The sequence below is a fragment of the Amblyraja radiata genome, chromosome 2 (genome assembly GCF_010909765.2).
Source record: "Amblyraja radiata isolate CabotCenter1 chromosome 2, sAmbRad1.1.pri, whole genome shotgun sequence".
NCBI classification, from domain to species: domain Eukaryota; kingdom Metazoa; phylum Chordata; class Chondrichthyes; order Rajiformes; family Rajidae; genus Amblyraja; species Amblyraja radiata.
This window is the reverse complement of record NC_045957.1, coordinates 5781592-6069949: the sequence shown is the minus strand read 5'-3', so window position 1 is coordinate 6069949 and position 288358 is coordinate 5781592. Positions and strand designations below refer to the sequence as shown.

The following is a 288358-nucleotide window of genomic DNA, read 5'->3' as shown; positions in this document are numbered from 1 at the left end:
GGTTATTGATTTTGCTAATCAATAAATAGATTTGATAATCTATAAATGGAGACCATATTCTAGTAAATAATTCTGGTTTGTCAATTAAGACAAATCTAATTGTTTCCAAATGTAAGGTCTCCAACATCTCCATAATCCACATCTTGATTGGGTTGGGTTTTTCCAAAATTTTAATATCAATTTTTTCCCAATTATCATGCTGTAATCAAGGAAATTTCTTTGGTTTATTGTAAGTTTTAGGTATTGTTCTGATATGCCCAATATTATTAATTTAGGATCGGGATCCAGTTGGATATTAACAACTACAGAGATTATTTTAAAAATATCCATCCAGTAATTTTTTATTTTTATACAATTTACAAAAGTATGGGTTAAATTAGCCACGGGGTATTGACATTTATCACAGATAGGAGAGATATTAGGAAAAATTCTACTTAATTTTGTTTTAGAATACTGCAGTCTATGTAGTACTTTAAATTGTATTAAAGAATGTCTGGCATTTAACGAACATTGGTGTATATGTTGTAGGCTTTCGTCCCAAATATCTTTCGTTATGGGTTGAGCTAATTCCTTCCCATGCATGAAGACAATTTTATACATCTGATGTGTTTACACATGAGACCATGTCTGTTTTTCATCCAAATATACCCAAGCAAGAAGACTTGTAACAATGCCTTACTTGAAGGATATAAAGATACCTAAAATAAATTCTGCTATCAACCTACATATCAGACGAGTGCTTTGAAGGCATTAAAACCTAGAGAGTTTGTCAGCAGTCAAGAGGACGGGCCATTTGTGAGAACCTTCCTCGGATGGGTTATCTATAGCTCCTTGAGAAGGGAAAACAAAAACAGGAATAGGAATAACTACCCTTCTACTGCTGCCAATCGAATATCTACCGTAAAATTAGAAGAGCTATTGATCAAGCAATACAATCACGACTTCAATGAAAAAACCAGCATGGAATCAGAAGAAATGTCCAGAGAGGAGATTAAGTTCTTGGATATTATGAATCACTCAGTAAAGATGACGGACGGACACTATTGTCTGGACTTAGCTTTCAAACAAGAAAGTGTTAATCTGCCGAATAAGCGTTGCATTGCAGAGCAACGCACCCAGAATCTGAAACACAAGTTTGGCAAGAATACAAAATTTCATAATGAATATACATCTTTCCTAAAGGAAATGATTGACGATGATTATGCCAAAATCGTACCAACAGACCAGCCAAATCGAAGTGATGGAGAGCTTTGGTGTATCCCACACCATGGGGTGTATGACTCAAAGAAAGGGACCTTGAGGGTGGTCTTTGACTGTGCTGCGGTCTTCAAAGATATATCATATTACTGTCACCTACTGTAAGGTCCGGACCGTACCAACTCACTATTGGAGTTCTCATTAGATTCAGACATGAACCGGTTGCTTTGATGGCTGCTATAAAAGCAATATTTCATCGTCAAAATATCAGAAAAGCATATTGACTATTTACGATTCCTATGGTGGCCTGATGGTGATGCACAACAAGATCTCGTTGAATACCGGATGAAGGTACATCTCTTTGGAGCAGTGTGATCACCAAGTTGTGCAAACTTTTCATTAAGGAAGACTGCCGAGGACAATAAAGCTCACTTGCCGGAAGAAGTGACAAACACAGTAAAGAACAACTTCCATGTGGATGATTGTTTAAAATCCATGTCTTCAGAATAGGAAGCAATTCAAATGGTAAAACATCTGACTTCCCTCTGCAATAAGGGAGGATTCATGTTATCAAAGTGGATCAGCAACAGCCTTGTTGTATTAGAAACCATTTCACTAGGTAATAGAGCCAAGGAAACCAGGGAGTTGGATTTGGACAAAAACAATCTGCCAATGGAAATAGCACTGGGATTACTCTGATGCATTGAAACAGGTGTGTTCAAGTTCAGAACCCCAATTCAGGAGCGACCATGTACAAGAAGGAGTATCCTATCCTTGATTGGTTCTGTTTACGACCCTTTGGGATTTCTTGCACCATTTACACTGCCAGACAAGCTGATTTTGCACGATCTCTGTAAGAAAAAACTTAGATGGGATGAGAGTATAACGCAAACCTTTTCTCAGCGATGGACAGAGTGGTTAGCGGCAAAGATCTTAGAGCGGAGCAAGATGGTCCCCTCCTGCAAAATCCAATGGGCTGACGTGTAGTACACAACGGAGCGTAACTTCCGCCATTTCAGTAACCCGACCCAACTTAAGTTATGCCTCTCACAGAGTAATCAACTTTGCGGGGGAACAGTTTGCGTGTTTTTAAATGTTTTAAATTTTTATTTAATGTTTCTTTTTAAATGGCTCATGTCTTGTGTTTGAATTGATTTTTGTATTAAACTTGCAGTAATCAGCGTTGCGGGGGAACAGTTTGTGTGTTTTTAAATGTTTTTTAAAAAAAATTATTTTATTTTTAAATGACATGTCCTGTGTTTGAATTGATTTCTGTATTGAACTTGCACTCTGTAATTCATCTAATCCCATTGTTCACAACTGCTTGAATGCACCCATAAAGGCAATTATATAATATATATAAACACATATATATTTGTTATATATATGTGTGATACACATATATAATTGTGATATAGATGCAGATAATTATATAACACACATATATTTTTCCAGTTTCTTATATATATAAACACATATATGTTCATTATATATGCATTATATATATATATATATATATGCATTATATACGTATATATGCATGTATGTATATATGCATTATATACGTATATATGCATGTATATACGTATATATGCATGTATATATGCATATATATATGTATATATATATGTATATGTATATATGTATATGTATATATATATATGCATATATATATATATATGCATATATATATATATATGCATATATATATATATATGCATATATATATATATGCATATATATATATATGCATATATATATATATGCATATATATATATGCATATATATATGCATATATATATATGCATATATATATATGCATATATATATATATGCATATATATATATATGCATATATATATATATGCATATATATATATGCATATATATATATATGCATATATATATATATGCATATATATATATATGCATATATATATATGCATATATATATATGCATATATATATATGCATATATATATATATGCATATGTATATATATATATATATATATGTATATATGTATATGCATATATATATATATGCATATATACATGCATATATGTATATATGCATGCATATATGTATATATGCATATGTATATATATATATGCATATATATATATATGCATATATATATATATATATGTATATATATATATATATATATATATATGCATATATGTATATGCATATATGTATGTATATATATGCATATATATATATATAATGCATATATAATGAACATATATGTGTTTATATATATAAGAAACTGGAAAAATATATGTGTGCATATATGCATATATACATATACATATATATGCATATATACATATATATGCATATATACATATATATGCATATACATATATATATGCATATATATATATGCATATATGCGTATATATGCGTATATATATGCGTATATATATATATGCATATATATGTATATGTATATATGCATATATATGTATATATGCATATATATGTATATATGCATATATATGTATATATGCATATATATGTATATATGCATATATATGTATATATGCATATATATGTATATATGCATATATATGTATATATGCATATATGTATATATGCATATATATGTATATATGCATATATATGTATATATGCATATATATGTATATATGCATATATGCATATATATATATATATGCATATATGTATGTATATATATGCATATATATATATATAATGCATATATAATGAACATATATGTGTTTATATATATAAGAAACTGGAAAAATATATGTGTGCATATATGCATATATACATATATATGCATATATACATATATATACATATATATGCATATATACATATACATATATATGCATATACATATATATATGCATATATATATATATGCATATATGCGTATATATGCATATATGCGTATATATATATGCGTATATATATATGCGTATATATGTATATGTATATATGCATATATATGTATATATGCATATATATGTATATATGCATATATATGTATATATGCATATATATGTATATATGCATATATATGTATATATGCATATATATGTATATATGCATATATATGTATATATGCATATATATGTATATATCATATATATGTATATGCATATATGTATATGCATATATGTATATATGCATATATATGTATATATGCATATATATGTATATATGCATATATATGTATATATATATGTAGATGTATAGTATGCGTATATATGTATGTATATATGCATATATATATATTATGCATATATATATATATATATGCATATATATAATGCATATGCATATATATAAGAAACTGGAAAAATATATGTGTGTTATATAATTATCTGCATCTATATCACAATTATATATGTGTGTATCACACATATATAACAAATATATATTATTTATATATATATATATATATATATATATATATATGCGTATATATATATGCGTGTATATATATGCGTGTATATATATGCGTGTATATATATGCGTATATATATATGCGTATATATATATATATATATATGCATATATATATATACGCGTATATATATATATACGCGTATATATATATACGCGTATATATATATACGCGTATATATATATATACGCGTATATATATATATACGCGTATATATATATACGCGTATATATATATACGCGTATATATATATGCGCGTATATATATATGCGCGTATATATATGCGCGTATATATATATGAGCGTATATATATATGCGCGTATATATATATGCGCGTATTTATATATGCGCGTATATATATATGCATATATATATGCATATACATATATATGCATATATATATGCGCATATATATATGTGCATATATATATATATATGCATATATATATATATATATATGCGCATATATATATATATGCATATATATATATATATGCGCATATATATATGTGACATATACATACATAAATATATTACACACATATATATATTTTCTTGTTTCTTGTGATCTCTTGGGATTTGTTGAGCAACCTTTTTCTTTCTTTCATTCATTTATTCAACCTATCTCTCACTCTCTCCCTCTACGAAATCCTAATATTGTGAATAAAATATCAATGAATACAAATTCGGAAACGTATTGACATTAAGGTGTAGGGAGGAACTACAGATGCTGGTTTAAACTGAAGATAGACACAAAAAGCTGGAGAAACCCAGCGGGTCAGACAGTATCTCTGGAGAAAAGGAACAGGCGACGTTTCGGGTTGAGACCCTTCTTCTGACCCACTGAGTTACTCCAGGTTTTCGTGTCTATCCTTGACATTAAGGTACATCATTGTGAAGATCGAAGAACTGTCCTGAGTTATGTCTGATCCTGCGTACAGAGGATTTGAGGTTTTGTTAGGGTCGCAGGTAATCCTTTAGCAAGGAAAATCCGTCAACCCTCTGCAGGTTAGCTCAGTCTAAAACCCCAGATAAAATATTCAGAGGGGGGGTGTAATGACAGGAGATGAATCGCAGAGGTGCCTCCAAAGTAATTCCGATAGTTTTAATTACCGCAGTTTCTTACTATTGTTAGAACGCTTATATATTTAAAAAATAATTAAAGTGTGGAACTGCTGCATTTACGAAGAACCCTGCAATTATAGCAGAGCAGTATGCTCCGCTTGTAGATGACGCCACCATGACAGAAGCCGGTTACGGGAATGTCGCTGAAGAAAACCCATCAGCTACTATGGCTTTCTCGCGGAGTGAACCATCTTGCTCCGCTCTAAGATCTTTGGTTAGCGGATCTCGACAAGATCTCGGAATTCAAAGTGGACCGTTGTATGATGCCTACAAACCTTGGTCAAATCGGGTATGCACAGCTGCATCACTTTTCAGATGCAAGTGAAATTGTCTATGGTACTGTTTCATATCTAAGACTGGAATATGGTAACAATGATGTACATGTTGCATTCTTAATGGGAAAAGCCAGAGTGGCACCATTGAAACAAATGACGATTCCCAGAATGGAACTTACAGCAGCACTCTTCATACCATATCTTATATCATATCATATATATCATATCATATATCTATTAAAACTCTGTGCGTGTGCGTGTGCGTTTGTGTGGATGTGTGTATATAATTTTGCATGTGAAATGTATTTTCTCGAAAACCAAACGCAAAAATCCGGAGATGTTTACAATTTCGGTAGGGATTTAACTTACGATTTCATAAATGCACTCCTCTCTAGGGGACGGGGGGGGGGGCGGAACACAAGAATATTTGCCTCTAATCCAAGAACAACAACAATGGTTGAGAGTAAGAAGACATTTTATTCCAGGTGATATAATTTTGGTGGTTAACTCTACTGCACCATGAGGTTCTTTGTTGATGGGAAGGATACTGGAGATCATGCCAGGCGTTAAAGGTTTTGTGCGTACAGTACAACTTCAGACTAAGAACTTGGTAAGAGCGATAACCAAGATATGTCTGCTTCTGGAAGGCGAAGACAGAAGAATTGCTAAAGAAGTCTGAATGCTAATATATAGTGCATATTACTTTTGTTTTTTGATATATGTTAAGCTTTTCTAGCTCCTTTCTTAATGTCTATTGCTAATTGCTTCGTTATATACGTAGAACAATTAGGGGCCGGTATGTAGGAGCCATTTAAGCTTACGTCAGTATATTATAGCCATGCTTAATATTTCTAGTTCTTATCTGTATGTACGCTTGTAGGTAGGATTTGATACGTAGAGGGATGTGTCTAATTTGGGGGAGACTAGCACACTCATAGATTGGGAGTTAGATTCACCTTGAGGGATGGTGAGAACAACAGTTTTTTACCACAGTAACGACCGCACGGTCAGAAGAAGAAACTGTTAATAAGAGGGAAAAGTTATGAATTACTTCTTTGTTTTGTACTACAATAAAGAATAATAATCAAGACAATGACTGGAGGATTCGTGGTTTACTCTCTGCTGTCTGTGAATGCGGCGAGTGCATAAGCTATGTCTCCACCACATCCCCGAGAAGTAATGGCTATCGAAGTTGGACTTTGAGAAGGTATAGAAACTGCCATTACAACCTCAAATGTCATCCAGAGAGAATCCAACCTTCTACTTTTGACAACCATGATTGGGTCTCCCACCATCAACATTCTAAGGAGGAATCACCATTTGGCCAGAAATCCATTTGTTTTCCATGTCTACTTGGAAACTTTATGTCTACTTCAGCATTTCCCATATTATGAACTCGAGTTGGATTTTTTAATTGTATAATCGTAGATTCTTGCACGAACAAATTTTGCATAGGCACATGGATATGAGTGAATGGAAGGATATTGATCATGTGCAGACAGATAAGAGTCGGTCTTGGAATCATGTTCGGCACAAACGGTGTGGGCTTGTTCCTGTGCTGTACCAGTATATGATTCCAGGTACAAGAATAGCTTTTTCGCAACAAACTTCAGGCTCTTGAACACCAACAAATACAGTACCAACTAAACTATGAACTATCTTGGTTGCACACTAAGGACTTTTTGCTCTTATGCTTTTTATATTTATTGATTTTTTTTGCTCATTATGTTGTATAAGAGTTTTTATGTTTAGAGTTCTATTAAGTAATCGCTTAAGTACAAAGAACTTAATTGTAAACACAAGAAACTGCAGGTGTTGGTTTAGAAACAAAAAGACACAAAGTGCTGGAGTAACTCAGTGGGTCAGGCAGCATCTCTGGAAGAACGGATATATGACAGTAGGAAGGAACTGCAGATGTTGGTTTAAACCGAAAGCGGTCTCATCCCTCAGCCCTCGGGCTCCTTCTCCTTTTACCTTTCTTCTCCCCGCCCCCCACCCCCCACCCCCCATCAGTCTGAAGAAGGGTTTCGGCCCGAAACGTTGCTTATTTCCTTCGCTCCATAGATGCTGCTGCACCCGCTGAGTTTCTCCAGCATTTTTGTGTACCTATGGATATGTGACGTTTGGGATGGGGACCCTTAATTTCATTGTTCCGTTTTGCTTACAGATGGCAATTAAACACGCCTGATTATGTTATGTAACCGGCGGCCTTTCGCAACCTTGACAGTTCTTTCCAAAAATCCCACTGTCCGGCTTTTTTTGTTCTCCAAAGACGCTCAAAATTACAGGGACGCGAAAGAGAAGCTCGACAGTAAACTAAACCTATGGAGACGCTCACTGTTTTCTAACGCTTGTGCGCCGCCCTGGTGAACATAGTCTTGATTTTCTTGACCCGTTTGTCTTCCGCAGGCTCCGTTCTGGTCTCCGATGTCATGCTCATCGAAGTTGTCTCGCATTTCATCGTCTGAATCCATAGCACTCCTCCTCTTGGGTCAACGTTGACTGAACTTGTCAGCTTACTACATTCAGCATGCAGGTAAACCTCCCCGAGGCGCGTCAAACTTCATAGCTTTGTGACGCGCCTGGAGAAACCCGCTGATGAAACAATGAAAATGCTTTTGTTTTATTGTTATCAGAATGATAATGGCAAAACTAAAATGTTTACGTTGAGCTCTGGGTAAATGCATAGTTTAGGTGAGATTATGGGGAGGCAAATCTTTTTTTTGGATTACTCCTACCCACTACTTTAGCAGATGAAACGACGTTGTTTAGACAATTGGGTTTTTCAATATGCAGTCGGGACTTTGAAACGAATTGCCACCATTTACTCAACAATGGCACAATGGGCCGTGATGTCAGGCTCCCGTTTGCATTTCCACACTGACGATGTTCTCCAGAAGCCAAGAGATCTCCACAGAACACTCACGAGGAAGTAAAGGCGACGGATCCAAAAAAGATGCACAGACGGAGGGAAGACATCTCGTTCACGCCCCGTGGGTATGGGATGAATTGTCAAAGCAACGTCACGTGTGCAAACGTGGACGAGGACTGGGAAACGGACCCAGAGGTGATTAACTACGGCAGCGACAGAGATCTGAGATGGGGACGGTGCAGCCAGTCCTGCAGCGTGGAATCCTTATCATCAATAACTACAGGTGACCTGTCAAGCCTACACTACAAAAAGTTGCATTAAACAAGTCCTTTATAATGACTAGGCGAATTATTAATGGCCCAATTTATCATAAGAATCATTTATCTTTTCAGGGTGTTTTTCTTGTCGTAAATTGTATCACATAAAACGGAAAAATGTAGGGCTTATGTGCCTGTGATGTAGAAGGTTTATTCTGACATTAATCCCCCGATGTTACTTCCTAGAGTAGCCTCGCATTGAGGAGCATTGTAAGAAAGGTGGATGAGTTTAGAGTCTGGATAGACATCTGGAAGTATGATGTTGTGGCGATCAGTGAAACATGGTTGCAGGAGGGCTGTGATTGGAAACTAAATATTCCAGGATTTCGTTGCTTCAGGTGTGATAGAATTGGAGGGGCAAGAGGTGGAGGTGTTGCATTGCTAGTCAGGGAAGATATTACAGCAGTGCTTTGGCAGGATAGATTGGAGGGCTCATCTAGGGAGGCTATTTGGGTGGAACTGAGAAGTGGGAAAGGTGTAGCAACACTAATAGGGGTGTATTATAGACCGCCAAATGGGGAACGAGAATTGGAAGAGCAAATATGTAAGGAGATAGCAGATATTAGTAGTAAGCACAAGGTAGTGATTGTGGGAGATTTCAACTTTCCACACATAGACTGGGAAACACATTCTGTAAATGGGCTGGATGGTTTGGAGTTTGTAAAATGTGGGCAGGATAGTTTTTTGCAGCAATACATAGAGGTACCTACTAGAGGAGGGGCAGTGCTGGACCTCCTGTTAGGAAATGAGATGGGACAGGTGGCGGAGGTATGCGTTGGGGAGCACTTCGGGTCCAGTGATCACAATACCATTAGTTTCAATATAATTATGGAGAAGGTCAGAACTGGGCCTAGGGTTGAGATTTTTGATTGGAGAAAGGCTAACTTTGATGAGATGCGAGATGATTTAAAAGGAGTGAACTGGGACATTTTGTTTTATGGGAAAGATGTAGAAGAGAAATGGAGGACATTTAAAGGGGAAATTTTAAGAGTACAGAATCTTTATGTTCCTGTTCGGTTGAAAGGAAACAGTAAAAATTGGAAAGAGCCCTGGTTTTCAAGGGAAATTGGACATCTTGTTCGGAAAAAGAGGGAGATCTACAATATGAAGTAAATTAGGTGCTTGAGGAGTATAAGGAATGTAAAACGAATCTTAAGAAAGAAATTAGAAAAGCTAAAAGAAGATATGAGGTTGCTTTGGCAAGTAAGGTGAAAGTAAATCCAAAGGGTTTCTACAGCTATATTAATAGCAAAAGGATAACGAGGGATAAAATTGGTCCATTGGAGAGACAGAGTGGACAGCTATCTGCAGAGCCAAAAGAGATGGGGAGATATTGAACAATTTATTTTCTTCGGTATTCACCAAGGAGAAGGATATCGAATTATGTGAGGTAAGGGAAACTAGTAGAGTAGCTATGGATACTATGAGTTTCAAAGTAAAAGAAGTACTGACACTTTTGAAAAATATAAAAGTGGATAAGTCTCCAGGTCCTGACAGGATATTCGCTAGGACATTGAGGGAAGTTAGTGTAGAAATAGCCGGGGCTATGACAGAAATATTTCAAATGTCATTAGAAACGGGAATAGTCCCCGAGGATTGGCGTACTGCGCATGTTGTTCCATTGTTTAAAAAGGGTTCTAAGAGTAAACCTAGCAATTATAGACCTGTTAGTTTGACTTCAGTGGTGGGCAAATTAATGGAAAAGATACTTAGAGATAATATATATAAGCATCTGGATAAACAGGGACTGATTAGGAACAGTCAACATGGATTTGTGCCTGGAAGGTCATGTTTGACTAATCTTCTTGAATTTTTTGAAGAGGTTACTAGGGGAATTGACGAGGGTAAAGCAGTGGATGTTGTCTATATGGACTTTAGTAAGGCCTTTGACAAGGTTCCTCATGGAAGGTTGGTTAAGAAGGTTCAACTGTTGGGTATAAATGCAGGAATAGCAAGATGGATTCAACAGTGGCTGAATGGGAGAAGCCAGAGGGTAATGGTGGATGGCTGTTTGTCGGGTTGGAGGCAGGTGACTAGTGGAGTGCCTCAGGGATCTGTGTTGGGTCCTTTGTTGTTTGTCATGTACATCAATGATCTGGATGAAGGGGTGGTAAATTGGATTAGTAAGTATGCAGATGATACCAAGATAGGGGGCGTTGTGTATAATGAAGAGGATTTCCAAAGTCTACAGAGTAATTTAGGCCATTTGGAAAAATGGGCTGAAAGATGGCAGATGGAGTTTAATGCTGATAAATGTGAGGTGCTACACCTTGGCAGGACAAATCAAAATAGGAAGTACATGGTAAATGGTAGGGAATTGAAGAATACAGTTGAACAGAGGGATCTGGGAATAACTGCATAGTTCCTTGAAGGTGGAATCTCATGTAGATAGGGTGGTAAAGAAAGCTTTTGGTATGCTAGCCTTTATAAATCAGAGCATTTAGTATAGAAGCTGGGATGTAATGTTAAAATTGTACAAGGCATTGATGAGACCAAATCTGGAGTATGGTGTACAATTTTGGTCGCCCAATTATAGGACGGATGTCAACAAAATAGAGAGAGTACAGAGGAGATTTACTAGAATGTTGCCTGGGTTTCAACAGCTAAGTTACAGAGATAGGTTGAATAAGTTAGGTCTTTACTCTCTGGAGCGCAGAAGGTTAAGGGGGGACTTGATAGAGGTCTTTAAAATGATGAGAGGGATAGACAGAGTTGATGTGGACAAGCTTTTCCCTTTGAGAATAGGGAAGATTCAAACAAGAGGACATGACTTTAGAATTAAGGGACAGAAGTTTAGGGGTAACATGAGGGGGAACTTCTTTACTCAGAGAGTGGTAGCGGTGTGGAATGAGCTTCCAGTGGAAGTGGTGGCGGCAGGTTCGTTGGTATCATTTAAAAATAAATTGGATAGGCATATGGATGAGAAGGGAATGGAGGGTTATGGTATGAGTGCAGGCAGGTGGGACTAAGTGAAAAAAAGTTGTTCGGCATGGACTTGTAGGGCCGAGATGGCTTGTTTCCGTGCTGTAATTGTTATATGGTTATATGGGGGAGAGGGATTGACAAATTGGGAGTATAAAGATGGAGTTGAAGGGGAAGTGACTACAGGAAAAATTACAAAAGATTCTCGAATTAATGGGAAGGAAAGTTCGAGAAGGGATAAAGAATAAGGTCAGGGCCAATTGCAAGCGGTGGAGGGGGGGACATGAATACAGAGGTCAAAATGTTGTATATGAATGTGCGAAGTATAAGAAATAAAGTGGACGAGCTTGAGGCTCAGTTAGAAATTGGCAAGTATGAGATTGTGGGAATTACAGAGACATGGCTGCAAAAGGGCCAGGGCTGGGAACTGAATATTCAAGGTTATACCTCCTATCGAAAAGACAGACAGGTGGGCAGAGGGGGTGGGGTTGCTCTGTTGGTGAGGAATAAAATTCACTCCCTTGCAAGGGGTGACATTGAAACAGGAGATGTGGAGTCAGTATGGATAGAACTAAGGAATTGTAAGGGTAAAAAGACCCCAATGGGACTCATCTACAGGCCCCCAAACAGTAGCCTGGACATAGGGTGCAAGTTGAATCAGGAGTTAAAATTGGCATATAGCAAAGGTAATGCTGTGGTTGTTATGGGAGATTTCAACATGCAGGTAGACTGGGAAAATCAGGTTGGTACTGGACCCCAAGAAAGGGATTTTGTTGAGTGCCTTTGTGATGGATTCTTTGAACAGCTTGTACAGGAGCTTACAAGGGAGAAGGCAATTCTCGATTTAGTGTTATGTAATGAACCGGATTTGATAAAGGACCTCGAGGTTAATGAGCCATTAGGAGGTAGTAACCATAACATGGTCAGGTTTAATCTACAATTGGAGAGGGAGAAGGGTAGATCGGAGGTGTCAGTGTTGCAGTTGAATAAAGGGGACTATGGGGCCATGAGGGAGGAGCTGGTCAAAGTTGAGTGGAAAGATACACTAGCATGGATGACAGTGGAACAAAAATGGCAGGTATTTCTAGGAATAATACAGAAGGTGCAGGATCACCTTTTTTTTTTAAAAGGGAGGGAGAGAGAAAACGGGGAATTACAGACCAGTAGTCTAACATCGGTAGTGGGGAAACTGCTAGAGTCAGTTATTAAAGATGGGATAGCAGCACATTTGGAAAGTGGTGAAATCATTAGACAAAGTCAGCATGGATTTATGAAAGGTAAATCATGTCTGACGAATCTTATAGAATTTTTCGAGGATGTAACTATTAGAGTGGATAAGGGAGAACCAGTGGATGTGTTATATCTGGACTTTCAGAAGGCTTTCGACAAGGTCCCACATAAGAGATTAGTATACAAACTTAAAGCACACGGTATTGGGGATTCAGTATTGATGTAGAAAGAGAACTGGCTGGCAGACAGGAAGCAAAGAGTAGGAGTAAACGGGTCCTTTTCACAATGGCAGGCAGTGACTAGTGGGGTACCGCAAGGCTCAGTGCTGGGACCACAGCTATTTACAATATATATTAATGATTTGGATGAGGGAATTGAATGCAACATCTCCAAGTTTGCGGATGACACGAAGCTGGGGGGCAGTGTTAGCTGTGAGGAGGATGCTAGGAGGCTGCAAGGTGACTTGGATAGGCTGGGTGAGTGGGCAAATGCATGGCAGATGCAGTATAATGTGGATAAATGTGAGGTTATTCACTTGGGTGGCAAAAACAGGAAAGTAGACTATTATCTGAATGGCGGCCTATTAGGAAAAGGGGAGATGCAACGAGACCTGGGTGTCATGGCACACCAGTCATTGAAAGTAGGCATGCAGGTGCAGCAGGCAGTGAAGAAAGCGAATGGTATGTTAGCATTCATAGCAAAAAGATTTGAGTATAGGAGCAGGGAGGTTCTACTGCAGTTGTACAGGGTCTTGGTGAGACCACACCTGGAGTATTGCATACAGTTTTGGTCTTCTAATCTGAGGAAAGACATTCTTGCCATAGAGGGAGTACAGAGAATGTTCACCAGACTGATTCCTGGGATGTCAGGACTTTCATATGAACAAAGACTGGATAGACTCGGCTTGTACTCGCTAGAATTTAGAAGATTGAGGGGGGATCTTATAGAAACTTACAAAATTCTTAAGGGGTTGGACAGGCTAGATGCAGGAAGATTGTTCCCGATGTTGGGGAAGTCCAGAACAAGGGGTCACAGTTTAAGGATAAGGGGGAAATCTTGTAGGACCGAGATGAGAAAAACATTTTTCACACAGAGAGTGGTGAATCTCTGGAATTCTCTGCCACAGAAGGTAGTTGAGGCCAGTTCATTGGCTATATTTAAGAGGGAGTTAGATGTGGCCCTTGTGGCTAAAGGGATCAGGGGGTATGGAGAGAAGGCAGGTACAGGATACTGAGTTGGATGATCAGCCATGATCATATTGAATGGCGGTGCAGGCTCGAAGAGCCGAATGGCCTACTCCTGCACCTATTTTCTATGTTTCTATCAGTTCATTCCTAGGAGGAAGAAAGATTCCAAGGGGAGTAAGGGGCGACCGTAGCTGACAAGGGAAGTCAGGGACAGTATAAAAATAAAAGATAAATACAACGTAGCAAAGATGAGCGGGAAGCAAGAGGATTGGGTAATGTTTAAAGAGCAACAGAAGATAACTAAAAAGACAATACGGGGAGAAAAGATGAGGTACAAAGGTAAGCTAGCCAAGAATATAAAGGCGGATAGTAAAAGCTTCTTTAGGTATGTGAAGAGAAAAAAATAGTTAAGACTAAAGTTGGACCCTTGTGGACCGAAAAAGGTGAATTTATTATGGGGAACAAGGAAATGGCTGATGTTGAACAGGTACTTTGGATCCGTCTTCACTAAGGACACAAACAATCTTCCTGATATAGTAGTGGCCAGAGGATCTGGGATGACGGAGGAATTGAAGGAAATCCACATTAGGCAGGAAATGTTGTTGGGTAGACTGATGGGACTGAAGGCTGATAAATCCCCAGAGCCTGATGGTCTGCATCCCAGGGTACTTAAGGAAGTGGCTCTAGAAATTGTGTATGCATTGGTGATAATTTTCCAATGTTCTATAGGCTCAGGATCTGTGGATTGGAGGGTAGCTAATGTTATCCCATATTTTAAGAAAGACGGGAGAGAGAAAACAGGGAATTATAGACCAGTTAGCCTGACGTCGGTGGTGGGAAAGATGCTGGAGTCAATTATAAAAGATGAAATAGCCGCACATTTGGATAGCAGTAACAGGATCGGTTCGAGTCAGCATAGATTTATGAAGGGAAAATCATGCTTGACAACTTCTGGAATTTTTTGAAGATGTAACTCGGAAAATGAACAAGGGAGAGCCAGTGGATGTAGTGTACCTGGACTTTCAGAAAGCATTTGATAAGGTCCCACATAGAAGATTAGTGGGCAAAATTAGGGGCACATGATATTGGGGGTAGAGTGCTGACATGGATAGAAAATTGGTTGGCAAACAGGAACCAAGGAGTATGGATTAACTGGTCCCTTTCAGAATGGCAGCCAGTGACTAGTGGGGTACCCCAAGGCTCGATGCTGGGACCGCAGTTATTTACAATATACATCAATGATTTGGATGAGGGATTCAAAGTAACATTAGCAAATTTGCATATGACACAAAGTTGGGTGTCAGTGTGAACTGTGAGGAGGATGCTATGAGAATGCGGGGTGACTTGGACAGGTTGGGGGAGTGGGCAGATGCATGGTAGATGAAATTTACTGTGGATAAATGTGAGGTTATCCACTTTGGTATCAAAAACAGGAAGGCAGATTACTATCTAAATGGCGTCAAGTTGGGAAAAGGGGAAATACAACGGGATCTGGGGGTCCTTGTTCATCAGTCTATGGAAGTAAGCATGCAGGTACTGCAGGCAGTGATGAAAGCAAATGGCATGTTGGCCTTTATAACAAGAGAAGTCGAGTATAGGAGCAAAGAGGTAGTTCTGCAGTTGTACAGAGCTCTAGTGAGACCACACCTTGAATATTGTGTGCAGTTTTGGTCCCCTAATTTGAGGAAGGACATTCTTGCTATTGAGGGAGTGCAGCGTAGGTTTACAAGGTTAATTCCCGGGATAGGGGGACTGTCATATGCTGAGAGAATGGAGCGGCTGGGCTTGTACACTCTGGAGTTTAGAAGGATGAGAGGGTATCTTATTGAAACATATAAGATTGTTAAGGGGTTGGACACGCTAGAGGCAGGAAACATGTTCCCGATGTTGGGGGAGTCCAGAACCAGGGGCCACAGTTTAAGAATAAGGGTAAGCCATTTAGAACGGAGATGAGGAAACACTTTTTCTCACAGAGAGTTGTGAGTCTATGGAATTCTCTGCCTCAGGGGGCGATGGGAGGCAGGTTCTCTGGATGCTTTCAAGAGAGTGCTAGATAGGGCTCTTAAAGATAGTTGAGTCAGGGGATATGGGGAGAAGGCAGGAACGGGGTACTGATTGGGGATGATCAGGCATGATCATATTGAATTGCGGGGCTGGCTCGAAGTGCCGAATGGCCTACTCCTGCACCTATTGTCTAATGATCACAGTGCTCATGCAGGTGTGCACGCCTTCCCTTGAAGAAGTAGCCTGACCCGAAAAGTCGCCTATCCATGTTCTTCAGAGTTGCTACCTGACCCGCTGAGCATTGTGTTTGAAAACATATCTCTTTTAATTTGCCCTCTGCTTTTGTCGTATTCCTTTCCATAATCTTTTATCATAATTTCTTTGGGATAGGATCTACTTCCATCTGCAAAAAGATAGACATATTTGGGATAGTCAGCTTGGCTTTGTGTGGGGGAGGACAGGTCTTGCAGACTTATTGCAGAGTTATTTGAAATAGAAAGGTGAGGGTAGGAAAGCAGATCCCCATATATATGGACTGATCAGCTCAATTGGTGTATCAGCTCAAGGCTCGTGGGATCCATGGACTTTTGGTAGATTGGATTCAAATTTGGCTTGGCCAGAGAAGACCGGGAAGTAGTGGAGTCGTAGAAACAAGGAACTGTAGATGCTAGTTAATACACAAAAGGACAGAGTGCTGGAGTAGAGTCTCCCTGGCGAACATGGATAGGTGGCATTTCCATGTTAGGTGGCGTCAAGACGGCTCCTGCACTTTGCGTCTTAAGTGGTGGAAGAGTGTTAAGGGCCTGTCCCACCAGCATGCGACTGCATGTGGCTAGCGTGACCTAACGTGGTCGCTTGAGCCACGGCCGGTCCCACTTCTATCGCCGGAGCCTTATGGAGTTGTGCGGGGCTGGTCCCGACATCGCACGGGGCTCCGAAAAACTGACACTGTCCAAAAATTCCGCGCGGACAAGGCCTGTCGGCCCGCAGCCGCATTGAGGCCGTACGCAGCGCCTCGACGGGCGTACGCACCGTCTCGACGCCGTACGCAGCGTCTTGACAGCGTAGCCTAGCGCGTGACGTTGCGCGATGACGTCCAACACCGTGCGCCGTCCAAATTCAGTTGGCCCGCCTCCTGTCCAGCTGATTGGTGAGTATGATGTCGGGACCAGCCCCGCACAACTCGAGACGGCTCCACGGTTGGAAGTGGGACCGGCCCCGCAAGGCCGTACCCCTCAAGCCACCACGGTTGGTCGCGCTAGACGCATGCAATCGCATGCTGGTGGGACAGGCCCTTACCTCTGACTGAAAGTCAGTGGTGTTCTGCAGGATCAGTACTGGGATCTCAGTTTCTGTTATATACCTGTAAGCTCCCTTTCTCTTTCTCATTCTAATTTCCCTGCCTTTGAGGAAATTCACTGCCAATTACTTGGTGGGGGGGTGGGGAGGGTGGAAATACAGAGGACAGTAGGTGCTAAGTGGAAGCACAAAAGACTGCAGATGTGGCAGATAACCTTCCTTTATCAGACTCTAGCTTCTGCAGCTTATTTTATATCCACGTTGCCGTCTGACCTCAGAATCCCACTACTACCCCTCCCCTTCCATCTCACTCCACTCCATCATCCTCTTCCTTCACTGGTTCCACCTATCATTTGCCAGTGCCCGTCTCCAGACTAATCTTCTGGAATTTTTTGAAGATGTAACTAGGAAAATGGACAATGGAGAACCAGTGGATGTAGTGTACCTGGACTTTCAGAAAGCATTTGATAAGGTCCCACATAGGAGATTAATGAGCAAAATTAGGGCACATGGTATTGGAGGTAGAGTGCTGACATGGATAGAGAAGTAGTTGGCAAACAGGAAACAAAGAGTAGGGATTAACGGGTTTTAACGGATTAACCCTTTCAGAATGGCAGGCAGTGACTAGTAGGATACCGCAAGGCTCGGTGCTGGGACCGCAGCTATTTACAATATACATCAATAATTTGGATGAAGGGATTCAAAGGAACATTAGCAAATTTGCAGATGACACAAAGCTGGGTGGCAGTGTGAACTGTGAGGAGGATGCTGTGAAAATGCAGGGTGACTTGGACAGGTTGAGCAGATGCGTGGCAGATTAAGTTTAATGCGGATGAATGTGAGGTTATCCACTTTGGTAGCAAAAACAGGAAGGCAGATTACTATCTAAATGGCTTCAAGTTGGGAAAAGGGGAAGTACAACGGGATCTGGGGGTCCTTGTACATCAGTCTATGAAAGTAAGCATGCAGGTACAGCAGCAAGTGAAGAAAGCGAATGGCATGTTGGCCTTTATAACAAGAGGAATTGAATATAGGAGCAAAGAGGTCCTGCAGTTGTAGAGAGCCCTAGTGAGACCACACCTGGAGTATTGTGTGCAGTTTTGGTCCCCTAATTTGAGGAAGGACATTCTTGCTATTGAGGGAGTGCAGCGTACGTTTACAAGGTTAATTGCCGGGATGGGTGGGACTTTCATATGCTGAGAGAATGGAGCAGCTGGGCTTGTACACTCTGGAGTTTGGAAGGATGAGAGGGAATCTCCTTGAAACATATAAGATTGTTAAGGGTTTGGACACGCTAGAGGCAAAAAACATGTTCCCGATGTTGGGGGAGTCCAGAACAAGGGTCCACAGTTTAAGAATAGGAGTAGGCCATTTAGAACGGAGACAAGGAAACACTTTTTCGCACAGAGAGTGGTGAGTCTGTGGAATTCTCTGCCTCAGAAGGCGGTGGAGGCAGGTTCTCTGGATGCTTTCAAGAGAGAGCTAGATAGGGCTCTTAAAAATAGCAGAGTCAGGGGATATGGGGAGAAGGCAGGAACGGGGTACTGATTGGGGATGATCAGCCATGATCACATTGAATGGCGGTGCTGGCTCGAAGGGCCGAATGGCCTACTCCTGCACCTATTGTCTGTTGTCTCCTCTCCCTATCACCTCTTTACATTAGCTAGTTCCCTTCAGAAGACAATGTCTTGGATACTTGGCTTCATTAGTGAGGACATAGAAGATAAAACTAAGGATGTTATGGGACTGCTTTTTTAAACATTGACTAAGCCACAGCAGAGTACTTTGCGCTTTTCTGGTCACCACATTGGAGGAAAGATGCGATTATAGTGGAGAGAATACAGAGGAGATTCATCAGTACCTTCCCTGGAATGGAGCATTTCACACAAGGGAAGACTAGATGTGCTGGTAGACAAAAATGCTGGAGAGGCTCAGCAGGTGAGGCAGCATCTATGGATGCTGCTTCACTCGCAGAGCTCCTCCAGCATTTTTGTCTACCTTCGATTTTCCAGCATCTGCAGTTCCTTCTTAAACAACTAGATATGCTGGGTTCGTTTCCCTTGGAATGTAGTGGCTCAGGGAGAACTGTCAGAAGGCTCAGGAATGGAGAGGACTTGAATGCAGGCACAAGTCTAGGAGAAATCCAAACGCGAATGTAACCGACTGAATACTGAACTGATTAACCAGCAGGGAATGTACAGTGCCCGACATAATGTTGGGGACAAAGACCCATCATTTATTTATTTGTCTCTACTCCACAATGTGAGATTTATATAATAGAAAAAATCACATGTGGTTAAAGTGCACATTGTCAGATTTTATTAAAGGGTATTTTTATATATTTTGGTTTCACCATTTAGAAATTCCAACATTGTTTATACATAGTTGTCGTCCCCCCCCCCCGGGATTGGTCACACAGCGGGGTGGACCAATCACAGCGCGGTGGGGATGGGGATTGGGCGGGACCTTGGATGGACGCATCCGCTGATGTCGGGCAATCGCAGCGCGGCGGAAGAAGGGGGATGGGCGGGACCTTGGCGTGATTGTCTCCACCCCCTCCCCATGCGCGCCCTCCAGGCGGTTGAGCGGCGGAGGCCGAATGAGCAGTTAAAGGGGCAGCACGAGAGAGTGTGTGGGTGTGGTGAGAGAGAGAGAGAGAGAGAAAGAGTGTGTGTGTGAGAGAGTGAGAGTGAGAGTCTCCCTGTCAGTTTACTCCTGGGCCTGGCCAAGATGGCCATTCGTGGGTCCAGGCGGCGGGCGGTCGATGGTCATGCCAGAGTCGACTGCCTGCCCCTCTTCCAGGCCTACGTCCATGCTCGCATGTCCCTGGAGAGGGAACATGCGGTGTCCACGGGGACTCTGGAGGCCTTCCTTGAATGTTGGTCATCGCGTGGGATCGAGAGAATTGTAAATAATGATTGCATCATTGTATTATAATGTTTGCTTGATGTATTATAACCTCTGAATGTGGTTTTGATGTGATGTACTATGCATTTTTGCTGAATAAAAGTCCTAGGAAAAGAAAAAAAGAGAGACAGTGTGTGTGTGCGTGTGCCGGCTGGACACCGGAAACTGCCCAAAAACTGGTCCCTGATGTTGACAGGCTGGTTAAAGCCAAGAGATGTCAGGTGTCTGGAAGCAGCAAGTAAAAAATAAGTGACACGGTTTGATGCACTACAACATATAAGCAAAATGCATTATCAAAGATTGAGTGTCATAATATTGTGATTCATTCATTTCTGACTTCTATTATTGTAAATGTGAACACATCAATAAGAATTAGAGGCTAGCTGTGTTCATTGTCTGAGTTTGATTGTTGGAAGCAGGCTAATAAAAATTAGGTGCAGTTGTGTAGCCTACATTTACAATTTGTTTCGTTAGGTCTACATTTGTGTCTGCTAATGTTCGATTTCAAATGGTTTATTAATGGAAAAGGTGTGGCTCCAAAACAATCTTAGCCAAAATAGCCTTGTTTTTTCTTGTAGCCAATGATTGTAAGTTAAAATGTATTACTTATGCTTAAGTATTTACTTAAGTATTTACTTAAGCATAAAAGTAATGTTTGCTAGGCAATCTTCTTGATAAGAAACAAAATTCGTAAAGTGAAACACTTTGTAGTTATTGCAGAGACTGAGACAAATGAGAGCAGGTTCCTTCGCTCCATAGATTCTGCCTCACCCGCTGAGTTTCTCCATCATTTTTGTATACCCATTCACACAAGTTCTATTATCCAACTTTCCTCACCCACTCCCTACACATTAGGGGCAATTTTACAGAGACTAGTTAACCTACAAAGCCAATTAGTCTTTGGGATGTGGGAGGAAACCCACATGCTTATAGGGAGAATGTGCAAATTCAACACAGACAGTGCCCGAAGACAGGATTGAACACAGATCTCTGGCGTGTGAGGCAGCAAGTCCACCAGCTGTGCCACTACATTTTATTTTCCAACACACAAAAAATGATACGTTGATAACTTTGGTTACTAAAAAAAAAGAAACTATCCATTTTCAGTCTTAAATTTCGAAATGATGCTATGTCCCCTTTTACAGCTACTGTATGTTTGAATTTAGTTCAAGACTATGGGGCAGTACATTGGCCATATAGGTTGCTGCCTAAAATTACCAGAGACCCGGAATTGATCCTGAATATAGGTGCTGTCTGTATGGTTTGCTCCTTTTCCCTTTGATCGCATGGGTTTTCTCCGGGTGCTCTTGTTTCCTTCCACATTCCAAAGGTGAGCAGGAACCTTTTTCAGACCCAACCCAAAACGTAATATTTTCCTTTTGTCCAGAGATTCTGTCTGACCCGTTGAGTTACTCCAGCATTTTGTGTCTATCTTCAGTTTAAACCAGCATCTGCAGTTCCTTCCTACACACACAATACTAAATGATAGAACTTAATTAATCCCAGGTGGGAAATTGTGTGTGTATAGTTATATATTCATATATAAATATACACTGTTTTGTTTTCTCGTTTATAACATTGTTGTGCTGCCACAAGTACGGATTTCATTGTTCTAACTGGGACGTGAGAGAATAAAACACTCTTGACTCTTGACTTACGTCGCTAATGTGTGGGATAGAACGAGTGTACTGGTGATCGGTGGTCGGCGAGGACTCGGTGGACCGAAGGGTCTGTTTCCACGCTGTGTCTTTAAATTAAACTAAAAACACTAAAACCAGAGGAAATCTAAAGAAGGGTCTCTACCCAAAACGTCACCCAATTTCTTCTATCCAGAGATGCTGGCTGCTCCATGGAGTTCCCCCATACAATTAAAGCATCTTCACCCTACCATAGGTACCCAACCAGATGCAACTAAATTTAAGGTAGCTCTTTTTTCCCCAAGAACCCTTTTTTGCTTAAGTCCAAGTCAAGAGAATTTTATTGTCATGTGTCCCAGATAGGACAATGAAATTCTTGCTTGCTGCAGTACAACAGAATATGTAAACACAATACAGAACAGGAGATAAAAGTTCAGTGTGTCTATATACCATAGACCATACATATACACAATAAATAAACAGATAAAATGCAATAGGCTGTTATTTTTCAGAGTTTGGAGTTTGGCAGTGGTGGGTCCACTCCAATTTAAATTTGAATATTGAATATTTTGAATATTTTTGGAGGACCAGGAAACCAAGAAGCAAGAGTTACTCCAGGGAGTTACTCCAGCTCCAGCTGCATTGGTTTTCAGCGGTCGCGGTGAGGCGGCGACCGGACAGCAATGGCGGCCAGATCTCCCACAATGTAAAGGGAGGGAGAAAGTGTCCGACGTCGACCAGTTGCCATGGCAGTGCGCATGTGTAGGGCGGCACATGCGCACAACCACGGCCGATGATTTGCTGGCCGTGGTTGTGCGCATGTAGAGGGGGAGGATGTGCAGGATGTGGCAGTGCGTATGTAGCAGTGCGGCAGGCCGTGCCGGCGGATGAGGAGCAGGCGGAGAGCGGAGACCCGAGACCCGGACACAGATACGGGTGGCAGGCGGAGACGGAGAGTGACAGAGAGAGATAGAGAGGGGGCCCGCTCAGAATTAAAAGATAGGTGTCCCGGGTGCTTGCCAAGTCAGGCAAAATGACCTGGTTTTTAGGTTACCCGGTGGGACTGTAGGTCGCCATTGGCACCCGGGCAACCGCTAATTTCGAGCCCTGTAAGTGAGCCAGTACCTTCAGCAGCCATACATGCCCAGGTCATAACACCCACAACACCGTGTTTCAAAGATGAGGTGGTATGCTTTGGAACTTGGGCAGTTACTTCTCTCCTCCATACTTTCCTCTTGCCATCACTCAGATATAAGTTAATCTTCGTCTCATCTGTCCACAAGACCTTTTTCCAGAACTGTGGTTGCTCTTTTAAGTACTTCTTGGCAAACTGTAACCTGGCCATCCTATTTTTGCAGCTAACCAGTAAGTAAGTAAGTAAGTAATTTTTATTAATATAGCACTTTTAAATCAAATCACGTTGAAGCCAAAGTGCTTTACAGAGAAGAAATTAGATGACCATACATCCATATAAAAGAAAAAAGAAAAAGAGACACAATACACTATAGGATTCAACATGAACGTCCTCCTTCAGCAGAATCAACACTTTCCACTGTGAGGGAAGGCACCAAAAAGACCAGTCCTCCTCCTCCTCCTGGTCCACCCGAGGTCGGGGCCTATTTGAGGCCTCCGCAGCCAGTCGCCACATCGGCGGCCCGATGTTATAGGCCCTCTTGCCGGGAAGATGGAACTCCGGCGTCGGGTGAACACTCCTCAGCGGCTTGGAATGTCTGGAGCGGCTGCTTCCTCCCCCGAGACCACGGCAACCGAAGTCCTCAGGCCGCGCTGGTCAGAGCTCTGACTCTGGCGCTCTCGGATCCCAGGCTTCGCGGTGTTTTAAATCCAGCGGCGCCTGTGGCGCCTCGGATGTTGGAGTCGGCGGACATAGCACTCCGGAGCTTACCGCACGGTGACCCGGGTAGGGCATCGCCCGCTCCGTGATGGTGTCCCAGCGCTGTGCCGCCGCCAAAGCTGTAGTCCAGGCCGATCCCAGCAGGAAACGCCGCTCCAATCCCGAAGGTAGGCCGCACGGAGAGGGCGAAGACGCGATTCGGTGTAACCTCTGTATTTTTGTTCATGATGTCTTCTGTGGACAGTGGTCATTGACAAATCCACACCTGACTCCAGAAGAGCTTTTCTGATCTGTCGGACAGGTGTTTGGGGATTTTTCTTTATTATAGAGAGAATTCTTCTGTCATCAGCTGTGGAGGTCTTCCTTGGCCTGCCAGTCCCTTTGCGATTAGTAAGCTCACCAGTGCTCTTTTCTTCGCAATGATGTTCCAAACAGTTGATTTTGGTAAGCCTAAGGTTTGGCTGATGTCTCAAACAGTTTTATTCTCATCAATTTGCATACAGGGCAAATAGATCAACAGAGGATGCCATCTCTCTGGCTCTTCACACTGTCCTGACTCACCTGGACAGACAGGGCACGTACGTGAGGATGCTCTTCATTGACTATAGCTCTGCATTCAATACGGGCATCCCAACAAGCTCACCACCAAACTCCACCAGCTAGGCCTCAGCTCGCCGATATGCGATTGGATCCTGAACTTTCTGACGGAGCGACCGCAGGCAGTGAGACTGGGCCCGCACATGTCCTCCACTATCACCCTGAGCACCGGCACACCACAGGGCTGTGTACTAAGCCCCATGCTCTACTCCCTCTTCACTCACGACTGTGTTCCTGCATTCGACACCAACACCATCGACTGATCACCAACGGGGATGAAACAAAATACAGAGCGGAGGTGCAGAACCTGGCGGACTGGTGCACACGTAACAACTTGTCACTAAACACCTCCAAGACCAAGGAGTTGATTATTGACTTCAGGAGGTCCCATAATGGAGAATACGCCCCAATCTCCATTTATGGGGAAAGTGTGGAGAGAGTGTCCAGCTTTAAGTTTCTGGGCACTCACATTTCTGAGGACCTCACATGGTCCACCAACACCGCTGCGCTGGTCAAGAAGGCACAGCAACGACTGTTCTTCCTGAGGACATTAAAAAAGACTGGTCTGCCCCAACAGCTGCTGACAACGTTCTACCGCTGCACCACAGAGAGCATATTAACGTATGGCATCTCTGTGTGGTATCTCAGCTGCACGGAGGCGGAGAGGAGAGCTCTTCAGCGCGTCGTCCACAGAGCGCAGAGGATCATTGGGACACAGCTACCAGCCTTGGAGGGCATCTACCACACACGGTGCCTCAGGAAGGCCTTCAGCATCCATAAAGACTCCTCACACCCTTGTAACGGACTGTTCGAACTACTTCCCTCCGGCAGACGTTACAAGGCCTTCTACGCCCGAACCTCCAGACTCAGAAACAGCTTTATTCCCAGAGCTATAGCGGCTCTGAACCGGCCCTGCTGAGTGCCCCCACCCCACCCCCCCCCCCGGACTGTCTCCCTTGGAGGACCACGTCACACAGCTTATTTATTTATTTTACTCTTCTTTTACATCGGTTGGAAGCTGCATACTAAATCTCGTTGCACTGACGTGCAATGACAATAAAATATATTATTATTATTATTATATTATTATTCTTGTTTCTCAGTCTCATAATGGCTTCTTTGACTTTCATTGGCACAACTTTGATCCTCATGTTGATAAACAGCAATAAAAGTTTCCAAAGATGATGGAAAGACTGGAGGAAAGACTAGGTGCTGAGAGCTCTCTTATACCTGCATTAAGGAGGCATTTAAACACACCTGAGCAATTACAAACACCTGTGAAGGCACATGTCCCAAACATTATGGTGCCCTGAAATGGGGGGTTCTATGTATAAACACAGCTGTAATTTTTACATGGTGAAACCAAAATGTATAAAAATACCCTTTAATAAAATCTTACTATGTGCACTTTAACCACATGTGATTTTTTCTATTACAAATCTCAAATTGTGGAGCGCAGAGGCAAATAAATAAATGATGGGTCTTTGTCCCAAACATTATGGAGGGCACTGTATATAGCAGGCATAAAACCTTGACTGATGAGGGGAGCAGAGTTAATGTAGATGTAACTCATGATTAGATCAGGGGAGGAATGTGGAGAGTCTCATTTGTCTGGAGGTGTGGCAGGTGTGACAGGAGTGACAGGAGCCGCCCTCCCATAGACGCCTCCTGTCGTCCTCCTAAGCTGATCCAGATGCTGTTGATGAAAACTGCGGATGCGGGAAGGGTCCAGGATGTTACGGGCAGGGATCCAGCTCCTCTCCTCTAGTCCGTAGTCCTCCCAGTCAATCAGGTACCGGATCCCTCTGCCACGCCGCCGGGACTTCAGCAGTCACTTCACCGTGTTCGCGGGAACACCGTCAATGATGCGGGGTGGCAGAGGTAGCTGAGGAGCGGGAGTTAGGGAGCTGGAAGACACATGCTTAACCCGGGATACATGGGAGGTGGGGTGAATACGCATAGACCGAGGCAGTCTAAAGCAGACAGCAGAGCGATTAATGATTATGCAATAAACCGGGGTGCCAACTTACGGGACTCAACGCGGAGGAGGAGGTCTCAGGTGGACAGCTATACCCTCTGCCCAGGGGCAGGGGTCTGGTGATAATTCGCCTGCCGTCTGTACCTGGAAGGGGTGCAGAGTAGGGCAGAGTAGGGCAGATTGGGCCTCCCGCCAGGTCCGACGATCACGGCGCACAAATTCCTGGGCAGAGGGAATGGAGACCTTGGTGTGGGAACAGAGGTGGCTGATAACCTAGGGAACAGTGGAATGGAGGCAGACCGGTGGCAGAACTGGGCAGGGAATTGTGGGCATATTCAATCCACACCAATTTACTAGACCAGGATGTAGGATTGGCAGACACCAGGCAACGAAGCATGGTCTCCAGGTCCTGTTTGGCTCTCTCTGATTGGCCATTAGATTGCGGATGGAACCCAGATGAGAGGCTGATGGAGGAACCTACCAGGGATCCGAAAACCTTCCAGAACTGTGAGATGAACTGCGGACACCTGTCTGAGACGATGTCTAGAGATGAACCTGGTTCACAATGATGTGAGCGAGTTCTAGAGCAGATGGGAGGTTAGGAAGAAGAATTAAATGAGCAGCCTTGGAAAAACAGTCAACAACAGTTAGAATAACAGTATACCCCTTGGACAAGCCGGTGATGAAGTCCAGGGTGATGTGGAATCAAGGATGGCGGGGAAGAGGCAGGGGATGAAGGAGACCAGAAGGAGGCTGACGGGAAGTCTTACTCTGTGCACAGGCAGAGAAAGCGGTGACGAAAGACCAGGTGTTGACCTCCACGATGGGCCACCAGAACTGCTGCTCAGGTAGAGGGTGTGGCCGGCGCTAGGATGACAGGCGAGATTAGAGGAATGGACCCACTGGAGTACTTCACATTTCACTGTACTGAAATTTCCCGGTACCAATTGGTGCATGTGACAATAAATGTAAACCTGAACTTGAGCGAGCGGAGTCTGGGACAAATAACTTATTGGGGGTCCAGAACCAGGATCAGGGTAATGACGCTGGGCATTGGTCTTGTTCTCCCAGGTGATGGAACCCACAAGTCAGGTGGGAGGCAGGATGTGTTCGTGGGAATGGTGGTCCTGGTCGGCACTCAACTGGCGGTAGAGGGAGTCAAGCTTGACATTTTTGGACCCAGGGCAGTATGACAATGTCTTTTGATATGTGTCTGCTTACGATATAGGTAAAACTAGCACATATTAGACGGAGAAAGATGGCTCCACACAAACTCGTGTTGGGATCAAAAGCAAGAATGATTTATTTCCAGGTCAAGTCACTGACCTAATTTACATAATTATATGCCTGAGTATGAGCATGCGCGAGTATGAGTACAGCTCCTATGCTCAAATTACACGGACATTGAAACATCCTTTGCTTTTTGACATTCTGACAACTCTTCCGGCCCTAGTCTTTGTGATGGTGTTTCTCTCAGAAGTGTCTTTCTTTTCAGTGTGTACATTCTGTGCATCACTTCTAGTTTCTTCTCTTGTGTCACTTTGTTTTAGTTTAGTTTTCTCTGTGTTCTGAGTTTCACGAGTTGCATCGTTTTCTGGTAATGCATGTTGTGTTGGTTTTTCCTATGTCAGCTGAGGTTGCAAAGATTTCTCAGTCTTCTCCGCGTCTGGTGTTTTCTCTGGAGGTATGTGTGGGGGTAGTTCTTCAGATCCACTCGATTACGTCGGATTAGAAGTCCTGACTGTCTCAACTTCGTATGATCTCTCATCCAGTTGTTTCTGAACTGTTGCTCTCTGCCATGTGGTATCTCCTAGTTTATAGGGTTTGAGTCTTACGACATCACCTTCTTCCAGGATTGGTAGATCCTTGGCATGTTGGTTGTAGATCTTTGACTGTTTTCCTTGCAAATCCTTCATCTTTTTCCTCTTTGTCAGTATCTCAGCACCACGTGGTTTTAGGAGGTTTGATGTAGTTGGAAGTGTCGTTCTTGTTCTCCTTACATGTGGTCTTTGTGCAGAACTACTGTTCACTTCTTGCGCAGGGGTGTTGCGCAATTCCAGTATTGCCAAGTAGACATCTGTCTTGGAGTGAGTGGTTTTCTTCAATGTTCGCTTAGCTGCCTTCTGCCGATTCCACCTTTCCATTAGTTTGGCTGTGTCTTGGGGAAATTGTGTAGTGGTTAAATTCCCATTTCCTGGCAAATTTGGCAAACTCCTCTGAGGAGAACTGTGTCCCGTTGTCGCTTACCATAGTGCTGGGAATTCCATATCTTGCGAAGTGGTTCTTGAATTTCAAAATGACTGTCCTGCTGGTCAGGTCGTACAGTCTGTCTATTTCCCAGAAATTAGATAGTCAACTGTGATTAGATAATGCTTTCCCTCAAGTTCGAACAGATCGGTTCCCACTTTCTCCCATGGGCGATCTAGGAGGTCATGGGGCATCAGAGTTTCTTTCTGATTATGTTGTTCACGTCCTGCAGGCTTCACAGTTTGAAATGAACTGCTTCACATTGGAGTTCATTCCGGGACAGAAAATGCATTCTCTCGCACATCTGAGGATTCCTTATACTCCTACGCGAGAAGTGTGGAATGTCTCCTTCATATCTTTGCGTAGAGTGATAGGGATTACATCTCTCTCTCCTCTGAATACTAGGCCGTCTTGCATATTCAACTCATCTCTGACGTTGAAATACGGCTGTGCTGCCTCTGGGACTTCTGCTTTGTGATCTGGCCATCCGTTTTGGATTACTGATCAGTTGCTGATCAGCTGCTCCTTGAGGTACCGAGGTCTAAGCAGAAGCTCAGAGGGGATAGAGCCTTTTCTGTTGCTGCTCCGGCACTTTGGAACACCTTGCCGTTGCACATCAGACAGGCCCCCTCACTGTCCATCTTCAAATCCTCCCTAAAAACTCATTTTTATTCTCTGGCTTTCGACACTGGCTGAGACATTGCTCCTGTTCTTAGTGCTTTTAATGTCTTTTAATTTTTACTGTTTTTAGTCCTTCGTTTTACGGTTTTTAATGGTTTGTAATAACTTTTTGTCCATGAGTTCTCATGTACAGCACTTTGTGGCAACTGTGGTTGTTTAAAGCGCTTTATAAATAAAGTTTATTATTATTATTATTATTACTGTCTTAACGGTCTGTAGTGTTTTGTCTTCCCTGATGGGCTTGTAATCTTGGATTTCTGCCTTGTAGTCCTTGGATTTCTGTTGGATTGGTAGGGTTGGGCATCTCTCGGATAGCCTGGATCTTCTTTGAATCCGGTTTCAAGGCCACGATCTGTAACTACATGTCCTAGAAATGTGATACAAGTAGTTCTCACTGCCGACTTCTTCCAGTTCAGCTTGATGCCTTTGTCTCTGCATCTCTGAAGATCTTGCAGTCTTGCATCGTGATTCCTTTCTGCATCTTCTCTGGTGTCCCCAACTCCAAATAGGATGATGTTGTCTGCAACACATTCCACTCCCTCTAATCCTTCTAGGGCTTGTTGCAGCTTCTTCTAGAAGATCTCTGCATTTACTTTCAGTCCAAATGGTAACTTCTTCCAGCGATATTGCCCAAAGGGGGTGTTCATTGTCGTTAGGAGACTGCTATCTAGTTCGCAGTGGAGGTATCCTGACTTCAGACCAAATTTGGAGAATATCTTCGCCTTGGACAGCTCAGGGAGTAAGTCCTCTATGACTGGAAGTCTGTGGATCCCCCTTTTCAGGACTTTGTTGAGGGATCTAGGATCTATGCAGAACCTCAACTCTGTGCTGTCCTTTTTCTCTGTAAGGACCAGCCTGCTACAACACTCAATCGGCTCTTTGACTTGAGTCAAGATTTCCTGCTCGACCAGCTCCATGAGACCATTCTTGACCTTCTCTTTTATGGCTACAGGCACCGGCTTTGCAGGACACTGTGATGGGGTCACATCCTCCGTCCTAGTACCAACTTGACCTTGCCAGAAGTCTCCCCGGTTTTTCGTCATCAAAGACATCTTTGTAGCTCTTGAGTAACGAGTCAGCCACTCTAACACCATTCAGGCCCTTGAAATTCTCGTAGTGAACCGTGATGAGTTTCATCTGTTGTGCAGCTTTGCCGCTCAGGAGTGGTGTGAGCCAGCCTTCCTCTACCACTATGAAATGAACATGGTACTTCTTGTTGTTCATTTTGTTTTGGGGTATGACTTTAGTCCTACCTTCCTTCAGCAGGTTGGATCCGTTGTACATCTTTAAGACGATTTTTTCTCATCTAATGTTTTCTTTGTGGGGTACACAATCCTTGGGAATCACATTAACACTGGCACCAGAGTCAATATGATGGCTTCTGCGCCGACCTGCATCTCAGCTAATAAGCCTGAAGAGGAATTGTTTCCAGCTGCATTGATCCCAATGCAACTCACAGACTCTGCGTCGGAAATGGACGTTGTGTCAGATGTCTCAACGACATTGTGCAGATCCCGTTTCGGCGTGCTCTCCTTCCTCTGCTTGCAGCAGCAGGCGAAGAGGTTTTGTCGTCCGCATCTGTTGCAGTCCTTCCCATACACTGGACATTCCTCCTTCCTGCGCTTGTGTGTCCTCGCACAGAAATTGCGCATGACTAGTCCTTGATTCTTCCTGTGCGAAGGAAAATCAACCATCATTTCCCTTGGTTTGAATCGTTCCACCTTGTGTATTGTCGGCTCTTCGCAGATGATTTGCATTCATGTCGCTGTTACCTCCGAGGATCTATATATGTCCACAGTATCCTGCAGTGTCAGATTCCTCTTCTGAAGAAGTGTCTTCCTGGTTGACTGGTCTACAATGACAATGCGATCTCGAATGAGGCTTTCTTTTAGGCAATTGCAGAAGTTGCATTTCTTAGCAAGCTCCTTCAGCTTTGCAACAAACGATTCAATGCTTTCCCCAGGTTTCTAGTCTCGTTTATTGAAAATGAATCGTTCATAGGTTTCATTCGTCTCCCTTATGATGATGGTAAGACATCGTGTCGATGATGACGTTCACATCCGTCTCATCTGTTACCGTTTCGAATGTCAGGGTATTGAAGATTCGCAGTCCTTCCGGTCCAACCATATGCAGGAATACTGCTTTTTGATACTGTTTCTCCTTCTTATCCAGTTCTGTTATCACTGCATAATGTTCGTACATTTGGTTAAACATGGTCCTCTCTTCCACCCGGTTCTCTTTGAGCTTTAGATTGGGTGGTGGAGCCACGTGGAAAAATGGACTGACCTGCTCCATTTTGAAATATCAGCCTAACCCGTCACTCTTAATAATTATTTTCAAATACTTTCAAAACAAAACTTTTTTTTCCAGTCCCTGGATCCACGCAGCGAACACATCTTCGAGCAGTCTCACATAACCCTTGTTACAACCCTCGAGCTCCACAGCACTGATTTACACTGCATCTTAGCCTTGCATACAGTCCATCTCATGCATGCACCTACGACGAAATCAGTCAGCGAGTCCGGTCGATGAACGTTGAGAAAAGTGATTCCTGAAAGCTTTTCAAAGCATTTCGCTATTCATCTTGGCGTCCGTTTGATCCACAAATTTCGCTTTTCCCACTGCCACCATGTTTTGATATGTCTGCTAACAATATAGGCAAAACTAGCACATATTGGACAGAGAAAGATGGCTCCACTCACACTCATGTTGGGATCAAAAGCAAGAATTATTTATTTCCAGGTCAAAAGTCGCTGACCTCATTTACATAATTATATGCACGAGTATGAGTACAGCTCCTATGCTCAAATTACACAGACATTGATACACAAGGTGAACTTAAACCGGGTGAAAAACAGGGCCCACCGGGCTTGAAGGGGGTTGAGTTGCTTCGCCGAACATGAGGAAATATATAATAAAATTGCTCAAATGATAAGTTCTTAAGGAACTTGTGTTAAGTTGCAAGAGAAGAGCTTGGAGTTGGGGCTTTCAGAAATACATGTCTCCACAAAGAAATAACGAACAAAGAGCACACACAGGAGAACAGATGGCTTATCATAACATGGAAATGTTGATCTGAATAGGCATATCTTTATTTATTGCTTTGAAGCAATAATCCTGCTGTCAGAAGTTGTATTTGGTTTAGGTTGGCATTTATAATTGATGGTTGTTAATGGGATCTTTCTCCATGATATGGGCACCATCCTTCTTTTTTTGTGACACATCTTCTGAGCTTGGCTGTGTCAGGATGGGGATTTATGCTTGTCTATGTTGGATTGTAGGCACCAAGGGTAGATACTAGTCTGTGAGGTGGTTTGTGCTGTTTAAATGTATTTATGTTGGGATAAGAGATAAGGCATAGGTGATGGTTGTGTGACCTTTGCAAAAGGATTTCTTATGCTATAGAAGACTGAGAATGTAACTCTGTTTTGATCTAAGCCAAACGATTGGGGTTTGCATATAGTAATCTTCAAATTGCTGTGTGGAATGCTATTGATAAGAAGTTGTAAAGAGGCCCTACATTCCTTTCCTCCAGAGATAGAAGGGGGAGGTTGTAATACAAAATGAAATTAGACCCGAGCTTGGGAAGAAGCAATCAAGTGTGACAATTAATGGCCTTTATGTGTCTGTAGTTGGGAATTGTGTGATTAGAACTTTGTCTTTACCACTTTGTAAGAATGAGGCAAAACTCAGATTTAAGCTTTGTAATCCATAAGTAACTATTTTAACTATGTGGTTGTAAGGAAATTAATTGTGAAGTGTATTGTGTTTAATTACGATTGTAAGTATTAGACTTTGTTTAAATCTGAAGTTTTAGAAATAACTTTATTTTCCAAAAGTGAAAATATTTGTATGCATGTGTTGTGTGATTGCTATATTATGTGTATATTCTGAGAAGTATTCTCTGAGAATTAGTTTTATATCTGCGGTTTTACTTTATTGAAATAAAATGATTTTGAGCAAAGAGGTTGAAGAAACCACAGAGGGGAAGAAGGTTGTAAAGGGGCCGGAAAAGGGAAAATCATGTGACTATACGTGTTGTCAATCAATGGAAAGGATTTAGTTGATTGGTTAATGCAAATAAGTTAAATGTATGGTAAACCATAATGATTGGTTAATAGTTTGCTACTCCTTTTTACCATCCTTGTCTTTTACCTATATAATGTGTTACATTTATGCCAAAGTCAGTAGTTCTTTCGACCTGCTCCAGATTTTCAAACTCTGTGTTGGAAGGTTTAAAGAATTATCCAGCGCTGTCAGAATAAAGAATTGATTTTAGCAGCGATGGTTTGAATCAAGTTTTCTTGAATTAGACTGGCAAAAATAACTCATTTTAACAAACACAGGTACTCCAGGTTCTTGTGGTCTGTCCAGACTTGGAATGGTTGCTCAGTGCCCTCCAACCAATGCCTCCACTCCTCCAAAACCAGCTTCACTGCCAGCAGTTCTCTGTTGCCGATGTCATAATTCCTCTCAGCCGGAGAGAAGGCAGCGAGAGAGGAAGGCATAGGGGTGTTTCATCTGGTCCTTGGAGGAGCGTTGGGAAAGCACCACCCCAACTCCAACATCAGAGGTGTCAACCTCCAACACAAACTGACGGGCCGGGTCAGGATGCTCCAGGATAAATCCCCAGGGCCAGATAGGCTGCATCCCAGAGTACTTAAGGAAATAGCTCCAGAAATAGTGGATGCATTAGTAATAATCTTTCAAAACTCTTTAGATTCTGGAGTAGTTCCTGAGGAGTAGGCCATTCGGCCCTTCGAGCCTGCACCGCCATTCAATATGATCATGGCTGATCATCCAACTCAGTATCCTGTACCTGCCTTCTCTCCATACCCTCTGATCCCCTTAGCCACAAGGGCCACATCTAACTCCCTCTTAAATATAGCCAATGAACTGGCCTCGACTACCCTCTGTGGCAGGGAGTTCCAGAGATTCACCACTCTCTGTGTGAAAAAAGTTCTTCTCATCTCGGTTTTAAAGGATTTCCCCCTTATCCTTAAGCTGTGACCCCTTGTCCTGGACTTCCCCAACATCGGGAGCAATCTTCCTGCATCTAGCCTGTCCAACCCCTTAAGAATTTTGTAAGTTTCTATAAGATCCCCTCTCAATCTCCTAAATTCTAGAGAGTATAAACCAAGTCTATCCAGTCTTTCTTCATAAGACAGTCCTGACATCCCAGCAATGAGTCTGGTGAACCTTCTCTGCACTCCCTCTATGGCAATAATGTCCTTCCTCAGATTTGGAGACCAAAACTGTACGCAATACTCCAGGTGTGGTCTCACCAAGACCCTGTACAACTGCAGTAGAACCGCCCTGCTCCTATACTCAAATCCTTTTGCTATGAAAGCTAACATACCATTCGCTTTCTTCACTGCCTGCTGCACCTGCATGCCCACTTTCAATGACTGGTGTACCATGACACCCAGGTCTCGCTGCATCTCCCCTTTTCCTAGTCGGCCACCATTTAGATAATAGTCTGCTTTCCTGTTTTTGCCACCAAAATGGATAACCTCACATTTATCCACATTATACTGCATCTGCCAAACATTTGCCCACTCACCCAGCCTATCCAAGTCACCTTGCAGTCTCCTAGCATCCTCCTCACAGCTAACACTGCCCCCCAGCTTAGTGGCATCCACAAACTTGGAGATATTGCCTTCAATTCCCTCAACCAGATCATTAATATATATTGTAAATAGCTGGGGTCCCAGCACTGAGCCTTGCGGTACCCCACTAGTCACTGCCTGCCATTGTGAAAAGGACCCGTTTACTCCTACTCTTTGCTTCCTGTTTGCCAGCCAGTTCTCTATCCACATCAATACTGAACCCCCAATGCCGTGTGCTTTAAGTTTGTATACTAATCTCTTATGTGGGACCTTGTCGAAAGCCTTCTGGAAGTCCAGATACACCACATCCACTGGTTCTCCCCTATCCACGCTACTAGTTACATCCTCGAAAAATTCTATAAGATTCGTCAGACATGATTTACCTTTTGTAAATCCATGCTGACTTTGTCCAATGATTTCACCACTTTCCAAATGTGCTGCTATCCCATCTTTAATAACTGACTCTAGCAGTTTCCCCACTACCGATGTTAGACTAACTGGTCTGTAATTCCCCGTTTTCTCTCTCCCTCCCTTCTTAAAAAGTGGGGTTACGTTTGCTACCCGCCAATCCTCAGGAACTACTCCAGAATCTAAAGAGTTTTGAAAGATTATTACTAATGCATCCACTATTTCTGGAGCTACTTCCTTAAGTACTCTGGGATGCAGCCTATCTGGCCCTGGGGATTTATCGGCCTTTAATCTATTCAATTTACCCAACACCACTTCCCGGCTAACCTGGATTTCACTCAATTCCTCCAACTCCTTTGACCCGCGGTCCCCTGCTATTTCCGGCAGATTATTTATGTCTTCCTTAGTGAAGACGGAACCAAAGTAGTTATTCAATTGGTCCGCCATATCCTTGTTCCCCATGATCAACTCACCTGTTTCTGACTGCAAGGGACCTACATTTGTTTTAACTAATCTCTTTCTTTTCACATATCTATAAAAACTTTTGCAGTCAGTTTTTATGTTCCCTGCCAGTTTTCTTTCATAATCTATTTTTCCTTTCCTAATTAAGCCCTTTGTCCTCCTCTGCTGGTCTCTGAATTTCTCCCAGTCCTCCGGTATACAGCTTTTTCTGGCTAATTTGTACGCATCATCCTTCGCTTTGATACTATCCCTGATTTCCCTTGTTATCCACGGATGCACTACCTTCCCCGATTTATTCTTTTGCCAAACTGGGATGAACAATTTTTGTAGTTCATCCATGCAGTCTTTAAATGTCTTCCATTGCATATCCACCGTCAACCCTTTTAGAATTAATTGCCAGTCAATCTTGGCCAATTCACGTCTCATACCCTCAAAGTTTGTTGAAGGCTGTCTTCCACTCATCTCCTTCCTTGAAGCGAACCAAGTGGTAGGCATTACGCTGATTCAGCTTAGTGAATATGGTGGCACTCTGCAGGCGGTTGAAGGCAAAGGAGATGAGTGGCAAGGGGTAACTATTCTTGACAGTCATGTCATCCAAACCTCGATAATCAATGCAAGGATGAAGGTTGCCATCCTTCTTACTCACAAAGAAAAATCCCGCCCTGGCAGGAGCATGGGCGGATTGTACCAGTTGCCAGAGACTCAGAAATGTATCTCTCCATGATCGCAGGAGCAGAAAGTGAGTACTGACGACCGCAGGGTGGAGAAGTACCGGATAATAGGTCAATGGCACAACCATAAGTGCGGTGAGGAGGTAAAGAGGTGGCTCAGGACTTGCAAAATACCTCTTCCAGGTCATGATACTCAAGACAGTACCCTGCACAGGGCAGGATATCATTAGGAGCAACAGACACAGAAGTGCGTGGAAGACAAGCAGAGTGAAGACAATTAACGTGACAATGTTGTCCCCAGGTGGAGATCTTGCCAGTGGACCATTTAACAGTGGGATTGTGAGTTGTCAGCCAAGACCGACCCATAACGATTGGAACATGAGGTGAGTTTAGTAAGAGCAAAATAATGCTCTCCCGGTGGTTACCATTAACACAGAGTTCTTGGGGGAGAGTAGTGAGTGGTCATACCAATGGTTGTACCATCAAGTGCACTGGCTTGGCGGGGCTCTTCTACCCTTACTGTGGGAATCTGGAATTTCTGAGTTGGAGTGATATCAATGAAGCTACCATCTGCCCCTGAGTCAATGAAAGCATCGTTTCAACAACTTGTTTCCAATGAGTACAGTGACAGGAAAGAGGAGGGAATAAACTTTGCTCAACCATAATTGCTCCCTAACTGGGGAGCTTGGGTTTTACTGGGCAGGCAGCGATTAAATGTCTGGAACCTCCACAGTAGAGACAACTCCTCCCCCGTATGCGTCGCAGGCGCTCGGTCTCACTCAGCCTGGTGAGGCCGATCTGCATAGGCTCCCCATCCACTGGATCAGGGCCGGGATGTGTGAGGCTTCTAGCTTCAGATGGAAGTGGAACAATAGACTCACCGTGACGAGAGAGGAGTGTGAAGGGTTAGGTGACTGGTAAAGAGCTGTTGATAGCTTGGCATGCTTTCGCTCTCGGAGTTATCTAACCGAATGGTTACATCAATCAGCAAGTCCAGACCAGAGGGGAAGTCACGAGAGGCCAACTCATCCTTCAGGTTATCGTTGAGGCCATGAATGAAGTCACCGAGCAGCCACCAATGAAGTTACCAACCGCTCTCTATAGCCGTGGTCCGAAAATCAGTGGCATAATCAGCAAGAGAGCCTGCCCCCTGGCGAAGATGCAGCATCCTCTGGCCTGCCTCTCTTCTGACTAAAGGGTGATCAAAATCCTTCCCAGCCAGCTGAAAAATGGGCAAAGTCCTGATAGAAATCTAGCTGTCTCTCCCAGGCAGCTGTACCCCCGGCTGAAGCACATCCTGACAGCAGGGAGATGGCATAGGCAACCTTGGAGCGTTCTGCGCTGAGGACAGTTGTAGCCAAGGAGCCCAAGTACAAATACCAAGGAGCCCTAGTACAAAAATGACCTGCAGGTAATTGGATCGCCATGGTATGTTTCCGAGATCGGAAGAACTGCTTCCTTAAAGGGCTGGCTAAGGCAGAGAGGTAACAGTGGAGTCGGGAGGATCTGGCGCGGTGCGACACTGGTTGTTGACAGGAGCTGGTTGACACTGGTTGTTAACTGCTGGACCGTATTAGTAAGTTGGTCTATTCGACCAGTAAGTTGGTCTATTCGAGGCTCATGGGCGCCGAGAGTGGAGCCTTGGTGTTGAACAGCCCAGCATAAATGAGCCAATAAATCCTTAATCTCGGGCTGACCAGGACTGCCTGCCGAGTCCATACTGGCCGGCTAATCTGTCAGAAGGCTCAGGAATGGAGAGGACTCGAATGCGAGCACACCTAGACAAGTCCAGGAGAAAACTAAAATCCAAACCCGAATGTAACCTACTGAACTGATTACTCGGCAGGAAGTGAATGTACAGGTGCTCCTCAACTTCTGATAAATCCATCGTTCCGATAAACCCATTGTAAATCGAAAATATCGTAAGTCGAAAATGCATTTAATGAGCTTCGGTACTTTCAGTATCAGCACTTACTGCCTCACCACTAACCTTCTCATTATGAAAATGATGACGCTTTTTGAAGTGATGGAACCATCCATGACCTGTTGTAAACACTTGCATATACGTAGGATCATTGGCACACTCTTTCTACAGCTCAATGCCATTGCCCAGCATCAAGAGAGAGTATCGTACCGCATATCGCTAGCCCGGGAAAAGATCAAAATTCAAAGTACGGTTTCTGCTGAATGTGTTTCGCTTTTCCACTGTTGTAAAGTTGAAATATCGTAAGTCGAAGCATTGTAAGTCGAGCAGGCATATGACCCTTGACTGACGAGGGGAGCAGAGTGAATGCAGGTGTAACTCATGATTAGATCGGGTGAGGAATGTGGAGAGTCTCGATTATCTGGAGGCGTGGCATGTGTGACAAGAACTTGATTTGAGGTATTCAAAATTCTGAGTGGCATAGACAGGTTCAGATAGATAGGAAACATTTCCCAGTAACAGAGATGTCACAATCTAAAGGGCAGTGTTTTGGGATAAGTGTTTAGCTTCTGAAGATTTTGTTTGACAGAAGGTAGCTATAATTTACAATGTATATATTTGTACATATATATTCTCTCTTTAATATCTTAACGAGACTTTAAATTACCATGGTGTTGAATGCTAGATGAAGCGCTCGTAATTTAAATTAATGTAGATAAGTATTTGATGATTGGCATAGACACCGTGGGTTGAACACCCTGTTTCTGATCTATATTGCTGTATAACTATGACTAATACTTTTTATATAATTAACTGCAGATTATTTTTTTTTCTAGAACTATCAAAGTCCATCAGGAATTGTGAAGGATTCAATAAGCATCATAGCAAAACCTCATCAGTTTCTGATTTCCAACAGCTAAAGAGTTCGGAGTTTCCAGAATATAACAAGACATGTGGCATTATTGGAATGAAGGACTGTGCACTCTCAAATAGTCAAGACCCCTATCAAAATGTCATATATCATAAATACCACAACAGAGAAAACAACTTTCAGGGTAGAAAAGGCAGAATATTTCACAAAGCTGACATGAACATAGATACTGAGAGATCTGTCCCATTCACAAAAGCTCAAAGTTATTACCCAGAAAGTAGAAGTAATTCCACTTCAGCATCTTCAGGCCACATTGGTTCAGAATCATTTCTAAACAAAAGCAGGCCAGACCATTTCCAATCTCATGGTAGAGATTACCAAGGAATTCCAACCCACAATGCATATCACTTAAAGCCTGATGCTGTAAGAACTGATTATTTTACTTTAGATAATTATCAACTGGATTACAATGAAACAGAATCACTGGTCTCAGGTATTGATCGCACCTCCACCTTCAGTACCAATGCTGCACAGAAATTGGATAGATTTTTACGTAGAAAGCTGGAGGCTCAGAACAGTCCACCATGTCCTCTAGATTCACATCTAGATGCTTCAAATATTTATGAAAATACTGATGATCTGTATGAAGGCAGCAACACAAAGTGTCATCAAGCAAAAAGACCCTATACTTGTCAAACCAAGCAACTGGGTTCCAAGCATGATTCACATCGTTTAGTAGCTTCAAGCTCACTGGAAAATATTCGCCAAGTCATGGACAAAACTAAGCATATTCAAAATCTGCAGGTTCATTTTGAGAAACAAATCCAAAAGAGTAACAAACAAAAAGAAAAGGAGCAACAAATCTCAAGGAGAAAATCTGCTGAATTGGTTAAAAGGCAATATAATACCAAAGGTCAAGAAGAAAGAAATAGAGCAAAACAGGACAAGGCTACACAAGAAGATCTCTGCAAATGTATAAAATGCAAGAGAATGTTTCATAATGAGCTTGGTTGCGATTCAGAGTGCAAAAATCAGAGTTTCTCACAGAGTAAAATATATTCTCAAACAAAAGATTTTATACAGTCTGACAAAATCAAAAACCACTGTTTTAAATACAACACAAGTGATCAAACATTTGACAACTACATGTGTCAACACATCAGGCAATGTGACACTTGCCAAAATACAAATAACCGTTCCAAAGATTCGTCAACTGGGTCTTCCATTTGTGAGGATGACAGGAATTGCAAGACCACCCTTAAACAACACAGTTCTTCTTGGGCTAAAAGACCTTCAAATTTGCTAAAAGGGTGTCAAATGGAAAAGAAAAAACTGAGTGAAAGTAGTGATGAACATGTTGATTCAGGTGCAAGGAAATTCTCAGACATATTGGTTAAAAATTATAATTCTGGTAAAATATTAATGGGGCAACCCTGTGGTGATTGTACTCAGCTATGTCCATGCAACACCTGTAGGTTGCTGACCAAAAAAAGTGAAAGAATTCCAAACTTCCCACGAAAAAGTATTCAAAAATGCAAAGACAGTTTGGAATCTGTTGATTCCAATGTCTACTGCAAACCAAGCAAAAGTTGGCATGGCTCTACAAAAGATTCAGTTAATCAGGTTTGTTTGTTTCTTGAATTATGCTGCATTTTGTTTAATGGAATATGTAGGTCGGTAATCTTTGGCATTGTAATTTAAGTTTTCAAAGCTCTCTGATAAAAATGTGTCCACTCTACAAACATTAGCGTTAACAGTATTGTCAGTTTACTATCTGAAAGAAGCCACAGGCAGAATCAAAATTAAATGTAAACCAAAAAACACAAATCGAGATAAATTAAAACATATTACAAAATTGTCAAATATAAGTTGAATAAACTTGAGGAAACTGTTGATGTCCATTCAATCGCTAACCACAATATTACTGTGTTTCATTGATCACCATTTTATAGCACATCAATATGGACCTCTGGCAACTTCTAAAATCATAGGAAGGATGTGATTATGCTTGGGAGAGTGCAAAGGAGATTCCCAAGTACTGTATGTTGCCTGGATTAGAGCATTTCAGCTATGAGGAAAGAATGAATAAGCAGGGCTTGTTTTACCTGAGGCTAAAGGGTGATCTGATATAAATATATATATAAAATTATGGAAGGGTGGATTAGTAAGAATCTCTTTTCCATGGTACAAGGGGAGAGAGGGCTACAACTTACACCCTTTATTTTCAATGTATCTATCCAAATGCCTGGAACATTGCAACGGAATCCTCTACCACTTTCACTGCACTCTTATGTTCTATATTCAATGTCTCGACATCCTTTCTATTAACCTTAGATTAATAAAGATTTCACATAATTTCTTTATTGTTCAAAAGAGCCTTATTAGTGAATTTATTCATTCATCGTTAAGTTGCAAATGTGAATCCCTGGATCTATTTATTTTAAAATCTTTTACAAAAATTCACATTTGTGAAAATCAGTATCAAATGTTTAAATGTGCATATTTAATTTTCAAATAACGCTCCACAGAATAAAATTCCACATCGAGACTAAGTAAATAAAATATTTCCTTTCTCCACAACCTATAGCACAGAATTCTGATTTTAATGATACCAATGCATTCAAGATTCTTATTCAGTTTCTCCACAGATTTTGTGAAAAATGCCTTAGCCATCACATCCCAAAACAAGTCGGCCAAGAGGTGAAATACAAGCAAAGCAGAAACAACTCAAAACCGAGACGATCCAGGTTGGAACCAACATCTTCACTTGAGAAGCTCGCACCTCGAATGAGGAGAAAGGACAGAGTGAGATTAATTGCAGAAGCATTTGAGAGGAGAGACAGGAAAGACATTGAGCATGCTGAGAAGGAAAAGATCGAGAGAGAATTGCAAGAAGAAGAATGGGAAAAGAAGAAACAAGCTTTGAAACAGACTCAAAACAAACATAGGAAGAAAGGAAGGGAATCATCACCAAATGGAGCTTCGGGGCACCGAAGAACAAATAAATGCAACCCAAAACAATGCAGTCCCGACGATTGGCAACATGATAAAAGAACAGAGAAAGTGAAAAGCACTCGCATTCCTGCTGCAAAAGAACATGCAGAAGAAAGTGCTACACGGCACAAGCATCGACGTCATAGGCACAGCTAATCTTCAAATGCTAAATTCTAAACACTGGTACACATGCATTGCCTCAGATGAAGGCTCAAGTTGGAAGGTGTATTAATTACAGTCGAGAATGCATTCACTGACTCATTCAATGATGGTAATATTTAAAAATTAAAATAATAAACAATTTTACCATCTCTTCAGCCTTACACCTATGTCACTATACACGTGGCATGAGCCCAACACAGCTCAAATAACTGACTTGCTGATCATTGAAGAGAATGTTGCCTCTGCTCTGTACTTCTTTCCACGTCCACTGAAGTTGGGAATTCTCCATATAGAAGTATAGGTTAAATTCTGGCATACTGCATCGGTACAGCAATGTATTAATATGTGATAAAAAGTTATACCAAATACTGCTACTATGTGTTTAAGATATCAAGGCAGAACAAATGTGCCATTTCAATTTTAAAGATGAAGTATTTGTGTTCATGTTCTTTAACCATATTAAAGATCAAATTCTACACATCAAGCAGATATTTGGTTTGTAGGGCAAATTTTTTTAATGCCAGTCAGATCCAAGTGATATTCAATACCACCATTAAAAAATATCGGGTTCTTGACTAATACAACGAGAATGTTTAGCATTCCTAATTTGCCAATCTATCTGGTGGCATGACTTCTTCCTTTTTAAAGTCCCCATTCTCACATGGAGTTTCACTTTGAGATTTAACAGAAAACATGATGCGTTATTTGCGGCTAATGATAGGTTTGCCAACATTGTTCTCTTCAGTCTTATAATTTTTGCTTTACTGGTTAGACAATCATGTTTCAGAGGAAAAGATTCATATGAAAAATTAGCTTGATGAACATATGACCCATGACTAACGATTAGTAAAAATGCTATGATATTTCAACGATTATTGCTGAGATATGGGTTCTTATTTACCCGCTGTATACACCAAAATGCCGTGGAACATATCAGCAATTATTACAAAATATGCTCTGTAGCTTATGTACAATTTATATATTTATGTTCTATTCCTGAAATTGTATTGTGTTTTGAATATTCTGGACATTTAGGGATGAATTTGTATGAAACTATGACACAAAATTTATTTTATAAATTCCAATGATAATATCAGCAGTTGGATCATTTAAACCACCAAGTTTCAAGGAAGCAAATGAAAGCCCAGAATAGTTCCAAACACATTTAGCTTGTGAAATTGTATTTAAAAGCTTATTTATTGTTGATTAATATGTCCTAAACCTCAACTTTTTGTATATTACAATAAACAATATTTTTTTAAACAAATAGGAAGCTTTTCTCATCAACATTATCATAACTGCAAGATTAATTACTCCACTGTTAATAGCCAGTTAGTTATCTTCCACTCTGATTAACTTAACCTTATCCAAAATGCTATTCCCAATATCTCAATTGGAGACTCAAGAAACAGCAGATGTTGGTTTATAAAAGAAAAAACAAAGTCTGGCAACACTCAGCAGGTCAGGCAACATCCCTGGAAAACATGAATAGAGGATGTTTTGGTCAGGACCTTTCTTCAGACAATCCTTAATTAGATTGTCTTAAACATATCACTCCTTCACCCGCTGACACCTGCTTGACAATATTTAAATTTAAATGCGCGGGAGACCGCTGGATAGATAGAAAATTGGCCTCATGGAATGAAGCAGAGAGTGATGGTGAACGGTTGCTACTGACACTGAAGGCCTGTGACTACTGGTATGCCTCATGGTTCGATGCTGGGCCCGTTATTGTTTCTCATCTATATCAATGAGAACATAAATAGCAAGACCAGTAAGTTTGCAGCTGATACAAAAGTGGGCGATTTTGCAGATAGTGAAGATGGAATGGTTGATGGAATTTAATACAGAAAAATGTGAGGTAATGTATTTTGGGAAGTCTAATATGGATTGGACCTACACAGTGAATGGTAGGTCTCTGGGATTGGTGTAGAGTAGAGGGATCTAGGAGTGCAGTTGCAGTTGCAACTTTTAAGAAATTGTAAGACAGGTACATGGATAGGACAGGTTTGGGGGGATATGGACCAAACACAAGCAGGTGGTACTAGTGTAGCTGAAATATGTTGGCCGGTGTGGGAAAGTTGGGCCGAAGGGCCTGTATCCACACTGTATCACTCTATGACTATGTTCCTCTCCTCACAGCCTTGCCTGGCCTGCTGCTGAGCATCCTCTGATTTTACCTCAGAACTAGACTAAGTGGGACCCAACACAACCCATTCCCCCAACGCAATATTCCACCACTCACCCATAGCCCCTAACAGTGCAGGCGTGGCTCATTTCCTCTCACCCACCAGCAGTCCCTCCCCCTCCTCTTCATGTGTGTGAGGTGAGGAGGGGAGGGGGGGGGAGTGGGGTGTGTGGCGAGGGATGTGGGGTGGGAGGAGAGGTGTAGGAGGGGGGAAGAGAGTGGAGGGGGGTTGTGGGGGATGGGGTATGTGTTGGCAGGGGAAGGGGTGGGTTGGCAGGGGAGGGGTGTGTGGGAGGGGAGGATGTGGTCAGGGGGGGTTTGGGGGTGTGTGTGGAAGGGGGGAGGGTTTGTGGGAGGGGGATGTTTGTGGGCGGCAGGGGGTTGTGTGGGGAGTGGGTGTGTGGGCAGGGGGTTTGTATGGGGAGGGGGATGTGGGCGAGGGGGATATGGGCGGGGGGGTGTGGGCTGGGGGGGTTGTAGGGAGAGGGGGGGTTTGTGGGCGGGGTGGAGAGGGGGGAGAGTGCTCTGAGAAAAGACTGGGAAAGAGCCATGGGGGAGAGGGGGATATCATGGGGGAGGGGAGCAGGAGCCAGCGAGGGGGACCAGAGGGGAAGGGGTTGGCGGTGCAATGGGGACTCACAGCGGGCACTGGTTGCTTCGTGAACCGTTTTTGCGCAAATAGAATGACCGCTAAACCGGAAGATAACAAGATCAGAGTTTTAGTTATGTATAGATAGATTGCACCGTCTGCAGGTTGACGCTGCCCGACCTGCTGAATGTTGCCAGTATTCTCTGATTTTACTTCACATTTGCTGCATCTGCAGGTTTTTTGGTTTTTTGTTTCCTGACTGTGCTGCTCCCCTCACAGGCGCTGATCGACTAAATATAGAAGGTAGACAAAAATGCTGGAGAAACTCAGCGGGTGAGGCAGCATCTATGGAGCGAAGGAAATAGGCAACGTTTCGGGTCGAAACCCTTCTTCAGACTGATATGAGGGTGGGGGGGGGGCGGGGAGAAGAAAGGAAGAGGTGGAGCCATTGGGCTGAATATGAGGTGCTGCTCCTCCAATTTGCAGTGGGACTCACTCTGGCCATGGAGGAGGCCCAGAACAGAAAGGTCGGATTCGGAATGAGATGGGGAGTTGAAGTGCTGAGCCACTGGGAGATCAGGTTGGTTAATGCAAACTATGCGGAAGTGTTGGGCGAAGCGATCGCCAAGCCTACGCTTGCTCTCACCGATGTAGAGCAGTTGACACCTAGAGGAGCGGATGCAATAGATGAGGTTGGAGGAGGTGCAGGTGAACCTCTGTCTCACCTGGAAAGACTGCTTGGGTCCTTGGATGGAGTCGAGGGGGGACGTAAAGCGACAAGTGTAGCATTTCCTGCGGTTGAAAGGGAAAGTGCCAGGGAGGGGGTGGTTTGGGTGGGAAGGGACGAATTGACCAAGGAGTTATGGAGGGAGCGGTCTCTACGGAAAGCAAAAAAGGGAGGAGATGGGAAGATGTGGCCAATGGTGGGATCCCGTTGGAGATGGCGAAAATGTCGGAGGATTATCAGTTGTATGTGACGGCTGGTAGGGTGGAAGGTGAGGACAAGAGGGACTCTGTCCTTGTTACGAGTGGGGGGATGGGGAGTGAGAGCGGAGCTTTGGTAAATAGAGGAGACCCTGGTGAGAGCCTCATCTATAGTCGAAGAGGGGAACCCCCGTTGCCTAAAGAATGAGGACATCTCCGATGCCCTGGTTTGGAACACCTCATCCTGGGTGCAGATGCGCCGTAGACGGAGGAATTGGGAATAGGAGACAGGAAACAGGGTGGGAAGAAGTGTCGTCCAGATAGCCATGGGAGTCAGTGGGTTTATAGTAGATTTTGGTCAGTAGTCTGTTATCTGCGATGGAGATAGTGAGGTCTAGAAACGGTAGGGAGATGTTGGAAATGGTCCAGGTGAATTTGAGTGCCGGATGGAAGTTAGTGGTGAAATGGATGAAGTCAGTGAGTTCTGCATGGGTGCAGGGGATGGCACCAATGCAGTTGTCAATGTAGCGGTGGTAGAGTCTGGGGATGGGGCCCACAGTACGCCTCGAACAAAGATTGTTCAACGTACCCTACAAAGAGACAGGCGTAGCTGGGGGCCATGCGCTCGCCCATAGCTATACCTTGGATTTGGAGGAAAAGGGAGGAGAAATTGTTGAAAGATAGAAAACATAGAAAATAGGTGCAGGAGTAGGCCATTCGGAATTTCAAACCAACACCGCCATTCAATATGATCATGGCTGATCATCCAAAATCAGTACCCCGTTCCTGCTTTCCCTTCCATATCACTTGATTCCGTTAGCCCAAAGAGCTAGATATAAATATCTCTGAAAACGTCCAGTGAATTGACCTCCACTGCCTTCTGTGGCTGAGAATTACACAGATTCACAACTCTCTGGGTGACTACAGGTAGACACAAAATACTGGAGTAACTCAGCGGGACAGGCAGCATCTCTGGAGAGAAGGAATGGGTGATGTTTCGGGTCGAGACCCTTCTTCAGACTCTTCAGACCCAACTGTTAAAATACGTCCGACTCTCTGGGAGAAGACTTGAAGAAGGGTTTCGGCCCGAAACGTCACCTATTTCCTTCGCTCCATAGATGCTGCTGCACCCGCTGAGTTTCTCCAGCATTTTTGTGTACCTCTGGGTGACTAGTTGGGTTTCCCCCCCCCCCCCCCCCAAAAAAAAATCTTATCTTCTCCGTCCATCCCTCCCTTCACTCCACTCACCCCGTGCTTTTTTCCACGTCCCGCCTCCGTCTCTCCCGCCATTTCTGCTTCCCCTCCTCTGGCCGTTAGATCCAATGCTGCAGCGCGAGCCGCCCCCTGGGCAGAGCGCGAGCCGCCCCCTGGGCAGAGCGCGAGCCGCCCCCTGGGCAGAGCGCGAGCCGCCCCCCTGGTCTCCCGCTCGCTCGAGCTCCACCAACCGTCCCCCGCCTGAGGCTACCGCCGTGTCCGCTTTCAACCCACCCCGGCAGCGGGGCGAAGCGCGCTGAGTGGCGAGTTCAAATCCCAGCCGGGTAATTCACCACCACAAATTCTCACATGCCAAAGCTTAAAGTCAATTCAATTTAAATATAGATAGAAAAAAAACAATATAGAATTGATTATATATATATATATCGAGAGAGAGAGAGAAATTTGACATATATGATTTATTTGATATAATATACTATTGTTTTTATAATTTCCAACATTTCGTTGGAAAAATGAAGTATGTATAACTAGTGCAATTTCAGCACTTTGTATTTTACTGCAGATTTTACTTCGGAGTCACGTGAGTGACTTCGTGAAGAACCCCGCCTACGGCGCATGCGTGTCATATCGCATACACGCATTGAACGTGTCGGACCTGGGGAGGACGTCCCCTTGAACGGGAGAGTTACCACAAAGGGTATAAATTACTTAGAAATGTTGAGTGCTTTTTATGGTTTAAAATCTTATTGCTCGGGAATGATTAACCAGCATGTTAGATTGCAGATAGACAATACCACGGTGGTGGCATATATAAATCATATGGGTGGAAATATATCAATATCCTGTGATGAATTGGCAAACCATATTTGGGAATGGTGTATCCAAAGGAATATTTGGTTATCGGCTACGTATCTACCAGGGATACTTAATTCAGTGGCAGACGCCAGGTCACGAAAATTTAATGAAAATATGGAATGGATGTTAGACAGAAAGATATTTGCTGATATCACAGCAAAGTACGGAAGGCCGGATATTGATCTTTTTGCATCCAGGTTAAATCATCAGTTACCTAGGTATATATCATGGGAACCAGATCCTGAGGCAGAAGCTACAGATGCATTCTCTTTGCACTGGGGGAAATGGTTCATTTATGCATTTCCTCCTTTCTGCCTCATCAATCGGGTACTACGGAAAATTCAGCTAGACTCGGCATCTGGGATTCTCATAGTACCTGATTGGCCTACCCAACCATGGTTCTCGGTGCTGCAGGATTTGGTGCTTACACCATATATTACTTTAAAACATAGTCCTCAGTTGCTGGTGCATCCGGTGACTGGGGACAGCCATCCTTGCCATAATTATCTAAATTTATTGGTTTGTAGACTCTGAAGGAACCATTTCGGCATATGGGTTTATCTGATAGAACTGTGGACATGATCACAGCAGCACAGAGACTTTCCACTCAAAAACAATATTTATGTCATGTCAAGAAATGGACTAAATACTGCCTGGACAACAATCTAGACCACAGAACGGTGGATATTCCAGCTGTCCTAGAATTCCTCACAAGCCTGCACTTTGAAGGACTCAGTTACAGCACGGTCAATAGTGCTAGGAGTGCCTTGTCCAGTTATTTATGGGAAGGCACAGAAAGACAGGGTGTCGGCTCACATCCTCTAGTAATAAAACTGCTACGAGGCATCTTTAACACTAACCCACCAAGGGCTAGATATAGCCAAATCTGGGATGTGAGCGTAGTCCTAAATATGTTACGGAATTGGTCACCGGCTACGGCATTACCGCTAAACTATCTAACTATGAAAATGGTTATGCTTATGGCGCTGGTCACAGCGCAAAGGGTCCAGTCATTACAGAAGTTAAGATTGGATAACTTGACGGAGGCGACAGGAAGGCTGATTTTCGTGATCCAGGGCCTTATTAAGCAAAATAGACCAGGATCAGCGGGGCTGGTGATAGAGTTCATAGCCTATCCACAGGATGAACGTCTCTGTGTAGTAAAACACATCATGTTATATATGGACAGAACGAAGGCTATCAGAGGCAATGAAAAGGCTCTTTTAATTAGCCATAAGAAGCCATACCATAAAGTCTCGACTCAGACCATTTCACGGTGGCTGAGATATTGCTTAGTTCAGGCAGGAGTGGACACTAATGTATTCAAATCTCACTCCACCAGGGCTGCATCTACATCAGCAGCTAATCGCCTGGAGGTACCGATGGACAATATCCTCAGAACTGCAGGATGGTCATCAGAGAAAACGTTTCGCACATATTACAACAAACCAGTTAGAAAAGAAGGAACGTTTTCGGGCAAAATTTTGAGTTCTATTTAATTTACACCTGAAGCTTATAAGGTTTATAAATTGATTTAATAAATATTATTTACAATTTTTGCTTGAAAATGTTGGTATCATTGTGTTTTTTTTTTTAAATACCAGTAACAATTTCTCCCAAACTACCAAGGCAGTTGTGAAGATTGGACTCGTTCCACGGCATGAGGTCACAGAGCTTTGAAGTCTTCACGAAGTCACTCACGTGACTCCGAAGTAAAATAGTAAGATTAAACGAGAACTTACCAGTTTGAAGTTTGATCTTTATTTTATGAGGAGGAACGTTGAGGGAATACGTGCCCTCCGCTCCCACCCTTATATGGTCATATCTTAAACTGGTATCTCTTTAATAATCTTACTATCTTAGGTCATTATTTTCTATCTGTGACCTCACACCGCTGCTTTGAAGAATGACACGCATGCGCCGTAGGCGGGGTTCTTCACGTATTCCCTCAACGTTCCTCCTCATAAAATAAAGATCAAACTTCAAACTGGTAAGTTCTCGTTTAATCTTACTATTCTATGGACTTGTCTAATTGCAATGCGGCTGACTTGTACCGTCCAAAATCCCCTTTGATGCGTGGCCCGTGCTAGGCTAATGTCGAGGGAAGAGAAAGAAGAGCGAATATGTAGCTTGGAGCCCATGTATGTGTCCACTCATCAGAAATTAGGAGAATTGTAATGAACTACTCACGTCTGCAAACATTCAGAGCCATGGTCATTTTCATAAAATTATACCTTCAGGGAGCAACTAATTTTATAAAGATAGAAACATAGACAATAGGTGCAGGAGGAGGCCATTCGGCCCTTTGAGCCAGCACCGGCATTCATTGTGATCATGGCTGATCGTCCCCAATAAAACAGAACAGTACAGCAGATGAACAGGCCTTTCAACCCACAATGTCTGTGCCGAACCTGATGCCACATTAAACTAATCTCTTCTACCTGCATAATCCATACCCCTCCATTTTCTGCATATCCATGTGCCTGTCTGAAAGCCTCTTACACACCATTATCCTATCTCCCTCCACCAGCATTCCTGGCAGCACATTCCAGGCACAGTCAGTCTATGTAAAACTATTTACTCCATACATCTCATGTAAATCTTCCCCCTCTCATATTAAAACTATGCTCCCTAGTCTTTGACATTTCCACCCAGTGAAAAAGATTTACTGTCTACCCTATCTAAGCCTCTTAAAATGTAATATACTTTCAACAGCTGTCTCCTCAACCTCTGATGTTCCAAGTTCAAGTTCAAGTGAGTTTATTGTCATGTGTCCCTGTATAGGACAATGAAATTCTTGCTTTGCTTCAGCACACAGAACATATACTACAGAACAGATAAGTGTGTCCATATACCATGATATAAATATATACACACATGAATAAATAAACTGATAAAGTGCAAATAACAGAAAATGGGTTATTAATAATCAGAGTTTTGTCCGAGCCAGGTTTAATAGCCTGATGGCTGTGGGGAAGTAGCTATTCCTGAACCTGGTTATTGCCGTCTTCAGGCTCCTGTACCTTCTACCTGAAGGTAGCAGGGAGATGAGTGTGTGGCCAGGATGGTGTGGGTCTTTGATGAGAGAAAACAATTCAAGCTTGTTTGTGATCTCATAGATAATATCCTCCAATACAGGCTGTATTCTGGGAAATTTCACCCACAGTCTCCAAAACCTCCACATCTTTCCGGTAATGGGGTGACCAGAACTACACAGTACTCCAAGTGTAGCCGAACCAAAGATACATAGTTACATAGAGAGTGAGGGTAGGATGGATATGGCAAAGCGCAAATCTCTCGTATTTGCCCAGGTGGTTCTACTGTTTATGGAGAACTCTGGTTTAACAGATTAATGAAACCTGCTGGAAATAAACCAGACACAAAGGACATGCAAAAGTGCTAGATATGGGGAATTTCATACAGGGAGAGGTCGGACATTGTTTATTCCAAAATGCCAGAGGTTGTAGGAAATCTGATAGTATTTCAAATTATGAGGCATAGATAGGGTAGACAGTCTGAACCTTTTTTCGGCAGGGTGGGAAATGTTCAAATATTAGAGAGCACAGTTTGAAGGTGAGAGGGGCAAATTTTAAGGAAATGTGTGGGGCAAGTTTTAATATTAAGATTAAATTGATTTCCGTTACCCAACAGTCAATGTGTATTACCAGTGTTCATTTTTCTTGAGAAAGTGGTGTTTCATCATCCCCCTGAGGTTTTTTGGTAAAAGTATTCAGATAATCTTTGTCATTGCAAAATCAAGAGCCTTAATCAATAAAGGGTTTCATACAGAGGGTGGTGAGAATATGGAATGAGCTGCCAGAGGTTGTTAAGGCAGGTACTATAATGAATTTTTAAAATATATTTGGACAGGTTCCTGGATAGGAAAGGTTTAGAGATTTTGACCAAATGCAGGCTAATGGGACTAGTTTAGATGAGGCATCTTGGTTGGCATCTTGGGCCAAAGGGCCTGTTTCCATGCTGTATAGCTCTACGACTATGGCTGACGTGCTGTTTGATTATGCGCTGTAACAGTGCTTTGACTGCCTAGCTTGACCATTTCAGAAGGATAAGGATGGCACTATTTTGCAGAGGAGTAAGGAAGTTCTGGTGTCTTGGCCAATATTTAAATCACACAACCAACGTTAATAAAGCACTGGTTATTTTTTTTAATTATTTGATTCTTTTTTCTTTGAGTTGAGATGCCTTTGGTCAGGTCAGCATTTATTGCCATTCCTTAATTATTTTCCAGAAGGTGGTGGCGTGCTGTTGTTGTAGAGTCCTGCAGTCCCTCTGAAACTATTTCCACAAGGCTGTACCAGGATTTAAACCCAGCCACAATACATTTCCAAATCAGGACGGTCTGCAACTTGGGGAGAAACCTGCAGGTGGTGGTGTTCCCCTTCACTTGATACCCTAGCCCTTCTTGGTCAGATAGGTTGTAAGGAAATATAGCAGTTTTTTTAGGCTTCGGATCAATGAATGGATATTTAATTACGAACAACTATGGTTATTAATGCAAAATACTGGAAAATAATTAATAATGCAACAAATCCCACTGCAATGGATGGTCTGGAGAATTCGAGAGTCCTGTCACTGGCACACACCATGGAAGAGCTCTCTCTCTCTCTCTCTCTCTCTCCCTCTCCTTACATAACACAGGTCATAGGTTTGTGAGATACAATTTGTCTACTTTATGGATGGTGCACACTGTGGCTACTACTTGTGAAGAGAATTAATGTTTAAGAATGGTAGATGGAATACCAATTTGCATTTTTCCCGATGGGACTAAGCCTGTTGAGTGTTGTTGGAGGTCTGTTCATCTATATAAGCCTAAATAGGTGGTATGGTGGACAGTGAGGAAGAATATTTAATTTTATAACAGGAGTTACCAAAAGCAACAAGGAATGCCAAATGGAATTTAACTCTGACAAGTGTGAGATGTGACACTTTAGTATGTCAACCTGTGAATATGCAGAGATTTGGGTACTTTGGAAACGACTGGTATCAGTGAAAGACTGGGCTTCACTGATAGTGGCAATACATTGCAATGTGCTGGAGACCCATGTGACCTAGTTGGCTCCAGTAAGTCTGGACCTCTGAAGACCTGTGAAGAAGCCCCGGGAAGCTTCTGCCCATGTGACCCACCTGTCCCAACCAAGTCTGGGTTCCGAATGTTTCAGTACACTGATGCATGTCTGTGATTGGTTGGGGAAGCTTTATGTTTCTACTTTTCTACCTTCCTGCCAGTATTTGTGATTGGTCTAAGAGGGGTTACCTCACCTAATATGCATTTACTTTGTATTCTGTGTACTGAATAGGTGCCATGTAAGGGTTGCCCCCCCCCCCCCCCCCCTTCTGTACTTTCGCGCCGTTAGTTTTCCCACCACTGTATAGGGCTAGGGTGGGTAATTTGTTAGGGTGTGTCAGTTGTCCTCCCTTCTGTTCTATTTACGCGAGGCTGCTGAGGGCTCCAGTGCGTGGATCCGAGGTCGGCCCCGTGGTGCTGTAGGGTTTGGACTCCAGTGTTCGACTCAGTGGTTTTACTGAACCAAACTAGGGAGAGAGTATTAGATCCAGAATCAACATTTGGGGGCTCGTCCGGGATCTCAATGGATTGCCACTGTGAGTATGTGTCCGAGTAGCTAACTCATCTCGGGTCGTGGGAGAAGAAATTGGGCCCCCGGTGTGAATAGTTTTTGCTGCATCGGTTTTCCCCGCTCCGCTAATCTGACAACGTATTGGTCATTTGCTGACTTGTGCGTTGAATCCAGACGAGATCGATTAAGGTTAGTAGTCTGGCAAACACTGGTTTGAGTGAGGGTTGGAGTCCCTGTAGGGTTCGAGTCCCCACCTTGAACGATTATAGACCTAGGTTTGGGTGAGGGTCGGGCTCACAAGGTCAGTTCCTAGAAGGTTTGAGTCCCCAGATTAAAGGGTTAGAGTCCCCACCCGATATTGGGGTACTAATTGACAGGGGACCTTGAAAGACGATACTGGGAAGGTTCATTACTAAGCGGGGTAAGTACTGAGGATCGGTATATTGCAGGTAGGAGTGTTACGACTCCCGAATGCAGGTACTTCAGAGCCGCGTAACATAATTCAAAAACCAGGTTCAAGTTCAAAAATAGTTTTAATTATTCAATGGAACACAAAACCCAAACCTGATTCAAACAACCCAGTCAGGGATATGGATGGACTGACAAACAATTTAACAGTGCTCCAGCCAGCCACGTGATGGACCGTCGAACCGGAGACTCTAAAACCTGCCTAAAGAGATATAACCCTGAAACAAAATACACGAAAACACTAAGGTCAGCCCTTATCCGTCCCAATTCAATATTTGTTAACAAGTAATGGTGAAAGTACACAAAGTTCTATGCCATGTGGCCAGGCCTTCCGCAGCTCACACCAGCAGTCTGCTCACAAGTCAGGGTCGACGAAGAAGAGGGAGAATCCTGGGAGACTCTGGTATTCAAGCTTCAGATGAGTCACCCGTCACCTGACGCAGCTTGGCCAATCGGGTACAGGAGCCTTTAACCCCTTGATTCCAGACTCACAGCCACGAGGCCTGTACTCGGGAGAGAAACAGAGAAAGGTAAATACATAGCATTCACCAGGGGGGGGAGCGCCTAACACCCCCACCCAAAGATACTGAATAAGTTTCGGAAGAAGAGAGAAAGAACACCACCAAATCCCAGAAACTATTCAGTAGCTAAAACACTACTGGCGCGACAAGGCGTCAGCCAAGACATTATCCTTGCCACGGATATGCCTGACCTCCACGTTGTAGTCTTATTCTTCATACTCTGCAAAAATACCAAAGGATTATGATCCGTGAGTACGATGACAGGGACATTTGAGGAGCCAACATAAACCTCGAAATGATTCAGAGACTTTAAAATAGCAAGGGCTTCTTTCTCAATGGTGGAGTACCACTTATGATGACGATTAAACTTCTTAGAGAAGTACGAAACTGGATGCTCCACCCCATCTGAATCATCCTGTAGAAGAACTCCACCAACCCCACGATCACTAGCATCCACTACCAGCTTAAATGGACGCTCAAAATCAGGTGCGCGCACCAGAAGACTTTTTTTTTTTTTTTTTTTTTTAATTTATTCAATTATTAAAAATAATATTACACTACAATAAAACAAGCCAGAACCCACCACCATAATACAATACAAACATGTATCCATAATAAACTACTATACAACTATGATACAATCCTTATTGAGGATACATTCAACACCCTGCGGAGCCCAGCGGTCCTGGAACTCCCTCAGGGCAGACAGGGCGTATTCACTTTCTAATCCCACCCGGGCACAGACGTAACCCCGGAAAAGGGGCAGGCAGCTGGCTCGGGTAGAGCCCTCCATCGTCTGGCGCCGTGACTCGCGGATGGCCAGCTTGGCCAGGCCCAGGAGCAACCCAACCAGGACATCTTCAGCCCTACCCTCTCCCCTACGCACAGGGTGTCCAAAGATGAGGATGGTGGGTGAAAAATGCAGCCAGAAGGCAAGGAGCAGCCCCTTTAGATATTCAAACAGTGGCTGCAGCCTCACGCACTCCATGTACACGTGGTACACAGACTCCTCCAGCCCGCAAAAGTGGCAGGCGGCTGGCGAGTCTGTGAACCGCGAGAGAAACAGGTTGCAGGGAACACCTCAGTGCGATACCCTCCACCCCAGGTCCCCAATGTAGAGGGGGAGAATCCCTGCGTAGAGGGACCCCCACCGGAGGCCCCCCTCGCGACCGGAAGGCAACACCGACCACCACTTGGTGTCCGGACGGTGGACCAGGGCGAGGAATGGCAGGGTGTGGAGGAGGAGCCTGTACAGGACACGCCTCCCTGCGTCTCGGAGGGAGACGAAGGGTGTCGAGGAAAGGCGGCTCAAATTGTGTGGGACCGGCTCCCGGGATGGATTACGGCGCCTGGGTCTGATGAGTACTTCCGGCTGAGCGGGGGCTTGCTCAACCACAAGTACTCCACACGTTTGAGCCCCCCGGTCAACCGATGGGGCGGGACAAGGACCGGCTGCTCTCAAGCCCGGGCCGTCACCCTCCGCTGGTGGAGGTGGGGCCTGGTCAACGGCAACCAGGTTCCAGACTCTCAACAAGTCCCTGTAGAAGCCAGGCATCCCCATCAGGACCGCACGGCTGACCCCCACCATCGGGATCCGCGTACCTCCTTGAAGGCAGCGGCTCCGTTGAAAAAATTGCGTTGCCAGCACGTGCCACCTGGGAGGATGCCCTAAGTACAGGTATCTCTGCAAGGTCCTGAGGCGGAGAGCCGCCAACTTGGTGCGAATGCACACCAGCGACTGACCGCCCTCCTCGATCGGGAGACTCAGGACCGCTACAGAGACCCAGTGCTTTCCGTTGCCCCAGAAGAAGTCCACCAACTTCTTCTGGATGATCCCAGCAAAGGTGGCTGATGGGACCAATGTGGTCAATCTGTACCAGAGCATGGAGGCCACGAGTTGGTTAATGACCAACACCCTGCCCCGGTACGAAAGCACTCTGAGGAGACCCGCCCAGCGCCCCAGCCGGGTGACGACTTTCACCTCCAGTTCCTGCCAGTTCGCCAGCCAGGTCTCCGCACCGGGACTCAGGTAGACTCCCAGGTAGAGGAGGTGTGTGGTACTCCACGTGAAAGACCTCATCTCCTCCGGGAGGGAGTCCACCTGCCAGGGACCCACCAAGAGTCCAGAACATTTCCCCCAGTTGATCCTGGCAGTGGAGGCTGCCGAGAGAAATCGTTGGCACTCACGCATCCTCTGCAGGTCGACGGGGTCGGTGACCATGAGGAGCACGTCATCGGCGTAGACCGAGAGGACCACCTCCATGTCCGGCTCGCGTAGAACCATGCCCGTCAACTTCCACCGAAGCAGACTAAGTAATGGCTCCACGCAGATGGCGTAAAGTTGGCCAGACATGGGGCATCCCTGACGTACTCCTCTGTGGAAGGGAATGGGGGCCGTCAAGGATCCATTGACTTTCACGAGGCACTCTGCGGTGGCGTATAAAAGTCGGATCCGGGACACAAAGTGCGGTCCGAACCCAAACGCCCGCAGAGTCCTCAACAGATACTCGTGATCCACCCAGTCAAAAGCCTTCTCCTGGTCGAGGGAGAGAAAGGCAGTGGGTACACCGGTCTCCTGAGCCAGGTAGACCAGGTCCCGGACCAAATGGATATTGTCCTGGATGGACCGGCCTGGGACCGTGTAAGACTGGTCAGGGTGGATCACTTGAGCCAGCACTGGGCCCAGACGGTTTGCCATTGCCTTGGCAAAGACCTTGTAGTCGGTACAGAGGAGGGAGACTGGGCGCCAGTTTTTTAGACGGCGGAGATCGCCCTTCTTGGGCAGAAGGACCACGACAGCCCTTCGCCAAGACAGGGGCATCTCTCCGGTCGCCAGGCTCTCCCTCAATACCATGGTGTAGTCCTCCCCAAGGATCCCCCAGAAAGTGCGGAGGAACTCTGCTGTCAGTCCGTCTAGGCCAGGGGATTTGCCCCTTCGGATCTGATGGAGGGCCGCGGTCAGTTCATCCAGTGTCAGGAGGGCATCCAGATGCTCGGCACCCTCCGGGTCGACCGTGGCTAGACCTTCCCACAGTTCACTGCACTCGTCCCCGCCAGAGCTATCTGGTGAGAACAAGGTCCCATAAAAGGAACGAACTGCTGCGTTAATGTCCTCTGGTTCAGTGACGGAGGAGTCATCATCAGCGAGCAGCTCCACTAACTGCTGACGGACTCCCCGCCACTTCTCCAGCGAGTAGAAGAAGGGTGAACCGCGGTCCAAATCGTGGAGCAATTGGATCCGCGACCTCACGTACGCGCCTCGAGATTGCTCCAACTGTAGCTCCTTCAGCGCGTCCTTCTTCTCCTGGTATTCCCTCCAGAGGATCGTGTCCCCGACGGTCTGACAGACGCGAATCCAAATCGAGCAGCTCGCTCCCGAGCTGTCTGATCTTGGAATCGCGTCTCTTGGTCGACCCTCTAGTGTACTCCTGACAGAAACTCCGGATGTGGGCCTTGCCCACATCCCACCATAGCCGCAGGGAGTGAAATCCTCCCCGCTTCCTCTTCCAGGTATTCCAGAACCTCGCAAACGAGTCCCGGAAGCGGCGATCCTCCAGCAGCCGGTTGTTAAAATGCCAGTACGCGGACCCTCCCCTCGTGCGCAGAGGGTTAAACTCCGCCCACACCAGGTGGTGGTCCGAGCACGGCACCGACAGCATGGAGGCCGCCGAGACGCGGGAGACGTACGCACTAGAAATGTACAGGCGGTCGATGCGAGACCCACCCCACTCTGACCTCCTGGAGAAGGCCCTAGAGTCGGGGTGGAGGTTCCTCCAAGTGTCTACCAAGTCAAAGGAGCCCACGAGCTCCTTCAACCTCTTCACCGAATCCTGACCACGCCGGTCATTCCCCTTCACCCCCTTTGACCCCTTGCCCCTCACCCTCTTTTTGAGGATGAGTTTTAGCGAGCTAGTGAGCCCTTTTATGTTCGGCCACCGAAGGGAGGCCAGTCTGGGCCGATGTTGGGCTCCTTTGGTGGCCGTGATGAACTCGCGGATCTCCTCCACTGAAATGAGTGGAGTGGCGTCAGGGGGAGCGAGAACATCCATTGACTCATTGCCCGAGGAGTCCCCTTCCACCTGCTCACTGCAGATGGAATCACCATCCCCAACTCCGGACAAACCTTCTGTGCTTAAAACACCCGCCTCACCCTGTGCAGCGGTTACCTCTGCCCCACCTGCTGGTCTCTCCTCCACGTCAGCCCCAACCTTGGGATCAGTGGTAGAGGGGCCTTCCCCAGATGTACCCGGAGATTCAAGACCATCGGCAGTGGGGGTGACTATCCCTCCCCCAGTTGGGCCCAGAGAGGACTCTGGTGCATCAGACTCAGGGAGTCCCTCTGGAGCCAGGTCCTGAGGCAGAGAAGGGCTGGGTTCCCCAACCCCCTCTCCATCTACAGTCTCTAACTCCAGAGGTGTGCTCTGCGCCTCGTCCTGGGTGGGTTGCTTCTGGGTTTCCTCAGGTGCCTGATGCGGGACTCCCTCCCCAACAGGAATCTCCCCCTGCTCCATAGCACCGGAGTGGTCCCCATCACCACCCTCCCCAGAATCCCCTCCAGAACATGGGACCAGGGCCTGAACCAGAGGGTGGGAGTCTTCCTCCACCACAGTACTTCCCTCCACCCTGGAGGATTCCCGTTCGTCCCCCTTCTGCTCGTCCCCAGAGGGATTCCTCCTCCTTTTCTTCACAGGGGAGGAGCTCACAGACTCTGGTGTCGCCTTAGCAGCCTTTTTCTGTGGCTCCCCCTCCTCCCGCCCGATCCCCACTGCCCCTGGCTGGATTATGGGGCTTGCGGACTCCCTAATGGGAGGTGAAGGGATGGGTGGATTGCTCTTGTCCTTGGGGTTTTTGTTCCCCAGGTGCTTCACCCTCTTTGCCACCTTGCCCCCCTTCTTTTGAACCTCCCCACCCCCACCCACGCTCTGCGCAACCCCAGGGTTCGCTGCCTCAACTACATGGGGGGTAGGAGCAGGGGGGAGAGGGGGATTAGTGGCACTGGAGGCGGAGGCCCCCGCCCGGGATTTGGGGCAATTCCTCCGAATATGCCCCACTTCCTTACAGGCATGGCACCTTGGGCGCTCCGATGTCCAGAAGATGGTAAACTCACGCCCATCCTGCTGGACACAGAAGCGCCCGTCAACTACCTCCTCCTGGTCCAGCATTATTGACAGCTGGCGCCGGAGGGAAAGAACGTGCCGCAGCTCCTTCCTGCGGAACCCCTGGGATATCGGGGTGATGTCCGTGAGTACCTTCCCCAGGGTGTGAAGGTGGGGAAGGAGGGCCTCATTTGTGATGCAGGGTGGGACATTGGACAGGACCACCCGCTGCGCAGTGGTCACCAAGGGCTCAACCTGCAAAAACATTCCCCCCACTGTGACCCCTTTACTCACGGCCGCATTCACCCCCTAAACAGACTCAAGGAAGAGCACGGCCTTCCCAAACATTTTGCCCACATACAGGACACCTGCGGCCTTGGCCGCCACGGCAACGGCAGCCGAGCAGTCCTCCAGGTTGATCTGGGGGGGCAAGTAGCACCTTATCCCATGCTCAAACGGCAGGTTCTTCATGGGGAACCGGGCCCCCAGAGCAGTAGCCGAAGCAGCTGAAGCAGCCGCCTTTGCATAGCTCCTGGAGGGCCCCGCTCCCCCAGAACACTGACCCAGCATAGTATCAGGTGCTACAATTTTAAAACATATCACTGAAAACGACACAGACAGTCCAAATGGCACGAGGCCAAGTCCAAAGACAAAAAAACGAATGGAAGTTCGAGAGAGGGAGGCAAATTGGTGTCGCCTCAAACGCTGATAATGGCAGCTCCACCGGAAAACTGCTGCATCACCACCTCTTCGCTGGAAACTCTCGGCTCTCCTGCGTTCCCTGGCGAGCTGCTGACCTTCGCAGGCAATCCCAGCTGTTCTTCGCCGCTCCTACAGCAACAAAAGGGGACTTGCCTGCAGTCTTGTTGTTGGAAGCCTCTTATCTCTCGGTCTTGCCGAGAGAAAGGAGGCTTCGTCGTCAGCTCCAAACTCCAAGGCCGCAAAAGAAGGTCGAGATGGTGGGGGTGCAGAAAACCTCCCACACCCCACGAAAACCAGACCAGGCCGGACAGCCTCAACGAGTCAGTAAGGGGGTTGTTCTGGACGCAGTTGTACAAGTCCAGAAATAATTTTCTCCCCTCTTTTGGTACACAAAACAGTTTCCTGGCAGGTTGCCAGCCACCGTAGTGGGAGCTACACAGTCAGTTGATAAGACTACTCGCAGTCCCAAAACAAGCAGAAAAACTTTAAAACAAGTATCTGCCGCGTTGCAGCGATACTCCAAGATGTTTAAAACTCTTGATAATTGAATGCACGTAGGCGGAGCTACTACTGACAAACACTAGGATTGGCTAGCATGCAATAGCCAATCTACATATTCTATTCAGCTAATCCTTTCCAAGGAGGGTTGCTTTATTTCTGTAGCTGGCCACTATGATGGGCAGTGTTACTGACTGACCATTATGCTGAACTTTACAGTTTATTTGTCCGCATGTCTCCAAAACTTCACCCGAGTAGGTTCTCAGATTGACCTTACTCTCAAACAATGGTGTCTGTGGGAACGTTGTTTCGTATAGATCTCTGCTCATGACTGAACAATCTGCTACAATACACATATCGATTAACTGTTCATTTAATCAACACTTTAATACGATTGTCCTTGCCTTGGCTGGTTGTAGGCTTATCGATGTTGGTTGCATAAATGGTGTTCAACCCAAGTTCATTTCCATCTGGGTTCATCTCCAAGTTGTGAACTCCTTTCTTGTGTTGTCGCTTGTTTCCCACAGGTTGTTGGTTTCCTGTTTTAAGCTTGGCCCGACATGCTGAGGCGATATGGCCTTTCTTCTGGCAGTTATAGCACTTGTCCATTTTGAACTGACAAAATTGGGATGAGTTATTACCGTTGCAACGATAACAACTAGCTGAACTCGGCTCCCTGCCATACTTTGGTTTTGGTTTAGCGCCTCTTGGTTTTGCCATAGGCACTGCCTTGTGACTGTAAACGCCCACTGCAGTCTGGCGGACGAAACTCGCGAGCATTCTTTGATGCCATCTCCATTGTGGTAGCAATCTTGCATGCTTTCTCAAATTTAAGATCTGGAGTGTTCATAAGTTTGGACTAAATTTGTTCATCCACTAGACCACAAACAAATCTGTTGCGTAGTGCTCTTCTGAGAAAGGTTCCAAAGTTACAGTGCAAAGTTAAGTTTTTCAAGGCAACAATGTACTCATTGATTGTCTCATTCTGCTTCTGGTTTCTAGTTCTGAATTTATAGCTTTCTGCAATTTCCAGAGGCTTTGAGTTGAAGTGCTCGTCCAACTTGTTCATAATGTCATTGAATGGTACGTATTTTGCCTTTATTGGTGCAAGGAGATTCATGAGTGTGCCATATACTTCAGGACCGATCTCCGTGAGCAGAATCGCTTTCATGCATTCGCAAACGGCCTTATTTGTTTCAGTCACTATCTCTCCTTCATCACTAATCTCCATTATGTTGTTTGCCGTGAAAAACATGTTCGCTCTCTCCATATAGGTGCTGAACGGCTCTCTACTCTTGTCGAAAATGCCAAGGTTTCCGATGTAGCCCGTGGACGTTGCCATCGTGTCGTGTTTTTTTTAAAGCGTTCAAAAAACCCGATTTCCTGTCTGTTCTGGTGTAGCAATTCACCTAAAACTTAACTGTACAAAGGCTATGTAGCTTGATGAACTCGACAAAAAAAAGTAAGTCAAAAAAGTCAGTACTATACAATCCCAAGGATGCCATCTTGCCCCGTAGACACAACATAGAGATAGCCTGACAAACTCTCGACGATTTGTACAGTTGGTGTTTTAAACTACAGTCCCATACATAGAAGGATCTGTGACCTATCGTGTCCAGCTCGCAAACAATTGAGACACAGCTCCGTATTTGCGGTTTTAAATGTTAAACAATACTGCATGTTGCAAAACAGTCCTGCACTGTGTTTAAAGGATGAGTTCACAAACTCTATCCCGTCCTCGTTGCCAATTTTGTTATATTCCAGACGGCAGAATGAAGAACAAGACTTACACACTGTAGATTAATTATTAATTCATGCCATTTATAACCTTCACCACACATATGTGCATGCCACCCTTTACATCTCTCTCTCTCTCACTCAGGCACACTAGGCAGTGAAGCCAGACGCAAGCAGCTGGATGTTGAAATGTTCCTGTGTATTTAATGGAATAAAGTTGGATTTTACCATGAGTGTGTTTTTCTTATTGGGCCACCGATAAACACACACTGGTTGCCTGGATCACGAGAGAGAGATTTATTACCCATCATTCCCTGCTTATATTGCACACCAACTCATTAACATACACATGAATATATATGAATACATTACAGCGATATTTCTTAGAAGTTGTTGTAGCTCAATGAGACATCTCAACCACGTGCAAGAAATGAATGGTGATAGCAATATGATAACTATCGCTCAAAAACTGTCCTACAGAGAAAAGTGGAGGGTTAAAGCAAGTCTGATAGAGGAAAAGGAGTTTTGAGAGGCTGTGCACCTGATCTGGTGTGTTTCATGGAAAAGGATGTATGGTTAATGTCAAATTTACACTTTGGGAGGATTCAAGATCCTAAACCAATTGCAACTGTCAAAGGTTCTACCTTTACTAAGAAAAAAGGAAGATCAGGACCCAAGGGAAGCAGTTTTGCTACCGCTGTAATACCTGTAGAAACAACAGGTGAGAAGAGAAGAGACGCATCTACTATTAAACCATAAGGTTTCTGTTTGTCATGTGATGAGGTTGGTCACACCATAAGGTTGTTTCGAAAATTCAAGGAGTATAAAGAAATAATGTACTTCTTAAAGGAGAAGGGAATCTGCTTTGGATGTTTGAAGAAAGGACACATGGTTAAATACTGCAAGAATCGTACAACTTGTAATAAGTGCAAACAAGATCATCCTGAATTACTTCATACTGAACAGAAGAATATGGAAAAACAGCCGGAGTAAAGCCAACAGAAGGAGAAGCCAGCTACTAGTGATGCTGTCACCTCACCTCAGATAAGTGCACATATCGGGGCCGGGGTAGAAACCTGTATTTTCTCCATCTTACCGGTCAAGGTAAGGAGCAGCCAGGGGAATACAGTGTTGAAAACATATCAATTTTTGGATCATGGGAGTTCGGCCACCTTTTGCACAGAAAGCTTGATGAGAAGGCTGGATATTACAGGAGAAAAGATTAAGATTTTCTTGCATACCAAGAATGAGGAGAAATCCTGCATTAGTCATCATATTACAGGTATGGAAATATCTAGTCTGGATGAAGACAACTTCATACAAATATCTGAGGGGTTTACACATGAGACCATACCTGTTTTTCATCTCAATATACCCAAGCAAGAAGACTTGAAACAATGGCCTTAATTGAAGGATGTCAAGATTCCTAAAATATACTCTGGTATTGGCCTACTTATCGGAACGAATGCTTCGAAGACATTGGAACCTAAAAAGTTTGTCTGCAGTCAAGGGGATGGACTATTGCCGTGGGAACCCTACTCGGATGGGTTACAACAGAAGCAGGAACCAGAATAACCACCCTGCTGCTGCTGTCAACCAAATATCTACTGGTAAATTAGAAGAGCTATTGATCAACCAATACAATCATGACTTCAATGAAAGTACCAGTAGGGAATCGGAAGAAATGTCCAGAGAAGAGTTAAAGTTTTTAGATATTATGAATCACTCAGTAAAGATGATGGACGAACACTATTGTCTGGACTTACCTTTCAAACAAGTAAGTGTTAGTCTGCCGAATAACTGTCGCACCACAGAGCAACGCACTCAGAATCTGAAACGCAGATTTGGCAAGAATACGAAATTTCATGAAGAACATATATCTTTTTTTCTAAAGGACATGGTTGACAATGATTATGCCGAAATGGTACCAACAGATCAGCTGAATCGAAGTGATGGAGAGCTATGGTATATTGCACACCATGGGGTGTATCACTCAAAGAAGGGGACCTTGAGGGTGGTCTTTGACTGTGCTGCAGTCTTCAAAGGAACATCACTTAACTGGCAACTACTACAGGGCCCGGACCTTACTAACTCACTCATTGGAGTTCTTATTAAATTCAGACAAGAGCCGTTTGCTTTGATGGCTGATATTAAAGCAATGTTTCATCAAGTCAAAGTATCAGAAAAGCATATTGACTATTTGCGATTCCTATGGTGGTCTGATGGTGATGCACAACAAGATCTCGTGGAATACCGGATAAAGGTGCGTCTCTTTGGAGCAGTGTGATCACCAAGTTGTGCAAACTTTGCATTAGGGAAGACTGCCGAGGACAATAAAGCTCACTTTCAAGAAGAAGTGACAAATATGGTAAAGAATAATTTCTATGTGGATGATTGTTTAAAATCCATGTCTACGGAACAGGAAGCAATTCAAATGGTAAAACATCTGACTTCGGTCTGCAATAAAGGAGGATTCACGGTTCCCAAGTGGATCAGCAACAGCCGTGTTGTATTGGAAAGCATTCCACTAGATGACAGAGTCAATGAGACCAGGGAGTTGGATTTGGACAAAGACAGTCTGCCAATAGAAAGGGCACTGGGACTGCACTGGTGCGTCAAATCAGATGTGTTTTTTTCAGAATCTCGATTCAAGAGCGACCATGTACAAGAAGAGGCATCCTTCCTATCCATGGTTGGTTCTGTTTATGACCCTCTGGGATTTCTCGCACCATTTACACTGCCAGCCAAGTTGATTTTACAGGATTTTTGTAAGGAAAAACTTGGATGAGATGAGAGTATAACGCAAACTTCCTCTCACCGATGGACAGAATGGTTAGCAGATCTCAGAATTCAGAATGGGTGCATGAACCCATTAAATTTGGTCAAATCAGATAAACACAGCTGCATCACTTTTCAGACACAAGTCTAAATGGCTATGGTACAGTTTTGTATCTAAGACTGGAAAATGATGATAATGAAGTACGTTGCATTCTTAATGGGAAAAGCCAGAGTGGCACCATTGAGGCAAATGACGATTCCCAGAATGGAACTTACTGCCGCAGTCTTAGCTGTTAAATTGACATAATGCTACGGAAAGAACTACAGCTTCAACTGGAAGAATCTGTCTTTTCTACTGATAGTACTACAGTGCTTAAGTACTTCAACAATGAAAACAAACATTTTCTAACATTTGTAGCAAACAGAATCTCTTATGTAAGGGGTGCTACTAATGTATCACAGTGGAGATATGTTCACACAAAGGAAAATCCTGCGGATGAAGCTTCTTAAGCGATGAGATGAATTAATGGACCAGTGTTTCTCTGTAAGCCAGACAGAGTGGCCAAAGCTTTGAACTGGGATTTGAAATTTCTGCTAATGATCCAGAAATCAAGCAAAACACCACAGTGAATGTTATTCTTAAAGATTCGTCGAACCCAACGGAAACGGAAATGAAAATGCAATGAGCTGTCTGGCCTGCCCGTGCTTGAAACTGCAATGGAAACGGAAAGGAAATGAACATGCAATGAGCTGTTTGGCCCGCCCCGTGCTTGAAACTGCAATGGAAACGGAAAGGAAATGAACATGCAATGAGCTGTTTAGCCCGCCCCGTGCATGAAACTGCAATGGAAAGGAAAACGCAATGAGCAGTTTGGCCCGCCCTGTGCTTGAAATTGCAATGGAAATGGAAAGGAAATGAAAATGCAATATGCAGTTTGGCCCGCCCCGTGCCTGAAACAGCAATGGAAACGGAAAATAAATGAAAATGCAATGAGCTGTCTGGCCTGCTCCGTGCTTGAAACTGCAATGGAAACGGAAATTAAATGAAAAAGCAACGAGCTGTCTGGCCTGCCCCATGCTTGAAACTGCAATGGAAATGGAAATGAATTGAAAATGTAATGAGCTACTTGGCCTGCCCCGTGCTTGAAACTGCAATGGAAATGGAAATGTAATAAATGCAATGAGTTGTCCAAAAGGGAACTGCAGATGCTGGAATATCGAAGGTACACAAAATTTCCTTCGCTCCATAGATGCTGCTGCACCCGCTGAGTTTCCCCAGCAATTTTGTGTACCTAATGCAATGAGTTGTTTGGCCTGCCCTGTGCTTGAAACTGCAATGGAAATGGAAATGAAAATGCAATGAGTTGTTTGGTCTGCCCTCTGCTTGAAATTGAAATTAAATGAGTTGTTTGGCGTGCCTGAAATCTCTAATTTCAGCCCACAAGGCCCCTATTAGTCGAGAAACCAGTCCCTTTTGCCCAAAATGCCCTTATGATTCCAGGAGGAGCATTTTGGTCCAAAGGGCCTGTGCCTGGCCAGGAAAAGTCCTGGCCTGGCACAAATTGCCTTTCACTGAGATTTCACTCAGATATTTTTTAAAGAGCCCCTTCGGCCCATCAGGCCTGTACTATCCCAGGATGAGTCCCTTCGGGCCATCACTAAGTATTCCCCCTGCAAGTATTAAACCTCACCCCAGTATTTTTTTTCCCTCCCTTCATTGGCTCCCTGTGAGATCCAGGCCAGGATAGATTTCCCTCCTTCATTGCTGTGATCTGCAGAAAAATATGAAAAATGTCTAAAATTGATTCTCCACCCTCTCCCCCTTCCCCAGTCTCTCACCTGGTTTGAGCAGAATTTCTGGCAGTTTCTGAGCTGCCAGCCCACCAGCCCTGAGTGACTGAGCTACCAGCCCACCAGGCCTGAGTGACTGAGCTGCCAACCCACCAGGCACGAGTGACTGAGCTGCCAGCCCACCAGGCCTGAGTGGCTGAGCTGCCAGCCCCCCAGGCCTGAGTGACTGAGCTGCCAGCCCACCAGGCCTGAGTGACTGAGCTGCCAGCCCAAGAATCCGCAAGGCCGCAAGGCTCAGTGCTGGGACCCCAGCTATTTGCAATATATATTAATGATACTGGATGAGGGAATTGAATGCAAAATCTCCAAGTTTGCGGATGACACGAAGCTGGGGGGCAGTGTTAGCTGTGAGGATACTAGGAGGCTGCAAGGTGACTTGGATAGGTTGGGTGAGTGGGCAAATGCATGGCAGATGCAGTATAATGTGGATAAATGTGAGGTTATCCACTTTGGTGGCAAAAACAGGAAAGTAGACTATTATCTGAATGGTGGCCGATTAGGAAAAGGGGAGATGCAACGAGACCTGGGTGTCATGGTACACCTGTCATTGAAAGTAGGAATGCAGGTGCAGCAGGCAGTGAAGAAAGCAAATGGTATGTTAGCATTCATAGCAAAAGGATTTGAGTATAAGAGCAGGGAGGTTCTACTGCAGTTGTACAGGGTCTTGGTGAGACCACACCTGGAGTATTGCGTACAGTTTTGGTCTCCTAATCTGAGGAAAGACATTCTTGCCATAGAGGGAGCACAGAGAAGGTTCACCAGACTGATTCCTGGGATGGCAGGACTTTCATATGAAGAAAGACTGGATAGACTCGGCTTATACACGCTAGAATTTAGAAGATTGAGGGGGGATCTTATAGAAACTTACAACATTCTTAAGGGGTTGGACAGGCTAAATGCAGGAAGATTATTCCCGATGTTGGGGAAGTCCAGAACTAGTGGTCACAGTTTAAGGATAAGAGGGAAGTCTTTTAGGACCGAGATGAGAAAATCATTTTTTACACAGAGAGTGGTGAATCTGTGGAATTCTCTGCCACAGAAGGTAGTTGAGGCCAGTTCATTGGCTATATTTAAGAGGGAGTTAAATGTGGCCCTTGTGGCTAAAGGGATCAGAGGGTATGGAGAGAAAGCAGGGATGGGTTACTGAGTTGGATGATCAGCCATGATCATATCGAATGGCGGTGCAGGCTCGAAGGGCCGAATGGCCTACTCCTGCACCTATTTTCTATGTTTCTAATCCATTCGGCCCACAATGTCCATACTAGCACTGGGAACCAGTCCCTTCGGCCCATAACACCCATATTAGCGCTCCAGAAAGCCCCCTCCCACTGGCCACCAATTTTAGAATTGGTGGAGAGGTGGAATATAGCGTTGGGGACTCAACGGATCCCACTTAGTCTAGTAACAATATATAGTTCTCACTCAGTTGCTTCTTCTTCTCGTGTCACCAGGGGCGGATATCGCTATTAAAACATGGGGGGAGGGGTGACACAATTTCTTGGCGGCCGCTCGCGCACACACACATACACACAGCTTCGGCCGTGGGCCCTGTGGACGGTAACATCGGGAGCCAACCTGGTTGGTGACCGATTCCGAACTCCAACAACAGCAGCTTCGTCCGCCCCAAATCGTGGGGTTTGAATCGGCCCTTTCGCGGGGCCTTTCATCGCCCGGAGCGGCTTAAAATCGGCCAGTGGGGGCTTCAACATCAGGAGCCTCAATCGCCTCGATGCAGCAGTTTGATTTTAAGCCGCTCCGATTCAGCCCTTAGAAAGTGTCCGATACCCGTTTGAATATTTCAAAGCTACAATGTGATAAATAACACAAACAAATAAAACTGAAGCAAATAAAGGCAAACAGAAGAACCAACCTTGGAGGGGGGAGAGAGAGAGATGGGGAAAAAAATACTAAATAACGTGAGTGACCGAATGAGAGACTTACCTGCAAGCCAGCCAGGAAACTCGTTCGACCGGAGCCTAATGACTTGACCCGTTTAAATCCGATACCCGTTTAAATCTTTCCCATCCACCAATACATCCAATTAGTTCAAATGGTAATTGTACCCGCATCAGACAGCTTTTTTTTTTTTTACTTTGGTCTTTATTGCTTTTATGCATACACAAATAAAACACAAATATAACAACGAAACGTACAACAATGCAGTGAAACGTACAACAGTGCAGCGGGGGGGGGGTTCAGTTTACAATTAATGATGCAGTATACAGAACTATTTTCCTATTAAAACATTTTCCAATAACTTACATTATTGTCAATAAAATGATAGTGTTGATGTCTTTATTTCTATACCTAATCCATTTTTCCCATTTTCTAACCGGTTAGATTCTGAATTCACTCTGTCCCAAAATGGTTCTATTTTTGGGCAACACCAGAAGATATGTACATGATTTGCGTCTGTTTGGCCACATTGCCTCCGGCATGTTTGCTGCCTTAGAATTTGCTTCCTTTTTAAGTTAGGCGTAATAAAGAAACAAATCAAAATTAAATTCTCTCTATTTTTGTGAAATAGCGGATGTCTGTAATGTTACACACATATGATGCCATTCCTCTTCTGAGATTGTGATGTTCAATTCCTCTTCCCACTTAAATTTTACATAAAATGTAAATTTAGCTTGACATTCCATTCAACTATGATAAAGTTTAGAAATAATCCTTAATATTTTTTGATGATACGCATTAACTATCACTGGATTCTTTTCTTCTAGTGCCTCCCTTTTTACTTTTTTTATGTAATAATCTCTCAGTTGGAGGTATCTAAACAAGTGCAAATCTATCCTTCAAATCTTGAAAACTTCTTAGGTCTCCATTTTCAGTAACAGTACAAAATGCAGTCATTCCTTTCTTCATCCACTCTTTAAATGTTGAGTCATACATCCCTGGTTTAAATTCATTATCCAAAGCTTAAAACTTTTTGTCGTTTATTCAGTTTAAGTTGTCTGATAAGAGTGAACCAGGTTTCTAAAGTAAATATCGTTATTGGATCGATTATACTCCTGATATGTCCATGAAGCGCTTTTTCTCCCAAGAGTGTTTGGATGAGGAAGTCAGGGATACATGTCTCAATCATTTCCACCTAGCTATATACAGTGGCTTGCAAAAGTTTTCATACCGCTTGAACTTTTCCACATTTTATCACGTTACAACCACAAACGTAAATGTATTTTATTGGGATTTTATGTGATAGACCAACACAAAGTGGTGCATAATTGTGAAGTGGAAGGAAAATGATACATGGTTTTCAAATTTTTTTACAAATAAAAAACTGAAAAGTGTGGCATGCAAAAGTATTCAGCCCCCCTGAGTCAATACTTGTAGAACCACCTTTCGCTGCAATTACAGCTGCAAGTCTTTTGGAGTATGTCTCTACCAGCTTTGCACATCTAGAGACTGACATTTTTGCCCATTCTTCTTTGCAAAATAGCTCAAGCTCAGTCAGATTGGATGGAGAGCGTCTGTGAACAGCAATTTTCAAGTCTTGCCAGCAATTCTCAATTGGATTTAGGTCTGGACTTTGACTGGGCCATTCTAACACATGAATATGCTTTGATCTAAACCATTCCATTGTAGCTCTGGCTGTATGTTTAGGGTCGTTGTCCTGCTGGAAGGTGAACCTCCGCCCCAGTCTCAAGTCTTTTGCAGACTCTTAACAGGTTTTCTTCCAAGATTGCCCTGTATTTGGCTCCATCCATCTTCCCATCAATTCTGACCAGCTTCCCTGTCCCTGCTGAAGAAAAGCATCCCCACAGCATGATGCTGCCACCACCATGTTTCACAGTGGGGATGGTGTGTTCAGGGTGATGTGCAGTGTTAGTTTTCCGCCACACATAGCGTTTTGCATTTAGGCCAAAAACTTCAATTTTGGTCTCATCTGACCAGAGCACCTTCCTCCACATGTTTGCTGTGTCCCCCACATGGCTTGTGGCAAACTGCAAACGGGACTTCTTATGGCTTTTTTTTCAACAATGGCTTTCTTCTTGCCACTCTTCCACAAAGGCCCGATTTGTGGAGTGCACGACTAATAGTTGTCCTGTGGACAGATTCTCCCACCTGAGCTGTGGATCTCTGCAGCTCCAGAGTTACCATGGGCCTCTTGGCTGCTTCTCTGATCAATGCTCTCCTTGCCCGGCCTGTCAGTTTAGGTGGACGGCCATGTCTTGGTAAGTTTGCAGTTGTGCCATACTCTTTCCATTTTCGGATGATGGATTGAACAGTGCTCCGTGAGATGTTCAAAGCTTCGGATATTATTTTATAACCTAACCCTGCTTTAAACTTCTCCACAACTTTATCCCTGACCTGTCTGGTGTGTTCCTTGGGCTTCATGATGCTGTTTGTTCATTAATGTTCTCTAACAAACCTCTGAGGCCTTCACAGAACAGCCGTATTTATACTGAGATTAGATTACACACAAGTGGACTCTATTTACTAATTAGGTGACTTCTGAAGGCAATTGGTTGCACTGGATGTTATTTAGGGGTATCAGAGTAAATAGGGCTGAATACTTTCTCACGCCACACTTTTCAGTTTTTTATTTGTAAAAAAATTTGAAAACCATGTATCATTTTCCTTCAACTTCACAATTATGCGCCACTTTGTGTTGGTCTATCACATAAAATCCCAATAAAATACATTTACGTTTGTGGTTGTAACGTGACAAAATGTGGAAAAGTTCAAGGGGTATGAATACTTTTGCAAGCCACTGTAGCTGTACTCACACCAATAGTGGTCAAAGTTAGGCTGCATAGAAATATATCCTAAAATTTGGAAGTGCCATACCACCTTTAAATCTTTCCCATCCACCAATACATCCAATTCGTTCAAATGGTAATTGTACGTACCCGCATCAGACAGCTTTGGAAGGTCAAAACACAACTGGTGACACATCGTGTTAATACGGTGTTAATAGAGACATTTAATAAGCGCTTAACATTGACACCCCCACTGTCTTGGGGAAAGCGTAGATTTTAATTTTTTTTCACTGAATTTCAAAATCCGGATTACAAAGCATGGGGGAGATTGTAAGTGGAGCACTTACTTACGTGCCCACATCCCCTCCCCAGGTTTTACGCCCATGCGTGTCACTACACATTTCCAAGCCACTGCATAACGCAGGCTCTGGCACATTCATTGAGATCATCTGGTTTGCAGGGCTCTGGGAGGAGGAGGGGGCAGGTAAGTAAGTGCTCCACAGTTTGGGTTGTCTCCCCGCAGTCACATTGGGTTGGTCCATCGTTATTGTACCCCCACTTCTGCATGAGGCCTTTCCACCGTCCGACCCGTGTTCTGGGGTGATTGAGGCAGAGTCAGACTGGCCATGTCTCCTTCACTCCCAATGGAAGGGACTCCTCAGGGTATAGTGTCAGTGTGTGGGGTTTTAATTGTAGGTGTGTCACCCAAGCATCTATCCTGCAGGTGCGGGGGTTATCATTCAGGGGTTGAACTGCAAGGAAGCTATTTCTGGATTTTAAGGGCCAGGGTCTGCCATAGGAATATCTGTTAAATCTACCCTAACAGAAGTGTTCTCCTTGATTACGAACAGGCTGTCATGCCGATTTTGTCTGTTCTTCTGATGGTTTATCGAGAAAGGATGCCAGAATGATGGTAGTACAATATTTGAACTGCAATTTAGGGTTTAACAAATATATTTCATACTTATTCTGGCAAGCCATGGTGAGGTGTTGAGTTTGCAGTCCTAACAAGGCAGTACGCACCAAGCAGTAGGATGACCATCGTCTCCCACTCTTCCAACACGTCCAGGCACCAAACTATCTCGGGACGCGCGGGGTTGAGCTGGAGTTGGTGCTTCTTTCCCGCGCCGCCTGTGGGCCTGGTCCGCCACTGCGACTGGCCAGCACCTTGCCGGGACAGGCAGAGCCGAGCTGGAGCCGGCGTCCCTCTGCGTTCCCGTCTGGCCCAGGGCCGCCCCAGACGGGAGCGTTGGAGCGAAGAGAGGTGCCTCCCCTCCGTGTTGCCTACGGGCCTGGGCCGACACTCCCGTTCGTGGATCACTGAATAGAAGGCCCTCCTTCAGACTAACTTTTGTGCTGTGGTTAGGATTGATGGGAGCAGGGATTTCCACGGGCGCAAGGATCAAATGACCTAAAGTTTGCGTTGAGTGAACTGAGTGTTCTTAGTGTCCTCATCGTACACCGCCATTTTGTGAGTGTGGTTGGATCCCAGCTTCAGCTCAACCAACATCGGTCACATTATCCGGACAGGGGGCGGGGGATCAGGAGGTGATGTGAGGCATCGGCGATGCTCTGGAATCCTAGTTGGCCGCGGCTGAGCGGTGGGTCGAGGAGGCAGCACCCAACCCAGGGAGTAGAGGTGACAGTTCTTCCAGCGACGAGCGGAGAGGCACAAGCTAACAAGGCCCGTTCACCTGTCGGGCGCTGACTCCTCAATCCGGGATCCAACCGCTCTCACAAAATGCCGGTGTATGACGAGTACGGTAAGAACACTCAGTTCACACAACACGAACTTTAGGTCATTTGTTCCTTGCACCCGCGGAAATCTCCAGCGCGGTTGAGACGAGGGGGTTCTGAAGTTGTATTCTCTCGATTGAGGACATTTTCTCGACTCTCCTAAAAGCAAAGACCATGGCTTTACCAGTGGTTATCTGTCTGTCTAACTGAAACCTCTCTTCCCCCACCTCCCATCGTCTCTCCGTGTCTCCCACTCGCATCTACCCCCTCTCTCTCGCTGTTACACCCTGCTCTCCCCCGCTACCAGGCACCCCATTCAATTTTTTATTCTCGAATGATCTTTCACAAATCCCATGATTCCTTGCGTATTTCGGAATACCGAACTAGCTTATTCCGATTCAGCTAAGTTAAGATAATGGTCTTCATTTTGTAGGACAAGTGACCAATATGACCTAGTTGGGTCCAGTAAGTCTGGACCTCTGAAGAAGCCCCGGGAAGCTTCTGCCCATGTGACCCACCTGTCCCAACCAAGTCTGGGTTCCTAAAGTGGTTTCTGTTAATGTTTCAGTACACTGACACTTAATGCATGTTTGTGATTGGTTGGAGAAGCTTTATGTTTCTACTTTTCTACCTTCCCGCCGGTATTTGATTGGTCTAAGAGGGGTTACTTCACCTAATATGTATTTACTTTGTATTCTGTGTACTGAATAGGTGCCGTGATTGGTCTGAAGGGGTTGCCCCCCCCTCCCCTCTGTACTTTTGCGCCGTTAGTTTTCCCACCACTGTATAGGGGCATTCAAGAGTGGGTAATTCGTTAGGGCATGTCAGTTGTCTTTCCTGCTGTTCTGTTTACGCGAGGCTGCTGCGGGTGAGTGGATCCGAGGCTGGCCCCGCGGTGCTATATACAAATAAAGAAGGGTCTGGACTCCAGCGTTCGACTCAGTAGTTTTACTGAACCAGACTAAAGAGAGAGTATTAGATCTGGAAACAACAAACCCAAGGCAGGAGTTACACAGTAAATGGTATATCCCTGGAATGTGTTGTAGAACAGAGATCTGGAAGTACAAGTGCGTGGTTCCCTGAAAGTGGCGAGTCAGGTGGAATGTGGTGTTTGGTACACTTACCTTCATTGGGAAGGGTATTGAATACAAAGATTTTCAACATCATGATGCAGGTCAATGGTCTATATTGGTGTGAACACACTTGAGTACTGTGAACAATTCTGATTGCCCAGCTATAGGAAGGACATAATTAAATTGGAAAGGTGAAGGAAAGATTCACCAGGATATTATTTGGACTTGGAGGCTTGAGTTGTTGGAAAAACTTTTCTTTGATGCGTGGGATGCTGAACGGATGTTTTTTGTGGACAAAACAGGTACAACAAAAATCTATTAATCAATGTCATTTTTCCCATTATTGACCACTGTTCTGCTTTGACTTTGTGACCAATCAATCAACATTTCAGTGAAGTAAAAAGATCAAGAAAATCTAGTTTTTAAAACCTTTAAGAGGTATGTTAGACCGGCAGATCCCATCACCAAATAAAGGACGATAGGTAATATCATTTGCTTGTGTAGGAAAGAACTGCAGATGCTGGTTTAAATCAAAGGTAGACACAAAATACTGGAGTAACTCAGCAGGACAGGCAGCATCTCTGGAGAGAAGGAATAGGTGACGTTTCGGGTCAAGACCCTTCTTCAGCCTGATGTCAGGGCAGTGGGTGGGACAGAGATAGAATGTATTCGGAGACAATAAGACTAGTGGGATACTGGGAAGGGGATGCAGAGAGAGGGAAAGCAAGGGCTATTTGAAGTCAATGTTCATACCGCTGGGGTGTAAGGTGCCCAAACGAAATATGAGGTGCTGTTCATCCAATTTGTGCTGGGCCTCACTCAGACAATAGAGGAGGCCCAGGACAGAAAGGTCAGATTGGGAATGGGAGGGCTGAGCCACCAGGAGATCAGGTAGGTTTAGGCAGACTGAGCGGAGGTCTTCAGCGAAACGATCGCCGAGCCTGCGCTTGGTCTTGCCGATGTACAAGAGTCCACACCTGGACAGCAGATACAGTAGATGAGGTTGGAGGAGGGACAAGTGAAAATTATCATTTGCTTTACCTATTGTACTTGAGTTTGACGATTGTATTTATGTATAGTATATCTGAACCGCTGGATAGTTAGCAAAACAAAGCTTTTCACTGTACTTCTGTACACGTGGCTATAATAAACCTAAACTATTACAAAAATATTTTAAATATAGAGAAAATCCAATAAGATCAATGAGTAAATTTATAACTAAAGACATTTTAACATTTTGATTTGACTTATTTTTTTCCTTTGGTCAAAAGAGAATAACAAAATTCAGTAGGAAAATGGAGAATTAGCAGCTGGCTCAGAAACTCACTTTCAAATGATGAAACCAGTTAGTGCATGAAGAGTTTATTCATGTAATCACTGCAACAGGGCACAAGTTAATATAGTAATACAGAATGTCTCTGAAGTGTATTTACCTCTGTATTTACAGATCTCCGGCAATCGCATTTTCAGATTCATCACCTGGACATTTAACTTCGGTAACAGTAAATACTGAGGTGTTTAGAAAACTGGACTTGTTAAGTGTGGCTTTGCTCTACCCTTTAGCCAATTTAAAACACGAAAGAACAATGCAGCAAACTTGTTTTAAGGTGCATAGCTTACATCAAACAAAGAACACATCCAAAGCTCACTCTCCTACCCAATAATTCATAAAGAGAAATGATTGAAAAAAAATCCTGCCACTTCAGGATAATAATCAAGGATAAAAAAGGAAAAGCTTCCAGCAGTCTCAAATTTATCCCAGAGTTAAAGCTTACCAAATATTTTAAAAACAATTGTTTTGAAATAATTTCAAATGCTGCGGGTTTAAATATCATGCATAAAATATAAGCAATAAATAGTCTCAAATCTTATAAATTCTATACAACCAGGGCTGTGTTTAGTTGAAAACTGTAACTGAAGTAAGGGATATAAACTAACTTTGAAAATGTTTGCAAAGGTGTGCCAGAGGTTCCATGTATCGTTTTTAAAAACACGTCAAATCACGTCAACATTAAAGAGACAATATTGTATAAATAACTACTTCATTGTGCGAAGAATGCAGCAAGATCATTCTCAAATTAACAGGTATAATCTGGATTAAACCGACAAAAGCAAAAATCAGACAAATTAAGAGGCAAATCAAAAGATTATATCCGAGAGGGGCTAAAATTACTAAGCACTATAGGTTCCTTCATTTTGGACGTTACGAAAGTAGACCCATGCAATCAATGATTATGTAAAGTTAGAAACGCCTCCATTTCTGGACTGCAAATTTTTATTTTTGAAAAAGTTTAGATTTTTGTTTTTGCAATGAAATTTGGTTTTATTGCACAATAATTCCAAGGGGCACATTTTCCCAACTACACAGCAAATGTCAGCGTTACAATACAAACTGTCTACAACTCTCCCATATTCCCTCAAAAAAAAGATACAAAGTGCTGGAGTAACTCAGCGGTCAGGTAGCATCTCCGTAGAACATGAATAGGTGATGTTTTGGGTCGAGACCCTTCAGATTGTTTCCCCTCTGTGATTCCTGCTGCTCCATGTTTTCCAGAGATGCTGCCAGACCAACTGAGCTACTCCCGTACTTTGTGCCCTTTGTTGTCAACCAGCATCTGCAGTTTCTTGTTTCACCACACCACCTCAATCTGCTTCACCCAAAACATTTTAAAGGACACCTTTTGCAGTTCCAATTTCATTATTTTCTTCAGCTGCGGCTGGAATGAGAATGCCTACTTGCTGTCAAGACTATTTTCACAAATCCATTTTAGAAGCCAAGCATTTAATCAAAGATTCCAAGTCAGAAGGATGAGACACACATCTCCCCTTTTCAGTGGAGCAGGATCCAAGGAGTCAAAAGCAAAAGGAATATGTATTAACTCACTATAACCAAAACATTTGGAAAAAACTTTACAATTGAGGAACAAGCAAATTCCAAAAATGTGAGTCGAAAATATCAGTGAGTTTGTTCAATGGTACAATTGATTTCGGCCCAAAACCAATGCCCTTTTCATGACAGTAGTCGCCGGTACAATGCAATGGCACCTCACAAAAGTTATGTTAAATAGTTTTAGTAACATTTTAGTTATTTTATTAAATTAGTTGGTTACAAAGTCAAAACAGAAGAGCATATGTTGATAGAAATAATTTGTTGATAAATGTAGCTTAATTTTTAATTTACATGCGTACCAGCACTAATTTGTCTACAAAAAGCACTGCCTGAAATCATCAGACAAGAGTCAGCAGGATTATTTTAGGAGATAAAGACAAATTAAGAATCTTACAACGTGCTGGAGTAACTCAGCAGGACCAGTCTGGAGAAGGGTCCTGACCCGAAACATCATCAACGATCCATGTTCTCCAGAGATGCTGCCTGAAACCACTGTTACTCCAGCACTTTGTATCTCTTTCTGTAAAACAACATCTGCAGTTCCTCATTTCTTCAGTAAGCACCTTACAATTGCCTTTGCATGTCCCACTACCACCTTTGAAGAGAAATGCATTTTTTTCCCTTTAAACTAAAAGAATGTTTCAAAACAAAAGCAGGTTGGCCAGAACATTCTTCACTTTGTCAATATCTAAATGGATTAAATTATACATTAGAAAGAAATACCTAGAATAGTCATTAGAAATAAATACCTAAACTTCAGCAAGTTCAAGTCCTACAGCAGACTTCTTCAAACATCATTATTTAAAACTAGTTTTACTCATGCATTTTTGAACAGCTGTACAAATTCTGATTCACAATCAAAAATAACATTTTAGAAATTTAAGCACAATACATTCTTCTCACTTTCATTTCACAGTAACAAATTAAACTCTTTTCTTAATTTCTTTGGACCAGCTTCCTTCATTGTATTCAATTTTAAACAAATCAAATCCTTCATTACCTCATGCTTGCTAGTTACAGAATCTTTACCGTTACATGCATGCAACTCTGACTGTTCAGCTGTGTCATTACTGATGCCTGGTCCCTGTGACTGTTGACAGTAATGCAGTTACAACAAAGACAAAAAAAAATGTACACCAAAGTTAATCCTACATGATTAGTGTAATTGGAGCTAGGTGCATCGCGTTAACATCTGTTGTCCTATGCAGGGTCCTCTTCTGCTCCCAACTGCTCTAAATCTTAATTGACAAGACCAGATTTCTTCAACTGGTCACAAACATTTCAAATTGAGCGGGGGGGGGGGGGAGAAAGAGGGCAGGACAATGACTTAAGCCCAGATCGTAACTGTTCGATCATTAATGAAAGAATTCAAGTGCAACAAAAATATTTTTAAGCAGTCTACTATCCAGAAAAAAAACCATTAATGTCTCTTGAGCTACTATCACGTGGACTCAAAGCCTGCTCTCTTTAATCTGATAGCCTACCAAATAATGGTGAAAGCATGGCATCACAAACTCCAATCTATAAATCTGAGAAGAATTAAAATAAATTGTGAGCATGCAATTCAATCTTAATCAATTTACAATGGTACACAGCAACATTACCTGGAAACTACTACTATTTAACCCAAAAATACATATAGCACTCGAAGAACATATCCCTAACTCAGCTAGCCAAAGAGGGGCATTATTTCTCAAATGGAAATATGCTAGTGGGCACTAACTTGAAAGTAAATCCAAAGCTCTCCCAATATGTGAAAATAAGTTGTTTTCATATGATAAAGGAAAAAAGTCCCTTTCTTCATTAAGCACTAGCTTCATTCAGGGTCAAGGGACAGTTAATGCTAACTTTATTAGCAGGCATTGCAACTGCTTGATTTTGACAAATGTTCTTGCTTGTCTTAAATACTCATTTAAAACAATTACTACTGCCTTGCAAAATCACACTCCAGCCTGCACTGTAAAATTCCTGCTATGTTCTACATATAGATAGCCTGCATAGGTCAACAAGATTAGTATATTAAAGCTGCAGTTTTTAACTAAATCAAACTGTCATACTTCACAATTTTACAGGTTTCACATTTAGTAACTGAATTCTAATGTTGTCAACTCTAGACGTGCAGGTTGAGGTTCACTTGGGATTATACAGACCCCCAAACTAGAAATCAGCATGTTTGCAGGCAGAGGATTTTTTTGTCCTCAAGTGGCCTTCAACTCAGTGTACTTCAATTTATTACTATTCAATCTTACTCTTTCAAAATGATTTTTTTTAAAGTGAACTATTTGCAATTAATCTTCAGATCTTTGATCTGGAGTAATGAGTCCTTAAACTGACAGGACTATACATGTGAAGGAGAATATCAGGTAAACCTGATCCACCAAGCGACTGAGATTGAAAGCTCTGATGGCCCTAGTGAAGCTGTACATCCACATTTGCCCATCCATGCAAACATGCTTATTCACAGGGGAGGCATTTGTTCGAAAGGAAGATTCATTGACCTAGACAATACAAGGAAAGATGGCTTTGGGATACATTTTTCATAACGCCAGGAGAACAATCTTCCTCATCCACTGAGATCTCACTCTCTGCTGTGCCCGATAATCGTCATGATGAACATAAATATGTTGATGATGTCGGTATAAAGGTTGAGTGCTGCAAAAATGTATTCCTCCGGACTGATAACCAGCTTTTTATTCCCCAGGATCATCTGCGTGTCAATGGCTAAAAACTGCAAAAGGACAGCAACCGAGTTAAATTGGCCAGAAAAATCTTTAAAGTATATAGTCATGCAGTATGAAAATGGGCCCAACATTCATCCCAACCAAGATGTTCCATCCAAGCTGACTCTGTTTGCCAGCATTTGGCCCATATCCCTTTGAAGCTTTCCTATCTATGTACATGTACACATCCCCTGATCGTTTCATGAAATCACAGAAACATACGGCACCAAAATGCCCCCTTTTATCACGTTTCATCCATGTTAATCACGATGGATGTCTATGTCACCATTAGACCTGTATCTCGCTACGCCTTTCCCATCAAGGTACTTGTCCAAATGCCTTTTAAACATTGTAATTATATCTGTCTCCCCACCTCTTCTGGCAACTCGTTGCAGATATTCACTACATTATGTATAGAAATGTCTCACTTAGCTCTCTTTTAAATTTCTCCCTCTCATCTTAAAAGCTGAACCTTCCAGTTCTGGACTATCCTGTCTTGGGGGAAAGATTCTGGCTATCTATGCTCTACATAATTTTAACCCTCTATACCTCAGCCTTCTATTCCAGTTCCTATATTCCAGTGAAAGTAAACCCAGCCCAGCTAACCTCTCTTTATATCACTAACCCTCCATTCCAGGCAATATCCATGTGAATCTCTACTGCACTACTCCATCTACTCCCATCCTTCCTGAGTGGCAACTACAACTACACATAATAAAATACCATTTAATCAATATGTGTACAACTGCTACATGACACCCCAATGCCTTTGACTATGAAGACAACCATACTACATGCCTTCTTCACTACCCTATTCATTTGTCGCCATTTTCAAGAAGCTATGGACTCAATGAATTGCGCATTTACTATAAATGAATAGGTCATTGGCTTAAATTAGGACATACCGACCCCCTATACTTTTTCACTACACTACAATTTGCCAGAGCCAGCTTCAATACTGTAACCATCCTCCGAAACTTGCTTCCATGCAACTACCAATGGTCCCAGGCACTTACATAAGACAGCCCTGATCATTGGTGCCTGATGCGCTGTAGAAGGCATCCTATTTGGCTGCCCAAGACCACAAGAAATTGCAGTGTGTTGTGAATGTAGCCCAGTGCAGCCAACAAACTAGGTGTCCACCATCGACACCATCTGCAGCATCATCAGCATTCATTGACGCTACCTCAGGAAAGCAGCCAAGTTAAGCAAGAACCATTCACATCCCGGTCATTCCTTCTCCCCTCTCCCATCAGGCAGAATATATAAAACCTTGAAATTACATACCACCTGATTCAGGAACAGCTTCTTCCCACTGTTATCAGACTAATGAATAGTCCTCATATGCGTTAGGGTAGTCCGATCTTCCAAACTAGCTTGATACGCACCTTGCGCTTTTTAAAATTTGCACATTCTCTGTAACTTTAAACTCGATAGTGAGGGGGTGGGGTCATTCTATTGGAAGTATAAGGGTAGAGTTAAAGGGAACCAGAGTGCAGGAAATGTTACAAATGTCTCCCGGATTAATGGGACAGAAAGTTTAAGAAGGTATAAGAGAGCAAGGTCGGGTAAAAATGGGACGGATCTGAGAAGGGAGGTGAATACCAAATTAAAGGTGTATTTGAATGCGCATAATAGAGAAACAAAAGCATAGTTAGAGATTGGTAGGTATGATGTTGTGGGAAGATCAGAGCTGGGAGCTGAATATTCAGGGTTATACGTCCTATCAGAAAGACAGAAAGGTGGTGCAGCTCTGTTGGTTAGGAATAAAATTCAGTTCTTAGCAAGGGGTGACATAGGATCAGAAGATGTGGAATCATTGTGGACAGAGCTGAGAATTAAGGGTAAAAAGATCCTAATTTACAGGCTCCTAAACAGTAGCCAGGATATAGGGTACAAGTTACATCAGAAGATAAAATTGACATGTAAAAAAGGCAATGCTACGATGGTCATGGGAGATTTCAATATGCCGGTAGACTGGGAAAATCAGGTTGGTACTGGACCCCAAGAAAGGGAACTTATAGAGTGCCTGTGAGATGGATTGTTAGAGCAGCTTATAGTGGAGTCTACCAGGGAAAAAGCAATTATGGATTTAATGTTATATAAAGAACCAGATTTGATAGGGGAACTCAAGGTAAAGGAACCATTAGGAGATAACGACCACAATATGATAAGTTTTAATCTGCAATTCATGTGGGAGACGATGAACTCGGATGTGTCGCTACTGCAGCTGAGCAAAGGGGACTACAGAGGCATGAGGGAGGAACTGGCCAAAGTTGACTGGAAAGGGACCCGAGCAGGGATGACGGTGGAACAGCAATGGCAGGAATGTCTGGGAATAATCCAAAATGATGCAGGATCTTTTCATTCCAAAGAGGAAGAAAGATTCTTTGGGGAGAAAAAGGCAACCGTGGCTGACAAGGGAAGTCAAGGACAGTATATAAAATTAAAAGAGAAAGCGTATAATACAGCAAAGATTAGTGGGAAGCCAGAGGATTTGGAAGCTTTTAAAGAACAACAGAAGGTAATTAAAAAGGCAATACAGGGAGAAAAGATGAAATACGAATGTTAAGCTAGCCAATAATATAAAGGAGGATAGCAAGATTTTCTTCAGTTATATAAAGTGAGAAAGAGGCAAGAGTGGACATTGGACTGCTGGAGAATGGTGCAGGAGAATTGATAATGGGGAATAAAGAAATTGCAGAGGACCTAAGTAACATTTTTGCATCAGTCTCCACAGTGGAAGACACCAGCAACATGCCTGAAATCCAAGGAAGTTAATGGAGTGCCTATCACTAGGGAAGCTGAAAGGGCTGAAGGTGGATAAGTCACCTGGACCGGATGGACTGTGAATAGTGAATTAGAATAGTGAAAGGCTTGGATAGAGTGGATGTGGAGAGGATGTTTCCACTAGTGGGAAAGTCTAGGACTAGAGGTCATAGCATCAGAATTAAAGGACATTCTTTTATGAAGGAGAAGAGGAGAAATTTCTTTAGTCTGAGGGTGATGAAGCTGTGGAATTCTTTACCACAGATTCTGTGCCAAGTCAGTGAATATTTTTAAGGCAGAGATAGATAGATTCTTGATTAGTACAGGTGAAAGAGTGGGGAGAAGGCAAGAGAATGGGGTTAGGAGGGAGAGATAGATCAGACATGATTGAATAGCGGAGTAGTCTTGATGGGCTGAATGGCCTAATTCTACTCTACTATGATGTTATTACTGCACCATAGGGTTCTGAAAGGTGGATTCAAAGATTGTGGAGGCATTGATAGTGATATTTCAAGAATCACTAGTCAGTAATGGTCCCAGATGATAGGTCATGGGGCAGTTAGTGTAGAGAAAATAGGTCAAGGGCCAGGTAGTGTAGAGAAAGCAGGGACTCTGCAGAAGGACTTGGACAGGTTGGGAGAGTGGGCAGAAAAGTGGTAGATGGAATATAGTGTGGAGTTATGCATTTTATTAGTAGGAATAAGGGTGTAGACGATTTTCTAAATGGGGAGATAATCCAGAAATTGGAGGTGCAAAGGGACTTGGGAGTTCTGGTGCAGGATTTCAAAACGTTAATCTGCAAGTCGAATCAGGAGTAAAGAAAGCAAACTCAGTGCTAGCATTTATTTCATGAGAGCTATAATACAAAAACGGGTGTAATGCTGAATCTCTATCAGGCACTGGTAAGGCCGCATTTGGAATATTGTGAGCAATTTTGGGCACCATAACCGAGGAAGGATGTGCTGGCTCTGGAGAGGGCCCAGAGGGTCTGTGGAATTCTTTGCCACAGAAGGCTGTGGAGGCCGCCAGAGGATATTTTTAAGGCAGAGATAGATAGATTCTTGATTAGTACGGGTGTCAGAGATTATGGGGAGATGGCAGGAGAATGGGGTTAGGAGGGAGAGATAGATCAGCCTTGATCGAATGGCAGAGTAGACTTGATGGGCCAAATAGCCTAATTCTACTCCTATCACCTACAATCTGAAAACTACTGTAACACTACATTCTACACTCTTATATTTTTCTCTTTGCTCTTCCCATTATATTTGTGTATGGCTTGAATATACTCATATATGTTATGATTTAATTGAATAGCACACAAACAAACCTTTTCCCTGTATCTGACAATAAGAAGCCATTAGCAAATACCACCTCCAATCCTCTCTTGAGACTCCCAAACCTCTTCAATCAGTGTTAGTCAGAGTGTCACAGCCTAGAAAGTGGCTCTTTGGCCCAATTCATCCACAGTGACCAAGATGCCTCATCTAAGCTCGTGTTGATATAATGCCATTAATTCACACTTCCCTGCACTCCAATCAGATTTTCATCTTTTCTTCAATCCTATTTCCCCACCACAGGTTTTGATCGTTTAACTTCTATTTTAGATTGTACAAAATCAATCAGGGAATCGAGGCAGTAAAAAAGAGGGACTTTGTCCTTGAATGACGCATTCATACTTACCACTGTAAAGATCAGTGCACCAACAGAGGCATACACAATCTGCAGAATCCGGTTCTGGATAAAAATGCACAGAATTCCAAAGAAAAATAGCACGACCACAGACACCAGCATCACACCCATACAGGAAGTAAAGTCATACTTTGTCTGTAAAGTAGAAGACAATCCATCAGTAAGGCAACAGTCTAATTAAAAAAAGTTTTTTTTTTACAGCGTGGGAACAGGCCCTTTGGCACACCGAGTCCTTGCAGCCCATCGAGCACTCGTTCACACTAGTTCTATATGCTACACGTTATGGACAATTTATGGAAACACATTAACCTACAAACCAGCGCGTCTTTGGGAAGAGGGAGGAAACTGAGGATGGAGGAAATCCATGCAGTCATAGGGAGAACATGCAAACACCACACAGACAGCACCGAGAGCAGGATCGAACCCTAGTCTCTGGCGCTGTGAGGCAACGGCTCTGTCAGCTGTGCCACCCAGTTGTCTAGCTTGTTTTGGTTGCACTATATCTTTCCCTATTATGCACTACTTGGTTTTGCACTACTATGGTCTGGTTACCGCATACTACAAAATATTAATTTATTGCTTTGTTAATTATTGTATATTTTGTTATGTATTGTTGCATTAGTAAAGCACGTAAAACTCCAGCAAAGAGAGATTTCATTGTTCCACAACTAGTGCACATGACAATTAACCACACTTAACCCATGAAACACTGAACCTTTATCCCTATATAAAAACACAAGTGCTGCAACAACTCAGCAGGTTAAGCAGCATCTCTAGAGAATGTGGATAGGTGACGTTTCGGATCGGTTTCCGAAACATAATTTATCCGTGTTTTCTAGACGACCCCTTCAGCATTTTGTGTCAATAGACAATAGGTACAGGCGTAGGCCATTTGGCCCTTCTAGCCAGCACCGCCATTCAATGTGATCATGGCTGATCATCCACAATCAGTACCCCGTTACTGCCTTCCCCCCATATCCCCATATTTTTAAGAGCCCTATCTAGCTCTCTCTTGAAAGCATCCAGAGAACCTGCTTCCACCGCCCTCTGAGGCAGAGAATTCCACAGACTCACCACTCTCTGTGAGAAAAAGCATTTCCTCGTCTCCGTTCTAAATGGCTTACTCCTTATTCTTAAACTGTGGCCCCTGGTTCTGGACTCCCCCAACATCGGGAACATGTTTCCTGCCTCTAGCATGGCCAAGCCCTTAACAATCTTATATGTTTCAATGAGATCCCCTCTCATCCTTCTAAACTCCAGAGTATACAAGCCCAGCTGCTCCATTCTCTCAGCATATGACAATCCCGCCATACCTTGTAAACCTACGCTGCACTCCCTCAATAGCTAGAATGTCCTTCCTCAAATTAGGGGTCCAAAACTGCACACAATACTCCAGGTGTGGTCTCACTAGGGCTCTGTACAAATACAGAAGGACCTCTTTGCTCCTATATTCGATTCCTCTTGTTATAAAGGGCAACATGCCATTCGCTTTCTTCACTTTTTTTGAAAACCAGCATCTGAAGTTCCTTGTTTCCACTGATCCTTTATCCCTACCCATTTCTCATTACTTATCGTTTCATAGTGCCATAGTGCAACCATTTTTTTTTTAAGTGATTCAGGCAGATTATATTGTGCTTTCCCCTTTTAACTATCCCACCTGGCACTCTATTATTTTTTACAATTCATAATTAATAATGTAAATCTAGGATAAAGAACACAACAGCGTCAATATTTTCAACAAAATACAAAGAGATGGAGGAAATCAGCAGGTAAGGCAGCGTCTGTGGGAATGGATAGATGACAATTTGGGTCTTCAGACTAATAGATTGGGGGAGAAAGCAGAAAAAGAGGTGGATGGGATAAAGGCTGGTAAGTGATAGGTGGATGCAAGTGAGGGGGGTTGATTGGTAGATGGGTGGAGTAAGGGTCAAAGGCCAGATGTGAAATGGAGACAAAAGGGTGTCAGATAAGGAGAGAAGATGAGGCTTGGTCCCACACCCACCTCTTTTCCATTTATCTCCCTCTTTATTCCAATCTGTCTGAAAGAGGACCCCAACCTGAAACATCATCTATCCATTCCCTCAAAAGATGTTGCTTAACCTCACTGAATTTCTCCAGTAATTTGTGTTTTGCTCAAGATTCGAGCACTGCCGTTTCTTTTCGGTGGGACTCAGCACTGACTGAGGTTGGAGAGGGTTGTGCTCTGCAAGAGTTTAAACAACTGTAGACGCAACACAATGTTAGGAGACAAGGAGGCACCAGGTTTCATTGTTTTTATCAAGTTGATCTCAGCTGCAAGACAATGAAACAACTGGTCTCTGTGGAATGAACAATGGATTCCAACCCCCAGTCCAATGAGCCGTAATGGAAAGTTTCAAATGTGAATTAAAGAGTATATACCTGAGGCTCAGCTGCAATAGCTGTTATCCTTTCAACATTGAATAAGAAGCAATTATGTTCCAGCCTCCGTATCTGGGGCAAGATATTTATAAAACTAAAAGCCAAATTTAGAAATCACATGTTGGAATCCACAGCATTCCCTCCAGATTTGTTTTTAATTGCCTGTAGGTGGCCCGCTGATCAGGGTCACGCTCCTGTACACGAGGTGTTTGTAATGCTCACCTGCATGGAGAAGAGGACAACGGTGAAGCAAACGGCTGCAGTGATCCCAACGGCCATCACTACCGAATCCGTGTCGTAGAAACTAGCGATCATTCCCACCATGTACGACATGCTCAGAGTCAGGATGGACTGCAAGACAAAGCACAACCAAGCTATGAGAATTTGTATTAATTAGTGTACTTCAGACAGAAAAGAAATAGTCATCTTCTGCCGTAGGTACACAAAATTGCTGGGGAAACTCAGCGGGTGCAGCAGCATCTATGGAGCGAAGGAAATAGGCGACGTTTCGGGCCGAAACCCTTCTTCAGCCGTATGTCTTTTAGACCTGCAGCTCCGTTGAGGCGAGCCAGGCCAACGTGTCATAGTCCAGGTCAATCAGACCTCATTCACCATTCGGTGGCCGGTGTTTGGGGCAACTGGTGACTATGTGCTCCACTGTCTGTGTTGGGTCCCCACACTCGCAGGAGGCGCTGTCCACGAGGCCCCACCTCTTCATCGCTAATCCACAGCGTCCGATGCCTGTCCTGAAGCGGTTGAGGGTTGTCCACTGCTTTCGGGGCAGGTCCTGGCCAGGGACGTCCATGGGGTCATTGATGTAATGGTGTAGCCTAGATGGTTCAGCTGACTTCCACTGGTCTCTCCATCTCGTCTTGACCCAGGCGGCCTTAGAAGCGTCAGCCGGTGTTGTGCAGAGCAGCTCTTGGGCTTGCGTGGCAAAGAGGCGCCGTGACTTGAGGCGCACTCGTCGTGGTGTCTCTGTGACAATCTGATGGAGGAGGTGGGATTCACTGGTCTGTGCCTTTCGAGAGAGGGCCAGTGTGGCTGCTTCTCGTCTGATGTTGGCTGGGGCGATGCCAGCGAGGACGGGCAGTTGGTTTACTGGGGTGGCTCGTAGGCTTCCGGAGACAGTCCGCAGGGCGCTGTTGAGGGCAGCATCCAGCTTCTTGGCGTAAGGGCTACAGCACCAGACCGGGGCACAGTACTTCGTCGTGGCTCCCCATGTGGTGCCGGCTAGGCGGCATATCAGTGCGGCACGGGCGCTTGTCGTTGCCTTGGCACCTTCCAGGTGTTGTTTGAATGACAACGTTCTGTCGAGCAACAGTGAACAGGTTTGGTCAGCTCTGCCATAGGAAAGATGCCATTAAGCTTGAAAAATTGCAGAGCAGATTTACGAGGATGTTGCCAGGACTTGAGGGCCTGAGTTATAGGGCGAGATTATGCAGGCTAGGACTATATTCTTTGGAGATTAGGAGGCTGAGGAGTGATCTTATAGAGGCGTATAAAATCATGATGGGAATAGATAGAGTGCATGCACAGGGCAGGGGAATCAAGAACCAGAGGACATAGGCTTAAGGTACGAGGGAGTTAGATTTAATAGTAACCTGAGGGATAACTTTTTCAGAGAGGTGATGTGCATATGGAACAAGCTCTGAGATGCAGTAGTTAAGGCAGATACAATAAAAACATTAACAAACATTTGGAGAGGTATGTGGATAGGAAAGGTTGGAGGGATACGAGTCACACACTGGGAAATGGTACTACTTGGACGAGACATCTTGGTTGGCATGTACGATTTGGGCCTCAGGACCTGTTTGGGTGCTGTAAGACTCTATAATAACTGTACAGATATTGTCTACCGCTTTAGGTTGGGAGGATGTCTTTAAGTTTAATGGCTTTCCGGTGGCTCAGGTGAAGCAGATGAAGCAACATTGACTGAAAAATAAAGTGCTGGAGAAACTCAGTGGGTCAGGCAGCATCTATGGAAAGAAATGAACAGTCGACATTTTGGGTCAAGACCATTCATCTGGACTCATTTCCAGCATCTGCGATCTCTTGTGATTCTGATCATTTATTGTACCCCCTCAAGCAAGATGACAGCCTGCAAGAAAAGCCTGAATTTTCTCAAAATACAAGGTGTTTAGTGATCAAAGGGAAAATATACATACTGCAATGTATTCATACATATTCGTATATATGTTAATGAGTTGGCGTCCAATATAAGCAGGGAATGTTGGGTAATAAATCTCTCTCTCGTGATCCAGGCAACCTGCGTTTAAGTTGTTATTCATTCTGCCGTCCGGAATATAACAAAATTGGCAACGAGGATGGGAAGTGGCGGCGCTGAGGCCTAATGGCTCGCCTGCAGTCCGTTTGCTTTTACTTTTTTGTGTTGTTTTTTTCGTTTGTCTAGCTACGTTTTTGTTTTTTTAGGTTGTGTTTATGTGGGGGGGGGGGGGGGGTGGAGGGTTGAAACAGGTCTTGCTGTCTCTCCCTTCGGGGGAATGCAACTTTTTTGTCGTATCCCCCTTCTCTGCCTCCGTCTGCCCTGAGGCCTAATGGCGGAGCTGGCGACCTCGAGGCTCCGGAGGCAGCCTGTCAGGACTCGCCCTGGGCTCGCTCCCGTGAGGGCGGCCCAGCTCGGGGCTGGAACGGCGCTCCCGTGAGGGGCTGTGACGCTCACGTGAGGGCGGTCTGGCGAGCGGCTGAGACGCTCCCGTGTGGGCGGCCCAGCCCGAGGGTAACGGCGCTCCCGTCGGGGTGGCCCAGCTCGAGGGTGTAACGGCGCTCCCGTGTGGGCGGCCCAGCCCGAGGGTAACGGCGCTCCCGTGAGGGCGGCCTGGCGCGGGGCTGAGACGCTCCCGTGAGGACGACCCGGCTCGGGGGTATCGGCGCTCCCGTGAGGGCGGCCCAGCCCGAGGGAAACGGCGCTCCCGTCGGGGTGGCCCAGCTCGAGGATAACGGCGCTCCCGTGAGGGCGGCCTGGCGCGGGGCTGAGACGCTCCCGTGAGGACGACCCGGCTCGGGGCTGGAACGGTGCTCCGGTGGCTGAGACGGCGTTCTGGCGGCGGCGGCCTGAGTCCGGGGTTCGGCCGCGGGCCAGTGGACGACGTCGTCAACAGCTGCGTCCGCTGGACTGGAGGGCGGCAGCTTCGACCACCCCGGGCTTGAACCGGCCTGTTCGCGGAGCTCGGTGAGCCGCGGGACTGATTTACCATCGCCCGGTGGGGTATCGCCTCAGCGCAGAGGGAGAAGAGGAGGGAAGAGACTGCAGCCCTAAGATTTTTGCCTCCATCACAGTGAGGAGGTGCTTGGTGGACTCACTGTGGTGGATGTTAATTTGTGTTTACTGTCTGTTCTGTTGTCTATTATTGTATTATTGTATGTATGACTGCAGGCACGAAATTTCGTTCAGACTGAAAGGTCTGAATGACAATAAAGGAAATTCAATTCAATTCAATTCAATTCAATAGAGTTTGTGAACTCATCCTTTAAATACAGTGCAGGACTGTTTTACAACATGCAGTATTGTTTATCATGTTAAACAGTAAATACGGAGTTGCGTCGCAGTTGTTTGTAGGCCGCAGATCCTTCTATGAAGGGGACCGTAGTTTAAAACAGCAGCTGGACAAACCGTCGAGAGTTTGTCAGGCTATCTCTATGTTGTGTCTACGCGGCAAGATGCTGTCCTTGGGATTGCATATGGGTTTTTTTTTGTCGAGTTCCTCAAGCTGAATAGCCTTTGTACAGCTAAGTTTTAGGTGAATTGTTACACCAGAACAGACAGGAAATCGCGGTTTTTGAACGGACTTTAAAAAAGAAAGAGAACGACACGATGGCAGCGTCCATGGGCTGCATTAGAAACCTTGGCACTTTCGACAAGAGTAGAGAGCCGTTCAGCACCTATATGGAGAGAGCAAACATGTTTTTCACTGCAAACAACATAATGGAGATAAGTGGTGAAGGAGAGATAGTGACTGAAACAAATAAGGCCGTTTGCGAACGCATGAAAGCGATTCTGCTCACGGAGATCGGTCCTGAAGTAGGCAGCACACTCGTGAATCTGCTTGCACCCATAAAGGCAAAAGACATGCCATTCAATTACATTATGAAGAAGTTGGAGGAGCACCAACCCAAACCCTCTGGAAATAGCAGAAAACTATAAAATCGGCACTAGAATCCAGAAGCAGAATGAGACAATCAATGAGTACATTGTTGCCTTGAAAAACTTAACTTTGCAATGTAACTTTGGAACCTTTCTCGGAAGAGCACTACGCAACAGATTTGTTTGTGGTCTAGTGGATGAACAAATTCAGTCCAAACTCATGAACACTCCAGATCTTAAATTTGAGAAAGCATGCAAGATTGCTACCACAATGGAGGTGGCATCAAAGAATGCTCGCGAGTTTCGTCCACCAGACTGCAGTGGGCATTTACAGTCACAAGGTCAAACCAAGAGGCGTTAAACCAAAACCAAAGTATGGCGGGGAGCCGAGTTCAGCCAGTTATTATCGTTGCAACGGTAATAACTCATCCCAATTTTGTCAGTTCAAAGTGGCCAAGTGCTATAACTGCCAGAAGAAAGGCCATATCGCCTCAGCATATCGGGCCAAGCTTAAAACAGGAAACCAACAATTTGCGGGAATCAAGCGGCAACACCAGAGAGGAGTTCACAACTTGGAGGTGAACCTAGATGGAAATGAATTTGGGTTGTACACCATTTATGCAACCAACATCGATAAGCCTACAACCAGCCAAAGCAAGGATTTTCGAACTAAACTATTGATTAATGAACAGTTAATCGATATGTGTATTGACACGGCAGCAGATTGTTCGGTCATGAACAAAGTTCCCACAGATACCATTGCTTGAGAGTAAGGTCAAGCTGAGAACCTACTCGGACGAAGTTTTGGTAGACATGTGGCCAAATAAACTGTAAAGATCAGCATAATGGTCAGTCAGTAACACTGCCCATCATAGTGACCAGCTACAGAAATAAACCAACCCTCCTTGGAAAGGATTGTCTGAGTAGAAGAGAATTAGACTGGATAAATATTTTCAGCGTCGATTTGTCCAAATCACGTCTTGAAAACGTCATAAGCAAACATGCAGACATTTTTGCTGACAGTTACAAGGGAATAACAGGGTACTCTACACACATTCGACTTAAGCAAGATGTGAAACCTGTGTATTGTCGACCAAGGCCTGAACCATATGCACTAAAGCAACAAGTGGAGGAAGAACTCGACAGATTAGAGCGGAATGGAGTACTCGTGAAGACAGACCAGAGTAATTGGGCAACGCCAATTGTGGCCGTACCCCAGGCTAACAAAACTGTTCGGCTATGTGGTGACTGCAAAGTCACACTCAACCGAGCCGTTGATGATGAACAATATCCGTTACCAACCTCGCAAGATCTGTACGCAGAACAGAACGAAGACAAGAGTCTTCACTAAACTGGATCTGTCTCACGCTTATGCCCAACTCAATGTCGACAAGGAAAGTCAGCAGTACTTGACTATCAACACACATAAGGGCTTGTAGTCATATACAAAGCTGCCCTATGGTGTGAAATCATCCCCAAAAAATTTTCAGTCTGTCATGGACAAAATGTTGCAAGGCATTCCGCACTGTGTGTACAACCAGGATGATCTACTGATATTCACAGAGGGCATGGTAGAACATCTGGAAATCCTCGAGCAAGTTCTCACACGACTGAACTGCCACAATGTCAAACTGAGACAACGTAAATGTGCATTTGCGCAGTCAGAGGTGGTCTACCTTGGACTCAAAGTAGATGCCAACGGACTTTGCCCTGTGAAGGCAAAAGTTGAAGCAATAGTGAATGCTCCAAAACCTAACAATGTGTCAGAGCTACGATCATTCCTTGGGATGGTGCAGTTCTATGCACGATTCCTTCCAGATTTAGCAACTGTGCTAAAGCCACTACATCATCTGCTACAAAAAGATGTGAAAGAGACGTGGGGAAAGGAACAGCAGCATGCATATGACATCTGCAAGGAAAACTTGACAAGTGACAAACTCCTTGTTCACTACGATATGACACGCGAGATGAAACTTGCTTGTGATGCTTCAAGTTATGGTGTAGGTGCAGTGATCTCCCACGTAATGAATGACGGACAGGAAAAGCCTATTACTTTTGCATCCCGCACCTTATCACCGAGTGAACGCAATTAGGCACAGATAGAAAAAGAAGCACTCAGCATCGTGTTTGGAATCAAGAAATTCCATCAGTTTCTTCTCGGCAGACCATTCACCCTAGTGACTGATCACAAGCCACTACTGGTGATACTTGGTCCCAAGTCAGCTATACCTTCCACGGTGGCATCAAGGATGCAGTGGTGGGCAATTTTGCTGTCCCAGTATGACTACAAGGTTGAGTACAGAAGCTCCAAGTGCAACGCAGTTGCAGATGCATTGTCCCGGTTGCCGCATGAGAACTCTGACGTGGGAAGTGAGAACTCAATCTACACACTGCAAGTTGTAGATGAAGACTTTCCAGTGACTGCAACAGAAATTGCAGCAGAAACAAAGAAAGACAATGTGCTGAAGTGCTGAACAGACATTGAACTGTCGGACTGAAATCGATAGTGGTTTGAACTCAGTTCTGAACTCAGAGCTGAAGCCTTTCCATAAGCGATGTCATGAATTATCATGTGAGCAGGGATGCATTAAGTGTGGTTACAGAGTGGTTGTACCAGAGTCTTTGAGAAACAAAATTATGAATGAACTTCATGCAGAATATCCTGGCATAGTAAGCATGAAATCAATTGCAAGAAGTTTTGTGTATTGGTCAGGTATTGACAGTGACATCGAGTCACAGGTGAGCAAATGTAGCGTCTGCCAAAATTGCCGGAATCAACCATCAAAAACACCACAGCAACCCTGGTCATGGCCAAGTAGACCTTTTCAGAGAGTTCATGTAGATTTTTGTGAAAAGGGTAATGATTACTTTTTGGTACTAGTAGATAGTCATTCCAAATGGATTGAGGTTAAGCATATGGGGTCAAGCACTACTACTGAGTGTACCATAGATGAGATGAGATCAATCTTTGCAAGTCATGGTTTACTGGAAGAACGTGTTTCTGATAACGGGCCTCAGTTTAGTTCAGAACGGTTCAAAGAGTTCATGCAGCGGAATGGTATAAAATACACAGTTCCCCCATACCATCCAGCTTCCAACAGGGCGGCGGAAAGGTTTGTTAGAATTGTCAAAGATGCTCTCAAGAAACAGGTTTTGCAGGGTTGTTCAAAACTCAGCATGAAACATCGTTTGGCTAGTTTCTTGCTGAAGTACAGAACCACACAACGGGTTACTCACATGCAGAACTGTTGATGAAGAGAAGGCTAAGAATACGCCTAAGTCTAGTTCAACCCAATTTGGCCTTGAGAGTAGAGAAAAAACAGTTAAGACAAAAACGCCATTTTGACTCCCACAAAAAGGAGAGGTACTTCAAGCCAGATGAGCAGATTCGTGTTCTCAGTCCTCCCAACGTCCAGTCGAGACAAATGGGATGTTGGGAAAATAGTGGAAGTGTGTGGAACAAAAAGATACTTTGTTGAAGTTGGAGATAGGATCAAAAGTATTCATGTTGATCAAATGATTACAGCCAAAGATGAACCAAAAAATGAGCATGAAGTCCTAATCCTTGAGTTTTTATCTGAAAGTGAGTTGGAAGAGTCCACTGTGATTGAAACACAAAGTTCAGTTAGTACAGACAAAGAAACAGATTCCTCTGGTCAAAGTCAGGGTACTAAAACAGAGCCAAACAAGCCAACAGTTGAGTCAACACCTAAACCTGTTACACATGTTACTGTTAGCTGATCTGGCAGGATCCGTAAACCAGTATCAGGTTAGGTTAGTTAAATAACTCACTGTATAAGTAAAATGAAAATGTGTAAATATGTAAAATAAATATATTATGTTTGTCATTTAAGATTTCATAAATTTTTGGTTAAATCAAGTATCACAACACCAACATTGTAACTGAGTACTTAGATTTAATACTTTAAAAATGAAGAGCATTGTAATGTATTCATATATATTCATGTATATGTTAATGAGTTGGTGTTCAATATAAGCAGGGAATGTTGTGCAATAAATCTCTCTCTCGTGATCCAGGCAACCTGCGTGTAAGTTGTTATTCATTCTGCCGTCCGGAATATAACACATACTAATTCAGTTTACAATTGGTCTTCCTCCCTTCTCACCTCCTGCCTTCTTTTCAACTTAAGTAAACAGTGGCAAGGAAAGTAGCCATTGATGATACGGTTACATACCAAAGCGATGAGGTTCCAGGGATGCTTCCTTCTGAATTCTCCACAACAGCTGAGTGCAATAAGTGAGACGAAGAATACCCCGTACGACGCATAGTAAAGCCAGGGAGTGTGCCTGACAAACTTCTTAGCATCAGAAACGAACGTACAGACGCACACAAAGGCAAACGTCACCATCAGTTGTGCAGTCAACACCAAGTAGACCTGCAAAGGAAGACAATAATCATTCCTGTGAAAATCAATGCACAAAACTCAACACTTCCAACAGACATTACGCTTATTCGCCCCTCCTACTCTCTCAAATTCCAGACAAAGTCAATATTAATCAGCGGTCGCAACACTATGTATAAGAGTCAGGAAGTCATGTTGTAGCTTCATAAAACTTTGGTTAGGCTGCACTTGGAGTATTGCACGCAGTTAAATCGCCCCATCACAGAAAGGATGTGGGGCCTTTGGAGAGAATGCAGAAGAGGTTTACCCGAATGCTACCTGGATTAGAGGATATTGGCTATAAAGAAAGGTTGGACATCTGGGATTGTTTTCTCTGCAGCATCAGTGGTTGAGGGGAGACCAGAGAGGTTTATAATATTATTAAGAGAGGTCCAGTATATTGAAGGTTTAATCTGGCAAATTAAGTAGCATATGTAATGACACAACAAGGAAGCCAAAATTTCTATGAATTGACCTTGGCAAGTAGAATAAAGGGGAATCCCAAAATCTTTCTGTCAATACATTGGAAGCAAGAGGGAAGCTAAGGAAGGAAAGGTCCCGCCATGGATCAGAGGCTAATCTGTGTGTAAAGCCAGGGGATACGAGCATTGTCTTAAATGAATATTTCTCATCGGTACTCACCAAGGAGAAGGACATGGAAGCTGCAGAGTTAAGGGAGGGGTACACCAATATTCTACAGCACATCTATACCAGGAAGGAGGAAATGCAAGAAATACTTCAGCCCATTAGGATGGACAAGTAGCCAGAGCCAGATGGGATCCATCCCAGGATGCCAAGGGAAGCAAGGGAGGAGATTGCTGGGATTCTGATGAACATTTGTGTATCTTTGTCTGCCACAGGTGAGGTAACAAAAGACTGAAGAAAAGCTAATGCTGTCCCATTGATCAAAAAAGGCAGTGGGAATAATCCTGAAAACCACGGCATGGAAATTGTTAGAAATTTCCATCCTGGCATGGAAATTGTTAGAAAAGATTCTGAGGGACAAGATTTATTTTCACTTGGAAAGGCAGGGATAGGTTATATGGTTTTGTCCAGGGGAGATGTCTGAGGTTTTTTTTTGAGGTAGTAACAATGAGATTGCTGAAGGCAGGACAGTAAAATGTTGACTATATGGACTTTAATAAGGTTTTTGATAATGTTCGCATGGTAGATTGGTCCAATGCCATCACTGCATGGTTTGGGAACAGCTCCACCCAAGGCAGTGAAAAATTACAGACTTGGACGCAGCCCAGATCATCATGCAAACCAACCTGCCTTCCACTGACTCCATCTACACTTCACACTGCCAAGGCAAGGCCACCAGCATAATCAAAGACACGTCTCACAACGGACAGTCGCCCTTCTCCCATCAGGCAAGAGGTACAGAAGTTTTAAGACACACACCTCCACCTTCAGGCACAGTTTCTTCACAACTGGTATCAGGCAACTTAACCATCCTATCAATAACTAGAGAGTGTTCCTTTTGGAAACCCTCGGACTATCTTTAGTCAGACTTTATTGGACTGTATCTTGCACTAAATGTTATTCCCTTTATCCTGTATCTGTACACTGTGGATGACTTGATTTAATCATGTAGTTATAGCATGCCACAAAAAAGCTTTTCACTGCACCTCGGTACACATGGCAATAAACTAACTATATGGAATTTAATAAGGTTTTTGACAAGGTTGCCCCTCACATTCACTGTGAAGGTCCAGCCTGGTATGACTTCCCAATACGCAGCACCCCACATTTTTCTGAACTGAAAGGTATTTGCCACTACTCGACCGACTTACCGAGCTGAAACATGGATCTGCAAATCTGCACCATTGGCTCAACATGCAGCAGGATCTTGATCAATTGGCCAGGTGGGCTGAGGAATGGTTGATGGAATTTAATACAGAGAAAATGTGAGGTGTTGCATTTTGGGACGTCTAACAAGGGCAGGACCTACACAGTGAATGGTAGACATCTGGGGAGTGTTGTAGAGCAGAGGGATCTAGGAGTACAGGTGCATGTTTCTTTGAAGGTCGAGTCGCAGGTAGATAGGGTGGTCAAAAAGACTTTTGGCACATTGGACTTCATCAGTCAGAGTATTGAGTATAGATGTTGTGAGGTCATGTTGCAGTTGTATAAGACTTTGGTGAGGCTACATTTAGAGTATTGTGTTCAGTTCTGGGCACCATGTTATAGGAAAGATGTTGTCAAGCTGGAAATGATACAGAGAAGATTTACAAGGATGTTGCCAAGGCTAGAGGGTCTATAGGGAGAGGTTGAGTAGGCTGGGACTCTATTCTTTCGAGTACAGTAGGATGAGGGGTGATCTTATTAAGGTGTATAAAATCATGAGAGGAATAGTTCGGGTAGATGCACAGAGTCTCTTGCTCAAAGTAGGAGAATCGAGGACCAGAGGACATAGGTTTAAGGTGAAGGGGGAAAGATTTAATAGGAATCTGAAGAGGAACTTTTTCATACAAATGGTGTTGGATGTATGGAACAAGCTGTCAGAGGAGGTAGTTGAGGCAGGGGCTATCCCAACATTTAAGAAACAGTTGGATGCATGGATAGGACAGGTTTGGAGGGATATGGACCAAACGCGGGGAGGTGGGCCTATTGTAGCTGGGACATGTTGGCCGGTTTGGGTAAGTTGGGCCGAAGGGCCTGTTTCCACACTGTATGACTCATCTATTGTATCCGCTGTGCCAGGAGCGGTGCTGGCTCAAAGGGCCGAATGGCCTCTTCCTGCACCTATTTTCTATATTTTTCTATATATCGGTGAGACCAAGCGCAGGCTCGCCGATCGTTTTGCGCACGGTTGCGCGGCGGTAGAGTTGTTGCCTTACAGCACTTGCAGCGTCGGAGACCCGGGTTCGATCCCGACTACAGTTGCTGTCTGTACGGAGTTTGTACGTTCTCCCCATGCTCTGCGTGGGTTTTCTCTGAGATCTTCAGTTTCCTCCCACATTCCAAAGGCGTGCAGGTTTGTAGGTTAATTGGCTTGGTAAATGTAAAAATTGGCACAGTGAAATTCTTTGCTTACATACCCAATGCATTTGTATACATTGCGTGTGCAAGCAAAGAATTTCACTGTGCCTAGTCACATGTGACAATAAATGATTCCATTCCATTCCAAATTGGCTTGGTAAATGTAAAAATTGTCCCTACTGTATGTAGGATATGTGGGGATCGATGTTAATATGTGGGGATCGCTGGTCAGCGTGGACCTGGTGGACCGAAGGGCCCGTTACTGTGCTGTATCTCTAAACTAAACTAAACCTCCGCTGAGTCCGCCTAAACCTACCTGATCTCCCGGTTGCTAAACACTTTATCTCCCCCTCCCATTCCCACTGACCCTTCTGACCTCCATTGTCCTCCATTGTCAGAGTGAGCCCAGCGCAAATTGGAAGAACAGCTGGGCAGCTTACACCCCAGCGGTATGAACATTGACTTCTCTAACTTCAAGTAACCCTTGCTTTCCCTCCCACTTCATCCCTCCCCCTTCCCAGTTCTCCGACCAGTCGGACTGTCTCCGATTACATTTTATCTGTTTGCTTTGTTGTTACCTTCTCCCAGCTGACAATGATCTATTCTACATTTTCCTTGATCTCCACCCCCTTTGATGTCTAGTTCTCATACCTTACACTTCCTTATCTCTGTATCTCCCCCTTCCCTCCCCTGAGTCTGAAGAAGGGTCTTGACCTGAAATGTCACCCATTCCTTCTCTCCAGAGATGCTGCCTGTCCTGCTGAGTTACTCCAGCATTTTGAGTCTGTCTTCACTCTATGACTCTAAGTCTGCAAATGATTCAGCCTTGCTTTTAGTGCTCACATGCTGGGCCGATAAATTATGAAGGATGGGGACATCTTCTGTTAGCTGTTGTTTATTGACATTGTCAGCCAGATGTGATAGGGCTACACAGCTTTAATCTGATCCACAAGCTGCAAGAATATTTAGTTTTGTCTAGTGCGTGTTGTTTAGCGTGCCACGAGTGCTGCATTGTAATTTCATTGGGTCAACTTCTCACTTTTAGTTACAGAGGAAAGACACAAAATGCTGGAATAACTCAGTGGGTCGGGCAGAGAAGGGTCCCGACCTGAAACGTCACCTATCCACATTCTCCAGGGATGCAGTCTGACTGGCTGAGTTACTCCAGCATTTTCTGCCTATCCTTGGTAAACCAGTATCTGCAGTTCTTTGTTTCTTCACTTTTAGTTATGTCTAGTGGTGTTCTGGCATCCCCTTCTACACTCCTTATTGAACCAGGATTGATTCCCTGGTTCAATAATGTGAGGATCATTCATTCAATGAGATTACAGGTTGTGGAAGTGACTGTTTTGGCTGCTGCCGCACTGTTGCCTGTGGAAACTCACTTCAGCAAAAGTAATATGCATTTAGGAAAATGCACAGAGTAATGGCTTTGTTGCTGTTTGGATTGCCTTGGTGTTATGAACAGTACTAAACAGATGCACATTTACAAGAACAGAACAGATGAGAAATGAGCAAACTAATGCATCAGCAGGATGCACAAAATAAATATTTTCAGAAACGGAGGTTTGTCACTGTGCCTGGAAGAGAGCAGAGTTGGTGATGAATGGATAGGGACAGCTGGGCAGTAAAAAGCTTTTTTTTGGTGAATATTCCCCCTGGCAGAAAATCCTTCTGGCCCCACAGGAGCCGGCAAATCCATCCCACCAGTCTTCCAAACATATGGGGCGTCCATATGCTGATGGCTCGTTGCCTGCAGAGGCCCTGTATTGGTTTGTTGTTACATTTTCAAGGTTCCAAGCAAGAGATCATCACCTTTCTAATAAATGCTCGGCGGATGTTCTTATCTTCAAAGTTTGCTGCACTGAATTCTTCGTTGTCGTAATAAGATGGAGGGACATCATCGTGATAGCCAGGGCTTCCCGAGCCAACTGTAAGGAAGGAAATAAAACTCCTTACCACTAGATGGCAGAACAACGTGAACATATACTACTGAGAATGACACTAGCAATATCGAATGTATGGACACTAATAATGTATTAAGAGTTTTTTGTATGGCTTCTATTTTGTATATATTGTTATTACGAATAAGGTTTAATTTGTAAATAAAAACATTTCACTGCACCACACCACACCACAACTGCAAAGAGAACCATGAAATGTGCTTTTTGTACTTTTGTATATTTTTTAAAGGAATAAGGTTTATTTTTGAAAAAAAGATTTAAATTAATTATTTCCTAATTCACTGTATCTATTCTGCACATTCATAGTCGTCACAGCTAGAGCACAGCTAGAATAAATGATTATCGAATAAACTTGCCAGTTCTTAATTGGTGTAAGCTCTAGTTTCACCCCTTTTTTATTTTCTCTCTTCAGACAGCTACTGCTTCTTTCAAATCTAAATAGCTCAAATAATATTGCTTGGCCCGCATAGCAAACAGTTTTATACAACATCCCATGTAGGGTACAAGGCAGCATTTAGTTAAACGTTGTACGCGGTTATTGTGTGGCCGAAGAAACAGGAAGTGGCTATTGAGCTCATCATGTCTAGGGGGTTCTTTAATGTTTCCCTATTTATAAGTTCTCACAGTTTTGAAAGGATATTGTACAAGTTGCTCCTGCCACTCTCTCAAACAATGTGTCATAATGCCAACTTTATGCAAATAAATTCCCACCATCCCTGGTTCTATAACCGCTTCCCCTCCAGCCTATGAACTTTAGTGGCTTCATTAGTTCATGTCGCAGGATCAGAATTAGGCCATTCGGCCCATCGAGTTTCTTGTCTGCCATTCAATCATGACTGATCTATCTTTCCTTCCCAACCCCATTCTACTGCCTCCTCCCCATAACCTTTGACACCCGCACTAATCAAGACTCTATCAATATCTGCTTTAAAAATACCCATTGAGTTAGCCTCCAGGGCCATCTCTGTGGCCATGAATTCCACAGATTCATCACCCTCTGACTAGAGAAATTCCTCATCTGACTAAATAAATTCCTTATCTGAGTAAAGGAATGTCCTTTTATTCTAATGCTGTGCCCTCTGATCCAAGACTCTCCCCCGAGTGGAAACTTACTGTTCGGTAAGTTTCATTATTCCCCCCCCTCCCTCCCTCATCCTTCAGTGAGTATAGGCCCGGAGCCTTCTAACACTCATCATACGTTAACACAATCACCCCCAGGATCATTCTTCTTCTAAAGCTTTGTACAATACGAAACCACAGAGATTCCACACATTTCTTGCACATTTCCTTTTAACTTCCTGGTGGCGCAGAACATTCCACCAGGTGGCGCCCGCAATGGCTGCCTCGCCAACAGTCTGTCTCGTCCCTTCCTTCGTTGTTGTTTTATTGTAAATGTTAAATGTATGTTTTAGTGTTCTTTAGCTTGTTTTATGTGGGGGGGGGGGGGGGGGGGGGGGGGGGTGTTGGGTGAAACTGGTTTTAATCTCTTACCTCAACGGAGATGCGATTTATTTCCGTATCGTATCTCCGTCCTAACTCCGTCCTAACTCACCAACTTTTATGTATCATATCTCACTGTGGCCTAACATCGTGGAGTTGGCAGCCTCTTGCTGGAGATTGACTTTGGGAGCTGCAACCGCGGGAGCCTGCGGACTTTAACATTGTGGAGCTCGCGGTCCCTGGTTAGAGACCCTTAGGGAGCTCCAAGCCGCAGGAGCTTCGACCGCCCCGACGCGGGTGCTTCGACCGCCCCGACGCGGGTGCTTCGACCGCCCCGACGCGGGTGCTTCGACCGCCCCGACGCGGGTGCTTCGATGGCCCTGACGCGGGGGCTTCGATCGCCGACTGCAGGAGCTTCGATCGCTCCGACTGCGGATGGTCCGACTGCCCCGACCGCGAGAGAATAAAGAGGAAGAAGATTATACTTCATTGCCTTCCATCAGTGAGGAATGTGGGGAATCCGCTGTGGTGGATGTTTATGTTAACTTGTGTAGTTGTGTGTCTTGTTGCTTTTTTTTAGTATGGCTGTATGGTAATTTGAGTTTCACTGTACCTTAATTAGTACGCATGACAATAAACAGACCTTTGAACCTTTGAACTTCCCTAATACCTGGAGCACAAAATCAGCTTTCCCAATTGTTCTACACCAAGAAAGCCAAGTATTATTTGGGAAATCTCTGCTCCACTCCAATGCTTCGATGTCCTTCCGAAAGCAAACAGACCCAAATTGAAATACAAAGCCCTATCCTATGACCTTTAAAGGTTTATTACAGCTAACTTACTTGTGGATTTATGCCTCTGTTCACAAGCTAAGAGCTCCGTATCTACCAACAGCTTTGTCAAACCTTTATACCAACTTCCACCCTTTACATTTGGGACATCATTTGTTAATTTGTCTTTACGAAATCTCCACAACATACCATTTACACCTGCAGATTCAGGGATAGTTTCATCCTAGCTGTTATCAGGCAACTGAATCATCCTACCACAGCCAGAGAGCAGTCCTGAACTACTATCTTCCTCATTGGTGCCACTCGGATTCTCCTTGATTGGACTTTGCTGGCTTTACCTTGCACTAAACGTTATTCCCTTATAACTAGCTATATACTGCAAATGACTAAATTGTAATCATGTATTGTCTTTCCGCTGACTGGAAAACACACAACAAAAATCTTTTCACTGTACACGTCACAATAAACTAAATTTATTAATGTCTTTCAAAAGTAAAACTTCATTATATTCTCGAGATTACTGCCTCAAATCTTCTCTACCGTAGGCTAACTGTCGGTCGCCAGATTTACCGCTTCACTCAAATATAAAAAAGAGCACAATTCTTCAGGCTTCCAATGGTATTTCCATTTCTTAAAAATTAAGAGACGGAATCCACAATTTACACAGGTGTATTTTGCAGCAATCTAGAATCCCATACAAATTAAGCGATTTTTGCATTGTTAGTTTTTTTTAAACACCACCTTTTAATATTTTATCCAGTTTTTCCATCCACCTCCACTTAAAACTAATAGCTTTCTCTCATGAAGATCCATTACCCACTTTGTGCCAAGCCATACTCTATATCCCAAAAAGAATCCTCCCTTCTCCTGCAATTTTCCACATGAGTATAGAAGTTGGGATGTAATGTTAAAATTGTACAAGGCATTGGTGAGACCAATTCTGGAGTATGGTGTACAATTTTGGTCGCCCAATTATAGGAAGGATGTCAACAAAATAGAGTACAGAGGAGATTTACTAGAATGTTGCCTGGGTTTCAGCAACTAAGTTACAGAGAAAGGTTGAATAAGTTAGGTCTATTCTCTGGAGCGCAGAAGGTTAAGGGGGGACTTGATAGAGGTCTTTAAAATGATGAGAGGGATAGACAGAGTTGACGTGGACAAGCTTTTCCCATCTTTCCTAGGGAAGATTCAAACAAGAGGACATGACTTCAGAATTAAGGGACAGAAGTTTAGGGGTAACATGAGGGGGAACTTCGTTACTCAGAGAGTGGTAGCTGTGTGAAATGAGCTTCCAGTGGAAGTGGTGGAGGCAGGATTGATTTTATCATTTAAAAATAAATTGGATAGTTATATGGATGGGAAAGGAATGGAGGGTTATGGTCTGAGTGCAGGTAGATGGGACTAGGGGAAAATAATTGTTCGGCAAGGACTTGTAGGGCTGAGATGGCCTGTTTCCGTGCTGTAATTGTTATATGGTTATGTATATACATTTATATTTCTTCTAACAAAGATAAAGCGATCCATCAAAATGAGCCAACATTTGTTTGCAGCAAACTACAGGCTGCAGACTGCACGCCACAAGAATGCAGATCGCAGTTAAAATCCCAAGTAAAAAGGAAAGTGAAAGAAGTAAAATGACTGAAACATTTGAAAGATGGAAACTCTTACCATTTGCGTGCATCATGGGAGGTGGTGGCATGGGTGGCTGGTGGAATGGTGCCTGTGGATACACCGGTTGTGGCGGCTCTCCAAATGATCCTTGCGGCATGTCAGGCTGCCCATAGGCCATCGGTGGAAAGGGAGGCTGCCCATAGCCTGCGACTGGGTACGGAGGCTGTCCATAATTAGCCGGTGGAAATCCAGGCTGCCCGTAGTTAGCGGGAGGAAAAGCCGGCTGCCCGTACGGTGGAGGCTGTTGTGGAAAGTGTTCGTTTCCAAAAGACATCTCGTTCTGTGGATATGGAGGCTGCTGTGGATCTCCTGAGACCAGGTATGCCTTCTCCTGGGACATCATCAACAACACCGATCTTTATCCTTCACCTACAAAGCAAGAAGAAGTCTAATTAATTCATAAGTGAAGACAACAATCAATAAAACAAACACAAAGTGCTGGAGGAACTCATCAGGTTAGGTGACATCTGTGGAGGGAATGGATAGGCGACATTCTGGGTCGTGTCCCTTCTTCTCACCGAACCCAAAATGTCATTTGTTCATTCCCTCCACAGATGCTGCCTGACCCACTGAATTCCTCCAACACCTTGTATTTTGCTCAAAATTCCAGCATCTGCAATTCCTTGTGTCCATGATGTCATACTTAGCTTGGACCTGTCATTGGAAAACCGACAGAAAGTATTGCTAAGTCAACAATCTGTATCAAAATGATTATAGGATTGTGAATAAAATGCAAACATTCAAATACTGACTTTCATTACAAATATTGTCACTATTACATGTAATTCATGATGGCAAAACAGAAGTTGAAATTTTTTTCTCCATTAAAATTTAGACACAAGAACTTCAGTTTGATCATAAACCATTGTCTTCTTGCTTCCTGCAAATTTAAAACATTCAAGTTTAAAAACACAGCCTCAGATTCATGGAGTTACACCACACAGAATCAGGCCCTTTGGCCCAATTCATCCATGCCAACCAAAATGCTTATATTAGCTAATTCCATTTGGCCCATATCTATTTAAACCTTTCCTATCCAGGTACATGTTCAAATGTTTTTTTTTAATCCAATTGTTCCTGCCCCTATTGCCTCTTTTGGTGGCTTCATTCATAGATCCACAATTCTTGCTCCTTAGATTCCCTTTAATCCATTCTTCCAAAAGTATGGTGACCAGAACTGCACATAGTACTCTAGGTGCAGTCTCACCAACAATAACATGATGTCCTAACTTTTATACTCAGTGCCTTGGCCGATGAAGCAAGCCTTGCCGTACGCCTTCTTCACGACCCTATGTACCCATGCTCCATTTTCAGAGAACTATGTACTTGTACCCCAAGGTCTCACTCTTCAACAACATGCAGTATCCAGTCACCAACTTTCCAAAATGCATTTCAATCGCGCTGGTCCAAGTTAATTCCACATGTCGATCCTTTGCCCACTTTCCCAGTTAATCAATGTCCTGTTGCAACCCTCTCCGCTGTCCACAATACCGCTAATGTTGGTATTCTCTGCAAACTTGTCCATCATGCCACCTACATTCTCTTCCACATCATTAAAATAGATGACAAACCATAGTGGACCTAGCACAGATCCCTGCGGCACACCACTGGTCACAGTCCTCCAGTCTGAATATCAACCCTCCACTACCACACTGCCTGGAACGACCGAGACAATTTTGGATGCAATTGGCTGGCTCACCCTGGATCCCACGCGACAATCTTCCAAACCAGCCTACTGTGCAGGGCCTTGCCAAAGCCCACGTTGACAATGTCTACAGCTCAGCCCTCATCTATCCCTTTATGATACAATATAACTTTATTTATCTCAGGAGGGAAATTGATCTGCCAGCAGTCATAAAATAAACATGAAACATGCAATTAAAGTGACGAGTGGAAAGGCTTGGGGGATGTGCAAAGATTGAAGAGGGGGGAGGGGAGTCAGTCTCAGTCTAGCCCATGACAGAAGGGGGAGGAGTTTTAAAGTTTGATAGCCACAGGGAAGAAGGATCTCCTGTGGAGTTCTGTCCTGCATCTTCATGGAACCAGTCTGTTGCTGAAGGTGCTCCTCAAGTTGACCCATGTGTTATGGAGGGGGTGAGCTGTATTGTCCAGGATGCTCCGCAGTTTGAGGAGCATCCTTCCCTCCAAGACCACCTCCCATGAATCCAACTCCACCCCCAGGATGGAGCCAGCCTTCCTGATGAGCTTGTTGATCCTGTTGGCGTCTGCAGCCTTCGCCCTGCTGCCACAGCACATGACAGTGAAGAAGATGGCACCGGCTACCACCGATTGGTAGAACATCTGCAGCATCTTACTGCAGACGTTAAAGGAGCGGAGCCTTCTCAATAAGTACAGCCGGCTCCGTCCCTTCTTGTTCAGGGCCTCAGCGTTCCTGGACCAGTCCAGTTTACTGTCCAGGTACACTCCAAGGTATTTGTAGTCCCTGGTAAACTGCACATCCACACCATTGATGTAGACAGGGGACAAGGGGTGTCCCTCTCCTCCTAAAGTCCACCACCAACTCATTAGTCTTGTCGGTGTTGAGCTGAGTGATTTAGCCCACACCACTCAACAAAGTCGTTAACATGTCTATATTAATTCCTTCCCCTCACTGATGCAACCCACAATTGCAGAGTCATCTGAAAACGTCTGCAGTGGGCGGGAGATGGAGTAATATCTGAAGTCCGAGGTGAACAGGAAGGGAGAGAGAACTGTCCCCTGTGGGTCCCCTGTGTTGCTCACACCATGTCCGAGACACAGTTCTGTAGCCTGACATATTGTGGTCGTCCAGTCAGGTGGTTGGTGACCCAGGACACCAATGGAGCATCCACCCGCAACTTTGTCAGTTTGCTCCCTAGCAGTGCAGGCCAGATGGTGTTAAGGGCTTTTACTTAAAAGCACTGGCAAAATAAAAAAAACATGACTCTCACAATGCTTCCCGGCTTATCCATGTGAGCATAGAAACATAGAAAATAGGTGCAGGAGTAGGCCATTCGGCCCTACGAGCCTGCACCACCATTCGATATGATCATGGCTGATCATCCAACTCAGTATCCCATCCCTGCCTTCTCCCCATACCCCCTGATCCCTTTAGCCACAAGGGCCACATCTAACTCCCTCTTAAATATAGCCAATTAACTGGCCTCAACTACCTTCTGTGGCAGAGAATTCCACAGATTCACCACTCTCTGTGTAAAAAATGATTTTCTCATCTCGGTCCTAAAAGACTTCCCTCTTATCCTAAAACTGTGACCGCTAGTTCTGGACTTCCCCAACATCGGGAACAATCTTCCTGCATCTAGCCTGTCCAACCCCTTAAGAATGTTGTAAGTTTCTATAAGATCCCCCCTCAATCTTCTGAATTCTAGCGTGTGCAAGCCGAGCCTATCCAGTCTTTCTTAGGAGCAATGGAGCAGGTGGATGAAGGCATCCTCAACCCCCATCTTTGTTTGGTAAGCGAACTGCTGGGGGTCCAGGTAGGGTTTACCAGGGGTCGCAGATGAGTGAGCACCAGCCTCTCCAGGGACTTCATGATGTGTGAAGTCAGCGCCACAGGTCTGTAGTCATTGGAAGAGCTGGGGCACATCCTCTTTGGTTCAGGACCAGGCAGGATGTCTTCCACATCACAGTAACCCTCTCCAGGCTCAGGCTGAAGATATGCCATCTTCTGTAGTCATCTTCTCAAAAGAAACTCAAATCAAATTTGAGAAAGACGAATTCCCAGACACAACACCACAATGATTCTCTCCAATCAGTCCATACATTTCTGAATGCAAATATGTCGTCTGCCAAGCCAAATGCAAGCCCCTTTTCATTAGGGCAAAACCCCTGCTGCAACTGCAGTGGTTACTCGGCATAAAGCAAAGCCTGTGTTTTGCCGGGTAAATTAATGAAAGAACTGAGCCCAGTGCTTTAGTAAGCATCACGAGACTGTCAAGGCAGATAAACATAGCATCGGTGAAAAAAAGTAACCATGTCATCGATGTTCTCTCTCTCTCTCTCTCTGACTATGTGGAAAATAAATGATGCAGAAATCAATTAAACATTCTAATCTGAGTTTATCAGTTCAAAGAGTCACATGAATGGATTATACTCATGGAACAATGGGTCACGTGTGAACCTCACAGGTCTCTGCTGCCACACAAACATGTCATTTATTTCCCTCCACCCTGCAGCGTTTGAGTAGAGGAGAGAACATGAAGCATAGCGCATGAACAAATCTGCAGCACAAGTCATTCAACAGTTTCAATGAGAGTACACAACAGCCTCAAAATCTTTTGGGGAAATTTGCAAGGCAATTCATGGCAGAAGTAACAAGAATGTATGTACCGGTTATATAACCAAACAATTAAATTCTTACTTGCTGCAGGTTTACAGGCACATTAGATTCCTGGATTAGTTAATAAATATACTGAGTAAACTGGACCATGAAAGTACAAAAACCAAAGTACAAAGAGCACCTCATGTTTGGGTAGCTTACAACCCAACGGTATCAACATTGAATTATCCAATTTCAAATAATATCCCCCCTCCCTTTAGCCTGCCCCCCCCCACCCGCCACACATTTCTCCCACCATCTCCTACTCCTCTAAACCAGACTGCCCCTTTACACTCGGTGTTCAAAAGGGAACTGCAGATGCTGGAATATCGAAGGTACACAAAATTGCTAGAAGGGTTTCGGCCCGAAACGTCGCCTATTTCCTTCGCTCCATAGATGCTGCTGCACCCGCTGAGTTTCCCCAGCAATTTTGTGTACCCCTTTACACTCGCCCCTTTACACTCGTCCATATGCTCATCTCCCTAGTACAAAAACCCAATTTCCCTTTTATCTCCACTCTTCACCCCCTGTCCATCTCCACCCATATCCCTCCCTCTGGCTTTACATTTCACCACTAATCTTTGACATCCTTTTCATCTCTAGCCTATGCCTCTTACTGTAAAGCACCTCCTCCCCCTGCTTCACCTGCATCTACAGAGCCAGGCTTTGTCCCTCCCCCACCTCTTTTTTCCAGCTTTCTCAACCCTCCGGACTCAAAGGTCCCAACCCGAAAAGTTGTTACTCCATTCCTTCCATAGATGCAGCCTGACCCACCATATTCCTCCAGCACTTTGAGTTTTGTTCAGGATACCAACATCTGCAGTCTCGTGTATCTCCATGGTAACACCATGTTGAATACCTTAATGGCATGTCCTCATTTAAGTTAAAAAAAAACATTATGTCACACTCAAGAGCCCACTAAATTGACAGCCTTAAAATGGAAGTACTGGAAAATAGTCCTGGGAGATTTTTCACTGGCTGGCAGACCTGGCTGCTGGCAGGCTTTGCCCGACAATAGAATTGATTCTGCCAACTGTATCTCCCCACACCCTTGCCACTCTGTCTGATGTTGCTAGTTAAAGTGAAAACCAACAGATTGCTGTTAAAATTGCACTATTTAATACAACAACAGCACTTGAGATGTTAACTCTGCAACAAAATGTGGAGAACAGATAAAGCCGCCGCCGGTTGTTGGGGAAGTTATCACTTCATCATCAAACAACTCCTGCAGCCTCAGGAAGTTAAGAACTTGTTGTATTTGATGATAAACTCAGCTTAGTGTAAGTATACAAGAAGGAACTGCAGATGCTGGAAAATCGAAGGGACACAAAAATGCTGGAGAAACTCAGCGGGTGCAGCAGCATCAACGGAGCGAAGGAAATAGGTAACGTTTCGGGCCAAAACCCTTCTTCAGACTGATAGGGGGAGGCGGGGAGAATCCTTCGCTCCATAGATGCTGCTGCACCCGCTGAGTTTCTCCAGCATTTTTGTGTACCTTAGTGCAAGTATAACCTTGTTTTTTTTTTTTAAACACGATTTCACAACCTCTTGTGGAAGAACATTGCTCCCCATAATGTTAATAGTTGAAGATTTACTAAATTTAATATTTCTGCTTGCGTTTCTATTCTCCGATTAATCCAATTTATTTCCATACCTGAAATGTCCAACTCAGTTATTTCCTGAGTCACTCTTTCAATTGAGTTTTGATATACATTGTCCTCCGTAATGTTTGGGACAAAGACCCATCACTTATTTATTTGCTTAAGAAGGAACTGCAGATGCTGGAAAATCGAAGGTAGACAAAAATGCTGGAGAAACTCAGCGGGTGAGGCAGCATCTATGGAATGGAGGAAAAAGGCCACGTTTCGGGTCGAAACTCTTCTTCAGACCCTTATTTATTTGCCTCTGTAGTCCATAACTTGAGATTTGTAATAGTAAAAATCACATGTGGTTTTCAAAATCACAAAATCAAGTGCTCTTTGTCAGATTTTAATAAAAGCCATTTTTATACATTTTGGTTTCACCATGTAGAAATTACAGCTGTGTTTATACATAGTCCCCCCATTTCAGGGCACCATAATGTTTGGGTCACGTGCCTTCACAGGTGTTTGTAATTGCTCAGGTGTGTTTAAATGCCTCCTTAATGCAGGTATAAGAGAGCTCTCAGCACCTAGTCTTTCCTCCAGTCTTTCCATCACCTTTGGAAACTTTTATTGCTGTTTATCAACATGAGGACCAAAGTTGTGCTAATGAACGTCAAAGAAGCCATTATGAGACTGAGAAACAAGAATAAAACTGTTAGAGACATCAGCTAAACCTTAGGCTTACCAAAATCAACTGTTTAGAACATCATTAAGAAGAAAGAGAGCACCGGTGAGCTTGCTAATCGCAAAGGGACTGGCAGGCCAAGGAAGATCCCCACAGCTGATGACAGAAGAATTCTCTTTATAATAAAGAAAAATCCCCAAACACCTGTCTGACAGATCAGAAACGCTCTTCAGGAGTCAGGTGTGGATTTGTCAATGACCGCTGTCTGCAGAAGACTTCATGAACAGAAATACAGAGACTACACTGCGAGATGCAAACCACTGGTTAGCCGCAAAAATAGGATGGTCAGGTTACAGTTTGCCAAGAAGGACTTAAAAGAGCAACCACAGTTCTGGAAAAAGGTCTTGTGGACAGATGAGACAAAGATTAACATATCAGTGATGGCAAGAGCAAAGTATGGAGGAGAGAAGGAACTGCCCAGGATCCAAAGCATACCATCTTATCTGTGAAACACGGTGGTGGGGGTGTTATGGCCTGGGCATGTATGGCTGCTGAAGGTACTGGCTCACTTATCTTCATTGATGATACAACTGCTGATGGTAGTAGCATAATGAATTCTGAAGTGTATAGACACATCCTATCTGCTCAAGTTCAAATAAATGCCCAAAACTCATTGGCCGGCGGTTCATTTAACAGCAAGACAATGATCCCAAACATACTGCTAAAGCAACAAAGGAGTTTTTCAAAGCTAAAAAATGGTAAATTCTTGAGTGGCCAAGTCAATCATTCGATCTGAACCCAATTGAGCATGCCTTTTATATGCTGAAGAGAAAACTGAAGGGGACTAGCCCCCAAAACAAGCATAAGCTAAAGATGGCTGCAATACAGGCCTGGCAGAGCATCACCAGAGAAGACACCCAGCAACTGGTGATGTCCATGAATCGCAGACTTCAAGCAGTCATTGCATGCAAAGGATATGCAACAAAATACTAAACATGACTACTTTCATTTACATGACATTGCTGTGTCCCAAACATTATGGTGCCCTGAAATGGGGGGGACTATGTATAAACTCTGCTGTCATTTCTACATGTTGAAACCAAAGTGTAGAAAAATGGCCTTTATTAAAATCTGACAATGTGCACTTTAACCACATGTGATGTTTTTCTATTACAAATCTCAAATTGTGGAGTACAGAGGCAAATAATTTAATAAATGGTCTTTGTCCCAAACATTATGGAGGCCACTGTGCAGCATGGAAACAGGCTCTTAAGCCCACCAATTCCATGCTGACTATCGATTAACAGCTCACACAAGTTCTATGTCATCCCACTTTTTATTGACCACTTCCTACACACTAGTGGCAATTTACAGAGGCTAGTTAACCAATAAACCTGCACGTCTTTGGGATCTGGGAGGAAACCAGAGCACCTGGAGGGAAACCACACGGTCACAGGGAGAACGTGCAAACTCTACACACAGTACGAGAGGTCAGGATCAAACCCAGGTCTCTGGCGCTGTGAGGCACAGCTCGACCAGCTGCTCAAGGTAAAAAGTTGTTGTTTGCCATGATCACTCACCAAGACATTATTAGTTTGTACGTCTATGAATGTCTACGAACTTTCAATCAAAATCTAAGCTGAAGAGGGAAAACATTTTAGAAAATCTAGCATGCTAAACGTTTCCATCCCTATAAATTCCAAGCAAATCTCTCACACACTCCAGACATATTCTGGCTCCTGGCGGGTTTAGCCATCAGACCCAACCTCCACCTTCCATCGTAACCCTCTCCAACTTTCCCTCCCACCCAAGGCTCCCTTCCCACTGCCAAGTTGGGCTTAGTGAGGCCACTGGCAAGCATCTTCATCAAACAAAATCCCAAACCTTAATGAAAGATTCCAACCCCATGTCTCCAACCAAGGGCAGCTGAAAGGCTCACTAATGCCTTTGCCAGCTTTTGCCTATTTCTGACTGACCTTCCCTGCTATAAGCTCATGCCAAATTTCAGCAGCTATATTATATCCTTACACATTGATTCAGATTCAGATTCAAACTTTATTGTCATTGTGCAGTGTACAGTACAGAGACAACGAAATGTAGTTAGCATCTCCCTAGAAGAGCGACATAGAATATGAGCAATAAATATATTTACGCACATACAGTCGTAGTAGTGCAATTTTTTCTGGTGGAAGGAGTGTCCGGTGGGGTGGGGGTGACTGCCAATCACCGAGGTACAGAGTTAAGTAATGTAACAGCCGCAGGGAAGAAGCTGTTCCTGGACCTGCTGGTCCGGCAACGGAGAGACCTGTAGTGCCTCCCGGATGGTAGGAGGGTAAACAGTCTGGATCACACTCATTAAAGCTCAGGGACCTAGCTAAAAGTGAAAACCTTTGGAAGTCAGTTGGACTGCAGGAAGTGAAGTGTTGATAAGGGACATGTGTCAAATGGGCAAGGATCTGTAACTGTTGCAGCTGTAATTGTACAATGTGTTTATTAACCGGCTGGGTGACTGCTACATGTCTAGGTTTTCCCATAAGTCCTGCATAGCTTTGGTAGGTTGGATCTAAAATTGGTTTGACGATAGAAGACGAGGGTAGTGGTGGAGGGATGTTATTCAGACTAGAAAACTGTGACCAGTGATCTTCCACAGGGATCATTGCTGGGACCTCTGATGTGTGTAATATAAAAGGACTTGGATGAAAATGTAGGCAGACTCATTGGTAAGTTTGCAAACGACATGAAAATTGGCAAAGCTGCGGATAGTGAGGAAGTTCTCAAAAAGATACAGCACAATGTAGATCAGTTGCTAAGGCAGGTGGAGTTTAAATGTGCAGGAAGGAACTGCAGATGCTGGTTTAAATCGAAAATTGACACAAAATGCTAGAGTAACTCCTGAGATCGAGACCCTTCTTCAGACTGAAGAAGGGTCTCGACCCGAAACATCACCCATTCCTTCCCTCCAGAGTTGCTACCTGGCCCGCTGAGTTACTCCAGTATTTTGTGTATCAGATGGAGTTTAATCCAGATAAATGTGAGACGCCGCATTCTGGGAAGCCAAATGTAGATGAAAGATTATAGTAAGTAGAACGACCCTTAGGAGAATTACTGTACAGAGGGATCTTGTGGTCCAAGTCCATAATTCCCCGAAAGTGGCAACACAAGTAGATAGTTATAAAGGTGGTGTACGGTATACTTTCCTTTATTAATCAGGACGACGAGTATAAAAATTGGGAGGTCATGTTGCATCTGTATAAAATTTTGATTAGGCCATATTTAGTGTATTGTGTGAAGATCAGATTTCATCTTTACAGGAAGGATGTGGAAGCTTTGGAGAGGGTGCAGAAGAGGTTCACCGTGATGTTGCCTGGATTAGAGAATATTGGCTACTATACAATATTTATCCCATTGGGAAATTGATGCAAGGAGAGGGCTGGACAAATTTGCTTTGTTTTCTCTGAAGTATTGAAGGCTGACGATAAAAGTTTGTAAAATCATGAGAGGCACAGATAGGGTCAACAGAGTCTACTCTGGGTGGAAATTTCAAATGAAAGATGCGCAAGGCACATTTTTTTAATATATAGAAGACGGTAGGTGCTTGGAATACCCTGCCAGGGGAGTTGATGGAAACAGATTTGACTGCAATGTTTAAACAACATTTAGATAGACATGAACAAGCAGGGAATAGAGGGATAAACACCATGTGCAGGGGGAAGGAATTAGTTTAAACTAGACCAAGTGCAAACCCGTTGGTCTGCTCCCCAACGCAATATTCCAGCACTCACCCGTTCCTCCAACGCAACCAGTTTGGCTTTTTTAAAAACTTTAATCATGAATAACCCGGAGGGGAGGGGGCAGGGGGTGTGGCACTCTGCACACTCTGGAGTGCCCCTCCCTCCCGGAGTGGCTCGTCTTGCCTTGCGAGTGCATTGTGACGTCACTCGGATTATTATTTTTCTGAAATGGGTGACTTTGAAGAAATCAGGCTGTTTTTCAACATTTCAACAATTAATAACTTCGGAAATATCGGTGGAAATGTGACGGGAGGATGTTTATTGCCAACGGGAAAAATGTGAGTAGGATGTGTGAAAAATGGGAAGGCTGTGGCCAAGCGTTTGGAAGAAGATAGGAATTAACCAGATTGACACATCGTGGGCACAAACAAGACAAAGACTTTTAATTATATAGAAATTGGCATCATGATCGACACAGACATGTGGGCTAAAGGGTCAGTTTGTTTTCTGTACTGTTCTATGTTTTATGCTGAAGAACTAAATAACACAATATCAAAAAAAAGTGGTAAGCTAGATTTCAATGCCAAAAATGAGATTATCCAATTTGGATTCATTAAACATTGAACAAGTACTTGCTCATAGTAAAAAAAAAGCCAGCAGTGCCTTTTTGTAAATAGAAAGATATAAAAATAAAATCAACTGGTACATTGAATTGTATATGCTATTACTGTTAATAGGCCTAGTCAGATTGAGGATATTTGAACATCACATCTCTGAAGATATATCGGCTTTGAGGGAGTGCAATGTGAATGACACGTCGACCCAATTAACTTTCAAGGGGAGATTAGAGCAAATAGGGCTGTACTTGCAATCTAAAAGGTTAATTATTAATGGAATTAAGTAGAGCTGATAGGATAGACGGAAACACACTGTGAGGGCCAGTCTGAAATCAGACCATGTGGCATAAATTTAAATGCATCTCTCCTGGCAGTGCATTCCAGGCACCCCTAGTCATAGACCACAGAAACAGTCCCTTCAGTCCAACATGTCCATACCGACCAAGATGTCCATCTAAGTTAGTCCCATTTGCTTACATTTGACCTATCCCACTAAACATTTCCTATTTGTACCTGCCCAATACCTTTTAAATATTGTGGTTGTACCTGCCTTAACCACTTCCTCTGAGAGATGATCCCATATACCTACCACCCTCTGTGTACGAATGATAGAAACAAATGACTTTAAGGTGGTGCATTAGCTGGCAATTGAGGCTGCTTTGATCGGGATGGGGCCTTGAGTGTTTCTTCCCCTCCCTCTCCTCCCCACCCCCACCCCGAAATGCACTCATCCAGGCAAGGAAAGTGTATTCCACCGCATTCCCGGTCTGGGCATTGTAGATTATGGAAAAGCCTTGAGATGTCAGGAACTGCTCCATCCAGAACCGTAAGAAATTGCAGCGAATTGTGGGCACAGCCCAGGCCATCACACAAATCAACCTAGGTTTTCTGGTTGTGTTGGTGGTTTATTTCAGTTCAGTTTAGTTTATTGCCACGTGTACCAAGCAAGGTACAGTGAAAAGCTTTTTATTGCGTGCTAACCAGTCAACAGAAAGACAATGCATGCTTATAATCAATCCATTTACAGTGTAAAGTGTACAGAATAACGTTTAGTCCAAGGTAAGGCCAGTAAAATCCGATCAAGGATAGTCCGAGGGTCACATAAGAGGTAGATAGTAGTTCAGCGCTGCTCTCTGGTTGTGGTAGGATGATTCAGTTGCCTGATAACAGCTGGGAAGAAACTGTCCCGGACTCGGGTGGTGTGCGTTTTCACACTTCTGTACCTTTTGCCTGATGGGAGAGAGGAGAAGAGGGAGTGGCCAGGGTGCGACTCGTCCTTGATTATGCTGGTTCCATTTATAACTCCGCAAGGCCAGCAGCATAATCAAGGACAGTTTCTTCCCAGCTGTTATCAGGCAACTGAATCATCGTACCACAAGCAGAGAGCAGCGCTGAACTACTATCCACCTCTTTGATGTCCCTTGGATTCAGTTTGATTCAGTTTGCAATAAACATTAGCCTAGGCTGATGTCATTTCTTTCCCAACCAACAGGCGTATTTCATCATATGCAAATGAAAGATCACTAACTTCAGATTAAGCATGTTTCAAAAAGCAAATGTGCAGAATTTATAATAACTTAGCCCAAACGACTTCTACATTTCCCACAAAGGAAGAAGAGGGATTGTGTACGGTAATATCTGACCACTATCTTGCTTCACTCTGTCATTACATTTGCAACTCCCCCCCACCGCCCAAAAACACGCATTGGTCCATTAGCAAATAGCATTTTCAATGGCCACGATTCAGCCAGTGAGTTTCAATCCACCCCCACAATTCTGGAGACCTGATATAACAGACAGACTCCGATTGTATGTTCTGTTCAATCAAAATCTCAGCTCCATATACTAAGCCCTTAATTTCAGACTGCATCTGAAATTGGTTCCTCATTTGATCTTGCCCCTCCTCCACTCCATGTAAAAAAAACAGACTTCATCTTCTTCTTATCAAGTCCACATCACAAGATTAGAAATTGTTCGGCCACTTCTCAGCACCTGCATACAATGGCGTCTTGCGCTTCATGTGCTTCTTGTGCGTAGTGGTGGAAAGGTTGGTGGAAACATGGCCGTGCTCTTTCCTTGACCCCAGTAACTGACTTAAATTCAGTACAGGGTACTTCCAAAAAAAAAAATGTCCTTAAAATTCCGAATTTGATGGTATTTCCTGAAATTTTCAAAAATGATTCATTCGTGGACACACGTTAACACAAAGAAGAACAAGGCAAAACAGATCTATGTAACTACACCGTATTTGCCTGCTTCTGTTACTCACTTGTATAGTGTTATGCAAGGCAGCTTTCATTGCCGACAACAGCTTTTGTCATTTTTTCCAACCTGCTCTCATGTGTCTCAGTCTCTGCTCTCTCCCTCCCACTCTCCCTCCTTCGTTCCCTCTCTCTCTCTCTCTTTCTCTCCCTCCCTCTCCCTCCATTCCTCCCTCCTTCTCCCTCTTTCCCTCCCTCCCTCTCTCCTCCTCTCTCCACGCCTCCCTCCTGGCCCCTTGAGCCCACCCACCGTTCTGTAAGATCAAGACCAATCCCAATGTAACTGCAATCTCAACGCCCACTGGTAACTTTTCACACTGCCTGAAAAATAATCAAAGGCTCAACTTCCACTTAGAATGAGAATTCCAAATGATATCAGGTCTCCAGAAGTGTGGGGGGTGGATTGAAACCCACTGGCTGTGACCCATAGCGCTATGTTTAAAGCCCATAGTGCTGCAACCAGTGGCGCTATATTTAGAACCCATCGCGCTGAAGCCGACAGCTCTTCGTTTAAATTCCCACGAATTAAACTGACAGCGCTCTGTTTAAACATTTGAGCGCCAAACCGGCAGGGCTGTGTGTATTATCTTTAAGGGCCTGTCCCACTTGAGCGTCCTTTGCGCATCACACAGATGGCACTCGAAGATTTTGTACATCCCAAGATCCTGGGGCGCCGCGTGACCGCACATCACTCCCTACGTCACCACACACCATGCGCGCGCAATGCACACCATGCGCGCATCACGACGCGTGTGTCGTGATGCGTGAATGTTGCGTAAATTGCACGCAAATTACGCCCAAGTGGGACAGGCCCTTTACACCTCTTCGCGGGCCGGATGCGGAAATTTCCATGAAATTATTCAATTTCCCTAAAATGACCCAAAGACAACCAGAATTTCCCAAATCTCGGGAAATTTCCTTCAAAGTGGAAACACTGCTTAAAATGCTTGATGATTAATGATTTTGTTGACTCGAGACTGCTGAAATTGTGTCCCGTTGGAGCTCCTGAATGAACGTATTGGGGAACTGGAGAAGCAGCTGGATGACCTCCGGGCCATCCGGGAAAACGAGAGTTTCGTGGACAGGACCTACAGTGAGGTTGTCACGCCAAGGATACAGGAAGAGCGAAGGTGGGTGTCTGGGAGAAAGGGAAGTAACCGTGGAGTGCAGGAGACTCCAGTGGCTGTGCCAAATGAAAACAGGTACATCCTTTTGGGAGTTGTCGGGGCAGATGACACTTCCAGTCCAAGTGGCGGACAGGTCGGTGGTTCCAATCCTAGCGATGAAACTCGACTGGCGAGACCGACGTCGGGCAGAGCTATAGTGGTGGGTGACACCATTGTTTGGGGTACAGACTGGAGATTCTGAGGCGGCAGGCAAGACTCGAGGATGGAACCCTGGTGCTAGGGTTCAAGATATCACAAACCGATTTCAGAACATCCTCGAGAGAAGGTGAACAGCCGGAAGTAGTTGTGCACGTGGGCACAAACGACGTCGGGAAGAAGAGGAAGGAGGTCTGCAACGTATGTTTAGAGAGTTTGGAAGAAGACTGAAATGCAGGACTTCTAGGGTGGTTATCTCTGGATTGCTTCCAGTACCTCGTACTAGTGAGGACAGGAACAGGGAGATAGGGGATCTGAATGTGTGGCTGGGGGACTGGTGCAGGGAGCAAGGATTTAGACATAGACCACTGGGATCTCTTCTGGGGGAGGGGTGACCTGTACAAAAGGGACGGGTTACACCTTAACTGCAGTGGGAGGCAGGCAGGTTTGTTAGTGCTACGCGTGTGGGTTTAAACTAAATAGTGGGGGGGGGGGGGGGAGGGGTTGACAAATTGGGAGTATAAAGATGGAGTTAAAGGGGAAGTAAGTACATCGCATTATTCATTCACTCCTCAGTCACACTCGGTGGTGGTAAGCTACTTCTGTAGCCACAGCTGCCCTGGGGCAGACTGATGGAAGCGTGGCTGCCATTCTGCGCCTACGGCCCCTCCGACCGCCACCAATCACTCACACACATTCACACACAGGCAAAGGTGGGTGAAGTGTCTTGCCCAAGGACACAACGACAGTATGCACTCCAAGCGGGATTCGAACCGGCTACCTTCCGGTTGCCAGCCGAACACTTAGCCCATTGTGCCATCTGTCGTCCCGATCTTAGATCTCTATAAGGTCACCCCTCAGCCTCATGGGAATAGAGGCAGCATAATCAAGGACAAGTCGCACCCAGGACATTCCCTCTTCTCCCCTCTCGCATCAGGTAAAAGGTACAGTGCATTTAGAGTGTATTCAGACCCCTTCACTTTTTCCACATTTTCATACGTTACAGCCTCATTCTAAAATTGATTAAATTCTTTTTTTTTTTTAATTATCAATCTGCACACAATACCCCATAATAAAAAAGCGTAAACAGGTATTTAGAAATGCTTGCAGAGTATTTAAATGAAATAACTGAAATATCACATTTACGTAAGTATTCAGACCCTTTACTCAGTACTTTGTTGAGGCACCTTTGGCAGCGATTACAGCCTCAAGCCTTCTTGGGTATGACGCTACAAGCTTGGCACACCTGTATTTGGGTAATTTATCTCATTCTTCTCTGCAGATCCTCTCAAACACTGTCAGGTTGGATGGGGAGCGTCGATGCACAGCTATTTTCAGGTCCCTCCAGAGATATTCGATCGGGTTCAAGTCCAGACTCAGGCTGGGCCACTCAAGGACAATCACAGACTTGTCACAAAGCCACTGCTGCATTGTCTTGACTGTGTGCTTAAGGTCGTGTCGTGTCAGAAGGTGACCTCCGCCCCAGTCTGAGATCCAGAATGCTCTGGAGCAGGTTATCATCAAGGATCTCTCTGTATTTTGCTCCGTTCATCTTTTCCTCAATCCTGACTTGTCTCCCAGTTCCTGCCACTGAAAAACATCCTCACAGCATGATGAAGAAGGGTCTCAACCCGAAACGTCACCTATTCCTTCGCTCCATAGATGCTGCCTCACCCGCTGAGTTTCTCCAGCATTTTTGTCTACCGTAGGTAAGGTATTGGCCAGATTATGAGCGGTGCCTGCTTTTCCTCCAGACTTGACGCTTGGCATTCAGGCCAAAGAGTTCAATCTTGGTTTCATCAGGCCAGTGCACCAGAGAAAATAACCCTTTTGGCAAACTCCAAGCGGGCTGTCATGTGCCTTTTACTGAGGAGTGGCTTCTGTCCGGCCACTCTGCCATAAAGGCCTGATTGGTTGAGTGCCGCAGATATAGTTGGCCTTCAGGAAGGTTCTCCCATCTCCACAGAGGAACTCTGGAGCTCTGTCAGAGTGACCATCTGGTTCTTGGTCACCTCCCTGACCAAGCCCCTTCCAGGTGACCAGCTCTATGAAGAGTCCTGGTGGTTCCAAAGTTCTTCCATTTAATAATGACGGAGGCCACTGTGCTCTTTGGAAAGGCATTTATTGTAATATGTTCTGGATTTTTCCTTCAAACATAGTACAAAATTAAAATTCAGAGACAATTACTCTAATCATTTGCTGTATATGATCTGTGATATTGTACAAAATCTCTGTGAAAGCTCACAAATCTGGGAAAAGTGTATCTATTTTAAACACTTTTATCATAGAAAATGTACATATATTCAGTTTGTTCAAGTGTTTCGGAATTTTACAACACGGAAAGAAGAGAGCAATGCTTATGTCAAACCCCACATTGTTTCATTTCCCCGACTTTGCCGACCCCATAATATTTAAAAAACATATTTTTGGCAGATTTTATAAGGCGGCAATTTTAAAACTCACTTCTGGCGTCATATGTCACAACAAATCTCAGTACAAAACATTTCTCCAAGTTTTTCCCTTTGTTCTTAGGAAATAAATCTAATTTAATCAGATACTCACTGGTCAAACGAGACCTATTTCCAAAATTATTTGACCAAATTACCCAATAATCAGTCTAAAGAGGGTCCTGACCGGAAATGTCACCTATCCATATTTTCCAGAGATGCTGCCTGCTGACCCCCTTTGTGCATCATTTTGTAAACCGGCATCTGCAGTTCCTTGTTTCTCCTGAATAACTATCAAATTTCCACTTTGTTCCGCTCCCTGATCTCCACAATTTTCTTTTGTTTAGAACCAAGTGTACCGTTTGCAGATTAGAAGCACAAGTCTATTAGTATATAATGTGTACACTCTCCAGTTGCAGTTCCCATTTCCCAACAGGTTTTCCTGTAACAAGGACAGTCATAGCAATGGAATTTAAGACCGCCAGTCACAGTGCTCGATGCAAACTGGGTCTATAAATAGTCGTGTTAATATATTTAACTGGGATGGAGGGCAAAGTGAAAGATCAGCACTTATAACCTTGGTGCAGTTCGCGACATTCAATTACAGCATCTCATGAATAAAATATTTGTTTTGATAGTGTTTCTGCAAAGTGTCTCACAGAGTGAATGAAGTGTGATCAGTTATAAATAGCATTAAATTAGGAAAAGGGGAGATGCAACGAGACCTGGGTGTCATGGTACACCAGTCATTGAAAGTAGGCATGCAGGTGCAGCAGTCAGTGAAGAAAGCGAATGGTATGTTAGCATTCATTGCAAAAGGATTTGAGTATAGGAGCAGGGAGGTTCTACTGCAGTTGTACAGGGTCTTGGTGAGACCACACCTGGAGTATTGCGTACAGTTTTGGTCTCCTAATCTGAGGAAAGACATTCTTGCCATAGAGGGAGTACAGAGAAGGTTCACCAGACTGATTCCTGGGATGTCAGGACTTTCATATGAAGAAAGACTGGATAGACTCGGCTTGTACTCGCTAGAATTTAGAAGATTGAGTGGGGATCTTATAGAAACTTACAAAATTCTTAAGGGGTTGGACAGGCTAGATGCAGGAAGATTGTTCCCGATGTTGGGGAAGTTCAGAACAAGGGGTCACAGTTTAAGGATAAGGGGGAAATCTTTTAGGGCCGAGATGAGAAAAACATTTTTCACACTGAGAGTGGTGAATCACTGGAATTCTCTGCCACAGAAGGTAGTTGAGGCCAGTTCATTGGCTATATTCAAGAGGGAGTTAGATGTGGCCCTTGTGGCTAAAGGGATCAGGGGGTATGGAAAGAAGGCAGGTACAGGATACTGAGTGGATGATCAGCCATGATCATATTGAATGGCGGTGCAGGCTCGAAGGGCCGAATGGCCAACTCCTGCACCTAGTTTCTACGTTTCTATGTTTCTAAATACTGCACCTCAAATGCCCCATTCCAGTCATGGATCCGAAGATCTTTCCTTGACCCAGCACACCGATGCAATTTTAAAGAAGGCACATCAGCGACTCTACTTCCTGAGAAGTTTACGGAGATTCGGCATGTCGAAGAGGAATCTCCTAAACTTCTACAGGTGCACGGTAGAGAGCATTCTGACTGGTTGCATCGTTGCCTGGTTCGGCAACTCGAACCCAGTCCAGGAGCAAAAAAGACTGCATAAAGCTGTGACCACTGCCTAGTCCATCACCGGCTTTCACCTCCCCACCGTCGAAGGGATATATCGTAGTCACTGCCTCAAAAAGGCAGCCAAAATAATCAAGGACCCACACTATCCTGGCCGCATACTCATCTCACCATTGCCATCAGGAAGAAGGTACAAGAACCTGAAAAATGTAACGTCCAGGTTCAGGAACAGCTTCTTCCCTACTGCCATCAGGCTATTAAACACAACAACAAATAAGCTCTGAGCTCTGAACTGCAAAAGACTATATTATTATTGCACTATAATTGTTATTTATTGAACTTTTTCTTTTCCCCCGTTATGTACTATGTTTACATATTCACATATTCTGTTGTGCTGCAGCAAGTAAGAATTTCATTGTCCCATCCTGTGACATATGACAATAAAACACTCTTGACTTGGAAATGGTCGATCAATCAAGGGAGTCGAGATTAAAATGGAAATGGTCAGTGGGATTAAAATGGATTCCATAATACTCATTGTGAAGTTGTTTCTGCAACAAAAGGAATAAAGTGCTTTGCAATATTATGAGTTCTAGTAGGAACATAGAAACTCGAGAATGGACACCACTTGAACAAAACATTTGCTACCATTAATACAACCTGTGCACTCAAACCACATAAACAAATACACCTCCAGCAGCATTCTGGCCATTCCTATGAAAGCATGGATATGTGCAAACAGTCTGAAGAAGGGTCTCAACCCAAAACGCCACCTATTCCGTTTCTCCAGAGATGCTGTCTGACCCGCTGAGTTACTCCAGTTTTTTGTGTCTATCTTCTATGCAAACTACAACATGAGTTTGAAAACAATGTTAAATTGGAGAAATCTTATCCAACTGTTCAGCACAGAAGGATACTGTTAGTAGAGGTATATTTTCTCAGTCATATTCAAAGTCAGCTTTTATGCCAAACTTCCAGATATCAGCAAACTGAATTCCCTGCTGCATTAAATTTTAGTACATTTTGAAGTTTTTTTTCTTGGCCAAGTCAACCATGGTGATACCCACGACAACTGATATGCAATTTTTCAGCATACTTTACAAAATGTTTATTCTCAGTTAAAAAGTTTCACATTTTAGATTTAGGTTTATGATTGTCACATATTGTCTGTATAGTGAAAAGCTTTTTCATGCTATCCAAATGGATCAGATGTACTATACGTAAGTTACAATCAGTTCAAACTCAAGTACGATAGGTAGAGCAAAGGGGAAAGGTAGACCAAAGAGTGCAGAGTATAATTCTCAGCATTGTAGCGCATCAGTTCTATAGACAAAGTCCAATGTCCACAATGGGGTAGAGATGAATCAGACACTACCCACCTTGTGGAAGCACCACTCAGAGCTCCGACCGCCGGCCTACAACATCCCGAAGCCACGGTCTCCGGTACGGAAGCACCGATTCGGGACTTACATTCCAGACGAGAGGGCCTGTACATCTGGCCACCCGCAGCGGCGACTGCGGAGGTTTATGGCCCCGACCATGGGGGAACAATGGAGGAGGACTGACTGTACTTTGTGCCTTCCACCACGGTGAAGAATGCTGTGGTGGATGTTTGTCTTAAATTTTTATTGTGTACTAGACTAAATGGGACCCGTTGGGTCCCAGGTTCACACGGGAGGGCTGGTCCCCCAAAGCAATATTCCACCTCTCCACCAATTCCAATATTGGTGGCCTGTGTGGGGGGTGGGACTTTCTGGAGCGCTAGTATGGGAGTTGTGGGCTGAAGGGACTGGTTTCCAGAGGGCTAGTATGGACATTGTGTCCGAATGGATTCTTGGGCTGGCGGCTCAGTCACTCAAGCCTGTTGTGCTGGCAGCTCACTCACGGCTGATGGGCTGGCAGTTGACTCATGGCTATTCCTTGAAATTCCATTTCAAGCAGGGTGCAAGGCCACCAATTTCAAGTGCAGTTTCATACCACTTCAAGCAGGGTGCAATGCCACCAAATTCAAGTGAAGTTTCATGCCACTTCAAGCAGGGTGCAAGGCCACCAATTTCAAGTGCAGTGTCATGCCATTTCAAGCAGGGTGTAAGGCCACTAAAGACAGAGTCGTGACATCTCCCCCCCCCATCTTGCAGAGACTGAGCCACGCCCACATTTCCAGGTTTTATAATCCTTCCCCCATCCCACCGGAAAGGGTGTGGCCTTCATGGCGTGATGGACAGGAGAGAGAATCTCAACATTTTTTAAACACAAATAACTCTTTTATTTTTCATCGATGGGTCCTCGGCACCTGATGAGCGGAGGGGGACTGATTAAGATGGCCAAAAATCACAGCCGTACGTGGTAGCGTTTTTTCTAAAAATCAATATACAGGGCAAACAGGAAGCGGTCAAGATTAGACTTTTAATTATATAGGAGGCAACACCCACCACTTTCCAATGAGGCACTTTCAAAGCAGAGGCAACACCAACCACTTTCCATTTTCAAACTACATTTTCAAACCACATTAAGGGCATTCACAGTTTAGTAGACATGTGTTCAGTGTTATTCACAGCTTAGACTGAGAGACGTGACCCTATCGCTCCCCCCATCTTGCAGAGACTGACTGAGGCACTCAACACTTCCAGGTTTTATAGTCCCTCCGGAAGGGGCGTGGCCTTCAGGAGAGAGAATCTCAACATTTTTTTTTAAACACTATTAACTCTTTTATTTTTCGATGGGAAAATCCTCGTCCTGCACAGCGGAGGGGGACTCTAAGATGACCAAAAATCACAGCCGTAAGTGGCAGCGTTTTTTCTATAATCAATATACAGAACAACAGGAAGTGGTCAAGTTCAGACTTTTAGTAATATAGATTGTGTGTTCTTCTTGATTGTACCGCTGCTGGCAAGTTCATTTCACTGCACTTTATTGTGTATGTGATGAATAAATCTGATTGATTGATTGATTGATTGATTGATTGATGGGAAGAAGATGTTCCAGAGTCCGGTGGTGCGTGCTTTTAAGTTTCTATACCTTCTGCTGAACTGAAGCAGGGAGTTGGAATGACGGGTGGGACAAGTCTTTGTTCATGTTGGCTGCTTTCCCGAGGCAGCATGACGTGTAGATGGAGTCAATGGCAGATAGTCTAATCTGTGTGATGGACTGAGCTACATCTACGATTCTCTGCAATTTCTTGTGGTCTTGCCAAGTTACTCCAGCCTTTTGTGTCTATCATATTACAGTGGTTCAAATTTCCAATGGATAGGACCACAGAATATATGATGGTAAAATGCAGAAAAATCCCATGATTCCATGCAATGAAGTGAATTTGACATATTCATCTCATCTCGTTAAATAACTCATCTTGACAAACATTCAATCAAATTTATTTCATGTGCTGATAGCATCGCTCTACCTTCAAGTTGACCAAGTTTCAATTACTACTTGCTGATTAGACTAAGGAAAGTTGAGCTTATTGTCAAATGCCAAGGACGTGGATGAAAAATCTTGTTTGCAGCAGAATTAGATTCAGACACAAGCAGATAATACATAAAACATACATAAATGACATATTATTTAAAGAAAAAGAAAGGACACTAGTGCAAAAGAATAATTTGAAGAAAACAACAAGTGCCATGGAAATGGAAGAGGTGGACCATAGTGTTCCATTGTCCAGGTAGGTTTAGGGTTGTGTGGGCTGGTTCAACAACCTGACAGTTGTAGTAAAGTATCCGTTCCGAAATCTGGTAGTGTGCGACTTCAGGCTTCTGCACCTCCTGCCCAATGATAGGAGCTGGAAGAGGCATGGGATGGATGGTGGGGATCCTTGATGATAGATGTCACCTTGTTAAGGCAGTACCTCGTGTACTTGCTTTTGATGGTGGGGAGGGTTGTGCCCGTGATGGACCGGGCTGAGTCCACCACTCTCTGCAGCCTCTTGTGTTCCTGGGTGTTTTTCAAGATTACATCTATGTGCTGGGGCCGGGACAGGTCATCCGAGATGTTATCGCCCAGGAATCGGAAGCTGCTAACTCTATCCACCACTAACCCACCAATGAAAGCCAGCACGTGGTCTCTCAACTTCCCCTTTCTGAAGTCAATGATTAGTGTTTAGTTTAGTTTAGAGCAGTGGTTCCCAACCTTTTTTTGGCCATGCCCAACCTAATCACCTCTAAAATCCTGATGCCTCCCCCTTTTTTACCCCAAAAAAATTTATTTACTCAAAATAACATCTGAAACATAAACTGCATATGTTTACCTGATGGAAAATCCAAAAAAATAAAAATCGAAAATTTGGATCCAGACCTCCTCAGTCGCGCTCAATTGCCCCCCTTAAAAATCAAATTGCCCCCCTGTGGGGCGTACGCCCCACGTTGGGAACCACTGGTTTAGAGATACAGCACCAGGTCCGCGCCGACCAGCGATCCCCGCGCATTAACAGTATCCTACACCCTCAAGGGACAATTTTTACATTTACCAAGCCAATTAACCTACAAACCTGAAGGTCTTTGGAGTGTGGGAGGAAACCAAAGATCTCGGAGATAACCCACGCAGGTCATGGGGAGAACGTACAAACTCCGTACAGGCAGCACCCATAACCGGGATCAAACCCGAGTCTCCGGCGCTGCATTGGCTGTGAGGCAGCAACTCTATCGCTGCGCCACTGTGACTGCATTTGGTCTTGGTCTTGTTGACTTTGAGCAAAAGATTGTTGCTGCAGCAACACTCAATCAGCTGTTCTACCTTTCTCCTGCACACTGACTCATCACCACCCATGATTCAGCCAGCAACAGTGGTGACTGACAATTAAACTCCATTCTAGAAGGGAATGCAACATTGCTAGAAATCTGAATTCGTTTTTTCTCATTTCTATAGGCTTTCTTTTGCAAAGACAGCATTTTCTGGTAATCATTCAGCAAAATTAATGATTAGCTTAACATTCTTGAAAGATAACAGGCCAAGTCTGGAATTTGGATCCACAGTTCAAAGGACTCCAACAATGTACATTTCCTGGCTGACTAAAAAAGATGAAGGAACAGTATGAATAGTCAATGGACATAGTGTGTTATGTGACTATCAGAATGACAAGCCTGAAACCCCTTTGGTCTTACCCAACCAGAAATTATTTTCTTCCTTAAACACTTGCAAAATACAAGTTGAAAGGAGAATAAAGATTTTCAACCCCAAGTAGTCATTACAGATTAGTCACGCCATCCTTCAACATTTTCTAAAGCGTGCTCACGGAAGTGCTACATATTCACCATCTATTACAAACTCAATGCACCTTCACTAGAAATATTCTCAGTCTACATACAGAGTCAGAGTAGGCTATCCAATGAATTTTGAGTAAGAAGGAACTGCAGATGCTGGTTTATACCAAAGATAGACTCAAACTGCTGGAGTAACTCAGCGGGACAGGCAGCATCTCTGGATAGAAGGAATGGGTAACGCTTCAGGTCGAGACCCTTCTTCAGAATCGAGATCCTTCTTCCCCAACAGCAAAAAAATCCACTTAAACACAGAAATCCAGGTTTGATTAATTAACTTCAAAGGTGTACTAGAAGGTACAACCGCTTGCTGGCCCTCCAGCATGTAAACCTGATCTGAAACATAGTAGATATAAAACTGTGCCGATAAAGATCTTTGCCATACATCTGACAAGATAGTTGAATAGTCTACAGTTGTGAATCTTAGTGCTCATAATTAGCATCACATCAAGATCCTCAGATTCGATATGTTAACATTACTAAATGCTGATACTGTCTCAAAAATCCCTGGGTCTATGATAGTAGCATGAAATACTTACTGTCATCCTGCATGTTATCCATCAAAAACAAGCCAGAATTCAGGCGATGCTTAACATTAGCTGGGCCTTGGCTTATTAATGAAACATTTGAATAAAAATATTGAAAAGGAAAGAAAATCCACAATTTTCCCTTCACATAGAAAATTACAATTGAAGTGAATTATTCAGTACTTTACAGCCAGATAACAGTAGAAAACGTTGTTTGTGGCTCAAATCAGCATTCTGAACACAGCTGCCAAATGAAACATTTCAGAAAACCCACAGTATTCACCCAACAGAGAAGAAGAAAGAACTGATCACATGAAGTTACATCAATGTGTGGGTGCTTCAGAAACACAGCATAACAAAACTAATTATAAAGGGACACATGCTATTCTGTACCTCAGAAAGCAAAGTGGCTCTGTTTTACCAGCAATTTGTTATCCATAACCTAATGATTTGAATGTTAATCCAATTCTGTTTGAACATGGTGAAGGAATTATCCATTTGAATGGAAGCCAATCTTCATGTCACAATAATACAAACACTGGCATTGCCAATGTCATTCATTGCACAACATGAATAAAATGAAGATGGACACAAAAAGCTGGAGTAATTCAGCAGGACACACAGTATCTCTGGAGAGAAGGTGTGGCATTTTGGGTCGAGACCCTCCTTTCTGTGTCTATCTTCGGTTTAAACCAGCATCTGCAGTTCCATCTTACACCTGAATACAATGAAGTGTACTCACAAACCAAAGGCACTGTAACGTCGGACAGAAGAGAAAAATCACAAGTTTTCCCAAGTTCAACTAAATAGGAAAGTTGGAAGAGTCATCAGTTATATATTGAAAAGAACAAGATTCCACAGATTCAGTTTAGTTTACAATGGAGATACAGCACGGAAACAGGCCCTTTGTCCCATCGAGTGCAGGCCAACCACTGATCACCCATTCACGCAATATTTATGCTATCCTACTTAGCCCAAATGAAGGACATCTCAGTGTGCTGGCCACAGTGCTGACAGGATTAAATCATCAGAATGTTATTTAATACATCTTCTATTTTAATCCCTGCATAGGTATTAAATTAAAATTTATATTTTTACAAAATGCAAGTGAAAAAGGCTTTCTAAATGTAATGGTTATTTTAATTCACAAATGTTTAAATAGAAGATTTGTTCATTCTTCTCCCCACTATAAGCACAATAATTACCACCAATTAGTTTTGCGCAACTCTCCTCCCCACCACTACAACGTCTGTTAGCTCTGGGATGTAATTTAGACTGCATCCAATCACTTGAGAAATGGAGAAAGGACACAGGTTTTTGTTGAAGATTAAGCCAACATATATATCTAGGTTTCTTCACAGCATGTGACAAGCAGAGGATTTCTTGAAAGCTGCACAGAACAATCAGCCAACAATCAGGGAATAGAAAGGACAAGGGAACAGAAAAAAAGAACATCACGAGTGTGTTGCGATACAAAAATGCAGGAGATCATAAAATTTAATTGATAGGTGAACAAAAGAACTGTTTAATTTGAGGACACAGCATTCATTTGTCGAAAACCAAACATGGAATAAGATTTCAAGCAAAAAGGAATAGGAAGGAACTGCAGATGCTGGTTTACACCGAGGATAGACACAAAATGCTGGAGTGACTCAGCGGGAGAGGCAGCATCTCTGGAGAGAATGGGTGATGATTCGGGTCGAGACCCTTCTTCAGACTCAGATTCGGGTCTCAACCTGAAACGACACCCGTTACTTCTATCCACAGATGCTGCTTGTCCTGCTGAGTTAGTCCAGCATCTTGTGTCCATCTTCAAGCAGATAGTTCCCATTTTAAGTTTGTTAATGAAATAAAATTCCTTACCGGCCAACAGGTGGCGCCATCAGTGATGGCTGCCTCGCTAACAGTCTGTCTGTCTTTTCGTCTTTTTTGTTATTTTTATTGTGTTTTAAAAAGTATGTATTAATGTTCTCTGGTTTTGTTTTATAAGGGGGGTGGTTTGGGGGTGGGGGGTTGTGGGGAGTCTTTTTTTCCCCAATCTCTTTCCTTGCGGGAGATGTTTCCGGATCATATCTCCGGTCGCTCTGCAGCCTAACATCATAGAGCTGGCGGCCTTGCTCGAGACTGACTTTGAGCCCTACCGTGGGGCCGTGGACTTACCATCGGAGTCTGCGATCCCTAGCCTGGGACCGACACTCCAACCGCGGCCCACGGATTTCAACATCGAGGAGCTCGCAGTCTCAGGTAGAGACTGATGTCGGGAAGCTCCAAGCCGCAGGAGGTTCGACTAGATCTGATCGCCCGGCGCAGGGAGCTGAAGTGACCCCCCCCCCCATGCGGAAGCTTGATCGCCCCGATGCGGAGGGCTCGACCGCTGGCTGCAGGAACGAAGATCGCCCCAATTACGGAAGATTTGAGTGCCCCGACCTCAGGAGAACAAAGAAGGAAGAAGTTTGAACGTTTTTTTTGCCTTCCATCACAGTGGGAGAGTCGCTGTGGTGGATGTTCATGCTAAACATTTATTTGGGTGTCTTGTAGCTTTTTATTGGTATGACTGTATTGCAAATCAAATTCCTCGTATGTTGCAAAACATACTTGGTTAATAAATTGCTATTATGATTATGATTAGCATTTTAAGATGCTAAATAAGGGAGAAGATCGAGATGCTCAACATTGGTCATACAAAATATTATTTGCGACTCCTTAGAAAAGGAAGCAACCCAGTTCCTGCATTTAGCAAGACTTGGACACATGAGGATATATGGGCTAGTCATCACAACTCATGAGTGTCATGCATGACGGTTTCTACCAAGGGAGCGTCTAATCATCAGCCCTTGATCGTCCACAGGATTATCATCATCTAGTCTTCCAAACCCAGCATCCTGGGGGTTGCTGACCACAAATTTAACAGGAACGGACAGATATAGCAAAGCGTCAAGAGCAGATCCAACATCGAGGGAGCAACTTCCTTGAACTACAAGGCCAAACCACCATCTACAAGACACCAGTCTTGAGGACCAGAGGCCATAGGTTCAAGGTATAGGGGAAATATTTAATAGGAATCTGAGGGGTAGCTTTTTCACACAAAGGGTGGTGGATGCATGGAACAAGCTGCCAGAGGAGGTAGTTGAGGCTGTGACTATCCCAACGTTTAAGAAACAGTTAGACAGGTACATGGTTAAGACAGATTTGGAGGGATATGCAGGCAGGTGGGACTAGTGTAGCTGGTGTGGGCAATTTGGGCTGAAGGACCTGTTTCCAAGCTGTATAACTTTATGACACTAAATCAGCAACACTGTGAAATAGTCTTCACTAGCTCCAGTAAATGCAGCTCCATTAACTTTTAAGCAATTCAACACCATGGCTTGATTCACACCCTAAGCATCAATTCCCTCTACCACCTGCACACAATGCCTGCAGCACATGCTACCTACAAAATGCCCAGGAAAGCTGCTCACAAACAGTCTCCCATCCTATGGAAGGACAAGGGCAGCAGGGATATGGGAACACCACAATCTGCAGGCTCCCCTCCAAGTCACATATCATCCTGACATGGAGATATGTTACCTGTCCTTCATCATCACTGGGTCCGGGTCCTGCCCAGCACCATTGTGGGACTGCAAAAGGTCAAGCTGTTGAATCACCATCATCTTCACAAGGCAAGTAGGGGTAGGAAAGAAATGCTCATTTTTGCTAGCGACATGCAAATTATATTGATAATTGACAATTAGGACAATGGCCTGCAATGGAAAGAATGTGCAGAGTTATGAAGTTCAGGGAAGTGGAATTAGCTGGTTAACGCTTAAATAACAAAATACAAAGTGTTGGAGGAAGTCAGTGGGCCAGGCAGCATCTGTGGAGGGATCTTTTGCCACTCCACACTGCTTTTTTTGTACCGCTGAATTACTCCAACACAGTGTCCTTTTAAAAAAATAAACTAGCATCTGCAGTTCCTTGTTTCGACATCTGTGGAGGGAATTGGACAGACGACATTTCAGGTTAGGATCCTTCTTCAGATTGTTATTATCATCATTCTCTCCGCTGATACGGCCTGACCCACTGAGTTCCTCCAGTACTTTGTGCTTTGCTCAGGATTCCATGCCAGTCTCTCTATCTCTTACATAGATTCAGTGGGAAGTGAAACAGTCAACATTTTAGATCGATGACCTTCTGTCAGAACAGGTCTCATATAGGAGACAAACTCAGTTTCTCTAGCCGAAGCAAATACAATTATGACTTTTAAAAATACATTTGTTCAGATATATGGATAGGAAGAGTTTAGAGGGAAATGAAAATGTAGGAAAATGAGACAAGCCCAATAGGCCGACCTGATAGGGATGGATAAGGTGGGCCGAAGGACTGTTTCTGTGCCGTACATCTATATGATCAGCTGAGTAGTTCCAACATTTCCTGTATTTTGATTCTCAGCATCTGCAGTTTTGTGTTGATTTTCGAGTGGACAAATGTGTTTTATATTGGAGAGGAGATGGCGGATATACGGAAGGAAATGTCTGTGATGTGGTGATTGGAAAGGTAACAGTTGCTTTAAAGCATTGAACTAACATGCACAAATCCAATCCTACCCCAGCAACAAAACATCTAGACTACCTCTAGATTTTCATTATACCTGCACCTCATTTGCCTTGTACATGGGACAATAAACTAGACTTAACTTAATAATCAATTCATTTGCTTCTTCTTTATTGAATAAACACAAGTGACTGCTGACTATAAAAAGATAATTCTCCTGGAACTCTTCTTCAAACAAGCCCCATGGAATCCTTCCTCCCAGCTAACTAGACAGACACACTGGAGAACATAGATAGGGGACAATTTTGGTCAGGACCCTTCTTCAGTCCATAAAAAAGAACCCCGACCTGAAATGTCACCTATCCATGTACACCAGAGATGCTGTCTGACCCGCTGAGTTACTTTTTTTCTAAACCAGCATCTGCATTTCCTTGTATCTACAGACAGGCACACACACTTCTGCTTAACATCTCAAGGGACTTCCAATGGTGCAACATTCCCCACACATCTGACTCAGACTGCAAATCACCACCTACGGAGCCATATTCGACAGTGTTAAACCTAATCAATCGAAACAAAAATGAACAAATCTGCAGATGCTGATTTACAAAAAAAAAGACAAAATGTTTGAATAACTCAGCAGGTCAGACATTGTCTCTGAAGAACATGGACCTGTGACATCAGGACTCTTCTTCAGACAAGAATAAGCCACATCATAGATACAAGTACTACAAAACCACTGCTGGCTGGGCAAGCAATGTAAGTGAGCTCACTTTATTAGCACTGGAGAGTCAGGAATAATTTATAGCAACCTCAGGGCTCTACGATATCCTGTATCATGGGAGTAGCAAGTAATGTTCCTCTTGTTTGGCCGAGCAGTACTTGCCTACTCCACTTCTCCTGGCAGGTCCTGGACTTTTCCAAAAGTGCTGCATCCTTCACAGACACCGTAACTAATCACTGCCCTATCACTGACGGCAGCAAAATATACAAATTAATAGCCAAATCAGAAGTCTGAAGGGAAGTATTTTTTAGGGGAGTTAACAAGCAAGGGTAAATAAAATAAAAAGCAAAAAAGGAGATTGAGATGTAAGGAGAAGGCCATGTATAATCTGAAGGCCATTCTACAATCGCCACAAGGCTTTTTCCCTTTTAAAATAAAATAGATTATTTACCACAGGACAGAGTTCAGCACTTCATCACCAATCAACAGCAACAACATCCTCAGCTCCAGTTAACAGGTCACTGACTAAGGTTCCTTAACCACCATTCATAGACTCCAGATTAACATTTCAGAGGCACATAGAAAGTGCTGCCATCTTCTTGATGAATCAGCACACCAAAAATCTTCCTGCTGGTTCCAGAAGGCAAAGATTTCATTACTTAAAGAATAGGGTTTCTTAATGTTCTGGTTATGACCAAAGAAAAGCTTGTAAAAATCATACAAAATAAATTCATTCTTCCCACTGCTTATTCACGATCCTGCTCTGTTGAAACCAGACAGAGAGAAATAAGTCGTCAAGAAGGAACTGCAGATGCTGGAAAATCGAAGGTACACAAAAATGCTGGAGAAACTCAGCGGGTGCTGCACCCGCTGAGTTTCTCCAGCATTTTTGTGTACCAGAGGAAATAAGTCTACTGCCCAGATCGCTCAGAAACGATATATCAATATTATGCAACACCATGATATGGCAAATGGGCAAGATGCTAAGAATGTGTCATTAAACCAATCCCAGTTATTCAGTCACCCAAGCAGATTACTGTAGTTACTGTTATATGTGCATCTTCTGCACAGTACCACAACAGCAAAATTGTTGATCTCAAAAGAGATATGTGGATGATAAGGAAGTTAGTAATGCTAATTGATTGTAATGACCAAATTATTCAATGCAGACGGGCAAAAACGTGGGAGGTGGGTGTAAAACATGAGGCTCTTACCACATGAAATAAAGCAGTGAAAAGGACCGACCCCTGGTTACTTTGCTTCCACAGCTCAAGGGAGAATGCCCAGCAACTACAACACGAGTGAATTAAATGCCTGGCAACGAGAGCATTATGTTTTTTCCCTTATCCACATTCAAGCTGAAGTCAGCAACAGAAGAGAGCATTGATCCACGTTTGAGATAGATTAATTCCTTCCACGAACCGAACAGTAAATTCAGTTAGAAATGGTGTCTAATTAATTAACAGAAGGAGAGTAGAATGATGATCCAGGACATAAAAACTCTCACCCTAACCAAGGACAATCTCTGCATTCTGGTGCATTGCATCACTTTACTGTGCAGGCCTGCAGTTTCACGCCGATTAGAATGGGTTATCACGAGTCAGACGTATGGCGCTAAAGGTCCCTCCCAAATTATCAAAGGACAAAATATGTTACAAACAGAAAGACCTACAGGGAATGTTTTCATCTTTAGGAAATAACGGAGAAGAGCTGAGTGATGTTTTGAACTATCCATTAAAAATATATTAAATCCACAGCAACTGTTCAATATTATTATTGAATTATTGTACAGGATTATTCACAAGATGGATCAACAATAGAATAAATATGAAACATAGAACATAACACAGAAACAGGCTCTTTGACCCACAATGTCTGTGCTGAACACAATGCCACGTGAATCTAACCTCATCTGCCTGCACACGAACCATATCTCTGCATATCTATGCAACTACCTAAAAGTCACTTAAATAGCACTATCCTGCCTGCTTCCACCACCACCATTCCCTCCACTGTGTTCCAGGCACTCATCACTTTCACCCACCACCTCTCCTATAAACATTGTCCCTCTCACCTTAAAGCTACGCCCTCTAGTCTTTGAAATTTTCACCCTGGGGGGAAAAGGTTCTGACCGTCTACCTTATCAATGCCTCTCATAATTATATATCTCTCTATCAGGTCTCCCCTCAGCTTCTGACATAAGCTCCAGAGTAAACAATTCTAGATGTGACTTTTTTTTTTAAATGGAAGGCTTTGATGAAACAAATAGAGACTTAGATTTATTGACCACGTGAATGAGGCGAGGGATTGGTAAGGTTCTTAAATTAAAGAACTGCAGGGCTGAGAATGGTTTATGGCCACGATAACTTTTAATTTCCACAAAATGTCACAGGAACAAAGTTTAACACCAAAAAAACATAAGATAACCGAAAGGAGAACCGTGAATGAGAAGTGGAGAGAACGATGGCATGACCCTGCTTTCAAAAGGCAGTTAAAAGCAGAGCAGCAAAATGGAAATGCTGCAAAGGGTCCTTGACTTCCTCATCGGCAGATCTCAATCAGTGCGTGTCAGCAACAATGTCATGTCGAGTTTATTGTCAAACGCACGCATACAATAAGGTGCAGGTATAATGAAACATCTCCTCCTCAAAGACCATGAACACAGGTGCACCTTAAGGCACTATGACAATAAACTTGACTTGAGATGTACAACTGAAAAGTGAAGGAAACAGAGGAAATTAAAAAATAAGAACAACATTTTAATAGGAGGATGCCCCAAACTAGGAGGCAATGAACAATTTTCACTTCATTCTACCTGTTATACTTGCCTATGGGTTGATATATGAATGCATAGTATTATTTGAAGACAGACACAAAAATCTGGAGTAACTCAGCGGGACAGGGAGCATCTATGGAGAGAAGGAATGGATGACGTTTCACTTCGAGACCTGTTTGAAGAAGGGTCTCGCCCCAAAACGTCACCCATTCCTTCTCTACAGAGATGCTGCCTGTCCCGCTGAGTTACTCCAGCTGTTTGTGTCTATCTTCGGTTTAAACCAGCATCTGCAGTTCATTCTTACACATACGATTGGTTAGCACACAAGCTAAAGCTTGCCACTCTATCTCGGTACACATGACAACAATAAACCAAGGGACATAAAGTGTTGGAGTAACTCACCAGGTCAAGCAGCATCTCTGGAGAACATGGATTCTATCTGAAGAAGTGTCCCAATCTAAAATGTCACTTATCCATGTTCCGCAGAGATGCTGCCTGAACCGCTGAGTTACTCCAGCACTTTGTGTCCATGTGTAAACCTGCAGCTGCCTTTCCTTGTTTCTACAATAATAAAGCAATACCAATAAACCAATATCATTACATCTGCAAAAATTACGACAGATGAACTGGGCTTAGTGCAAGTGAAGATAGGAGTACGAGCTTCAGATGGTATAGGAAAGATCAGCCAGGACAATATTGAAATCCAGAAATAACAAAAAGGCAGAGATAAGAGTCTCAGCAGATGATACAGGGCAGGGTAGACCTATATCATGGAGATGGCAACAAGTCTTAGTTCAACTCTTCTCCAGGTTATGACAGTTTTTCATTCCAGAGAAATATTCATAAACCGAACAGTTCATCAGTCAGAATTGCGATTGCTTGCCAATATATTTAAATTAAAACATAGGCTAACATAGATTAGCACGGTGGCGCAATGGTAGAGTTTCTGCCTTACACAGCTAGAAGCCCATGTTTGATCCCAACTACCGATGCTGTCTATACGGAGTTTGTACGTTCTCCCTTCTGCGAGGGTTTATTGTCCCTAGTGTGTAGGATAGTGCTAGTGTACAGGAATTACTGGTTGGCTGGTACTCAGTGGGCCGAAGGGTCTGTTTCTGCACGGTATCTCTAAACTAAACTAATCCAGGGCAAGATGCAGTTAAACTAGGGAGTTTAACTCAACCATCCACATTTCTCTGCAAGAACAAGGAGTACAATACAAGAACAGGCCCTTCGACCCACAATGTCTGCGCTGAACATGATGCCAAGGCCATCTCTTATCTACCCGCACATAATCAATATCTCTCCATCCCATGCATATTCATGTGCCTATCCAAAATTCTCTTAAATGCCACTATCGTACCTGCCACAACCATCACCATTGCAGTGTGTTCCAGGCACCCACCAGCCTCTGTGCAAAAATAAGTTACCCTATAAACTTTGCCACTCTCACCTTAAAGCTATGCCGTTTGGTATTTGATTTTTCCATCCTGGGAAAAAGGTTCAGGCCGTCTACCCTATCAATGCCGATGCTCGATGCAATGATACTGCTGGAAGTTGAGTTCCCACATGACGAGGGTATCTGCAAATCCAAGCCGCTGGTCTCCCAAACACTTGCTGTATGTAACCTGGGGAGGACCTGTAATCACATGGGTGGATATGTGGTCTGAAATTCATATCAGGATCAACATGATGCTAACATTGGACATTGTAGCTCTGTTCCAAACACCGGTCAGGGAGAGTTACACAGTCTACAGGAAAGGGATTAAGGTGGTGATGGAAATTTGGTCAAACTTTAGTTATGTGAAATTTCCGCTCATCCATTACTTGAAGTCACACAAATACTGGCAACTTCAAATGTGTGCTACCTATTGGCACAGGTGCATCTTTAGCCAAGCTCACAAGAGATACTGTGAATAAGGGGGACAGCAAATGATCCAAAGAAAAAACACAAGATATTGTTTGCTAAGATAAAGGTTCTAGATCTCCCTCATAATCTAGACATCACAACTCACCTATAGAAATTAATTAATCCATGGCAAAGCACCTGATTAAAAACAAGGATTGCCACATGCACAGATAATTAAGATTACTGGCTTATTTAAGAAGTGTTACATCCCACTTCAATTTAGAAATTAGTATGCTGGTAAATCAAGGACACCTCCCACACATGGGAACTTTAAATATCAAAATCCTCTTTCAAACGGTTGCCCGGCTTAGAAAACAATGTTCTCAATGCGGCCAGACATTGTACACTTGTGCAAGAAATGCACGGCCTTTGATCACTACTAACCAGCACAGAATTTGATTGTGCCTGCTGGTGTGTAAAACAAGCCACATAGCAAGCAATAGTGTAAACCAACGTTTCTCAACCTTTTTACCCTTGCGGAACCCTTGAAATAATTTTCATGTCTCAGGGAACCCCTACATTAAAAATTATATTTCTTCATTAATCTCTTTCTATCTCGTTCATAAAGTTAAAGTTCATAAGCAAAGATAATATTGGTTTAAGGCAACAACAAAAAAACTTCATGTTTTTCTGAAGTTTATTGACAATGCAAAAAAGGCAGAGACAGAGTGGAGGGGTGAGGGCTGAGAGGATGAGGGGTGGAGGGCTGCGGGTAGATGGGGCATTGACGGGAGAGGGTTGAATGATGAGGGGAGAGAAGAATAAAGGGTGGAGGATAGAGGGGAGAGAGGATTTAGGGGTGGAAGATGGAGAAGAGGGGGTGGAGGATGAGGGGAAGAGGGGTATTTACGGGAGAGGGTTGAATCAAAGATACTAGAGCAAGAGCCTTCTATGATAATTGGGTTGAATGATAAGAGGGGAGAGAGGATTAAAGGGTGGAAGATTGAGTGGAGAAGGGGGTTGAGGGCGGAGGATGAGGGGAGAAGGGGCTGAGGGGAGCGGGATTGACAGAAGAGGGGATTGAGAGGTGGAGGAGTGAGGGGAGAAGGATTGAAGAGGGCATTGAGGGGAGAGAGGGGGTGAGGGATGGAGGGGAGAAGGTTGAGGATGGAGGATTGAGGGGAGAGAGCGTTGAGTGGAGAGTGGACTGAGAGCAGGGCAAGGGGTGGAGGATTGAGAGAGAGGATTAAGGAGCGGATGATTGAAGGGTGGAGGATTGAGGGGAGACAGGACTCAGGGGCGGAAGATTAGGGGTGGAAGACTGAGGGAGAGGGTTGAGGGGGAGTGAGTCTGAGGGGTGAGAGGACTGAGGAGAGAAGATTGAGGGATGGAGGATACAGGATTGACGGCGGAGGATTCAGAGGAGAGATGGTGGGGAGTGGGGACGTAGTCAAAAAGAGAGGGAGGAGGGGGTTAGAGTAGAGGAATGAATTGAGAGGACCAGAGGGGAGGGGTAAGAGGGTAATGAGGGAGGGTAGAAGAAGGGAGAGGAATGATGGAGGGAGGAGATGGGATGAATGGGTGGGGTGGAGTGGGAAAGGGGGAGGCGGGGGGTTGAATTTGGATACAGATGAAGGGGAGTGGATTGAGGGGTGAGAGGATGAAGAGGTAAATAGAAAGTGCGAGGGGAGGGCCGAGAGGAATGGGAATAGGGTTGGGGGGGGCGGGTGGAGCCCCCCCCCCCCTTAGAGAGGGAGGATGGAGAGACAGACAGAGATACACAGAGAGAGAGACACACAGAGAGAGAGACACACAGAGACACAGAGAGAGAGAGACACAGAGAGAGAGACAGAGAGAGAGAGACACAGAGAGAGAGACACACAGAGAGAGAGACACAGAGAGAGAGACACAGAGAGAGAGACACAGAGAGAGAGACACAGAGAGAGAGAGACAGAGAGAGAGACACAGAGAGAGACACAGAGAGAGAGAGAGACACACACACAGAGAGGGAGAGACACAGAGAGAGAGACACAGAGAGAGAACACACATACACTTTTCATAAACTAATAAAAACAAGCATAAATAAACTTTTGATAAACTAACGAAAATAAACATAAACATACCTAAATTTAAAAATTCATATAACATCCCTAAACGATGGGTAAAAATTACTAAATAACGTGGCGAATGAGGGACTGTACCTGCACACCAGGAAGCACAGACAGGACTGATGGAGACCGTGCATGCGTCTGTACTCGAGTGAGTCATTTGATGATACACTAATTCGTCACGTACAGCTCCTGTCCACTGACCACTAAAGGCAGTTTCACACTGGCGCCGTATAGACGTCGCTAAATATGACGTCGCTAAATATGCCGTACATGTATAATAAAATTACGAATATGAAATTAAACACAAAAATGACTCCAAAATGCATTTACATATGATTAATATTGTAATGTAGACTCGAACACACATCAAGATACAACACATGTTTATTAAATCTACATACAGCAAGGATCTGCAATCATCACATCTCCAAGGTGCTATTCATTCTAACTAGCGTAAGCAGGCTCTTGATAATATGAAGCACAAAATAGGCGGAGTTACTACAAACACTATAATTGGCTAGTATGAAATGTATGAAACAGTATTGATGCTTGCTTTGTAATTAAGTTTTGATTCTATTTATATCCAAAGGCAGCTAACTAAATCAAATTCCTATTCTTAAACAATGTGTTTCCAGCTGGCGGACTTCAGGAGTGGGGCGCCATTGTGTATGGCTGCTCTGCCTGCAGTCCGCCCTTTCACCATTTTTGATTTTGATTTTTAGTCCTGTTCAAAAACTAATGTTAGCTGGAGGTCTTTTATGTGGTGGGTGGGGGGAGAGGAAGGGGGAAACTTTATTTCCTAGTCCCTACCTGGTCGGAGAGGCGGCTTCCCTCCGAGCTGCTTCTTCGCCCCTTCCTCGCGGCCTACCATCGAGACTGGAGCGGCGTTTCCTGTCGGGACCGGCCGGGACTACAGCTTCGGCGACGGCGGTGCAGCGCTGGGTCACCGTCACGGAGCGGGCGATGCCTTACCGGGTCGCCGTGCAGTAAGCTCGGGAATGCTGTGACCGCCAACTCCAACATCCGAGGAGCTGTGGCTGCAGGCGTTCAGCCACAGGCGGCGCTGAATTTGGATCCGAGATCGCCAGAGTCGGAGCTCCGGCCAATGCGGTCTGAGGACTACGGGTGCCGCAGCCTCTGGGGAGGAGGCGGCCACTCCAGACATTTCCAAGCTGCCGAGGAGTGTTCACCCGACGCCGGAGTTCTAGCTTTCTGGCAAAGAGGGCCTGAAAACATTGGTCTGGCTGCGGAGGTCGCAAATAGGCCCCGACCTCGGTGATCACAGAGGAAGAGGACTTAACGTTTTGATGCCTTTCCCCACAGTGGAAAATTTTGATTCTGTTGTGGGGGGACGTTCATGTTGAATTCTATAATGTGTTGTGTCATTTTTCTTAATTTTAATTTTTCTATAGATGTACGGAAACTTTATTATTTCTTTTATGTAAAGCACTTTGATTTCAACGCGAGTTGATTTAAACGTGCTATATAAATAAAATTTACTTTACTTTACTAACCAACCTACATCCTTCCTTGTAGAAACAAAAGAAGCATCGGTGGCTAAGCAATATAGATGGAATGTTAATAATACATTTGCAGAATAACACAAAATCGCAGGGTCGTCGATTGTTTCAGCAGGCACTCTAACCTGACCGTCATCTTCCAAAACAGCAGGAGCAAAAGTGAAGTTGTCGGCACGATTCATTGCTTCAGGACCCGCCAAATTAAGCAGTACAGAGGCACACACCTCGGGGGGGGGGGGGGGGGGGGGGTCATTTCGATGAACAATGCGAGCATAATGAGTGTAGTCACGCTCGAAAAGACGCCAGCGTTCAGCAATGTCAGAATCAAAGATCAGAGGACTTGGACGGCGACACGAGAATTAAAACCCGATAAACATGAGCGGAGTGGGCAAGATTCACTCTCTGACACTCTCTAACGAGCAACTTGACCCTGAGGTAACCATGTTTGTGAATAACAGGCCTTTGATCGCCAAGGTAGATACTGGCGCCAAATGCAACGTCATCTCATTAAGAAATTCTTTATAAATCCGTAATGCTGAACGTATTGTTCCGCAACGCTTCGGGCTTACGGAGGAGAAGTACTACACCCACTTGGACAAGCTGATTTAAAGTGCACCATCGACAAACAGACCCATACCGTACCCTTTTATATTGTTAAGGGAGATTCAGAGACTTTGCTCGGTATCAATGCATGTCACGAACTAGGCCTGGTTTACTTTGGCCGTGCTGTCCATAAAGTCTGTCTCACTGACGGGCCCACACAACAGCTACTCTCTCAATGTAAATAACTGTTTAACGATGAGCAGGGCAAGTTGCCTATCAAATACCACATTTCTGTTGATCCCACTTCTGACACCATGTAAAGATCACCTCAAACACACATCAAGATACAACACATATTTATTAAATCTACATACAGCAAGGATCTGCAGTCATCGCATCTCCGAGCTGCTATTCATTCTAACTAGCGTAAGCAGACTCTTGATAATATGAATCACATAGGCAGAGTTACTACTAACAAACACTATAATTGGCTAGTATGAAATAGCCAATCTACAAATATGTTCATACCCAGCGGTATGATTATTGACCTGCAATTTCAGATAGGCCTTGCTTTCTCCCTCCTCCCCCTCCCAGCTCTCCCACAGCCCGCTGTCTCCGCCTCTTCCATCTTCTTCCCGCCCCCCCCCCACCCCCACACCAGTCTGAAGAAGGGTCTCGACCCGAAACGTCACCCATTCCTTCGCTCCATAGATGCTGCCTCACCTGCTGAGTTTCTCCAGCTTTTTGTCTATCTTCGATTTTTCCAGCATCTGCAGATCTTTCTTAAACATTTTTACATATGATTAGCCTAACTATCACTATTTCTCTCGGAACCCCCAGCAACCTCTCGCAGAACCCTAGCGTTCCGGGGAACTCCGGTTGAGAAACGCTGGTGTGAACAATACTCCAAATCTCAAATAAATGATATTTCCAAACACCAGGCTCCGACATTCACCAGAGAAATTACAGCAAAGCCACATCACCTTTCAAGCTCCAAGGCCCAATGTTAATATTCTACCGAGTCACAATACACAAAACAGATCCTTGGCTCACCACCTCTGTGCCAACCATCTTGTACTCATCCAGACTAATCCCATTTTCCAGCACTTGGCCCGTAGCCTTGGCCATTCATTCAAGTGCTGGTTTAAATACTTGGTGCTCTTCTGTGATGAGGAATTCAATGAAATGCCAACTGCTCTGAGCAGCACTGTATCAGCAAAAGTCCAGCCAGCCAAGTTCCTTCAGAAGCAAGTGCCTGCTACAAGGTGTATGTTGGAGGAGGAGCCTTGTCAACTCACATGGCAGGCTTGTTCATCCAGTCAAGGAATCTCAACCATCGTCTTGTTGATCGCCTCACCGCTAACCCGATACCTCCTCCACTAACGCTTGTGGTCGTGACCCACAGAGATACTTCCTCCACCAACTTCACCGTCCCACTGATGGCCCAGATGGATACCACAATCTCCCCCTCCCTCACTGATACCCCTACCCCGGAGCGACGCCTGCATTATCCCCCCCACCCACACCACACAAAGACATCTCCACACCTCCCATCCCACAAACCCCCAGCTCCCCCCTAGGCCACATAGATACCTCCATCACCCCTCCCCATGGGAGAGAGGAGAATGGGGTTAGGATGGCGAGATAGATCAGCCATGATTGAATGACAGAGTAGCCCTGATGGGCCGAATGGCCTAATTCTGCTCCTGTAACATGGCACCACCCCCACCCCTCAGATTCTTCCATCTCCCCCCTACCCCACAGACACCTCCCATCTCTCCCCACCCCCAGTCTTCACCATCTCCCCCCCCTCCCTCCCCAGCCACCTCCATTACCCCCTTCCCTCTCCACCCCCAGTCTTCACCATCTCCACCTCCCCCTCTCTCCCCACGTACACTTCCATTTCCCCTCTCCACGTACACCTCCATATCCCCCTCCCTCCTCAAACACTTAAGTCTCCCCCTCCCTCTCATCTCTCCCCCTCCCAGACAACTCCATCTCTCCCTCTCCCCAAAACCACGTCCCCACGTACACCTCCATATCCCGCTCCCCCCTTCACAGACACCTTTATCTCTCCCCCACCCCCAGACACCTCAATCTCTCCCCCTTCCCCCCCCCCACACAGACACCTCTATCTCTCCCTTTCCTCCCACCACAGACACCTCCATCTCTCTCCCACCACCAGACACCTCCATCTCTCCTCCACACTCCTTCCAGACACCTCCATCTCTCCTAAACCACCCTCCCTCCCCACATAACCTCCACATCCCCTCTCCACGTACACCTCCATCTCTCCCCCTACCCCACAGACACCTCCATCTCTGCCTCCCCCCCCCAGTCTCCACCATTTCCCCCTCCCTCCCTCCCCAAACACACGTCTCCCTCTCCAGACTCCTCCATCTCTCCCCACCTCCATCTCTCCCCAAAACCACATCCCCCCTCCCTCCCCACGTACACTTCAATTTCCCCTCTCCACGTACACCTCCATATCCCCCTCCCTCCCCAAACACTTAAGTCTCCCCCTCCCTCTCATCTCTCCCCCTCCCAGACACCTCCATCTCTCCCTCTCCCCAAAACCACCTCCCCATGTACACCTCCATATCCCGCTCCCCCCCCCTTCACAGACACCTTTATCTCTCCCCCACCCCGACACCTCTATCTCTCCCTTTCCTCCCACCACAGACACATCCATCTCTCCCTCTCCTCCCATCCCCAGATACCTCCATCTCTCCCCCTCCCCCCCCCCACAGACACCTTTCTCTCCCTTTCCTCCCCCCACAGACACCTCCATCTCTCCCCCATCCCGACACCTCCATATCTCCCCCTCCCCCCCCCACAGACACCTCCATCTCTCTCCCATCCCCAGATACCTCCATCTCTCCCCCTCCCCGCCCCCCACAGACACCTCTATCTCTCCCCCTCCCCCCCCCCACAGACACCTCCATCTCTCCCCCTCCCCCCCACAGACACCTCCATCTCCCCCCCACCCCCAGACACCTCCATCTCTCTCCCACCACCAGACACCTCCATCTCTCACCCACACTCCCTCCAGACACCTCCATCTCTCCCCACCCCCAGTCTCCTCCATCTCCCCCTCCCTCCCTGCCCAGCCACCTCCATCCCCCCAAACACACGTCTCCCTCTCGACTCCTCCATTTCTCCCCAAACCCACATCCCCCCTCCCTCCCCACGTACACTTCAATTTCCCCTCTCCACGTACACCTCCATATCCCCCTCCCTCCCCAAACACTTAAGTCTCCCCCTCCCTCTCATCTCTCCCCCTCCCAGACACCTCCATCTCTCCCTCTCCCCAAAACCACCTCCCCATGTACACCTCCATATCCCGCTCCCCCCCCTTCACAGACACCTTTATCTCTCCCCCACCCCGACACCTCTATCTCTCCCTTTCCTCCCACCACAGACACATCCATCTCTCCCTCTCCTCCCATCCCCAGATACCTCCATCTCTCCCCCTCCCCCCCCCAGACACCTTTCTCTCCCTTTCCTCCCCCCACAGACACCTCCATATCTCCCCCTCCCCCCCCCACAGACACCTCCATCTCTCTCCCATCCCCAGATACCTCCATCTCTCCCCCTCCCCGCCCCCCACAGACACCTCTATCTCTCCCCCCCCCCCCCCCCACAGACACCTCCATCTCTCCCCCTCCCCCCCCACAGACACCTCCATCTCCCCCCCACCCCCAGACACCTCCATCTCTCTCCCACCACCAGACACCTCCATCTCTCACCCACACTCCCTCCAGACACCTCCATCTCTCCCCCCCCCCAGTCTCCTCCATCTCCCCCTCCCTCCCTGCCCAGCCACCTCCATCCCCCCAAACACACGTCTCCCTCTCGACTCCTCCATTTCTCCCCAAACCCACATCCCCCCTCCCTCCCCACGTACACTTCAATTTCCCCTCTCCACGTACACCTCCATATCCCCCTCCCTCCCCAAACACTTAAGTCTCCCCCTCCCTCTCATCTCTCCCCCTCCCAGACACCTCCATCTCTCCCTCTCCCCAAAACCACCTCCCCATGTACACCTCCATATCCCGCTCCCCCCCTTCACAGACACCTTTATCTCTCCCCCTTCCCCCCCGACACCTCTATCTCTCCCTTTCCTCCCACCAGACACCTCCATCTCCCCCCCCCCCTCCCACCACCAGACACCTCCATCTCTCCCCCACACTCCCCACAGACACCTCCATCTCTCCTAAACCACCCTCCCTCCCCACGTACACCCCCACATCCCCTCTCCATCCATCTCCCCCCCCCCCCCGCCCCCCACATCTCCATCTCCCCCTCCCTCGCCGGCCACTAATCCTAATCCCCTCTGACGCACCAAGCAGAGGCATTTTTCACGGCAAAAGGCGGGGAATTATTACATTTAAATCGGATTTATATGATGATGTTACTGGGGACCGCGTCAGCCCAGCCGCCGCTCCCCCGACCCCTCGCCCCCGCTCGCAGTGAGACCCAGGCGAGGCCCCGGCTTCGGGCCCAGCCGCCCCATGGACTCACCGACCGGCCTCCGCCTCGGCCCAGCGATCGCGATCCAGCGACGGTTCTCCCTGTGCTGTGCTGTGCTGTCCGCGGTCTCTCTCCCTCTCTCTGCCGCTGTGTCCGAGCCGCGCCGCCGATGCTCGTCCCCGATCCGCGCTCCCGATCGGCGGCGGCGCGCAGCGGAAATACACCGCCTGCGACGCCAGGGGGCGCGTTGGAGGGAGGGGGGGTTGAGGGGAGGAGAGGAGAGGGTGAGGGGTGGAGGGAGAGGAGGTGGAGGATTGAGGGTGAGGAGGGTGAGGGGTGGAGGGAGAGGAGGTGGAGGGAGAGGGGTGGAGGGAGAGGGGGGTGCAGGGTGAGGGGTGGAGGGAGAGGGGGTGGAGGATGAGGGGTGGAGGATGAGGGGGTGGAGGATGAGGGGTGGAGGATGGAGGGGGTGGAGGATGAGGGGAGAAGGGGTGGAGGGTGAGGGGGTGGAGGATGAGGGGGTGGAGGGTGAGGGGTGGAGGATGAGGGGAGAGGGGGTGGAGGGTGAAGGGAGAGGGGGTGGAGGATGGAGGGTGAGGTGGAGGATGAGGGGAGACGGGGGTGGAGGATGGAGGGAGAGGGGGTGGAGGATGGAGGGTGAGGGGGTGGAGGATGAAGGGTGGAGGATGAGGGGAGAGGGGGTGGAGGATGAGGGGAGAGGGGGTGGAGGATGGAGGGGAGAGGGGGTGGAAGATGAGGGGAGAGGGGGTGGAGGATGAGAGGAGAGGGGGTGGAGGATGAGGGTATGGGGGGTATTTACGGGAGAGGGTTGAAACAAAGATACTAGAGCAAGAGCCTTCTATGATCATTGGGTTGAATGATAAGAGGGGAGAGAAGATTAAAGGGTGGAAGAGAGGGGAGAGAGGATTGAGGGGTGGAAGATTGAGTGGAGAGGTGGTGGAGGATAGAGGGGGTTGAGGGCAGAGGATGAGGGGAGTAGGGGTTGAGGGGAGCGGGATTGACAGAAGAGGGGATTGAGAGGTGGATGAGGGAGGGGAGAGAGGGTACGAGGAGGAGGATTGCAGAGGGCATTGAGGGGGGTGAGGGATGGAGGAGAGAAGGTTGAGGATGGAGGATTGAGAGAGAGGATTAAGGAAAGGATGATTGAAGGGGAGAGGATTCAGGGGTGGAAGACTGATAGAGAGGATTGAGGGGGAGAGAGACTGAGGAGAGAAGATTGAGGGATGGAGGATACAGGAGAGAGGATTGACGGTGGAGGATTCAGGGGAGAGGGGACGTAGTCAGAAAAAGAGGGGAGGGCGTTGGAGTAGAGGAATGAATTGAGAGGACCAGAGGGGAGGGGTAAGAGGGTAATGAGGGAAGGTGGAAGAATGGAGAGGGATGATGGAGGGAGGAGATGGGATGAATGGGTGGGGTAAAGTGGGATAAGGCAGAGTGGAATGGGAATTGGGTTAAGGGGGGTTGGAGACCCCCCCCCCCCTTAGAGAGGGAGGGTGGAGAAACACAGAATGGAAAGGGAGGGCGTCAGGTGAAGGGAGCTAAGGAGAAAGAACCGAGTTAGGAGAAGCAAGGAGGGAAGATGAAAGAAGAAGGGGGAGGGACAAGGAAAGGATGTGGAGCAAGGAAGGGGTGCAAAGGGGGAAGATGAGGTAACATTTTGGAAAGAAGAAATAGGGACAAATGGAGGTAAAGAAGAGGGGGAGAGAAAGGAATGGGGAGGCATGTGGATGGAGAGGAATAGAAGAATGGTTTAAGGAGACTGGAGGGGAAATTGGGAAGGTAGTAAGCCGAGGAGGAAGAAGAGAGGCTGGAAGGCAAGGGTGGAGTAAATAGAAGGGGAGTGGGTGACATCAAGGGAAAAATGAGAGGGGGAGAAGTTTAAGAGGGAAGAAGGGTGTGGATTATAAAAGTTGGGAAGTCATGTTGCAGCTGTTTAAACTTTGGTAAGCCACATTTGGAGTAGCATGTGTAGTTCTGGTTGTCCCCACTATAGGATGGTTCTGGAGGCTTTGGGGAGAGCATAGAGGAGGTTCAGCAAGATGTTGATATAAGGAACTGCAGATGATGGAGTCATGAGAAAAACACAAAGTATTGGAGGAACTCGGCAGGTCAGGCTGCATCTGTGGAGGGAACGGACAGGTTTGGATAGAGTGGATGTGGAGAGGATGTTTCCACTAGTGGGAGAGTCCAGGACTAGAGGTCATAGCCTCAGAATTAAAGGACATAATTTTAGGAAGGAGATGAGGAATTTCTTTAGTCAGAGGTTGGTGAATCTGTGGAATTCCTTGCCACAGAAGGCTGTGGAGGCAAAGTCAAAGGATATATTTAAGGCAGACATAGGTTTTTGATCTGTGTGCCTGGGTCCTGGAGTTTCTCTTCACCAGGCCCCAGGTAGTCAAGATGGGGGGAAATACATCGAAGTCCCTCACCCCGAGCACAGGATCGCCCCAGGGTTGCGTCCTCAGCCCCCTACTGTACTCCCTGTACACACATGACTGTGTGGCTAGGTTCAGCTCCAACTCGATAATCAAGTTTGCTGATGACACTGTGGTGGTGGGCCTGATCTCAGACAACGATGAGAAGGCCTACCGGGTGGAGGTGGCTGATCTGGCACTCTGGTGTCAGGACAACAGCCTCCTCTTGAACATCAAAAAAACTAAGGAGCAGATCGTGGACTTTAGGAGGGCACATCATCCGAGGACGTACACACCATTGAGGATAAATGGGGATACTGTGGATAGGGTGAGCTGCTTTAAATACCTGGGAGTCCACATCTCTGAGGATATGACATGGACATCACACGCTGCAGCACTCGTGAGTAAGGCAAGACAGCTCCTTTACCACCTCAGGCAATTGAGGAAATTCAGTGTCTCTGAGGATTCTCCAGTGCTTCTACTCAGCAGCTGTGGAAAGCATCTTGTCTGGAAATATCACGATTTGTTTGGGAACTGCTCTGCCCGGAACAAGAAGGCTCTGCAGAGAGTAGTGCGTTCGGCCGAACGCACTATGGGAACTTCACTTAGCCCCTCAGTACCCCGTTCCTGCCTTCTCCTCATATCCCCATGAAAGTATCCAGAGAACTGGCCTCCACCACCCTCTGAGGCAGAGAATTTCACAGAATTAGTTGTCTCATGATGGGGACAGAACAATGCCTGACTGACCAGATCATCTAGATCTCCCTACAGTCTAAAACACTTAACCTCCCTCTCAAACACACAGCCATTTTAGTGTATCAGCTCCAAACTGCTTTATTATGACTCCAATGAACTTCTACAGTGTATTGTGGAGGTCATATTGACTGGTTGCATCTCGTCCTAGTTCGGTAACTCCAATGCCCAGGAACGAAGGAGATTACAAAAAGTGGTGGACACTGGCAAGTCCATCACGGATACTGACCTCTCAACCCCATCAAGGGGATCTATAGGAGGAACTGCTTCAAAATGGCAGCCAGCAACAAGGATCGTCACCTTCCTGGCCACGTTCTAATTTCACTCCTGTTATCAGGAAGAAGGTATAGGAGTCTAAAAATTCCAAGATTCAGGAACAGCTTCTTCCCAACAACCATCTTGAACACTACAAACATCAACTAAACAATGAACTGTCATGGTTGCACTAATTGGCCTCTTGTTTTGTGCTAATATTGTTTCTTCCAAATGTATTGAACTTTTTTTTTGTTTATTGTCTTAACTATGGGTACTGTGTTTACAGATCTGTTGACCTACTGCAAGTAACATAGGAATGTAGAAATAGAAAATAGGTGCAAGAGTAGGCCATTCGACCCTTCAAGCCAGCACCACCACTCAATATGATCATGACTGATCGTCCAAAATCAGTACCCCGTTCCTACTTTCTCCCCATATCCCTTGATTCCGTTAACCTTAAGAGCTATATCTAACTCTTGAATACAGTATATCCAGTGAATTGTCCTCCACTGCCTTTGTGGCAGAGAATTCCACAGATTCACAACTCTCTGGGTGAAAAGGTTTTTCCTCATCTCAGTCCTAAATGGCCTACCCCTTATTGTTAAACTGTGATCCCTGGTTTTGAACACCTCGAACATCGGGAACATTTTTCCTGCATCTAGCCTGTCCAATCCCTTACGAATTTTATGTTTCTATAAGATATCCTCTCATCCTTCTAAATTCCAGTGATAAGCCCAATCAATCCATTATTTCATCATACATAGGAATATCATTGTTCTGTTATTGGTACATATGACAATTAAAAATTTGACTATATTTAAGATGTTGTTCATATAAATTACAAAGAGCATCGGCCCTATGAAACATCACAGATAGCAGGTGTCCAGTCACAAAACCATCAACCATTGTCCTTTTGCTTTCTGTCATTGAGCCTGTTTTGGATTCAATTTGAGCAAACCACAAAGTACAGGAGGAACTCAGCGGGCCAGGCAGCATCTGTGGAGAGAATGCACCCTTCTTCAGACTGATCGTAGTGGGGAAAATAAATCTGAAAGTGAGGCGAGGAATTGACAGTGCCTGGCAAGTCTGAAGAAGGATCCCGACCTGAAATGTCACCGATCCATTTTCTCCAGGGATGCTGCCTGCCCTGCTGAGTTACTCCAGCATTTTGTGCCTATCTTTAGTATAAATCAGCATCTGCAGTTCCTTGTTATTACATGGTGCCTGACAAGTGATAGGTAGATAGAGGGGATGGAAATCTGATTGGCAGATGGGTGGACAAAGACCAGAAATGAAAAGAGTGTCAGATAAGGAGAGAAGACGAGTGAAATGTAAAGCTAGAGGGAGGGATATGGGTAGAACGAGAAAGGGGGGATGATAGTAGAAGTAGATGAACAAAGGAGGGAGTGTTACCTAAAATTGGAACATTCAATGTTCACCATTTATCTGATACCCTTTTGTCTCTTTTCATCTCAAACTTTAATCCACCGATATGCCAATCAATTCCTACCTATTCTCACCAATATCCACCTACCACTCGCCAGGGTTTGTCTCACCCCCCACCTCTTTTCCAGCATTTGCCCTCCTATTACCATCAATCTGAAGAATGGTCCAACTCAAAACTTCATATATCCATTCCTCTACAGATGCTTCATCCCTGGAGAAGGAATTGGTGACGTTTTTGGTCGAGACCTTTCTTCAGACTGAATGGGTGACGTTTCGGGTCGTGACCCGATGTCTTCTCTCCAGGGGTGTTACCCCAGCTTTTTGTGTCTATCTTCAGTTTAAACCAGCATCTGCTGCAGTTCCTTCCTATACCTCTACAGATACTGCCTGCCGTGCCGAGTTCCTCCTGCACTTCGTGTTTTACTCAAGATTCCAGCATCTCCGGTTCCATGTGCCTCCTCTGGATTCAACTTGTGACTTCCCATTGTTTCATCAATGTGCTGAAATGCAGAAAGACTATATCCTACATATCACTTTCATCAACCCTCCTTGTTGCCTCCTCAAGTAATTCAATCATGCTAGTTGGAAATAACTTTCTCTGTAGAAATTCTCGGCAACAGTCCCTGGTATTAAAAAAACACTGGACTTCTCCATGTGAGATTCCTCCCACATCCCAAAGTGTGCGGGTTGTAGGTTAATTGGCCTCTGTAATAATTGCCCCGAGTGTGCAAGGAGTCTGTGCAAAAGTGCAATAACATAGAACTAGTGTGAATGGGTGATCGATGGTCGGTGTGGGCTCGGTTGGCCGAAGGGCCCGTTTCCATGTTGCGTTTTCAATTAGAAATATAGAGAAATTACAGGTTTAATCTGAGCATTTGTGATGCTCTACACTTTGGGAAGTCAAATATACAATTAATGGAAAGATCCTTAACAGTATTAAGGTACAAAGGGATCTTGACGTCCACGTTCATAGCTCTCTGAATATATCCATAGATGCACATATACGTACACACAAAAAAACAATAATAGTCCATCTGGAGTTATGCTCCTAGTAGGGCCCCCCCTGGCGGTAAGGTCGAGGTGGAGGTCTCTGACAAAGACCAATCCAATCAAGACCTCAATGGTGGAACAGGCGGAGGATGATGGCTGACCTTAGTGGAGCGTCACAACGACTGGGAAGGCAAATGAAGGCTGCAGCAGGAAAGAGTCTCCGGTCGCCTTGGACTCCATGCCACTGGATCCTGACCCAGATCTGTCAAGGACTGTGGGGTGGCTGTCTGTGCACCAGTCTCCCCACGTTAAGCAAAGTCACGCACAGGCGTCCTCCATATAGGGAATATCATCCTGGAGACACCCATGGTCAGCCATGACCAAAGGGGGCCTAATACCTGTATGTATACTATTAAAAATCTCAACTTGTTTGTCTATCTATGATCTCAAGAGCTACGCCAAAACGGTACACAATAGCGTGAATTTTTTTTGCAGAATCTTACTCGGCTTTATCCCTTGGTCGTTCGTATCAAGTTTCTTCACCATCGGGTTCTTGGTCACCTCCCTGACCAAGGCCCTTCTCCCCCGATTGCTCAGTTTGGCCGGGTGGCCAGCTCTATGAAGAGTCCTGGTGTTTCCAAAGTTCTTCCATTTAAGAATGACAGAGGCCACTGTGCTCTTTGGGACCTGCAATCCTGTCTTGGAGGTCTACGGACAATTCCTTTGTCTTCATGGCTTGGTTTTTGCTCTGACATGCACTGTCAACTGTGGGACCATATATAGACAGGTGTGTGCCTTTCCAAATCATGCACAATCAATTTAATTTACTACTGGTGGAATCCAATCAAGTTGTAAAAACATCTCAAGGATTATCAATGGAAACAGGATGCACCTAAGCTCAATTTTGAGTGTCATAGCAAACAGTCTGAATACATATGTAAATGTGATATTTCAATTATTTATTTTTTGTTACTTTGAAATTTTTCTAAACACCAGTTTTCGCTTTTTTTATTATGGGGTATTGTGTGTAGATTGATGATAAAAAAAAAATTTAATCAATTTTAAAATAAGGCTGTAACATAACAACATGTGGAAAAAGTGAAGGGGTCTGAATACTTTCCGAATGCACTGTACATGCACACACAAATACACATATATATAGATCATATATATATATATTTCATTCTTACGTGCAGCAGCACAACAGAATCTGTAAACATAGTACACTGTAAACAATATAATAAACGAGGGGGGAAATGCACATATATATCACATATATGTGTATATATACCTACGTGCAGCAGCACAACAGAATATGTAAACATAGTACACTATAAACAATATCATAAACGAGAGAAAAAAGGTCAGTGTGTGTAGATATACATATACTTTTGTTTTTTGTGTGTGCGTGTGTATTATATTTACATATTGTGTTGGGCTGCAGCAAGGAAGAATTTTATTGTTCTATCTGGGCCATATGACAATAAAACACTTTTGAATCTTGACTATGATGAAACCTCTTTGAATATGTCCTGCCCAAGTTCAGGAGTAGAATTAGAGTATGTTTACATATTGTGTTGTGCTGCTGCAAGGAAGAATGTCATTGTTGTATCAGGGACACATGATGTTAAACACTGTTGTATGGAGGCAGTGGGCCGAGTGGCCCTCCTCGGGCTGGGCTGGGCTGGGCCGGGCTGGGCGGGCCGGTGGGTGTGACTCCGCCGCTGTTGGTGGAGCAGGGGAAGAGGGCAGGCGAGTGGAGGAGCCGCGCTGGAGGCCGCCGCCGTCGCCCGCGACCCGGATCCAGGCCCCGGCCGCTCCAGTGAGTGTCCACCGCAGCCCCCGTCCATCCATCCATCCTCTCCAACCCCCACCCCCGCCCCCGCCACTAGGCCCGGGGCGGCAAGCGGGGCGGGAGCGGGGAGGCGGTGGTGGAGGGGATGGGTCTCCCCTTGCCCGGGCCGGGAGGTGAGGTGAGGGGGGCGGGGAGATGGCGCAGTTGGAGTTGGTGATGATGGGGGGCAACACCGTTACCTGTTCGCGGGCCGGGCTTGAGGTGGGGAGGACGAGGGAGCCTTCACCCCCCCTTCCGGGCCCCGCTCTCCTCCTCGGCTTCACTTTCGCTTTCGTTTCGTTTCCCCTCCCGCCCCGGGTATGTGAGTCTGAGGGCATGAGGGGTAGTGGATGGGGAGGGAGGGAGGGACTAGGGAAAGAGGGAGGAGGGGGAGAGAGGAGGGAAGGAGGGAAAGAGGGGAAGGAGGGAGAAAGGAGGAGATGGAGAGAGGAGGGGAAGGAGGAAGCAGGGGAGGGAGGGAGGGACTACTATGGAAAGAGGGAGGAGGGGGAGAAAGGAGGGGAAGGAGGGAAGGAGGGAGAAAGGAGGAGATGGAGAGAGGAGGGGAGGGAGGGAGAAAGGAGAGAGGAAGGAGGAGATGGAGAGAGGAGGGGAAGGAGGAAGCAGGGGAGGGAGGGAGGGACTACTATGGAAAGAGGGAGGAGGGGGAGAAAGGAGGGGAAGGAGGGAAGGAGGGAGAAAGGAGGAGATGGAGAGAGGAGGGGAGGGAGGGAGAAAGGAGAGAGGAAGGAGGAGATGGAGAGAGGAGGGGAAGGAGGAAGCAGGGGAGGGAGGGAGGAAGGAAGCAGGGGAGGGAATAAGGGTGGAGGGAGGGAGTCGGTGGGCCTGAGGGGTAGTGGATGGGCTGAGCAGGGAGGGGAGTTGCTGAAGTAGCCCAGGCCCCCATGGCATTGGAGATAGGCACAACAAGCTGGAGTAACTCAACGGGACTGGCAACATCTCTGGAGAGAAGGAATGGGTGATGTCCCCATAGCACTGGAACAGGTCTATGGCCCACAATTTCTGTCCCAAACATGATGCCAAAGTTATCCCCGTACCATAGAAAATAGGTGCAGAAGTAGGCCATTCGGCTTTTCGAGCAAACACCGCCATTCAATATGATCATGGCTGAAGATCTAAAATCAGTACCCCATTCCTGCTTTCTCCCCATATCACTTGATTCCTTTAGCCGCTTTCTCCCCATATCCCTTGATTCCTTTAGCCCTAAGGGCTAAGTCTAATTGGCCTCCACTGCCTTCTGTGGCAGATAATTCACAACTCTCTGGGTGCAAAAGTTTTTCCTCATCTCAGTCCCAAATGGCCTATCCCTTATTCATAAACTGTGAACCCTGGTTCTGGACTCCCCCAACATCAGGAAAATTGTTCCTGCATCCAACCTGACCAATCCCTTAAAAGTTTTATATGTTTCTATAAGATCTCCTCTCATCCATCTAAATTCCAGTGAAAACAAGCCCAGTCGACACATCCTTTCATCATAGGTCAGTCCCGCCATACTGGGAATTAACCTGGTGAACCTACGCTGCACTCCCTCCATAGCAAGAATGTCCTTCCTCAAATTAGGAGATCAAAACTCCAGGTGTGGTCTCACCAGGGCCCTGTACAACTGCAGTAGGACCTCCTTGCTCCTATACTCAAATCCTCTCACTATGAAGGCCAACATGCTATTTGCTTTCTTTACTGCCTGCTGTACCTGCATGCTTACTTTCAGTGACTGATGTACAAGGACACCCAGGTCTCGTTGCACCTCCCCTTTTCCTAATCTGACACCATTCTGATAATAATCCGCCTGGGTCATAAACTGCTGAAGTGAAATATGAGGTGCTGTTCCTCCAGTTTTTGTTGGGCCTCACTCTGACAATGGAGGAGGCCCAGGACAGAAAGGTCAGTATGGGAATAGTAGGGGAGTTCAAGTTTTTAGCAACCGTGAAATCGTCTAGGCAGACTGAACAAAGTTGTTCAGCGAAACGATCGGCAAGTATGTGTTTGGTCTTGTCGATATATAGGAATCCATATCTGGATGAGGTGGAAGTGAACCAAGTTATATTAACCTCCTCTGCCTGCACTTCATCTACATCCCTCCATTCCCTGCATATCCATCTACAAGCATCTTAAACACCACTATTGTATCTGCCTCCACACAACCACTACCCTTGGCAGCGCTTTCCAGGCACCCATCACTATCTGTGTGTTACAAACAAAACAAAAACACCCCACACACCTCCTTTAAGATTTTTGCCTCACCTTAAAGCAATGGCCTCTAGTCCTTCACATTTCCAGAGTGGGGGTAAAAAGATTCTAGAAACAAGGAACTGCAGAGGCTGGTTTACAAAAAAAGACACAAAGTTCTGGAGTAACTCAATTGGTCAGGTAGCACCTCTAGAGAACATGGTAGGTGATAATGTTTCAGGTTGGGACTGCATCAGATGTTGCTGTCTAGCCCTATCTATACTCCTCATAATTTTATATGCTTCTATCAGATTTCCCCTCAATGTTCTAGAGTAAACAATCCAAGTTTGTACAACGTCTTGTAGCTAAACACAGATTGCTGGGGGAATTCAACATGCCAGGCAACATCTGTGGAGGAAATAGACCAAATGGCGTTTCGGATTGGGACCCTTCTTCAGATCCGAAATTGTGTTTGTCCATTCCCTCCGTAGATGCTATCTAACCCGCTAAGTTCCTCCAGCACTTTGTGTTTTCCTCAAGATGCTGACATCTGCGGTTCCTTGTTCCCTCTCTATTTATGACCAATACTCTCTAATCCAGGTAGCATGCTGGTAAACCTCTCTGCACCCTCTCCAAAGCCTCCGCTTGCGTCCTATAATGGGGTAACCAGAACTGTCGATCTGGGGAATTGGGGAGCATGGTAACAATGTGTTCGAGGGTTGACCCAAAGACGTTGCCTTGGAAATTGCAAAGATTGTGGCTTGATGTGGTTTGGTTCGTAATCCAGCAGACTGGGACACACCGAAGAAAAACTGTTCATCTTCTGATTGTGGGAAGGGATTCACTCAGATGATGTTGCACCAGTCAGTTAATTTGTGAACTTTGCAATGGGTGAGAGTGGTGAATGTGTAAGCTTGCGGTCTGCGGAGACCTCCCGACGTTTTGAAATATTGAAATATAGTTGGGAAATGGGGAAGTACAACGGGATCTGGGGGTCCTTGTTCATCAGTCAATGGAAGTAAGCATGCAGGTACAGCAGGCAGTGAAGAAAGCAAATGGCATGTTGGCCTTCATAACAAGAGGAGTTGAGTATAGGAGCAAAGAGGTCTTTCTGCAGTTGTACAGGACCCTAGTGAGACCACACCTGGAGTATTGTGTGCAGTTTTGCTCTCCAAATGTGTGGAAGGACATTCTTGCTATTGAGGGAGTGCACCGTAGGTTCACAAGGTTAAATCCTGGGATAGCGGGACTGTCATATGCTGAGAGAATGGAGCGGCTGGGCTTGTATACTCTGGAATTTAGAAGGATGAGAGGGAATCTTATTGAAACATATAAGATTATTAAGGGTTTGGACACGCTAGAGGCAGGAAACATGTTCCCGATGTTGGGGGAGTCCAGAACCAGGGGCCACAGTTTAAGAATAAGGGGTAAGCCATTTAGAATGGAGATGAGGAAACACTTCTTCACACAAAGAGTTGTGAATCTGTGGAATTCTCTGTCTCGGGCGGTGGAGGGCGGATCTCTGGATACCTTCAAGAGAGAGCTAGAGAAGGGGAGAAGGCAGGAACGGGGTACTGATTGTGAATGATCAGCCATGAGCTGGCTTGAAGGGCTGAATGGCCTACTCCTGCACCTATTGTCTATAGTCCTGACTCGTGACGTGCCATTGCTCTGTGCTTTGGACCCTGTTTAGATGTGGAGGTGAGGCTCACCTGTGGGTTGGAATTGTTGGGGGTTGGAATCAGGGATTTTCTTCACAAGTCCTTTCAATGCACCAGGTCCATGCTGGCCAAGAAGGAGCGTCAGCCTTGCACCACGTCCAGTGTCTCAATCTGCAGACATAACACATCCTGGTATCTTTCAAACATGATAACGATTCCTGCCTTCACCACTGTCTCAGGCTTGGTATTCCAAACCCTCTCGCCATTACACGGTGAATTAATCTTTTCCTAATCCTCTTCCAATCACTCCACCAATTATTTTGTGACCCCAGCAAAAATCTAAATGCTGGTGAAGGGAAGTTTGACAGACAACATTTTAAGTCGGAATCCTCCTTGAGATTCCCATTTATTTTGTGACTCCAATTTATTGACCTCTGCTGAGGGAAAGATCAAACTTCAAGATCTGATCAAACTTCCTTTCTAGGTCAGTCATAGTCATACAAGTCAGACACAGTCCCTTCAGTCCAACTCGTCCATGCTAACTAATCTGCCCTCATCCCAGTCGCCCATATCCCTCTAACCCTTTCCAGATACGTGTCTAATGTCTTTTAAACATTGTTAAACGTTTTAAAACGTTGTTAAACAACAGTTCCTATTGTAGCAATTTAATAGTGCCTGCTTCTGCCACTTCCCATGGCAACTCGTTTCATATACCTCCCACCCTCCATGTGGAATAGTTTTATGTGGCTTGATTACATCTCTCAGTGGCATCTTTTTCCAAAGAAAGGCTGGATAGTCCTGTGTTGTTTTTCACTGGCCAGCTCAGCTTTTCATCTGATTCTTTAACCATGGCAGGATCCTTATCAATCTGACCCTCCCCAGAGTCAAACAGCATGGAAACAGGCCCTTTGGTCTAACTTGCCAATGCTGACATCCTTACAGATGGTACTCTGGTGTGGCGTAGTTAATGGATCTCCCTGACCATGCACTGTTCATGGGTTGATGAAGGTAATTATACCGGATGCCTCTTCATCTCCATTCTGACCCTTTATCTCCGGAGATCAGTCATTGTGCACTTTATCCCTCTGGTTAGCAAAGCTAATTCATATCCCACCATTAACAGTGTATTCCTCTGCTTTCTATTCTGCAAAGGTTTTATCGGTCATTTCTCTCATTTGAAAGCCAGTTGCTACTTTTTAAATCCAAGGACACTGCCCTTTGATTATTTCTTGCAGTGCACAGATTTGTGCCTTGCAATACACAACAATGTTTTAAATCCTGTTAGAAAACATCAGTGTAAGAAGGATCTGCATATGCTGGTTTAAACTAAAGATAGACACAAAAAGCTGGAGTAACTTAGGCAGCATCTCTGGAGGGAAGGAATGGGTGACGTTCCGGGTCGAGACCCTTGTTCAGACTGGTTAAGGATAAGGGAAACAAGAGATATATACGGTGATGTGGAGAGATAAAGAACAACGAATGAAAGATATGCATAAAAGTAACGATGATAAAGGAAACAGGCTACTGAAAGCTATTTGTAGGGATGAGAAGCTAGTGTGACTTGGGTGGGGGAGGGATAGAGAGAGAGGGAATGCTGGGGCTACCTGAAGTGAGAGAAATCAATATTCACACCACTGGGATGTAAGCTGCCCAAGCGAAATATGAGATGCTGTTCCTCCAATTTGCATTTAGCCTCACTCTGACAATGGAGGAGACCGAGGACAGAAAGGTCTGTGTAGGAATAGGAAGGAGAATTAAAGTGTCCAGCAACCGGGAGATCAGTTTGGTTCACTCGTGCTGAGCGAAGGTGTTTCGCGAAACGATCGCCCAGTCTGCGTTTGGTCTCGCCGATGTATAAGAGACAAATCTTGAACAACAGATACAGTGGATGAGGTTGGAGGAGGTGCAAGTGAACCTCTGCCTAGCCTGAAAGGATTGTCGGGGTCCCTGGACAGAGCCGAGGGAGGAGGTATAGGGACAGGTGTTGCATCTTCTGCGGTTGCAGGGGAAGGTACCTGGGGAGGGGGTGGTTTGGGTGGGAAGGGTTGAGTTAACCAGGGAGTTGCGGAGGGAATGGTCTCTGCGGAAGGCGGAAAGGGGTGGAGATGGGAAAATGTGGTTCGTGGTGGGATCCCATTGGAGGTGGCGGAAATTCCGGAGGATTATGTGTTGTATGCGACAGCTGATGGGGTGGAAGGTAAGACTAGGGGGACTCTATCTCTGTTGCGACTGAGGAGACACGAGTGAGGGGAGAGGGATGTTCCCTAAAGAATGAGGACATCTCGGATGTTCTAGTATGGAACACCTCATCGTGGGCACAGATGCGGCATAGACGAAGGAATTGGGAGTTGGGGATAGTGTCTTTGCAGGAAGCAGGGTGGGAAGAAGTGTAGTCGAGGTAGTTGTGGGAGACAGTGGGTTTGTAATAGACGTCAGTCAATAATCTATTTCTTGTGATGGAGACTGTGAGATCCAGAAACGGGGGGGGGAGGTGTCAGAGATGGTCCAAGTAAATTTGAGTGCAGGATGAAAATTGGTGGTGAAGATGATGAAGTCCATGAGTTCTGCATGGGCGCAGGAGGCTGCATGGGTAAAAAAATCAGTCATGGTCCTGCATGAAGTGAAAATGTTTTGGTTGTGTGCCTCGGGTGATGTCACTGGGATGGAGTAGGCCAATCGGCCCATTGAGTGTGCACTGGTTGTCAGGACATTCCTGTCAGTCGCATTGTCCCACCTAATTCCCCTGTGATGTTTGCTGCCTCATATACTCATCAATCTCCTCCTCCCAATCTCAATTTTCCTACTGCTCTACGACATAAAGGAGCAGTTTATTGTACCCAATTATGTCTTTGAGACGTGGGAAGAAACCAGAATTCCTTGGAGATTGTGCATTTACAGGGACAATGTGGAACCCAGGTGTGAGTTTTTTTGAGAAATTGAGCTGTAAACAGGCAATACTTCAAACACATTTCTTCTTGAATACTGCTAAATCATTTTTACTTTTTTATTATTTAGTTTACCTTGACAATCATTCTATCTTTATTAATTGTTAGATTATCATTAAGCATCTAAAAAAAGACAAGGGCCAGATTTCAGGCTTGCATAGGAGGGAATAACCAGCTCTCGTTGCTGATTCATATTCCACCGTGACTGATCCCCGAGATAAAAGGTCAGAGAGAAGATGATGAATACTGGGAATATTCAGCTCCCCTCCGGTTGAAACTTGAAAGTGCACACCACCAAAATTGGGAACAGCCTCTTCCCTTCTATCAGGTTTCTGTTATCTGGCTTCTGAACGGGCCTTCCATAACGTAGGGGACTGTTCGATTCACCTCTACCCCATTGCGGACATTGGACTTTGAAACTGGTGCGCTAGAAATGCTGAGAACTATATTCTGCACTCTATATCTTCCCCTTTGCTCTACGTACTTGAGTTTGACTTAATTGTATTTATGTTTAGTATTATCTAATCTCTGGAGAGAAGGAATGGGTGACCCTAGAAGGGTCTCGACCCGAAACGTCACCCATTCTTCTCTCCAGAGAGCTGCCTGTCCCGCTGAGTTACTCCAGCATTTTGTGTCTACCTTCGATTTAAACCAGCATCTGCAGTTCTTTCCTACACATATTATCTAATCTGTTTGGATAGCATGCAAAACATAGTCTTTCACTGTACCTTAGTACATGTGATGATAATGAATCTAAACCTAAACATCTTTTTGAGGTCTGGGCATTGCTGGCATTTGATGCCAATGCTTAATTGCACTGGAGAAGGTAGCATTGAGCCAACCTCTCGATCTACTGCTGTATTCTTGTGAAGGTATTCCCACAGGAGTGTTGAGGAGTGAGCTTTGGGATTTTGGAGGCACATGTTTTTCTTGACAGTGGTTGTGTTGGGTGAAATTTTGGCGCAGTCTCAGCAAAGAGCTGCAGTGTATTTTGTAGACGCTACACAGCCACTGTGTGCAGTGGTGGAGGAAGTGATTCCATCAGGGTAGCTAGCTGATGGAGCCAATCAAGTGGATGGCCTTGTCCTGGTTGGTTTAGTTTAGAGATACAGCAAGGAAACAGGCCGTCCGGCCACTGACCGTGCCAACCATCCATTGCCTGCTCCCACTTACTCATCCACTCTCTTTCTGCTGTGTTTCAGCTCCACTCTGGCAAGGTTGTCACTGCTGCAAAATAAATTCTGTCTCCCTTTGCATTCAGAACTTAAAATGTTATAGGAGCAGAATTAGGCCTTTTGGCCCATCAAGTCTACTCCACCATTCAGTCATGGCTGATCTATCTTTCCCTCTCAATCCCAGTCTCCTGCCTTCTCCCCATAACCCCTGACACCCATTTGCATTGTGCTCCCATCTCTAGCCCCCAGGACTATTCTAACATGGTTCCCTGTGCCTTAGCCCCAGTTATGTAGAGTGGTCCCTGCTGTACTGTACTGTATTATATTTTGATTACCGAGTACGACTGATAGTTGACTATTATTGATTATTCTATATTTCAGTGCGTTAATTTAGCTTACTTTAAAGATATATCGTGGAAACAGGCCCTTTGACCCACCAAGTCCACGTCAACCATCATTCACACTAGTTCTATGTTAATCCACTTTGTCATCCACTCCCTACACACTAAGGGCAATTTGCAGAGGCTAATTAACCTACAAACCCGCATGTCTTGGAACATGGGTGGAAACTGGAGCAACCGGAGGAAACGTAAGCAGTCACCGCGCGGTGGCGCAGTGGTAGAGTTGCTGCTTTACAGCGAATGCAGCGCCGGAGACCTGGGTTCAATCCCGACTACGGGTGCTGTCTGTACGGAGTTTGTACGTTCTCCCCGTGACCTGCGTGAGTTTTCTCCGAGATCTCCGGTTTCCTCCCACACTCCAAAGATGTACAGGTTTGTAGGTTAATAGAAACATAGAAAATAGGTGCAGGAGTAGGCCATTCGGCCCTTCGAGCCTGCACCGCCATTCAATATGATCATGGCTGATCATCCAACTCGGTATCCTGTACCTGCCTTCTCTCCATACCCCCTGATCCCTTTAGCCACAAGGGCCACATCTAACTCCCTCTTAAATATAGCCAATGAACTGGCCTCAACTACCTTCTGTGGCAGATAATTCCAGAGATTCACCACTCTCTGTCTGGAATTGACCTGGTATAAATGTAAATTGTCCCCAGTGGGTGTAGGATAATGTTGATCCACGGTAGCAGGGATCGCTGGTCGGCGTGGACCTAGTGGGCTGAAGGGCTTGTTTCCGCGCTATATCTAAACTAAACTTAAAAAAAAACCTTACCATAAGCAAATGCCCTCTAGTTTCAGTATATTGTGTTGGAGGATGTTGCAGCACTAGGTACAAAGTGACTGATAGAGGTGTTGCCAAGGCTGCAGAGGTTTAGCTATGATGAAAATGCTGACCTGCGTGGAATTGGAGGAGGCAGAGGAAATATAATCTAATCAAATAAAGTAGAAACAAGGAACTGCAGATGCTGGTTAATACACAAAAGGACACACAATGCTGGAGTAACTCAGTGGATCAAGCAGCATCTCTAGATAGGTGATGATTCAGGTTGAGACCCGTCACGTCTGAAGGATTAATCAGTCTGTAGAAGCGTCTCGGATGCTACCTGAACTGCTGAGTTATTCCTGCACTTTGTGAACTTATATACATAAAGTTATGGGTCAGACACGAAACACAGCGGGCCGGGCAGCATCTGTGGAGGGAAATGGACAGTCATCGTTTTAAGTCTATATACTCTATACCCTATCCCCTACTTTCTACTCTTTCTCTTTCTATCTCTTTTTTTTTTTACCTCTTTTCCTCACTTTCTCTCTCTCTTCCTTTTTCTTTTTCACACACTATACATCACATATTTTTCTATTCTCTATTATTTAGTCTCTCTTTCATTAAAAAAAAAATGAAGCTGTACATAAAATGTAACATGCCAATATATATTTGGCACCTGAAAAAAGGCGCCACATTATTGTACTTACTTCTAATAAATAAATTATTTAAAAATAAAATAAAAAAGAAAAAGAAAGAAAAGGTCTATACGCTTCATGTAGACTAGGGTTCTAAATATCATTAATGATCAGTGCTAGAAGAAATCATTATTTTCTCATCCAAATGTCATCTAAAAATACACCATCAATATTCTGCTGAGCAGATGTACAGTTTAGACTATATGATAACTGCTTGTTTGTCTGTCATGGCATTCTGCCAGTAACTTTGGTAGGTTTTCACTGAATGTAAACCTGCCCCCACAAAAAAAAAGTATGATGATGTGTCGGTTTCAAAATACAGCATGGAAAGAGGCCCTTCAGCCCACCGAGACCAGGCTGAGCATAGATCACCTATTCACACTAGTTCTATTATCTCACTTTTCCACTAGTTCTGTTATCTCACTTTTCCATCCACCCCATAAACCCACACGGTCTCGGGGAGAATGTGCAAACTCCACAAAGACAGCATCCGAGGTCAGGACCGAACCATGGGTCTCTGGCGCTGCGAGGTGGTAGCTCTCCACTGTGCCACAAAACGGTGACTAGGAACATTGAACTCTTCCTATATATTCCCCCAGTCCCCTTGTTCCCTAAATTTTCCAGCACTTTTAATGGGTCGGGATTATCCATTTACTGCACTGTCTTCAACTGGCTGAACTCTGAGCTCAGTGTTTGTGTCTCAGTAACATGGTTTGACTCATTACAATTGGCTGATTCAGTTTTGGAGCTGCTAGTCTTGTGATAACGGACAGAAATAATAACTGGGGCTTTTGATTGCACCCTTTACAAAAATGTAGTGAGGATTTGGTGAACAAAATATTTGGTCTAATTTTTTTAAAAGCTTCACAATTCGCAACTCACAACTCTCCAATCCCTTTGTCTCACACCTTCAGTTTTTTTAAATCTCTGGCCTTTGTCCAACTGTCTGCTTATCACCCCCCCCCCCCCCCCACCCCACCATCAACCCATTGCATGCCACGCTTTGTCCTGTCCCTCATCTCTTCCTGCTTTCTACCGCCTCCCCTCCACAATCAGTCAGTTAAAAAATGGATAATGCCTGAAGTACTGCAGTCTGAAGAAGGATCCCGACCCGAAACGTCAACTATACAAAACGTCTCCTGAGATGCAGCCTGACCTGCTGAGTTACAACAGCACTTTGTCTTATTTTGTAAACCAGCATCTGCAGTTCCTTGTTTCCCCAAAATGTGTTTATTTGGGTAGATTCCAAATGCATGCGTTGGGAATTTCCCTCTCCACTGCTGTCTTGATATAGAGTCCAATGTCAACTCGGTTGAGAAATATCTGCAAAGAGCAGCCAACAAGCTCAATGGTTTCAATTTCGAGAGCCCTGGGACTGTTGCTGATGGGATTTCCCAGCAAAAATCCAGACCTTTACCTTGAGCAAAAATCAAACAGGAATTCAGTGGGTCAGGTGGCATCTGTGGAGGGAAATGAAAGAGGACATTGTGGGTCAGGACCCTTCTTCAGACTGACCCGCACTTCATTAGTCTGAAGAAAGATCCTAACCAAAAACTTCAGACCAACCCATACCTCGTTAGTCTGAAGAATGGTCCTGATCTCCAGCAGTTTGTGTTTTGCTTGTTTAACCTGATTAACCTGTTGCTCTTGGATGAACCCCAGCACTGTGCTAGTTTGCTGACTGTTTCCGGCGACAGGGATATCCCCTTGTTTCAATAAAAGATCCACCTACCCATTGGTTCCTGAGTCACCACACCCATTGTTCCTAACTTGACACTCCCCATTTATATATAGTTGTTGTGTGATAATGCCTACATCATTGAGTCATAAAGCACAGAAACCGGCCCTTTGGCTCAACTCATCCACGTTGACCAAGGCGTCTTCCTCAAGTAGTCCCCTGACACCTTTGTGTAGGAAGGAACTGCAGATGCTGCTTTAAACCAAAGATAGACGCAAAAAACTGGAGTAACTCAACGGGTCAGACAGCATCTCTGGAGAAAATAAATAGGTGATGTTTCGGGTCGAGACCCTTCTTCAGATTGAGAGTCAGAGGAAAGGGATACGAGGGAAAAAGGGAAACGTTTGGCATGGAAAGGGATGGAAAAAGTTGCCTCCTCCAAGACCCTTTTAAATCTTTCACTTCTCACCTTGACACTATACCCTCTAGTTTTAGTTTCCATTGCCCTGTGAAAAAGATCGAACAATCTATCTTGTCTGTGCCCATCGTGATTGTATAAAAATTACTCCAGCATTTTGTGTCTATCTTCAGTGCAAACCAGCATATGCAGTTCCATCCTTTAAGTTTTATCTACTGCATAGCGAAATCTCCTCAAGGTATGTCTACTTTGAAGGAGTTCTCCTGCTCTCCAACAGGAGTTCTGCAACACACTCGGCCACTGCTCTGAACCTTTTCATACTTCTAGTTTCCCTCTCCCCTGACTCTCAGTCTGCACTGCAGAAGGGTCCCGACCCGAAACATCACCCATTCCTTCTCCCCAGAGATGCTGCCTGTCCCGCTGAGTTACTCCAGTGTTTTGTGTCTATCTATAGAATCACCCGTTTGCTCCACGGATAACAGTCCCAGCCTATCATGATTCTACCGAAAGCTTAGGCCTTCCAGTCGCGGCAACATCTTTGTGACTGTCTGCACATTCTCCAACTTAATCGCATTGTTCGTCGAGTAGTTTTGTTTTCTCCAAAGTTGGATTGGAATTTGTTTGGTCCAACTGAGCCATCATCCTCTAACCTGCATCTCACAGCCATGGGGTATATCTGAAACGCAGATGATCCTGTTTTATGAGGCTTGCAATTGACCGACTGTAGCAAAGGTAATGATGAACCTCTCAGAGCCTGAGCCCCGAATTAGGCAATGTGTCTAATTCTGGCCACCGCTCTTTAGGAAGGGTGTGATGGTTCTAGAGTTATCCCAAGGTGAGAGACTCAAGGGCCTGTCCCACTTGGCGTCATTTACGCGACAAGCTGGTAGTGACTGACGCGTGACGGTCACGCGCATCATCATGCGCCTTCAAATATTTTATCGGCTCTGCAAGTAGAGTCAGCGTATTGACATAATTTGTTAAGTGAAACATTGATAAAATTATTGTTTGCTGGAAAAATTAATTTACTTTTAAACTTTCTGAATTACTCCCAACAAACACAAAATTGTATTCCATTATAGCAATTTAAGGGTTTGAACCCAGCTTAAGAATTAGTTTGCAATTTTTTTTTTTAATGGTGTTAGTAAAATTGTTGGTGGTTATTTTAAAAAAAACTAATTTTGTTACGAATGTTCTTTTAGGATTTAAAATCTGCAATCCTTACCTGGATGTTAACTTTTGAAACATCCTTAACTAAGTATGTTTCAAAAATACTTATTAAGGTGTTACTCTGAAGGCATTACTCTGAAAGCATTGATGCTTATGGCGTAATTATTTTGTCATTGTGGCCGACTGCGTATGGACGGCGCGCAGCGGCGCATGGTTATGCACAGTGACGTAACCATGCGTCACCACGAGCTGCATGTTCGAGGTCAGGACGCCTGCGTGCGACTACAATACGCCCGGTGTGACGTATCATTCTCGCGGGCGTATTATAGTCGCAGGACCTCACCCTGGCGTACGGGAGGACAGTTCGGTAGTCTGATAACAGTGGGGAAGAAGCTGTTTCTGAATCTGGTGGTAAGCACTTTCAAACGTTTGTATATTTAGCCCCATGGGGAGAAGAGGGAATGACCAGCATGAAAATGGAAGCCTTTCAAGGGAAGTTTAGTTTGGATATGCAGCACAGAAACAGGCCGTTCGGTCAGCCAAGTCCACACGAACCATTGATCATGCTGGTTCTATGTTATCCCACATTCTCATCCACTCCCTACATGCTAGAGGCAATTTACAGAAGCTTATTAACCTACAAACCCGAACGTCTTTGGGATGTGGGAGGAAACTGAGGTTCCTGGAGGAAACGTGCACGGTTACAGGGAGAACGTGCAAACCCCACACAGACAGCAACAGAGGTCAGGATCGAACATGGGTCTCTGGCGCTGTGAGGCAGCAGCTCTAACAGCTGTACCACCCTGCTCTAGACAATGATGGAGAAATGTTTGCAGTAATAATAGTGATGAGAGGGCATGGTCTTCCTAGTGTTTAATGAAAGTGGAGGAGCCGGCAGGCCAGTGGGAACAGCCTTTGATCTGGGTGGCAGGCAGCAAGCCCAGGCGGGTTGAGCCAAAAGCATTATTCTTTGTTTCTCCAACTGGAATCGGATTTAATGGTGATCTTTATTTGCTTTGCGTTTTCTGCCTTGATGTTTCAATTGGTGACGAATAGTGACGAAACGAGAGAAGGTTTTGGCTAACCTTTGGCTGGTCTTTGCATCGCAGGTGTTGAGATGGAGGAACAAGGTCCCGGCGACAATCCCATGCTGGAGGTACGAGGCGTTGCCGACATGCCCACCGACATTCTCACCTTGTACTTCGAGAACAAACGCCGCTCAGGGGGAGGAACAGTTACATCCATTAAGCGAGACGGAGACCAGGCCACGATTACCTTCGAGAACCCAGCAGGTGAAATACCGTGGGGAAGGGGAGGGAGGGTGGGAAAGCAGGCAGCAACGGAACAAGTAGGATGGAGTTTAATCCGGGCAAGTGCAAAGGGTTGCACTTTGGAAGGTTGAATGTAAGGGGAAACCATGCAGTCAATGCCATCGATGTACAGAGGGATCTTCAGGTCAAAGCCCATAACTCACTGAAACTGGCAGCACATGTAGTCAGAGTGGTAAAGGAGGCCTACAGTACGCCGAGAATGAAGAAGGGTCTCCACTTGAAACATAGAAAATAGGTGCAGGAGTAGGCCATTCAGCCCTTCGAGCCTGCACCGCCATTCAATATGATCATGGCTGATCATCTAAAATCAATACCCCGTTCCTGCCTTTTCCCCATTTCCCTTGATTCCGTTAGCCCAAAGAGTTAAATCTAACTCTCTTGAAAATATCCAGTGAATTGGCTTCCACTGACTTGTGTGGCAGAGAATTCCACAGATTCACAACTCTGGGTGAAAAAAAAATTCTTATCTCATTCCCAAACGTAAACTTTGACCCCCTGGTTCTGGACTCCCTCAACATCGGGAACATTTTTCCTGCATCTAGCCTGTCTAATCCCTTAAGAATTTTGTATGTTTCAATAAGATCACCGCTCATCCTTCTAAACTCCAGTGAATACAAGCCCAATCACTGGCTTATCCTCACCTATTAACTCTTTTCTCCAGAGATGCTGTCTGACCCAAAATGTTGTGTCTATCTTCGATTTAAACCAGCATTTGCTGTTCCTTCATACACATGCTGTCTGAGTTACTCCAGGTTTTTGTGCCTATCACCGAGTATAAAAGTCAGGAAATCACATTACAGCATTATAGAACTTTGGTGAGGCAGCATTTGGAATATTGTGTGCAGTTTTGATGATCCAGAAGGATGTGTTGGAGAGGATGCGGAAGAGGTTTACCAGGATGCTGCCTGTATTAGAATGTGTTAGCTATAGGGAGAGGTTGGTCAAACAGGGATTGTTTTTTCTGGAGCGTCAGAGGTTGAGGGGAGACCTAATAGAAGTATATAACATTCAGAGAGGCATAGATAGGGTGGACAGTCAGAACTTTCTCCCAGGATAGAAATGTCAAATCCACAATGACGTTGCCTTAAAGGCAGAGTTTAATGTAGATGTCCTGGGCAAGTTGTTTACACTGCGAGTGGGGGGTGCCTGGAATGTGCTGCCATGGGTGGTGGTGGAAGCAGACATGGTAGCGGTATTTAGAGGCTTTTAAATAGGCACAGATATTCAGGGTGTGGAGGTTATGGATCATGTTTGGCGGAAAGGATTCATTTATTTTAGGCATCACATTCAGCACAGCCAATGGAGGGCTGAAGGGCCTGTTACTGTGCTTTAAGTCAGGACATCGGAAAAGAGTCGCAAGCGCGTATTGCTGTTGGTTTATTGTCACGTGTACTGAGATACAGTGAAAAAACTTGTTTTAGCTTTTTAATTTTTGAGATACAGCATGAAAACTGACCCTTTGGCCCTCTGTGTCCACAACAACCATTGATCACCCATACATTAGTTCTATTCTACACATGGGAGATAATTTACAGAAGCCCATTAACCTCTAAACCTGCACGTCTTTGGAATGTGGGAGGAAACCGGAACACCCGGAGAACACCCACACGGTCACAGGGAGACCATATACACTCCAGACAGATAGCACCCGTAGTCAGGATTGAACCCGGATTGAGTGCGCGCTATCCAGTCAAATCACACTATACATGAGTACGATCAAGCCACACACAAGTACAACAGATAAAGGAGAGTGGAAAATAACCAGATAGATTTAGAGTTGGAATAAACATTTAAAAGAGTGGAACGATTGTAGTGGATGATAGCAGAGCCTATTCTGCGGTTAAATAGTGAATCGCAATGAATGTGGGAGCAGGTTTGGGTAACTAAATGGCTTAATCCTGTTCTTTGTTGTGTTGCTCTGGCAAATCCCCATTAGGCTGTAATTTCTGTTGTGTTTCAGCCCCATTCTGGGAGGGTGTCTCTGCTGAAAAATGAATCCTGCCTCCCTTTGCATTGTGCTCCCTCCTCTACCCCTCAGGACTATTCTAGTGTGGTTTCCTGTGCCTTAGTTACAGTTATGTGGAGACATCCCTGTGTACTGTCATGGAGTCAGAGAGCGATACGGCGTGGAAACAGGCCCTTCGGCCCAACTTGCCCAACATGTCCCAGCTACACTAGTCCCACCTGCCCGAGTTTGGTCTATATCCCTGTAAACTTGTGTTATCCATGTGGCTGTCTAATTATTTCTTAAATGTTGAGAAATTCCTTGCCTCAACTACATCCTTTGAAATCTTGAGTTACCCCTCAGATTCCTATAAAATCTTTTCCTCTTCACCTTAAACCTCTGGTCCTCGATTCACCTACTCTGGGCAAGAGACTCTGTGCATCTACCCGATCTATTCCTCTCATGATTTTATACACCTCTATAAGATCACCCCTCATCCTCCTGCACTCCAAGGACTAGAGTCCCAGCCTACTCAACCTCTCCCTATAACCCAGGCCCTCTAGTCCTGGCAACATCCTCATAAATCTTCTCTGTACTTGCTGCAACTTAATAGGAATATTAATGTAATAATACAAGTAAATATACATTAATCAATAGTACAGTAAGTTGTAATACTTGGTAACCTAACCATAATTGTCACTACACCAGAGGACATAGATTTAAGGCGAAGGGGAATAGATTTAATAGGAGTCTGAGGGGAAACATTTTCACACATAGGGTGGTAGGTGAATGGAACAAGCTGCCAGAGAAGGTTGTTGAGTTTGGAGGGATATGGACCAACGCAGGCAGGTGGGACTAGTGTAGCTGGGACATGTTGGCCGGTGTCGGCAAGTTGGGCCGAAGGGCCTGTATCACTGTATGACCGCCACCCTGCCTTCCCACAGTCGGTTTCACCATTCAGACCCTTGCAGCCAGTGCACACTCATTCACTAAGGGTTGGCTTTGGCTGTATTGATGTGGATGAGCAGTACATTTTGGCATTGCCCAGATCTCATTTAAAAAAGCAACAACAAAATACAACCTTGCTTGTGCTCCCAGTCTGAACCTGAGTTTGTGCAGCATCCATGTACATGCTCCATGCTGGCCAAGGCAGCATCTCTGGAGGGAAGGAATGGGTGACGTTTCGGGTCGAGACTCTTCTTCAGATTGCAAGTCACGGGAAAGGGAAACAAGAGATATAGACGATGATGTAGGGAGATAAAGAACAATGAAAGAAAGATATGCAAAAAAGATGATAAAGGAAAACAGGCCATGGTTAGCTGTTTGCTGGGTGAAAACGAGAAGCTAGTGCGACTTGGGTGGGGGAGGGTTTGAGAAAGACGGAATGCCGGGGTTACTTGAAGTTAGAGAAATCAATATTCGTACCGCTGGGCTGTAAGCTGTCCATGAAATATGAGATGCTGCTCCTCCATTTTTCATTTAGCCTCACTCTGACAATGGAGAAGACCGAGGACAGAAAGGTCAGTGTGGGAATGGGAAGGAGAATTAAAGTGTCCAGCATCCGGGAGATCAGGTCGGTTCAGGCAGATTGAGCGAAGCTCAGCCTTCAGCCTCCTACAGTCCAAAGAGAAACCTCCAAGCCCATCTAACCTCTCCCCATAACTCTCCCCATGCCCGCAATGATTCTACCTGTGATCCTATGAGTTTGTGGTCCGTCCTGATGCGTTCCCTGTCTCTGCCGGTTGCAGATGCTCAGCGAGTGGTCTCGAAGCCGGAGCATAAGTTCCAGGACGTCCGTCTGATTGTGAAGAGGATGCCGCCCGTTGACCCCAGGGCAGTGGTGCTCCGTGACCTGAGCCCCGACATTTCCATTGACGTTCTGACCCTTTACCTGGAGTATATCTCGGGACTCGACAGTGAAGGGTTCACTGTGCACTTCAGCCCAGACAGGACGCGAGCAGTCGTTCACTTCCGAGATGCGCTGTCTGCAGCAGGTGAGTGTAGCGATGACTCCTGTATGCTTGTCCTTGGTGCTCTGTCCCCCACCCCCATCTCCCGGAGGCTGTGGAACATACTGATGCGGTGGTGAAGTTCCTGGATTAGCAACCCAAAGGCCAGCCAGAGGGTGGCACAACTGTTAGAGCCACAGCCTCACAGCACGGAGAACAGGCTTGATCCTGACCTCAGGTGCTCTCTGTGTGGAGCTTGCACATTCTCCCAATGACATCAGTCTGAAGAAGGGTTTCGGCCCGAAACGTTGCCTATTTCCTTCACTCCATAGATGCTGCCGCACCTGCTGAGTTTCTCCAGCATTATTGTGTACCTCCCTATGAGCACGTTGATTTCCTCTGCATACTCTGGTTTGCACATCAATTGACCTCTGACAATTGCCCCTCATTTCTTAATAAATGATTAACATTTTTAAATAGCCTAAATGTCCAAATAATATTCACAAATAATTCACAATAAAACATGATTTTAAAATCTCATTTACATTAATTTATAGGCCAAATGGAAGGAATTCAGTGTTCAATTGCTGTAAATAAATGCCCATTTAAATCAGCTTTCTAGCGGGATCCTGTGGAACGCGCTGGTTTAGAACGTTCACATTGCGGTAGATTTGTGCCTCAAATGCCGAGAAAAATACTGCGCGATATAATGGGCCCAAATTGAGCTACTCGCAATATTAAATTTTGTATAAAAGGATCTTTAGAAGCCCTTTTGAATGTAAAAATATACAACCTAACTTCTGCTATTTTCTTTATGAGACTCTGCGGTTGCTGACGGTCGCGGGTTTAAAGATTGATTTTTAAACTACTATAACTATTATTCAAGGCCTTTAAACCTAATAATAGCTTTTGCGACGGGGTCTATCAGCGATTTTTCGTTAATAATGTCAGATCATAACTGGAGTATGTGTGCAGTTCTAGTATCCAATTTCAATGGCCACCTGTGGTCAATGTATTAGAGGAGCACAGTGACTGATTACTACAGGGTGGGTACATGTGAATAGGTTTTTTCCCCCCCCTATAATGTTTACGTCCACAACGGCTGTTTTATACTGTTTGTCAATTTCCAGAGTAATTTCCAAGTGTTTTTTGCATCATTTCAGCTGTGACAGCGTTGGAGGTGAAGGCTGAAGGCCGGTGTTTGCATGGGGCCAACATACAGGTGGCACAGCTCCTTCACACCGACCGCGTCCTGGTGGAAAACCTCGGCCCCAGCGATGACGTAGAGATCATCCAGCTATACTTCGAGAGCCGGCGGAGCGACGGAGGGATCGTGCTCAACGTCACCATGCTTCCGGGTGCAAAGGCCATCGTCGAGTTCCAGGAATGGAAAGGTCCTTATCGCCAATTCAATGACAAGTACAAGTTACGGGGAAGTGGGGAAGTGTTAGGGGAAGACTTTATTCCTTGCTGCGCAGGAGGATGAGGGGCGATCTTATAAAGGTGTACAAAACATGAGGGGAATAGATCGGGTAGATGCACAGAGTCTCTTGCCCAGAGTAGGAGAATCCAGGACCAGAGGACATAGGTTTAAGGTGAGAGGGGAAAGATTTAATAGGATCCTGAAGGACAACTTTTTCACACAAAGTGGGGTGGGTGTATGGAACGAGCTGCCGGAGGAGGTAATTGAGGCAGGTACTATCATAACATTTAAGATACATTTGGACAGGTACATGGATAGGAAAGGTTTGGAGGGATATGGGCCAAGCGCGGACAGGTGGAACTAGTGTAGATGGGGCATGTTGGTCGGCTTGAAGCGAGTTGGGTCTGTTTCCACGCTGTGACTTGATGACTAAGAGCATTGACATATAAAAGTGAGATGCATGGAAAGTTCCGGCAGAGGATGTGGAATTCTGGAATTGGAGTTGTGGAGGCCAGATTGTTGTTCTTTGGAAGCCACCGACCGCCATATGGTGAAGTGTAGCGTCGTAGTTGCAGAGAATAGAAACAGGCCCTTCAATCCTACATGTCCATGGCAAGCAGATGCCCAACTATGCTAGTTCCATTTGCCTGCATTTGGCCCATATCTCTCTCAACCTTTCCTACCCATGTATCTGTCCAAATGGCCCTTAAATGTTATTGTACCTGCCACAAGTGCACCCTCTGGCAGTTTGTTCCATATACCCATGGAGGGGGACAGCTTCCTCCCCTCTCTTATCAGGCTTCTGAACGGTCCTTCCATAAACTAGGTTACTGTCCGATTCACCTCTACCCCATTGCAGACATTGTCAATAGAACTGATTCACTACAACGCTGAGAACTACATCCTGCACTCTGTATCTTCCCCTTTGCTCTACCTATTGCACTTAAGTTTAATGTAATTCTATCTATGTGTGGTAATATCTGGTCAGTTTGGATAGCATGCAAAGCAAAGTTTTTCACTGTAGCTCGGTACAGGTGACAGTGATAAACCTAAGCCACAACGCTGCTGGAGGCCATTGTTCCATAAGTAGTCACCTACAGTGTCTGCTTCTTTTTCAGATGCGAACAGAGTCGTCCAGAAGAAGCAGATTCTGCAGCAACGGGAGCTGGTCGTTCGCCCTTATTACAGCTTCCTCCACCCCTCCGAGGATGGCCAGGAGAGTGAGGGAGGGGGAGTGGAGACCGAGGGAGGGGGCGTGGAGACCGAGGGAGGGGGCGTGGAGACCGAGGCACCGCCCACCCAGCACTCGAGTATGGTAACCGTCCCCGGCACGCTGATGCTGAATGTCCTGCGATCCAGTGGCTTCCTGCAGGAGCTGCAGGCCAAGTGCCTGGACCTGACCCTGGAGATGGACGCCGATGGTGTTATCCACATGAGGGGAAGTGACCTCCAGCAGGTCCAGAAGGGGAGGAGCCAGATCCTGGAGTTCCTGAACAGTGTGGCCCAAGTGGAGGTCGCCGTCAGCAGTGACCTGGCGTCGTTCCTCTCCGGGGCCGAGGTTCAGGATTATTTCCAGAGCTTGTTGAAGGAACGCTCGGCCTGTTACTCCATCTCCGACCTGGTGATGAAGGTGAGCGCACCCTCGCTCCCGGCCGCTCGCGAGGCCGCCAGTCTGATCGAGCAGCAGGTCTCCAAGTTCAGCGTCTCGGTGACGGACCAGCAGCTCCACGCGCTGACCTCCCCCGAGTGGGAGAAGCTGCTGCCGACACTGCGGTGCTGCAGCGCTCAGCTGACCGACGCGGGGGACCAGGTCTGGTTCACCTCCTTGGCCCCCTTCCAGGCGGAGAACCAGCAGCGGGTGGAGCAGCTGCTGACAGAGGCGATTCTGCAGGAATCCGTCATAGCCATGGAGCCCGGGAAGTTCCGCTACTTGCAGGAGTACCACCAGGATCTGCTCATTGGACACAGGCAGGTTTCCATATTTCCACTGGAAGGCGATGTCTCAGGACTAAGGGTAGGCTTCCAATCTGTTGACCAACTTTCTTTGTACTTTTTTGAGGTGGTACATTGGCCCTTTCCGTTGGGTGTGGAGAAAGGAACTGCAGATGCTGTTGTGTACACCAAAGATAGACACAAAATGCTGGAGTAACTCAACAGGTCAGGCAGCATCTCTGGAGAAAAAGGATGGATGATATTTTAGGTCTTCGGACTGAAAGTAGAGGGGAGGGAACTGCAGGTAAGAAAAGGTCAGAGCACCAGATGACCAAGGAAGGGTCTTCCTCAGCCAACGATGGTCCATTATAGGCTCTACCCTGTTGCCTCTATCATCTGGTGTCGGCCCTGCTTTGTCTGGCCTTTTCTTACCTCCAGTTCCTTCCCCTCTGCTTTCAGTCTGAAGAAGAGTCCCAACCCGAAATGTCACCCATCTTTTTTCATCCAGAGATGCTGCCTGACGCACTGAGTTAGACAATAGACAATAGGTGCAGGAGTAGAATTCCACAGATTCACAACTCTCTGGGTGAAAACGTTTTTCCTCATCTCCATTCTAAATGGCCTACCCCTTATTCTTAAACTGTGGCCCCTGGTTCTGGACTCCCCCAACATCGGGAACATGTTTCCTGCCGCTAGCGTGCCAATCTCAATTAGATCCCCTCTCATCCTTCTAAATTCCAGAGTATACAAGCCCAGTTGCTCCATTCTCTCAGCAAATGACAGTTCTGCCATCCCAGGAATTAACCTCGTGGACCTACGTTGCACTCCTTCAATAGCAAACATAGAAACATAGAAAATAGGTGCAGGAGTAGGCCATTCAATATGATCATGGCTGATCATCCAACTCAGTATCCTGTACCTGCCTTCTCTCCATACCCCCTGATCCCTTTAGCCACAAGGGCCACATCTAACTCCCACTTAAATATAGCCAATGAACTGGCCTCAACTACCTTCTGTGGCAGAGAATTCCAGAGATTCACCACTCTCTGTGTGAAAAATGTTTTTTCTCATCTCGGTCCTAAAAGATTTCCCCCTTATCCTTAAACTGTGACCCCTTGTTCTGGACTTCCCCAACATCGGGAACAATCTTCCTGCATCTAGCCTGTCCAACCCTTTAAGAATTTTGTAAGTTTCTATAAGATCCCCCCTCAATCTTCTAAATTCTAGCGAGTACAAACCGAGTCTATCCAGTCTTTCTTCATATGAAAGTCCTGACATCACAGGAATCAGTCTGGTGAACCTTCTCTGTACTCCCTCTATGGCAAGAATGTCTTTCCTCAGATTAGGAGACCAAAACTGTACGCAATACTCCAGGTGTGGTCTCACTAAGACCCTGTACAACTGCAGTAGAACCTCCCTGCTCCTATAACATATATAACATATAACAATTACAGCACGGAAACAGGCCATCTCGGCCCTACAAGTCCGTGCCGAACAACTTTTTTCCCTTAGTCCCACCTGCCTGCACTCATACCATAACCCTCCATTCCCTTCTCATCCATATGCCTATCCAATTTATTTTTAAATGATACCAACGAACCTGCCGCACCACTTCCACTGGAAGCTCATTCCACACCGCTACCACTCTCTGAGTAAAGAAGTTCCCCCTCATGTTACCCCTAAACTTCTGTCCCTTAATTCTGAAGTCATGTCCTCTTGTTTGAATCTTCCCTATTCTCCTATACTTAAATCCTTTTGCTATGAATGCTAACATACCATTCACTTTCTTCACTGCCTGCTGCACCTGCATGCCTACTTTCAATGACTGGTGTACCATGACACCCAGGTCTCGTTGCATCTCCCCTTTTCCTAATCGGCCACCATTCAGATAATAGTCTACTTTCCTGTTTTTGCCACTAAAGTGGATAACCTCACATTTATCCACATTATACTGCATCTGCCATGCATTTGCCCACTCACCCAGCCTATCCAAGTCACCTTGCAGCCTCCTAGCATCCTCCTCACAGCTAACACTGCCCCCCAGCTTCGTGTCATCCGCAAACTTAGAGATGTTGCATTCAATTCCCTCGTCCAAATCATTAATATATATTGTAAATAGCTGGGGTCCCAGCACTGAGCCTTGCGGTACCCCACTAGTCACTGCCTGCCATTGTGAAAAGGACCCATTTACTCCTACTCTTTGCTTCCCGTCTGCCAACCAGTTCTCTATCCACATCAATACTGAACCCCCAATACCATGTGCTTTAAGTTTGTATACTAATCTCTTATGTGGGACCTTGTCGAAAGCCTTCTGAAAGTCCAGATATAACACATCCACTGGTTCTCCCTTATCCACTCTACTAGTTACATCCTCGAAAAATTCTATAAGATTCGTCAGACATGATTTACCTTTCATAAATCCATGCTGACTTTGTCCAATGATTTCCACTTTCCAAATGTGCTGCTATCCCATCTTTAATAACTGTCTCTAGCCGTTTCCCCACTACCGATGTTAGACTAACTGGTCTGTAATTCCCCGTTTTCTCTCTCCCTCCCTTTTTAAAAAGTGGGGTTACATTAGCTACCCTCCAATCCTCAGGAACTACTCCAGAATCTAAAGAGTTTTGAAAAATTATCACTCATTCATCCACTATTTCTGGGGCTACTTCCTTAAGTACTCTGGGATGCAGCCTATCTGGCCCTGGGGATTTATCGGCCTTTAATCCATTCAATTCACCTAACACCACTTCCCGGCTAACCTGGATTTCACTCAGTTCCTCCATCTCATTTGACCCGGTCCCCTGCTATTTCCGGCAGATTATTTATGTCTTCCTTAGTGAAGACAGAACCAAAGTAGTTATTCAATTGGTCTGCCATGTCCTTGTTCCCCATGATCAATTCACCTGTTTCTGACTGCAAGGGACCTACATTTGTTTTGACTAATCTTTTTCTCTTCACATATCAATATAAACTTTTGCAGTCAGTTTTTATGTTCCCTGCCAGTTTTCTTTCATAATCTATTTTCCCTTTCCTAATTAAGCCCTTTGTCCTCCTCTGCTGGACTCTGAAGTTTTCCCAGCCCTCTGGTAGGCTGCTTTTTCTGGCTAATTTGTACGCTTCATCTTTTGTTTTGATACTATCCCTGATTTCCCTTGTTATCCACGGATGCACTACCTTCCCTGATTTATTCTTTTGCCAACCCTTTAAGAATCAATTGCCAGTCTATCTTGGCCAAATCACGTCTCATACCCTCAAAGTTACCTTTCTTTAAGTTCAGAACCCTTGTTTCTGAATTAATTACAGTGGCTTGCAAAAGTTTTCTTACCCCTTGAACTTTTCCACATTTTGTCACGTTACAACCACAAACGTAAATGTATTTTATTGGGATTTTATGTGATAGACCAACACAAAGTGGTGCATAATTGTGAAGTGGAAGGAAAATGATACATGGTTTTCAAATAATTTTACAAATAAAAAACTGAAAAGTGTGGCGTGCAAAAGTATTCAGCCCCTCTGAGTCAATACTTTGTAGAACCACCTTTCACTGCAATTACAGCTGCAAGTCTTTTGGGGTATGTCTCTACCAGCTTTGCACATCTAGAGACTGAAATTTTTGCCCATTCTTCTTTGCAAAATAGCTCAAGCTCAGTCAGATTGGATGGAGAGCGTCTGTGAACAGCAATTTTCAAGTCTTGCCAGAGATTCTCAATTGGATTTAGGTCTGGACTTTGACTGGGCCATTCTAACACATGAATATGCTTTGATCTAAACCATTCCATTGTAGCTCTGGCTGTATGTTTAGGGTCGTTGTCCTGCTGGAAGGTGAACCTCCGCCCCAGTCTCAAGTCTTTTGCAGACTCTAACAGGTTTTCTTCCAAGATTGCCCTGTATTTGGCTCCATCCATCTTCCCATCAACTCTGACCAGCTTCCCTGTCCCTGCTGAAGAAAAGCATTCACACAGCATGATGCTGCCACCACCATGTTTCACAGTGGGGATGGTGTGTTCAGGGTGATGTGCAGTGTTAGTTTTCCGCAACACATAGCGTTTTGCATTTAGGCCAAAAACTTCAATTTTGGTCTCATCTGACCAGAGCACCTTCCTCCACATGTTTGCTGTGTCCCCCACATGGCTTGTGGGAAACTGCAAACGGGACTTCTTATGGCTTTCTTCTTGCCACTCTTCCATAAAGGCCCGATTTGTGGAGTGGACGACTAATAGTTGTCCTGTGGACAGATTCTCCCACCTGAGCTGTGGATCTCTGCAGCTCCTCCAGAGTTCCTTGGCTGCTTCCCTGATCAATGCTCTCCTTGCCCGGCCTGTCAGTTTAGGTGGACGGCCATGTCTTAGTAGGTTTGCAGTTGTGCCATACTCTTTCCATTTTCGGATGATGGATTGAACAGTGCTCCGTGAGATGTTCAAAGCTTGGGATATTTTTTTATAACCTAACCCTGCTTTAAACTTCTCCACAACTTTATCCCTGACCTGTCTGGTGTGTTCCTTGGGCTTCATGATGCTGTTTGTACACTAATGTTCTCTAACAAACCTCTGAGGCCTTCACAGAACAGCTGTATTTATACTGAAATTAGATTACACACAAGTGGACTCTATTTACTAATTAGGTGACTTCTGAAGGCAATTGGTTGCACTGGATTTTATTTAGGGGTATCAGAGTAAAGGGGGCTGAATACTTTTGCACGCCACACTTTTCAGTTTTTTATTTGTAAAAAAATGTGAAAACCATGTAACATTTTCTTTCCACTTCACAATTATGCGCCACTTTGAGTTGGTCTATCACATAAAATCCCAATAAAATACATTTACGTTTGTGGTTGTAACGTGACAAAATGTGGAAAAGTTCAAGGGGTATGAATACTTTTGCAAGCCACTGTATGTCACTCCATCCTAATGAAGAACTCAACCATATTATGGTCACTCTTGCCCAACCATATTATGGTCACTCTTGCCCAAGGGGTCATGCACAACAAGACTGTTAACTAACCCTTCCTCATTACTCAATACCCAGTCTAGAATAGCCTGCTCTCTCGTTGGTTCCTCTACATGTTGGTTTAGAAAACTATCCCGCATACATTCCAAGAAATCCTCTTCCTCAGCACCCCTGACAATTTGATTCACCCAATCTATATGTAGATTGAAGTCACCCTTATAACTGTTTTACCTTTGTTGCACGCATTTATAATTTCCTGTTTGATGCCATCCCCAACTCCACTACTACTGTTAGGTGGCCTGTACACAACTCCCACTAGCGTTTTCTAGGATTACCCCCTTCGTGTTTCGCAGCTCTACCCATATTGATTCCACATCCTCCAAGCTAATGTCCTTCCTTTCTATTGCGTTAATCTCCTCTCTAACCAGCAACGCTACCCCACCTCCTTTTCCTTTCTGTCTATCCCTCCTGAATATTGAATATCCCTGGATGTTCAGCTCCCAGCCTTGGTCACCCTGGAGCCATGTCTCCGTTGTCCCAACTATATCATAGTCATTAATAGCTATCTGCACATTCAACTCATCCACCTTATTACGAATGCTCCTTGCATTGAGACACAAAGCCTTCAGGCTTGTTTTTACAACACTCTTACCCCTTATACAATTATGTTGAAAAGTAGCCCGTTTTGATTTTTGCCCTGGATGTGTCTGCCTGCCACATTTACTTTTCACCTTGCTACCTATTGCTTCTACCCTCATTTTACACCCCTCTGTCTCTCTGCTCACACATTTAAGAAACCCTTTCCCTTTAACTCCATCCTCGACTATCCCATTTGACACCCCACCCCCCTTATTCAGTTTAAAACCACCCGTGTAGCAGTGGCAAACCTGCCCGCCAGAATGCTGGTCCCCCACCTGTTAAGATGCAATCCGTCCCTTTTGTACAGTTCCCCCTTACTCCAAAACAGATCCCAGTGGTCTAAGAATCTAAATCCCTGCCCCGTGCACCAGTTCCTCAGCCACACATTCAGGTCCCGTATCTCCCTGTTCCTGCTCTCGCCAGCACGAGGAACTGGAAGCAAACCGGAGATAACAACCCTGGAGGTCCTGCTTTTCAGCATTTTTCCGAGCTCTCTAAAGTCACGCTGCAGAATATTCATCCCCTTCTTTCCGACATCGTTTGTGCCGACATGCACTACTACTTCCGGCTGTTCACCTTCGCCCTTGAGAATTTTCTGCACTCTGTCCATGACATCCTGGATCCTGGCACCAGGAAGGCAGCACACCATCCTCGAATCCCGTCTGTTGCCGCAGAAACCCCAGTCCGTACCTCTCACAATGGAGTCTCCCACTACAATGGCGTTGCTTTGCAAGCCAGTCCGCCGCTCAGTGTAATAACGTCTTCTGTCCCGACAGCTTCTAAGTGGGTGAACCTGTTCACAAGAGGTACAACACCCAGGGACGTTTGCATTCCATGCTTCCCTCCCTTTCTCACTGCCATCCACCTTCTCTCTTCCAGTACCTTAGGTGTAAAAATCTAGGTGCAAGAATGTCCTTCCTCAAGTTTGGAGACCAAAACTGCACACAATACTCCAGGTGTGGTCTCACTAGGGCCCTGTACAACTGCAGAAGGACCTCTTTGCTCCTATACTCAACTCCTCTTGTTATGAGGGCCAACATTCCATTTGCTTTCTTCACTGCCTGCTGTACCTGCATGCTTACTTTCAGTGACTGATGAACAAGGACCCCCAGATCTTGTTGTACTTCCCCTTTTCCTAACTTGACACCATTCAGATAATAATCTGCCTTCCTGTTCTTGCCACCAAAATGGATAACCTCACATTTATCCACATTAAACTGCATCTGCCATGCATCTGCCCACTCACCCAACCTGTCCGTCACCCTGCATCCTCATAGCATTCTCCTCACAGTTCACACTGCCACCCAGCTTTGTGTCATCTGCAAATTTGCTAATGTTACTTTTGATCCCTTCATCTAAATCATTAATGTATATTGTAAATAGCTGCGGTCCCAGCACCGAACCTTGCGGTACCGTGTCAATACTGTCTGACTGTATTTATGTGCATTTCCTTCAGATATCTTGATACATAAACATGGACAGCTTGGAAACGGGGCCTCTGGCCCACCTCGATGCTGCCAACCGAGATACCTCATCTATGCTTGTCCCATTTGCCCGCATCTCTCTGACTGTGCATTCAACGTGTCTATTCCCCTCGTGATTTTGTACACCTCTATAACAACACCCCTGAGCCTCCAGCACTCCAACAGATAAAGTCCTAGCCTGTCCAACCTCTCCCTATAGCTCCGGTCCTCAATTCCAGTTATCATCTTCGTAAATCTTCTCTGCACTCTTTCCAGTTTAACGATATCTTTCCAATAGCAGGGTGACCAAAACAGTAGACAATAGACAAAAGGTGCAGGAGTAGGCCCTTCGGCCCTTCGAGCCAGCACCACCATTCAATATGATCATGGCTGATCATCCCCAATCAGTACCCCGTTCCTGCCTTCTCCCCATATAGAAACATAGAAACATAGAAAGTAGGTGCGAGAGTAGACCACCAGGTCCGTCGAGCCCGCACCGCCATTCGCTCATGGCTGAACACTAAACAGACACACTTACCCACAAACAGTAGACACAAGACACAGAACACAAGACACTACCCTCCCCTTTATACCGCTATCACCCCAAGAACCTCGTGATCTCCTGGGGGAGGCAAAAAACCGGATAAAAACCCAGGTCCAATTCGGGGAAAAAATCCGGGAAATTCCTCTCCGACCCCAATCCAGGCGATCGACACTTGTCCAGGAGATCACTCAGGTCTTACTATACTAACCATACCTAGGTCCATATCCCTGCCCTCTCCCCGTAGCCCCTTATCCCCTTGGCAGCTAAAAAACCATCTATTTTAGTCTTAAATATATTTAACGTTTCTGCTTCCACTGCTCCCTGGGGCAGTGAATTCCATAAATTAACCACCCTCTGGGTGAAGAAGTTCTTCCTCATCTCAGTTTTAAAAGAGCCCCCCCTTATCTGCAACTATGTCCCCTAGTTCTAGTTTCCCCGATCATTGGGAACATCCTCGGTGCATCCACCCGATCAAGGCCCCTCACGATCTTATATGTTTCAATGAGATCGCCTCTCATTCTTCTAAACTCCAAAGAGTAGAGTTCCAGCCTACTTAACCTTTCCTCATATGTCAATCCCCTCATTGCAGGAATTAATCTTGTAAACCTTCGCTGCACTGCCTCCAGGGCTAGTACATCCTTTCTTAAGTATGGACCCCAGAACTGTACACAGTATTCCAAATGTGGTCTCACTAATACTGTGTACAGCTGCAGCAAGACCTCCGTGTTTTTATACTCAATCCCCCTAGCAATAAAGGCCAAAACTCCATTGGCCTTCCTGATTGCTTGCTGCACCTGCATACTAACTTTTAGTGATTCATGTACTAATACCCCTAGATCCCTTTGCGTTGCATTACAACGCAGCTCCTCCTCATTTAGAAAATAACTTGCCCTATCATTTTTTTTCCCAAAGTGAATGACTTCACATTTATTAGTATTAAATTTCATCTGCCAAGTTGTTGCCCACTCACCTAGCTTATCTATATCCTTTTGCAGACTCTTCCTATCCTCCTCATCCCCTACTTTTCCTCCCATTTTTGTATCGTCCGCAAATTTTGATATATTACACTTGGTTCCCTCCTCCAAATCATTTATATAAATTGTGAACAACTGGGGTCCCAGCACCGACCCTTGCGGAACCCCGCTAGTTACCGGTTGCCATCCCGAGTATGAACCATTTATCCCCACTCTCTGCTTCCTATTTGTTAGCCAATCCTCTACCCATGCTAATATATTACCCCCAATCCCATAATTTTTTATTTTTAGCAATAGTCTCTTATGTGGCACCTTGTCAAAAGCCTTTTGGAAGTCCAAGTATACCACATCCACCGGTTCCCCTTTATCCACCCGGGTTGTTACTTCCTCAAAGAATTCGAGCAGATTCGTTAAACAGGACTTCCCCTTCACAAAACCATGCTGGTTCTGTCCGATGAAGTCATGTTTATCCAAGTGCCCCGTTAGTGTTTCTTTAATAATTGTCTCTAACATTTTACCCACCACCGATGTTAGACTAACCGGTCTATAGTTACCCGCCTTCTGTTTACTTCCTTTTTTAAATATAGGTGTTACATTGGCCATTTTCCAATCCACTGGGACCGTTCCTGCCTCCAGGGAGTTTTGGAAAATTATCACCAATGCATCCACAATCCCCACCGCTATCTCCCTCAAGACCCTTGGATGTAATCCATCAGGCCCAGGGGATTTATCCTCCTTCAGTCTCATTAATTTCCCTAATACCACCTCCTTGGTGATCTTAATAGTATTTAGCTCCTCCATTCCTACCGCCCCCTGTTTATCCAGCGTTGGAATATTTTTTGTGTCTTCTATGGTGAAGACTGATACAAAATACTCGTTTAATGCCTTTGCCATTTCCATGTTCCCCACCAACAACTCTCCAGTCTCACCCTCCAATGGACCAACGTTCACCTTAGCCACCCTTTTTCTTTTTATATAGCTATAAAAACTCTTACTATTAGTTTTTATGTTGTTCGCTAAATTCCTTTCATAGTCTATTTTCCCCGTCTTAATTAATCTCTTAGTTATTTTTTGCTGACCTTTAAATGCTTCCCAATCCTCTACCCTCCCACTATCTCTGGCTACCTTATATGCCCTTGCCTTCAGCCGAATACTATCCTTTATAGTTTTACTGAGCCATGGCTGACTGTTCTTACCCTTACCCCTTTTTTTCTTCATAGGAATAAATTTTTCTTGAAGGTTATACAGTAGACCCTTAAACGTACACCACTGCTCATGTACCGTCTTATTCTTGAGTCTGCTATCCCAGTCAACTTTGATCAGCTCAGTCCTCATACCTTCATAATCCCCCTTATTTAGACTAAGCACCCTAGCCTGAGTTTCAACCTGCTCCCCTTCTATTTGAATATGGAATTCGACCATATTGTGGTCACTTGTTCCCAACGAGTCCCTAACTATGACATTTTTAATTAATCCTGCTTCATTACACAGGACCAGATCCAAGATTGCCTCCCCCCTTGTCGGTTCTGTGACATACTGTTCTAGGAACCCGTCTCTAATACATTCTATAAACTCTTCCTCTAGTCTACCCTGCCCAGTTTGGTTTGCCCAATTAATATGAAAATTGAAGTCCCCCATGATTACAGCAGTTCCCTTTTTACATGCGTCAACTATTTGCAGATTTATGTTCTGACTAACAGCGTCACAGCTATTTGGAGGTCTATAAATTACACCCACTAGTGTTTTTTTCCCCTTGTTATTCTCTATCTGTACCCAAGCTGTTTCACTATCCTAATCCTTCAACGCAATATCCTTCCTCTCTATTGCCGTTATTCCCTCCCTTATTAAAAGGGCCACCTCTCCTCCCTTTCTTTCCTGTCTATCTTTCCTAATTGTCGAGTACCCCTCTATATTTAACTCCCAGTCCTGATCCCCTTGCAGCCATGTCTCCGTAATGGCCACGATATCATAACTATATACTTAATTGCACTGTTAATTCATTTATCTTATTTCGAATACTCCGTGCATTTAGATAAAGCACTTTCAGATGATTTTTACTACCCTTCCTTTCCGTTTTTGCCCCTTTTACATCTAGAGCTTTATCTTCACACATTCTGGATCCTCCTGTCACATTTTGACTTTCCGCTTCCCCACTGATACCCTGCTCTATTTCCTCTACCCCTGCCGTTATTACCCCCCTTGATACCTCCCCCCCGCTACTTAGTTTAAAGACCTCTCTACTGCCCTAGTTATATGATTTGCCGGGACCCCAGTCCCAGCACCGTTCAGGTGAAGTCCGTCCTTACAGAACAGATCCCCCCTGTCCCAGTACTGGTGCCAGTGGCCCAAGAAACCAAACCCATTTTTCCCACACCAGTCTTTGAGCCACGCATTCAGCTTTTTAATTTTACGTACCCTCGCCGATTTGGCCCGTGGCTCAGGTAGCAATCCGGAGATCAGTACCCTCGAGGTTCTGCTTTTTAATTTATTCCCTAACTGCTCAAACTCCTTCAGCAGATCCTCCTTCCTCGTCCTTCCTATGTCATTGGTCCCCGCATGGACCACGACCACTGGATCCTCCCCCTCCCTCTGCAAATTTCTCTCCAGCATCGCAGAGATATCCTTAACCCTAGCACCGGGTAGGCAACACAGCCTTCGGGACATGTTCTGCTGGCCGCAGAGAACCTTATCTACCCCCCGAATAATACTATCCCCTATCACTACGGCATTTCTTCTAACTCCCCCCTCTTGAATGGCCCCCTGATCCACGGTGCTGCAGCCAGGTTGCTCATCCCTCCCACAGCCCCTGATCCCGTCCTTACATTGAGTAAGAGCCTCGGTCATGCTCGTCAGGGACAAGGGCTGTGGCTCCTGCCGCATCTCCTCCTGGTTCCCCCTACCTGCCTCGCTTATGGCCACACCTTCCTTTCCTTGCTCACTGCCTACTGAATTAGTTAAACTGGTCGGTGTGACCATCCCCTGGCACAAAACATCCAGGTAATACTCCCCCTCCCTGATGTACCTGCAGCGTATGAAGTTGGGTCTCCAGCTCATCAATGCGGAGCTCGAGTTCCTCTAGCCTCAAACACTTACTGCAGCTGTAGGGATCTTCTACATCAATGGTGTCGACAAATTCCCACATCTCACAGTATTGGCACATCTCCTGGCCGCCCATCTTATATAAGTAATTAACTGGTCCTATTTAAGAATCCCCTACCCGGATTACTGTATTGATACACCCCTTATTTATATAATCCTACCTCCTATAAATGGGAAAGTACTCACCCCAGCCGTAAATTACCTACTGGTTTGGCTGTCTAGTGGTAATTCCGTCCGCTCTTCCTGTCTGGTCCACTGCTCCCTTGCAGTGCGTGGCAAACCTCTTTGCCTCTGTTAGCCTCTCGAGCCGCGGCTCCGTCCGTCCTCCCTCGGCGACAGCACCTGTGGCACCGCGGTCGTGACGTCCCTTCCGTTCCTGCAGAGCCTTCCTGTCCTGGGCGGAGTCTGCAGCTAACTGTGTGCTCACGTCCGGATCTCTTGTAACTCTTATAACAACTCTTATAACATATCCCCTGACTCCGCTATTTTAAGAGCCCTATCCAGCTCGCTCTTGAAAGCATCCAGAGAACCTGCCTCCACCGCCCTCTGAGGCAGAGAATTCCACAGACAAAACTAAACATAAACCTAAAAGTACGGCCTCACCAACGTTTTGGACAACTTTTAACATTACGTCCCAGCTTCTATACTCAATACCACGACTGATAAGTCCAGCTTGCCAGTCACCTTTTTACCAGTAGTAACTTGTAATGTGTTTCCTGTAATATCAAGGCGTGAATTTGCTGTGCACTGATTATTATATTTGCATGGTGTGCTGAATATTTTATTTGTATTATGGCGGCACTGTGGCGCAGCTTCGCCCCACCAGAGACCCGGGTTTAATCCTTACTCTAGGTGGTGTCTGTGTGGAGTTTGCATGTTCTCCCTGTGACTGCGTGGGTTTCCTCCCACATCCAAAGACGTGTGGGTTTGTAGGTTAATTGGCCTCTGTAAATTGCCCTGAGTGGATGCAAAAGTGGGATACCATAGAGCTAGTGTGAACGAGTGATTGATGGTGGGCGAAGGGCCTGTTTCCATGCTGTGTCTCCGAACTGAACCCATGTGCTGAATGTTATAAGAGTTTAAGAAGGAACTGCAGATGCTGGAAAATCGAAGGTACACCAAAAAGCTGGAGAAACTCAGCGGGTGCAGCAGCATCTATGGAGCGAAGGAAATAGGCAACGTTTCGGGCCGAAACGTTGCCTATTTCCTTCGCTCCATAGATGCTGCTGCACCCGCTGAGTTTCTCCAGCTTTTTTGCGTACCTGCTGAATGTTATATCTGCGCAGTGTGAATATTATATCTGCACAGTGTGTTCACTATTTTATCTGCGTTGTGTGCTGTCAGTGAATTAAACTCTGGCCATCTCCCTTCTGTTGCCAGGTGACTGGACAAGCCAAGGCCTGTCAGACCATGGACGAGCTCCTTCGTAGTATAATCGCCACTATCTGCTCCAGAACAGTGGCGCTCCAGGAACCCGGCATTTCGCGTTACCTGCTGGAGCCAGCCGGGACCGACACCTTGAGGCAGCTGGAGAGGAAGTACAAGTGCACCATTGGCGTGGAGCGAGTTTGCTGGATAACGCCGCAGACCGAGGTAGAGTACCCACACCTGACCTCTCTTCCCAGGAAGCTGCAGGCCCCAGGAGCAACACTGCTTGAAACCCCATGCAGCAGCACCGCTGCTAGAGCCTCTGCCAGTGACCTGAGTTCAATCCTGACCTCAGGCACTGTCCGTGCAGAGTTTGCATGTCCACCCTGTAACCTCGGAGGTCTCCTCCGGGTGCTCTGTTTTCCTCCCACATCCCAAAAACATGTGGGTTGGTAGCAGGCACGTGCCGTGAGTAATTAGTCAGGGTAGGCAGTGGCTTTTAAAAATCTTGAAAACCGCGCATGTGCAGATTATTCTCTACCGGTGAGCTGTCAGTCGGCTTTTTTTTTTAAATTGTGGAAACTGCACATGCGCAGATTGTTCTCTCGACTTTTATCAAGTAATTTGGCTCCAATAGGTCCTATCTCTTAATAAAGTGTTTAAAAACATGTAGCTCAAAGAAATTTACTTACCATATTATTTGTACATTAAATCCATTCTTCTCTCTTTGTTTCCTGTTGTACCAAGCTGTTTTAAATGTTCTAATTATTTTTGTTCCTTTGCACTGTTGAAGTTCTTTAAGTTCCCGCGTTGGTCTGCCATTTTAAATTATTTTGGTCTTTTCCTCGTAAGTTTGCTTCGAGATACTCTTCAGGTAATCACTATCCATCTTTGAAAAACCCGCCAAGAAACTTGCGCGTGCGCATGCACAGTAGGCTGATGCGCAAGCGCAGTGCAGCACATGCACACAGTCCACGGTGTAAAGGCAGAATTTCAGCTGCCTTTATGGACCGTTCCCATTGATGGCTGGAAGCATCGTCGACGGCACGTGAGTAGCACATACGTCCGCTTTATAAATGTACTGCGGATGAAAGGCACGGGAGATCGATCTCTTAGGGAAGCATAATTCTCCCGCGCCTTTACTATTTATGACCATTTTATATATATAAAATAATGACCATTTTATAATTTTAGTCAGGGTAGGCACTGCATACCTTGCCTACCCTGATGGCACGTGTCTGGTTGGTAGGTTAATTGGCCTCTGTAAAGTGCCCCGTGCTGCAGCAGTGAGGGGCAAAATCTGGGAGCTTCGTGCCACTGTGGGGAGAACAACTGATTCCATGTGTGTGCAGAGTCATACAGCACAGAAACTGGCACTTTGCCCCACGTCATTCATGCCGGCTAAGATGCCTACCCATCCTAGCCCTGTTTGACCCATGTCCTTCTAAACCTTTCCTGTCTTTGTACCAAATTGGAGTGAGTTTCTTCTGGCTTGTGATCTCAACGTGTCACGCTGTGTTAGGATGTCAACGTTATCTGAGCCGGTTGCTGGACGTTGCACTCGGCACCCTCTCCTCCCACCGTACTGGGTCTAACCTTGATCTTGCTATCCTCCGCCAGCATCCCCTGGAATCACAAAGGAACCAGGGAATACCGAGGCTGGAGAGAACTGCCACTGCCTTGGCGCAGCTCCCAGTGTTGGAACCACCGCCGGTGACTACCACTGAGCCGAACGACAACGTCCCAGACCTTGGTAAGCTCAGGGTTTCATGTTTAAGATGCTGAGTTCCCACAGATGAACACAAATCAGTGATCCAGCAAGCGAACGGTGTTCCCACTTCATGGCTACCGAGTTTTATTTAATTGAGGAGCAGACTCAATGGGCTGAATGGTCTAATTCTGCTCTTATGTCTTATAAGATCTTAATGGAAACCTCCCAGGATATTGACTCTAGAAGATTCAGCCAACGTCAGCTTATGGAGAGCAAGTGGATAGACTCTTGTTGTGGATAGTCATTGCCGAGTGTATTTTGTGACATCAAACAGATGTTTTGATTACACGGAGAAACTAGCACAAATGTAATATCTTTGCGTGTGTTTTACAGATGAGATCCGAAGTTTGCTTGCCTCAATCACAGAGACTGATAAGGAAAGAATAAGCGGAGATGCAATCACTTCAACTTCCCAAAAAGTGCCAGAGGTCAGTGAAAGCGCTTTAGACGATGAAGATCTCTACACCGACCAGCAGCCTGGCGTGAGTCCGGAGAATGATATTGAGGAGAGAGTCGTTGAGGAGGGAGCCATTGACAATGAGGACACAAAGCTGCAGGATGGAGATGGCAACAACAATGGTGCTTGTGGCATTGCTTCTGAGCTGATGGATGCTGATGATCCCCAGTTATACCTTGCCCTGCAGTACTCCATGGACAGCCGGATGCAGCGGGACCAAGAGGAGGAAGATTTCCAGAAAGCCATTGAATTATCAAAGATGGCCATCAGCCCAGATGGCGACTACGTGGAACTTGCAGCTCAGATGACCAACATGGAGGCTGGGCTTGAAGAGGCCATCAAAATGTCCAAGGCAGAAGCCATTCGGACTTCCAATTCCGCCCAACTAACAATCTATGGCAGTGCCGACATTGATTTCAACCGGTTGGCAGGTGAATTGCAGAGGAAAGTCCGACCGCTTGTGTGTAAAAAATCAATAGAACACAGCTGCTTCCAAAACCTGACCGGTGACTACAAGAGTTACTTGGAATACCTCCAGCGGAAGCACGGCGTCATCATCGTTGGGCAGGACTGCGAGATCACCATCCGTGGGTTTGCAGGCTACGTGTTGTCTGCGGAGGAGAACATAACTCAGCTGATACAATGGGTTGTCCAAGACCAGGTGGACCGAGCTGAAGAGGTCACTTTGGTGGAGTCAGTCCAGTGGGTGATACACAGCCGGCAAGGTGTCGCCATCCCTTACTCGTTGAAAGCCAATGCTTTCATTGAGAAATCTTTTCAGCGGAAGCAGAAGAAGGTTGATGTGATATTTGACAACAAGCCCTACATCATTGACTTTGAGCAAATGCAAGAATACAGTGTGGGAGCGACAGAATCCTTGTCAATTGAGAGGAAGCCTCTGAACAGCCTGCCTGGTAATTATATTTTCAATGTCTACTGATAAAAATCAATGTGAGAGTCATGCATCATGTGTACCAACAATGAAATTCTTACTTGCTGCAGCTTTACCAATAACACAGTCTAACATATGTAATCAAGATACAATAAATTAATAACTATAATTCTGGGGACCATAACAGTGCAAACCCAATGTCCGTGGTGCAACCAAAGACTCAGTCCATAGACGATCATAGTTGCTGAGGTTAGTGTTGTGCAGCGTTAAAGAGTCTGATGGTTGCAGGGAATAAGCTGTTCGTTCCTGAATCTGGAGGTCACGGTTCTCAGACTCGTGTACCACCTTCACGATGGTTGCAAGTTCAAGTTCAAGTTCAAGTGAGTTTATTGTCATGTGTCCCTGTATAGGACAATGAAATTTTTGCTTTGCTTCAGCACACAGAACATAGTAGGCATTGACTACAAAACAGATAAGTGTGTCCATATAGCATAATATAAATATAATATAAATATATACACACATGAATAAATAAACTGCTAAAGTGCAAATAACAGATAATGGGTTATTAATAATCAGAGTTTTGTCTGAGCCAGGTTTAATAGCCTGATGGCTGTGGGGAAGTAGCTATTCCTGAACCTGGTTGTTGCAGTCTTCAGGCTCCTATACCGTCTACCTGAAGGTAGCAGGGAGATGAGTGTGTGGCCAGGATGGTGTGGGTCTTTGATGATACTGCCAGCCTTTTTGAGGCAGCGACTGCGATAAATCCCCTCGATGGAAGGGAGGTCAGAGCCGATGATGGACTGGGCAGTGTTTACTACTTTTTGTAGTCTTTTCCTCTTCAGGGCACTCAAGTTGCCGAATCCAAGCCACGATGCAACCGGTCAGGATGCTCTCTACTGTGCACCTGTAGAAGTTAGAGAGAGTACTCCTTGACAAACCGACTCTCCGTAATCTTCTCAGGAAGTAAAGGCGCTGATGAGCTTTCTTGATAATTGCATTAGTGTTCTCAGACCAGGAAAGATCTTCAGAGATGTGCACGCCCAGGAATTTGAAGCTCTTGACCCTTTCAACCATCGACCCGTTGATATAAACGGGGCTGTGGGTCCTCCTCCTACTCCTTCCAAAGTCCACAATCAGTTCCTTGGTTTTGCTGGCGTTGAGGGCCAGGTTATTGCGCTGGCACCATATGGACAGTTGCACGATCTCTCTTCTATACTCTGATTCATCCCCATCAGTGATACGTCCCACAACAGTGGTATCGTCAGCGAACTTGATGATGGAGTTCGCACTGTGACTGGCTACGCAGTCATGAGTATAGAGTGAGTACAGCAGGGTGCTGAGCACGCAGCCTTGAGGTGCTCCCGTGCTGATTGTTATCGAGGCTGACACATTTCCACCAATACGAACAGACTGTGGTCTGTGAATGAGGAAGTCGAGGATCCAATTGCAGAGGGATGCGCAGAGACCCAGTTCTGCGAGTTTGGTAACCAGAACCTGATGCAGTGAGTTGAAGGTGTGGCCGGGGGGGGCGTGTGAGTCTTTCATATTGGCTGCCTTTTTGAGGCAGCACCTCCTGTAGATCCCTTCACTATTGAGGTCAGTACCCATGATGGACTGGGCACAAATGATACATAAATTGCTCAAATTGTGCAAGACGGTAAAAAGAAGAAAAAAACACAATTAGAAAACATGCTAGTTTAAGAGTTGTCCTGTCGCGTTCAATTGCTGAGGTTGGATGAGGGTTGTGTGGGTCGGTTCAAGAACCTGATGGTTGCAGGGAAGCAGCTGTTCCTGAACCTGGTGGTGCGGGACTTCAGGCTTCTGTACCTCCTGAGCGTTAATAGCAGCGAGAAGATGGCACCGCCCGGATGGTGGGCATACTTCCGGCTTCTCCAGATGAACATCGTGGCTCAAATCTTTTATCCCTGGAGCCATTTGAGTAAATCTTTAATAAGCCTCTGCATCCTAAGGTGTAGTGACCAGAATTGGTGCAATACTCCAAAGATGTCCTTGCTGCTTTATGAAGGTTAAGCATAACACCTTTGCCATGTTAAAGTACTGCGAATGTTTTGGGAGAAGGGCAAAGATGGTGATGATGTGTGGAGACATTCAGTGTCACATTGTTAAAGTGAATGCTCAGTCTTGTTCCCAAGTGGAGAATTCTAAAACTAGAGCGCATAGGCTGAAGGTGAGAGGGGAGAAATCTAAGAGGGACCTCAGTGGCAACTCTTTCATTCTGAGGGTGGACTGTTTCCGCAACAAGCTGACAGAAGAAGCTGTAGAAGCAAACAGTTACAACTATTAAAAGCCATTTGGATAGATGTATGGAGAGCTGGATTTGGAGGGATATGGGCCAATTGCAGGCAATTGGGACTAGCCCAGTATGCCAACTTGTTTAGCACAGACACGGGATGCCAAAGGGCCTGTTTGCCAACCGTTGCTCATTGACTCTGACCACTAAACACTTGTACATTTATTCACTGCCACTCCAATTCATTTCCACAGATGTGGGCACGTTGCCTTTGGCCTTTGGAAGTGTTGAACTCACCCTGCTGAGTGAAACTACAGAGGAGTACATTACCTTGATGGCCCCCTTCTTCAAAACCCTGAAGGACTTGCACGATAAATTGGACATTCTAAAGGTCAGATGAAGCTCTTTGTCTTTGACCACCATTTCTACTGCCAATGAAGGATGGTTGTGGGCCGTGCTTGTTTTGCAGACAGAAGATGCCAGTTTGCACATCAATTAAAGATTAAGCTACAGTTAGAACATGTAACAGTACAGCACAGCAAAGGAGCAGACCCTCCGGTCCACAATATCTGCGTAGAACATGATGCCAAGACCATCATTGATCTACATGTACATGACCCATATCTCTCCATACGCTGCGTATCCATATGCTACTAACGTATCTGCTTCAACCGCCACCACCCGCAGCACAGCACGTTCCAGGCACTCGCCACTCTCTTGAGCTTCCAGTTGTATTGTACCATTCCCATCCCTACACTGACATGTCTTGCACTTTTACACTGGTTACGGTCAAACACAAACTAGAAGAAGCTACCGGTGACAACTCTCAGACACCTCCTCCTACTTATCCTTGGACCATGATCCCACAGGCGAGCAGCAGACACTAATCTCACACACCATTACTGATTTCATCACTTCCAGCCGTCTGCCTTCCACAGCCTCCAACCTTATCGTTTCCCAGCACCGCACAGCCCGGTTTTACCTTCTCTTCGGAATCCACAAACACAACTGCCCTGGCAGACCCATTGCTTCTGCCTGCTCCTGTCCCACGGCAATTATTTCCATGTACCTCGACTCCATCCTATCCTGGTCCAATCTCTCCAAACCTATGTCCAAGATACCTCACATGCCCTTCGTCTCTTTAATGATTTCCACTTTCCGAGCCCCCACTCCCTCATCTTCATTATGGATGTTCATTCATTCCATACCTCCACCCCCCACCAGGAAGGCCTTAAACCTCTGTTTCTTCCTCGACAGCAGAACCATCCAATTTCCCTCTACTAATACTACTCCGCCTAACGGAGCTGGTCCTCACCCTCAACAACTTCCCCTTTGACTCCTTCTACTTCCTCCAAGTCCAAGGCGTAGCTATGGGCACCCGCATGGGCCCCAGCTATGCCTGCCTCTTTGTAGGGTACGTTGAACAATCCTTGTCCTATCTCCGTTACATTGATGACTGCATTGGTGCTACCTCCTGCACCCTTGCAGAACTCATGGACATATGCCTACAATATTCTGTTGTGCTGCAGCAAGCAAGCATTTCATTGTCCTATCTGGAACACATGACAATAAGCTCTCTTGACTTGACTTGACTTCATCAACTTCACCACCAATTTTCATCCTGCACTCAAATTTACTTGGACCATCTCTCCAACACCTCCCTCCCCCTTGTTGATCTCACCATCTCCATCACAGGAAATAGACTAGCAACTGATGTCTATTATAAACCCACTGACTCCCATCTCGACTACACTTTTCTCGAAGTGTATCTCAACTATCTCGACTACACTTCTTCCCACCCTGCTTCCTGCAAAGATTCTATCCCCTACTCCCAATTCATCCGTCTACGCCGCATCTGCGCCCAAGATGAGGTGTTCCACATTTCGGCATCCGAAATGTCCTCATTCTTTAGGGCAGTGGTTCTTAAACTGGTGAATGGTTCACCCAAGCGAGAATGAAATTATTTTGGGGTGAATGAAACTAGAGGGATGAATGAAGGGTGAATGACTTAATTTATTCAGATATTTATATATTTTTCTATGCTTGAAAAAGGCCTTGCCATTAAAGTAGTTAGTAAGCTCATTGGTTTTAATGGCAGTGAAGCTGGAAATTTGATGTTTTTTTCACACTACCTGTGGTTTCTTAATTTCAAAGTAGCAGGATATTTCCCACATTTACTGTAATATAACCTTTTGTGGAAGTCCATGTTTTTTTTAGCTAGATTTTCAAAAATAAAACCGCAGTAATCAAAGCCCGAAAGGGGTGGATGGGGCAGAAGTCCAGTGTTTAGACGTTGGAATGGTTTTTTATCATTCTAATAGAATGATTTTCCAACTCCAGTGGTAATTAAACTTTTTTTTGTTTTCACTCCTAGTTTTCTTTACATATTTTTAGGATGTTTAAAAAGTTGAATAAAATAAACTTAAGAAACAAGTTATTTATGTTTTTTGCTCATGTGACAAAATAAATTATATATAAAATTATTCCCAAGGGACAATAAGATGAAAATTACCCAAAAAAACAGGAACATTTAGTCGAGGGTGAATTAAATTTTGTGATAAAGACTCAAGGGTGAATGACACTGAAATAGTTTAAGAAGCACTGCTTTAGGGAACTGGGGTTCCCCTCTCCCATCATAGATGAGGCCCTCACTCGTGCCTCATCGGTACCCCGCAGTTCCGCCCATGTCCCCCCTCCCCCTAGTCGCAACAGAGACAGTGTCCCCCTAGTCCTTACCTTCCACCCTATCAGCCGTCGCAAACAACACATTTCCGCCACCTCCGCCACCGCACAATTTCCGCCACCTCCAACGAGATCCCCCGACGAGCCACATTTTCCCATTTCCACCCCTTTCCGCCTTCCGCAGAGACCATTCCCTCCGCAACTCCCTGGTTAACTCATCCCTTCCCACCCAAACCACCCCCTCCCCAGGTACTTTCCCCTGCGACCGCAGAAGATGCAACACCTGTCCCTATACCTCCTCCCTCAACTCTGTCCAGGGACCCCGACAATCCTTTCAGGTTAGGCCTGGTTCACTTGCACCTCTTCCAACCTCATCTACTGTATCTGTTGTTCAAGATGTGGACTCTCATACATCGGCGACACCAAACACAGACTGGGCGATCGTTTCGATGTAAACCTTCGCTCAGCCCGCCTGAACCAACCTGATCTCCCGGTTGCTGGACACTTTAATTCTCCTTCCCATTCCTACACAGACCTTTCTGTTCTAGATCTCCTCCATTGTCAGAGTGAGGCTAAACGCAAATTGGAGGAACAGCATCTCATATTTCGCTTGGGCAGCTTACAGCCCAGTGGTATCAATATTGATTTATCTCACTTCAGGTAGCCCAGCATTCCCTCTCTCCATCCCTCCCCCACCCATTGCACTAGCTTTTCATTTTCACCCCACAAACAGCTTACAATGGCCTGTTTCCTTCATCATCGTTACTTTTTTTGCATCTTTCATTCATTGTTCTTTATCTCTCCACATCTCCATCTATATCTCTCGTTTATTTTATCTCGAACCAGTCTGAAGAAGGGTCTCGACCCGAAACATCACCCATTCCTTCTCTCCAGAGATGCTGCCTGTCCCGCTGAGTTACTCCAGCTTTTTGTGTCTATCTTCAGTTTGAACCATCATCTGCAGTTCCTTCTTACACACTAGAATAACCTTGTTTTAGTTTGTAGAAAACTAACCACTAGCAACCTACCCATGGTACAAACACTGGATTTTAACAACAATTTTTTTCCATCATTATACTCCCCTTTTCTGTTTTGATCAATCTACTTCTATTTAATAAACTGATAATTAAGTTTAAAATAGGCACGTTAAAAATTAAATTTCTGAAAATTCGAAAATTGTGTTTACGATACTGTATCAGTACGTACTGTCACAAAAAAACAATGGCCTTGGAGATTATGTTGACTTTGTCACTTGACCTCCTCTGATGTAAGGATGAATTCACAATCTCCCAATCTAGCACATGAAGAATACAGAGATTGTGGTTTGTGGTCAACCCTGTGGTTGACGTCATGGTATTTGGATTGAATCAGAGCAATGGTTCACTGATATTTTACTGTCAAATGTACCTACCTACGCTGTGCCAAGGGGTTCCTCCCACAGCTGACTCCCCTCAACTCCCCAGAGTGCCCCCGAGGGTGTGGGTGGTCTGCCCCCATCCTGCTCGCCAGAGTTTAACAGGATTTCTCCTTGTTTGTCATCTCAGGTGGAGGTGGTGAACAATCCGTTGCTGTACCAGCAGTACATGGTGAAGAAAGCCAGCATGGAGGCCACACAGACTGATGTCGAGCGAGTCCTCTTCCACGGAACGAGCGAGGAGAGCGCCAAAGAGATCTACGTGCATGGATTCAACAGGAGCTTCTGTGGGAAGAACGGTAGGAAACCCACCCCGTGAGGCCACTTCAGTGGAATAACACTAACCTACATACCCGCAGGTCTTTGTAATGTAGGAGGAAACTGGAGCACCCGTAGGAAACCCAGGAGAAATGAAAACTTGACACAGAGGAGATGAGCAAAAGGGTCTCCAGAGTGCTGATGCCAAGCGCAACCTGGTTTCTCCCTCAGTTTAGTCCTAGCAATTTGGCAGTTTGTTTGGTTGTTTGTTTGTCTTTTTGCACAAAGTCCGTGAGCATTGCCACTTTTCATTTCACTGCACATCTCGTATGTGTATGTGACGAATAAACTTGACTTGACTTGCAATAGGATTTTCCGGTGGATACACCAATGATCTATGGCCATGCCATGGGTGGATCAGAATGACCTGTGGCAGTGAATCCAAGGAAGAGGCACTTGTCATTCCAGTGAAACTTGTCCCCTGTAACTCCTGCCCTGTCAGCGTTTGGTTCAGTTGGAGGCAATTAAGGGTGTATTGATTGTGATCTATCCATTATTGGCCCTTCAGCCCAACTCATCCATGCGAACCAAGATGCCCCATCCAAGCTAGTCCAATTTGACTGATATCCCACCAATCTTTTCTATCCATGTAGTTGTCCAAATGTCTTTTAAACGTGGTAGTCATACCACCCCATGCCACTGGCTCTGGCAGCTCGATTATGTGCTATATTACCAGAGTTACATCTGTTCTCCAAACAACTACCCAAGTCTTACAAGCTTGGTGGAAATGCAAGAGTCTGTAAATGCTGGAAACAAGAGTAAGAAGCACACTGCTGGAGGAATTCTGAGAGGTAATGGACAGGCATACGATGCTTCTGGCGGGGACCCTGCTTTGTCCCCTGCTGGGCAGCTGAGTGGTGCCAGAGACCCTGGTTCGAACCTGACCTCGGGTGCTGTCTGCATGTTCTCCCTTTGACCGTGTGGGTTTCCTCAGGGTGCTCTAGTTTCTTCCCACATCCTGAAGATGTGTAGATTTGTAGGTTAATTGGTCTGTAAAAAAAGTTGCCCCTTTATGTGCAAGGAGTGGATGTGGAAGTGGGATAACAGAAAGCTAGAGTGAACGGGTGATCGATGGTCGGCGTGGACTTGGGAGGGAAGAGGTGGGGGATGTGGAGGAGGGAGGAGGCAGAGATGTGGGGGGGGGGGGGTGGAGGTAAGTGAAGGAGGTGAGGGAAGAACTGCCTGGGGTTGCAAATGCCAGCCCACTGACCATTTGTCCGTCTTGCCTTCCAGCGGCCGTCTACGGCCAGGGCGTTTACTTTGCAGGCCAAGCCATCGTGTCGGTGGACGACCAGTACTCCCCGCCAAACCCGGAAGGCCTGAAGTTTGTGTTTGGGGTGAAGGTCCTGACGGGGTCGTACACAAAGGGCGACGGCAAGCTGAAGATCCCTCCGCTGAAGGACAATAGCCAGCTATCCCTCAGGTATGACAGCGTGGTGGACGACTGCGAGAAGCCCCGGATATACGTGGTGTTCCACGACACCCAGGCCTACCCTAAGTACCTCATCACCTGCCGCTGGAAGAAGCCTGCGGCCAAGACCTAAGGACTGCACTAAGCGCCAACCCTGCGCACTATGGTTCTCCTGCTGTTGCTGCTCTGGCCTTGATCCGCTACCGGTGGGGATTGGTACTGTGAGGGGAACCCGCCCATCTCCAGGCTTGTCCTTGGCTCTCTGCCGCCATCCCAAGGATCTGGAGACCAGGGGTAGGTTGTCCCATTGGTTGGGTCCTTCGCAATACAATTCTACACTGCATCTGCCTTAATTTGTCCATTTTGGAAGATTGTAAAATATATACCTGCTGATATTTGTCTTTAGAATTGAAGAAATTAAAGTTTAAGAATGAATTGAGTTTGTCTTGGTGGAATTGTATGGAATCTGTTTGTGACTTATGCCTTTGCCAACTATTTTCAGCAATCGACCATGGATCAAGTCCTCTTCAGTTGTAAATTTTATAGTACCTGTCTCAACTACCTCATTTGGCAGCTCATTCCATATACCCTTCACCCTCGCTGAGTGAATAAATCTTGCCTCTCACTTTAAACCTATGGCCTCTGGTTCGCCTATCGTGAGTAAAGGACTGTGCATTCACCTCTTCTATTCCCCTCATGATTTTATACACCCAGGCCCTCAAATCCTCTAAATTCATATCTGCACTCGTTCCAGCTCACGACATCCTTCCTTGCAGGATGTCCAAAACTAAACATAATTCTCTGAATGCGATCTCAACGTCTTGTACAACCAGAACATAACACCCCAACCTTTATACTGATGAAGATCAATGTACCAAAAGCCATCGTTACCATCCCATGTAGCTGTGGTACAATTTTCAGGGAACTATGTACTTGTACTCCTGGATCTTTCTGCTGTAGACTCTCCCCTCAGAAGCTTTCTAGCATCTTCCCACCGACTGATGTTGGATCAGGTGTATAGTTACCAGGCTTGTACGAGGGAAACCACAGCTGCTGCCCTCCAGTTATCTGGTACTGTTGTTGAGTGAATATTTAAAAATCACAGTCTGTGCCCCCTCAATCATTTGCTTCCTGTAGCAGCTTGGTACAAATCCCATCGGATCCAGGGGATTTATCCGTCTTTAAAACCCTCAGGCTTTGAGTACTTATTTGTTGACGGAGATCGGCACTAGATTTTCACAGAGTTTTTTTGATGAAGAACCATCTTCAATTTATCAAGGAAACATCAAACCTCCTTGCTTCAGTGAATGGCTGTTGACTCAAAATTATGCAGCCATTCAACCTTCTCCTTCGCTGGGTTACTTGTCCCAGGATTGTGGATTGATTCTCTGTCCTGGGGAGGCGAGGAAGGCTGTCGTAGACACATGGACTTTTGCAGAATTACACACCAGTGGAACAGACAAGGTTAGATCAATCACCATCGAACAGACCAGGCTCCCGGTGGAATGGGCAGCTCCTGCTGTTTTTATGTTATGAACAATGAACATGCTTCAGAAATAGAGACCACACTTCATGCTCAGAGCAAAATTTATTTATGATAAAACAACCTATTTATAAAAAAAAAGTAAAATCACATTTCCCAACGGCGTTCCTTTCTGTTTCTCGGAGTTGGATGGAAAGAGGAGAGCAGGAGGCATTGTCGTCCTGCCTCAGACCCTACAGAATACGTTGGCCTTGCTACCTGTCCTCTCATTGTCACATCTCTCACATCAGGACCATGGAAGTTGCAGAATGTTTACAGGCTCCTACTGCTGCTCCTTCCAACAATGTACATGTATCCACACCCAGAATACCTCACTGCTTCATTGCGATAATTTCCTCCTTTGCTATCTGCATTATTTTGTTGAAGTCAAATCTGAGATACTTTCTCCAGAATCTTCGATCCCGTCCATAAATCTTCGCCGGATAACAAGGGCTCTCTAGAAGAGGAGAAAATAAAATCAGGAAAGTGTTAATAAAAAATGCTTAACAAGTTGATACAAGGAACTGAGGATAAACACAAAGTGCTGGAGTGACTCAGCGGGTCAGGCAGCATCTCTGGGGGAAAAGGATGGGTGATGTTTCGGTCGGGACTTGTCTTCAACGAGTGTTGGGTTTCTGTCTGAGATGGGATCAGAGCCCAGAGTTGAATGGATTGTTTAAAGGTAAAGCAATAGTGGACTCGTTCTCCAGCCAGGAGTCAGAGTGGAGTGAGTGCGAACACAAGCCCGAGGATAGGCAGCGTAGTGGCTCAGCGGGTAGAGTTACTGCCTCACAGCACCAGAGACCCTGGTTCCATCCTAACTACGGGTGCGGTCTGTGTGGTCTGCATGTTCTCCCTGTGACCAATGGTGCTCTGGTTTCCTCCCACATCTCAAAGACATGCAGGTTTGTAGATTAACTGGCCTCTGTACATTGCCCCTAGAGTCTTCAGGCTGTGGTAATATTTATGGAAAATTGCTGGGAATGAGGGAAGAGTAATAAATGGGATTAATGTAGCCGGGTTGGTCGTTGATGAGTGCAGATTCAATGGGCTGAAAAGTCCATATAAGCCAAACAAAGGCAGGACCTTCACTGTGAATGGTAGGGCCTCGGGGAGTGTTGTAGAGCAGAGGGCTTTAGTAGTACAAGTAATGAGTTCCCTGAAACTGGTAGATAAGGTGGTTTTTGGCAAGCTTGCCACCATCAGTCAGGGAACAGAGTATAAAAGTTGGGATGTTATGTTGCAGTTGTACAAGACGTTGGTGAGGCCACATTTAGATTACTGTGGTTTTGGTTGCCCCATTACAGGAAAAAGATGCCATTGAACTGGAAAGAGTGCAGAGATTATTTACAAGGATGTTGCCAGGAGAGTTAGGACAGGCTAGGACTTTATTTCTTAGAATGTAGGAGGCTGAGGGGGTAATGTGATGGAGTGTATAAAGTCTAAGGGGCAAAAATAAAGTCAACGTGCAGTCTTTTTCCCCCAGAGTTGGGGAATCAAGAACTAGAAGGTATATGTTTAAGGTGAGAGGAAAAACATTTAATGGGGACCTAAGAGGCGCATATACAGAATGAGGAAATGGTAGAGATGAATGTAATTACAACATTTAAAAAGCAGTTGGACAGGAAAGGTTTAGAGCAGGGGTGTCAAACGCGAAGGGGTCCAATATGGCCTGCGAAGGGGATGTTTTGGTGGGGGAAAAAAAGTATATTCAACCATTTATTATGTACTAGACCAAGTGCAGACCCGTTGGGTCCCCGACCCCAACGCAATATTCCAACACTTACCCGTTCCCGTTGTGACGCCAGTTAAAATGCCGATCTCAAAATGGTGGTGGGCCCGGCAAGCCTTCCCCAACTGCGAACGCGCGGCTACCGGGCCCACTGCGCATACCTGTAGCAAGGCTGAGTGTGACTGAGTCTGAAGAAGGGTTTCGGCCCAAAACGTTGCCTATTTCCTTCGCTCCATAGATGCTGCCGCACTTTTGTCTACCTGCAAGGCTGAGACTGTTTGCTACTGTGGTTAAAAATGCCTTCCAAGAAAAGGTGACCGATTATCGGATATTCAACGATAATTGGAAAGATCGTTTTTTTTTCTGAGGTCAACGGCAAACCCGTGAGTCTGATATGCTCGCAACAAGTAGCTGTGGCAAAAGAGTACAATATCAAACGACACATGGAGAAAAATATGACAAGTACTCAGGACGACTCAGAACGCAAAAGGTAAACGAGCTTGAAGCAGCTCTGTGTTCATCCAAAGCCGAAAGACTCATGACGGAACGGTCAAGGCCAGCTATGTTATTGCCAACAAAATAGCTGCTGTGTCGAAGCCATACTCAGAGGGGGAATTCATCAAAGCATGCATGCTGATGGCGGGGAATTCATCAAAGCATGCATGCTGATGGCGGCTGAGCTGGTGTGCCCTGAGAAGAGACAGGCTTTTGGGAATATCAGCTTGTCAAGAAATACTGTGGCAGAGAGAATCGGGGACCTTGCAGGAGATTTGAACAGTCAACTAAAAGACAAAGTGAAGTCATTTATTGCCTTCTCTATCGCAATTGATGAGAGCACCGACGTGACTGATGTAGCTCAATTGGGAATATTTATTTGTGGTGTTGATGCATCTTTGACCATCACCAAGGAGTTTGTGGAGATGGTGCCCATGACAAACACCACATCGGCAAATAATGTTTTCTCCAGTCTCGTCGAGGCCTTGGACACACTGGGAGCTGACACCATGGACACTCTGTCAGCATGGCAACAGATGGCACACCGTCCATGGTCGGGAAAAACTCAAAGAGAAGGTTCAGACAGAGAATCCAGAGCAGGAATTCTGGAATTTTCATTGTAGCAGCTATGAAGCAGGAGCCTGAAAATGGACAATGTGATGGATGTAGTAATCAAAACGGTTAATTTTATTAGAGCAGTAATATGTAATATGGGACACGGCCTACCCTACCACACTGAAGTCCGCTGGTTGAGCAGATGGGTTGCGCTCAAACGGTTTTTTCAATTACGTGCGGAAATTGGACTATTGATGAACGAGAAAGGAAAGCTTGTGGCAGAGTTGGATGACCCAGACTGGCTTCATGATCTTGTGTTTTTGGTGGATATAACAGAGCACTTAAATGTGCTTAATGTTAACACGCAAGGCTGCAACAAACTTGTTACGGAATACTACAACCGCATTCGTGCCTTTCAAATTAAATTAGGCCTGTGGGAGATGCAGCTATCCCGGAGCAACCCAGCTCATTTCTCCTCTTTGCAGTCTGTGTGTGTCGCTCATGGGAATAATGACAACATGGACAGGTACAAGGACAAAATATCACGGCTGAAAAGTCAGTTTCAGAATCGTTTCCAAGTCTTCACTCACCTCGCGAAGGAATTCTCACTATTCCGTTTGCCATCAACGCAGCATCAGATGTGCCGGAGGAACTCCAAATGGATCCAATTGAAGTTGAGTGTAACTCGGCTTTGAAATATAAATTTGAGACTGTGGGTCTAGACTCATTCTATCACTACCTGGGACCGATGTACCCCAAGATGACAGACTTTGCCTCAAAGATCCTTGGCATGTTCGGGACAATATATCTCTGTGAGCAAGCGTTCTCCTTAATGAACATTAACAAATCCAAACTGGGCTCGCAGCTGACACACACACATCTAAATGACATTATGAAAATCACAACTGCCCAGAAACTGGTCCCTGATGTTGACAGGCTGGTTAAAGCCAAGTGTCTGGTAAAGTCAGGTGTCTGGAAGCAGCAAGTGAAAAATGAGTGACACGGTTTGATGCACTGCGACATGTAAGCAAAACGCATTATCAAATATTGAGTGTCATAATATTGTGCTTCATTCATTTTCTATCTATTATTGTAAATGTGATCACTTCATTAAAAATTCGAGGCTGTGTTCATTGAGTTTGATTGTTGGAAGCAGGCTAATAATAATTAGGTGCAGTTGTGTAGCCTACATTTACAATTTGTTTTGTTAGGTTTACATTTGTGTCTGCTAACGTTCGATTTCAAATGGTTTATTAATGGAAAGGGTGTGGCTCCCAAAACAATCTTAGCCAAAATAGCATATTATTTTCTTTTAAGCCCTGTCCCACTGTACAAGTTCATTCAAGAGCTCTCCCGAGTTTAAAAAAAAAATCAAACGAAGCACATAGAATGTACGTAGCGGGTACGTCGGAGCTCGGGGACGTCTCTTAGCGGCTCGTAACGCTAACGGCAGGTACTCGGGAAACGCGGACATATTGAAAAATGTCCACGAGAGCCCCGAGTACCTGCGAGCGGCCATTACCGTAAATCACCGAGTTCGAATCAGGGCAAACTCGGGAGAACACTTGAATTAACTCGTACAGTGGGACAGGGGTTTTGCTTTCTCCAACTTTCTTGTAACCTACGACTGTAAGTTAATAACAATCATAAAAGTGATGCTTGCAACGCATTCTTCATAAGAAACAAAATTCATAAAGTGAAACACTTTGTAGTTATAGCAGAGACTGAGACACACCAGAGAGCAGGTTGAAAAAACGAAGGCAACGAAAGCTGTGGGAGCACGCGCACGTGCGTTCACGCGTGCATAACTGATCCAGCCCGCAAGAAGTCGCATTTTGCCCAATCCGGCCCATGATCTAAAATGAGTTTGATATCCCTAGTTTAGAGGAATATGGGCCAAAAGCAGGTAACTAGGACTAGCTTAGATGGGACAGCATGGACGAGTTGTGCTGATGGGCCTGTTCCCGTGCTGTATAACTCCACGAATCGGGAAGGATTCATTTGGCCTCACACCAATAGTGTCACATTTTCCGTCCCATTCTCACAGACTTTTCTGTCCTAGGTCTCCTCCATTGTCAGAGTGAGGCTAACGCAAATTGGAGGAACAACATCTAATATTTCGCTTGGGCAGCTTACAGCCCAGTGGTATATTGATTTCTCTAACTTCAGGTAGCCCCGGGGCATTCCCTCTCTCTCTATCCCTCCCCCACCCAAATCGTTTTTCTCATTTGTACTCAACAAACAGCTAACAATGGCCTATTTCCTTCATCATTGTTACTTTTTTGCATATCTTTCATTAATTGTTCTTTATCTCTCTACATCATCGTCTATATCTCTCGTTTCCCAAATCCCTAACCAGTCTGAAGAAGGGTCTCGACCCCAAACGTCACCCATTCCTTCTCTCCAGAGATGCTCCCTGTCCCGCTGAGTTACTCCAGCTTTTTGTGTCACATGTAAACTTGGTTAAGTTATCACGCAGTACCCATGGAAACAAATGTAATTCCGCTCCGCTGGGATACTAAAACAATGGGAAAAATAACTTTTACCAATCCCGTGAAATATCCTCGCCACCGCTCTGCCCGAGAATTTTTCATCACTGCGGAGAGACAGGAACTGGCGGATGTCCGCTCGAATGTGATTCTCCCAGTCGTCGAACTGAAATAAAGAGACACCTTCAGGTGAATTCTTTCAACACCTTCATCCAATGCGAAGCTTTTAAAAAGGCCACGTGCAATGTCACCACAAGTCTGGGTCAAGGGACAATAATGTCTGATTATTGACATACCAAACTGACACCTGCAACTGCAGATACTGGAATCTTGAGCAGAACACAAAGTGCTGAATGAACTCAGGTCAGGCAGCACCTGTGGAGGGAATGGATAGGCCCGACTCAAAATGATGCCGAGCCAATCCCTCCACAGATGCTGCGTTTCCCGCTGAGTTACACCACCACTTTGTGTTTGCTCAAGTACACTGAGGTACAAGTGCAGTGAAGTTGATGTCATCCAAGTAGAAGCAGGCCATTCAACCCATCGTATCTACACCACCATTCAATTATGTTTCCAGCAGCATCAAAGGTTCATAGACTGGGACAAACACACACAAAGTCAAATTATACATAAATTGCTAAAAGACGACCAACCAAAAAAACACCTTCGTCACCACCTCAAGAAACTCGACCAAGTTAGTAAGACACGACCTTTTGTGTTCAGAAGCATTCTGACTGTCCCATATTAACCCTGTTATGACTTGAACGGTGCAGAGTCCATCAATGGGCTGAACTAGCATCTGCACGTTTCCAGCCCAAGGAACAGTCAAAAGCCAAGAGTACCCACCTTCACCCTGTCTAAATCGTCCTCCTCTTCCTCTGGGTGATGATCCTGGAGGTTGTTCTGATTAAAATAGTCCTTCAGCAGCTGCTTTAACTGTGAGCTTTTCTCCACCTCAACGGTGTCTGCACAGATGCCGCAGTTCTTAAAGGCCACGCTGGAGGGAGACAGAAAGAGATGAAAAGGCCCGTGACATTAATTAAATCACTTCACTGAATGCAGCGCCAACTGTGAGGATCTGCACTGCACCACGGGCAGGTAAGGAGCGAGGAGCTTCATCTGAAGAGTCCATTGTTGTAACACGCTGATTGGCACAGCTTGTTACAACAATGGTCAGCTAATGGAACTGCTGCCGTATAGTCCACCAACCCTGGGCCAATCCAGGCCTCAGATCTCAGCCGCTTCATGTAGTACACCCCCCCCCCCCCCCCCCCCCCCCCCAGTTCATCGCATTCACCTCAGTGGCACGGTGGCACAGCGACGGAGTTGATCCCTGACAGCACCAGACACCCGGGTTTGATCCCGAGTCCACATGCTGTCTGTAAGGAGTTTGCTTCCTGTGTCCGCATCGGTTTTCTCCGGTTGCTCCGGTTTCTTCCCACATCCCAAAGATGTACAGGTTTGTAGGTTAATTGGCTTTGATCAAAATTGTAAATTGTCTCTGGTGTGTAGGATAGTGCTAATGAACGGGGATCGCTGGTCCAAAGGGTCTGTTTCCGTGCTGTATCTCCAAAAACTAAAAAACTCAGCAGCACCCGCCTGTCTGCCTCCCTCCCACCTACCGCCAGCACTCGCTCACGTTACCCTGGCCTGCCTCATGGAGGTAGGCCGCTCTCACCTGTGAAAAGACCTGAAGGAGGCTTTGAGGCGGAAGAGTGCAGACCTCTCGTGGGCCAGCACCCGCTGGTGCAGAAACTCACACAGGTAATCCAGTTCCTCGTGGTCCAGATCTCCATACGATCGGAAGTGGAAGGAGAGCTCCCCGAACTCCACGTGCACCCCACTCTTCCCGGTGCCCTGCGTTCCTGGCAAGGCAGAGAGGAATAAGACTCGGCTGCAGGGGAGTCAGATGCACCAGGACCAGAACAATGGAATTCTTACTTGCTGCAGCTATATAGGCCCATTAACGCAACACTTAAACATATAACAATGAATAATACAATAAATTATCAATAGAGCTTGATAACCAGGTCACAATAGTGACAAACAAAGTACATAGTGTAACCAAACAAACTCCATACTGATTCGGTACCGAGGTACGGATATGATTAGGGTTAGACACAAAATGCTGGGGTAACTCAGCGGGTCAGGCAGCATCTCTGGAGAGAAGGAATGGGTGACGTTTCGGGTCGAGACTGTTCTTTCCCCTTCTGTGATTAGGGCTATGCAGGGTGGTTCAAGAGCCTGCTGGTTGGTGGGAAGAAGCTGTTCTTGAACCTGGAGGTTCTGTACCTTCTTCCCGATGGCAGCAGCGAGAAGGGGGTGGTGTGGGTCTTTGATGATATTGGTTGCCTCCTGTAGATCCCTTCGGCAGTGGGGAGGTTAATACCCGTGATGGACCAGGCAGTGCCCACCACTTGTTCCTGGGCCTTCGAGTGACCGTGCAAGGCCCCGCGGTTTTGCCGAGGGAAAAAGGCTGCGCTTTACTGCGAGGAAAGGAGCATATGAGTGGCAGCTGCAGGAGACAGCAGCAAGGAACAGTTCCTGGATTTAGGTACCGAGCTGCAGTGATTTGTATAGCATGCTATTCAAACTAATCAGATAATACTATACATCAACACAATCAAGTCAAACAAATACAACAGGTAAAGAATAGTGGAAAAAAGAGTGCAGAATATACACAGTTCTCAGCAAAGTCCAATGTCCACAACGAGGTAGAGGTGAATCGGACAGCACCCTAGCTTATGGAAGGACTGTTCAGAAGCCTGATAATTGAGGGGTAGAAGCTGTTCATAGAAACATAGAAAATAGGTGCAGGAGTAGGCCATTCGGCCCTTCGAGCCTGCACCGCCATTCAATATGATCATGGCTGATCATCCAACTCAGTATCCCGTACCTGCCTTCTCTCCATACCCCCTGATCCCTTTAGTCACAAGGGCCACATCTAACTCCCTCTTAAATATAGCCAATGAACTGGCCTCAACTACCTTCTGTGGCAGCGAATTCCACAGATTCATCACTCTCTGACGGGAACATAGAGAAGGATTGATTGCGGTGGGATGTTTTTGTTTATGTTGGCTCCTTTTCTGAGGCAACGTGAAGTGAGATGGAGTCAATGGTGGGAAGCCTGGTCTGTGCAATAGACTGGGCTACATCCACAATTCTGCGATTTCTTGCTGTCTTGAGCAGAGCTGTTCCCAAACCAAGCTGTGATGCAACCCGACAGTGTACTTTCTATGGTGCATCTGTAGAAACCTGTATGAGCCACTGGAGAGGCCATTACTCTTTGAGGAGAGACAGTAAGTGTTTAGCCTACATCTGCTGGAAGAGTGACAGGAAATCTCTTTGAAAGGTAGAAGATCACGAGAGGTAGTTGCCGACATACTGAGACATAATGAATCCGCCACTCAGCCCAGCGTGCAGGACTGTGGGTTTGTCGCAGTTCTTAACTCTCAGACCCACACGACCAGGTTCAGGAACAGCAACACACAAGGAACTGATGCTGGTTTACAAAAAAATTCAAATAGTGCTGGAGTGGTGACATTTCGGATCAGGACCCTTCTCCAGACATTTAGTGCCTGAAGAACTGCTCCAACCCAAAATGTGGCCTATCCATGTCTTCCAACAACCATCAGGTTTTTGAACCGACCTGTACAACCCAAATCCTACCTCAGCAAAGGAACAGTACGGACCACCCTTGCACCACCATGGACTTATTTTTCTCTAATTGCGTTTTGCACTGGTGTCTTGTTTTTTCGGTCGGTCTTCTTTTAGAAAATTTGTTTGCAATTTATGTATAATTTGTCTTTGTGTTTGTCCGAGTCTATGATGCTGCTGCAAGCAAAATTTTCATGATTTTCAAGATTTGAGAGGGAAAGATAGATCAGCCATGACTGAGTTACTCGATGGGTTGAATGGCCGACCTGCTCCTATGACTTTTGAAATTCATTGTACATGTACCTCATTCTACTTGAGCAAACACAAAGTGCTGGAATAACTCAGCGGGTCAGGCAGTATCTGCGGAGAGATTGGCAAGCCAGTTTCAGGTCGGGACCCTATCCATACCCTCCACAGAAGCTGCCTGAACAGCTGAGTTCCTCCAGCACTTTGTGTTCTGCTCAAGAATCCAGCATCTGCAGTTCCTGGTGTCTCGAAGATATTCTCCATCCTTGAATAAGGATATTGTGGAACAAAGTCTTAGTATTACTCTAGAGGGCGGCACGGTGGCTCAGCAATAGAGTTGCTGCCTTGCAGCGCCAGAGACCCGGGTTCCATCACGGCCACGGGTGCTGTCTGTAAGGAGTTTGTACGTTCTCCCCATGATCGAGTGGGTTTTCTCAGAGATCTTTAGTTTCCTCCCACACTCTAAAGACATACAGGTTTGTAGGTTAATTGGCTTGGTATGTGTAAATTGTCCCTAGTGAATGTAGGATAGTGTTAATGTGTGGGGATTACTGGTGGGTGAGGACTGGGTTGTCCGAAGGGCCAGTTTCCGTGCTGAATCTCGAAACTAAACTACAGTGCCCACTGGATGAACCCAAACAGCCTAAGTTGATACCTTGCTTGCACTGAGTCATCATCCACTGGAGTCGCCTCAGTTCTCCTTTGACAGGGATCAGCTCCCATCCCATTGAATCTGCCAGCTCCACCACATCAAATTCTATTGAACTGGAATGGGTGTGATCGATGCCGGACAAGCGCTCTTTTGCAAGGGCCACGGCCACCGGAGGGCATCTGCAAACAAAGATGTGAGCATCACTTTCAGTTACTAAACAGTCATTAAATGAAAGACGGAGTTCTTGAGGGACAAAAGAACATAAAACGAGCAAATTGCGATAGACTGAAGAAGGGTCTGGACCTGAAACATCAACTATTCCTTTTCTCCAGAGATGCTGTCTGTCCCGCTGAGTTACTCCAGCTTTTTGTGTCCATCATCAGTTTAAACCAGCATCAGCAGTTCCTTCCTACACACTCAATGTTGCCTGGATTGGAGGACTTCAGTTATGCAGAGATATTAGAAAGCCTGGGTGTGAGGGAGTCTGAGGGGAGACCTGATAGAAATATGTAAGATTATGAGACATGCATTGGATGAATGGTCAAAATCTTTCCCCCATGGTAAAGGGTTTCAAATAGTAGGGATATCAAAAACACAGACATATGGAGAGTAGTTGATGTCTGAAATGGGCTGCCAGGGGTGTTGGTGGAATCAGATATTATCACTATCTGAGGAGCCATCCTGGGGAACGGCTGCTAACCAGCAGCTGTTCGTTCAATTCACTTTTTTAAATTAGTTTTTAGTGAATTTTGTCCTATGTTTGTTGGGGAATTTGACTTTTTTATGTGGGGGGGAAGGGGGAAACTATTTTCTAGGTCCCTACCTGGTCGGTGAGGCAGCATTTTCCCCGGGCTGCACCGTCGACCCGTCCTTGCGGCCTACCAGCGGGAGTGGAGCGGCGTTTTCCTGGCGGGGACCGCCCAGCACCTTCAGCTTCGGTGGCGGCACAGCGCTGGAGCGCTATTGCGGAGCGGAGCGGAGCGGGCGATGCCTTGCCTGGGTCGCCGCGCTGGAGCTCCGGTATGCTGAGACCGCCGTGGTCAACACCGTTGAACTGCGGGACTGTGGAGCTGCCAGCCGCGGGCGGCGGCGCCGACTTTAACATCGGGAGCCTCGGAGCACCAACCGACGCGGCCCTGTCGGCTTCGGAATGCCACGGACTCCGTAGGGAATCGGCCGTTCCAGCCGCTGTGAGGACTCTCCCGACGCCGGAGCAACACCACCCGGCAAAAACGGCCAGGAACATCGGGCCTCCGTAGAGGCCTCAATAGGCCTGACTATGGGAGAACTGGGGATGGGGAGTGGACATTGTGCCTTCCCCCACAGTGGTAACCATTGTGGGGGGATTTTTTTTTGTGTGTAAATGATTATTTTATTCTGTGTCCAATATGGCTGCCGGAAGGGAGAGTGGACGCTGGCGTGCTTTAGTTGCTGCTGCTCTCTCTTCATATTTTATTTGAATACAATACAATACAATACAATATTGTGTTTTTGATTTTTGTCTTTGGATTGAATTCTGTCTTTAATTTGTGTACTGGTGATGTCTTTACTATTTATTTCATTCCGCTTACATGTTTTTACTCTATTTGCTAAATTTTGTAAGGTGTCCTTGAGACTCTTGAAAGGCGCCCATAAATAAAATTTATTATTATTATTATTATTATTATCTTTAAGAGCTTTTTAGAGAGGCACTTAAATAGCAAATTGTAGATGCAAGGAACTGCAGCTGCTGGTTTACAAAAGACATAGTGTTGGAGTAACTCAGAGGATCAGGCAGCACCTCTGGAGAACATGGATATGCGACGTTTCAGGCGAGACCCTTCTGAGGAGTCCAGACTTAAATCAGGTATAGAGGAATGTGGACATAATGCAGACAAATTGGATGTGTAGATGGGCAAAAAGGTCAGTGTGCTTGAGTAGGGATGAAATGTCAATGTATTTGCCTTTTCTTGTGAAAGACTCTCTTGACCACTTTTAAACCCTGCACATCCTGCTAAGTGCAACCTCCAACTAGAACAGGGACTCTTTGGACAGAGGGTGGTGAATCTGTGGAATTATTTACCACAGAAGGCTGTGGAGACCAAATCAGTGAATATTTTTAAGGCAGAGATAGCTAGATTCTTGATTAGTATGGGTGTCAGAGGGTATGGTGAGAAGGCAGGAGAAGGATAGGATGGAGAGATAGATCAGTCATGATTGAATGGCAGAGTAGATTTGCTGTGCTGAATGTCCTAATTCAACTCCTATTTCATATGACCTTACGACAATGTTTACCTTCTTGCCGTGGCCCGGAGCTGTGTAGGCCCGTTGTAACAGGTGAGGCGACAGGTTGAATAGGTTGGGTGGATCAACTCCAGCCAGTGTTGGGGGTGGAGCTCCAGGTAGCAGAGTAAAGTCTCAATTCCTGCAAAAGTGAACAGGAGTTAAGTATCCCGACTGGTTGTATTGTGGTCTGGTAAAGCAATTTCAATGCAAGAAGCTGCAGAGAGTGGTGGATGCATCCTTCTCCATCACGGGTACAGCCCTCCCCACCATCAAAAGCATCAACACCAGGTGCTGCCACATGAAGCTGGCATCTATCATCAAGGATCCCCACCATACAAGTCATGCCCTTTTCACACTGCTACTGTCAGGCAGGAGGTCCAGAATCCTGAAGTCCACACCACCAGGTTCAGAAACAGTTGCTTTCCTACAACCATCAGGTTCTTGAACTAATTTGTACAACACTAATTCTACGTCGACACAGAACACTATGGACCACCTCCTGCACTACCATCAACGATCATTTTCTTTAAATGAGATTTGCACTAATGTCTTGTTATTTTTGCAGTCTTCTTTCAGAATTTATGTGTGCAATTTCTGTCAAATTTGTTTTTGTGTGTGGTCTGAGTATGTGTCAGTGATGATATTGCTCACAAGATTTTCATTGTACCTTGTGCCTTTGTTGTGCTTGTGCATATAACAATAAACTCGATTTGACTTGACTTTACTTCACTTGACCACAGCACTGAAAGAAACAGCAGGTGCGCTGAGTTACTCCAACTTTTTGTGACTACCATCAAATACCACTCTCCCTAGCGGGTAAATCACTCAGCCCCAGGACGCAACAACTAAATATCGAATCAACAATGAACATCGCACTCAGATAGGTTTCCTTTAGTTCAGTTTACTTTTATATTGAATATATATACTTAAAATTTAACTCAAAATTGGGGTGGAATGATGAACGAAAAATCTGTTCAGAATGTCTCTAAAATGAAAAAATATGAAGCTAAATACAGTGGTTACAGGGAAATAAGTAATATATATTAGTAGTATTTCAATGACTAAACCGTTGAACTGGATGTAAGGAGAAAGACAGGCCGATGGAATGGGCAAACACTTAGCAGATGACATAATCCAGCAATATACAAAATGTTACCTGTCGACTTGAAGGACAAGAGGGAATATGTTAATAAATCATGGGGCACAACTTTAAAAGAATTGTTGATAGAGAGTGGTCATGGTGCCGATTCCAAGTAGCCGGGCAGGTTTTATGTGTCAAAGGCATCAGATGACAACAAGCACAGCAAGACAGCAGGCAAGGGAGGGATACAGATCACGTGTAGTTGGATGGGATCAGTTGATATTGGCATCATAGTCGGCACAGACATTGTGGGCCGAAGGGCCTGTTTCAGTGCTGTACTGTTCTATGTTCTAATATGTGGAGACAAAGAGTAACAGCCAATTAATATTTGGCTTATTCACTGCAGTCTGCTAGAGTGGACAGGTCTGACAGATGGAGACAAGTTAAAGGTTCAATAAACTCTCATCCATTGTTGGTTTGGATAACACACTCTTGACGTCTTCTGAGTCTAGTGGAACCCACTTATTAACGTCAGAAGATGCTTCAGGGGAGTGAACCCTCGGAAAGTGCCTGGACCTGATGGTATACCCGGTCGTGTTCTCAAAACCAGTGCAGACCAACTGGCTGGAGTTTTTACGGACATTTTCAACCTCTCACTTGTGAGGTCTGAGGTTCCCACCTGCTTCAAAAGGGTATCAATAATACCGGTGCCCAAGAAGAGCAAGTGACGTGCCTCAACAACTATCGACCAGTGGCACTAACGTCTGTGGTGATGAAGTGCTTTGAGAGGTTGATTATGGCGCATATCAACTCCTACCTCGACAAGAACATCGACCCACTGCAGTTAGCTTACCGCCACAACAGGTCAACGGTGGATGCGATCTCTCTGGCTCTCCACTCCTCTCTGGACCACTTGGACAACAAAAACTGATATGTCATGCTGTTATTCATTGATTATAGCTCGGCATTTAACACAATCATCCCCTCCAAGCTGGTAACCAAGCTCTCAGATCTTGGTCTCTGCGCATCCCTTTACAATTGGATCCTCGACTTCCTCATTCACAGACCAGTCTGTCCGTATTGGTGGAAATGTGTCATCCTCGATAACAATCAGCACGGGAGCACCTCAAGGCTGCGTGCTCAGCCCCCTGCTGTACTCACTCTATACTCATGACTGCGTAGCCAGACATAGTGCGAACTCCGTCATCAAGTTTGCCGACGACACCACTGTTGTGGGACGTATCACTGATGGTGACGAGTCAGAGTATAGAAGTGAAATCGACCGATTGACCATATGGTGCCAGCACAATAACCTGGCCCTCAATACCAGCAAAACCAAGGAACTGATTGGGGACTTTGGAAGAGGTAGGATAAGGACCCACAATCCCGTTTATATCAACGGATCGATGGTGGAAGAGGTCAAGAACTTCAAATTCCTGGGCGTGCATATCTCTGAAGATCCCTCCTGGTCCCAGCACACTGATACAATTATAAAGAAAGCACATCAGCGCCTCCACTTCCTGAGAAGATTATGGAGAGTCGGTATGTCAAGGAAGACTCTCTCGAACTTCTCGCACAGTAGAGAGCATGCTGACCGGTTGCATCGTGGCTTGGTTTGGCAACTTGAGCGTCCAGGAGCGGAAAAGGCTGCAAAAAGTTGTAAACACTGCCCAGTCCATCATCGGCTCTGACCTCCATCATCGGCTCTGACATCGAGGGGTTCTATCGCAGTCGCTGCCTCAAAAAGGCTGCCAACATCATCAAGGACCTACACCATCCTGGCCACACATTCATCTCTCCGTTGCCATCAGGTAGAAGGTACAGGAGCCTGAAATCTGCAACATCCAGGTTCAGGAACAGCTGCTCCCCCACAGCCATCAGGCTATTAAACACAACTTCAAACAAATTCTGAACTAGGCCAATTGCACTTTATCTGTTTATTTATGTGTATATATAAGGTCTATGGTATATAGACACACTGCTCTGTTCTGTATTTATGACTACAATATTCTGTTGTGCTGCAGCAAGCAAGAATTTCATTGTCCTATCTGGGACGCATGACAATGAACTCTCTTGACTTGACTTGGCACATGAATATGCAGAAAAATGGAGGGATATGGATCTTGTGCAGACAGAGGAGATTAAATTGGCATTATATTCAGCACAGACATTGTGGGCTGAAGTGCGAGTACCTGTGCTGTACAGTCCTATGCTTTAATCCAATGCTTTTGCCAGGTGAACTCAGGCTCACGTCATTCTTCATGCATTACCCTAGTGCCAACATTCCCCGGGGTCAATTTTCTGTATTTATAACATTTCCACCCGGATTTGATCCTGACTACAGGTGCTGTCCGTACAGAGTTTGTACGTTCTCGTTGTAACCGCGTGGGTATTCTCCAGGTGCTCTGGTTCACTCCCACAGTCAAAGACGTACAGGTTTGTTGGTTAATCTGCTTTGGTAATAGTGTACGAGGTGATCGCTGGTCGACATGGACTTGGTGGGCCGAAGGGCCTGTTTCCGTGCAGTGTCTCTAAAGTCTAAAGTAAAGTCTTACCTTCCTCCCGGATATCCAACATTTCCACAGTTTTCTGCATTGGCAGTGCTCGCTCGTGTCTGTGGCAGATCCTCGGAGGAGTCCTGCCTAATTCTTTGAGGTTTTGAACTTCCTCAGGAGGACCCTCTTCACATGGATCAGGGATTTCCATCATCTCATCATCTGCAATTTCCCCGCTCTGTAGGAGGAAATAAGATGCATCCGTTTTTGCAGGATAGGGGAGTCAAAATCAGGAGGGCACAGGTTCAGGGAGGGAAGGATAATATTTAAAAGAGAACCTGAGGAACGATTTCTTAACAGAGGAAGTGGTGGAGGTAGGTAGAATTGCAATGCTTAAAAGACATTTGGACAGATACATGGTAGACAAAAATGCTGGAGCAACTCAGCAGGTGCAGCAGCATCCATGGAGCGAAGCAAATAGGCAACGTTTCAGGCCGAAACCCAAGAAGGGCTTCGGCCCAAAACGTTGCCTATTTCCTTCGCTCCATAGATGCTGCTGCACCCGCTGAGTTTCTCCAGCATTTTTGTCTACCTTCGATTTTCCAGCATCTGTAGTTCCTTCTTAAACACTATGGACAGATACATGGATAGGAAAGGTTTAGATGGATATGGGCACAAGGTAGGCAAATGCAATTAGTTCAGAAAGGCACTTTGGCTGGCATAGATGAGTCGGGCCAAAGGCTCTTGTGCTATATGACGCTATGACGTAATGGCTCTATAGTCTTAATTTCCAACACAGCAAAAACTGGCTACCTAAAGCAAAAGCTCACAAAATGTTATAATTTTGGGAAGGGCTCTAGAGGCTGACTTCAACCTGGAACACACCACCTGAGGGGTGGGTGGAGGCAGATATTCTTATAACCTTTAAGAAACATCCGGGCAAGCACCCCAAATCACAAAGGCATAATTGGCTTACTTTGAACAAGTTCTCTCTCTGAGTTACTCCAGCATTTTGTGTCTATCTTCGGTGTAAAGCAGCATCTACAGTTCCTTCCTACACATAATAGGATGTGGAGCAGGTGCTGATATACAGAATTAGTAGAGATAAGTACGATGGTCAGCAGTGATATAGTGGGCTGAAGGGCCTGTTCCAGTGCTGCACAATTATAACCATACTTAAGTCTTTAGAGAAGGGTTTGAACTTACAACCTTTAGCAAATGCAAACATTGAACCGCCATTGAATCAGCAGACAGTACAGTTCAAATATTCAGGATGGGCAAAAGTATTGGCCTTACATGTAAAAAAAGTCCTAATTACTTTTTTCAAAAATGACTCATTCAAGGACTGTGGGCTTCACAGCTGAACCAGCATTTAATTGCCCTTGAGAATGTGGTGGTGAACCACTGCAGTCCTTGAGGTGCAGAAATACGCACATTGCGTTGCATAATTTGTCCAGTTTCTGCACTGTATTAATCTTACCCAAGACATAGGAGCAGAACGATCGACCAATTGCTGCAAGCAGATTGTTAACTTACACTGATGATGTCCTGCTGCTTCTGATAGATTTCACGGCACTTGCAGGGAGGGAATACTTTCTGCACCAGTTTTTTGATGGTGTAATAATCCACGGTGTCAGCATAGATGTGCCTTCGCAGTTCGTTCATATCCCCACCCTGTGCAAAAGATATTGAACAGCATGGCTCAGTTGTTAACACTTCACTGGTAAAAATGCACCAGTGTGCAGTAAGATGCAGCCGCAACCTTTTCCAATTAAGACGTGCAGGTTTGTAGATTAATTGGCTTTTGTAAATTGTGCAGGATAGAACTAGTGCAGGATTGTTGGTTGGTGCAGACTTGATGGACTGAAGAGTCTGTTTCCATGCTGTATCTCCAAACTAAACTAAGCTAAGTGGGAACCTGGTATTTTTCTTGGTGTATAAAAATCTCCCTCCCCCTCTCCATGTCACTCTTTCATGAAGTTTCTTCCTATCTACATAAATCCATGCCCTCTGATTCTGTATTTTTGCTTACAATATTCTGTTGTGCTGCAGCAAGCAAGAATTTCATTGTCCTATCTGGGACACATGACAATAAACTCTCTTGACTTGACTTGACGATGGAAACACTTTCACCTTGTGTGATCGTCAAACTCTCCATGATATTGAGTAGTTCTATTAAATATCCCCTTTACCTTTTTGCTTTTGGACAATATTATAGAATCTGAACACCCTTATCTTTGCTCTTCTACGATTAAACGCAGTTTACTTTTACTTATCTCCTAGTCCCTGGTTTGTCTCCAGTAAATCCAAATACGAATCCGTCGATTTCTCTGACACCCGAAGGAGCCTGCTGCACACGGGGAGGGAGCAGAGTTTCGGCAACCTCAGTCAGCTCCTCACCTCTGGGTCGAGGAAGAGGTGGCAATGGGCTGGCTTCCCGTCTCTTCCTGCGCGGCCAATCTCCTGCACGTAACTCTCGAAGCCCTTCGGCATGTTGTAGTGAATGATCCCCCGGACATCAGCCTTGTCCAACCCCATGCCGAAGGCAACGGTGGCCACCACCACTCGCAGCTGCCCGCTCATGAAGTTGTTCTGGATTCTCCTTCGTTCGCTTGCAGACATCCCTGCGTGGTAGCAGTCAGCGATCCACTTTAAAGGTCGCCTCACCTTCTTCCTAGCTTGGAGGTTATTGAAAAACAAAAGATTAAAATAAGGAAAACTGTCGATGCAAAACCTTCACTGAAACAAAAATAATGTGTGCCAATATATTTTTCCAATGACATTAATAACAAAACACAGAAACCACAAAATCAGAGCCTTTTGACTGCTCAGCCATTCCTTAAGATTCTGTATCTCGTTACTAAACTCCAGCTCTCTCCAATTAGGGCAGGGGTCGGCAACCTACGGCCCCCGGGCCGAATGCGACCCGTAACCCAAAATCATCCGGCCCGCAGGCAAATTTTTTTTCCTGTAATTATCCGGCCCACAGACTTCCATCATTTCCAGTACCTCCCGGGCCCGAGGCCGCGGAACCCAACCGCGATGGCGCAAGGAGGCCTGCACTTGCGGCTGCAATGGCGGAGCCGTCGAGCGCAGCCATGCGCCGAGCTCTGGCTGTACCGCATCTTGCGCAAAGCCTCCGGCACGGACGCGCACCTTCTGTGTCTGGGCTTCACTGTGGGGATCGGGGTTGTCAATAGGCCGGGGATGAGTGAGTGTGAGAATTTGAGCCACCGCCTTCAGGACAGAGCCAAGGCAATGGTCCGTAGGTGCGCCATGTTCGTGAGTGCCCGTAACTAGGGGCCAGTGCTCTGGGTGGCGTCCTCGAAGAGGCGGGATCTATGTACAATACCATACCGTTTATTTGTCATTTGAACCTCACATGAAGTTCAAACGAAATTTGGTTTCTGCAGTCATACAAACAAGAAAAAGAACCAAGACACACACCAACACAATTTACACAAACATCCATCACAGTGAATCTCCTCCTCACTGTGATGGAAGGCAAAGTCTTGTCTCACCCCTGCTCTCCATTCTTCTCCCGTTGTCAAAGTCAAAGTCAAAGCCCTCGGCGGGCACTAGCAAGTAAGATGTAAGACCCCGCTCCAGGTCACTTTCAACCCCGAACTTCGGGCGGGAGAAGTTGCTGTTGCTGGTGCTCCATAAAGCAGTCTCCCACCGGGGACCCGCGAGCTCCCGGTGTCACCATCCATCAGAGTCGGGCCGCAGCAGCGCGCCACCACAGCTCTCCACACTCCGAAGCCGGCCAGCTCCACGATGGTAAATCCGCAGCTCCGCCGGCTCCGTGACTTGAGCCCCCAGGTCGTTCCGGTTGGAGGCCGCTCCACGGTGCTAGGCCCCAACGACAACGGAGACCCGACAGGGAAAAGGTCGGGTCCCCGTACAGGGAAGAGATTTAAAAGTTTCCCCCACCCACCCACCCCCCCGCCCCCCACACATACACAATTAAAAACCCACTACAAACTATACCCTCAACGGGACAAAAAAACAAAAAAAAAAGACAGACGGACTGCAGAGGCCGCTGCGACGTCGGTCACGCCGCCCACCAAAAAAACAAAACAAAAAAAAACGTGATTTGATGTCTGCCATCCGGGGCTGGATCCATGTGTACACGTGATAGATGTGGCCCGCCATCTGCTCACAGACATGCGTCCTGGCCCCTATGCAGAACATGGTTGCCGACCGCTGCATTAGGGGCCATGCCTCTTGAGTCTAGAAATATATCAAACTCCTTAAATTTGAAGTGCTGGAGGAATTCAGGAGAGTTGCCAAGAGAACTTAGGGTTGACAATGTTTCGGGTCAGGACCCTTCTTCAGACTGATCCAAACCTGAGATGTCATCTGTCTATTCCCTCTGCAGAGACTGCTTGACCCGCTGAATTCCTCTGTCACTTTGTGTTTTGCTCAAAGTATCAGCACCTCCAGTTTCATATGTCTCCTTCTTAAATATATTCATCAACTAAGCTACCCCTGCCTTCTCTGTGAGAGAATGCCATGGGTCTACCAGCCTCTGATCAAAGAAATTTCTCATCACTGTCTTAATCGCTTTACCCGTATATTCTGAGGCTGCTTCATCTTTGTTCAAAGCATGCTCAAAATAATTTCATCCCCTCTCAGTCCCAGCCTGGAGATTTTCTCTGCTGGATTCTCCGTGAAAGAGAATCCAAACAGCATTTTTGAACAATGCAAGGTTTACACTGTGTAGGAACTACAGATGCTGGGTTATTCCGAAGATAGACACAAGTGTTGGAGTAACTCAGCAGGTCAGGCAGCATCTTTGGAGAAAAGGTATAGGTGATCTTTCGGGTTAGGATCCTTCTTCAGACTGGAGATCATATTACCAGGTTTGCAAGGACTCCAAGGTTTATACCACTTTCCTTGCTATCTATTGCTCCAGTGGTTTGGTTCACTTACCCATGGCTTTTTTCTTCCTTGCTATAATTTCTTCAGGCATCTCCTCCTCCTTGTTCACTTCCAGTGTTGACTCTTTCAGTGTCACTCCCTGGAGACAGGTCCGAAGCAAAGCTGCAATGCGAGTTGTCTCCTCCCGCCGAGTGCAGTAGACAATAATGGAATCCAAGGAGGCAAACCGTTCGCCTCGGATCAGAGCCACGAGGGCCTGGGGAAGAATTGAAGAGTTTAGCTAAAACCAGCACATCAATAGGAAACACACCATAACGGCGGTACACTCAAGACCAATTTTCCGTTAAGCCAGATCATGGTTGCCATGAGATTCAACCCATTAAATCAGAAGCCCTTTGACTATTTAAGTTTATTGGAGGCACTGCCTTAAAAAAGGCAGCCAATATCATCAGAGATCCACACCACCTGTTTCTCATGACTGCAAACAGGAAGATGGTACAGGAGTCTGAAAACCAGTGACCTCCAGGAGCAGCTTCTTCCCGACAACCATCTGGCTCTTGAACACTACACAACACTAATCTCAACTATGAACTTCTATGGACAGTCTTTGGTTGCATTAAGGACTTTGTTTTTATGCACTAGTATTGTAATTATTAATTTATTGTTTATTATATATTATCTATGTGTAATGTGGTTAGAGGCCTGTTATTCTGCTGCAAGTAAAATTTCATTGTTCCGTTGTCAGTTCATTTAACAACTAAACACTCTTGACCTCTCTGTACATTATATTTATCATCAATTTTGTTGTCACTCAAAACGTACTAAACAAAGAAAGACATCTGCCCTTTGCTTTACCACTACAGTGCATAGTGGTACAGTTGATAGAGCTGCTGCCTCACAATGCCAGAGACCTGGGCTCAATCCTGACCGTAGGTGTTAACTGTGTGGAGTTTGCACATTCTGCCTATGGTTGTGTGGGTTTCCTCCGGGTGCTCCGGTTTCTTCCCAAATTGGCAACTGTAAAATTGCCCCTGATGTGTAGGGAGTGGATAGGAAATTGGGATAACATAGAACTAGAGTGATTGGCCTGTATCTCTAAACTCAACTAAAAAGTAGGAAACGTGCACTTGATCCTAATTAAAGAGGTCTACGTGGAAAAAGGAATCAGCTTTATGCCTTCCCTATCTTTTGGACCAGCTTTCAGTGAAGCTGCTGAACTACAAAACCAAACATAATCAGTGGAGTAACTGAGCAGGTCAGACAGCATCTCTGGAGGAAAGGAATAGGCGACGTTTCGGGTTGAGAAGGGTCTCGACCCGAAACATCACCTATTGATCTGAAGAAATGTCTCGATCCGAAACGTCACCTATTTCTTTTCTCTAGAGATGCTGTCTGAACCATTGAGTTACTATAACGTTTTGTGTCTATATTCGGTTTAAACTAGTATTTGCAGTTCCTTTCTACGCACTTCAAAACCAGCCCGATTACTATCTCTTTCCGCCTTTGTGCTGTGCAGACAGCAGCCTATACCTGGTCTCGGTCTCGGTCCGTGGACACACTGAGGATGAGATTGGTCGGCACATCAGCAGAGCGTACAGCTATCCCTTCGACCTCCTGGATCCCGAGGTGATGAGCGACGTTCTGGGCCGTCGCTTGCGTGGCCGTGGCCGTCAGTCCCAGCAGGCACTTCACTCCTAAACGTTCCTTAAGCACCTACTTACCAGACCAAAACATACATCTTGTGAAGAAATTGCAAACTCAGCATTCGTTGATCACAATTGTAAATGAATTTGATAATTGGATTTGGAGATCTGTCATGAACTACTGAAGGGAATTTTAATTGAGTCATGTAGCACGGAAACAGGCTTTTTGGCCCAACTCCTCCATGCCGACCAAGATCCCCAATCCAAGCTAGTCCCATTTTTACCCATGCCAGGCCCATATCCTTCTGTAGCTATCCTATCCATGTAGCTGTCTAAATGCCTTTTAAATGCTGTTCTAGTATCTGCCTCAACCCTTTCCTCTGGCAGCTCGTTCCACCACCCTCTGTGTGAAAAAGTTGCCCCTCAGGTCCTTATTAAACCTATGCTCTCTAGTTCTTCATTCCCCCACCCTGGGGGAAAAGACTGTGCATTCAATCAGTTGGCTAATGCTCTCCAGTCGTGAGATGGTGGGTGGAACACCCTCACAACTGAATCAGGAGCTGAAAATGAGTTGGTGTTTAGTTTGTTGTCATGTGTACTGAGGTACAGTGAAAAGCTTTTGTTGTGTGCTAACCAGTCAGCAGAAAAACAATACATGATTACAATTTAGCCATCCACAGTGCAGTAACCATTCATCTTAATTCAGTATGATATAATTATAACCAGTTACCTTTCATTTAATCTGCCTGTAATTTTGTGGGTGGGATTTATACGTAGTCTGGGGGGTGTTCGTGGCTAGGATTCTGGCGCAGACGCCCAGATGGTTTAGTTTGACGAAGACTATGGGAAGAAGTAGTTTTCGACCATGAACACGAGCTTGATCACGACATGATCACGAGTATGATTGAAACATATATATGCTGGAAGACGATGTGCTTATACAAGAAGAATGTTTTATGAGTGACTTTACTGTTTTTGAGAAGACCTTCGAAAATAATTGGATGTTTACATTAAGAATCAGCTAGAAGACGGAAGCAGATTGAAGACCTTCCTGCTTGTCTTGCTAGCAGATTTGGCAGTCTACCAAAGACCTGTTTAATTTATGGAGCAAGAAGAAGCAGGTAAGCCAGGCGAGGGAGCACCACCAGAGGGAGCCATGGAATCTTTGACAGGTAAGCCAGGTGGAGAAGAGCCACAGGAGTATGAGAAAGAGCCAAAAGATTCAAGATTCAAGAGAGTTTTATTGTCATGTGTCCCTGATAGGACAATGAAATTCTTGCTTTGCTTCAGCACAACAGAACATAGTAGGCATTGACTACAAAACAGATCAGTGTGTCCATATACCATTATATAAATATATACACACATGAATAAATAAACTGATAAAGTGCAAATAACAGATAATGGGCTATTAATGTTCAGAGTTTTGTCCGAGCCAAGTTTAATAGCCTGATAGCTGTGGGGAAGTAGCTATTCCTGAACCTGGTTGTTGCAGTCTTCAGGCTCCTGTACCTTCTACCTGAAGGTAGCAGGGAGATGAGTATGTGGCCAGGATGGTGTGCATCCTTGATACTGCCAGCCTTTTCGAGGCAGCGACTGCGATAGATCCCCTCGATGGAAGTGAGGCCAGAGCCGAAGAGAGACAATGCAGCCAACGAACAAAGAAGCCCACTGAAAAGGACCGAGTTGCATTTTTGGAGAAATGCCAGAAGGAGAAAAACAAGCTCTGGAAGCAGAATGTCAATTTAATAGGGAACCAGGAAAAACTCATGCATCTTGAAGAGAATGCTGAAAAGGTAAAATCTAATCATGAGCGACTTGTCAACCTCCGCCTTGAGGCTGCACAAAACACCTTGTTACTGGGTCTATCACTGACAGAGGAGGAAAGCGAAGGGCATAATCAGTGGTTTCAAGAAGGGATGGAATATCTTAACGGCGTTGTGCACAATGTAGGAAAATGGTTATTGAAATTGAACCGAAAACCGATGTATATTCCTCATTAAATTTTGTCTTTACTGAGTGGTTCATAATAGCCAAATGTCCAGAGAAGTGTCAAGTTTTGGGGTATTATAAACCACTCAGTAAAGATGATAGACGGACACTATTGTCTAGACTTACCTTTCAAGCAAGAAAGTGTTAGTCTGCCGAATATTCGTCGCATGGCAGAGCAACGCATCCAGAATCTGAAATGCAAGTTTGGCAAGAATACAAAATTTCATGAGGAATATACATCGGTTGAAGCTTCTAGAGGACTAACAGCAGACCGCTTCTTAAGCAATAAGAGATGGATCAATGGACCAGAGTTTCTCTGTAAGCCAGACAGAGAATGGCCAAAGCTGGGAGCTGGGATTTGAAATCTCTGCTAACGATCCGGAAATGGAACAAAACATCACAGTGAACGTTATTGCTAAAGATTCATCAAACACAACTAACGACTTAATTATCTATTTTTCATCATGGAAGAAAGTTGAAGACTGTGGTAGCTTGGTTTCTTAAACTAAGAACAAAGCTTTTGCTGTTGGCTCGAAAAAGAAAGGAGAATGCTGAAGGTATCTTTGAAACGGATCTTGAAAAACTAAAGGAAAAGGTTGAAAAGAAGATGCAAGCCTTTAAGGCATCGTATTATGGACGGGGTTTCCATCTTGAGGATCTTCTCAGAGCAGAAAACATAATTATCTCTTTCTGTCAAAGACAAAAATACAAAGAGGAAATATCGACGTTGGAAGCTGGAGTACATGGTGTCAAAAGAGACAGTATAAGCTTGATCCGGTATTGGAGGAAGGACTTCTGAGAGTTGGAGGACGCCGGAATAGATTAGCAATGCCTGAAGAGGCTAAGCATCCTATTATTCTCTCGAAGGACTTTCATATTTCAACATTACTGTTCCGACATATTCATGAACGGATCGGTCATGGAGGAAGAAATCATATGCTGCCACAACTTCGTAAGAAATATTGGATTATTAAAACTAACTCCGCTGCAAGAAAGATAATTAAAAAACTGTACTGTGTGTAGGCGACAGCGTGGAAGAGTTGGCAGACTTACCGCTGGAGAGGATTCTACTTGATGCTTCCATTTACAGATGTAGTAGATTATTTCGGTCCTCGAGGGTAAGAGAAAACGAAGCCTTGTAAAAATGAAGTTGCATCTACACTCGATACGGACTCTTGTATTCATGCATTACGGAGATTTATTTGTCGAAGAGGTCCAATTCTATCATTAAGATCGGACAATGGTACGAATTTTGTTGGAGCGGAAAGAGAATTAAAAGAAGCACTTAAAGGCTTAAATCAGAATAAGATCCAAAATGCTATGCTTCAACAAGGGATAAGATGGAACTTTAATCCTCCAGCGGGTTCTCATCAACCGTTTGGGAACGGTTGATCCGCATGGTCAGAAATGTGCTACGCTCTGTTCTTAAACAATTAGTTCTGGACGATGAAGGATTGCAAACTTTATTTTGTGAAGTTGAAGCAGTTTTAAATGACCGACCCATTGCTAAGAGTTCTGATGATCAGAATGACCTGGAAGCGCTTACACCAAATCATATTCTTCTGTTGAAGACCAATCCAATACTAACACCTGGGCTCTTTGTGAAAGCAGATTTGTATATGAGCTGCAGATAGAGACAAGTACAATATCTGGCAGATCTTTTTTGGAAAAGGTGGACACAAGAATATTTGCCTCTAATCCAAGAAAGACAACGATGGTCGAGGGTTAGAAGAAATTTTGTACCAGGTGATACTGTTTTGGTGGTTGATTGTACTGCATCACGAGGTTCTTGGTTGATGGGAAAGATACTGGAGATCATGCCTGATGTTAAGGGTTTGGTGCGTACAGTACTACTTCAGACCAAGAATAATGCTTTAAGAAGACCAATAACCAAGTTATGCTTACTTCTAGAAGGCGAAAGTGAAGATGGAAGACTCGCAAAAGAAGTCTGAATGTTGATATATAATACCTGTTATTTTTGTTTTTTCATATATGTTAAGCTTTTATAGTTCCTTTTTTAATGTCTATTAGCAATTGCCTCGTTATATACTGAGAACAATAAGGGGCTGGTATGTAGTAGCCATTTAGCTTACCTCTGTATGTTATAATTATAACCAGTTACCTTTAATTTTATCTGCCTGTAATTATGTGGGTGGGATTCATACGTAGTCTGGGGCATGTTAATGGCTAGGATTCTGGCGCAGACGCCCAGATGATTTAGTTTAGTTTGGCGAAGACTATGGGAAGATATAGTTTTCAACCATGAACACGAGCATGATCACGAGTATGATTGAAAAGTATATATGCTGGAAGACGATGTACTTATACAAGAAGAAGTTTTTATGAATGACTTTACTGTTTTGTACTACTACAATAAAGAAACTATTATTCAAGAGATTGTTTCTGGAATGCTCATCTTTCAACAGCATTGAATGTCTCGTGGAGTGCTTGTGGAATGCGTAAGATTACCTCTGACCCATAGTCAGCACATTAGTGACTATCGAGGGCTAATACCTTGAGACGTCGTAAAGACTGTCACTACACACAGTGTACAGGTACATGATAATGGGAATAACATGAATAACATTTAGTACAAGATTATATCCAGTAAAGTCCGATCAAAGATTGTCCAAGAGTCTCCAATGAGAAAGATAGTAGTTCAGGACTGCCCTCAAGTTGTTGGAAGTTGCCTGATAACAGCCAAATCAGAAAATTCAGGACAAATGCCCAGTAGGCGCTGTCTTTCAGAGGACACGTTATGAAGTAGGTGTGACAGATCTTATCCCACTGTGAGCATGGCAGTTAACAGTGGCTGAACTCATAAGGCTGAAAATAGGGAGGAGATGAAGGAGGGGATGCAACACAAAACGTTAACTCTGCTTCTCTTCTCTACAGATGCTGCTTGACTAACTGAATGTTTCCAACATTTCACACATCAACAGTGACTACGCTGCAAAATAATTTCACTGGCCACAAAACCTGGCGTACGTCTAAAGATCCTTCACACGGTGTACGGGTCAAAGGTAGATAATATAGTTATGAACGAACATGGGATACTGGCCTCCATTACATAGAAACATAGAAAATAGGTGCAGGAATAGGCCATTCGGCCCTTTGAGCCAGTACCACCATTCAATATGATCATGACTGATCATCCAGAATCAATACCCCGTTCATGCTTTCTCCCCATATCCCTTGATTCCATTAGCACTAAGAGTTATATCCAACTCTCTCTTGAATACGTCCAGTGAATTGGCCTCCACTGCCTTCTGTGACAGATAATTCCACAGATTCACAACTCTCTGGGTGAAAATAGTCAGGACAATGAATACAAGAGCAGAAAGATTACGCGGCCGGCCCTGAAAAGTCACTTGTCCATTCCCTCCACAGAGGCTGCCTGACCCGCTGAATTCCTCCATCACTTTGTGTTTTGCTATAAGACATTAGTCGGCTCTCAGCTGGAATTGTGAATGCAATCCAGTCACCACACCAAAGGATGGATGTGATTGCTTTGGAAAGGATGCAGAGGAGATTCACCAGGATGTTGCCCAGGACGGAAGTTTCAGTTAAGAGGAAAGATTGTAGAGGTTAGATATTTTTTTACAAGAGTTAAGGAGGTTAAAACAAGGACGCAATTGATGTACAAGAAATTATGAGGGTGCAGATAGGGTCGATTGCATTAAATTACTCCCCATATCAGAGGGAGATAAAACTGCAGGCTGTAGATTTAGGACAGGAGACAGGAAACATTGAGAGGACCAGAGGGGATCCTTTTTTTGACCTGATGATTGATAAGTACCTGGATTACACTGCCTGAGAGAATGGCGGAAGCAGAGTTGTTGACAGTACTAGCATTGTCTAGACCCAGAAGGATATGGGACAAGTGCTGCGATATGGCATTAATAGAGGGATGCCCACTGGATGTGGAAATAGTGAGCTGAATGCCTGGTTTCCCTGCTGTAGGACCTAATGACTTTAAAATAGAACATTCTGAAGGGGATGTCAACTGTTATCAGGTATCCTTTGTTGCTTTTTAAATGAATGAAGTAACCAAGTGACTAACAGAAATCTTTATATTATTCTCATCTTCTATTAATTTTATTTCTTCATGTCATAGGTGGCAGCCATTAATCCCATCAAATCAACACCAACTCACAGAGTAGTATCATTCCCCCACTTCCCTTTAACCCATTCTCCTCACCATCCCACCAACATCCCACTGATTCTATCACTCACCTCCACACCAGCACCAATTTACAGCAGCCAATTCACCGATGACCTCTCTTGGACCCACAATACCTCAACTCTGATCAAGAAGGCTCACCAGCGTCTCTTCTTCCTGAGGAGACTGAAGAAGGTCCACCTGTCTCCTCAGATCCTGGTGAACTTCTACCGCTGCACCATCGAGAGCATCCTTACCAACTGTATCACAGTATGGTATGGCAACTGCTCTGTCTCCGACCGGAAGGCATTGCAGAGGGTGGTGAAAATTGCCCAACGCATCACCGGTTCCTCGCTCCCCTCCATTGAGTCTGTCCAAAGCAAGCGTTGTCTGCGGAGGGCGCTCAGCATCGCCAAGGACTGCTCTAACCCCAACCATGGACTGTTTACCCTCCTACCATCCGGGAGGCGCTACAGGTCTCTCCGTTGCCGGACCAGCAGGTCCTGGAACAGTTTCTTCCCGGCAGCTGTCACTCTACTCAACAACGTACCTCGGTGACTGCCAATCACCCCCACCCCCCCGGACACTCCTCCCACAGGAAAAACACTATGTCTGTATATATGCTAATGTAAATATTTATTCAAATCATATGCTATGTCGCTCTTCCAGGGAGATGCTAAATGCATTTCGTTGTCTCTGTACTGTACACGGACAATGACAATTAAAGTTGAATCTGAATCTGAATCTGAACCAACCTGCGCATCTTTGGAATGTGGGAGACCCAGCTTCTCCAACCTCTCCTTATAGTTCAAGCCCTCTAGTCCCAGCAACATCCTTGTGAATCTCCTTTACACCCTCTCTAGATTAATCACATCCTTCCTATAGTAAGGCAACCAGATCTTCACACCTTACAGATAGTTCTGCTATAACACGTTTCCATAACACTAATTGGATATAACAGGAGTGATGAATTAAGGGACACTATTTGAATTACACAGGGCAAAATGGTTATAAACCATTATTTCGTTATTATAAACCACCTCATATTTTGCTTGGGCAGCTTACACCCCAGCGCTATCCCAACTAACAATGATCCATTCTGCATGTCCTTGATCTCCACTACCTTTGCCCTGTTTTCACACCTTATATTTCCTCTTCTATACAGTTTCTTATCTATGTACCTCCCACTTCCCTGACATCAGTCTGAAGAAGGGTCTCGACCCGAAACGTCACCCATCCCTTCTCTCTAGAGATGCTGCCTGTTACTCCAGCATTTTGTGTCTATCTAGAGAAATCAAATCAGGTTACCTTGGAAATTAAGCTAAAAAAAGCTGACAGGAAAAACACAGTCCGGAAAAAAAAGAACTCTTTCCATGCAACTTCCCTGCAATCAGACACCATGGCCTCTTAAGAACACAGGCTGCTAGATGCAATGCTAGGTATAGTAGGTTCACTACAATTGACGATCAATCCCTTATATTGACACTTTTTGTGTAGTACAAATTTAAACAATGAAACACACTTTAGGAATGTTAGCTTGGAGGAATACATTTTCACAAAAGGTTATTGAGAAAGACCTTTTATTTTTCAAAATCCTTCAGGGAAAAATAATTTTGTTGTGGCGAATCTGAAACTCACGAGACCCTAACCCCCTTTTCACCAACAGACAGTTGTATTTTTATAAGTTTTAATTAACGCACGATTTCTCATCTGTACTCCAGGCACAGTCTCATTAACTGTGCAGCTGTAACAAGACATCTCAACCCCTGTACTCAATGCCCAAACCCATGAATATGTCCACTTGCCTTCACCACCTTGTCATTGTTTCATTACTTTCAGGGAACTATGCACTTATCTCTTAGGTCTCTCTATTTCTCTTGATAAACAAGGAGAAGGGCATTTGTTTATGAGCTATGACCATTGCGAGAGAGATGAGCATTTCCTGTTCACCTGAAATGCCTGTGGTCAGAATGGCTGGCTAGATTATGGAGGAGAGTGATTAATAATTATTGCTGTGGGTCTGCAGACACCTACAGTATCTATACACCAGACGGTGTGGGTGGCAGATGGTGTTCCCAAAAAGGGCATGTATACCAATGGGAATTTTTGGTAACGACTGGTAATTTAATCGAGACTATTATTTTTTATTTCAGCCTTGGTTAATTACTTGAGCAGACAAACTCATTCGAACACATTTAATTTAGAGATACAGCATGGAGACAGGCACCTTTGGCCCACAGAGTCCACATCCACCACTGATCACCTATTCACACTAGTTCTATGATATCCCATTTTCGCATCCACTCCCTGCATACTTGCGGCAATCTTTTACAGAGGCCAATTAACCTGCAATCCCACATGACTTTGGTATGTGGGAGGAAACCAGAGCACCTAGAAACCAGAGCATCTACGTGGTCACAGGGAGAACGTGGAAACTCCACACAGCCAAAATCTGAAGTCAGGATGGAACCCAGGTCTCAGGATCAAGTCAATGTGAAGCAGTACCACAGTCATAATAAAGAAGCAAGGAGTTGCAGATGCTGGAATCGTGAGCTAAGCACAAAGTGCAGGAGGAACTTAGCGGGTCAGGCAGCATAGAAACATAGAAAATAGGTGCAGGAGTAGGCCATTCGGCCCTTCGAGCCTGCACCGCCATTCAATATGATCATGGCTGATCATCCAACTCAGTATCCTGTACCTGCCTTCTCTCCATACCCCCTGATCCCTTTAGCCACAAGGGTCTCATCTAACTCCCTCTTAAATATAGCCAACGAACTGGCCTCAACTACCTTCTGTGGCAGAGAATTCCAGAGATTCACCACTCTCTGTGTGAAAAATGTTTTCCTCATCTCGGTCCTAAAAGATTTCCCCCTTATCCTTAAACTGTGACCCCTTGTTCTGGACTTCCCCAACATCGGAAACAATCTTCCTGCATCTAGCCTGTCCAACCCCTTAAGAATTTTGTAAGTTTCTATAAGATCCCCCCTCAATCTTCTAAATTCTAGCGAGTACAAACTGAGTTTATCCAGTCTTTCTTCATATGAAAGTCCTGACATCCCAGGAATCAGTCTGGTGAACCTTCTCTGTACTCCCTCTATGGCAAGAATGTCCCTCCACAGCCAAGCATCTGTGGAGGGAATGGATAGCAATGTTTCGGGTCAACTATCGATCTCCTCCATAGATGCTGCCCGACCCGCTGAGTTATTCCAGCACAGTGATAGCAATGATAACAATCCTGATTGTCTGTCTCACTAATTCACAGCCAAGCTACACATGGTTCACCTTTGGTCACACCGAGTGTGGCGGCGCCTAATGGCAGCGGTTCGACTGCAGTCTTTTTTGAATTTATTTAATGTATGTTTTTGGTTTTAATTTTAATTTTGGTTTTAATTTTTATTATTTTTTTAGCTGTGTATATGTGGGGGGGTGGGTGGGGGAAACCGTTAATCTCTTCCCTGTACGGGGACCTGACTTTTTCCCTGTCGGGTCTCCGGTGTCGTTGGGCCTAACATCGTGGAGCTGGCGGCCACCTCCAACCGGAACCAACCTGAGGGCTCCAGTCGCGGAGCGTGCGGACTCGCCATCGCGGAGCTGGCCGACTTCGGAGCGGGGAGAGCTGTGGTGACCACCGGCTGCAACCCGACTTCGGAGCTTCGGAGGCTCCGGCCGCAGGCCCGGTGGACAGGAACATCGGGAACTCACAGGTCCCTGGTGGGAGACCGCTTTTCGGAGCTCCCGCAACAGCAACTTCTCCCGCCGGAATCGCGGGGTTTAAATGACTTGGAGTGGGGCCTAACATCGCCCGGCACGGCTTAAACGGCCGCGGGATTTACCATCGCCCGCCGGGGGCTTTAACATCCTGAGCCCCAGTCGCCTCAACGCTGCAGTTGGACTGCTGGACCGCGGGAGAAGAACAAAGGGAAGAGACTTTTGCCTTCCATCACAGTGAGGAGGTGTTGGAGATTCACTGTGATGGATGTTTGTGTAAATTGTGTTAAGTGTGTCTTGGTTGTTTTGTTTTTATTGTGTTTTTTTTTGTAATGTCATGACTGCAGGGATGAAATTTCGTTCAAACCATGTCTGTTTGAATGACAATAAAAGACATTCTACCGAGCTGCCCCTCCCTTACCTTACACAGGCGCAGATAGCAGGGTCTGAAGTTATGCGACCACTCAGAGACACAGTGAGCCTCGTCAATGCAAGCAAAAGCCACTGGGGGCAGCTCGCGTGCAGGTGGAAGGCAGCTCGATCCAGCGTAGCCACCCCCAACCAGCGCTTCCGGGGAGAGCAGCAGAACGTGGACCTTCCCCTCCTTCACCTGTGGGTGAACAAGTGACGCAGACACAAATTAAAAGAAGTCTTTCTTATTAGCTGCTAACTTGATTTACCAACTGGAGTGCATTTAAACATCGAACAGAACAGCACATCAACAGGTCCTTCCACACACAATGTACCCACCGAACATGAGGCCAAGTTCAACTAATCTCCTCTGCCTGCACATGATCCATATCCTTCCACTCCCTGCATATCCATGAACCTAAGCAAAAGCCTCTTAAACACCATGATCGTAAGTGCCTCCACCACTAACCCTGGAAACCACCGTGTGTGTAAAAACCTCGCCCTGCACATCTCCTTGATTAGTACAGGTATCACGGGATATGGGGAGAAGGCAGGAGAATGGGGTTGAGAGGGAAAAATAGATCAGCCATGATTGCATGGAAGAGTAAAGTTGATGGGCCAAATTATCTGATTCTGCACCTATAACATGAACTTTACACTTTCCTGCTCTCACACACAACTATGTCCTCCAGTCTCTGATATTTTCACCCTTGGAAAAATGTTCTGACTGTCTGCCCTTTCTATGCTTTACATACCTTATATACTATATAAGATCTGCTATCTTACATACTTCTCTCCCCTCAACCTCCGATGTTTCAGAAAAAGCAATCCAAGTTTGTCCAACCTTTCCTTATACCTAATACTCTCTAATCCAGGCAGCATCCGAGTCAACCTCTTCTGCACGTTCTCCAAAGACTCCACATGCATCCCGCAATGGAGCAACTAGAACTGCATACAAAGCTACAGATGCAGCCTAACCAAAGTTTTGACAGCTGCATCACGACTTGCTGGCTCTTCTACTCATTGCCCCTATCGATAATGGTAAGCATGCCCTACATATTCTGTGTGTTAATAGTGGTGGGGGAATTTAGCTCTAGCCCTACAGCATCGGCACTGAGAAACAAGTTCCTCGGCTCCCAGCAGCCTGCGCCAACATCTCCGCACATTCAGATGCTGTTAAAGGCAGCTTGTCAAGCTGCTCTCGAGCCTGAACAGAGGAGACTGATCTAGACGGTGCACACTGCAGCCAGCGTACGAGTGATGGAGGGAATGGATGCTTAATGTGGCTCAAAGTCAAGAAACATTGGCGATTTTGTTGAGTGTTGTTAAGGTGCAAACATCAACATATCACAAGGACACAGGAATTAATTGGAGTGGCCAGAGACCCATGAAGTGTAGCAAACCTCCCCTCCCCCCACCTATATCCCTCCATCTGGCTTTACATTTCACTTCTCTCCTTATCAATACCATTTTGTCTCCTTTTGTCACCCTTTTCATCTCTAGCCTTTCTCGACCCATATGCCATTTAAACCCCCCTCCCTCACCTGTATCCATCTTGACCAGGTTTTGTTCCGCCCCTATTTCTTTTCCTGCTTTCTCTCTCCTACTACAATCAGTCTGAAGAAGGGTTCCACCCATAACATCAGTCTCTAGAAACGCTGTCTGACCCGCTGAGTTACTCCAGCACTTTTGTGGCTTACTAATACCAGACATCAAACCATAGCTGACTTACAGTGGCTTACAAAAGTTTTCATACCCCTTGAACTTTTCCACATTTTGTCACGTTACAACCACAAACGTAAATGTCTTTTATTGGGATTTTATGTGATAGACCAACACAGAGGGGTGCATAACTATGAAGTGGAAGGAAAATTATACATGGTTTTCAAATTTTTTTACAAATAAAAAACTGAAAAGTGTGGCGTGCAAAAGTATTCAGCCCCCCTGAGTCAATACTTTGTAGAACCACCTTTCGCTGCAATTACAGCTGCAAGTCTTTTGGGGTATGTCTCTACCAGCTTTGCACATCTAGAGACTGAAATATTTGCCCATTCTTCTTTGCAAAATAGCTCAAGCTCAGTCAGATTGGATGGAAAGCGTCTGTGAACAGCAATTTTCAAGCCTTGCCAGAGATTCTCAATTGGATTTAGGTCTGGACTTTGACTGGGCCATTCTAACACATGAATATGCTTTGATCTAAACCATTCCATTGTAGCTCTGGCTGTATGTTTAGGGTCGTTGTCCTGCTGGAAGGTGAACCTCCGCCCCAGTCTCAAGTCTTTTGCAGACTCTTAACAGGTTTTCTTCCAAGATTGCCCTGTATTTGGCTCCATCCATCTTCCCATCAACTCTGACCAGCTTCCCTGTCCCTGCTGAAGAAAAGCATCCCCACAGCATGATGCTGCCACCACCATGTTTCACAGTGGGGATGGTGTGTTCAGGGTGATGTGCAGTGTTAGTTTTCCGCAACACATAGCGTTTTGAATTTAGGCCATAAACTTCAATTTTGGTCTCATCTGACCAGAGCACCTTCCTCCACATGTTTGCTGTGTCCCCCACATGGCTTGTGGCAAACTGCAAACGGGACTTCTTATGGCTTTTTTTCAACAATGGCTTTCTTCTTGCCACTCTTCCATAAAGGCCCGATTTGTGGAGTGCACGACTAATAGTTGTCCTGTGGACAGATTCTCCCACCTGAGCTGTGGATCTCTGCAGCTCCTCCAGAGTTACCATGGACCTCTTGGCTGCTTTTCTGATCAATGCTCTCCTTGCCCGGCCTGTCAGTTTAGGTGGACGGCCATGTCTTGGTAGGTTTGCAGTTGTGCCATACTCTTTCCATTTTCGGATGATGGATTAAACAGTGCTCCGAGAGATGTTCAAAGCTTGGGATATTTTTTTATAACCTAACCCTGCTTTAAACTTCTCCACAACTTTATCCCTGACCTGTCTGGTGTGTTCCTTGGGCTTCATGATACTGTTTGTTCACTAATGTTCTCTAACAAACCTCTGAGGCCTTCACATAACAGCTGTATTTATACTGAGATTAGATTACACACAAGTGGACTCTATTTACTAATTAGGTGACTTCTGAAGGCAATTGGTTGCACTGGATTTTATTTAGGGGTATCAGAGTAAAGGGGGCTGAATACTTTTGCACGCCACATTTTTCAGTTTTTTATTTGTAAAAAAATTTGAAAACCATGTATCATTTTCCTTCCACTTCACAATTATGCGCCACTTTGTGTTGGTCTATCACATAAATTCCCAATAAAATACATTTACGTTTGTGGTTGTAACGTGACAAAATGTGGAAAAGTTCAAGGGGTATGAAAACTTTTGCAAGCCACTGTAATAATAATAATAATGGATGGGATTTATATAGCGCCTTTCTAGAATACTCAAGGCGCTTAAATTCACTGTAGGTGAATTTGTGATCAAAGGATCACCAAGATGTTGATGGTGGAAGATCATGTAATGGAAATGCCATTGAATTCTATGGGAGGTAATTGTTGCTTTTGCCTGGCATTTTTGTACCACAATTTATTTTTAAATCAGTACTTCACAAGTAATTCTCTTTTCAGAAAGAATCAGCATTTGTGTTTACGCTGACGATACTGCCACTGTTCTGGTTCCAAGCCAAACCAGGTAATATCTGTGACACAACATTTACATATATAACAGAGCGACAGAAATAATATTGATTCTTTCCATGCAAAGAAACAAATTCAGCGAGTTAGGCAGTGTCTGTGAAGGAAATGAACTGACGACATTTTGGGTCGGGACCCTTCTACAGACCGATGGAGTTAAAGGGGAGGAAGGGGGAATGGGGAGGTAGCTGTTGGAGAGAGGTTTAGTTTAGTTTGGAGATGCAGCGCGGAAACAGGTCCTTCGGCCCACCGAGTCTGTACCGACCATCATTCCCTGCATATTAACATTACCCTGCACACACTAGGGACAATTTTACATTTATACCAAGCCAATTAACAAACCTGTACATGTTTGGAGTGTGGGAGGAAACCAAAGATACAGGAGAAAGCCTACGGAAGTCACGAGGATAATGTACAAACTCCATCGAGACAAGCACCCACAGTCAGTATCAAACCCGGGTCTCTGGCACTATAAGGCAGTAGCTCTACCACTGCGTCACCGTGCCGCACCAGGTGCGGGTAATAAATAGGGCAACAACCTCTCTTTCCCAGCTATCTCCCCCTCCTACAGCCTGAAGAAGGATCCCAGCTCAAAATGCTCCCTCCCTCCATCATAGTTTTACCAATTCCACAGTTCTCAACAATATTTTCCTCGTGAGATCACACCTTCCCCAGCAAACAATGGGCCTACCAGGCACCGCCCTGCCAGAAGTCAAGTCAAGAGAGTTTATTGTCATGTGTCCCAGATAGGACAATGAAATTCTTGCTTGCTGCAGCACAAAAGAATATTGTAGGCATAAATACAGATCAGATCAGTGTGTCCATATACCATAGAATATATATACGCACAAGTAAATAAACGGATAAATTGCAATAGGCTGTTATAGTTCAGAGTTTGTTTGATGGTGTGGGTCCTTGATGATGCTGGCAGCCTTTTTGAGGCAGCGACTACGATAGATCCCCTCGATGGTAGGGAGGTCAAGAGCCGATGATGGACTGAACAGTGTTTACAACTTTTTGCAGCCTTTTCCGCTCCTGGACGCTCAGGTTGCCGTACCAAGCCACGATGCAACCGGTCAGCATGCTCTCTACTGTGCACCTGTAGAGGTTCGAGAGAGTCCTCCTTGACATACCGACTCTGCGTAATCTTCTCAGGAAGTAGAGGCGCTGATGTGCTTTGTTTATGATTGCATCAGTGTTCTGGGACCAATCATGAATGGTTCTGATCTTTTCTCACCTCCAGCTCTTCACCACACACCACCACCTACTTTCTGTCGGAAGAAAGGTCCTGACCTGAAATGTCACCCATCTTTTTTCTCCAGAGTGCTGCCTGACCTGCTGAGTTACTCCAGCACTTTGTGTCTATCAAAATGTCCTCTGTTCATTTCCCTTCACAGATGCTGCCAGATCCGCTGAGTTCCCCATCAAGTGTGTTTTACTTAAGATTTCGGCACGGACACTTGTGCCTCTAAAGAAATAAAATTAGTTTGTACTCCTGAAAACAAATTTGACTGGAATTTTCACAACAAACTGGATAAATACTTGAATAATGTAAGTACAAGCCTATGGATACAGATGTAGGAAGGGTATTTAATTAGATGTTTTTATCCAAAGAGCTGTCATTGCTGACAGGATTCCACTTGCCTGTTATATACCACGACTCTGTAAAAAGGGCAAACTATGTTGGTAATAATTCACAATTATCACAATTAACCATTAAGCTGACCTTTTCCACAGCTGCTTCTCTCTGTGTTCTTGTCATATTGGAGTGGATGCAAACAGCCTTTAGTTTGGAAGGGAGCCCAGACACCTGTGATAAAGATAATGAACAACGTTAAGTGGCTCATTGCAGATAATCGGAACAACACATCTCTTCTTCAGAAATACAAATATATCCTAGGGCACAGTAGAGAAAACAAGAATATTTATTTGCCTAATCTCTCTTCATGGCAACAGGATCACTAATTAATATGCTGAAGTGTAATCACTGTAATATCTTTCTGTCCTAGGCCTCCTCCATTGTCAGTATAGAAACAACTCCTTCTTAAGCATTCTTTGAGAATAATAACTTTCTTCCACTCAGTTTTTACAGAACAGTACAGCACAGAAACAGGCACTTCGGCCCCTGATATCTGTATGGACCACAATACTAAATTAAACTAGTCTTAATGTTTAAGAAGGAACTGCAGATGCTGGAAAAATAGAAGGTAGACAAAAATGCTGGAGAAACTCAGCGAGTGAGGCAGCATCTATGGAGCGAAGGAAATAGGCAACATTTCGGGTCTTAACTGTCCACACATGGTCTATATCCCTCCACTCCCTTCCTGTTCATGTGCCTGTCCAAATGACACTTTTCTATCGTATCTGCTTCCACACTTCCCCAGGCAATGCTTTCACGGCAGCTACCACTCAGTGTAAAAAATATACATCTCCTTTGAACTTTCCCCTATCACTTTAAAGTAATGCCCTAAACCATTTGACATTTCCACCTTGGGAAAAAGTGCTCTGACTATTGATGCTTCTCATAATTTTATATACGTTTATCAGAGAAAATAAAATGTTCAGAGAAAACAATCCAAATTTTTCAAAACTCACCTTATAGCTAAAACTCTCTAATTCAAGCAACATACTAGTGAACTTTTGCATCCTCTCTAAACCTCCACTTCATTCCTGCAATGGTGCGACCAGACCTGCACACAATACTGCAAATGCAGCCAAACACTTTAATTCCTCTGCCTTTAATTTAAGGCTGTAACATGACTTGGCAAAGTTGAACTCGGTGATCTGACTGTTCAAGGCTAGCGTGCAATGTTTTTTTTACATCCTATTCACTTGCATTGCCACTTTAACACAACTATAGCCTCGCTTCACAAGATCTCTCTGCATATCAATCCTCTTCAAGGTCCTATCATTTATCATATACTCGCCTTTTAAGTTTGACCTTCCAAATGCAACACCTCACACTTGTCCAGATTAACTCCATCTGCAAGAAATCCCATTGCAATCCCACTTGACAATGCAGCCAGAGTAACTTGAGAAATAAAAGTGTGGAAAACAGGAGGGAAAAGCCCCCCAAATTCTTACCTGGTCATCCATTAGTGAGACAAGAGGCGAAATCACCACGGTGATGCACTTTGACCTTTTAGCGTACAGGTATGCGGGTAGCTGATAGCAAAATGACTTCCCCATTCCGGTGGATAGCACAACCAAGGTGGAAAGACCTAGTTTGTATCAGAGAACAAAACATATGGCATTAAACACCATCGGGATCACCACTATTATATTTAACCATAACTTTAACCACGTATACGTGTATGGCTTGATTGTATTCATCTACAGTATTACAGATAACCCTCGTTATACCCGGTCCATTGGGAGGGGAGGGGGAACAGTGTCCGTTATTGCCGATTGATCCACTATAACCCAGTGAACAATTCGCTCCAACCACCTAGCAGTCACTCTGTGATACACCAAGTTGTTTTCAAATACAAAGTTTTTTTTAACAGCTAAAAATGTTTTTTTGTTACTGCAAGCTAAAAATACTAAAGGCATTGTTTAATAGAGTATTGTGCACAAGTAGATAGATAGAGAATGCTGGAGTAACTCAGTGGGTCTGGCAGTATCCCTGGAGAACATGGATAGATGATGTTTCGGGTCGAGACCCTTCTTATTGTGCACAAGTGTCGATCGAAGCAACTGCTTGTCAATGTCATTGACTTCCTGCAGAGTAGCTAGCAGCCTGTGTTCTTAAAGAGACAGAGGTGTCTGGTTATGTAGGGATGCGCCGTTGCTATAAACAAAACCCGTTATAAAGAGATCCTTAATAACGAGGGTAGACCGTATCTGATTTGATTGGATATCAAGCAAGCAAAAGCTTTTCAATATATCTCGATACATGTGACAATAATACTTTGACTTTGAACTAAATAGTAGGGTTGAAGTAAGTTCACGTACCACAGACATTACTCAATTTAACATGTAGAGAATTCAGGAATGGCGAATTCAGGGCCGATGGGAATTCCTGATCTTCACCGATCACTCTCCCCAGTTTGCTCAAAGGAGGAATCCATCATTTAGTTCCCACCAACACCCCACTGCAAAACCAATCATCTCAACACCAAAGTCTCATTCACAACAGGTACAGGTCTTGGAAATTCCCTTCCATGTACAAGTGGAATCAAACATTTTTCTACAAATCAATTTTTTTCCCCCCAATGCTTCCAACTTTGCCTATTACTTTACAAACAACTCCACTGACTCCAAATCATCAATTAGACTTGACGTGCTCCTGGCTGCCACATGTTCCAACTATTTTATTTCATGTTCATGTTCATGTGATAGGAGCAGCAGAATTAGGCCATTCGGCCCATCGGTTATTCCGCTATTCAATCATGGCTGATCTATCTTTCCCTTTTAATCCCATTCTCCTGCCTTCTCCCCATAACTCCCGACACCAGTATTAATCAAGAATCTATCTCTGCTTTAAAATATCCACTGACTTGGCCACCAAAGCCTTCTGTGGCAAAGAATTCCACAGATTCACCACCCTCTGACTAAAGAAATTCCTCCTCATCGTCATCCCAAAGGAACGTTATTTAATTCTGAGGCAATTACTTCTGGCCTGGACTCTCCCATCAGTGGAAATATCCTCTCCACATCCCCTCTATCCAGGCTCAAAGCAACCAATATATCTATAGAAAGACAATTGGCAGAGCACTGTCAAAACAATGGGGGCGGGGGGAGAGATGGTACAGATGGGATGGAGAAGCCAGGAGCTGGAGAGGGAATGGGGTGCCCTATGTAAGAAAGAAGAGGGAGCCAAAGGGGGAAAGGTTAAGGGTTGGAACGAGATGGTTAGGGTTGGAGGGGAGGGGTTAGAGAAATGGCAAACAAAGAGTATAGAACGAGAAGAGATTCTTGGATAGGGTGAATCATGCTCGAGACGCGTTAAGGGGTGTGTGGATAATCAAGTGGGAAAGTGAAGAAGTGGCAGCTGGTAAGAGCACCGCACAAAGAGAGTGCATGCATGCGAGAGTATATGTGTGTTGTGCGAGTCAGGGCATGCGTATGTATATATACATGCTAACAAGCACCCACATATGCCCAGCTACATGTATGCATTAATGTCCATGCTGCAGAAGTATGGTCTCCTCACTTTAGACTATTAGACTTTAGAGATATAGTGTGGAAACAGGCCCTTCGGCCCACTGTGTCCGCGTTGACCAGAGATCACCCCAGACACTAGCATTATCCTATGCATTAGGGACAATTTTACAACTTACCAAAGCCAATTAACCTACAAACCTGTACATCTCGATGGAGTGTGGGAGGAAACCAGAGCATCCGGAGAAAACCCACACGGTCACAGTGATGAAGCCGAATTTTAGTTAAAAATATAAGAAGATATTAAATTGGCTTCTGGGCTAGCTTACAGCTTATATTTATTGTCAAATTAGGCTTGCCTCAGGTTGCGGGTGTGTGAGATAATAAATCCTATAACATTGTCTCCCAAGTGAGGAAGTGATAGAGAAAGAAACAGCTAGTCACATCTTTGAAGTAAGATGCCGTAAACCAAATGACCAATGTTTATGGGGGAGGAGGCGATAAAGGAAGAGAGAAACAGCTAGTCACATCTTTGAAGTAAGATGCCATAAACCAAATGGCCTATGTTTATGAGGGACCAAGTGACAGAGAGGAAGCAGCGAAAGAGCTAGGGTGATCTCTTTGAAGATAAAATGTCGTAAACCAAATGGCCAATGTTATCTTGTACCATGTGACAAAAGGCCTTTGATGTGATGCCTTTTCCTGTACCTCTGACCATGACTAATGTCTGTGGAATGTGCTAAGGTGACAAAGAAACACTATATAATGCAATGTAATTCTGTTGTTCAGGGAAGGGGACCGAGGACAGTCGAGTGTCTATATTGGTCACTTAGCTGGAATTCTCGCTCCCTTCCATCGGCCGATGTTAAGTAAAGTTTTGAACTGGTCTACCAAACAGTTTGTGTTGTGTCTGTTTATTAAGAAGCGAACCTGGTTTAGTAGTTATAAAAGTAGCTTTTTCAACAGGGAGAACATACAAACTCCGTACAGACAGCACCTGTAGTCAGGATCGAACCTGGGTCTCTGGTGCTGTAAGGCAGTAACTCTGCCGATGTGCCGCGCTATCCTTGCCACTGGAGACCATGTCCTTGCTCTCCCAAGCTTGCATGATAGCTGGTGTACAATGGCTAACTCATGTCAAAAGAAATCATGCATAGTTCACACTGAAACGGGAATGCACAGAAGGAAAAATTCCTTTACTCACATACCCGATAAAATCCTCATCACAGTCAACTCCTGGCCCGGTCTGAAAGACTGGTAACCGAGCTCCAAAAGGGCCTCCTGCACTTCTGGTGGAGTAGCTGACAGAGAGAGTGAGAAACATTATTTAATCGAAAATCCCTCATGGACACAAGAGACTGTAGATGCTGGAATTTTGAGCGAACCTGGAAAAGGATGTAAATTGGTCCTTTGGTTCACCGTCTGTACCAGCTATCAAACACCCATTTTTTACTAATTCTACACAAATCCCAATTTTTTTTAATTCTCTCCGACCTGTAGGGGGTATGGCTGCCTAGCCTGCAGCTGTCTGTTTTTCATTTCTTTTTTCTTATTTTTAGTTAGTTTAGTGTTTTGTTTTTAAGGAGTTCTAGCTTTTTTATGTGTGGGGAGGGGGGGGGGGGGGGGAGGGGGAAACTAATTTTCAGGGTCCCTACCTGGTCGGAGATGCAGCTTTTCTCCGGGCTGCACTTTCGACCCGTCCTCGCGGCCTACCAGCGGGCCTGGAGCGGCATTTCCTGAGGGGACCGCCTGGAGCTTCGGCATCGGCGGCGGCGGCTGCGGAGCTGCGGGTCCGAGGAGCGAGGGGACCGCCCGGAGCCTCGGCGGCGGCGGCACCGGCATCGGCGGCGGCGGCATCGGCAGCGGCGGAGCTGCGGGTCTGAGGACGGCGGTGCAGCGCTGGAGCGCCATTGCGGGGCGGGCGGTGCCTTGCCTGGGTCGCTGAGCTGGAACTCCGGTGAGCTGGGTCCGTTGCGGAGCTGTGGGTCTGTGGAGCAGCTGCGGGCGGCGGCGCTGAACTTTCCATCGGGAGCCTGGGATCTCGCGATGAGATCGCCAGTTGAGCTCCATTCGGCGCGGCCTTGTCGGCTCCGGAAGCCACGGTCTCGAGTAGGGAGGCGGCCGTTCCAGGGTTCCCATGCCGCTGAGAGGACTCTCCCGACGCCGGAACATCATCACCCGGCGAGGACGGCCTGGAACATCGGGCCTCCGTAGAGGCAACTGTGGAGGCCTCAATAGGCCCGACTATGGGTGGACATTGGGGATGGGACTGGACTTTGTGCCTTCCCCCATAATGGGAACCATTGTGGGGGGATGTTTTTTATGTTAAAGCTATTTATTATTGTTATGTTTGTATTCTTTTTTATGTGCTGCATTGGCAAAAAGAATTTCAATACATCTAGGTGTATGTGACAATAAATCAACCTTTCAACCTTTGAACCTATTCTCACCAACTACTCCCAGAATCTACCACTCATCTACACACTAGGATTGGTTTATAGTGGCCAATTAACCTATCAGCGTAGGTTATTGGCATGTGGGAAGAAACCAACGAAAATAGCCACAGAGCTACTTAGCGCAGCAAAAGACCCTTAGGCCCAACTCATCCATACTGACCAAATGCCTAACTGAACATCCTAGTTGCTTGCACCAGGCGCATATCTCACCAAACATTTTCATCAATATATTTGTCCAAGGGTCCTCTAAATGTCCCAATTTATCGTGACTGTGGAAAAAGTTGCTTCTCAAGTCCCATTTAAATCTTACCCCTTTCACCCTGGAAAAAGACTAGCTATTCACCTTATCTATGCACCTCATGATTTTACAAACCTCTAAAAGGTCACTATAAATCTAATGGAGTGTTATTGTAGATCAAGCAAATGAACAGCCCTCCTATCAGCTAGAGTGCGGTCCTGATCTCCCATCTACTTCATTGGATACTGAACTATCTTTAATCAGACTTCAATGTTATATCTTTGCACTAAAGGTTGTACCCTTTATCTGTGCACAGTGGACGGTTTGATTGTGTTGGTGTATAGTCTTTTCTTTGACTGGATAGCACGCAAACAAAAGCTTTACACTGCACCTTGGTACACATGACTATAATAAACCAAACTAAAACTAATGTTGTTTTGAAGGTGGAAGGGAAGGATTCCTTCACTCAGAACCTGTAACAAGCATCTTCATTGTATGATATTGCAATATCTTCAATCCACTCCAGAGTGAAGAACAGGGATAACAGCATAACAACTCCATCCAATATTGTTGCCATGCTTTAACCATTACACAAATAAAATAGCCAGTCGGGCATGCCAAAATGTCAAATACCAACTGCATGATACACAGTTGGGATTTTCTACATTTGTACGAGCTTCGCAGGTAAAGAACTCAATTAGATGACGTACCAACAACCTTCCCATCATCTCCAAGGCTGTATAGAGGTTCCACGGCTGGTGGAGCTACTGGCTGCTCAAACGAGGGACGAATGGAGTTTGGCACCACCCCATCAGCAGGCATCAGTTCAGGCTCCTCTGGAATCGATATACCTGCAATGGAGGTGTGTTACCTGTGTAAGAACATCGGCAGTACAGTACAGGAACAGGCCCTTTGGCCCACAACATTTGTGCCGTTAATCTCCTCTGTATGCACGAGCCATATTGCGCCATTCCCCGCATATCCATGTGCCTATCTAAGTCTGTAAATGCCACTATCATATCTGCTTCAACCACCATCCATAGCAGCGTGTTCCAGGCAACCACCATTCTCTGTGCAAAAAACATTCCCCGCACATCTCCTTTAACCTTTGCCTTCCAGTCCAAGACAGTTCTATATGGGGGTACAAGGAAATGCACATGCTGGTTTACAATAAAAGACAATGAGCTGGAGTAACTTATTGGGTCAGGCAGCATCACTGGAGAATATGGATAGGTGATATTTCAGGTCGGTACCCTCTTCAGACTTGGCGTTTCAGGTTGGGTCCCTTCTTTAGTCTGAAGAAGGATCTCAACCCAAAACCTCACCTATCCATGTTCTCCAGAGATGCTGCCTGACCCACTGAGTCACTCCAGTACTCTGTTTTAAAAAAAAATACATTTCTATCCTGGGAAATGGTTCTGACTATAGATACAAAATCCTGGAGTTCTTTCCTATACAAAAAGGTTCTGACTGTCTGTCCCTATCTATGCCTCTCATAATTTAAAGAGGGGGTAATTAGTGTGTGTGTGTGTGTGTGTGTGTGTGTGTGTGTTGGGAGGGGGAGGGGGGGGTGGTTAGTGTGTGTGTGTGGCGCCGCAGGCCGCCCCCCCCCCCCCTCCCCTCCGCAACCGTGCATTGAGGGGATGGGACCCAACTGGTCCCACTTGGTCTAGTATACTTATAAAACTCTGATCTTGGATGCGTATTTATTTGTGTGTGTGATGTTCGTGTGCGATTCACATCTCCTCGAAAACACGACACACTAATGACATTTTTACATATTCCGATAGAGATTCATGCCATGGTCAAAAACCGCCATCTGGAAATTTCATGCATTATTTCTCGAGTTAATTATGAAAATTTTCAAAAATCTAAAAACTTGGAAAAAACATTCCCTGTGTTAGCCCTGCTCGCAACTGTTGCTATCCAAGTACACTGAGTTCTGCTAGCTAGCAATTGCAAATGCATTTTTTTTTAATGTCAGTCACAGTACACTGAGTTCTGCAAGCAAGTGCAAATGCTTTTTAAAAATGTTTTAAATGAGGAAGGCTGAATAAGGCGAAATGAACAGACCCTGTGCAGTGTTGGCTATGAGTGAGTGCTGGAATATTGCGTTGGGGGAACGGGTTGTGTTGTAAAAAGGGGAACGGGTTGCGTTGGAGGACCAGGCCACCCGTGGGGGCTATGGGTGAGTGGTGAAATCTTGCATTGGGGATCGGGTTGCGTTGGGGAACCAAGCCTCCCATGTGACATGGACCCAACGGGTCCCACTTGGTCTATATAACTATAAAACTCTGATCTTGGATGTGTATTTATTTATTTATTTGTTTGTGTGTGATCGCACATTCTCGAAAAAACTACGCGGTAACGGTAAAAAATTTTACATATTCCGATAGAGATTTATCCCGTGGAATCCAAAAATGTCTTATCTGAAAAATTCATGCATTATTTCTCGAGTTATTAATCAAAATGTTCAAAAGTCTGAAATAACTTAGAAATAACTCTCCCCCCCCCCTCCATTCTACATTCTACATACATCATACTGCATGAAAAAAGGTCCTTTGGCCCACCGAGTTCACACCAACCTGTTCACACCAGTATTATCTACTTTTTTATCCATTAGGGCAACTTATAAGAGGCCAATTAATCTAGAAACCCGCACGCCTTTGGGATGTGGGAGGAAACCGAAGCACCCAGATGGAACCCACACGGTCAAATGGAGAACATGTAAACTCTACACTAGACAGCACACACAAAGTCAGGATCGTTCCTGGGTCTCAGGCACAGTGAAACATAGAATATATGTGCCATTCGGCCCTTCAAGCCAGAACCGCCATTCAATATGATCATGGCTGATCATCCAAAATCAGTACCCAGTTCCTGCTTTCTCCCCATATCCCTTGATTCCGTTAGCCCTAAGAGCTATATCTAACTCTCTCCTGAATACGTCCAGTGAATTGGCCTCCACTGCCTTCTGTGGCAGAGAATTCCACAGAATCACAACTCTCTGGGTGAAAACGCTTTTCCTCATCTCAGTTCCAAATGGTCTACCCCTCACTCTTAAACTACCCCTGGTTCTGGACTCCCCCAACATCGGGAACATTTTTCCTGCATCTCGCCGCTCCAATCCTTTAAGAATGTTATATGTTTCTATATGATTCCCTCTCATCCTTCTAAATTCCAGTTAATATAAGCCCAGTCGATCCATTCTTTCATCATATGTCAGTCCCGCCATCCCGGGAATTAGCCTGGTGAACCTATGCTGCGCTCCCTCAATAGCAAGAATGTCCATCCTCAAATTAGGAGATCAAAACTCCACACAATACTCCAGGTGCGGTTTGATCCGGGCCCTGTACAACTGTAGCAGGACCTCCTTGCTCCTATACGCAAATCCCCTCGCTATGAAGGCCAACGTGCCATTTGCTTTCTTCATTGCCAACATGTAGTACCTGCATGCTTACTTTCAGTGACTGATGTACAAAGACACACAGGTCTCATTGCACCTCCCCTTTTCTTAATCTGACACCATTCAGATAATAATCTGCCTTCTTGTTCTTGCCACCAAAGTGAATAACCTCACATTTATCCACATTATTATACTGCATCTGCCATGTATCTGTCCACTCACCAAACCTATCCAAATCACCGAACAGCCTCATGGTATCCTCCTTGCAGCTCACACTGCCTCCCAGCTTTTTGTCATCCACAAACTTGGAGATGTCACATTTAATTCCTTCATCTAAATCAGGGGTCGGCAACCTACGGCCCCCAGGCCGAATGTTGCCCGTAACCCGAAATTATCCGTCCCGCAGGCGGATTTCCCCCCCGTAATCATCCGGCCCGCCTGGCTGAACTGCATCCTGCGCAAAGCCGCTCACCTTCTGTGAACAGGTTTAAGAAAGAACTGCAGATGCTGGAAAAATCAACGGTAGACAAAAATGCTGGAGAAACTCAGTGGGTGAGACATGAAAGGATTGCATGAGGCTGCCTCAACCGCTGAGTTTCCCCTGCATTTTTGTCTACCTTCTGTGAACACGTGATTTGATGCCTACCATCCGGGGCGGGATGGGGGCGGGATCTATGTGTACACGTGATAGATGTGGCCCGCCATCCGCTCACAGACATGCTTCCCGGCCCCCATGCAGAACAAGGTTGCCGATCCCTGATCTAAATCATTAATATATATTGTAAATAACTGGGATCCCAGCACTTAGCCTTGTGGCACCCCACTAGTCACTGCCTGCCATTCTGAATAGGACACGTTAATTCCTACTCTTTGCTTCCTGTCTGCCAACCAGTTCTCTATCCATGTCAATACCCCCCATACCATGTGCTCTAATTTTGTACACTAATCTCTTGTGTAGGACCTTGTCAAAGGCTTTTTGAAAGTCCAGATACACCACATCCACTGACTCTCCCTTATCCATTCTACTTGGTACAAACTCAAAAAATTCCAAAAGATTAGTCAAGCATGATTTCCCCTTCATAAATCCATGCTGACTTTGACCGATCTTGTCACTGCCTTCCAAATGCACTACTATTACATCTTTAATAATCGACTCAAGCATCTTCCTCACTACTGAAGGTAGACAAAAATGCTGGAGAAACTCAGCGGGTTAGGCAGCATCTATGGAGTGAAAGAAATAGGAATCAAAACTCCACACAATTCCCCACTACTGATGTCAGGCTAACTGGTCTATAATTCCCTGGTGTCTCTCGCTCTCCCTTCTTAAAAAGTGGGGTTACATTGGCTACCTTCCAGTCCACAGGAACTGATCCAGAGTCTATAGAACATTGGAAAATGATCGCCAATGCATCCACGATTTCTACAGCCACCTCCTCGAGTACTCTGGGATGCTGACCATCAGGTCCTGGGGATTTATCTGCCTTCAGTCCCAACAGTTTACATACCATCATTTCCTCTCTCCCACTAGATCAGGGGTATCAAACTCACGGCCCGTGAAGAGGTCCGATCCGGCCCGCGGGATGATTTCCCCGATGCCAGAGCGGGCTGCAGCTGTCCGCGGTGCCGGATTGGACTGCTTTCGTGCGTGTGCGGCAATATCCGGCGTGCATGAAGTCGCATTTTGCCCGTGACCTAAAATGAGTTTGACCCCTACACTAGATCCTCGGTCCCCTCATATTTCTGGGAGATTGTTTGCGTCTTCCTTAGTGAAAACAGAACCAAAGTACTTTGTTAACTGGTCAGCCATTTCCTATTTGTTTAATTGAAGCTGTGCTACTATGCTGCCCTAAATGCTTTTGACAAGGCCCAGACTGTATACTTTGAAGCAAAACAAAGAAAATGACCAAGAGTAATTGGTGGGAAATTGTTAGGTTTTCAGACGGTCCCTATAAAAAGTTCAATCACCAAACTCCTGTGGGATTTGAAGAGTTGGCCTGCCTGTGGATTCACCAAGGTCATCTGTTCTCTCTCTAACTGCAACCTGCCTTGAACCCCGTTCTTGATTAAATAGAAATATCAACCATTTTACAGCTTAACCGTGCTGAACAGCAGAGGTTCAGTAAATGATGAACAATACATGGAGACACAAGGAACTGCAGATGCTGGAATCTTGAGCAAATCACTAAGTGCTGGAGGAACGCAGCGGGTCAAGCAGAGAGAATGGACAGACAACTCTTTGAGTTGGGAGTCTTCTTCAGAGTCTGACCCCAAATGACGTTTGCCCATTCCTTCCACAGATGCTGCCTGACCCACTGAGGAGCAACTTTAGGAGCAATTATGATGTGCCTTTGTTAATAGTGAATTAGCTCAACATCTCTTTCCATTCAATGCACATATATAACAGTCTCTCACAAAAACCATCTAATTTTCACCATGCTTTCTTACTCAGTGTGAATTTTAAAAATTGTGTTTTACTGATTAAAAAGGAGTCTGTTGGTCAGTAGTTCCTATTGTTCACTCCTACCACTAGTTGTGCTGCACGTGGATGTCAAACGAGCCACTTCCTCCAAGGTTGGCAGTGGTGAGCTCTCATCATCCATTATCTCAGAAGTCTCCACCTTCTCCTCGGATGCTGTTTTAAACCCGCTGTTACGCCCTGAGGGAAAGAGTGATGTAACCAAGGTCAGTCAGTTATAACCAAGAAGAGCAATACTAGGAACGTTCAACCTAATCCAAGTTGCCACAGGATGAAACTAAAATGTCTCACGGAGGAATGCATCTAACTACCGAAAACAAAAATGCCTCTTTGCAACCACCGATATACGAAATAAGACAAACACCAAGTTACAGAAACAACCAGTACATTTATTAACAAGTGATTCTGGGAATGGCCTGTTTCAGTGCTTTATGACTCTACAATTCTATTGCATCCTCTGTCATTCCCTTATGGCTCCATCGATCAGTCAGACTGTGGATGGTGGTCTTTACACAACCATTTACACATCAGGCTCTTAGCACTCAACGTAAAGCCCTAATTCTGAAACAGAAACATTTAATCAATGTGTGCACCTACCATGAGCCTTGCAGTCCTTGGCCCAATGTCCTGCTGCTCCACAGCGAAAACAAGTGTCTCCATTCCGATTAAATCGTCCACCACCAAAACGTTCCCCTTTCATTTGAAATTTCTGCTTCCAGGCCTTTGTTAATTCACATCATGCAAAAAAAAGTTAGTGGGTGAATTATAGTGGAACTTTAGACTTTAGAGATAGAGTGCGGAAACAGGCCCTCCTGCCAACTGAGTCCGTGCCGATCAGCAATCGCCCCATACACTAACCTACACACACTCGGGACAATTTTACAACTTACCAAAACCAATTAACCCATAAACCTGTACGTCTTTGGAGTGTGGAAGGAAACTGGAGCATCCAGAGAAAACCCACACGGTCACAGGGAGAAGGTACAAACTCAATACAGACAGCACCCGAAGTTAGGATCGAACCCGGGTCTCTGTTATAGAGCAATACAGCGTGCAAACTGGTCCTTGGGCCCACATTTGGCCCATATCCCTCAAAACCTGTCCTATCCATGTACCTATCTAACTGTTTCTTAAATGTTGGGATAGTCCCTGCCTCAACGACCTCCTCGGGCAGCTTGTTCCATGGTGTCAAGGAAAGAGCATTCACATCGCGGCCTTGTTTCCACCAATCTTTCCGCCACCACACACAAGATGCGCAAGACAGACACCATTATATGCAGATGCCGAGAAGTGTGCTCAGCTCTAGCTGAACAACTTCTAATCTTGTATCTGGACTCGATAAGAAGAAGCTCGTTCCATACCCCCACCACCATTTGTGTGAAAATTTTTTCACACTTTCAGGTACTTTGGTTCTTTCTTCACTAAGGAAGACACAAACAATCTCCCAGATGTATTAGAGGACCTATAGGCTGTGGGCCGAGGTGCTTTTTCATTTAAATATGTGACCCAAAACACATAACTACCTGAATTTTTAATATATTATGTAAAAATATTATAGAAATCATACCTGAAACTCGTCAAGAACAAAACCTGCACATAATTTTAAAATATGAAAAAAACTCCAATTTTCCGAGTAGTAATTGTCCAATCAATGCATGTTTGACATGTGTCGGACGCCAATTGACCAATCACGCGCTTTGTTTCATGGTGGCTGCCTCCTAATAACATCACAACAATAGCAAGGTTTCGAAGGAATAAAGATAATGATAACCTTGCTAATAATTTTGTATTCCAATTGATTTATCTTTGTAAAGTTATGATGTGAACTATTAAATAAAAATGATAATAAAAATGTATAGCTAGGGTTAGGATTAGGATTAGGGTCGGTCGGTCGGCCAGGCTGTCGGTCGGGCTGCCGGTCGGGCTGCCGGTCGGGCTGTTGGTAGGCTGGTGGATGCTGTAAAGGGTCGGTTGGGCTGTCAGGCCGTCGGTGAGTGCTGTGAAGGATCGGTCGGTCGGGTTGTCGGTAGGCCGGTCGATGCTGCGAAGGATCGGTTGGGCTGTCGGCCGGCCGGTGTTGCAGCAAGCAAGCAGGCGAACTGATGGAGCCAGCGCTATAGAGATGCTGAAGGAGGCCCGAGCGTCGTGCAGGACAGTGCTGCTCCCCACCATCATCACTATGTTGATCCAGAAGGGCATGCTGGCCGAGATGGACACACTGAGCAGCCACACTTACGGAGCCCGCAGCCGGTCCCGATACGGCTCCAGCTCCAGCCGTGGGCAGCTCTGGAAGGGGGGCGAGTTAGGATTAGGCATTTTCCAGTCAGTGGAAGATGCCTTTGCCTTCCCCCAGCATGGCATTGCCCCGGTCCCACTATGGCCATGATCCCCACTCTGCCCACTGGCAGTCAGTGGGGTTCAGTAAATGGGGGAACGCACAGGAACTGCCCTCGCCCATTAATTAGGCGGGTTCAGGAACCAGACCTCTGCGGCATTCAAAATACACACTCACAATCAAATTCATTATATTATTTTATAATTAGCTTAATTAATTAATGTGCAACCTTTGGCACTGACGAGTTATGAATTCCTTCTCAATTATATTTTATCTAAATCTGTGCAAAATTTCAAGTAGTCCCCAGACATGGGTCACAAAAGTTAAATTCTAGGCACATTTTCGATGCTCGATTTTAGGTGACGGAGGAACTGAAGGAAATTCAAATTCGTCAGGAAATGGTGTTGGGTAGACTCATGGGACTGAAGGCTGATAAATCCCCAGGACATGATGGTCTGCATCCCAGGGTACTCAAGGAGGTGGCTGTAGAAATCGTGGACGCATTGGCGATCATTTTCCAATGTTCTATAGATTCTGGATCAGTTCCTGTGGATTGGAGGGTAGCTAATGTTATCCCTCTTTTCAAGAATGGAGGGAGAGAGAAAGCTGGGAATTATAGTTAGCCTGACATCGGTGGTGGGGAAAATGCTGGAGTCGATTATTCAAGCTGTAATAACAGCGCATTTGGATAGCAGTAACAGGATTGGTCTAAATCAGCATGGATTTACGAAGGGGAAATCATGCTCGACTAATCTTTTGGAATTTTTTGAGGATGTAAATAGGAAAATGGACAAGGGAGAGCCAGTGTACCTGGACTTTCAGAAAGCCTTTGATATGGTCCCACACAGGAGATTAGTGGGCAAATTTAGAGCACACGGTATTGGGAGTAGGGTATTGACATGGATAGAAAATTGGTTGGCAGACAGGAAGCAAAGAGTAGGGATTAACGGGTCCCTTTCAGAATGGCAGGCAGTGACTAGTGGGGTGCTGCAAGGTTCGGTGCTGGGACCGCAGCTATTTACAATATACATTAATGATTTAGATGAAGGAATTAAAAGTAACATTAGCAAATTTGCAGATGACACAAAGCTGGGTGGAAGCGTGAACTGTGAAGAGGATGCTATGAGGATGCAGTGTGACGAAAAGGTTGGGTGAGTGGGCAGTTGCATGGCAGTATAATGTGGATACATGTGAGGTTATCCACTTTGGTGGCAAGAACAAGAAGGCAGATTATTATCTGAATGGTGTCAGGTTAGGAAAAGGGGAAGTACAACGAGACCTGGGTGTCCTTGTACATCAGTAAGCATGCAGGTACAGCAGGCAGTGAAGAAACCTAATGGCATGTTGGCCTTAATAATGAGAGGAGATGAGTATAGGAGCAAAGAGGTCCTTCTGCAATTATACAGGGCCCTGGTGAGACCACACCTGGAGTATTGTGTGCAGTTTTGGTCTCCTAATTTGAGGAAGTACATTCTTGCTATTGAGGGAGTGCAGCGTAGGTTCACAAGGTTAATTCCCGGGTTTGCCGGACCGTCATATGATGAAAGGATGGAGCGACTGGACATGTATTCACTGGAATTTAGAAGGATGAGAGGATATCAAGTTCACGTTCACATTTATTAAATTATGGTACAGTGATATTTGAGTTACCATATAGCCATAAGCAAAAAAAAGAACGCAATACACAAGAATTTTAACATAAACATCCACCACAATGGAATCAACATTCCTCACTGTGATGGAAGGCAATAAAGTTCAGTCATCTTCCTCCTTTGTTCACCCGTGGTGGTCAGGGCCTTGAACCCTCAGCACTGCCTCTGCCAATGGCCCGATGTTCAAGTCCTCTCGTCGGGATGATGGAGATTCCGGCGTCGGGACGAAACAGAAACACTCCGCGGCATGAAGCTCCTGAGTCGGCCTTTTATTACCGGAGACCGCGGCTTCACGATGTTGAAGTCCACAAGTCTCGCGGTCGGAGCATTTCCACAGCGATCCTCGGCAAAGGATCGCCCGCTCCGTGATGGTAAGTCCGCGCCACGCTTGCGGCTTGAAGCTCCAGGCCAGTCTCCATGAAAGGCCGCACCAATTCAGTTGTTAGGCCGCGGGGAGGGGACGGAGACGTGACTCGGAGAAAGATCACATCTCCGTCGAGGTAAGTGACTGAAAACCATTTCCCCCTATTCCCCCCCCCCCCCCCTACATAAAAACATAGCAAGAAACATTAAAACATACATATTAGACAAACTAAAAATAACAAAAAAGTCAAAATAACACACAGGCTGCTGGCGAGGCTGCCATCTCGGCACCACCAGATGACGATCTTATAGAAATATACAAAATTATTAAGGGATTGAATACGCTTGTTGCAGGGTGTTCCTGATGTTGGGGGAGTCCAGAAACAGGGACCACAGTTTAAGAATAAGGGATAGTGCATTTAGAACCGAGATGAGGAAAATATTTTTCACACAGAGAGTTGTGAACTTGTTGAATTCTCTGCCTCAGAAGGCAGTGGAGGCAGATTCGCTGGATGCATTCAAAAGAGAGTTAGATAGAGCTCTTAGGGCTAGTGGAATCAAGGGATTATGGGGAGAAGGCAAGGACGGGGTACTGATTGTGGATGATCAGCCAAGATCACATTGAAGGCGGCGATGGCTCGAAGGGCCAAATGGCCTCCTCCAGCACCTATTGTCTATGCATCTATGTATCTACCCTATCTATTAAACTCATGATTTTATACGCCTTTATAAGATCACCTCTCATCCTCCTGCGCTCCAAGGAATGAGGCTCCAAGTGTTCTAGCCTACTCAAGAAAGCACATCAGCGCCTCTACTTCCTGAGAAGATTATGGAGAGTCGGTATGTTAAGGAGGACTCTCTCGAACTTCTACAGGTGCACAGTAGAGAGCATGCTGACCGGTTGCATCGTGGCTTTGTTCGGCAACTTGAGCGTCCAGGTGCGGAAAATGTTGTGAACACTGCCCAGTCCATCATCGGCTCTGGCCTCCCCACCATCGAGGGGATCTATCAAAGTCGCTGCCTCAGAAAAGGCTGCCATCATCATCAAAGACCCACACCATCCTGGCCACACACTCATCTCTCCGCTGCCATCAGACAGAAGGTACAGGAGCCTGAAATCTGTAACATCCAGGTTCAGGAACAGCTGCTTCCCCACAGCCATCAGACTATTAAACACAACTTCAAACAAACTCTGAACTATAACAGCTTATTGCACTTTGTTTATTTATATATTTGTGTGTGTGTGTGTGTGTGTGTGTGTGTGTGTGTGTGTGTGTGTGTGTGTGTGTGTGTGTGTGTGTGTGTGTGTGTGTGTGTGTGTGTGTGTGTGTATATATTCTATGGTATATGGACACACTGATCTGATTTGTATTTATGACTACAATATTCTGTTGTGCTGCAGCAAGCAAGAATTTCATTGTCCTATCTGGGACACATGACAATAAACTCTCTTGACTCTTGACTCCCTATAGCTCAGATCCATTAGTTCTGGCAACATCCTCGTAAATATCCTGTGCTCTTTTCAGCTTGACAATATCTTTCCTATAACATGGTGCACAGAACTGAACACAATACTCTAAATGAGGCCTCATCAACATCTTATACAAATGCAACATGACCTCCCAACTTCTATACAGTCTGAAGAAGGGTTTCGGCCCGAAACGTCGCCTATTTCCTTCGCTCCATAGATGCTGCTGCACCCGCTAAGTTTCTCCAGCAATTTTGTGTACCTTCGATCTTCCAGCATCTGCAATTCCTTCTTGAACATTCTATACTCAATACTCTGACTGATGAAGGCCAAAGTGCCAAAAGCCTTTTTAGACTATCCTATCAACCTGCGACCACTTTCAAGGAACCATGCACCTGCACTACTAGATCCCTTTACTCCATAATACTCCCCAGAGGTCTACCATTCACTGTTTAAGTCCTGCCCATGTTAGACTTCCTAAAATGCAATACCTCACATTTCTCTGTATTAAATTCCATCAACCATTCCTCAGCCCACCTGGCCAATCGATCAAGATCCTGCTGCAATTTTTCACAACCATCTTCACTATCTGCATAACCACCCACTTTTGTATCATCTGCAAACTTACTAATCTTGCCTTGTATGTTCTCATGCAAATCATTGATGTAGATGACAAACAGTAACGGGCCCAGCACTGAACCTTGAGGCACACCACTAGTCACAGGCCTCCATTCTGAGAGGCAACCTTCCACCATCACCCTCTGCTTCCTTCCATGGAGCCAATTTTCTATCCATTCAGCTATCTCTCCTTGGATCCCATGCAATCTAACCTTTCAGAGCAAACTACCATGCGGAACCTTGTTGAATGCTTTGCTGAAGTCCATGTACACAACACCTACAGCTCTGCCCTCATCGACCTTTTTGGTCACGTCTTCAAAAAACTCAGATCTGTGAGACACGACCTCCCACATACCAAACCATGCTGACAAACCCTAATCAGCCCTAGTCTGTCTAAATGCCTTAATATCCTATCCGTGACTGGTACAACCCTCTAGTAACTTTCCAACCACAAACGTTAAGCTCACTGGCCTAAAGTTCCCAGCATTTTCCCTGCAGCCCTTCTTGAATAGAGGCACAACACTTGCCGCGCTCCAGTCCTCCGTCTCCTCTACAGTATTTAAAGACGACGCGTAAATTTCGACTAGGGCTCCCGCAATTTCATCTCCAGTTTCCCACAATGTCCCTGGATATATATATCTGATCAGGCACTGGAGATTTGTCTACCTTCATACACGGTACCTTAAGCACCTCTTTGACCGTAACACTGACTGCTCTCAAGACACTTCCATTGACTGCACCAAGTTTCTCCGTCTTCCTGTCTTTCTCCTTAGTAAATACAGAGAAATACTCATTCAGGACCTTGCCCATCTCCTGTGGCTCAACGGAGTTGACCACTTTGATTCCTGAGGGGTCCCACTCTCTCTCCAGTTACCCTTTTCCCCCTTATGTATTTATAAAATCTCTTGGGATTGTCCTGAATGCTCCCCGCCAGAGCTATCTCCTGGCCCCTATTTGCCCTTCTAATATCCTTTTTGACTTTGCTCCTTAGTTCCTGAAACTCCTCCAGGGTTACACTTGATCCCAGCTGCCTGTACCTATCCCAAGCGTCCGTTTTATTCTTGACCAATGCCTCAATTCCCCTCGTCAGCCAAGCTTCCTGACGTTTGCCTGTTTTGCCCTTCACCCCAACAGGGACGTGCATATTCTGAGGTCTTGTCAGCACACTTTTAAAAACATCCACTTGGCTGATGCTTCTTTCCCCATCACACAACCTGCTCCAATCAACTTGAGCAAGATTTTCTCTCATAACCTCAAAGTTGGCCTTACCCCAATTTTAACACATGGGCCCTCTCTGTCAATGTAAGGCAGCAACTCTACTGTTGCACCACTGTGCCGCCCTTCCTGAAGAAACTTTCTGATGAAGACTTAGAACCATGGTTGAGGGTTGGCAAGGACTCAGTGAACTGAAGGAACTGTTTCCCCGTTGTACCTATCCAAAACTGATACAACAAAGCAAAACTTTTCATTTAAAGCAGTTCATTTATGTCATCGATCAACCGTTGGCTCCCATCTAGAATTGAAACATCTCAATACAGGTTCTCCCCAGATTACACCAGGGTTCCGTTTCCAAGAGTTGTTCAGAACCAGAACATTTAAAAGTCAAAGATGATCAGAGTTCTCACCCGGCAAAAGGTGTTGCAGACCCACAGGAGCCATCAAATTCACCCCATCCATCCTGCCGGGATGTCTCCAAACACTCGCCCGTATGTACAGACTGTACACAAGTTAGGCATTCATCAACTGGGAAAAACTTGGAATGTATTTGATTAAATCTCACACATTGAGAATTATATGTAACCCAAACAATTTGTTAGTCGGAAATGCGGTGCCCTGGTAAAAGAATATCGCCGCAAACTGACAGCAGATGCCTGTAGCCGGCAAATCCATCCCGCCAGTCTCCCATACACACTATCATATTATATGGGTTGTACATTAGTCGGGCGTCGAGGGGGTCTTGTACTCATCTTCACACTAGGGGCAATTTACAGTGGTTAATTCACCTACCAACCCACATGCCTTTGGAATGTGGGAGGGAACCAGAGCACTGGGAGAAAACCCACACAAGTCACGGGGAGAATGCACAAACTCCACATGGAAAGCTACACACGTTAGGAATGAACCAGTGGCTCTAACGCCATGAGGCAGAGGCTCCTATTTGTGCCACTCTCCCAGTCTTTTCACATATCCTACAGCTCTACAAACCAAACAGGAACATTACAGCTGCAAACCAGAAAGTCAGAACAAACATTTTCATTTCTGAGCTATATCATTTCCAATTTAAGAAACTACCTCAAAAGAGCGATGTTGACACTTCTAGATTAAATGCCAGAAAAGATCATGACCACATTTTAATTGAAACATTGAAAGACGGTACCTGTTTGCGAAGAAATTCTCCCCTTAACACACCACCCCTGACGTGCGATTTCTTCTTTAGGTTGATCCTCACAAAGTTTCCATCCTTTTTGGGAGGTGCGACCCTGAAATTAAAAAAACATCCCCCCCCCCCCCAATGTTATGATCATTATAATTATTAAGGAATCAATACCGAGAGTAACTTAATTGGGCTGCAGTAACTTAATTGGGCTGAATGCAATGCCAGATCAGAATTCAGTCTCATGAAAACATTCAAGCAAAACATTTGAAGTTACAAGTTAAAGCCCTGACACCATTTTTCCACGTTGAACTCTGGAACCTCATTTGACTGGACAATTAGGATTGAAAAACAGGATTAAAAAACCCACTTTGTGCGAGATGACATGGGGGAGGCCCTGGACACCAACTGGCTCATCGGGTACACACTGCGCAGATCTGTGAAAGCGCAGTTGAAGTTTAGATTTATCATTGCCACGTGTTTGTGTTTTTTATGACTCTTGGCAAATTAATTTCCCTCCTGGGATAAATAAGTGCTATCGTGTCATAATGTGTACCGAGATACAGTGAAAAGCTTCCAGTCAAATCATACCACACATGAGTACAGCCAAGCCATACACGTACAACAGGTAGTACAAAGAGAAAACCACCAGAGCACAGAATATAGTGTTACAGTTACAGAGAAAACATGTAAAGTTCTCAATCAGGTAGGCTGGAAGATCATGACTACACCTTAGTTTATGGGACGACCGTTCAGTATTCTGATAACAGTTTGACTTTATATGTCTTTATATAAAGCTAAAAGATCATACAAGGGTCACAGAATGTTCAGCCCATCCATTCCATGCTATAGTTTTACTACGTCAAGTCTTAGTCCAGTCTTCTATACATTCAAGTAATTGCCTATCATTTGAAGAAGTTATTGATACCTACTATAATTAGCAACAGAAAATTCAACATTTTAAAATCACCCTCTGAACATAGATTTTTGTAACCTATCTTTAACATTTAATGATTACTGGAACAGGCCGTTTGGCCCACAATGCTGGTGGCGAACATGATGCCAAGATAAATTAATAAAAGGCACAGCAACGACTGTTCTTCCTGAGGACATTAAAAAAGTCTGGTCTGCCCCAACAGCTGCTGTCAACCTTCTACCGCTGCACCACAGAGAGCATATTAACGTATGGCATCTCTGTGTGGTATCTCAGCTGCACGGAGGCGGAGAGGAGAGCTTTTCAGCGCGTTGTCCACAGAGCGCAGAAGATCATTGGGACACCGCTACCAGCCTTGGAAGGCATCTACCACACACGGTGCCTCAGGAAGGCTATCAGCATCCATCAAGACTCCTCACACCCTTGTAATGGACTGTTCGAAATACTTCCCTCCGGCAGACGTTACAAGGCCTTCTACGCCCGAACCTCCAGACTCAGGAACAGCTTCATTCCCAGAGCTATAGCGCTCTGAACCGGCCCTGCTGAGTGCCCCCCATCCCCCCATGGGCTGTCTCCCTCGGTCACGTCGCACAGACACATCTGCACTTTAGTCTGTTTGAACTGTTTTACTGTTGTAATGTTCTTTTTACAAACCATGTTTCTCAGGGTATCTAAATCTAAATTTTATTAGTTATTTAAGTTATGACATCGGATGGAAGCTGCAAACCCAAATCTCGTTGCGCTTATGTGCAATGACAATAAAATATATTATTATTATTATCTTCTTTGCCTGCACATGATCCATATCCCTCCATTCCCTGCATATCCATGTACCTATCTAAAAGCGTGTTAAATGCCACTATACTATCTATCTCCACCACCATCAGTGGATTCCAGGCACCCACCACTCTCTATGCAAGGAAACATGCCCAGTACATCTCCTTCAAACTTTGCACCTCTCACCTTAAAGCTATACCATGGAATCTTTGGCATTTCCACCCTGGGACAAAGGTTCTGACTGTATTAACGTCTCTCCTAATTTTATAAATCTCCATTGACAGCAAAACAAGTAGCAATATCTTAAATAGACACAAAAAGCTGAAGTAACTCAGCGGGTCAAGCAGCATCTCTGGAGAAAAGTAATAGGTGACGTTTTGGCTCGAGAACCTTCTTCAGACTGAGAGTCAGGGGAAAGAGAAATACGAGATATAGACGGTGATGTAGAGATGTATAGAACAAACATCTCAACACTGGCTAAATAAACAAGGTGATAAAACTACAATACAGTTTGGTTTTATTCTTTTGGTTAATGTTGAAACAAAAGAAACAAAGCAAATAGCCGTCCAGCCTTCTGGCACCTTATTGTGAAGCCACAATATCTGCACATACCTGGTTGCTGCGGTCCTTCCAGATTCTGATCGGTGGCTCTGCTCCTCCACATCTCCATACAGATTCCCGTGCGGAATCGCAGAGTTCGGTTTATTCTTGCTGTCACCCTCAATGTGAGAGCTTTCAGTTGCCTTAAGTTTGGAACCAGCTTTGCTCGAATGCCCCCTCTCTTTATCCGGTGCTGAGCCAGCGTCTGAAAGCTTGGTTGTCCTTCGACGCTTCTTGGTCTCACCTTCACAAGCCCCAGAACTCTGCTCCACATCTTTTCTCCGTCGCTTTTTGCTCCTAGTTTTCACATTGTCCGATTCCTCCTTACAGTCAGTCTTTAACTCGGTGCCCGAGTCAGGTTTCACAATCTCGTACGTCTGTGGGGAAAGGTCTTGGAGGCACGAAGCTCTCTGCATTGCCGCAACTGAATCGTGGTTTAATTGGCCCTCCATGGGGTTTTGGAATTTTACTTTGGTGGTCTTCATTTGACAAGTAGGAGTTAAATAGTCATTCTCTGATACCGCAGGCTTTCCAAGACCAGTTGGACAGGGAGCAGAGTCGCACACAGCGTTCAAAGGGACAATGCCTAATAATGTTGGGGCACAACCAGCTACTGCAGAGGTACAGCTCACCGGACATGGCTTACTATCGACTGCAGCAGGAACATCACTTTGGTGCCTTCCACTAGCCGACTGAGTCCTGTTATTGGCTTCTGGTTTGTCGTTGGCTTCTGGTGTGGAGTCATTTGAAGGCAGCGACTTTCCTTTGGCCGATGGCCTCCCATGATCCAGATCGAGATCACGTGCTCCATTCGTCGCACCGGCCCGTGACAAACAGTTGCCTGAAATGGGCAAGCCCACTTCCAGCTGGGTCCTCCCCTGGCACCTGTCCAACCAGCCAACGTCAAGCGAGGACATTCTTCTCGATACGCTCTGCTGCAATAGTTGTAGTTTATTTACAGGTTGAGGAGACTGTGCCAGTGTGAGGAGGATTTTTGAAGGAGTAATGCCCTTCATGGTGGTGTGCAGTAACTCCAGCTGCTCAGGCCCATCAGGGGGCTCGTTGGTTGTAGTCTGCAGTCTCTGAAAAGTTTGGGTGGTGGCAGGTTCTGCTCCAACAGCCAGGTTAGTTTCATTGGCCTTAATCTCCTTAGACATCCGTGGTCTTCTTGGAGTTATTGACTTACGCAGGGAGACTGGCCTCTCCTTTTAAAAGATAACATATATTTTAAAGTGCAAAACTGTGAAACAGCACCATTGGTTGATCTATTGTTAGGGAACTGTTACATATTATTAAGTTGTGAAAATACGTTTTTACAAAGGTATCATTGGTGATGATCAATCCCACGAAAGCAAAATAACACAACTTTCATACAATGCACAAGATCAAACGTCAAATGTCCCAATGGTTACTTTTAATTCATAACATGCAAGCCACATCCTCATTCCCCAGGTCTACAAGGTGTTTGGACGACAGACACCACATGTTGTCTCAGTCAGTCTGAAGAAGTTCATAAGTTCATAAGTGATAGGAGCAGAATTAAGCCATTCGGCCGATAAAGTCTACTCCGCCATTCAATCATGATCTATCTTTCCCTTTCAACTCCATTCTCCCCATAACCCCTGAACTAATCAAGAATCTGTCAACATCCACCTTCAAAATATTAATTGACGGCCTTCACAGCCTTCTGTGGCAATGAATTCCAGATTCATTACCCTCTGACTAAAGAAATTCCATCTCATCTTTCCAAAGGTACATCCTTTTATTCTAAGGCTATGGCCTCTGGTCCTAGTCTCTCCCACTTTATATTTACTCTATCCAGGCCTTTCACCATTCGGTAAGTTTAATGAGATTCTCCCCCCCCCATCCTTCTAAACTCCAGCGAGTACAGGCCCATTGCCTTCAAACAGCTATCATATGTTAGCCCAAACATTCCTGGGATCTGAACATGAGACGGGTCCCAACACGAAACATTGCCTGGCCATTCCCTCCACAGCTGCTGCTTGACCTGCTGGGTTACTCTAGCACTTTGTGTTTTGTTATAAGATTTCAGCACCTGCAGTGCCATGTGTCTCCACCACACAGTCTGCTTGGATGGTGGACTGACAACCACAATGAGGTGCCTTCACACCAGCAGTGAATAGAAGACTGTTTAGGTTTATTATTGTCACATGTACCAAGGTACCCGTGATAATAATAAACCACGTGTACCAGTGAAAAGCTTTCAATGTGCACGCTTTCCAATCAAGTCAGGTAATACTATACATAAATATGATCAAGCCAATGTCAAGTATAATAGGTAGAGGGAAGGAAAAGATACAGTGTGCAGAATATAGTTTTCAACATTGCAATGCAAGGATAAAGTTGGCCATGTTTGCATATGGCTGCTGTAAACTCTATTGGAATGAGATAAAGCAAGGAAACTAGCACCCCTGAAATCTGTAAGAAGTCAATGAAATAAAGGCCTTACTTTTCCCGATGATCCAATTTTCTCCTTCAATTTCATTCCATAATACTGGGCCGATGCATTGATGGTTCTATGTTCCTGCACCGTAAGGTCCTGAACAAGTCTGTTCTGACGATTTAGATGTGACCCCCAAACATCAGGTTCGCAAGTCTAGAAATTGAAATAAGGTGATCATCATGGCACTGAGTCATCAAGATGCACAGCAAAATAACAACTTAGCGGGACAGGATACATCTCTGGGGGATATGGATAGGCGACGTTTCGGGTCGAGATCGAGACTGAAGAAGGATTCTAATGCAAAGCATTACTTATCCATGTATACCAGAGGTGCTGAAGATAGACACAAAAAGCTGGAGTAACTCAGCGGGACAGGCAGCATCTCTGGGGAGAAGGAATAGGTGTCGTTTTGGGTCGAGACCCTTCTTAAGACTGGTTAGGGATAAGAGAAATGAGAGATATAGATGGTAATGTGGAGAGATAAAGAGATAAAGTAATGATGATAAATGAAACAGGCCATTGTAAGCTGTGTGTTGGGTGAAAATGAGAAGCTAGTGTGACTTAGGTGGGGGAGGGATAGAGAGGAAATGGCGGGGTTACCTGAAGTGAGAGAAATCAATATTCATACGACTGGGCTGTAAGCTGCCCAAGCAAAATATAAGATGCTTTTCCTCCAATTTGTGTTTAGCCTCACTCTGACAATGGAGGAGACAGAGGACAGAAAGGTCTGTGTAGGAATGGGAAGGAGAATTAAAGCGTCCAGCAACCAGGAGATCAGGTTGGTTCAGGCGGGCTGAGCGAAGGTAGGGACGAGTTAACCAGGAAGTTGCGGAGGGAACTACCAGAGAGTACCAGAGGTGCTGCCTGACCCGTTGAGTTCCTCCTATTTGCCTTGATACTTCTTAAATATAGGAGAAATAGGTTTCTCCTTTCTTTTTTTTTGGCACAAAAAGCAGCCATTCAATCGATGTAGGCACCTTGTGGATCAATCTGTTCAATCAGTCTTTATTTTACCCGCCATCTTGCATGTTGTTCTTGCTTGTGCTCATCCAAATCCCACTTGAAAGTCATGAGTAACTAGGTTTTCACCAGTGAGGGGAACACTAAATCTGGAAATGTTACAGCAAAAGATAAGTGACGAGAGATATGACTGAGAAAAACAGTTTTACCGTTTCCTTCTCCTTAGTTTGGTTACTGCCCTGCGAAGGCCCATTCACAATGTCCACATGTGGACTTTGATCGCTTTCTGCAGCAAGGCTTTCTCTAATTTTCTTTATAGCTCTGTACTCCTTGTATAGGTCTGTAAATTCAGAAAGCACAGGTTATCTCTACAGTTTGCAGAGGCCGAATTTTATCACAGAAATAATTTATAACGCGTGAAACTAAAATTGAGTTCTCCTCCAGATAAAATATTCCAATTGGAAATCCTTCACTCGCACAGTTCTAAGAGTTACATAACCTTTCAATCCTCCTGGTGTAAAAACCTGTCTATCCCAGCCCTGAATATGCTTAATACCTTTGCAGAACTTCTTTGTGCAGTCCACAAGGGTGACCCTTTAACGCTCTGTATCACTTCCGCTCGAGCACCCTCTCCCTTTGGCCTCCAAGATTCTTCCAACAATATCCAAAGTAAACTTTGGGAGCAGCACCTCATCTTTCATCTCAGGCCATTGCAGAGAATTCCAAAGATTCAGAAGAAATTCATCTTGATATCAAGCTGATATCAAGAATAAGTAGCCTCCATGTAAGTCATAGAGTGATACAGTGTGGAAACAGGCCCTTTGCCCCAACATGCCCACACGGGCCAACTTGTCCCACCTACAGTGGTCACACTTGCCTGCATTTGGTCCATATCCCTCCAAATTTGTCCTATCCATGTGCCTGTCTAACGTTGGGATAGTCCCAGCCTCAACTACCTCCTCTGGCAGCTTGTTCCATACATCCACCACCTTTTGTGTGAAAAGGTTACCCCTCAGATGCTTATCAAATCTTTTCTCCTTCACCTTGAACCTATGTCCTCCGGTCCTCGATTCCCCTCCTCTGGGAAGGAGATTCTATGCATCTACCCGATTTATTCCTCTCATAATCTTATTCACCTCTATAAGTTCACTCCTCATCCTCCTGCGCTCCAAGGAATAGAGACTCAGCCTACTCAACCTTGCCCTATAGCTCAGACTCTCCTCCTGGCAACATCCTCGTAAATCTTCTCTTAACACTTTAAAGCTTGACAATGTTATTCTTATAACATGGTGTCCAGAACTGAACACAATACTCTAAATGCGGTCTCACCAACGTCTTATACAACTGCAACATGACCTCCCAACTTTTAGACTCAACACTCAAGACTGATGAGGGCCAATGTGCCAAAAGCCTTTTTGACCACTTTATCTACCTGCGACTCGACCTTCAAGGAACCATGCACCTGCACTCCTAGATCCCTCTGCTCGACAACACTCCTCAGAGGTCTACTATTCGCTGTTTAGGTCCTGCCCTTGTTAGACATTCCAAAATGCAACACCTCACATTTCTCCGTATTAAATTCCATCAACCATTCCTCAGCCCACCTGGCCAATCGATCAAGATCCTGCAGCAATTTTTCACAACCATCTTCACTATCTGCAAAACCACCCACTTTTGTATCATCAGCAAACTTACTAATCTTGCCCTGTATGTTCTCATCCAAATCATTGATGTAAATGACAAACAGTAACAGGCCCAGCACCGAACCCTGAGGCACACCACTAGTCACAGGCCTCCAGTCCGAGAAGCAACCTTCCACCATCACACTCTGCTTCCTTCCATGAAGCCAATTTGCTATCAACTATCTCTCCCTGGTTCCTGACATATCTCTCCTGTCTCTGACAGCGTTATTCCTCCCTCTCTCTGGATAAATAATTGCCCGGGGCATTTGGAGACCACATACACCAGCTTGTAAACAAAGCAACGCATTAATAAGGAGACTTGCTTCCAGTGATCAATTAATGATGGAATGAGAGAGAAAAAACAAAATGACAAAGAAACAGAGTTCAGATGACGACTTGCTTCTTAATTTTTACTCTGGATCTTTGCTGCCTGCATTCCTCTCTGTTCCACACATTATATTATTTTTTTGTTAAAGGAAGATTTGCTTCACAAAAGTCAATTACTTACATTGTGTCTCCTCCGAAGCACCGGCCACATCCACCTAAATAAGGGAAAAGATGGGGAGGTAAGTTATCTGAGAAGGCAAGCATGTGTAGAAGCATCCTCTTCACATGTGCAACACAAAGTATTAGTTTATCATTGTCACGTGGATACTGTGAAAAACTTTGATTTGCCTGCTATGCGTGTAAATCATACTTAACATGACTACAGCAGGTAGTGCCAAAGATGAAATATACAGTACAAAATGTAGCGTTCGACCTATGGAGGATGTGCAGACATTAAAAAAAAGTGCAAGGGCTGCAATGAGAGGGTTGGGAATTCATCCTTTGCATACGAGAGGGCCGTTCAGTAGTCGGATTACAGCAGGGATGAAGCTGTTCCTGAATCTGGTGGTGTGTGCTATCAAGCTTTTATGTCTTCTGCTCGATGAGGAAACATCCAGCTCGATGAGAAGAAATGGTGGTGGGTTTTTCAGAGTTGAGTTATTGCTCAGCATCTACCTTATTTGGCTTGCGCTTGTGTTCCTCAAGGAACGAAGTCTCCCACTTCTTCAGCAGACGTTTTAACTCATCGTATCGATCCATCTGCTCGCAATCACCCGCTCAGGTTTCTCTCCTGCACTACACGTCACATCTCTGCAGAGGAGGAAATAAAGAATACTTAGTATTCTTAGGATTACCTTCATCCAAATTTTACGTTGCGAAAAGGTGATTTAGGCCCCATACAAACCGGCAGTATTTTTCCTGCCGATATGGGGTTTAAATTCACCGCAACCGCAACGTTCCAATCGATCGCGTTCCACAAAATCCCACTCGCAAGATGATTAATGGCCATTAATTTACGGGAATTAAACACTAAATTCCTTCCATTTGGCCGATAAATTCATAACAATGAGATTTAAAAATCATGTTATATTGTGAATTCTTGTGTGAATGTTATTTGGACACTTAGGCTATTTAAAAATGTTAATCTTTTCTTAAGAAATGGATAGATGTTTAGATCTAGTAATTGAATTTTGTAATTAGCTACAATTAGGTAACTAACTAATTATATGCTTTAATTTCAGGTCATCCAAGTAAGATTGTTTCATATTTGTTTCAGAATGCTTCAATCTATAATAACTGAAAATTTCTTGCAGTTCTCTTAATTTTTAAGAAAGTTATGGGCTTTTGACTGTCCTCGATCACAGTTTTTGTGTTAAGTCAATGGAAAAGCAATAGGGAACAAGATGCTAATTTACGAGTATGAAAATGGCCATATCTTTTTAAATTCTGAAGATATGAAAGTGAATTAGGTGTCAAATTAAACTTATTTTTATGCTTTATCTGATGGGATAAATTGCAGACTTGATTTTTAAAATCTCAAAATTTTGTAACATTGCTACATAGTGCTGGAGGAACTCAACAGGTTGGGCAGCATCTGTGGAGGGAATGGACAGGCAACATCTCGGTTTGGGATCCTTCTGCGGACTCTTGTGTTTGGTCCATATTCCTTTAACTTTCTACCAATCAATCTATTTGCTATTGTATCCTCCTCTACTATTGAATGAGCTGCTATTATATCCTCCAGCAGCTCATTCCATGTACACACTTTGTGTGAAAATGTAGTCCCACAGGTTCCTGTGAATATTTTCCCCTCTCCCCATCCTTAAACCTGTGTCCTCTAGTTTTAGACCCCCCACCCCAGTGGAGAAAAGTCTGCGGCTATATCTGTACCCTTCAAGATTTTATAAATCTGATGGAAGGCTCAGGCAAATTCACCAGGATTCGAGCAGAGGTAAAAATGGCTGAATAATGAGAACAGTGTTTTTATTTCCAAGGTTAAATTAAATCCCTTCAGCTATATAGCCATCCATTTCACTCCTCTCCTGATCTGACACCCTTTTGTACCTTTTTATCTCTGGCCTATGACCACCCATCCGTCAATCAAACTCCCTCACCTGAATTCACCTATCACTTGTGTCGGAAGGAACTGCAGATGCTCGCCTCCTTTTAATTAGTGGCCTTTGTCCACCCATCTCCCCCTTACTACCACCAACTTCCCTCCTTTCTTCCCACCTCTCTTCCTTGTACTTTGTCTCCTCCTGCGCTTCAATGGCCGATTGTAGTATGGCAACATTTCTCCTGGGACCTGCTACTCCCACTTAAACTATGAACATTACACTCCTCTTCTGTCCTTATCTGACACCCTTTTGTCTCCTTTTCACCTCCAGCCTGTCACTAACTTCAAGACAGACACAAAATGCTGGAGTAACTCAGCGGGACAGGTATCCATCTCCGGATAGCAGGAATGGGTGACGTTTCGGGTCGAGACCCTTCTTCAGACCGAGACTCAGGGGAGAGGGTGACACAGAGATAAGGAAGTGTAAGGTGTGAAATCAAGACATCAAAGGGGACGAAGCTCATGGAAAATCTAGGAATAAGATCATGGTATATGTAGAAACATGTACTAATAGATTCTTGTTTAAGAAGGAACTGCAGATACTGGAAAAATGAAGGTCGATAAAAATGCTGGTGAAACTCAGCGGGTGAGGCAGCATCTATGGAGCAAAGGAATTGGTGACGTCTGAAGGGTCTCAACCCCAAAACGTCACCTATTCCTTCACTAGTAAATTCGTACAGATGTCAGAGGTTACGGGGAGAAGGCAGGAGTATGGGGTTAGGAGGGAGAGGGAGATCAGCCATGATTGAATGGCGGAGTAGACTTGATGGGCTGAATGACCTAATTCTGCTCCTATTACTCCACCCATCTCTCTGTGTGTGTGTGTGTGTGTGTCCCCATCCCTCTCTCTCTCTCTCTCCTGTATCCACCCATCACTCCCCACTTTTCTCCCTCCTGCTCCATCAGTCTGAAGGGTCCCGGGCCCGAGAGGTCGCCGGTCCGCTCCTCTCCACAGATCAGATGCTGCCCGACCTGCTGAGTCAGGGAAGTCCAGAACTAGGGGTCACAGTTTAAGGATAAGAGGGAAATCTTTTAGGACCGAGATGAGGAAAACATTTTTCACACAGAGAGCGGGGAATCTGTGGAATCCTCTGCCACACAAGGTAGTTGAGGCCAGTTCATTGGCTATATTTAAGAGGGAGTTAGATGTGGCCCTTGTGGCTAAAGGGATCAGGGGGTATGGAGAGAAGGCAGGTACAGGATACTGAGTTGGATGATCAGTCATGATCATATTGAATGGTGGTGCAGGCTCGAAGGGCCGAATGGCCTACTCCTGCACCTATTGTCTATGTTTCTATGTTAACGGCCGTGTTGGTTGGTTGTTTCTTTCTCTCTCTTTCTCTCTTTATCTCTCTCTTTCTCTCTCTTTCTCTCTCTCTCTCTCTCTTTCTCTCTCTCTGTCTCCCTCTCCCCGATCCAGGAGCAGACGCCGGTTTATTTGCCCCCTTGGTGCCGACATTTGTCCCAGTCGCCGCCGACTGACACTCACCCGCTCACCCGCCGCCGCTCGAGCTTCCCGCCGCCCGCCGCCCGCGGCACGTGACCCGGCCGGAAGCGGGGCAGAGAGGAGAGAGGGGGGCGGAAGCGGGGCAGAGAGGGAGAGAGGGGGGCGGAAGCGGGGCAGAGAGGAGGGGCGGAAGCGGGGCAGAGAGGAGAGGGGCGGAAGCGGGGCAGAGGGGGCGAGGAGGCCGGAAGCGGGGCAGAGGGGGAGAGGAGGGGGGCGGAAGTGAGAGCAACCCCGGAAGTGAGAGTCGTCATCCACGCTGTGTGCTCCTCCTCCATCAGTTCGCTATCGGATCCTTGGTCAGATCACTGAGTTAAACGTTGGCAAGTCATGTTGCAGCCGCATCACACTGTGGTCAGGCTGAAGATAGACACAAAGTGCTGGAGTAACTCAGCGGGACGGGCAGCGTCTCCGTAGAGAGGGAATGGGCGATGTTTTGGGTCGAGACCCTTCTTCAGAATGTTAGGGGAAAGGGAACCGAGAGAGATAGAAACATATGGCCTTTATAACAAGAGGAGTCGAGTATAGGAGCAAAGAGGTCCTTCTGCAGTTGTACAGGGCCCTAGTGAGACCACACCTGGAGTATTGTGTGCAGTTTTGGTCCCATAATTTGAGGAAGGACATTCTTGCTATTGAGGGAGTGCAGCGTAGGTTTACAAGGTTAATTCCCGGGATGGCAGAACTGTCATATGCTGAGAGAATGGAGCAGCTGGGCTTGTACACTCTGGAGTTTAGAAGGATGAGAGGGTATCTCATTGAAACATATAAGATTGTTAAGGGGTTTGATCACGCTAGAGGCAGGAAACATGTTCCCGATGTTGGGGGAGTCCAGAACCAAGGGGCCACAGTTTAAGAATAAGAAGTAAGCCATTTAGAACGGAGACAAGGAAACACTTTTTCTCACAGAGAGTGGTGAGTCTGTGGAATTCTCTGCCTCAGAGGGCGGTGGAGGCAGGTTCTCTGGATACTTTCAAGAGAGAGCTAGATAGGGCTCTTAAAAATTGTGGAGTCAGGGGATATGGGGAGATGGCATGAACGGGGTACTGATTGGGGATGATCGGCCATGATCACATTGAATGACGGTGCTGGCCCGAAGGGCCGAATGGCCTCCTCCTGCACCTATTGTCTATTGTCTATATATTGTCATAAAAACATAGAAAATATGGCCCTTCGAGCCAGCGCCGCCATTCAATGTGATCATGGGTGATCATCCGCAATCAGTACCCCGTTCCTGCTTTTCCCCCAAATCCTTTGATTCCTTTAGCCATAAGAGCTAAATCTAAAGGGCCTATCCCACTTTGCGATTTTTTCGGCGACTGCGAGCGCCCGTAAAACCGTCAAGTTGTACGAAATACACGCTGACGTATGCTGTCCTGCGGGTGACGCCCAGCTAGGGTTACGGTCAGGGTCAGGGATAGGGTTAGGGACTACAGATGGGCTGTAAAATATTCTTCCTTCAATGCATGAGTTTTAAACATTAATATATTAAAATTAATACAATAAAATCAATTGTGCAAATGAAAAGATGTCTGAGTCGTTCAGTTTTATTTACAGATGTATTGGTCCGCTTCCAGATCCAATCACTGTCTTTAGCTTTTCACAGGGATTAAATTAAATTATTAAATTTCTTTATTTATATAGCACATTTTTAGTCAACTTGCATTGACCCCAAAGTGCTTCACATAATTACATCCACACACACAGGCAAAGGTGGGTGAAGTGTCTTGCCCAAGGACACACACAGGCAAAGGTGGGTGAAGTGTCTTGCCCAAGGACACAACGACAGTATGCACTCCAAGCGGGATTCGAACCAGCTACCTTCCGGTTGCCAGCCGAACACTTAGCCCATTGTGCCATCTGTCGTCCAAGGGGATGGATTCAATGAGAGTAGACTGAACCCCCTCTTCCCCCCTCCCGCCCCATCCCTCCTTCTCCACCCCCTACCCTTCTACTCTCCCCCCTTCTTCCCTCCCCCCCTCTTCCCTTCTCCCCGCTCCACTCTTCTCCCCTTCACCACTCCCCCCCCTCCCATCACATCCCCTTCTCCCCCTCTCTTCTCCCATTCTCCAACCCCCTCCCCCCACTTTCCCTGACGCCTCCCATTTGTGGACCCAGACTGCGACCAGCGAACCCCCGCACACTATCCCACACACGCTAGGGACAATTTATACAAACCTGTGCGCATTTGGAGTGCGGGAGGAAACGCTAACCCTAGCCCTAGCCCTGGGATCTAGTGGATCTAGCTATGACAGGCTAGGTCCACAAATGGGGGGGCATCGGGGAAAGTGGGGGTTGGAGAATGGGAGAATGGAGGGATAGAGGGAGGGGGGAGTGGAGAACGGGGAGAAGGGAAGAGTGGGGAGAGAGGAGGGGAGAAGGAGGGATGGGGCGGGAGCGGGGTGGAGGAGAGAGGGCAATTCAGTCTACACTAAATCCATTCCTGTGAAAAGTTAGAGACGGTGATTGGATCTGGAAGTGGACCGATACGTCTGTAAATAAAAACGAACGACTCAGACATCTTTTCATTTGCACAATTGATTTTATTGTATTCAATTCAATTCAACTTTATTGTCATTGCACAGATACAAGTATAGGTACAACGAAATGCAGTTTAGCGTCTGGTCATAGTCATAGTGCAAGATAGGAATTTAAAAAAAATACAGAACAAGCATACATTAGAGTAAGAAGAGTACTGGTTAACAATGTGGATGGAGAGACCAAAGATATCTAGCGACGGGACTCCGAGTTCAGCAATGCAAGTGTGTTGTTGAAAAAGCTGTTCCCCATCCTGCTAGTTCAAGACCTGAGGCTCCTGTACCGCCTCCCTGATGGGAGGAGGGCAAACAGTCCATGGTTAGGGTGAGAGGGGTCCTTGATGATCTTCCTGGCCCGTCTCAGACACCGTTTTCGGTGGAGGGCATCCATGGCAGGGAGCGGGGCACCGATGATGTGCTGAGCGGTTTTCACCACCCGTTGTAGCGCCTTCCTATCCGCTGCGGTACAACTGCTGTACCATACCGTGAAGCAGGTGGTCAGGATGCTTTCGATGGTACAGCGGTAAAAGTTGGTCAGGATCTGGGAGGACAGGTGAGCTTTCTTGAGCCTCCTCAGGAAGTAAAGGCGCTGCTGCACCTTTTTGATCAGTTTGGTGGTATTGAGGGACCAGGACAGATCCTCCGGGATGTGTACCCCGAGGAATTTGTAGTTGGAGACGCGCTCCACCTCAGTCTCGTTTATATGGATGGGGGTATGTCTGCCCCCTCTGTTCTTCCTGAAGTCAACAATAATTTCCTTCGTCTTCTGGGAGTTGAGGACGAGGTTATTGTTGGCACACCAGGCTGCCAGGTGCTGGACCTCCTCCCTGTAGGCTGACTCGTCGTTGTCACTGATCAGCCCTACCACCGTGGTGTCGTCGGCAAATTTAATGATGGCGTTGGAGCCATACTTAGGGATGCAGTCATCGGTGAAGAGGGAGTAGAGGAGAGGGCTGAGCACACAGCCCTGTGGCACGCCGGTGTTCAGTGTTATAGTGGAGGAGGTGAGGTTGTTGACCCTAGCAGACTGTGGTCTGTTGGTGAGGAAATCCAGTGTCCAGTTGCAGTATTAATTTTAATATATTAATGTTTAAAATCCATGCATTGAAGGAACAATATTTTACAGCCCATCTGTGGTCCCTACCCCAACCCTAACCCTAACCCTATCCGGGCGTCACCTGCAGGAGAGCATACGACAGCAGGTGACAGGGTGCACAATATGATGAGACACCCAGATGTCGCCCCATAATTTTGGACATTGCAAAATCCAGGGGCGACAGGGAGACACCGTGCGTCACTACATGCGTCACCACGCGTCACGCCGCATCACGACCCGACCATGACGCAACAACCTCTTTTCAGGCTGTCGTAAAAAATGTCACCCAAGTGGGACAAGCCCTTAACTCTCTAGAAATCTTCCAGTGAATTGGCCTCCACTGCCTTCTGTGGCAGGGAATTCCACAGGTTCTCTATGCTGGGTGAATTTTTAATTTTTCATTTCAGTTCTAAATGCCCCACCACTTATTCTTAAACTGTGACCCCTGGTTCTGGACTCCCCCAACATGGGGAACATGTTTCCTGCATCTATCCTGTCCAATTCCTTAAGAATTTTATATGTTTCTATAAGATACCCTCACATCCTTCTAAACTCCAGTGACTATAAGCACAGTCGACCCATTCTTTCATCATATGTCAGTCCTGCCATCCCAGGAATTAACCTGGTGAACCTACGCTGCAATCCCTCAATAGCAAAAATGTCCTTCCTCAAATTAGGAGACCAAAACTGCACACAATGCTCCAGGTGTGATCCCACCCTGTACAACTGCAGTAGGACCTCCTTGCTCCTAAACTCAAATCCTCTCGCAATGAAGACCAACATTTAACACAGAGAAGTGTTATGTGTTGCTTTTTGGGACGCTGAACAAGGGCTGGACCTACACCGTAAATGGTAGGTCTCTGGGTAGTGTAGAGCAAAGGGATCTAGTAGTGCAAGTGCATGGTTCCTTGAAGATCGAGTCGAAGGTAGATAAGGCGGTCAAAAAGGCCTTTGGCACTCATCAATTGAAGTATTAAGCATAGAGGTTGGGAGGTCATGTTACAGTTGTATAAGACATTGGTGAGGCTGCATTTAGAATATTGTGTTGAGTTCTGGGCACCATGTTATAGGAAAGATATTGCCAAGCCTGAAAGGGTTCAGAAAAGATATACGAGGATGCTACCAAGACTATAGGGAGAGGTTGAGTAGGTTGGGTCTCTATTCCATGGAGCATAGGAGGATGAGGGGAGATCTTATAGAAGTATACAAAATTATGAGAGGAGTAGATCAGGTCTACTCCAGGCACAGAGTCTTTTGCCCAGAGTAGGGGAATCGAGAACCAGAGGACATAGGTTCAAGGTGAAGGGGAAAAGATTTAATAGGAATCCGAGGGGTAACTTTTTCACACAGAGGGTGTATGAAACAAGCTGCCAGAGGAGGTAGTTGAGACTGGGACTATCCCATTGTTTAAGAAACAGTTGGACAGGTACATGGATAGGACAGGTTTGGAGGGTTATGGATCAAGTGCAGGCAAGTGGGACGAGGGTTGCTGGGAATTGTTGGCTGGTGTGGGCGATTTGGGCCGAAGGGCCTGTTTCCACACTGTATGACTTCTCTTCCCACTCCTGAAGCCCCAAATCCCTTCCCTTGTTTGAGGGGGGCCGCCATGAATAAGGTTTGGAGGGATAGGCATCGGACGGTGGCAAGTAACGGAGGATTGGCGTACTGCGTATGTTGTTCCATTGTTTAAAAAGGGGTCTAAGAGTAAACCTAGCAATTATAGACCTGTTAGTTTGACGTCAGTGGTGGGCAAATTAATGGAAAGGATACTTAGAGATAATATATATAAGCATCTGGATAAACAGGGTCTGATTAGGAACAGTCAACATGGATTTGTGCCGGGAAGGTAATGTTTGACTAATCTTCTTGAATTTTTTGAAGAGGTTACTCGGGAAATTGATGAGGGTAAAGTAGTGGATGTTGTATATATGGACTTCAGTAAGGCCTTTGACAAGGTTCCTCATGGAAGGTTGGTTAAGAAGGTTCAATGATTGGGTATTAATGGTGGAGTAGCAAGATGGATTCAACAGTGGCTGAATGGGAGATGCCAGAGAGTAATGGTGGATGGTTGTTTGTCAGATTGGAGGCCAGTGACTAGTGGGGTGCCACAGGGATCTGTGTTGGGTCCACTGTTGTTTGTCATGTACATCAATGATCTGGATGATGGTGTGGTAAATTGGATTAGTAAGTATGCAGATGATACTAAGATAGGTGGGGTTGTGGATAATGAAGTCGATTTTCAAAGTCTACAGAGAGATTTATGCCAGTTGGAAGAGTGGGCTGAAAGATGGCAGATGGAGTTTAATGCTGATAAGTGTGAGGTGCTACATCTTGGCAGGACAAATCAAAATAGGACGTACATGGTAAATGGTAGGGAATTGAAGAATGCAGGTGAACAGAGGGATCTGGGAATAACCTGTGCACAGTTCCCTGAAAGTGGAATCTCATGTAGATAGGGTGGTAAAGAAAGCTTTTGGTGTGCTGGCCTTTATAAATCAGAGCATTGAGTATAGAAGTTGGGATGTAATGTTAAAATTGTACAAGGCATTGGTGAGGCCAATTCTGGAGTATGGTGTACAATTTTGGTCGCCTAATTCTAGGAAGGATGTCAACAAAATAGAGAGAGTACAGAGGAGATTTACTAGAATGTTGCCTGGGTTTCAGCAACTAAGTTACAGAGAAAGGTTGAACAAGTTAGGGCTTTATTCTTTGGAGCGCAGAAGGTTAAGGGGGGACTTGATAGAGGTCTTTAAAATGATGAGAGGGATAGACAGAGTTGACGTGGATAAGCTTTTCCCACTGAGAGTAGGGAAGATTCAAACAAGGGGACATGACTTGAGAATTAAGGGACAGAAGTTTAGGGGTAACATGAGGGGGAACTTCTTTACTCAGAGTGGTGGCTGTGTGGAATGAGCTTCCAGTGAAGGTGGTGGAGGCAGGTTCGTTTTTATCATTTAAAAATAAATTGGATAGTTATATGGACGGGAAAGGAATGGAGGGTTATGGTCTGAGCGCAGGTATATGGGACTGGGGAGAATACGTGTTCGGCACGGACTAGAAGGGTCGAGATGGCCTGTTTCCGTGCTGTAATTGTTATATGGTTATAAGTAGGACTAGCCTGGCCAGGCAACTTTGTCTGCATAGATGAGTTGGGTTGAAGGGCTTTTTTACCCTGCAGTACGACTCTATGAACACCCACCCCAAAAACACTGTCGGGGCACCTTCCCAGAAGGCGGCTCGCCTCCATTCCATCATGAGTTTTGTGGAATCAGCAAAACAAGAGAATGCAGATACTGGAATCTGGAGCAACCGAGTACTGAAGGAACTTTGCGGGTCAGGCAGCAACTGTGGAGGGAATGAACAGACAATGTTCGCATCTTTGTTCCCTCCACTAATGATGCCTGACCTGTTGTAAGCTGCAGTGGACGGGAAACTCTGATTGAGAAAACTAAGGCTGCACAATGATGCAGCTGGTAGTACCGCTGCCTCTCAGTGTAGGAGACCTGGGCTCGACGCTGACATCGGATGCTGCCTGTGTAGAATTTGCACGTTCTCCCTATGACTGTATGTGCTTGCTCCGTGTACTCCGGTTTTCTCCCACATCCAAAAGACTTGCGGGTGTGTATGTCAATTGGCCTCTGTAAATTGTGTTGGGAGTGGATGTGAAAGTGGGATAAAATAGATAATGGATGGTTGACGGCCTCAATGGGCACGAGGGCTTGTTGCATGCTGCACCTCTAAAACCAATCTAAACTAAAGAGAGCTGATGCCATGTCTGGGTCAGTTCATAAGATCATTGGTCATTTTGGAGGGCACCATTGAACCACTCAGTTTGTAAAAATAATTTTATTTTTAATTTAAAACCTTAAAAATGCTTTCGCCAAATCCGATGCTGCACACCAGTCTCCATCACTCACAAGGTCTTCAGCACCCCTTGCTTTCCTCATGCTTTGCTATCTTTGTCCTGGGTCTCCACTGTTGGTTTCTATCTTCTGCTCATTTCCTCAGACTTCAGAACTTTTAAAGTCCATCCAATGTAGCTGCCAGGAAAATGATCTCTATTCTACAGCTCCAACGAATTTTCCAACACATCTCCCAATCATAAATCCATATTAATTGTGCTTGATTGTCTGTGGATATTTTAAATATCCTGTAATTTCATTAATAAAGAATTCCAGCAATTTCCCAATGAGAGGTTGAGGAGAGGTTAGAAGTTTATAACACTGAGAGGCAGAGATAGGGTCAGAGTATTTTCCCCGCAGGGTGGAAATGTCAAAGACTAGAGGGCATATCTTTAAGGTGTGAGGTGGAAAAGTTTAAAGGAGATGTGTGGAGCAACTTTTTTTACAGAGTGGTGCCTGGAACGCACTTCCAGGGTAGTGGTGGAGCTAGATACGATAGTGGCATTTAAGAGATTTTTAGCTAGGCACATGGATATGCAGGGATATGGATCATGTGCAGGCAGAGAAGATTAATTCAACGGCATAATGTAGGTATGTTGCAAAGCCTACCTGAAGCGTCGTTGAAAATCTGTCGCTGCGGGTGTGCGCGATTTTGGCGCCGTTTAGAGGGGGGCGGGTTTAAAACGCGATTTTCTCTAAGCTGTTCAAATCGAAGATGTTCAGCCTAGTTAATTATTAACGAAAAATCGCTGGAAGACCCCGTCGCAAAAGCTATTATTAGTTTTAAAGGCCTCGTATAATAGTTATAGTAGTTTAAAAATCAATCTCTAAACCCGCGACCGCCAGCAACCGCAGGGTCCCATAGAGCAAACCACAGAAGGTATGTAGCTTATTTTTACATTAAAAAGGGCTTCTAAAGATCCCTTTATACAAAGTTTAATATTGCGAGTAGCTCATTTTGGGCCCATTATATCCCGCAGTATTTTTCTGGGCATTTGGGGCACAAATCTACCGCAATGTGAACGTTCTAAACCAGCGCGTTCCACAGGGACCCACTGGAAAGCTGATTTAAATGGGCATTTATTTACAGCAATTGAGCACTAAATTCCTTCCATTTGGTCTATAAATTAATGTAAATTAGATTTAAAAATCATGTTTTATTGTGAATTATTTGTGAATATTATTTGGACATTTGGGCTATTTAAAAATGTTAATCATTTATTAAGAAATGGATAGATGTTTAGATCTAGTAATTGAAGTCTGAAATTAGCTACAATTAGGTAACTAACTAATTATATGCTTTAATTTCAGGTCATCCAAGTAAGATTATTTTATATTTGTTTCAGAATGCTTCAATCTATGATAACTGAAAATTTCATTCAGTTCTCTTAATTTTTAAGAAAGTTATGGGCTTTTGACTGTTCACGATCACAGCTTTTTTGTTATGTCCATAGAAAATCAATAGGGAACAAGATGCTCATTTCCGAGTATGAAAATGGCCATTACTTTTTAAATACTTGAGATATGAAAGTGAATTAGGTGTCAAATTAAACTTATTTTTATGCTTTATCTGATGGGATAAATTACAGACTTGATTTTTAAAATCTCAAAATTTTGTAACATTGCTACATAATGTTCGGCACGGACATTGTGGGCAGAAAGGCCTATTCCTGTGTTGCACTGTTTGTTCTGTGTTGTAAAATAGAAAATGCTAGAAAATCCTCATGCATTCTAGAAGCATCTATCGGGAAGAGAGCTACAATCAACATGATCAGGACAATGATCTTTCATTAACACTGGAAAATACTAGAGATAAATCAAGTTGCGAGTAAGGAAAGCCAGGAAAGAAAAGGCAAAAAAGGCTAAGGAAGGGATCTGAGGTGTGTTATTGTTTTACAAAGTGGAAGAAAAATCCAAGGCCATAAATGTACCAACATTACATTTACAATGTTCCAATGAATGAATGAACGATATGAGAACAAGGTGTTAAATTGATCAGCATTATTTGCTTGTCCAATGGTTAATTAAAAATAAGTATTAATGAACAAATCCTAGTCAGAAGAGTGACAATTATTCTCTGTAGAAAGCACCGTATTTAAAGTACCCCAATGTGTTTTGATGTATGTAGGATTATATGGTGCATTTGCAATGATAACAATGATAAATAGGAAGATCTAGTATAGCAAGTATATAAGAACTAAATTGATTAATTTAAAAAATGAAAACAAAATGGAATAATAAAAAAGAAAAAATAGGTACATTTTAATATATACATTTCTGAAGTGTACATCACAGATGAACAAGGACACTTCGGGAAGATGGGTTTAAAAATATAATCCACGTTTCATCATAAGGAAGCTTAAAAGATAAATGTTTTTGTGTCTGATGAAATAAAATGCTCTTCATGCAAACAGGATGACAAATTTTAAATAAACCAGAAAATGCTGCAAATACTGAGCAAGTGCAGCTCGATCTGTGGGAAGAGAAACTGATGCTTCAGGACATAGGTCCTTGGTCAGTTTCTCTTCCCACAGATAAAGAGTGGATTTGCAGAGTATTTCGAGCATTTCGTTTTTATTTCAGATTTTCAGCATCATCAGTTTTTTTTAATATTTCCAATTCGCATGAAAATAAATCTACTGGGAATGATCTACCTCATAAACTCGTATTCATGATGGTTCAGCTCCAGGGAGGTTTATTGTACAGCTAATATAACGTTATAAACTGCTGGGGAGAAAAAGCTGGAAGAGAGGTGGGTGATGGATCAAAGCTTGGCGAGTGATAGGTGGATACAATGCACTTGCCAAACTTCGACCTGCGTCACCTATATCCACCTTTCTCTTCCAAGCTTTCCCCCTTCCCACCGCAATCAGTCTGAAAAACGGTCCCAACCAGAAAGGTCGCCTATCCATGTCCTCCAGAGATGCTGCCTGACCCGCTGAATTGCTCCAGCACTTTGCGAACCACTCAGCAAAACTCGAAATATACCAGGCACAAACGGTGAGTTTACCAATACATTCAACGCCCAGTCTCCACTTATAATTTTACTCTTTACAATGACAGGCAGCAACTTACCAAGCTGCCATGCAGCATCCAGTTGCGCAAGAAGGAACTGCAGACGCTGGTTTAAACTGAAGAAGACACAAAATGCTGGACTAACTCAGCGGGACAGGCAGCATCTCTGGAGACGAGGAATGGGTGACGTTTCGGGTCGAGATCCTTCTTCAGTCTGAAATGTCACCCATTCCTTCTCTCCAGAGATGCTGCCTGTCCTGCTGAGTTACTCCAGCATTTTGTGTCATGGAGCATCCCTCTGTTCACCTAGCAAGGTGAAGATCAGATTATAGGTAACAGCTCTGCGGTTATTGTTGTAGATAGCTAAACTGATTTGGGACACATTAAGTTAATTCTCCAAGCTTCACATACATTTGTGAATTTTAGCGCTATTTACTTACTCAAGTCCATAAATTGTTTGGGTTTTCTGCGGAAAATTGACATAGTGGTGGGGCAGAACACTGGAAACATAAACTTATCACATCCACTTTCATTTTAGATGGCAGAAACCAGTGTAATTCTTGTTCAATCAGCTCCTCAATATAAATTCAATTTTACAGATATTCCTCCATTTCCCAATCTACGGAGCAACTCAATACTCTCCTTTGGACTTCGATAGGATACCTCCTGCTGTAACTAGCACCTCGCATTTGAACCAAACCTACTAATGAACTTTCAAAGGGGAATGATAAACAGAACTTCCTTGAATTGAATTCTCCAATTTTAAGTAACTACAAACCCACTCCTCTCACTCCTTCCCTGTGCCCCACCTAGGCTTGCACTTATGTCTCCCCCCCCTTCCACTTTTATTCCTTCCTCTGGCTTCACAATTCGCAACTGTTCAATCCTTTTGTTTCACACCTTCTGTCTTTCATCTCTGGCCTTCGTCCAACCATCTTACAATCAAATCCCCCCTATTACATGTATTCACCTTTAAATGCCACACTTTGTCCTACCCCACCTCTCTTCCAGCTTTCTGGCCCCCTCCCCCTGCAATATCTGGAGAAGGGTCCCGACCCGAAACGTCACCTATTCATGTTCTCCAGAGATGCTGCCTGACCCACTGTGTAAGCCATTTAAGCTTAAGTCAGTATATTATAGCCATGTCTAATATTTCTAGTTCTTATCTGTATGTACGCTTGTAGGTGGGATTTGATACGTAGAGGGATGTATCTAATTCGGGGGAGACTAGCACAGACTCATAGATTGGGAGTTAGTTTCACCTTGAGGGATGGTGAGAACAACAGTTTTTTACCACAGTAACGACCGCACGGTCACAACCGTACTGTCTGAAGCAGAAACAATTAATAAGAGGGACAAGTTATGAAGTACTTCTTTGTTTTGAACTACAATAAAGACTAATTAATCAAGAGACAATGACTGGAGGGTTCGTTTTTTGCTCTATGCTATCTGTGAATGCGGCCAGTACATAAGCTATGTCTCCACCATATCACCGAGGAGTAATGGCTATCGGTTGGACTTTGAGTAGGTATAGAAGCTACACTGAGTTACTCCAGCACTCTGTGCCTTTCTTTGTAAACCAGCATCTGCAGTTCCTTGTTTCTACACTCCCTTAAGCTTGGCACACCCTGTATGTACAGACTAAGCTGAGGAAGGCATCAAATAAATTGGTTCATCCTTGCTGCTTCCTTGGAGAGGTGTCAACAAAATTAATCTCTATTTGACATTTGTGAATATATAAACATTCATGTAAATTGCATGTGTCTCAAACGCGTTTAATACAAGTTGTCCTCGTTGTTAAAAATGGAGAGTTTGCTTCAGTACAACTGCAACATGTCAAGTGAGAAGTCATTGTAAAGCTCAACCGTGGTGACAATATCGGTTCTCACTGCCTTTAAGCGGATCTCGTTCAGCTCTGCATCAACCCGACTGAGCTTCTGCTGGTCGATACTGTAGTCGATAAGGTCGTAGGTGGAAGGGGGCCAGGGCAGTCCTTCTTCGTAGCAGTCAACCGGGATAGGGTGCACGACAATTTTGAGAGATGGCAACTGCACGGCGGTGTGAAGCAGGGACTTGAGGCCCTGGCTGGAGATGGGGTTGCAGAAGCAGCTCAGGTACTGGAGCTGAGAGCACAGCTTCAGAGCGGGGAGGAACGAGGTGAGCTGTCGGTCCATCACCCTGCACTCCATGATGTCCAGGTACACCAGCGAGGTGGAGGCCTGCTGCAGAATCTGGCAGAAGGGGTTGAGGAGGACGTCGGACAGGTTGTTACCACTCAAATCCAGCTTCCTCAGGAAGGGGGCGTGATGGCTGTTGGCCAGGTAGGTTGCATCTGCTGGAAGAAGGTAGCAGTATGGGAGCTCCAAGCTTTCCAATGGCTTCTGCAAAACACTGTTTGAACCAAATCATATATATGTTTCATAAAAACAATTAGTCATAGTCACACAGCACAAAAAAAAGCTTTCATAAGTTCATACTGTAAGTCACAGGAGTAAAGACTCAGCCTCTCCATAAAACCATAGGACATAGCAGCCGAACTAGGCCATTCGGCCCATCAAGTCTGCTCCGCCATTCAATCATGGCTGATCTATTTTTCCCTCTCAAGCCCATTCTCCTGCCTACTCCCAGTAACCTTTGCCACCAGACCTTACGGCTAGGTTTAGAACTCTGCACCTATAACAGCTTGGATTTTAAAATGGTGCCAAAGCAAAGCGACTCTTAAAAACTATCTCAGTGTTCTATTCCTGTACACTTAATCTAGGATTGTGCTTATGTATAGTAATCCTTTTACTCAACTGCATGTAAAACATAATTTCACTGTACTTCAGGACATGTGAGAATAAAGTACCATTGAACCTTTCCCCAGAGATGCTGCCTGACCCTCCTGAGTTACTCCAGCACTGTGTACCACTCAGACTAATCTCTGATACTTGCATGCTTTAGACGTTGATCATCAGGTCCAGTATCTTATGAAGCTCAATTTTTTCTCAACATTTCTCTGAAGTACTTTAGTTTAGCTTAGTCTAGAGATACATCGCAGAAACAGGCCCTTTGGCCCACAGAGTCCGCACTAACCAGCAATCTCTGTACATTGACACTATCCTACACGTACTAGGGACAATCCACACTTATAGTTATACCAAGCCAACTAACCTGAACGTCTTTGGGGTGTGGGAGGAAACCGAAGATCTCGGAGAAAACCCACGCAGTCATGGGGAGAACGTACAAACTCCATACAGACAAGCACCCGTAGCCAGGATCGAACCCAGGTCTCAGGTGCTGTAAGCGCTGTAAGGCAGTAACTCTACCGCTGCGCCACCATGCCACCCATTGTAAAACATTACATATACACATTGTACATTTTGCACATTGTGCAACATCTTAATGTATCTGAAGGGGACACATTCAGTAATAGAGCAACAGACTAAGAAATAGCTTCTGCTGTGTTATCAGACTGCTGCTCGCTCCTGATTCTCCAACATTGCCGCCATTAGATTTTTCTCCTGTTACACAAGGTGTTTGTCTTGATTGTACAGTATTGTACTGTATAATATAGTACCGTATTATCCGTAGAAACAAAGAACTACAGATGTGGTTTTCAAAAAAAGAGACCCAAAGTGCTGGAGTAACTCAGTAGATCAGGCAGCATCCCTGGAGAACATTAATAGATCACCTCACCATGCTCTCCAGGGATGCTGCCTGACTCGCTAAGTTCCTCCAGCACTTTGTGTTTTTTATAGTATTATCTGATTTAATTGGATAGCACGCAAACAAAAGTTTTACACTGTTCCTCAGTATATTTAACAACATTAAACATTAGGTCTGAGATAATGCGCGGAATCAGGCCTTTCAGCCCAAGTCCGCACCGACTAGCCATCCTCGCACATGAACACTAACCTACACACAGGGACAATTTACACTTATACCAAGCCAATTAGCCTACAAACCTGTACCTCTTTGGAGTGTGGGAGGAAACTGGAGATCCCGGAGTACACCCACGCAGGTCACGGGGAGAACGTACAAACTCTGTACAGACGTACCCGTAGTCAGGATTGAACCCGAGTCTCTGGCGCTGTAAGGCAGCACCTCTACCGCTGCGCCACCATGTCCAACTATCCTCAGCATGGATTCTGATGAAGCTCTATGAATCTAAACCTCAATGCTACTAGACCAATTGTGTATTTTGATACTTGTTACTGGCTCCCATCTACAAGAACGTATTCTACTTGTTATTTACCAAATTAAAGGCTGTAGTAGCTCTGTTAAGAGAGCTCTATAATATAATTTACAATTGAGATTGCCACCGCCTTCATACAATACTTTCAATGGGAGCAAGAACGAATTTCTCTGTACTTCGGGACATGAGAAAATAAAGTACCATTGAACTATTCTCCAGAGATGCCGCCTGACCTGCTGAGTAAAGGCCCTGTCCCACTTTCGTGTCCTTGGCACGCAAATTACGCGACCTTGTCATCGCGTTGATGCTCATGGGCATCGTGTGGCCGCGCGGGGCTGGTCCCACTGAGAAGCGCGGAGGGGTATGGAGTT

At 44.9% G+C, this 288358-nt stretch overlaps 4 protein-coding genes across 11 annotated transcripts in view; 1 reads left to right on the top strand and 3 right to left on the bottom strand.

Annotated features, from left to right (window-relative positions):
- Window positions 1-76749: 76749 nt before the first annotated feature.
- On the bottom strand, window positions 76750-156171 carry grina (glutamate ionotropic receptor NMDA type subunit associated protein 1). 3 transcript variants are annotated; one of them, XM_033041131.1, is made up of 7 exons: window positions 156069-156171; window positions 105228-105599; window positions 101180-101295; window positions 96173-96373; window positions 88094-88222; window positions 85463-85606; window positions 76750-81021 (listed from the first exon to the last, which is right to left on the bottom strand). In XM_033041131.1, exons 2-7 carry the CDS (start codon window positions 105571-105573, stop codon window positions 80872-80874), a joined length of 1086 nt encoding a protein of 361 aa, XP_032897022.1. In that variant the 5' UTR covers window positions 105574-105599; window positions 156069-156171; the 3' UTR covers window positions 76750-80871. The 3 variants fall into 3 exon arrangements, with proteins under 3 accessions (XP_032897022.1, XP_032897014.1, XP_032897032.1); XM_033041123.1 differs by lacking the exon at window positions 156069-156171 and adding an exon at window positions 148207-148349; XM_033041141.1 differs by lacking the exon at window positions 156069-156171 and adding an exon at window positions 119247-119261.
- On the top strand, window positions 155733-202213 carry parp10 (poly(ADP-ribose) polymerase family member 10). Its single transcript, XM_033041110.1, has 11 exons — window positions 155733-155856; window positions 170071-170253; window positions 173986-174231; window positions 175350-175580; window positions 176728-177623; window positions 190588-190800; window positions 192196-192328; window positions 192680-193717; window positions 196204-196340; window positions 200176-200344; window positions 201597-202213. Exons 2-11 carry the CDS (start codon window positions 170079-170081, stop codon window positions 201905-201907), a joined length of 3549 nt encoding a protein of 1182 aa, XP_032897001.1. The 5' UTR covers window positions 155733-155856; window positions 170071-170078; the 3' UTR covers window positions 201908-202213.
- Window positions 202214-203343: 1130 nt separating this feature from the next.
- On the bottom strand, window positions 203344-273323 carry recql4 (RecQ like helicase 4). Of its 3 annotated transcripts, none has more exons than XM_033041081.1 (25): window positions 273249-273323; window positions 270319-270453; window positions 269825-269858; window positions 267844-267974; window positions 266681-266827; window positions 264223-265415; window positions 261903-262005; window positions 253687-253810; window positions 253138-253269; window positions 247918-248058; window positions 245722-245814; window positions 242495-242631; window positions 241137-241220; window positions 235774-235962; window positions 225378-225560; window positions 223899-224103; window positions 221364-221641; window positions 220500-220637; window positions 219024-219201; window positions 215397-215526; window positions 213126-213301; window positions 210246-210432; window positions 209414-209564; window positions 208625-208733; window positions 203344-203753 (listed from the first exon to the last, which is right to left on the bottom strand). In XM_033041081.1, exons 2-25 carry the CDS (start codon window positions 270400-270402, stop codon window positions 203629-203631), a joined length of 4452 nt encoding a protein of 1483 aa, XP_032896972.1. In that variant the 5' UTR covers window positions 270403-270453; window positions 273249-273323; the 3' UTR covers window positions 203344-203628. The 3 variants fall into 3 exon arrangements, with proteins under 3 accessions (XP_032896972.1, XP_032896981.1, XP_032896990.1); XM_033041090.1 differs by having other exon boundaries at window positions 273257-273303; XM_033041099.1 differs by lacking the exon at window positions 220500-220637 and having other exon boundaries at window positions 273249-273309.
- An 11014-nt stretch (window positions 273324-284337) lies between these two features.
- The window catches only part of LOC116985919 (leucine-rich repeat-containing protein 14-like), a 23165-nt gene continuing 19144 nt past the window's right edge, over window positions 284338-288358 (bottom strand). For all 4 annotated transcript variants that reach the window (XM_033041053.1, XM_033041047.1, XM_033041069.1 and 1 more), the window contains one exon: window positions 284338-286201. In XM_033041053.1, coding sequence (XP_032896944.1) covers window positions 285628-286201 — 574 coding nt within the window. In that variant the 3' untranslated portion in view covers window positions 284338-285627. The remainder of the gene's footprint in view (window positions 286202-288358) is intronic.

Coding starts and splice junctions, on each gene's coding strand:
- grina (XM_033041131.1), bottom strand. CDS start 105,573: ATGATGTCCCAGGAGAAGGCATACCTGGTCTCAGGAGATCCACAGCAG. Junction 88,223..96,172: donor CCTGGAACCTCATCGCTTTG/GTATGTAACCGT, acceptor TTTGTCTTGCAG/TCCATCCTGACTCTGAGCAT. Junction 81,022..85,462: donor GTGCACTGATCTTTACAGTG/GTAAGTATGAAT, acceptor GTCCTTTTGCAG/TTTTTAGCCATTGACACGCA.
- parp10 (XM_033041110.1), top strand. CDS start 170,079: ATGGAGGAACAAGGTCCCGGCGACAATCCCATGCTGGAGGTACGAGGC. Junction 174,232..175,349: donor AGATGCGCTGTCTGCAGCAG/GTGAGTGTAGCG, acceptor GCATCATTTCAG/CTGTGACAGCGTTGGAGGTG. Junction 193,718..196,203: donor GCCTCTGAACAGCCTGCCTG/GTAATTATATTT, acceptor TCATTTCCACAG/ATGTGGGCACGTTGCCTTTG.
- recql4 (XM_033041081.1), bottom strand. CDS start 270,402: ATGGATCGATACGATGAGTTAAAACGTCTGCTGAAGAAGTGGGAGACT. Junction 215,527..219,023: donor GTTGGATATCCGGGAGGAAG/GTAAGACTTTAC, acceptor TCACTTTTGCAG/GAATTGAGACTTTACTCTGC. Junction 208,734..209,413: donor ACGATTTAGACAGGGTGAAG/GTGGGTACTCTT, acceptor TCTTTATTTCAG/TTCGACGACTGGGAGAATCA.